This window comes from Myotis nattereri (assembly GCF_964212035.1).
Source record: "Myotis nattereri genome assembly, chromosome: 4".
Taxonomy (NCBI): domain Eukaryota; kingdom Metazoa; phylum Chordata; class Mammalia; order Chiroptera; family Vespertilionidae; genus Myotis; species Myotis nattereri.
Genome location: NC_138079.1, coordinates 41,280,998 through 41,569,355, shown reverse-complemented (window position 1 = coordinate 41,569,355; position 288,358 = coordinate 41,280,998). Strand labels below are relative to the sequence as shown.

The 288,358-nt window shown below is 42.4% G+C and overlaps 2 protein-coding genes across 2 annotated transcripts; one reads left to right on the top strand and one right to left on the bottom strand.

Annotated features, from left to right (window-relative positions):
* Positions 1 to 53,925: 53,925 nt before the first annotated feature.
* WDR41 (WD repeat domain 41) lies at positions 53,926 to 105,062 on the top strand (the record flags this gene model as incomplete). The annotated part of the gene is made up of 13 exons (XM_081088792.1): positions 53,926 to 53,976; positions 57,828 to 57,943; positions 69,007 to 69,055; positions 70,455 to 70,586; positions 73,660 to 73,722; positions 78,358 to 78,469; positions 84,510 to 84,572; positions 89,639 to 89,749; positions 95,965 to 96,149; positions 99,359 to 99,480; positions 100,303 to 100,391; positions 101,904 to 102,037; positions 104,773 to 105,062. The coding sequence occupies 13 exons, from the start codon at positions 53,926 to 53,928 to the stop codon at positions 104,923 to 104,925; spliced, it is 1,380 nt and encodes a 459-aa protein (XP_080944918.1). The 3' UTR covers positions 104,926 to 105,062.
* Positions 105,063 to 107,887: 2,825 nt separating this feature from the next.
* Positions 107,888 to 283,943, bottom strand: PDE8B (phosphodiesterase 8B; the record flags this gene model as incomplete). The annotated part of the gene is made up of 22 exons (XM_081090250.1): positions 107,888 to 110,045; positions 110,548 to 110,677; positions 113,435 to 113,602; positions 115,492 to 115,612; positions 117,625 to 117,842; positions 121,974 to 122,172; positions 123,031 to 123,166; positions 123,820 to 123,865; positions 126,052 to 126,216; positions 127,564 to 127,640; positions 129,799 to 129,876; positions 133,793 to 133,835; positions 165,417 to 165,477; positions 167,580 to 167,668; positions 169,153 to 169,293; positions 171,491 to 171,569; positions 177,597 to 177,685; positions 181,788 to 181,845; positions 184,006 to 184,065; positions 187,694 to 187,884; positions 198,988 to 199,044; positions 283,602 to 283,943. 22 exons carry the CDS (start codon positions 283,941 to 283,943, stop codon positions 109,936 to 109,938), a joined length of 2,658 nt encoding a protein of 885 aa, XP_080946376.1. The 3' UTR covers positions 107,888 to 109,935.
* Positions 283,944 to 288,358: the final 4,415 nt, after the last annotated feature.

The following is a 288,358-nucleotide window of genomic DNA, read 5'->3' as shown; positions in this document are numbered from 1 at the left end:
ACATATTCTTGGTTTAAACTGTGAATGCTCTTTTCCATAGAAATATGATGCCAGTTATGGATAGCTTCTATGACAAAGTTGCATGTGGATGGACTAGACGTCTGTGGGCTTGCCTGGGAGTCTTAGTGCCCTAAATTTCAAATAAAATGTTAGTATTTAACTTTTTTCCTAAGTTGGGAACTGATTTTACATTTCAAAACATTCTACATTATAAATTGGGATAAATATTATAAGGACAGATAAAATTAAGAATCATCTTAACAGTAGTAAAATGGGGTCATTTTGCTCTTTATGAGTCTGAATGATGGAATTTGTCCCATAGGCTCTAAAATTAAGCCCACTAATTAAGGCAGTACTTAAAAGCACAACAAGGGTAATGATCAGGAAGGGCTTGAATTCCCAGGTTTTATAAAATAGAATTATATTTCTCAGGGCTGCTGGCATTCAAAGACAAAAGAAACATTTCACAAAATTGTCTATTTTCTACTTAAACTGATGTCCTATAACTATATCTGAAAAGCTAAGTTGTAATTTTGAGGACAGCATGGATGAAAGAGAAAAAAAATTACTACCCCTAGTAACAGATGTGAAATTACATTAGATAAATATAATCATTAGTTTCAGTCTCACCCTGGTTAATTTGTTTGTGGAAATGTGCAACCTATTATTCATTAGATAATTTTTCACACATTGATTAGAAAGCCATGTCGAATTGTGACCCTGCACATTTGGGCTTACCTATCTTGCAATGAAGTGTACCACTTACAATAGTGGAAATGGGGGACAAAATGTTTATCTCAAGCTGATTTTGTGCCAATAAATAAAGTAAATCAATAGCCAGTGAAGTGTGAACAACATTTCTCTGCTGTATAATATGGTTTTGGGGGCAATTTGACATGCTACAAGGGGAAACAAGGGTCTTGAACACAAAGGTAATAAAAGCAAATCATGCTGGTAACTGTTATTGAAGTTCTGTATTTTTCTATACTTGGGCAGCTTTAATATATGAAAAATAATGCACATAAGAGTATAAAAATATTGAGGCAACTTTCCCCCATATTTATAAACATTGTCTCTTATAGATTTTATTGTTCACGCACTCTATACCTGTGATAAATACTTTCTATTTGATCTAATTTAGTATACAAATTCAGGTAACTTTAATGTCTTTATAGCAAATACAATACAAAGATTTTAAATTTCAAATAGACTTTATTAGCACTTAATAAGACCTCACCTGAATTTTACTTTTCAATATTCAGGTAACGGCTTACAGAAATAAAATAATCTCTGAATTAAGAAATATTTTTTCTCTCCTGCAAAAAACTTCCAGGAGAGACCCCCATTTTTTCATTTTCTGCCCTTCTTACCATTCCAAACCATAGGGAAAATGAATCTCTTTTCTAATTCTCTGAAGGAGTCTAATGATATAAATGCATGTATCTTCTTGCCAGTTTTAACATCAGATTTGTGTTTTTTTTTAAAAATTAAGATGAAAGTAATTCATTTTCTCACATAATACTGGCTGCATTCAAGTAATTAATGATTAATTAAAAGGTGGTGTGTGTGTACGTGTGTGTCTTAATTTTAGGTCAGATAATGAAGGGCTGCGTTATAGAATGTTTGGTTTCTAGAAGGAGCTTTCTGGCCCTCTTGGTCTAAAATAAAATCATAGCCAGGGAAATCTGCATATTCAAAGGAAAAATGGTTACTGGTGTTGCAGAACATGTTTTGCTGCCCAAGAATGTTATTTCCTTGACAAATTCGTAACCATTATTAGAAAAAAGAATCAGTGACGACAACTATTTTAATAATATGTGCTGATGTATTTATTTAAAGTCAATGGATTGATTCATGTGAAGAGTCCTGGGGAAAAAAATCTAATTTTGAGGTTATCCCCTCCCACCTACCTTTCTTATTTGGACAGGGCTTCAGGCTACCATAGATTAATTTTAAAAATCTAGCTTTTAGCAGATTTATAATATGTTATGAATAAAATAAAGACCCTGCTAGGCACTTCTAATTTCCCATTTCAGTGCCCAACTAGTAGAAGTAGAAGCACTTGTGAGAGCCAAGATAATAAAAGAGAGACCAGGGGTGAGATAGAATGAGCATTAGGTTAAGAATCAGATTTATGATCTAGCTTTTGCTCTCAGTTAAGCCCTGTAACTTTTTTGGTTTTAGTAGACTATGTGAGCTCTAAGGTTTTTCAGCTTTAATAATGCATGCATGTAATATTTTTATAAAATAGTATCATGTTATATATGGGAGTAAACTTGATGACTCAGATAATAGTCTACTATTATAACCTTCTTTACATTTTTTTTTTTTTTTTTAATTAAATCTTTATTGTTCAGATTATTACATTTGTTCCTCTTTTTTCCCCCCATAACTCCCCTCCTCCCAGTTCCCGCCCCACCCTCCGCCCTCACTCCCCACCCACTGTCCTCATCCATAGGTGCACGATTTTTGTCCAGTCTCTTCCCGCATCTCCCACACCCCTTTCCCCCCCAAGAATAGTCAGTCCATTCCATTTCTATGTCCCTGATTCTATTATAATCACCAGTTCATTCTGTTCATCGGATTATTTATTCACTTGATTCTTAGATTCACTTGTTGATAGATGCATATTTGTTGTTCATAATTTGTATCTTTACCTTTTTCTTCCTCTTCCTCTTCTTAAAGGATACCTTTCAGCATTTCATATAATCCTGGTTTGGTGGTGATGAACTCCTTTAGCTTTTCCTTATCTGTGAAGCTCTTTATCTGACCTTCAATTCTGAATGATAGCTTTGCTGGATAAAGTAATCTTGGTTGTAGGTTCTTGGTATTCATCACTTTGAATATTTCTTGCCATTCCCTTCTGGCCTGCAAAGTTTCTGTTGAGAAATCAGCTGACAGTCGTATGGGCATTCCCTTGTAGGTAACTGAGTTTCTTTCTCTTGCTGTTTTTAAGATTCTCTCTTTATCTTTTGCTCTTGGCATTTTAATTATGATGTGTCTTGGTGTGGTCCTCTTTGGATTCCTTTTGTTTGGGGTTCTCCGCGCTTCTTGGACCTGTAAGTCCATTTCTTTCACCAGGTGAGGGAAGTTTTCTGTCATTATTTCTTCAAATAGGTTTTCAATATCTTGCTCTCTCTCATCTTCTGGCACCCCTATAATTCTGATGTTGGTACGCCTGAAGCTGTCCCAGAGGCTCCTTACACTATCCTCGCATTTTTGGATTCTTTTTTCATTTTGCTTTTCCGGTTGGGTGTTTTTTGCTTCCTCGCATTTCAAATCATTGACTTGATTCTTGCGCTCCTCTGTTCTGCTGTCAGGAGTCTGTATAATATTCTTTATTTCAGTCAGTGTATGCTTAATTTCTAGTTGGTTCCCCAATATAACATCGAGGGTCTCATTAGTTTTCTTGTAGATCTCATTAAGTTTATCGGCAGCTTCTAAACAGTTCTTGAGAGACCTTAAAAGTGTGGTTCTGAACTCTAGATCTTCCATTGACAATTTTGTCCTGTTTCTTTGTCTCCGCATTTTGTTATGCTTCCTTGGTGCACCCCCTAGTGGTCTTTGTTCGCAGTCTTATAAATCTTGATTGTTGTAGCTAATTCCAGGGAGGGTTTGACCTCCAGGCCAAGTGGCTATGAGAATCAGCTGTGTCTGCAGTGAGAGAACTTCTGTCCTCTAGGGAGGTGCTAATCTGGCGTTTGCCTGAGGCTATCCGGCAAATGCCTGTGTGCAGGGCTTGGGCGGGGCGGGTCGCACAGGATCAACAGGGTGGGCCGGAGAGAGCAGTTATGGCCGCTCTCAGTCCTGTCCCCAGGGGCTCTGCCTCTCTGAGTCCCAGCACCCGCTGCAAAGCTCGGAGAGAAAGCTGCACTCGCTCTGACTGAAACCAGACAGTCGCGCTTCTCCCTTTTGAGTCTGGGTCCCTAAAGACTCGCCCGGATCTGGAGCTCAGAGTCTGCGACTCCCTCCGACTCCCTCCCGATTGAAAACGCCAACCGCGCCCTCCGCCGGCCAGCCCGCTCCGCGCACTCCGCACCTCAGAATTTGACTTCAGCACGGCGCCTCCTCTGAGTGTCCGTATGCGTTTCTCTTTCCTCCTAGTTGTAGGACTTCCACTCAGCCAGCTTTCCCGTGGTTTTGGGTGATGTCCGTTCCGTCTTTTAGTTTCACTTTTGAAGTAGTTGTTCAAAGCAGCAAACTCAGGCGTTAACCTATGCCGCCATCTTGGTTCTCTCCCTTCTTTACATTTAATATAAATATTTTTCTATGTTCTTATATATTCTTTTATATTATTTCTAATGGCTGTATCATAATTCATTATGGTTTTACTATAATTCATTTAACCATCTCTCTGTTACTGGTTATAATCAAAGATAGCATGTCTTTTTTATAATGTTACTATAGTTTATTAATTTCTCTCCCTTTTGCTACTGTTGCCTCTTATAGTATATAGTCTATAACCAGACAAATCTTTTTCTTTGTAATTGGCAATCAGATACAACATTGCCCTGCTCAGAACTCTTCAACTATTTTTTTGAATACAACCCAAAAGTATTACCTTGCCTGTAGAGCACGTGTAATCTGGCACCTATCTACCTCTGGAACCTTATTTCTGCATTCTACCTCATTCACTGCACTTCACCCACTGTTCTCTAGGCTATTCTCCAAATCTATAAGCATGTCCCAGTCTCAGGGCCTTTGCTCTTGATGTTTCCTCTATCTGGGACACACTTCTTTCTGATAACTCCATGATTTGTTTTTTCATTTCCTTCAGATCTCTGCTTAATTATTCCTCCTTAATTCTATCTAAAATACCATTCCTCTACCATTCTCTATCCTCTTACTGTTTTTTTTCATAGCACTTATTACTATCTGACATTATGTTATGTATTTCTTTTTTTTAAATCTCTGTCACCTATAGTCTTCCTTAAATCCATTAATCTCTTTTTAAGTGCACCTTACCAAAATCTCTATTATTCTTGAGAATACCCTAAGGTTTGAACCTCTCCACATTGTTACAAATGTCAGTTCATTTGGGAAGAGATTAGACCAGCGGTTCTCAACCTTCCTAATTCTGCGACCCTTTAATACAGTTCCTCATGACCCGACCCTGGCGGGTGTAGCTCAGGGATAATACAGTTCCTCATGTTGTGGTGACCCCCAACCATAAAATTATCTTCGTTGCTACTTCATAACTATAATTTTGCTACTGTTATGAATCATAATGTAAATATCTGATATGCAGGATGTATTTTCATTGTTATAAATTGAACATAATTAAAGCATAGTGATTAATCACAAAAACAATATGTAATTATATATATGTTTTCCGATGGTCTTAGGCGACCCCTGTGAAAAGGTCGTTCGACCCCCAAAGGGGTCGCGACCCACAGGTTGAGAACCGCTGGATTAGACCCACTTCTCCCTTCAGGCAAGATCTCTGAGCTAGTGCTCAGAGGGACAGTGGAAAACCTCTCTGAGTGACACCCCTGCTCTAGGATCTGAGTGCTCAGTGGAATAGGGCCAGCAACCTGAGATTTTCCTTGGCTTGCCTCTCCTGTCATGGACCCACCACCTCATGATCTGCAGCAAGGGTGATCGGGTCCCCAGTATTCTCAGCACACTTCATACACCAGAATATAGCATCTATTCCACTAATGGGGGCTGGGTAGAAGAAGGAACCCCTACTTCTTGACCACACTCCACCAGTACCTAGCCTCAGCAATAGGTTTCTATGGGCAGGTTTCTCCTCCAGGGAAGCCAGCCCTCCAACTGGGAGCTGGGGACTGAGGGAGCCCTGTGTTCTTAGCTGTAGCATCTTGAGTGGAGACTGTGCCTCACTGAGCTGAGAGCGGGTGGGAGGGAGCATTTTGGTTTAAATACCATAGACTGTATTTTATAGATTTTCTTGAGTATCTGTTCAAGTTCCTTCATTTGCTGTTATCTCTTAAGACCATTTCCAAGAGGCCCTAATGGTTGCTTTTAAATAATTTTCACCAGTTTTACTGGAAAGTGGGTCAGTAAGCCCCCCATGCTGTTGTAGAAGGTAATCACTTAGGATTTTCTCTCTCAACATTATTTTTAAAAGATTTATCCTTGCTGATACATACAGTTCTCATTAACTCATTTTCACTGCTGTGTACTGTACTACCACTACTATATACTACTCTGTTTCATGAAAAAATAGCTTATTTCCCTACTGAGTATAGTTTGGTTGCTTTCACTCATTAGAAACAGTACTACAATGTGTATCCTTGTATATATCTCTTTGTGTACATGTGCACATGTGCAGAATTTCTGTAGCGTAAACACCTACAAGAAAAATTTCTAGGTTATTATACTTCCTCTATCCTTTGCAACATTTAGTGTTATTAGACCTAATTTTGCTTAATGTGAAATTATTCTCTTTGTTTTACTAATTTTCATCTTTTGACTACTAATGAGATTGAGCAACTTTTTATATTTTATTGGCAACTAGAGGCCCGTTGCACAACATTCGTGCACTGGCGGGGTGGGGGGGGTCCTCCTCAGCCCGGCCTGCGCCCTTTAGCAGTCTGAGAGCCCTTGGGGGATGTTCCACTGATGGCTTAGGCCCGCTCCCGTTAGGCCCATGGGGAGCGGGTCTAAGCCATCAGTTGGACATCCTTAGTGCTACCGTGGAGGCGGGAGAGGCTCCTGCCACTGCTGCTGCGCTTGTCAGCCATCAGCCCAGCTTGTGGCTGAGCAGCACTCCCCCTGTGGGAGCATACTGACCACCAGGGGGCAGCTCCTGCATTGAGCATCTGCCCCCTGGTGGTCAGTGCACATTATAGTGACCGGTTGTTCTGCTGTTTGGTCGATTTGCATATTACCATTTTATTATATAGGATACTTGCCTCCTGCTTTGAAAATTGTCTGTTTATAAACTTTTCCCACACCCTTATCAAATCCTATCTAATAATAGACAAACATGGTAATTAACCGTACCTCTGACACTCTTCCCATTGGCTAATCAGGGCGATATGCAAATTAACTGCCAACCAAGATGGCAACTGGCAGCCAGGCAGCTGAAGCGAACAGGAGGCTTGCTTGCTCCAGTGATGGAGGAAGCCAAGGTTCCCCGCCTGCCGCTGCCAGCCTCTGAGCTGCAGTCTAAGCAAGTATGTTGCAATTATAGAAGCTAAACAATCCCCAGAAACCTGCTTTCAGCCAGCTGGGCCTCAGAGCTGGAGTTGCAACAGTGTTTCAATTATAGAAGCTAAACAAAGCCCAGATACCTGCTTTCAGCAGCTGAGGTCTCAGAGCTGGAGCCAAGCCTCAGAGCTAAAGTCAGCTCTCAGTTCCAGTGGCAGCCATAGAAGGTAAATAAATCCCAGAATAAAAAAAAAGAAAAAAAGGAGAAGTTGGGAGCTTCAGGCACCCACCAGCCTGAAAACGGCCCTCAGCCCCTCACCCAGACTGGCTAGGCACCCCAGTGGGGACCCCCACCCTGAAGGGGGTGTGACCAGCTGCAAACAGCCATCATCCCCTCATCCAGGCTGGTCAGGCACTCAAGCGGGACCCCCACCCTGATCCAGGACGCCATTCAGGGCAAACCAGCCGGCCCCCACCCGTGCACCAGGCCTCTATCCTATATAGTAAAAGGGTAATATGCCTCCCAGCACCAGGATCAGCGGCTGAGCCGCAAGACCTCCCGGCCTGGGATCAGCGGAGCCACGAGACCTCCCAGCACCGGGATCAGCAGAGCAGCGAGGCCTCACTGCCCCGGTGTCAAGCGGAGCCGCAAGGCCTCCCAGCACTGGGATCAGTGGAGCTGCGAGGCCTCCTGGCCCCTGGAGCAGCGTGACAGGGGGCAGCGCCCAAACCCCCTGATGGCCCTGCGTGACGGGGTGGGGTCACAACCTCCCTATCCGCCCAGCTCTGTTCGTGACAGGGGAAGGCGCCCCAACCCCCTGATTGGCCCTGCTCTGTGCCTGATAGGGGGGAGCTTCCCAAACCCCTGATCGGCCCTGCTCTGTGTGTGACAGGGTGCGGCGCCCTAACCCCCCATGGGCCCTGCTCTGTGTGTGATGGGGTGGAGCCGCAACCTCCCCATCGGCCCTGCCCTGAGTGTGACAAGGGGGAGTGCCCCAACCCCCTGATCTGCCCTGCTCTGAGCCCGACCAGGGGCTGCGGGGCAGGCACCTAGGGATTGGGCCTGCCCTCTGCCACCCGGGAGCAGGCCTAAGCCAGCAGGTTGTTATCTCCCGAGGGGTCCCAGACTGTGAGAGGGCACAAGTGGGGCTGAGGGACACCCCCCTTGCCAGTGCACATATTTTTGTGCACCAGGCCTCTAGTATATATATATTTGGGGCTGTGGGGTGGAATGGGGATACTGATTTGTAGGTAGTATTTTAATATTGTGGTATTATTGCCTTATTGGCATATTGGTTACAAAGTAATTCTTCCAATATTGGGGTCTACATAAATGATTGACTTACAAGTGACACATGACTCAAGCTGGACCAATACAAATTCGTTCATTGGGAATATGAAAGAAACTTAGAACACAGATAGATTGAGTCTGGGAATTATGTTTATGACTAGGCTCTAGAAAAACAATCATCTCCAGAAGTCTCCAGCGGTGTCCTGGTTCCTTCACTTCCGATGTCAGCTCTTCTTTTGAGTATGTAAAATATCCCAATATTTAAAATACCCACCTACTTAAAAATTATTATGATGCAATTTGGTATTGATTTCTTATGGCTTATAATCACAAAACACATTTTAAAAATGACTTAAATATACAACCTTCAAATTTCTGGCTTGGGAAATTAGTCTGATCATGGTGCCATTAACCAAAATAGGGATTTTTAAAAATATATATATTTTATTGATTTTTTTTTTTTTTTTTTTTTTTTTTTACAGAGAGGAAAGGAGAGGGATAGAGAGTTAGAAACATCAAAGAGAGAGAAACATCAATCAGCTGCTTCCTGCACACCCCCTACTGGGGATGTGCCTGCAACCAAGGTACATGCCCTTGACTGGAATTGAACCTGGGACCCGTCAGTCTGCAGGCCGATGCTCTCTCCACTCAGCCAAACCAGTTTGGGCCAAAGTAGGGATTATAGGAGAGTAGGAGGGCGTAACATTTGAGGAGAGGTGAATGGTGCAGTTTTGGACATGTTGACCTATGCTATTCATAGAAGTGAACTCATAGGATCTGTGGGTGAGAAGAGATTCAAGGAGGAGGAAATAGTTAACAGAATGAATAAAAGGCCTGATTTCAAGGAGGGAGTACTTAACAGGTCAAGTAATATCTGTCAGTGAGGGGTCATAAGTGACCATAGCCTGGTCAGGGGATGGAAAATTGGAGAAAGTCATGGAGTAAATGGCATATTAGAATGTGGAGAGTGAAAGTAGAGCATCATTGTGAGGAACTTCGCATGAAAAGAAGCAGAGAGATAACATGACATCTAGAAAGGGATGTGAAGTTTGGGAGGAGCTGATTAAATGTGTTGGAGACTAAATGTTTACATGTGAAGGAAAAAGAACAGAAGAATCAGCATAGGCAAAAGAGAACATGACTTCTTGTAGACAGGGAATGGGGCAGAACACAGATAAAGTCATTCTTCTAAGAAGGAATGAGAATAAAGATGTTTTGCAGCATTGCAATTAATTATACATTGTTTAAGACATGCTATGAAGTATGTACAAAGTAATAAGAGATTATAAAATTAATAAGAGCTATTAAATTTGTGCCTGTGGTGTCAGGAAGACTTCATACATTTGATGACGTTCATTTTGATCTATAACTGACTGACTGTATATCTGTGTAGCCTGAATACTCAGGGAACCATACACTGAAGCTTTGTCACTTCATAGTCCTTGGGATCAAGGATTTTGTAGACTTGATGCAGTTTTTGTGCCCTTTCCCTCAATTATATTGAAATATGATGATGGTACAGAAAATAAATCTTGCTAACCTTACACTTTTTCCATATCTCCGTACACAAATTCCACAAGGAAAATCTCATTTCTTTAGAAGAGTTACCCTATGAGTCAAACTTCTCTTGCAATACCCCCCAACTTTTTTCTACATTATGGCATACAGAAGAAAAATAATAGTATTTATTCTGCACACTGGGGTGAACAGACATCTCACAAAAGGGGTTCCTGCCAGACTGCCCTTAGGGCTTCAATATTTTGAGCGAACCAGAACGCCCCTATAACTTATTTGGTGTGCTATGACATACCAGTTGAGATTTCTGCTCCAGGATGCCCTCTTCCACATTTTTATTTTATTTTATTTTAGTTCCCTTCCTATCATTAAAATCTTTACCAAAACGATTCAATATGTAAAATGGAAGGATGCTTAAATATAAAAAGCAGATGGTTTACTGTTTCCTTACATCTCTCCTTTATAAATATGTGTGTTACCTTAAAGAACCATCTGTATTCAAATATATTTTATAGGTCTCTAAATTATCTCACTGTAATGTTCTTTCTTGTTTTTCACTATGTCAAATCTGAGATAGGTGTCATAGCATATTCTTGACTCAGAAACTGTAGATATTTCTTTCACAAGTTAGAGTGGTGCAATGGTGGGAGAAAATACGTTCATTACACTAGAAATTATATTGCAGTATATACTTAATATTTTGATAAGTAAAGTTCAGTATAAAAAATCCTTCATATATCCTGGTAGGAAATAAGTTATATTTGTTCTTTGATATTCTAAATGCATTCTAGGCTATTTTCCCATGGACAGAGGCTTTTGTGAAATATGATTTTTATAATTTTTAAACAAATTCTCATTTTTAGTTTTGTATAATGTTATGTTTGGTCTCTGGAGGTTAAGAAGTATCAATAACTGTTAATGCCCTTTATATTTAGAGAAGTTATAGGAATTTAAGAACTTGGTCTTTCTTGTTTAAATTGTAACAAGAAGAAAAATATAGGAATGTATTATGCAAGAAGTGTTGAGTTGTATGGGAAATTGTGTTTAAGGCCTACTGTAGATCTATGTCGGTGTCTGTGAAAGAGAGGATAATTAGTGCCTGCACTCGCAGTCATATCAGACTAAAGGTAATGGGGTGTAAGAAATGGTTCATTAGGCTCTCTCAAGTACTTTTACTGTGTCCATACTATTTATACCAGCAGCAAAAATTCAGTATTTAAAATCAAGCTAAAGCATTAGTCTTAGATTCTTCAATATGAGAAATAACATTGAGTAATGATCCCTTGAAGTCCAATGAAAAAATGTATATAAAAAACCTACACAGTATTTATTGGCTTATATGTCACCCACACTGAATATTGCAATGCCAGATTTCCTCCCTTCTTGACTGTGGGCTTCACACCTGGTGTGTACCCAGGAGTTTGGAGCGGAGGAAGAGGTGAAGACAGAAACCATTTTGCTAAACACAATCACTGTCTACATGAATTTTTAAAAAGTTATCTTTATTGTTGAAAGTATTACATATGTCCCCTCCCCATGTATTAATCCCCTTCATGTATTAATAGGCCTTCACTGCGCTATTGTCTGTGTCCATGGGTATGCATAGCCTATATAATAAAAGGGTAATATGCAAATTATCCCCTCAACTGGGAGTTCCACCAGAGTTCGACCAGGTGGTGGGGCTGGCCTGCCTCTCACATCCCCCCTCCCTCCTTGGGCCGGCCCAATTGGCCTGATCGGCCCAATTAGGGCTGGCTGGCTGGACCCCACCCGTGCACGAATTCGTGCACCGGGCCTCTAGTATGCATATAAGTTCTTTGGTTAATCTCCCCCTGCCCTTCCCTCTGAAATACGCCAGTCTGTTGCATGCTTCAGTGTCTCTGGATCTATTTTGTTCATCAGTTTATTTTGTTCACTAGATTGCACATATAAGTGAGATCATGTGATACTTGCCTTTCTATGACTGGCTTATTTCATTGAGCATAATACTCTATAGGTTCCTCCATGCTGTCTTCAAGGGTAAGAGATCCTTCTTTGTTTTCAGTTGCATAGTGTTTCATTGTGTGAATGTACCACAATTTTTTTATCCATTCATCTACTGATGGGCACTTGGGCTGTTTCCAAATCTTAGCTATTGTCAGTAATGCTCCTATGAACATAGGGGTGCATATATTTTTTGTGATTGGTGTTTTAGGCTTCTTAGGATATATTTCTAAATATGGGATCATTGAGTCAAATGGCAGTTCCATTTTTAGTTTTTTGTTGTTTTTTTAGAAAACACCACGCTAGTTTCCATGGTGATTGTATCAGTCTGCATTTTCATCAGCAGTGAACTAGGTTCCTTTTTCTCCACATCTTTCCCAGCACTTGTTGTTTGTTGACTTATTGATGGTAGCCATTCTGGCAGGTGTGAAGTGGTACCTCATTGTCGTTTTAATTTGCATCTCTCTGATAATTAGTGAGGTTGAGCGTTTTTTCATGTCTCTTGGCCATTTGTATGCCCTCTTTGGAGAAGTGTCTATTCAAGTCCTCTGCCCATTTTTTAATTGGGTTGTTTGTCTTCCTTTTGTTGAGTTGTATTTTAATTGGAAAGGAATTTTGTTGCCAAATGACTTCTTACCTGGGATGGAATGGGGAGTAGATGGAAGAAGCAAGCAATAATGAGGCCTGTGGATAGATATAAAAATTTGGTCAATTAATTGGGTCAGCTTCTTCAGATGTTTGATTCCTTCCTAAGCCTTTCTGGTAGCTTGGCACAAGTAGTGGAAACAGCTCTATCCTACCTTCCTATGTAGTTCTTTGAGGGCAGTGATATGTGAATAGTGGCTCTGTGGCGCCATGTGCAATTCTGAATAAATGTTTTGCCTGTTTGATTGGTGTAATAAGAGAGGAAGATTAGTATAAAGGAAGAAAAGAAACAGAAAATATATAGGAACTGCTTATTCCTTTGTGCACAAAAAGAGACCCTATTTCATACATCACTTTTGAGGCTTGATTGATCTGATGAAGAAGATACAAAATGAAAATCCAATACTTTTGGTTACTGAAATGGTCAACTGCCAGCAGATATTTTGGTCAAATAAATGCCAAGAAACTAGTTTGAGAAACTTTTTTAATGAAATTGGTTACTTTGATAAACTTTGCCTTGCTTCAAATACATGTTTCTGAAATGGTAAAATTTCAGAATAGTGAGAAAGTTTAAAAATTTCATTTTTCAATTACACTTTATGTACAATATTATATTAGTTTCAAGTATACAGCCCAGTGATTAGATATTTATATAACTTATGAAGTGATCACTCTAATAAATCTAGTACCCACCTGATGCCATAAAAGGGTAATATGCTAATTATAACAGGTCGACTGGCCATCTTCCGGATATCTGACTTCCTTCCAGACAAAGCCTTGGTGGTGGGGGCTGAGGCAGAGGCAGTTAGGGGTGAGATCAGGCTGGCAGGGGCTTAGGGGCGATCAGGCCGGCAGGGGAGGGCAATTGGGGGCGAACTGGCCAGCAGAGGAGGGCAGTTGGGGGTGAACTGGCCAGCAGAGGAGGGCAGTTGTGGGCGACCAGGCTGGCAGGGGAGGGCAGTTGGGGGCAACCAGCTGGCAGGGGAGGGCAGTTGTGGGCGACCAGGCCAGCAGGAGAGGGCAGTTGGGGGCATTAGGCAGGCAGGCAGGTGAGTGGTTAGGAGCCCCCAACTGCCCTCCCCTGCCAGCCTGGTCACCCACAGTGGTCCCAGATTGGAGAAGGTGCAGGCTGGGCTGAGGGACACCCCTGTGCACAAATTTTGTGCACCGGGCCTCTAGAATAGTTATAATACTATTGACTCTATTCCCTATGTAGTAGTTTACATTCGCAAGACTAGTCTACAACTACCAATTGGTACTTCTTAATCTCCTCACCTTTTACACCCAGTTCCCCAATGCACCCCCCCAATCTGGCAACCATTAAAATGTTCTCTGTATATATGACTCTGTTTCTGTTCTTCTATTTTGTTTTTCAGATTCCACACATCAGTAAAATCATATGGCATTTGTCTTTCTTTGACTTATTTCACCCAGCACAATACTCTCTAGGTCCATCCATGTTGTTGCAGATGGCAAGGTTTCATTCTTTTTTATGGCTGAGTCCTATTCCATTGTATATATGCATTATATGTATTATATCTATCTTCTTTATCCATTTATCTATTGACTAGAAGTCCAGTGCATGAATTTGTGCATGGGGGGGGGGGGTGGGTGGAGGGACCGTAGGAAGTTTGCCGGCGGCCCTTGGTCCCCTTGGGAAAGGGGCTGCATCTGCTGCCGCCCACCCCCAGTTCCCTGTCTCAGCCCAGTCCCAAGGGCCCCAGCAGGGTCTGGAAAGGAGGTGAAGGTTGCCAGGCCAGGCACGGAAGGAACGGATGCCACTGCTGCCATGGGCACCTCACCACTGTGTGGTTCCCCGCTGCCCCGCTCCTCCTTCCCTCGTCGTGCCGCCACTGTGGTGGGCGGGTGGCCCCCAGGGAAGGGAGAGGACAGGAGTGAGACAAACACTTGTGTTGAGGGCTGACTTTTAATAGATTACAGTGAAGGTGCTGCTCTGCTACATATAAAAACCCAACCCAGAAGCAGGTCTCTATGAATGGTTTAGCACCAGTGGCTGATGGGGGCTGCGGGAGGTTGGCTGTGGGAGCACACTGACCACCAGGGGGCAGCTCCTGCATTGAGTGTCTGCCCCCTGGTGGTCAGTGCGCATCATAGCAACTGGTTGACTGGTTGTTCCAGTGGTTCAGTCGTAATGGTCACTTAGGCTTTTATATATATAGATGGGCACTTAGGTTGTTTCCATATCTTGGCTATTATAAATAATGCTGCAGAAAACATATGGATGCATATATCTTTTCAATGTAGTGTTTTGGGTTTATTTGGATAAATAACCAGAAGTGCAATTGCTGGGTCCTTCATTATCTCTTGTTATAGCCTTTTTAAAAATTGAACTTATTAGGTGACATTGGTTTGCAAAACCATACAGGTTTCAGTACAGCTCAATAAAACATCTGCACACAGCATCACGTGCCCATTGCCCCAAGTATAGTTTCTTTTCCTTCCCATTTTCTTCCCCTTTGCCCACCTCCATCTCACCCCCGCTTTCCCTCTAGTTATCACCCCACTGTTGACAGTGTTTGTGTTATGCATATTTTTTTTGTTAATCCATTCACACTCTTTAATCTAGTCCCCAAACCCTCCTCCCTTCTGACAGCTGTCAGTCTGTTCCATGTATCCATGCCTCTGTTTCCTGTTTCTATTTTGTTCATCAGTTTATTTTGTTCACTAGATTCCACATGTATATGAGATTATGTGGTATTTGTCTTTCTCTGACTGGCTTATTTCACTTAGTATAATAATCTCCAGATCCATCCATGCTGTTGACAAAAGGTAAGATTTCCTTTTTTATGGCTGAGTAGCATTCTATAGTGTAAATGTACCACAGCTCTTTTATCCACTCATCTATGGATGGCACTTGGACTGTTTGCAGATCTGAACTATTGTAAATAATGCTGCTATGAACATAGGGGTGCATATATTCTTTTGAATTGGTGCTTCGGGATTCTTAGATTATATTCCCAGAAGTGGGATCACTAGTTCAGAAGGCAGTATCATTTTGAACTTTTTGAGGAAAGTCCATACTGTTTTCCACAATGGCTGCACCAGTATGCATTCTCACCAACAGTCCATGAAGGTTTCCTTTTCTTCACACCCTCACCAGCACTTGTTTGTTGATTTACTGATGACAGCTATTTTGGCTGGTGTGAAGAGATATCTCATTGTGTTTTTAATTTGCATCTCTCTGATTACTAGTGAAGTTTTGAGTATTTTTTTCATGTCTATTGGCCATCTGTATGTCCTCTTTGGAGAAGTGTCTGCTCAGGTCCTTTGCCCATTTTTTAATTGGGTTGTTTGTGGTAAGTTGTAAAAGTTCTTTATATATTTTGCAAATTAACCCCTTATCAGATGTATCATTGGCAAATATGTTCTCCCATTTAGTGGCTTTCCTTTTCATTTTGTTGATAGTTTCTTTTGCTGTGCAAAGCTTTTTAGTTTGATGTAGTTTCCTTTATTTATTTTTTCCATTGTTTCCCTTACCCTATGAAATATATCTGTAAAAATATTGCTACGAGAGATGACTGAGGTTTTACTGCCCATGTTTTCTTTTTATGGTTTCATGACTTACATTTAAGTCTTTTATCCATTTTTGAGTATATTCTTGTGTATGGTGTAAGTAGGTGGTTTAGTTTCATTTTTTGCATGTATTTGTCCAATTTTCCCAATACCATTTATTGAAGAGACTGTCTTTACTCCATTGTATGCTCTTGCCTCCTTTGTCAAATACTAATTGACCATAAAGGTGTGGGTTTTATTTCTGGGCTCTTTGTTCTGTTCCATTGATCTATATGCCTTTTCTCATGCGAGTACCAGGCTGTTTTGATTACAGTGGCCTTGTAGTATAGTTTGGTATCAGGTAGTGTGATACCACCAACTTTGTTTTTCTTTCTTAAGATTGCTGAGGCTATTTGGGTCTTTTTTGTTTGTTTGTTTGTTCCATATAAATTTTTGGAATATTTGTTCTAGATCTGTGAAATATGCCATTGGTATTTTAATCAAAATTGAGGTGAATCTATAGATTGCTTTGGCTAGTATGAACATTTTAATGATGTTAATTCTTCCAGTCATGAACACAGTATATGCTTCTGCTTATTTGTATCTTCCTCATTTCCTTTCTTCAGTATCATATAGTTTTCTGAGTACAGGTCTTTTACCTCCTTGATTGAATTTTATTTATTTATTTATTTATTTATTTATTTATTTATTTATTGCGTGTTAATCCTCACTAGAGGATATTTTTTCCATTGATTTTTAAATATTATTTTGTTAATCCTCACCAGAGGGTATTTTTCCATTGATTTTTAGAGAAGAGTGGAAAGGGGTAGAGACAGAGAGAGAAACATCAATGTGAGAGAGACACATCGATTGGTTGCCTCCCCACAGGAGCTCCAACCAGAGCTAGGGATGGAGCCTGCAACTGAGGTACGTGCCCTTGGCCAGAATCGAACCTGGGACCCTTCAGTCTGTAGGCCGACACTCTATCCACTGAGGCAAACTGGTTAGGGCCCATTGATTTTTTTTTTTTTTTGAGAGAGAGAGAGAGAGAGAGAGATTGGTTTCCTCCTGCATGGACCCTGACCAGGGTTGGGATTTGAGCCAGCAACTGAGGTACCTGCCCTTGTCCAGAATCAAACCTATCTACTGAGCCAAAACAGCTAAGGCTTCTTTTTATTTTATTTTATTTGCTCTTTGATTAAATGTATTACTAGGTACCTTACTGTGTTGTTGTTGTTGCTGCAGCGGTAAATGGGATTGTTTCTTTAATTTCCATTTCTGATATTTCATTATTGGTGTATAAAAATGCCACCAAGTTCTGAATATTAAATTTGTATCCTGCTACTTTGCCAAATTCATTTATTAGAGCTAGTAGTTTTTTGGTGGAGTCCTTAGGGTTTCCTATGTCATCTGCAAATGACTTCCAAATTGGATGCCTTTTATTTTTGCTTCTTGTCTGCTTGCTGTGGCTAAGATTTCCAATACTATGTTGCTGTGGGCAACTTTGGGTTTATTTTGTTTCAGACTCCCTGTGCTTCCTGGACTTGTATGTCTGTTTCCTTCACCAGGTTAGGAAAGTTTTCAGCAGCCATTCATCTCACTAAGCCATAACTCCCACTGATTTTCATAGCCAGAAGTTATGGGAACTTTTCTTCCTGACACTGGAACCCAGGGCTGGGGTGATTGGTGTGGTGATGGAACTCCTTCCTTTTCGGGGTGGGGGTGGGGTGGACTTCCACAGCTGAGATATCCTTCCCGACTTTTAACTGCCACATGTGGGTGTGAGACAAACCCATTCTGTGTCTCCTTCCTTTCTAATCTCAACAAAGCTCCTTCTGTATATTCTTATAGGATTTCTGTTTGATTAGATTTCAGGCAGTTCAGTAGTTTAGTTGTAATTTTGAAGTGGTCATGATAGAAGGTTAGGACAGCATTTATCTACTTTGCCATCTTGACAGGAAGCCTTCATTTCTTCTTAATCAGTTGTGTTTAAAACACTCTTTTTAATATTATTGCAATGTTTCTAAGCTGAGGGGATGGACAAAATTAATGTGATAGATAAACACATGGATATATTATATAAAATTACTTTGAAAAAATGAATACATTTTAGTTGTTCTGTAGTTTAGTTGTAATTTTGATGTGTGGTTGTGGGAGAATGCAAGTATGGCATTAACCTACACTGCCATCTTGACTGGCAGGAGGGGGAGATGTTCTTGATAGGCAAAAATTACAGTGTGTGTGTATATGTGTATTTATTACTACCTATTACTTTACGTAAGACTGGACTTATCTTCGTTTACTCTCAAACTATGTCAGGAAATTAGGACATAAATGGTTAGGTAAAAATTGTCATCAGGAAATGTGTATAATTACTCAATGTCTTTTATTACATACTAGAGTCCCGGTGCACAAAATTCGTGTACAGGTGCAGTCCCTAGGCCTGGCTGGCAATCAAAGTGCAAGCATCTGGTGTGGAAGGGCAGGTCCCAACTGACCTCTGGGCCCTAGGCAGCACCTGGGTCCCTGGGACCCTGAGCGCCCCGCTTCACCTGAGTCACGGTGCCTGAGTCCCACGGGGAAATGCAGTGAGCGTGACCAGATGCCGTGGGCTGGGGCACAGCGTGGGCCTCTGGGCAGCCCAGCAGCGCTACATGGAAGCTGAGGAGGCAGCGCACTCTCTCCAGGCTGGTCTCGCAGACTGGCTCCTGCACGAACCCACAGGGAGCTCGACCGGCCCCTGTCCTAGCAGCTGTGGCCTGGCTCACCTGGAAGAGGCCACATGGGTGTGGGGCGGGCTCCTCGTGGGTGCCCAGCACCTGAGCGCAGTGGGTTTCCCCAGTGCATGAGCCTTGGCGTCCAAGGGGAGGGTAGCAAGGTGAATGAGAGCGAGCTCAGCGGACACCCTATATCCTCATCACACCTTCATCCCCATCACCCCCGCCCCCAGGTAGCTGATGAGAGGTCGCAATGCCCCCCCCCTCCCCCCCGCCCCACATGAGCGCCATGGGAGGTTGGTCACCGCAGGAGGTTGGTCGCTGCCACCCACCCCCAGGTCTCCATCCCATCATGGGGCCTGGCCCTGATTGGGTGATCAGGGTTTGCCAGCCACTGGTCGCCGTCTGCAGGGCAATAGGTCTGGGCTAGGCCTCCCGCCTGGCTTTCCTCAGTGCCTGGGAGCCCGGCGGTGGCCCCACCCCCCTCCGCCACCACAGGTTGCCATTTGCAGGGTGATCTGTGGGGCGAACGGGTCCCTGCTTGCACCTGCCTTGGCCTGGCGCTGCCCGCTTACCTGCTTTACCATCCCACTGCAGTCTTGCTCTTGTTGAGGCCCATCGGGGCCGGCTTTGCCTCCACTGCTGCCCGCTGTCAGCACTGCGTTGCTGACGTCCACCATGTTCTGCGCCGCCCCCTGTTGGTCAGTGCACATCATAGCGAGCGGTTGAACTCCCGGTCGAGGGGACAATTTGCATATTAGGCTTTTATTATATAGCACTAGAGGACTAGTGCACGAAATTCATGCCAGGGTGGGGGTGTCCCTCAGCCCAGCCTGCACCCTCTCCAATCTGGGACCCCTCAAGGGATGTCCTACTGCCAGTTTAGGCCCAATCCTGCAGTCAGACATCCCTCTCACAATCCAGGACTGCTGGGTTCTAACCGCTCGCCTGCCTGCCTGCCTGATTGCCCCTAACCGCCTCTGCCTGCCGGCCTGATCGCCTCCTAACTGCTCCCCAAAGGCCTGATCGCCCTTAACTGCCCTCCTGGGTCGACCTGATCTCCCCTAACTGCCCTACCCTGCTGGCCTGATCTCCCCTAACTGCCTCTGCCTCAGCCTCTGTCACTGTGGCTTTGTCCAGAAGGACGTCCGGATGGATGTCCAGAAGATGTCTGGTCTAATTAGCATATTACCTTTCTATTAGTATAGATTAGGAGTTTCAAATCGGATTAAAAGTTTCAACATGAAAATAAAACCCCCTTGAACTAAGATTTTTAAATGGTTATAGCTCTTGTAAAACAGCAACAATTACCAAATACTCCTTTATATATAAAATTTCTCCAGCTTTATTGAGATATAATTGACATATAACGTTGTGTAAGTTTAAGGTGTACTCCATGTTGATTTGGTAGAGGTATGTGTTGAGAAACAATTACTGCAATAAAGTTAGTTAACATATCTATCACCTCACATAATTACCATTTTTATTTTGTGTTAAGAAATTTTAAGATTTACTCTCTTAGCAGCTTTGAAGTACATAACACAGTATTGTTAACTATGGTCACCATGCTGCACAAGATCTTCAGAACTGGATTATCTTAAAATTGGAAGTTTGTACCTTTTGACCACCTTCACCCATTTTCCTCATTCACCTGCCCCTTGCAACTACCAATCTACTCTTTATATGAATTAGATTCTTTTAAATTCCACATATAAGTAAGATCATACAGTATTTCTTTCTCTGTCTGGCTTATTTTATTTTGTATAATGCCCTCAAGTTACATGTATGTTGTAGCAAATGGCAAGATTTCCTTTTTTATTGTATGTATACTAGTACACCACATTTTCTTTATCCATTCATTTGTTGACAGACAGGTTATTTCCATCTCCTGGCTATTGTGAATAATGTTGCAATAAACATAGTGGTGTAGATATCTCTTCAAGATAGTTATCTAATTTCCTTTGGATATATACCTAGAAGTGGAATTGTTAGATCATATGGTAAGTTTTAATTTTTTGAGGAATCTCCATACTGTTTTTCATAGTGGCTGCACCAGTTTACACGTCTAACAATCGTGTACAAGTATTCCTTCTCTTTTGTCACATCCTGACAGCATTTATCTGTTATCTTTTTTATAACTGCCATTCTAACACATGTAGGGTAATATCTCTTGTGGTTTTGATTTGCATTTCTCTGATGATTTGTCAGGTTGAGCATCTTTTCATTTACCTGCTGATCATTTAACTACCAAATACTCCTGAGATCCTTAAAAGTTGCTGTTAATTCGCAGAGCCAGAGCAGATATACGTAAAAAAATTTTAACACAGGATTTGGAGTCAAAAGGTACGTTTCTCAATGGAAGAACAAATAGAAATATTAAAAATGGTTGCTATTATTGTTAAGATAGCTTGTTAAAGTGATTCTTCTAATCCCCTTTTTAGCATTTTTTTTTTTTTTACAGTTTTCCATATTCTTTGGAGTTTCAAGACCATTACATTCCAAATACACTAACCCAGAAAACCTATGGAAGGTTGTTTTTTTGTCCTTCCAAGGTTGCTTGCAGAATTGTGTGGCCCAGAAGCCTAGCATTTTTCTTGCTTATTCAGGCACTAAGAATGCAAATATTAACCTAGGTTTGTGTGTGTGTGTGTGTGTGTGTGTGTGTGTGTGTGTGTGTGTGTTTCCATTGGAAAACACTTTTCCTCCTTTCACTGAGAATTGGGATTTAAACACATTAACAGCAATTAGTACTTGAGCCAAGAATTCAGGTTTTGATAAAAACTATGGTTGACATTTGCTCCTGGAAGAGAGAGTGAAAAATGGTCCATAAAGTTTCTATTAACTTCAAAAGCAGCAACATCTGCTCCAATCCACAAAGCTTCAGTGTCTACCATGGAGGAAAGGAGTGCTCTTGGCATGCTAAGAATCCAGTCAGCAATCAGGTCCACAGTCTTTCTAGCTTGGCATTAAAATACTAAGGAAGAGAGCATCATTTCCAGCAAAAAATTTGGAGAAGCCTTTTAAAGTAAGATGTGAACCCAATATTATGCTTTAGACTCAGGAAGCTGGAAGTGTAGTCACCTGAAACAATTGCTGCCAAATGTATTTATTTAACCAGTATTGTTCCAATTTCACCTCTTCCTCCTCCTTTTTTTTTTTTTTTGAGGGGGGGGGGGGTTGGAGGGGATACCACCAAGGATATTTGCATAATTCAGTGTAGAAGTTTGTATCCTATAACTCTTTTTAAAAATCTTTATTATTGAGAGTATTACAGATTTCTCCCCTTTTCCCTCCATTGCCCCCCTCTATCTGGTTCCCGCCCCACCCCAGGATTTTACTGCACTATTGTCTGTGAATGTGGGCAATGCATATATGCCTATAAGTTCTTCGGTTAATCTCTTCCCACCTACTCCCTACCCCCTTCTCTCTGATTCATCAGTCTGTTCCATGCTTCATGCCTCTAGATTTATTTTCTATAACTCTTTTTTTTCTTTCAGTACACACCTTTTTAATGTACTTTAAATTTATGGACACATTTTTTCTGTAACTCTTAATAGGGCTGTTTGCTGTTATATTCACTAACTATTAAAAACAAACCCCTTTTCCAAACAATGCTGTGGTTTTCTCAGTTACATAAGTTTCCCCCCGAAAATTCAGGGGAATTCCAGACCATTTTGCAATTAGTTAAGGATTATATTTCCTGATTTTTATTAATTTTATGTGAAGTGGGATTTATCAGTGGAGCATTCATTGACACTGACTTCAATTTATTCTGATGAAACTGACTGACATCTGTGTGTGCTGTTCATCAGTCATAATTTAAACCATTCTTAATTGCATTAAATGTAAATTAAGACATTCAATTTCAGCCATTATTTTTCATAAAACACTGTGAACTGAGTTTTAGTGGGTCATGAGATCTTACATTAAAGATAAATAGGGTAAATTCAAAACTTACCATTGATGCTCATATTTCACCCTTTGTCGACTATTTTGTTGCTTACTAGATTGGAACAATTAATTAGCTCTTTGAAGAGAAGATGGCTAAGGAGGACACAGTTGAAGTTTTTAACAAATGATTTTATCATTTTTAGAGCTTACTATGTTTTAAATCTGTGGTTTAAAAAATTATTAACATAAAAACTAAGTGATAATTTGAATTGAAAGTGCCAAACTAAGTTATTTAATTTGGGACTCATATCTTTTAATCCCTGAATTTTAAGAATTTAGGATTACATTTTCTTTCTTCTTAAAGTCTTCGTTATCCTATATAATAAAGGCTAATGTGCAGATTGTCCCCTCAGGAGTTGGACTGGGAGACCGGGAGTTCGATCGCTCTTATGACATGTGCTGACCACCAGGGGGCAGCACAGAACATGGTGGGCAACCAGTGGTGGCAGCAAGGCTCTGAAGGAGCGAGGCAAGGAGGAGGCGGGAAGACCGGGAGGCGGGGAACCTGATTGGCCCTGATTGCCGGCCAGGCCTAGGGACCCTACCTGTGCACCGGGCCTCTAGTGCTTATATAAAATTTCAGAACTATGGATTAAACATGCTAATGTAAAGTTAGCAACACCTGTGATATATTACATATTATATGACATAAAAAAGTAAAGCATAATCCCCCACTTCCCCTCTTCTTGATAAGTGTTGCTTTTTCTAAATAATTTATTCTAGTTTCATTCATAAGCAGCTGTCCCCAGTGCCTACAATTCTTACCATTGAATGAGAACTATCATCTTTTAGTCATATAATGATTAGAGTGACAATGATAATCATTAATAGTAAGTAGTGATAGGCATTTGTATGATATCTTTTATTCATTCCTAAAGAAACATTCAAATAGTACAGCCATGATGGAGAGCCTGAGAGAAATCAGGCCCAAGTGAAAATCATGTTGTTAGCAAGTATTAATTTTCAGTAAATTAAGGTATCAAATAGCTTTGGCTGAGAGATTGTATTTGACTTGTTTCTTGTGTTTATTTTAATCTAGGAAGATATGGGAACACTTTTATGGGTGGAGTTTTTGTTTCATTTGTTTTGTTATATCTTTGTCTCTATTTACATGACTACACACTGGATTATTCTGAGAGAGAAAACAAGTTTCTAAGATCTTCTGGATCTGCCTATATGCCGAGGCTGTATTGTATTGTGCAGTACCCCTGAGGATATATAGGTTTATTTAAGAGAATACTCCTAAGCCACTTACCCCAGTTGATGGTGAAAGATTTCCTTTGATAACAAACTAGCTAGAACTTTGCCGTGTTATTACACCCCTTTGCTTTCCAAATAAAAGTTGGTCAACAACGAGAAGGAACCTGTCACACTTGCCTTAGTTACTCATGTAGTAAAATTTTATATGACTATTATATACGGCATTTACATTCTCATGTCAGTTCAACTGATGGAGAATGAGGTGTTGCAATAAGTCTGGAGATGGGTAGTGATGCAATCATCCTACCAGTTTCTTGCTATTAATATATGTCTCTTATTCATTTTTAAACATAGCATAAATGAGAGTACTGAATATAAATGGCTTTTATAAGTCATTTAGGTCAGTGAAGCATGTCATTGTTTGCAACCTGAGTGTCATGCGAGCCCTGGCTGGTTGATAGGCATACCATATACTTTTCTCATAAATGAAAAACACAAACAATATTCACAGTGTTTAATGAATATTATAAAAAATATATAATACAAATTTCCATAGAAAAAACTAGTTTCATGTACTTAATAGTGTGGCCTTAGCGTATCATTTTTAGACTATATAAAACCCATATAGAAAGTCATGGTATAATTTTTATTTCTCCAGATGTAACATTAACAAACACTTTATTATGATTTATTTTTTTGGTCTTTGAAAGATGAAGTAAGTTCTTTAGTATTAGCATTGCTAATGATTTTAATGAGGCATTAAAATGTTGCAGTATTGTAGGAACATTTTTCTTTTTTAAACATTATTTCATTAATATTTCACAGGAATTTTAATGTTAAATTGATGAAAGAACCTGAGAGCATCATCTACAATATGCCAAAGTGCTTGAATAGGGGAAAGAACCAGAGAAAGGCAGGGCACAGTGATGTGGGAAGGTCCGATGAGATGCCCCTGCACTGGAAACACTCCATGACATTACTCTCTGTTATTGCTGAAATGAAGACAAAACAATTTTATTTTCTTGCTGAGAGTTTTTCTGCCACAATCCACAGAAATCCCGCACACATAATACATACTCTTTGTATCCCAAGATTAGGCATGGAGAAGCCAAACACACACAGAGGAGCCTTTCTAGGAGAGGACAGTCTGTTGATTGACTTCTGTGTATTAGAGTAACCTTTCTCATTGGATATTCACAGTTTGGGTCCTTTCTGCTACATACTATTTAATAATTTCTAGTGTTATCAGGGCCTCTGAGAGTATGTTTCATGGGCATTATATTGTTTAATCCTCACAAAGACACGTGTGAACTATGGGAACTATAGAGGAAATTATTTTCTTTTCCAAATCACAGTACTTGTGCAAGGAGTTGTTATTTGGATAACTTATAGTAACCACAAAGTGACCGCTTTCAGAGTATATGAACCAGAGGAAATAGGGACAAGAGGTTTCATCCCTAGCTAGCAGAGTTCTCACATGAGTCCATAATTCCAGGTGGAATGACTAGCTTTATTTTAGGCTTTTGAGAAAGTTTAAACAGGAGGTGAACCAAGGACTAAGTAACCTTTGCAGTTGTACAGTGGAAATCCTGGCTCAGAGGGGAACTATTCTGGAATAAATTCTCCAATGTCACAGGCAAAATTGCCTTTGTCATGGTTTGGTCTCAGCAGCTGCTTATTCTCCCTGGATCAGAGCATGGCAGAATCATATTCTGGCTAGACAATATCACTATCTTGTACATTTCATTATATATAATCCTGATCGTGCCCTTAAGCAGCCCTCAAGGCTGCACCTTAAACCTCCATATACTCAGTAAGCTAACACTTTTATCACCTCTTGCTTTGGAGGAAGTTTGTATTGGATCTTTAACATGGTCTCTATGTCAGCATAGCTGTTATAGAATCAGCTTACCTGAGGGTTGTGGGACCAGAAAAACAAAAAAACGATCTCCAGCTACAGGGAGATTGAACTCTTTTTTTCATGCCCTAGAAAGTGATTTTCAAAGTGTGGTCCATGGGTCCTTCATACCTGAATTATGGGGTGGAGTAGGGAGTAGATAAAGGGAGAGCAGGGTAATTATTAAAATGCATATTTTGGGTTCCAGACCTATTGAGTCAGACCCTCCAGAGAAAATTTTGGGAATCATTTTTTTTGAAAAACACATGATTCAGAATAGCAGTAGTTTCTAGTCTTGAATTTTTTCAATAGTGATTTAGGGTACCTGTATCACATTTACTTTAGTACATAATTAGTCTGTAAAGATGCTGTTTACAAGTAATTAAAGATAGTTCCATTCATGAAATATTTGTACTGCTTGAAGTGAAGGGTTTGCACCAACTGTGTAATCCTGTCATGTGTATGACTAAAGTAGCTCTGTGAGGAAAAATGGTGGTCCTGTTTCAACCCCAGCTTCAGTCAGCCATCTTGCAAAAGTATACATGCAGTTAGTCATGGTGCAGAAAGTGGGCCTACAAATCTCTTTTTTTCTCATTGCTCAATAATACCTATCCAAGAATCCTAGGAGGTATAGAGAAAGAGACTGACAGCTGAAATGCAAGCTAGTCAGTTATGCTGATTTTTAGCTAATATAAAAGCTTCATTGAGGAGGAGATGGCTTAATACCTTGACTAAAATTAAATTTTGGTATTATCTGTGGATTTCAATTATTCATGCTATTCCAAAACTCCAAAGCATGAAAAATCTAGAGCTGCTTATTACCTGTTCTAGTAGAGCTACCGATAAGTATGTGGAATCCAATATGGGTGTAAATAGAGCAATGGACTCTGTCTTTCTACCTCATTTGTTTTTAACATTTTAATAGGGCTCAAGTTTTCAAAGTGCCTGTTCCAAGATATGAAATCTGGTTCATGTACTACCATATTGGACTGTCTTCTGAATGTTGGAATTCATTTTTTCCCATTGACGTGAGCTGATGGAAGTGTCTTATTCCATCACATGGAGTGCCATTTAACTCTAGTGACTTCTGGTGCCCTCAGATCATGCTGACTGTCAGGAAAACCAGACCCTGAGGCCTAAACACATACATAGACTTTAATTGCAATCATGTGGGAAGCTGCCTATTGTCTTCACTAGCAGAGAGGTATGGACAAGGAGCCCGGAATGCTGGTGACCCTTGAGCTCTGGCAAAGGTCAGGGCTATGCACCCACTGTTTAGTCGAGACAATGGGAGCTGAAGCAACTTACCCACCAGATAGTCATGTAAATCCTCACTGATAAGATAGTCTGACTGTTACTGGAAATTGCCTGCCTAAGGGCTATAGGTGTATCCCAAACTGAATAAGAGGATGGCAAGGCCTGAGCACAAGTGGAGTCCTTCCTCTTGCATTGGGCTCCCACCTAGCCCCCCAATTTCCAAATTATTATTTCTTGTCTCATCTCTGTCATTTGCATGTGGCCCTTCTCCAGAGCCTGAACCCTGAGCTACACGGGATGTGGGTCTTCACACAGTCAATTCACTCACCCTGAGGTATAGCAAATCTGTGTGGCAGAAGAAGTATACAACACATAAACAGGATAGAAAACAAGTTACTTAACCTGATGCAAACAAGTTTTGATGTCTACTTACTTATTTTCAGAAACATATTCCTTTAGCCCTATGTCCCCTTGCCCCACTGCCAACTAAACACACACATATGCCAACTCACTGAATTAACACACCCTTTCTTAAAAAAATGGAAGCAAATACACAGAAATACTGAAAAGGAAACCCATGAATGAAATATACATGATTTAATGCCCTTCAAAATGGACAGTTTGGTTCAAGGGGTAATTTTTACTTATATATTTTTTTTTATCATAGTATTTTGTTAAGTTCTCATCACTGTAACTAATATGCATACATTTAGAGTCAGCTAAAGAGTTATGTAGTATCAGTATAAATAGAGATTCAAAGAGACCTAAAAAACATAAAGGAAAGTGAGTAGAGAACAGCTGTCTTAAATAAACACATAATGACTAATAAATAGAAATATGTCTTTTTAATACTAGGCAGATGAGCTAGATGGCCACTAAAGCCCATTCTGGTGCTAACATTGTATGATTCTGTGATGTGTTGGTTAAGAGCATAAGCTTTGGAAAGACTGCCAAGGTTTGAATTTCATCTCTTACACTTGTGAACTACATAAGCCTAGTAAGTTATTTAACCTCTCTGGGTTTATTTCCTCATCTAAAACTGAGTCTTATTTCAAAAGTTTTATAGGGTTGTTGTGGGGATTAAATGAGTTAATACATATGTATGTTATGTAGTAAACACTCAATGAATTAATTACTAGAGGCCCAGTGCATGAATTTCGCACACCGGTAGGGTTCCTATTGGCTGATGGCACCGCCGGGGCCTCCCTTCCCTGGCTGCCGGCTACTGGCTGAGGCCTTCCTTTGTTCTGTGCTGCCCTTGGTGGTCAGCGCACATCATAGTGAGCAATCAAACTCCCGGTCGGTCGAACTCCCGAGGGGACATTTTGCATATTAGGCTTATCCTATCTAATAATAGACAAAGATTGAAATTGACCATACCTTCACTATGCCTCCCATTGGCTAATCAGCGAGATATGCAAATTAACTGACAACAAAGATGGTGGTTAATTTGCATACGTAGGCGCTAAGCTGCGGAGCAAAGACTGAAGGCGCCTCCGGCCGGAGCAGCAAGGGCTTTGAAGGCGGCTTCAGCCAGAGCGGCACCGGTTTTCCTCCAGCACCCGGGACCCAGGCCTATTGCACGAATCTTTTCGTGCAACAGGCCTCTAGTGTGTGTGTGTGTGTGTGTGTGTATAGATAGATAGATAGCAATCTGTTGAGCATCTATAATGTGCCTTGAGATATTATGAAGAGAAACATGAAAAAAAAGTTTGATATAGTTCTGTTTATATCTTTTACAATCTATCTATGGAAAGAAGATTTATAAAAATGTAAGTCAAGAAAAATTACAAAGAAAGTATGGTACTGATATTAATCACAATAGAAGACTGAAAAGGGAGAAAGTATAAAAGACTAGTAAGACCAGAGGACACTTGATGAGAAGGTCAGATAGAGCTCATTTTTGAAAGATGTTAGTCTTTAGATTCATGGGAGGATGGAAAAGGAATGATTTTAAGCAATGGACCAAGGAACTGAGATGGGCTTAAAATTGAGGAGACCGCAGCTGTCACACTAAGAAGAATTCAGTCAAAAAGTAGGGAGGGGCTAGATAAAGGAGCCTTAGAAATTGGCAGAGGCATTTCAACTTAATGTGCCAGCAGTAGAAAATCATTAGAAAGTTTTTATACACTGATGTGCCATGATGCCATTGATGTTTAAATACACTTTGTCTGCTGAAATTGGAAAGATTAGAGACATGGAACCAATTGTAACATGGGTTCCAAATCTAATTGTGCATGAGAATCAACTGGAGAGCTTTAACTCTCAAGGACTTTGACTCAGTAAGCCTGGGGTGGCCTGAGAATCTGTATTCATAAAGTTCTTTTAAAGTATTTTAACCTGTATCCAGGATTTGAGAAGCACTTAGCTAGGAAGTTATTCAGTCTAGGCATGAGGCCTTGGACGATAGTCATGTCACTGGGAGTGGAAAGGACTATTTAGATTTGAATGATGTCTTAAAGAAAGAAAGAAATTGGTAATAGAGTGACTCTAGGGAATCAAAAAAGAGAAAAAAGGCAAAGATTACTTCTAAGTTCCTACTCTGATAGAAGAAAGGTAGTTTGAAGGAAGGCATGCTCAGATGAGTGGTGAATGAGTTGAATTAGAGTGGATGGCAATTAATTTAACAGGGCATATCCTGGAGGCAGGTAGAACCTGAAGACTGGAGCACAAATCAAGGTCAAAAGTGGAGAGAAAGGTTTTGGGGTCATTGGCATAGAGTTGGTGGTTGGAGCCAGATTAGAGTGAATGCGCTCACCAGTGGGAATAAGTGTAGAGAAAGAAGAGATAGGACAAAAAGTAGAATCTTGGTGTGATACCTATCCACTAAAAAAAGAGGCAGTAAAAGGATTTCACCAGCAAAGGAGACAAAGACATTAGGCCATTAGAATGTGAAATGATTGAATTTAAGGCTTTGGAAAGTTTTAAAAGTAGTGACAAAACTGAAGTCTTTATGGGCTTTTCTATATGCAGAATATGAATTTATTGTGAAAGAATGCAACTTGATATTTAAACTAGTATATTAGTTGTCCAGTGGTTCAGGTGCAAAGATTTCTTTTTACATAGTCAATAGCAATTTTTATTTTACACTACATTATACAATACAAATTAATCTCAAGTTCTTAAAATATATTTTCACTTTATACCATTCTTATTGAGAAAATAAATTGTTCTCCCTCTTTCTGCTGAGAAAGAACTGAGTATTGTGGAATCAAATGAAGAACTCTGCAACACTGATATGTATTCATACTTAAACAATTTCATCATACTTTGTTCTTTGTTTATAGTCATCTGGCAGCTTATTTTTTAATTGAAATTTTAAGTAAAATTATATAGGTTTTAGGCATACAATTCTATAATACATTATCTGTATATTGTATTGTGTGTTCACTACAGGTGCAAGGCTTTGAAGTGGCAGACTTGTGAAATAACTTTAGGATCTGGTAGATTTCTTTTAGGGGATAAATAAAGTTCCCAAAGGGAGACTGTGGGAAGGAGAAAAGATCATTTACTATGTAGTGGGTGCTGTCTTTGTACTTTACAAGCATTTACTTATTTAACTTATGTAATCTTTATAATTGCCCTAAAAGGTAGGTATTATTATGCATATTTTATAGATGAGACCAGTTAGTAATTAAGTAACTAAGCACAATAAGTAACTCACCCAATGAAACATAATTAGAAAGAGAAGTAGTTGGGTTTATAATCAAGACTTTCTTATTCCAAAATATGTGTTCTTTCATACAGTTTATTGAAAAATTTTAAATTGCATCATCTTGAATAGCAGAAGAGAATGAATTCACATTCAGAGGGATCAGAAGCAGTCTACTGAAAGTGGGAAATTTTGGTTTTAAAAATTCTTATAAATTTTGCATTCTATTCCTTACTTCATCTGTGCTTATTTTAATGAAAAAATAATGTTTAAATTACTAAATTTCCCCATCCAATAAGATGTACCCTGTGTTTCTAGTGTTATTTATTCCATGATACTTTCTGGTACCTCCTGAGGTGCACAGCACTATATTCTAATTAACTTTTAGTGTCGGTGCATAGTAGGCACTCAATAAAGCGTTAGTGAATTAATGTATCAAAAGGGTCATTCGCTGAATGAACTGAGAAAGCAATTTCTCATGGGAAGGTTTCAAAGACTTCTCAGAAATGAAGTTTAATATTGTAAATTACTGTGTGGTCAAGTGAAAGAATGTAAGGATTTCATATTATACATATAAGGGATCTGAATAGTATGAGTAGGGGAGTGTTGGTTTGGTGAGCTTGGCAGTAGAGCTGTCTTAAATGAGAATAAGGTCCAGCATGTGGTCTTGCTGATAGAAGAAGGTAAAGTCAGAGAGGAATCAGAAACCCCAAAGTGAGATTTCTGAAACCCCAAAGTGATATATCTGATGTTAAAGGGCAATTCCCCTGTATGTGGTGACTAAGGTAGAAGTTTAGGAAATCAGACAGGCATTAATGTTAATGATAAAATCTAAGAGCTTTAAATTTCATCAAACTAGAGACTGCTACAATGCTGTAGTCAATTATTTATCATTCATTCATTCAGCAAACATATACTGAGCACTTATCCAGTGTTGGGCTAGGTAAAGTGATGGTTACAAAGTTAAAAACATATGTGGTAATTGCTTTTAAGGAGATTATAGTCTATTGCAGAAAATGAGAGAATATCTACAAGATAAAGGGCAATAATAACTAAGAAATACACAATCATGTATCAGTAAGAAGTTCAAAGAAGGAGAGATGACTTCTCTTAGAGAATTAGCAGTTAATCTTAAAGGTGATAGCATTGAACTGAGTCTTGAAGGATGAATATGATTTGTTCACTTTTAAATGTACTACTATGTTTATTTGCCTCTTGGTATGAATTACTCTGATCAAAGGCAGAAGGGAAATTGCACCTTTTTTTTAAAAAAAAAAACAAAAAACCCCTGCATATCTAGAACATTCTTTAGTGGTCAAGATGCCTAGGCAAAATGATACATAGGACAAGATTTTAATTTTATCCCAAAATTTATCTTTTTCTATAACAATTATACCATTTGTGTTTTCTTAGAAGGAAAAAATTGGGACATACACAATTTTCTGTTGAAGACATCATTAAGTAGCAGAATTTATTAACAACTATAGTTGAACCAAAGGACACATCAACTGTTCGTTAGTTCCTTTCCACCAAATGAAGATATATTATTAGTATTTGTGTTAAATATTCCATTTTAACAGTGCAGATACATATTCATTAGCAGGCAGAATAACCTTAGAGTTTGCACTTTGCAAATGCTTGTTATTTTCATGAAGTCTGAGCAGGTTTAAAAACTTTGAATTGCCTCCTACATGTAATCTCAGAGTCTGTCATTCACATGTAGAAAACTCACCTCTTTATTTAGCTCATGGTCGGTGAGAGACAGACATTTACAGGGCCCCTCTGCCCTTGAGCTGTTCCATTAGTGCATGGAAAGCACCTTGTAGCCTGTGACAAGCGCAGCAGATCGGCCCTAAATCAAAAATCAGTGCCAGCCAGGGATCTAAGCCACCATGAAGGTCACAGCCATCAACTGCATGCCATCTCAATCCAAACAAAACACATTGGATACAGGGGGATTTTCACAACTCTCCATAGGTTACAAGCACTTCATGTTAGAGTAATCCATAGTAGTGAAGCTGAGAACTGACCTTTTAAGTAATTTTGAGTAATTAATCAAACTTTGAAAAAGCTGGATGTAATTTTTGGTAATATTTTATATTTAAAAACAAAACAAAGCAAAACAAAATAAAAGCTCCACAGCATGGTGTTACTATTATCAGGATTTTGCTTAAAATTCTTTTTCCTGTTTTTGGTATTTATGTGTGCTTTTAAGAAACAAAATCATCAGAAGTTATAGAAAAACGAGTAGTAGTATCCCTTGGTTTCTTGAAATATATGCCATTTATCCATTATGAAGTGTACAATCTGTGCTTTAAACTGCCCAGTTTTGCTTATTCTGAGAGTTTATAATTAGCATGTATATTAAATAGTTGACTTCATATTTAATAGTTGACTAGTACAACTTTACCTTCAACAACCCAGTTCAATTGCAAATGGTGAATTTGAGTCTAGATATTAATAAGATTTCTGTACTGTCTGTCCAGTGAAGGTTTTGAATAATATAAACATTATTTAGATATTATGGATCAAATTCCCTTTTCATCTTTAACTCAGAAAAAAAAAGAAAAATGTATCATAAATTATAAATTCTCTACCTATTTGAAGGGTTTTCTTTTATGGCATTCTGAGATTTAATTACCTAGGTTAATAAGAATTCGATAGTTACGCAAGCTAGCAGGATTTTGCTAAATTAAGTTGGAAAATGCCTGTGTTTCACAAAATGAATATAATAAAATAGCTTATATGCAAAAATTATATTTTGATGGAACTAGCATATTAATGTGATCTGACTGGATTATATCATACTGCTATAGAGGTCAAGTGAGGCAAAAGCTTAGTTATCCAACTCTGATGAAATAACCGACAAGGGGCTAACATAGAAATATATACATTGTTCTTACCAAATTAGCTTTTGTAAATGATATTCAACAAAGCAATGGATACAAAGAGCAGGGAAGAAAATGAAATGCTCTTTGCAAACTAATCAGTTTCACAGTGACCAAAACTATTTTGAGAATGTACCATTTCAGAAACAAATGTGTGGACCCAAGTATTTCTACCATTGAGTGAACTTGGTTAATTTACACAAACTGGTGAAGTTTTAAGAAACTGTAAAATCAAAGCAGTCCAACAGGAGTGTATGTAATGGAAGAATGCCATCTGCTGGTGAACCTTATCAAATCCATATTTAATTAGGAAGGTAAGAGGACATGCTCTGCAAACCAGGAAGATTCAAAGTTTATAGAAACATTATTTTTCTTCTGAGAAATCTGCTCTCATTAAGCTGATGCATTATTCATTTTAAATTAACTTGATTACTAATTTCATGGAATCACTAGTCAGGAAAACCTTGAAAGGAAATGGGCGCAAAGGGCTTTCTCCCCTGACTCCCCCATCCCCCTTTTTGCCAGTTTACAAAGTTTTTGTATTTATCATTCATCAGTAGTCAGCCAGTGAATCTACTCTATTTAAAAGCTCTAGCTTTTCACTTAATGCATCCCATCTGTTTCTGAAATAAATTGCAATAATCCGTGTTTAATTTTAATCAATGTATTACTAAATATGCAAATTATATTAAAAGCCGTGGTTTGAAAAAGCTTTCATTTGTAAATATGGGAGCTTAAAACAGGAAGCATATCTAAAAGCCATTTAGCTACAGTAGCCTAACTCTAACACTGTAGCTGATTTATAAAGCAGATCACAAGTTGATCTTTCTCCCACAAGGGGATATGTAAAACTGTTGCATATCAGATTTTGTTAACATCTTATGGACTAGTGCTAACAGTGTAAGAGACTCATACTTCAGCAACCATGTCTTTTACATTTAAATTGAGGTAATCTTATTCCATTCTACATCTTACTAATTTTTTTTTACACAACCTAACATATGAATTTGTGTGATTGGTTTATGAATCACAGTTAAAGCAATTTGAGCAAGACTTTCAATCAATCTTAAATTTTTTAGTGTCTAATTTACTTGTGATTTGCATAATTAATTGTGGAAGGGATCCTTTGGGAGTCTCTTTTTCCCTCTTTACCTTGTGTCTCATTCATTGACTAGACAGAATGGGATCCATACTGGAGTTCTTTCAGGCTTGATAGATGACTTTGTTAGGAATTCAGAAATTATGTGTTACACTGCTCTTTCTGATCTGGCTGAACTGAGGGTAAATTCTAAAAAATAATCCCATTATACCTGTAAGACAGTCCATTAACATGGCTATCACTGAATTGTGTATGTAATTTACCAACCAATTACCTTAAAAGAGAGTTTTGGAATTCTTTCCTATATATAGGTCATGAGTGTATGGGAATATATATAATGATGTTCATATACTGAATTCTGTCATTTATTAATTGTACTGGTTTGGGGACATTGCCTAGGGCAGTGGTCGGCAAAGTGCGGCTCGCGAGCCACATGCGGCTCTTTGGCCCCTTGAGTGTGGCTCTTCCACAAAATACCACGTGCGGGCATGCACATACAGTGTGATTGAAACTTCGTGGCCCATGCGCAGAAGTCGGTATTTTGTGGAAGAGCCACACTCAAGGGGCGAAAGAGCCGCATGTGGCTTGCGAGCCGCACTTTGCCGACCACTGGCCTAGGGTGTAGTTTAATCAATGCTAGGCTATAGCAAACTTCCAAGAATTTTGCCAGCTTGTTGTTAAGTCATTATTAAAAATAAAATGACATAAACTTACATTAAAGTAAATCATGCTAAAAACAAGGGTAAATCCTCAAATATTACATTCTAATTATTGTGCTACATTTTATTTTTGTCTATGCTCTTAAGATCATTTACTTCTATTTATTGTATCTATATGGTGAACATACTAGATAATGATGTACTTTAGTGCATTTCTTTCTCCACATTTAGTAACATCACATTGGTAAATTGAAATTGACCATGGTAGAAGTATTTATACCATAGAAATTGGTATATGCTACAAATCAAAGCACACCATTGTCTTCAATTATAATACAAACACAGCAACTCAATACATGTTCTCTTTTATTTATTCATGGTCTTTTAAGAAAGAACAATAGTTCTCACAGACCCTTTTACCAAAAGCAATGTATATTTTTGATTCCCTAGGGCATGGTCGGCAAACTCATTAGTCAACAGAGCCAAATATCAACTGTACAACAATTGAAATTTCTTTTGGGAGCCAAATTTTTTTAACTTAAACTATATAGGTAGGTACGTTGTTATTAACTTAATTAGGCTACTCCTAAGGCTTAGGAAGAGCCACACTCAAGGGGCCAAAGAGCCGCATGTGGCTCATGAGCTGCAGTTTGCCGACCACGGTCCTAGGGGACCTTAGCCCCAATTTTCTGTTAAACTTTAAAAATTAAGTTTTTCCTTTGGAAAATACAGAAAAATATATTTTTAGTGACTTCATTATTTGGAAGGAGGAAAGTCATCACATATTCATAATTTACTAAGGAATTCATGTCTCTCATTTTAGTTTACCAGGCAATTTATTGCTGAGTTTAAGTGTTGGTTAAGTAATCCTGAGACTAGACTGTGTTATTTAGAGTAGCTGTTTGTGGAATAAACTCACAGCAACAGTATAAATAGTAGATTCATGCCAAGGACCATCTTTGTTAGAAATAAGCTTATTTCTTTACGCAGCACATTTATTAATCATACTGCAGGGTTCTTAACAATCAGTGTAAATGATCCAGGGTCATTGGAAGTAACTTCAGTCCATCCTAAGAATGCTAATGATGTAAAAAATAAGTAGGACCCAGTCTTCTGGGGAACATAGTGGAGGCCAGCGAGGCTCTTCTGGTGAATGCACCAATCTGCTCTGCTTCCATAGGCCCTTTGTGTAGCCAGATTCCCTGAGAAAGGTGGACTGTCTGCTGTTGCCTAACATTTCTGTAAGATTATTTTCTACTTTCAATTTCCTTCATTCTTTTCCGTGTTTTATTTGTTTGTTTGTTTAGTTTTACACTCACTGATAACGATATAACTCATAATTCACTAAAAATTTAACCATGGTAAAATTTCCTCTTCTCAACAAAAAGGATTCGTGATTTGTCTTTATAACAAGTTTTTTTAATGTTAAATATTAAGAATACATTGAAGTCTAAAGAATAAAATTTTGATGATTACTTATATGCCTACTCCTTTTTTATTTTTTTTTTAGAGAGAGGAAGAGGGAGAGAGAGAGAGGCAGACATCAATTTTTCTGTTTCACTTATTTACCATTTATTGGTTGATTCTTGTATGTGCCCTGACTGGGGATCAAACCCATAACCTTGGCATATCAGGATACCACTACAACCAACTGAGATACCCAGCCAGGGCCCTCATTAAAAAAAAAAACTTTTTAAAGAAAATTTGAATTATCCTGTGTACCCATCTCTTCCCTCTTTACTTAGAGGTAACCATTATAATGACTTGGAGTTTTAATTTGCTTGCTTTTACTCACCGTTTTAACATATATTTTTCTTTTAAATATTTTACTTATGTATGTTTTTTATATAAAGAGAATTATACTGTATGTATTCTTTGTAACTTTATTGCTTCTACCACAAGTCATTCTTTTTCACTGACATATAGTACTCCATTGTATGAATATGCCACAATGTATTCATTCTAGTTTTAGTAAACATTTGGGCTACTTGCTATTTCGTTTATTATGAATAGTACCACTATACTATGAATATTGTTATACATGCATTTTGGTGCATATATGGAAGAGTTTTCTTAGATACATGCCTAGGAGTGGAATTACACATGTCTTCAACTATACTAGGTAATGTCAAAATGTTTTCCAAAGTGATTATACTAATGTATACCACAAGCAGTGCATGTATTCTAGTGCCTCCCATTAACACTGAATATTGACAGAATTTTAAAATTTTGCAACTTGGCAGATGTGAAATGTTATTGTGAGCATCATTCATCTTTTTATGCTTTTGGCTACTTGTACTGTTTCTTTGTGAAATGCTTGTTCGGGTTTTCTTTCTGATATGTTGTGTGTCTTTTTCTCACTGATTTATTGTAGTTCTTTATATATTCTGGGTACAACTTTTTTGGCTCCTCTTAGAGGGTATTACAAATGACTTCTCCCAGTGTGTAGTTTATCTACTTAACTTTTTTAATAGTATCTTTTGATAAACAGTTCTTAACTTTTCCATACTATGTGCAATGTCACTTCTGTCAAAAATAAAGTCTGTTTCGCCCTAGTTGGTTTGACTCAGTGGCTAGAGTGTCAGTCTGTGGACTGAAGGGTCCCAGGTTTGATTCCAGTCAAGGGTACATGCCCTGGTTCCCAGCTCGATCCCCAGTGGGGGATGTGCAGGAGACAGCCGATCAATGACTTTCTCTCGTCATTGATGTTTCTGTCTCTCTCTCCCTCTCCCTTCCTCTCTGAAAGCAATAAAAATATATTAAAAAATAAAAAAATAAGGTCTGATTCTGGGCTATTTTATTATGTTGGTATTTTATCTATTTGTGTGACAACATCACTGTCTTAATTGTTCTAACTTTATGATATACCATCTAATCTCTGGTAAGACAAGACTCCTTACTTTATTTTTCTTCCTTAAAAGTATCTAGGCTATTCTTGGCCCTTTTAATATAAATTTTAGAATCAGCCTATTTCTACAAAGAAATCTTGTTTAAAGGATTTTCAGTTAGCATTGAATCTTTACATCTTTATGAACTTAAGTATTCCAATCCATGATTTTAAGATATATCTATTTATTTGGTCCTTTAGTTTCAACAAAATTTTATATGTTCTCCATAAGGATCTTACACATTGTTATAATTTTTTTCTAGGCACTTGGTATTTTTTCATCCTATTGTAATGTCTTTTTTCTTTCTTTTTTTTTTTTTTTAGATAATTGTAGATTCACATGCAATTATAAGAAATAATACAGAGAGATTCCTTGAATCCTTTCCCTTAATGGTAACCTTTTGCAAAACTATAGTATAACTAATAACTAGTAGCCCTGCACAGGAATCTGTGCACCAGTAGCTCGCTGCCGCCCTCCTGTAGTTCTCCGCCCACTGCCCTACCCCCTCGCCCCCCCTCATTGGCTTGCTGCCCTGCCCCCTCCTGTAGCTCTCTCCTGCCTGCTTGTAGCTTGCTGCCCCACCTTCCTGCTGATCCGTGATTTGGTCGTTATGTGGTCGGTTGTTGAGTAACGACCATTTGCATATTACATCTTTATTATATAGGGTATTACAACCAAGAAATTAATGTAAGCCATTGTTTTTATTCAGATTTACCTAGTTTTAATTGTACATGTGTACGTGTGTTCAGTATATACACTTTTATCCCCTGTGTAGGGTCATGTGTCTGTTACCATTTTTTAAGATACTGAACATTTTCACACCACAAGGATCCCTCCTGTTTCCTACACCACCTTTCCCTGCCGCTTTTTGCCATCTGGTCCTCACTAATCTGTCCTCCATTTCTGAAATGTTGTAATTTCTAAAATTTTATATAAATGGAATCATACAAGATGAGTTTTTGGGGGTTGTTTTTTTCTCATTATAGTTCCCTAGTGACTCATCCAAGCTGTTTATCAGTAGTCTTTTCATTTTGATTGCCTAATAGTATTCCATTTCCATGGTATATGCATACTACTATTTAACCAGTCACCTCCTGATCCCAATTTTTTATCAATTACAAATAAAGTTGCTGTAAACATTCATGTTTAGGTTTTTGTGTGAATATAATGTTCATTTTCCTGGCGTAAATGCCCAAGAAGACAGTGGGTTGTATGACAGTTACATGTTTAGCTTTTAAAAAAATTGTCAAACTGTTTTCTAGAGTGGTTGTACCATTTCACATTCCCATCAGTCATGCGTGGGTGAGCCAGTTTCTTTGCATCCTTGCCAACATTTGGTGTTATTTTTTTTTTATCCTCACCTGAGGATATGTTTTTTTAAAATTGATTTTTAGAGAGAGAGAGAAATATCTATGTGAAAGAAACATTGACCAGTTGCCTCCTTATGCACCCCACCCAGGGATAAAACCCAAAACCTTTTGGTATATGGGGTTATGTTCCAATTGAGACACCTGGCCAAGGCAGAATTGGGATTACTTTTAATATCATTTTTAGTATATTATTACATGAAAGATGTATCACTTTGTGGTCTCATCTTTATTGGGGGGGGGGGGCGGAAATCACTTATTATGCTTTATATCTTGAGCAGGCCTTGGTCTTTTTCTCCAACGTCTCAACTCCTAGGAGGTTGTGGAATCTAAGCCCAAGATAATTTAATTAGGTATATACTCTCAAGAGAGGATTTCAGTGCTACATTTACTCTCTGGGTTCTCATATTCACTTAGTTTTTTACTTTTGAATATTCTTTAATACCTTGCTAGGTCATTAATGACTTTAAAAAGGAAGTTTTGATTCTTTATCTAGCATTTTAATACTTTCATTAGCAGGCCAGCCGTGTGTCTAGCCAACCATACTTCTAGAAATGGAAGTTCATTTTTATTTTATTTTATAAAATACATTTTTATTGATTTTAGAGAGGAAGGGAGAGAGAGATAGAAGCATCAGTGATAACAGAGAATCATTGATTGGCTGCCTCTTGCACGCCCCCTACTGGAGATTGAGCCCACAACCCCGGGCATGTGCCCTTGACTGGAATCGAACCAGGGACCCTTCAGTCCACAATCTAAAGCTCTATCCACTGAGCAAAACCAGCTAAGGCTCATTTTTCTTTTGAAGGTAATTAAAGTGAAGGTTATAGTCATTCTTAATAGTATTCATAGTGACGTAAAATCACTTCTGTACCTGTGATAGATACTTTGGTTCAAAATTATCACAGGGCATATAACTAATTAAATTATCTATCTAATGTAGATATTTAGTGTGGGGTCTCCTCCATAGATGTATTCACAAATGTAAATGTTAAACTAAATGAAAACATTTATATTGTTTATATCTTCTTTTCCATTTTTGAGTCATGAAGTATGAGCTATTTCTTGCAACAATCGTATGAATTTGCTATTTTCATTGTATAAATAGGGTACTGTAAGAGATGAAACTAGTAATAGCTGCATTATATTCCATTGAATTGATATATTATTTTTCTTCCCCTTTCACTTGTTAGCATTAAGGTTTTTCCAAGTGTTTTAGTTTCCTTTTGTTATACATACTATGGTCATGAAGTTTGTTGATATGAGTTCCCCCCTTTTTTTCTTATAAGAACATTTTTAGAAATAAGGATTGCTGGGTAATATAGTATGAAAAACTTTAATTATTAAAAAAATCTCATTTAGATATGTTGACTTGAGATATTGTATTCTTCTAGTGTAATAACCTTTAGAGAATCACCAAAAACTTTATAAAGATTGTGATTGTTGTGGCAACCTCAGGATCTTTACTAGCAGAAGTCCTGGAAAAATTTTTCCCCCCAGAGCTTTCTTTTGCATATGCTAGTTTGTAACAAGATTTTCCTTTCAGTTGCCAAACAATCTGCTTCATTAGGAGATTGTAATACAACTTGATTGTAATATAGCAGATTGAATTTAGACACAAAACTGAATTTGAAATGTAAGGATATTGGTAGCTCTTAGCAGTATATTTAAAAAGGATTTTTGGCTTACTTGAGCCTGGGTAGTATGGCCTCTAAATGTCTAGCCATTCAAGAAAAGTTGCAAGAGTTGAAAGATTTAAAAAATGAGATTCTTTGACATTTCCCTGAGGCAGTTGGAGACAACGAGACCAGTTGGGGATCTTGGTGCTGCTGCTATTGTACCTGCTTGAGATATGTCCACAGAATCATTCAAGTAACTCTCCTTCCATGGGGTCCTGCCAGCTGCTAGAGTGACACCTCACCCCGCCCCCACCAATTTTACAGAATATGGAGAATTCTGTCAGGAGGGATGAGATGCCATAATCAGTTCCCTCTTAGCTGGTTATCTTCCCTTTTTCTTCCTCACTGGGTTGAGGCAGGCTAGAAGTTAGTCTTAAAGATTGCTTATGTTTTACTTGTGTTTTATCTTTTTTGTTATACATACTATGGTCATGTTTTAAAGACCCAGTTTTGTAGGGAAAAGAACCTACACTTGTTTCCCTCCCACTAGAAGGAGAAGATTAATCTTAGACTATAACAAGTTTTCTTTTGAGGGGGTGGTTAAGTACCATTTTAAAGTCCTGTCGCCAAGCTGTCAGGAGGTCTCATTAAATTCAAACTGGGTTTATGAGGCCATCCTTCTATCCTGAATATTACCATTGTTATTATTTCTGCCATCATCATCATCATCATCATTATATTATTACTAGAGGCCCGATGCACGAAATTTGTGCAAGGGGCTCAGCCCTTGCAGCCCCGGCTGCCTCAGCCCTCACGGCCCCGGCTGCCTCATGGCCCTGCCCACTGGTCATTCCAGAAGGTAGTTCTGGAAGGTCATTTCACCATCCTCTCTAATTAGCATATTAGCTCTTTATTATATAGGATTATTATTATTATATTGGTATATTTTTGCCTGTTACTATATATTAATTACTATGCTAATTTTAGAACAACTCTTTGAAGTATTATTATCCTCATAAGAAATCAAGGCTTAGCCCTGACCGGTTTGGCTCGGTGGATAGAGCGTCGGCCTGCGGACTGAAGGGCCCCAGGTTCGGTTCCGGTCAGGGGCATATACCTTGGTTGCGGGAACATCCCCAGTAGGGGGTGTGCAGGAGGCAGCTGATCAATGTTTCTCCTTCATCGATGTTTCTAACTCTCTATATCTTCTCCCTTCCTCTCTGTAAAAAAATCAATAAAATATATTTAAAAAAAAGAAATCAAGGCTTAGAGAGATTAAGTAACTTGTCTGATGCATCATAGTCAGAGTTCAACCCCAGCTCTGTGTACTGTATTGCCTCTCTATTAATACTAGAAAATAATCCTTGTAAAATCTTGCTATTTAAAGTGCTGCTCACAGACTAAGGGTTGCTTATTAGAAAGGCAAAATAAGCCTCACTCTACCCCGGATCTATTGCCTCAATAGATCTGCATTTTAACAAGATGCTCAGTTGATTCTTAATGCACATTGAAGTTTGAGAAGTACTGCTGTTAAACAGAATATTGAAGAGGCAGATTAGCTTGACCAGGAGAGACATTCTGGAACTAATTTGTAGAAAGATAATTTCAACTTTTGTCTATAATTTTTCTCATAGGGTAGCACAAACTTGTATGTATACATAGTAAATGAGAATTTTTGGAGTAACAAAACAAATGTTTTTTTAACTTTATTTTTATTGTTTGCACTATTACAAATGTCTCCATTCCCCCCACCTTTGCCTACCTCCACCCAGCCCTCGCCCTCCCTTCTCTCTGGCCACCACCACACTGTTGCCTGTGTCTGTGGGCTATGCATACATGTTCTTTGGTAAATCCCTTCACCTTCTTTCATCTAGTTCCCTTCTCCCCCATCTCCTCTAACAGCTGGCAGTCTATTCCATGTATCCATGTTTCTGTTTCTATTTTGACCATTTATTTTGTTGATTAAATTCTACATATAAGTGAGATCATATGGTATTTGTCTTTCTCTGACTGACTTATTTCATCTAGCATAATAATCATCCATGCTTTCGCAAAAGGTAAGATTTCCTTCTTTTTTACAGCTTCATAGTATTAATACCATTGTGTAAATGTACCACATCCTTTTTATCCATTCATCTACTGATGGGTACTTGGGCTGTTTCCAAATCTTGGCTATTGTAAAAATGCTATGAACATATTTTTTTGGTCAGTGTTTCAGGATTCCTAGGATGTATTCCCAGAAGTGGGATCTCTGGGTCAAAAGGCGGTTCATTTTTAACTTTTTGAAGAAACTCCATACTGCTTTCCACAGTGGCTGCACCAGCTTGCAATCCTACCAACAATGCACTAGGGTTCCCTTTTCTTCACATCCTCACCAGCACTTGTCATTTTTTGATTTATGAATGGTAGCCATTCTGGCAAGTGTGAGATGATATCTCATTGTGATTTTAATTAGCATCTCTCTGATGATTAGTGACATTGAGCATTTTTTATATGTCTATTGGTCATCTATATGTCCTTTTTGGAGAAGTGTGGTTCACTGCCTGCTTTTTAATTTGGTTTTCTGTCTTCCTGGTGTTGAGTTGTGTAAGTTCTTTATGTGTTTTGGAATTCTTTTGTATATTCCAAGGAATGGGAAACTGATTAGATGAATCACTTTCAACTTTCTCTGGCTCAGACCTTGATGACTCAAGTTTACTGATAGTGAAATCCTTGGACAAAAATGTTGATTGTGGAATTATTTATCCTTTTAAAGGCAGATGAAAGAAAATAAAATACGCACGGACCCATTTCTCAGTAGAACTAAACTGGTCTTATATGAGCTGGGCAGGCAATCCTAGAAAGTGGGCTTCATTTGTTTCCATTTTCATAATTTAAACTTCTGCTAATGAGCCTATAACATAATACTCTAATCCATGAACAGAGACAGTTTGGTCTTGTCATCTGGCAGCTATTCATTAATATTGGTGGCTGGCAAATATCAGACAAATGAATAAGGACAGTTTTGTGAGTTCAGGGTGATGGTTGAAGCTCGGCCAACTGTTCCTTTTCCTGTCATTGAGTTGAACACCCTACTATTTTTGTGACTCAGGTAACCACTGTGGGAACTACTTAATTGGAGTGATGTGGCAGAAAATAAAGTCTTTGTTATTAGCCCTCTGGGCTAGTCATCTTTGCCTCTGAGCTGTGCCTACATGAAGGTGTTTGTGCATAATACAGACATAACTGACATCAAAGTAAACATAATGCAATAGCTTTCCAAGAGAGAAAGCATTGTTGTTACCTTAGGGTCTGACATTACTTTTGACATTCTGAATCTCAGTGTTTATGAGAAACATCAATAATAATAACCACCTTTTGCATAGGTATAGCACCTTTCTCCCCAGGCTCTGAGTGTTTTGCAAACATGAAGTGTTCGTTGCAGAAGGGGAAGATGGAGTGGGAAAATGTGACTCTAGACAGTTAAGAGCTAAAATTTTAAAACAATTTTCTCAGGGAGAATGGAATATAAAGGGGACAATTTAGGATAGGAAATGAAGGATGTTGGGTCCAGCTGAGACTCTAAGGGTAATTTAGCAATCACCTGACTCAGAGTTTGTCCAGCTAAAAGTAAACATGACTTTAAAACAAACAAACTCAGAAATCAGTGAACCCATGGATATCTCTAGTTTTTGCTCATAACAGTTAAAATACTAAAGTTAAATCATAACTACTGGTTTCACAAACTCAGCTAATATAACTTCAAAATTATTTTGTCAGTGTGTGCACATTTTATAAACACAGTCAAAATATTCCTTTTGATCTGGAGAGTAATGATAGTAAAACCACCACCACCAGCAACCATCAATTATTCTTTGTAGACTTTGGTCCCTGGGGGCAGGGCCTATCACTTATTTCATGTTGGTATCCCTTGCTCCTAGACTCTGCCTTTCCCACACATTATATGCTTAATAAATGTTCACTTGACTGTAAATTTTGTAGGTGCTTTATTAAAAACTGTTTTTTATAGTCTCTGCTCAGTTACCTTTGGCTTTCAATTTTTTTTTTTTTTTGGACTGTGTAAAATTCCCCCTACATATAATTGTATAGATTAAATTTGTTCTAGAATGGTATCTGGAATCTTATCTTTTAAACATAATTTCTATATTACACCTATGTAAATTTAAAGATTCTGACTCACAAAGGATATTCTACTAGTTTATGAGATGATTTTTTAAAAAAGCAAAGAATACTGTATTTAATTTTAAAAGATATAATGAGTTTTTAAAGGTTTTTATTTAAAATTGTATTCTTGGAATAGAATCTTTAGATTCAGCTGGAGTAGTTGAAATTTCCCCCAGAAATATTATATTGTATTTTGTAGGGTGATATTCACATGACAGCTGTAACTGTAATGTGCTTTTCAAAATCATATATATATATGATATTTGTAGAGCTTATTTCTTTGATGTAGTTTGACAGCTTCAGAAAATGATTCCATAGGTTTTGCAAAGGAAGATGCAGTACTGGTGAGAACAGCTCTTTAATATTTTGGAAAGCACAAGCATAATATAAGGATGTAACCACTGCAAAAGATATATGTGGTAGAATTTAAAGATGTGGCAGGAGCCCCACACTGCCTTGAGGGTTCTGTAGATTAGTAATGATAATAATATTTATATATTGCCTTACTCTTTTGCTTCTTCCTTGGACCTTAGAAAAAGACAGTTAAGTTAATTAGTTTTTTCTATTCATAGCACAATACAATCATTATCCATTCAAAGCTCTTATTTTATTTTATCCTTTTTATCTCCCCATTCCCTCACTCCATTCCCCTTTTTTCTCCCTCTCATAGATATCCGCTAAACAGATGTGGTTGATATAGATACATATGAGGGATGTTGATATATATTTGGATAAGTATGCAACTTTATTTTTTAATTTCTTCCATTTAAAATTATTTTTATTTTTCAATTAAAGTTGACATACATTATTATATTAGTTTTGGGTGTACACCCCAGTGATTAGACATTCCATAACTTATCAAGTGATAATCCTGATAAATCTCCCACCCATCTGACACCCTATGTAGTTATTAGAATATTACTGACTATATTCCCTATGCTGTACTTTACAGCCCTGTGACTATTCTGTAACTACCAATTTGTACTTCTTAATCTCCTCAACCTTCTCACCCATCTTCCCTCCTATCTGGCTACCATCAAAATGTTCTGTGTATCTATGAATCTGTTTCTGTTCTGCTTGTTTATTTTTTTAAAAATATATTTTATTGATTTTTATAGAGAGGAAGGGAGACGCATAGAGAGTTAGAAACATTGATGAGAGAGAAACATCGATCAGCTGCCTCCTGCACACTCCCTACTGGGGATGTTCTCACAACCAAGGTACATGCCCTTGACCGGAATTGAACCTGGGACCCTTGAGTCCGCAGGCTGACGCTCTATCCACTGAGCCAAACCGGTTAGGGCTTTATTTTGTTTTTCAGATTCAGTTGTTGACAGATATATATTTATTGCCATTTTATTGTTCATATGTTTTTAAATCTTTTTTCTTCTCAAAGAAGACCCTTTAACATTTTATGTAATACTGGTTTGGTGGTGATGAACTCCTTTTTCATATTAATTTTAGAGAGAAAAGGAGAGAGAGAAAGAAGATGAGGGGGAGAGAGAGACAGAGAGGAAGGGAGAGACAGGGAGCGAGAAAGAGAAAGAGCAACATTTGATGTTTCTCAGAAACATCGATTGGATGCCTCCTGTATGCACCCCACCAGGCATGTGTCCTGACCGTGAATCAAACCAAGCAACCTTTCAGTGTATGGGATGATGCTCAACCCACTGAATCACACTGGCCAGGGCATTAGCCATTATATTTTAAAGATTTCTGCTCCTTTTTCCTTCTCTTCTCCTCTGGGACTGCAGTAATATGTACACTGTTTCTCTTAAGGGCATCCCACAGTTTTCAAGGGCTTTCTATACTCTTATTCTTTTTGCTTTGTTCTTCTCTGACTAAATAATTTCAAATGATCTGTCTTCTACCTCACAATTTTTTTCTTTTGCGTGATCCTGTTATTGATGTTCTATATTAATTATTTTTTATTAATTTTATTTTCAGCTCCAGAATTTTTTAAATTAAATCTTTATTGGTCAGATTATTACAGTTGTTCCTCCCCCCCCCCCCATAGCTCTCCTCCACCCAGTTCCCACCCCACCCTCTGCCTTACCCCTCCCACTGTCCTCATCCATAGGTGTATGATTTTTGTCCAGTCTCTTCCTGCACCCCACACCCCTTTCCCCACAAGAATTGTTAGTCTACTCCTTTTCTATGCCCCTGGTTCTATTATATTCACCAGTTTACTCTGTTCATCAGATTTTTTATTCACTTGATTTTTAGATTCACTTGTTGATAGATATGTATTTGCTGTTCATAATTTTTATCTTTACCTTTTTCTTCTTCCTCTTCTTAAAGAATACCTTTCAGCATTTCATATAATACTGGTTTGGTGGTGATGAACTCCTTTAGCTTTTTCTTATCTGTGATTCTGAATGATAGCTTTGCTGGATAAAGTAATCTTGGTTGTAGGTTCTTGCTATTCATGTCTTTGAATATTTCTTGCCACTCTCTTCTGGCCTGCATAGTTTCTGTTGAGAAATCAGCTGACAGTCGTATGGGTACTCCCTTGTAGGTAACTGACTGTCTTTCTCTTGCTGCTTTTAAGATTCTCTCTTTGTCTTTTGCCCTTGGCATTTTAATTATGATGTGTCTTGGGTGGTCCTCTTTGGATTCCTTTTGTTTGGGGTTCTTTGTGCATCCTGGACTTGTAAGTCTATTTCTTTCACCAGGTAAGGGAAGTTTTCTGACATTATTTCTTCAAATAGGTTTTCAATATCTTGCTCTCTCTCTTCTTCTGGCACCCCTATAATTCTGATGTTGGTACGCTTGAAGTTGTCCCAGAGGCTCCTTACACTATCTTCATATTTTTGGATTCTTTTTTCTTTTTGCTTTTCTGGTTGGGTTTTTTTTTGTTTCTTCATATTTCAAATCTTTGACTTGATTCTTGGGATCCTCTTGTCTGCTGTTGGATCTCTGTATATTATTCCTTATTTCATTCAGTGTATGCTTAATTTCTAGTTGGTCTTTTTTCATATCCTCCAGGGTCTCACTAAATTTATCAACGGTTTCTAGAAAATTCTTGAAAAACCTTATAACCGTGGTTTTGAACTCTATATCCAGTAGTTTGCTTTCCTCCATTTCTGTCATTTGTGACCTGTTTCTTTGTCTCCGCATTTTGGCTGCTTCCTCGTGTTGGTAGAGTGGCTTTGTGTGCTAGGTGTCCTATAGGGCCCAGTGGCTCAGCCTCCCCAATTACCTGAGGTGGACACTCTTGGTGCACCCCTTTGTGGGCTTTGTGCACAGTCTTGGTGTAGTTAAGCCTTGATTGTTGTAGGTATCACTGGGAGGAATTGACCTCCAGGCCAATTGGCTGTGAGAATCAGCTGTGTCTGCAGTGGGAGAACTTCTGTGCTGGAGACACCCTTCTGGGGCAAGACTTGATTCAGTAGGGCTTTGGTGCTCACTGACTCTGTCCCCTGAGTGTGTCTCTTATGGATCTGAGGAGTTGTAATCTGGATGGTCCCATTCTGACCACTGGGTACACTGGCTCTTGGATCTAAGGAGGTGCTAATTTAGCCTCTGCCTGAGGCTACCCACCAGAAACTACGAAGAGATCTGCAGAGTCCCCTTCCTTGTTTGGGGTTTGGAGGTGCCCAGATGAGGCCCAGCTGTGAAGCAATGCATACTGCTGTGGGGCCTTGGGCCTTCTCTTGGAAATTCTGGGTCTGTCTGGCCCAGCTGCAGTTTGTTAGGTAATTTTCAGATTGCAAAGGGCCAGGGCATTCATATGCAAAAGCCTCTGTGTGAGCAGCTTGGGTGGGGCGGGGTCTCAGGTAATCAACAGGGCAGAGCAAACAGCTATGGCTGATCCTCAGTTCTGCCCTAAGAGGCCCCCGGATCTCTCAGTGTCCCAGTAATCGCTGCAAGCACCTCTGAGAGAAAGCCGCCCTCGAGTTCTGAGTTCTGTCTGCTGCCAGACAGTCCAGTTTCTCCCCATATGAGTCTGGGTCCCCAGAGACTTCCCAGAACTGGAGTTCAGAGCAGTTGGGGGCTTGTGACTCCCTCCCGATTAAAAAAGACAGCCGTGTCCTCAGTTGCCAGCCCTTGCCACATGCGCCTCCGTACCTCTGCACTTTATTTCCGCACCTCCTCTGAATCTCAGTGTGCTTTTCTCTTTCCTTCTAGTTGTAGAATTTCCACTCAGCCAGCCTTCCTGTAGTTCTGGATGATGTCCGTTTTGTGTTTTCGTTGTATTTTTGAAGTTGTTGTGGGAGGCAGCAATTTCCGGTGCTTTCTTTTGCCGCCATCTTGGTTTCTCCTCAGCTCCAGAATTTGTTTGGACTAAAAAATAATAATAATTTTTATTTCCTGGTTAAATTTCTCATTTTGTTCATGTATTGTTTTCCTGATTTTGTTGAATTGTCTTTCTGTGTTTTCTTGTAGCTCATTGAACTTCCGTCCATAAAACAACTATTTTGAGTTATTTATTGGACAAATAGAAAATCTTCATTTCTTGTAGTCAGTTACTGGAAGATTATTGTGTTCTTTTGCTGGTGTCATATTTCATTTTTCATGTTCCTTGAAGTCTTGTGTTGCTGTCCTTGCATTTATTTGAAGGAGTCCCCTCCTGTAGGCGTTACTGACTGGCTTCAGAGAAAAATACTTTCTGACAGCCTTGTTAGGGATTCTGAGGCTTTCTTTATTCTTTTCTTATATATACTTGTGCTCCACATTTTTTGTTTCCTCTTGGGTTGGGGGATACCTGAAGATTGTATGCTTTCTTTTGATCCTGCAAAGCCAGACTATATGTTGTCAGCCTCCTGTTTATTTTCTCTTGGACAGTGCTGAATGCTCAAGTTTAAGTGCTTTTTCCCAATTCTGTAGTCAAGCAGGCTTTTTGCACATGCTCACCAACTGTCTGCAAAGCCTCACTCTCTATCAGTGGCATGCATGTAGAGAAAGCCAGCTGTAGGGTGTGGGTGAGGTGTGCAGAGCATTGGGAGTGCCCATGGGCCAATTTGGGGGATCCATAGGTTACACATTTCCTGTAATTCATTGGTGGGCTTCCTGATTCAGTGCATGAAGCAGTCAGTGGGATCCATATTCCTTTGATGCCCTGTGAGAGCCATGGCTGCTGTTCTCCCAGCCACTCCCCAGTTGTGTCATACATCTCAGTATTCTGGATGGGTGAGAAAGAAGTGGCTCCCTTTGGTGATTTCCTGCACAGCTGAGGCAGCTGGGAACTCTTCAGATGATCTCAGTTTTCCCCATGAAAGTAATCATGGGCCAAGAAGATCTCTTTTGGCACTGAGCTATTCTACCTTGGGAGAGGGGTGATGCGGATAAAGTGAAACTGCTCTTCCTCCCCTGTTGAATGTATCTAATCTTGGATGTTTTTGCTCCAATAGTATGTTGGGGCTTCTCTGCTGGACTCCCAGAGTTCCACAAAGGCATTCTCCTCCATGGGTGGTTGTTTAAATCAATGGTCTTTGAGGGAAGTCCATAAAAAACTGTTGGTCTGCCATGCTAATTACATCACTCCCCATTTTAATGTTTTTAGACATAATATAAAATTTACCAAGTAAGCCATTATGAAATGTACAGTTAAGTAATGTTAAGTACATTCACATTATTGTGTAACCAATCTCTAGAACACTGATGATTATTTTAAAGTCATATTTCTTTAGAACTTACTCCTTACATTTAATCAATACTAATTTGTATGGGATCATCTGTTATACTTCAGTTATTCTATAAATGAAAAATGTTCTCAATGCTAATCTAAAATCTAAGTTCCTTGAGATCAGGTACTATAAGGTTTTAAAATAATTTTATTTATTTTTAAAATTTTAAAGTTTTGAGTAGTCTTCTAGGTTTCTAACACAGTGTCTCACAGTATATCCTAGTTCCTTTGTCCTTTTTATAAGTTTTAGAAGCATATTGTATATCTATAAGAAAACCTCCTGAGATTTTTATTAGTATTGCCATCCAGGCCTGAAAGTTTCTTTTACAGACCATTTTAAACTGGATCCAATTTTGTTAATTGTTATACAATTATTTATGTTATCTATTTGAGCTTAAAACTCATGTATAATTTATAATATTATTTCAATGTCTATAGGGTCTGTAGTGATATACCCTTTTATTACTTTTATTGCTGAGTTGTTTTTTCTTTCTCAGTCCCTCTTCCCCAGAATTTGCTGGTTTTTATTTATTTTTCGATTATTGAAATGTGTCCCAGTGGTGGGGATTAGTCTGAGGTGAAAGGTCTCCTTAGGTCATTGTTGAGTCTGTGTCTTTCGCTGGGCACGTGTGGTTACTTTCTAAATTCTTCTGTACATGTGCTTGCTTTTGAATGTCCTAATCCTTAAAATGTCTGTCTCCTTAGAGGGGGAAAAAGGCAGTAGGGAAAAAAACCCCCAAACATGCTATTTCTTTAAATTCCCTGGAAGCAGCTTTAGTCAGGGTTGCAACAATGCTGGCCAGAACCTGTGCTAGCCAAGATTTCCCCTGCAAGCTGCAAGCTTTTAAATAGACTTCAGAGTTCCAAAATAGTCCACACAGTTTCTGACAGTGTAATTGTCATCTAGGTGGAGGAATGGATTCCTGATGCTTCCTACTCCTTTAGCTTCCCTGAGGTCTAGTATAATCTTACATAAGGTTCTTTCTCGGCTGTCCTAAAAGGAACCAAGGGAGAAACTATTCACCACTGGACCAGTGATTTAAAGACCAGAAGAGTGTTCCTTAGATCAGAGTAATGAGGGAGTGGGCAAACCCCTAAATAATGTGGAAAATCAGGATAAAATTTAGGCTACCTGGCAACCATGTTCCCTCACTTAAAGTTTATCCTCCCAGGACTAAAATCCTGATGTTCTTGGGTTTTGTTTTACTAAAGATGAATCCCCCTTGTCCAGGGGCTAGTCCAGAGGTGGGCAAACTTTTTGACTCGAGGGCCACAATGGGTTCTTAAACTGGACCGGAGGGCTGGAACAAAAGCATGGATGGAGTGTTTGTGTGAACTAATATAAATTCAAAGTAAACATCATTACATAAAAGGGTACGGTCTTTTTTTTTTTTTAGTTTTATTCATTTCAAACGGGCTGGATCCGGCCCGCGGGCCGTAGTTTGCCCACGGCTGGGCTAGTCTCTACTCTTTTATTCTTTCTTCAACTGCATGCAGACTGCAATTTGGGGCAATCTTCTCCTGACCCTTGGGAGTGTTCCTTTGTCAAGTGCATTCAAAATGAATACAAAGATGAATCATAGGAGATCCCAGTTCCCTAGGGACTGTCAGTTAGATTGGGAAACTGCCCATAACCAATATACATTAAAGTAGAAAGTATGGCCTTCTCTTATTGGTATCTAGCATATTCTGCCTTGATCCAAAAAGTAGCAATTTTATGTGATTACTTTTTTTCATCTCTATGCATCTGTGGCCAATACATGTTTGTTGAATTAATGTATTGGTTGAGACACTTGTATTAGGTTCTTTCTAAGAATTTACTGCTAGTATCCTGATTTGAACCTAACAATCACATATACAAATATATGTATGAACATTTACAGGCCTATTTATAAGTAGTTCCTAAGTCAGTGATTTGGAAACCTTGCTACTCATGACTCACCTGAGGAATTTTCCCCAACCGCTGATTCCTATGTTCTAACCATAAAGATTGTTTTAATGAATCCAGGTAGAAGCCAGGAATATATATTTTTCAAAATACATATTGGGTAATTATGATATGCAGCCAGAGTAGAGAACCGTAGCCTTTTGACTACCTAAGAAAGTCTAGTAGTCAAAATGGAGTGATGAAATGTCCTCTATTCTTTAGGGATATTCTGGGTTAGACAGTACAGGGTAGTCAAGAGCACTAGTTCTAGAGTTTGGAGATTGGGTACCCATCTCAGTGTATCCACTTCCTAGCTGTTAGCCTTTGACAAACTACCTAATCTTTCTGAGTTTGTTTCTTTATAAAACAGGGACTATAGGGCTACTGTGAGGATTTATGTAAAGCCTCAGAACAGTATCTGTACTACAATACACAAAGTGTTGGCCGGGTTTATTATTGGGTTAGTCCGGATGTGGGAGCCCCTTCTGCAGCCAACTATTGAAGAGTTTCTTGGTCCCCCAGCCAAGTAAGGATGCCAGGGGACTGTTAATTGGTAAGCACTTGCTCGCCGGACTCAGGTGCTGTGCCATACGCATCCACCAGGGGCCGCTCAAGCTACCCAAGCTCAGCGGGCAAAGTGGGCAACGCCCCTGCGCCTGCTCACTTAGAGCCTTTGAAGCCTCGCCCCTACCCCACCAGCTTTGGGCTACGGCTCCTCTAGTGGCTACCGCAAACCAAGCCTCTGTGGCGGTACGGCAGCGCCTGGGGGACAAATATCTTCCTGTTTCTGTGGATTCTTCTTTGCACTACTACGTTCTGTGGGCATTTCTGGGGCGGCAAAGTGTTAGCAGCTCCATTGCTCTCTGCTCCTGAGAAGTAGGAGGAAGTAGAGGCCAGTGCAGAGTTCGGGCTGACTGTGACCTGGGCCGGGCAAGAGGCCTTACCCTGATGTTGCGATGGCTGATCGGGGGAAGCCGAGAACCTCAGGGACTGGCAGAGGTAAACCCTGGGTGGAGCCTGCCTGCCCGGCGGAAGCTTCTGTGGGAGCTGGGATCCTGAGTCTAGGAACAATGACCCTGTTGAAGGAGGGGCTTGCGTGCTGTGAGGCCAGGTTTCGGGTGGAGGAGGTTGGGTTGGGGGAGGGGCTCCCCTTTTTGCTGCTACTTTGTACTTTTGATTCTCCTAAGACCCTGAGTTAAATATAGTATCTTTGTGCCAAAAGGTGAGAAAACTGAAGCTGATGTGGTTCAACAGCGGGCTCAAGGAGACTCAGCTAGTCTCCCTACTTAAGTCTCATATCCATTTAAAAAAGTATCTGACCTACATACTAGAAACAAGTGGTGACTGCAACTTTACATTTTTTCGTTTACTTGGTGTCACTTCCCCAAATTGCTCAGGAAATATAAAGTTGATTTGAGTTTTTATACATGAACCAAAAAGATATAATTAACTTTTTAAATTAATATTTTGCTTCAAAGTCAAGAAAATGATTTCCCAATTAATTGCTATTTTTGATTCCATAGTCAACGCTTTCTTCATGGGACTGAATAATTGAATAGACTGTAATGAGATTTATATTTGAAATGTTGCGAATATAAAAGTTTTGGAACTTAAAAATACTGAGGTCTGGAATTTATTTCATATGCCACCCAAGAATATAATTTGTGCTGAATTCCCTTTTATTTCTCATAGAAAATATGTTTTTACTACTAAAAATAGGAAACTTGGATTGTTGTAAATCCAGAAATCTTACTTCTCAGTCTTAACTTTCTCGTATCTTTGCACTTGAAGCTTATTCTCTCTTTTTTTAAAAAAGCATTTCTTATTTGAAATTAGGTGTATTTAAGATAGGCTGAAATCCTAAAGATTATAGGAGAATTGTGGAAAGTTGAATAGTCCACATAGGATATATATGACAATTCTGTATAAGCCTCATTATTCGATGAATCATAGAATTTGATTAATTAATTCTGCGATACCTGACAAGCTTTCATTTGGGGAAAGTAGTATATAGTTTTCAGAATTCTCACTTTTGATTTTCACTGCTAAAAGGGCGATGCAATAAATAAAAAAAATTACTCCTTTGGGGTGAATTTTTTTGGAAACATGCATGTTAAGTTATATATTTCTTCATGTAAAAGTATTTCAGTTTTATAACTGCTGTGAATTTGTACATTATCTGAAGCAATGATTTGCCCTAATTTATGCAAGAACTTTGAATCTAAGCTTCTAATTTAAGCAGTGTTTCTCTGCTGGGATAATTTTGCCCATTAGGGGACATTGGGCAATGTCTGGAGACATTCTTTTTTTTTTTTAATTTCTTTATTGGTTAAGGTATTACAAATGTGTCTCATCCCCCCATTAGCCTCCAACCTCCCCCCCTCCCCGCCATGTTCTCATCCCCGTGTTGTCCATGTCCATTGGTTTGGCTTATATGCATGCATACAAGTCCTTTGGTTGATCTCTTCCCCTTACCCCCACCCTCCCCTACTTTCCCTCTGGGGATTGATAGTCATTCTTGATTGCCACAATTTGGGGTGGGGTGAATTTCTATTGACATCTAATATGTAGAAACTATGAATGCTGTTGAGCATCCTACAGTGTACAGGACAGCCCTTAACAACAAAGAATTATCTGGTCCAAAATGTCAATAGTGTCAAGTTTTAAAAAACTGCAGTTTAGAGGGTAAGAACAGAGGTTTTTTAAAATCATAGTGGGTTTGACTACAGAAATGGGGTTAATAAGACCTGCCTTACAGAGTTATCCAGTTATATGTGCTTTGCAGTGTTTGGCATATGGGATGCCACCTAATACTTTGTAAATGTTAGTAATTATCTTTATCAATGTTATTTTTCAAAGTTGATTTCATTGAATTCATTGACTCTAAATGATTTAATTCTTTTATTCAGCAAACATATAATGAGTGCCTATAAGGGGCTTAGGCCCTACTTTAGTCTGTTTTATATTTTACCCTTTTGACCTACAGTTTTGTTTCTGCCAAGTTTCAATTGAGAAACACCCATTTTAAAATATTGAGTTGGATTGGCCCATTAATTTTTTAGGTCAGGTTTATTGAAATATAATTTGATAAAATAAATTTTGCCCTTTTTCTAAATTTATTGTGACTTGAAAATACAAAAATTTATGGTGTGGATTTGTGGTAAGAAAAATATTTTGTGTTAAATTGGCAGTCAGTTGATATTAGGGGAAATAATACAGGGTGGGGCAAAAGTAGGTTTACAGTTATGAGTATACGAAACACAGAGTTTATTCTTGTATTATTATTTACTAGAGGCCTGGTGCACAAAAATTTGTGTGCTGGGGGGGGGGGGAGGGGGGTCCCTCAGCCCGGCCTGTGCCCTCTCGCAGTCTGGGACCCCTCGGGAGATAACGCCCTGCTGGCTTAGGCCTGCTCCCGGGTGGCAGAGGGCAGGCCCAATCCCTAGGTGCAGCCCCTGGTCGGGCTCAGAGCAGGGCCGATTGGGGAGTTGGGGCGCCTTCCCCTGTCATGCACAGAGCAGGGCAGATTGGGAAGTTGTGATGCCACCCTCAGTCACGCTCAGGGTAGGGCCAATTGGGGGGTTGGGGCACCGCCCCCTGTCACACTCAAGGCAGGGTCGATGGGGAGGTTGTGGCACCACCGCCTGTCACACACAGAGCAGGGCCCATCAGGGGGGTTGGGGCTCCGTACCCTGTCACGCACAGAGCAGGGTCAATCAGGGGGTTGGAGAGCTCCCCTCTGTCACTCACAGAGCAGGGCCGATCAGGGGGTTGAGGAGCTCCCCCCTGTCACTCACAGAGTAGGGCTGATAGGGGAGTTGGGGCACTGGCCCCTGTCACACTCAGGACAGGGTGGATCAGGGGGTTGGGGCGCCGCCCTTTATCACCCACAGAGCAGGGCCGGTCAGGGGGTTAAGACGCCGCACCCTGTCACACACAGAGCTGCAGGGCGATCAGGGGGTTTGGGCACTGCCCCCTGTCACGCTGATCCCGGTGCTGGGAGGCATATTACGCTTTTTCTATAAAGGATAGAGGCCTGGTGCATGGGTGGGGCTGGCTGGTTTGCCCTGAAGGGTGTCCTGGATCAGGGTGGGGGTCCTCACTGGGGTTCCTGGCCAGCCTGGGTGAGGGGATGATGGCTGTTTGCAGCTGGTCACACACCCTTCAGGGTGGGGGTCCCCACTGGGGTGCCTGGCCAGTCTGGGTGAGGGGCTGAGGGCTGTTTTCAGGCTGACTGAAGCTCCCAACTGCTCCTTTTTTTCTTTTCTTTTTTTTTTTTTTTTTTATTCTGGGCCAGCTTTAGCTCTGGCTCCAGCTCTGAGGCCTCTGCTACTAAAAGAAGGTATCTGGTTTGTTTCGGTCCTATAATCGAAACAATGTATAACTCCAGCTCTGAGATCCCGGGCTCACTGAAAGTAGGTTTCTGGGGTTTTGTTTAGCTTCTATATTTGTTACAATGTTTCTTAAACTGCAAGCTCAGAGGCCAGCAAAGCAGGCGAGGAACGTTGGAGTCCTCCGTCACTGAAGCAAGCAAGCCTCATGTTAGTTTCAAGCTGCCTGGCTGCCGGCCGCCATCTTGGCTGGCAGTTAATTTGCATATCTCGTTGATTAGCCAATGGGAAGGGTAGCGGTCGTACGCCAATTACCATGTTTCTCTTTTATTAGATAGGATTATTTTCCATACCAACAACTGTAAACCTACTTTTGCCCTACCCTTTATGTAGTATGAGAACATGTTTTTAAGTCTTATATTTTTAGATGTATACCATGCAGTTTTACTGCAGTATGCCTTTTATCATAAATCATTTTATCTCTTTCTCTTTTGTTTTGGCTTTTTTTTCCAATACAAGAAATCTGCTTTACAGACAATAGGTGAAGAACAAACCCAGAACCCCTACACTGAACTGCTTGTACTGAAAGCTCATCATGATATTGTACGGTTTCTGGTACGGTTAGATGACTACAGGTAAGAAACTTTAGTTATCCAATTAACTATTGTTTGGAAAGAGTTCTTAGGGAATTTTATATCAAAAACTTCAGAATTAATCCATCTTTTCTAAAAATCTCAAAACTGATCATTAGCAACATTTAGTAGAAATTGACCTCTGAATATTGATGAAATGCATATCCGAAGTCTTTTTTGCTCAGAAGTCAGGGTGTCATATCTGATGATTTGATCCTTATTTTGTTTGAGGTGGGTTTTTTTTGACAGCTCAAATTTTTTTGGTGGTTTTTTGTTGTAGTTGTTTTTTTTTTTTAGGAAGTGTATGACTTTAAAATTTGGGTGGGGTTATAACTGTATGTTAAGGTGAACCTAAATTTGACAAAGAAATATGGGAAATATTTAAGTATTAGATAGCTAAGGGAATGTAATATTTTTAGTAGAAGGTGAGGTAAGTATTTCATCTGAATTTTTTGTTATTGATGAAACCCCTTTAAAATTAGTATCATTCAGCAAAGGGAATAGATTCAATAATATCATAATAACTATGGTGATAGATGGTTACTAGATAAGATATATAAGATATATATAAGATATGTATATATAAGATAACATATATAAATGTCATTAAAGATACATAAGATATATAAATGTCACTGTGTTGTATAACTGAAACTAATAAAATTGTACATCAACTAAAATAAAAAATAAAAAAAAATGCACATTATTCTGTACTACTTTGGTAGATAATATTTGCAAATGGAGATAAAGGTATATAAGTGTTAGGACTATAGATTTAACTTATTACTGATCTGTTTATTAAAGCCTTATTTATTTATATCCTTATCCTTTGTAGCAAGTATCACAATAACAATTACACAATTTAACATTTATCTTTCCCTCTACAATGTAAACCTCATGAGAGTGGAAGCTATGTTTTTCTTGTTCACCACATATACTTAGTACCTGGCACAGTGTCTAACATGTAGCAGGCAATTAATAGGTAGTTTTTAATGAATTAATGAGTTCCCAGACTATTAACTAGCTTATCATCTTAACTCCCTTACCCCATTTGTGTTGTCCCTATCAGTTCTTCCATTATCACCTCTAATTGTCTCTTTTGCCTTTAATACTGTCTTTTGTGTGTGTGTGTGGTTTTTCTTTTTTCATTTTTTTAAAATATATTTTTATTGATTTCAGAGAGAGGAAGGGAGAGGAAGAGAGAGAGAGAAACATCAATGATGAGAGAGAATCACCGATTGGCTCCCTCCTGCATGTCCCACACTGGGGATTAAGCCCACAACCCGGGCATGTACCCTGACCGGGAATCAAACCGTGACCTCCTGGTTCATAGGTCGATGCTCAAACACTGAGCCAAGGAGGGCTTTTTTTCATTTTTTATTCCATGGGTGACTGCTTCTGTGATTATTCCTAATCATGACTATCACTTCTGTTGTCTATTAACCTGTCTTCTCTCTGCTTTTCTTTTTTTATTATTTTATCCTTCAGCTTTTATTTATACTTATTTTCCCTTTTTTTTTTCTCTCCACCCCACACCAGCCCCTCCTAGGCCTTTACCACTCTATTGTCTGTGTCCATATATGCATATTATCTGATTTTCTTATCTCTTTGGTGTTTAGTTGCTTTCCCCATGTGCAACGCAATTCTTACACTACCTGGAGTTAGGCCAGATTTTACAGGTTAAGGCACAGTCCTGCACAACACTTCCCTCACCTTAGTCTCTAGCTGCAATCTCCAGGGTTTCTAGGCCACCCACACTTCGGACCAACTGGCTATATACATTGCCACTTCCCCCTTACAATTTGCTAGAATGACTGACAGAACTCAGGAAAGCACTATACAGTTTTATTATAAAGGATACAATCTGGAGCAGCCAAATGAAATAGGGCAAGGTCTGGGAGATCCTAAATGTAAACTATTCCTCAGGATCCATCCCCCTTCAGCACCTCAGTGTGTATCACCAACGAGAAAGCTCACTCAAACTTTGAGCATTCAGAGGTTTTGTAGTGGTTTCATATATAGGAATGATTAAATAATTTACCACTTGATTAAATGCAATTTCTAGCCTCTCTTCCTTCCCCAGTTTTGAGGTCAGGCTGATATCTATGGCTCAAAGCCCCAATCCTCTAATTTTATGGTTCATATTTTCTATATGGCTAGCTCCCATCCTTAAACTGTCTAGGGGCCCACTCTGAGTCACCTCATTAGTACAAACTCAGGTCAGGTCTGAGGAGCCCAGCTTCCTTCTATAAGCCATGGACAGAGTCCAGTCAAATTATTATACAACTAGAGGCCCAGTGCTGCTGGCTTCCAACTGGGGCCTCCTTTCCGCAGCTGCCTGTCGCCGCCGCTGGCCGGAGCCTCCCCTCACAGCCGCCTTGGCCTGGTGCTGCCCGCTCACCTGCTCCACCGTTCTGCTGTGGTCTCGCTCTCATCAGGGCTCATTGGAGCTGGCAGCACCTCCACTGCCACATGCTGCCAGTGCTGCATTGCCAACGCCCGCCATGCTCTGCACCGCCCCCTGGTGGTCAGTGCACATCTAACTCCCCATTGATCAAACTCCTGCCCGTAGGGACAATTTGCATATTAGGCTTTTATTATATAGGACTAGAGGCCTGGTGCATGGATTCATTCACTGGTGGGGTCCCTTGGCATGGCCTGTGCCCTCTCGCATCCGGGACCCCACTGTGCATGATCAGGGCCAGGGAGGGACCGTGGGAGGGCTCCAGGCGTGTCCAACCCATCTCACCCAGTCCTGATCTGCCGAACCCCAGCAGCAAACTAATCTACTGGTTGGAGCATATGCCTCCTGGTGGTCAATGCGCATCATAGCTACTGGTCGAACAGTTGGACAATCACTTAGGCTTTTATATATATATATAGACCAGATACTCCAACTTTTGCTTGAAGATTCACCTCATATACATTAGCCTGTCAACATTTATTTTTCTGTTGTGATATAAGCCAAACAAATTATAACATGTTAACCATAGTATAATAATCTTCAGCCTTTTTGGTAATGTTTGTTGGTGGTAGATACTAAGAGATACTGTATTTTTTTTAGTCAGATCTTTGAAACTAAACATTTCTGGGAAGATCGGATATTGAACAGTTCAAGTTTTCTTGTACCATATTTTACCATAGTAAATTTCTAGGTAGGCTAAAAAAACTCAAATAATTTCTCAGACCATAATCACTAATATAGCATTTGAACCTTAAGGAATTCTCAAATCGTTTTGCCTAAAAAAGTTAAGTAAAAAATATGTAGTTTACTTTCAGGATGTGGTCTTTAACTTTTTATATCGATTAACTATTAAGATTCCATGTTCATTGCTATCTGCCCTCTGAAATGTCCTCTTGGCTATTCTTATTACCTAGTTAGAAGAAGACTCCAGAAAGGCCTTTTTGTAGAATAATGATCCTTGTCCAGATGCTGATATCTGATTACATTTTCTTCACAGTGGTGCTCATGTATGATACAGTAAATGTTCTGTAAACAGTAAAAAGCTAGACAATTACATCAGTTATCTGTTTATTGCTCTGTCAAATATCACCCCAAACTTAGTGGTTTAAAACAACCATTATATATTTAGTTCACTGTTTTGCAGGATGGCATTTTGGGTTAGGCTCAGCTGGGTAGGTTGTTTTTTTTTTCATCTGCACCATGGTTGACTTATCTTGGTTAGGTTTAGTTATGCATCTGTGGTTAACAGGTAGATTGGCTGAGGCTGGCAGTTCACAGTGGTCTCAGTTGTATTGACTGGGGTCTCTCTCCATGTGATTGCTCAAGTTCTTGTTCACATAGTGACTAGGGAGTTCTAATACCAGCAAAATGGCAAGCCCCAATGTAAAACTTTTCAAGTCTCTGTATACTGTTTGCTGTTGTTTCATTGGCTAAAGCAAGTCGGGAACTGGCACAAATTCAGTAAGTGGATAAATAAACTCTACCTCTTGAAGCAACTAATGCTTTTTGCAAATGGTGACATTAGGAGGGAGAATAATTTGTGGTCATGTTTGCTATCTAACAGAGTGAATCTAAATGTCTAAAATAAATGGGGGGAAAACACCCTACTTTTTGTTTTTTTTTTTTGCAATAAAGTGAAGATATTACTACATGAATCATATTTAATTCTTTGTACTCAAATCATTACTATGTCAAAATTTCCATGTAATTAAATCTGAAGTTTTTCAGTCAGTCACAGACCTTTAGAACTTTCAATCTGTGTATTATTTTAAAAAATAACTTTATAGTGTATGCAAAAAATAACAGTCATTATTGGTAAGAAAGACTTAAAAAAATCTACAAACTATATAAATATTTATTACAAATAGAATTAAGAGCTTAACACTTTCATTCTTAATTTAACAGTATAATTTAGAATTATCTTTATCATTGCATATGTACATTATTTATGCATTGTCAAATTACCAAAATACCTTAAATAAATATTCTATTGTTACACTTTTTATGTTTTTACTTAGTTTTTGTAGACATTGCATTCTATTTTTTTGGTCGGCTGTTGTAATCCAGGTTTCACGCTTCAGGTCTTTAGATAATGTCAGTTTATTGAGAATTTTGCAGAAGGATTTTCTTGTTTTCTTGGTGGCTCAGCTAAAATCAGTGAGTGGAAAATTTTCTCAGATTGGTTTTTGAAGATACCAAATAAATCCTGTATAACATAACAGACAGCTGCCTTTTCTTTTCTTCTTTAGTATGTTTTGAACATGAAGTGAGGGTCATATTGATTGGGAGATCACTAAAGAAGGCTAAGACTCAGCAAGAGTCTTCTAAAAAGTGGACTGTGCTAAAATTATATATAATACTCTAGCATTTGATGCATTAAACTAAACTGAGTTTATAACACATTTTAAGAGCAGTTTTTTTTCTGCTGCTCATTTGACCATTCCTTGCTACTCCAGGAAACAGACAAGGTTATATAGGATGGTGATAATGACTGGAAAAGAATTAAGTGACCCATGAAATGCCAGACTGGAGAACAAAATGTGCTCCTAGAATGGCTGGTGAAGCTCTATATTCACAAGAAACTAAACGAACTCAGTATGGTTCGATAGTTCACTGAACAAATAGCACGCTACGTCTTTAAGAAAATATTCTTAAGCTAAGAGTAACTTTCCACAATCAGATAAAAGAAATCAGTAGTCAAGATGGGTTTCCCTAGGAAGCAGGCAATAAAATGGAGTTAAGAATGCAAAAAGTTTATTAGAAACATCAATGAAAGCGGAAATAAGGAAGCAGGATTGGACAAGAAGAGCTGCCTCAGACTATGATACAGATCTGACCAAGTCTCTGTAAACCCAATGGAGAGCTCTGGAGAAAAGAATGCCCTTTTGAGGAGTCCTGCATTGGATGAAAGTAACTAGTACTTTTTGTCCTGCCGTGCACAGTCATTGGCTAAAGGTTATCCAAGAATGTGCTTAATTCAAGTGACTGAGGGCCCACCTGAGAGTATGATTTTGACTTGAAAGCTGAAATGTACCCTGAAGTCAACAGCTAGAGGTAGATAACCACGTTCATCTGGGTAGCTAGTCCTCTCTTGAAGAGGTATTTACAAGTTGAGAGCTATACTGCTTTTCCTATACAAATATCATGGGATCAATAATAATTGATGAGAGGAAATTTCTCTTTGTAGAAGAATTCAAACATGAAGAATCATAGAATTGGAATATTGTAATTTTGCAACCTCTAACACAATAAATTAGGCAGTGGTTGTTAACATCGCACACATACGCGCGCACACACGACTGCCAGAAATTATGTGTGTGTGCAGGACAAAAATACTCATTATTTTCATCCAAATGGTCTATGAAGTGGCCTAACCAAAAAGTAAAAATGGAATCTGATTAAATCTCTAGATCTGTTAGTTTACCAGAAATACAGGGGACAGAGGTGCATTTTGTTAAGTGACAACACTGGAAGGTAGCTAGCAAGATCCAGACTGTGAGAACTGTATAAAGTAAATTCTTAATTGCAAGGAAAAAATATGAAGAAGGAATCAATTGACTAAAAAAACATTAGAGGTATATCAACCAATTGCAATATAGGAATCTTATTTAGACCCACAGTTACTAGCTTAAAAACTTGAGACAGGGAAATTTGATCATTGACTAGGTATGTTATGTCATTACATGTTGTTAACTTTGTGGTGTAAAATAGTCATAAGAGATATATATTAAAATAATTACTGATGAACTGAAGTATAGTGACTGGGATTTGCTTCAAAATAATATGTGTGGAGGGGCAATTGGGTGTGGTACAGATGAAACAGTGCTGGCCATGAGTTGATAATTATTAAGGACAGGTATGAGTACCTGAGGATTTTTGTTATACAGTTTCCACTTTTATAAATATTTAAATTCTCCATAATAAATATAAAAATATGATGTATGTTTGTTAGAGAGGAAATAAAAATGCCAATTTAAAAAGTATTTTTGCTTCAGTATAAAATAAAACTTTGTTTAATGCAGAAATCACACAGGTGGACATGAACATATCAGCTTACTAAAATAATAACTGGCAAAAATTAGAATAAAGAATGTGGCTCGGTAAATAGTGGGTTTCCTAATACAACACCCTGAGTTAGGTAGACTTATTCACTGAATCACTGGTGCAACTGGACATCTGCAAGCCTCCTACTTCAATGTAGGCTTACCTTAAAAACAAGAGCAAAGCAGAATGTTTTCTCTCTGTGAACAGACAGATAGATCTTCAGAGAAAACCCAGAAGAGCCTGAACAGAGCATGCTCAGTTCATTCTCTCAAACTCATTTATTAGGTCAGTTGGGAGAGGGAGAGGCCAGGATTCTTCTTTAGTAGTTCTTTCAGGGAAACTTGAGCTCTGGGTAATGGAGAGTGCCCCCACCCCCACAATGGAAGTCACAGGAATTTTTTGGTATTCTAATACTTGTAAGCTTGATGTGTAGTTTAGTTTTCTATTTGTGATTTGGAGGAGGGGAGAATTTACCAAGGTTTTACCTTTGCAAATGACTATGGGAACTATGAAATCTTCCCTCTTTTATTCTATTTGTGAGGACTTTAGACATTCAGATATTAGAGTTTTGTGTGTGTGTTTGTATATTTTTTTCTTAAGGAAAAAAATTATGTTCTCATAGATCTAATGAAAGAATCAGTGGCAATGTCTATGGCTCCTGAAAATGCTTTGGAATTCCCTTAAACGCCTATTAAAAGTCTACATCTCTAATTTTTTTCAAGTAGTTCTAACATACAAGATAAATAAAAATCCATTTAAATGAAAACTTTGTTATTTTTCAGCTATTTTATTGTAAAAAAAGATACACTATTTAAGCTGCATCATGTATTAGAAAGTACTGTGGGAAATTAGTTAACCACAGGGATTTTTTTTTGTCATAATAATGTTATATTTTTATATTTCCAGTGCTTTATGGTTATGTAGATATTGAATACAGGAGGGTTCATGTTCAGCTTTATGGCTATACTTTTTATTATGTCCTCTAAGGTTATATTTGAATCTGTAGCACCTTTGACTTAATTGAAATAAATTCACATGAATAAGAGCTATTAAATATGCACGTAGGTAATGGACATAGGAATTGTGAAAATACATGTTTTATTTTATATAGATCTTTGTGAAGCTTTGCTGTTCTTTTAGCCCACAGTTGGCAAGAATAAGAGTACTTTCTCTGGGATGTTTTTCAAAGGGAAGGTGTTTAAAGGGAGTGATTTCTATAAATTGAAAGAAGTATAAATGAGAATTCTCAATGGGTACATGATCTGGACCTTGTAACATTACTGAGTAATGTAGACTGAGCTCTTCAAGGCAAGAACTATCTCATTGATCTTTACTCTTAGGATCAAGCACATACATACTTATACGTTATATAGTTAGTGCTTAATAAATATTTATTGAAGAAATAATTGAGTCATCAACTCTCAATAAATTAGGTCTCATAATTAGGGGAGGAGAAGATGGAACATTCTATAAACTCTAATATAGGTCTTCATTAAACCATGTTTCTACCTTGTTAAACTTGTTTTCATGTATATAGCTTTTGCTTAGTCATTTAATTGTATAGTTTCAATGAATATTTTTATAAAGTTTTTAAAAAACGTTTTTATTAATTTCAGAGAGGAAGGGAGAGGGAGAGAGATACAGAAACATCAATGATGAGAGAGAATCATTGATTGGCTGCCTCCTGCATTACCCCTACTGGGGATCGAGCCTGCAACCTGGTCATGTGCCCTTGACTGGATTCAAATCCGGGACCCTTCAGTCGTCAGGCCGATGATGCTCTATCCACTGAGCCAAACTGGCTAGGGCAATGAATATTTTTAAAGACTTGGTTTCAAGTTAAGAAAACTTGAAGGCTATGTGTAATAACAGGAGCATGAAAAAAAATAAAAGGAATTTATCTTTGTGGTGAGATTGTGAGTGTAAAATTTTTCAAATTTCTATTTTTGTTGTGACAATATTGATATATTAATAATGATAAGAGAAAAGTGAGATTAAGACAATCTATTTTACAGAACCTTTGCAACTCTTTAATGTTTGCTTATTCATTGAAAAAGCATTATTTAGTGCTATAAACCTGCCAGAAATAATTAGAGATTTGTTGGATTAGAAAGTGCCATGTTATAAAGATCAATAAATATGGCAATTATTATATTGAATTGATTCTATAAAGCCTATTTTTTTCTATTTTAATATCTGTAAAATTTGAATAAATCATATAATTGATGGTGTATTTCCGTTATGTAGCATTTTTTCCCTTAATAGTACATAAAGTAATAGAATGTCTTATAGGTACTGATACAGTACCTTTTTAAGTCATTAAATTTTAATATCTTGGGACAAGAACTACATATAATTGATCTTGGCATTTTCTGAACGTATAGTATGAAATCTCATTGCATATATTTTGTGCTAATCATTAAAGAAGCATTTCTCTTAAAAACTTATCTTTAGAATGGAATGTTTAGATTCTATTAATTTTGAGTTTTTTAAAAAATTATTTTATATAATTATATATAATATTATGACAATATAGTCACTATTTTTTTCTTCCATTGAATAACTTAAGCCTTATTGACATTTTAATTATTCTTTTTAAAATGGTTCATTACTTGTTTTCAGCCATTACAGTATATCTTACTGTATTAGGAATTCTTGGGTTGAATTTTCATTTATGATTTGGGAGGTGGCTGTAGTATGTGCTTGACTGATTAGGATAAACTGACTTAGAGGTAAACAGATATAGTTAGTGCAGCTAGTTTTCAGTTATCCATCCTAGTAGAATGGATAATTGTAATTTGTGAACGATCTCCCAACCCTTTATTATAGTTATTTTTAAAAATTTATCTTTATTGTTAAAAGTATTACAGATGTCCCCCTTTTCCCTACCCACACTTACCCCCTTCCCCGCCGCTCCTGTCTCCTCCCCAGGCCTTCACAACACTATTGTCTGTGTCCATCGGTTATGCACATATGCATAGAAATTCTTTGGCATAGTTATTTTATGAGAGGTAATATATAGCAAAGTTAAACTGACTTGCATTTTTAAACTTCATGAGTAGGTAATAATAGGTACTGAAATGGTAGAAAAAAAGGCAGCAATAGAATATATAAGAATTGAAAGTACTGAGTTATCCATCAACTGGGTAATCAACCTCTGAGCAACTAAAAATTGGCTGTGATTTCATGCATTACTATTGGGCATTGTTTAGCTTTAACTTGTTTACTACTGATTGAATTAAAGTTTGAGGTGAAATGCTTTATATCTCATTTCTAAACTCATGACCACATGAGATTCAGATATGATAAAACAACAATGAGAAGTTAAAAATCAAGGTTAGAAAAAAGTATATTTTTAACCTGTAATCTTCTAAAATGGAGAAAAGCAATTATAAGAATTTCAAGAATCAATATAAATTGATGTTTTATACCAAAGAAAACTTAAGACCGTGAGTACTGCTCTCCCACCATCACTATACAAATAAAAATAAATCGATAGGTCTAGAAACATAAGCTAGTAAAGACATCTAGCAACTAGTTTTGATACTAAAGGGATTGTTAAGTATTGTAATCCAGAAAATGTATGTAATTAACCATAAGAAATTATATTTTTAATTTAAAAATAAGTTTTCTTTTTAGTATTCAGATCTTTTATGTACTTCATTATTTCATTTTGAAAAATTAAGTGTTAAGCATGGATTTTACAGTAACTCTGTGTGGTTTCTAGCTTGTAATGTAGGTAGTTTTAAAGGCCCTTTCCATTAAAAAATATGTAGTTCTATATTCAAATACTATTAACAGACTGTCAGACTGTATTTGGCCAATTTCCTATCTCCTGGATAATCTTTTAGCTCCTGCAGTAGGAGATGTAATCAAATGGTTTTGAAGTGGGTACTAAATATAGGATTTGTCTGAGCCAGTGAAGACAACAGGTGCATATGGGATTTTGAAACTGAATCTGAAAAATTTGAACTTGAAGCTCAGTTTGGGGTATTAATGAAAATGTTACTTGACTGAAGTAGTGAAGTTTTAGGAATCTTATATAGGGATAAAATTCAGGAACAAAGAAATTTTTGTGTCCTAGTGCTAGGGGCAAAAATAGAGTATGATGTTGGCTTTAAAAAGTAGTTAGAGTATTTTTACAGAGAAGGAATAGAAATAATTAACTTATCTAAGGACATGGTTTCTTTTTTCCACTTCTGGAATATCACTTCTCAGTGAAGCTGTTCCTCAGTTTGGCTTTATGTCACTTAAGTCGGGTTTACATATAATTTTAAAGCAAGGAAGGACTTTAAAGTTCCTTTACAGATCTCGCTCATTCTTACATTTCTTGCAGTTTATTCATTGTAACACTGTAAATGGTCTTATCTTTGTATCTTCAGTACCTGGCACAAATCCTAGCAGGTATTCGTCAATATTTGCTAAATTAGCTTAGATAACTTAATCTGCATTAATATTAGTAATTCAGAATATCATTAATAAGGTTTGATGGTTCTTAGTAATTTTAGCACTTAAATGTCACCAGTGACTTATTTTTTAACTTTTTTTCTCTAACCAGATTTGCATCTGCTGGTGATGATGGACTTGTAGTTGTGTGGAATGCCCAGGTGTGTATTGATTTTGTGTGGATTGTGTAATAAAGATATGACTGTATAGTTGAGTATACATTCATAAACACTATCTGGGGATATATCTGCATATTAGTAGACACACTAATTAATACTTGAAAAGGCATACTTGGGAAGATTTCATTTAAATTGGGAGCCAATTTTTTTTTTAAATATATTTTATTGATTTTTTTACAGAGAGGAAGGGAGAGGGACAGAGAGTTAGAAACATTGATGAGAGAGAAACATCAATCAGCTGCCTCCTGCACACTCCCTACTGGGGATGTGCCCGCAACCAAGGTACATGCCCTTGACCAGAATCGAACCTGGGACCCTTGAGTCCGCAGGCTGACGCTCTATCCACTGAGCCAAACGGATCAGGGTGGGAGCCAATATTCTATAATAGAAACTTTTTTAATGAAGATTTTTTCCTGAGAAACAAATACCAAGATGTGAAAATAAAATTTTAATCTTACCGAACAAAACTTACCAGCAACTATGTATGACTCTGAAAATGAATCAAGTGTTGATTTTTGTGGCAATTTTTCTTTCAAAGTGATGATTACATAATGTAACATGCTTCTCATGTTTGAATTTAATAGCAATATAATAAAAGGCTTATTTAAAAAATATTTAAAGCTTAACCAAATTTCTCTGAGACCTCTCTTCCTGATCCTTTGATACTCAGGTTATTCTCTTTTGAAGTATCTATCTTCTCTCATTGATCTGTCAGATCCTCATTTTTCAATGGCTTTGTCTGTGATTAAAGGACTTCTTTAACATGTTCCCTACATTCATGAAACCTTGTAACCTTGGAAAGATGTGTAATCTGTCATAGTTACATTGTGTTTTATAGTGTGTTTATTGGGAAGCCCATGAGGGTCTCATGGGTGGGAACAGCGGTTGCTATTAAATAGAGGTGGCGTGGAGGCTAACTTTATGAGTGGTTGGTACGTTATTGGATAGAGATATATCTGTTGTTGTTGTGCTGCCTTTTTTCCTTTCCACAACTGTATGCCTGTGGAGACTTAAATAACAAATACTTGGATAAGGAGCTGACTTTTTTTTCTTCCACAGCTTTATAACTGTGGGGACTTAAATAACAAATACTTGGATAAGGAGGACTATCTATTTTTACCTACAGATTAAGTTACTGATATTTTTATGCTTAATTTATCCAATTATATTCTTAAAATCATATGGAAAGAATATTCCTTTAAATTTTATATGAAATATGCTAAAATTTGTATTATCTATCAGAAAATACTTAACATTGTTTATGGCTAAGTAATTTCAAATAGAATGTATGCATTTTCTACATAGTGATTCTTCTTAGTGTTGTTAAAGTAATTTAAGTTGTGAAATAATGAACCTGTTAACATTTTCATTGGTATTTCAGACAGGAGAAAAACTTTTGGAACTCAATGGACACACTCAAAAGATAACAGCTATTATTACATTTCCTTCCTTGGAAGCATGTGAAGAAAAAAATCAGCTCATCTTGACAGCCTCTGCTGATAGAACAGTTATCATATCCTTTAGTCTGGAAGAGAGTGAAGTAACTATTGTGACCCAAGGGACTAGTATATACATTATTAGTCTTTAGGTTCTTGGGGCCTGTTTGCACATTCCTCTTTTAGCAAAAATGATTTTGTTCTAGCTTTCATAAAACACTTCTTAAAAGCATTAGGCATCTGAAAAGTATTAGACTTGAAATAGTAGGTTAAGGTGTATTATTGATGGAAACCCCATGACTAAAACTGTTCTTTCTAGAGTTACTATTATATAAAATAGATGAAATGGAGAAAATGAGCTTAAAAATGCTTAGTATCTCAGTTTGCTTTTCAATTTAGGGAAATAAAGATCAGTTGGACTGGAAAATAATTTAGTTTGGTTTTTTTTCCTCCTCATTATACAGCAAAAAATAGTTAATGGCCCCAACCCATAAGAACCTTTTGAGAACCCAGTCTGACAGAAAAGTGAATTGCCATTGGCTCAGTGTTTAATATTACTATTTAGTATTTAAAAATAAAATTTAAAAAGTATGTTACCTTTCTTTCCCCCTTACTTTTAGGTAAAGTTTAAAAATGTAATGGCATTTTATAAATGCTTACATGTGCCACACATTGTTCTGTTTTATATAAATCCATTTGATCCTTACAATAAGAATTTTTGTTCTCATTCACAGATATTAGAGGCAAAGAGGGGTTAAGTAACTTGTCCAAGGTTATGCAGCCAGTATAGGGCAGAAGGTAAGCAGTCTGACTGCAGAGCTGAGTTCTGAACCACTATATAATAATACTGCCTTTTAAAATATTTTCCTTAGCCTGGCCAGTGTTGCTCAGTAGTTGAGCGTTGACCAATGAACCAGGAGGTCAAGGTTCGATTCCCTGTCAAGGCACGTGCCCAGGTTGCAGGCTCAATCCCCAGTAGGGGGCATGCAGGAGTCAGCTGATCAATGATTCTCTCTCATCATTGATCTCATTGATGTTTCTCTCCCTCCCTCTCCCTTCCTTTCTGAAATCAATAGAAATATATTTAAAAAATGTTTTCCATAAACAAATTTAGCCCTTTAATCTTTTTATGAGGAATTTGGATTTGTGAAGGCCATAGCCAAATGCTATGGATAACTGTAATCTCTCATGACCTTTTTTTTTTTAAGTTATCATAGATTACCTTTAAAAAGTCTATGCTCTTTGAAAATTCTGTTTAGCTTCAAGCATTAGTGAAGTAAGTTTCACAGTAAGCTCAAAGGAGTCAGTGTTACTCAGGCTTCTGTAAAACATACACATACTTTATGAAACTTAAACAAGCTTCTCAGCTAAAGTGATTTCTAGACAGGTTGCCAATAGGTGAAAACATTTTAAGAAAAGATTTAAATGGTGATAAATTGTGAGGGGATTACAGTATTATGTAAACAAGAGCATAAAATTCGATGATTTTTAGGTCAGGTTAGCGTTATTGCAACTGCTCTATTGAGGCAAATTATTTTATGGACTAAAGCTCTTTTTTTATTTGTTTTCAGTATCAATATAACCTCTGCAAAAGTAGAATTTAAAGTGCTTTTTTATTAGATGATTTCTAAAGTACTTAGAGGCAATTATTAAAAATTACTGTTACAGTACAGTACAGAGATGAGTAGATGGGACAATATCAGTATAAACTGTACCTGTAAATGATGGTATAGACTCATTTCCTTTGCAGAATGACTTTGTTGAAAATAATTCTGGGGTGCTTTGCTGGCAGTTCTTTTACTCAGGTGAATTCTAAATTAACCCTTTGCAGTCGTTTGTCTACTCTCAGCCACCAAAGCTTTTTTACCGTTCCGGTCGTATGTCTGCTCTCAGCCACCACATTAAGGAACCGTACGAATTTTAACTCTATTCATTCATGTATCAGTTCATAATTTCTCTGAAAGCTCTTAAGTGTCTAAGCGACCTTGTCACGAACCAAAACATTGCCCTGACAAATCGGAGATATCAAAACTCAATATAAACAAACGTGGTCGTTCCACACTCGCCATGCAAAACACCGTGGCGAGTCAGTCGCCTTTTGAGAGTGAAGAAATCGACAAGCTTCGGAGATACTTCGCAGAATTTCAAATAAAGCTTTACAAATTACGTTTAACTGTAATTAGGCATTCTCGCTTGTTAAGATATTTCAAAATAATACTCCAAAATGGCAAAAAGAAAGTTACCGAAAGAAGTGTACTGCGAATCTGAAAGTAACGATGAAGAGTTTTATTTTGGCACCTGGAATACTGACTCTGACGTAGAAAGTGATAACGTTTGTAGTGATTCTACTAGTAGTGACATAGTTCCAAAAAAGAATTAATAAATCTTGTTTATCCTTCATAATCTTGCATGTTATGTATCACTGCTCTTTCAATGGAAATTAATTCCGACCAGTACGACACCCATGTCCAAATTTAATACAACCGCAAAGGGGTAACTCAGCTTGGGCCTTCTCTATTAACTAAAACTTCATTAATTAAATCCTCAGTGTAGATTTAAAACAATTTTGTCGAGTGGTAGTCTTAAAAGTTTGTATGTACATATATATATTTATACATATTATATATATATATTATGTGAATGTGTTTTCAGATATGATGTAACATGTGTATCTTACCATAGGAAGTGGTGTGAAAAATTTGAAAGTCATCATACTCCTTAGTTAAACTAACCTTGGACATTTTATGAGAGGTCCTCTAATTACTTTAAATATGTATACAGGTAATAGGAACACACTGTTACTATCTTTTTTTAACCAGGATAACAGTAGTTAATTATGTCATACACATTAAGAGAGCTTTCAGTCAATATGGTGGACTGTTTTGGAGAATAAACAAAATTTAAACAGTTGCAATATTTAATTTCTATAAAGATTCAGTTTTCAGACCATCCTTTCTGTTGGCATTTTCAAATAGTTTGACAGTAAAATTTACCAGAAAATTATTTTAGGTTGTATGCCTACTGTGCTAAGTTGATGACTCAATATTTTATGCCTTACTTTCTACCTAAATGTGTGACATTTGTGACTTAATTATTGGAAAAGTTATAAGATTTGAAATGTTTAGAAATTGTTTCTTAACATAAATTTAGGTATGGAATTGTGATACTGGCAGGCAAGTTCAAAAAGTGTCATGCTTCCAGTCTACTGTAAAGGTAAGATCATAAGCTGATATTTTATGGTAAAAATTTTTTTGTCTGAGAAAAAACTGTTAAGTTAGTTTGATGAAATTACTTTTGTAGGTTTAAAAAATTATTTCTTCCTGCCCTAGCCAGTTTGGCTCAGTGGATAGAGCCTGTAATGATTCACATTGCAATAAAAGCCCTTATAAAGTACTTTTAGTCGGCCTGTGGACTAAAGACTCCCAGGTTAGATTCTGGCCAAGGGCACATGCCCGGGCTGTGGGCTCCATTTCTCCCCCAGTAGGGGATGTGCAGGAGGCAGCCAATCAATGATTCTGTCTCATCATTGATGTTTCTATCTATCTCTCTCCCTTACTCTCTGAAATCTATTAAAAATATTTAAAAATATTATTTCTTCCACACATAGTTACAGTTATTTTATTCTTCTAAGATTAGGTTTTTGGAAGTATATATTTCAAATGCTAGAATGTTTGAATTTGAACTTACAGCAAGCAATAAATCTCTATAGCAAGATAAGGAAAAAGGTAATACCTAGTATGTTTCTAGAAAGTAATTACAAAAAAAGGCAATCCTTGCAGAATGACCCTATAGTAGTAGTTAGTATGTTTCTTTACTTTGAAATAAAAACATGGAATCATTTGTCCCTCACACTCTGCCTTCTATAAAGTCATAAAGATAAGATATGTTTACAATAGCCAAGATCTGGAAACATCTCAGGTGACCATTAGATGAGTGGATAAAAAGATGTCCATTTACACAATGTAATACTATGCAGCTGTAAAAAAGAAGGAACTCTTAACCTTTGTGACAGAATGGATGATGGACCTGGGAACTTATTATGCTAATTGAATAAGCCAGTCAGAGAAAGACAAGTATCACATGATCTCACTTATATGTAGAATCTAATGAAAAAAATAAACTGACAAACAAGATAGGACCAGAGGCATGGATATATAGAACAGACAACAGACTGACAGATCTCAGAAGGGAGGTGGGTGGGAAGACTGGAAGAGATTAACCAAAGAACATATATGCTTATGTGTGTATAACCCATGGACACAGACAGTAATGTGGTGATGACCTGGTTGGGGTGGAGGGGGGACCTGAGTGGAGGGAAGCAAAAAGATAGGGAAAGGAGGACATCTGTAATAGTGTCAATAGTAAAGAGAAATAATTAGTAGGATAAATTATTCCTAAAAAAAATGTCAGTTACTTAGTTCCAAAACAAAATGTTATGGGGCTAATTGGTTGCTACTGTTAGGTTCATTCATTTTACAAGTATTAATTGGGGCTTATTACATGAAAGGAACTCTGCTACATGTTGGAGAAACAAACCTGGATAACACTTGGTTACTTTGATTCCTACAGAAGAAATTAACCTTAAATGTTCTCACAAATGTGTCTTTCAATAATGTGAGCAAGTTTGGAGAAAGATGCTAGTAAAATGAGATAATGTTTCCTCTTGCTTTAAAGATAACTGATCTCTAAATTGGAGCCAATACTTAAGAAAAAAAAAAAAGAAGAAAAAGAATTGTTGTGTGCCAATTGTCATTATATTCCTGAAAGGCAGCATCTCTGGTAGCCATCTCATGCTACTATGCTCTTCTAATTATCAATTTAGTAAAGTTTATGGGGAAGAAAGTGCCATTTACTGTATTCTTGTATCCAATTTGACAATGTACTGTCTTTGAAGAAGCCATTTAAGTATTGATTTGATCATATCTCTATGCTTTATGTGATCTGAAAGACACCTCTTTTAAATTCCTTAAAAAATACTCTTGTTTTCTGTCTGAGCTCATTAGGTTTCAGATGAAACACCTGAATTGAAGGAACAGGGAAAGAAAAAATTTAGTGTACTGGAGAAATTTCTTTGGTGAGCTGTTTTATGAACTGTTTAATAAAAAGTGCCTAATTCCAGTATGGTGAAAGTACTTTATAAGGGCTTTTACCGTAATGTGAATCAGCTAGACCAGCCGTGGGCAAACTACAGCCCGCGGGCCGGATCCGGCCCGTTTGAAATGAATAAAACTAAAAAAAAAAAAAAAGACCGTACCCTTTTATGTAATGATGTTTACTTTGAATTTATAGTAGTTCACACAAACACTCCATCCATGCTTTGTTCCGGCCCTCCGGTCCAGTTTAAGAACCCATTGTGGCCCTCGAGTCAAAAAGTTTGCCCACCCCTGAGCTAGACAGTTGTATTTACTCCTGCTATGAGTTTCACATTAAAAATCATTAAAAATAGCATTTTACTCACTTTAGTTCAGTGGTTAAAATTGTTTTTGAGCATGCTTTATTAAAGAAATTAGGATCCCTAATAAATATAAGAAATACTGTTTATTTTTTGAACTAGTAAAGTTTTTATAAAGGTTGATATTAGCAAGGAGATGGTGAAATTGTCATTTGAATTGCTGTTGAGAGTATAAATTGATATGATCTTCTGGAAGGTAGTTTGTCATTATGAATGAATCTTAAAAAAAAGATTACATTAATTGACTCAGTGATTCAACTTCTAGAAAACTCTTTAAAGAAAATAATAAGCATGGGCAGAGATTTATGAACAGAAATGTATATTGCAAATATATTTTGTAGATGGATGATTGGCAGTATCCTAATGTCTTTTAGGAAAGTAGTTAAATTATGGTAGATATATATGCTAAAAATGATATTTCAGAAGAATACACAAAGAGTTTGGAAAATTCTAATAAGATGTTAAGTAACAAAAGCAGTAAATGAAAACTAAACCTAGTAATGAATAAAAAGGGTTATATACCATGACCAAGGATTTATCATAGAATATGAGTTTAGTTTAACATTTGAATATTTAATCAATGTAATACACCATAGTAAGAATAAAAGACAAAAAACATGATCATCTCAATAGATGCAGAGAAAGCATTTGACAGACTCCAAACCTCAATAAACTAGGAATAGGTGAGAACTTCCTCAACCTAAGGAAGGGCATCTGTGAAAGCCCCACAGCTAACACTGTGTTAATGGGGAATGACTGACTGAATACTTTCCCCCTGAGATCAGGAACAAACAAGGATGTCTACTCTTGGCATTTCTATTTAATGTTGTACTGGAGGTTCTGAACCAGGGCAATTAGACAATAAAAGAGAAAAGGCATCCACATTGGGAAGGAATACATAAAACTATGTAGAAAAAATAGCTATATAGAAAATTCTATATCCACAACAAAACTATTAGAGCTAAAAATGGATTTAGCAAAGTTTTAGGATACAATTAAGTATACAAAATTAATTGTATTTCTATATACTAGCAGTGAACATTCAAAAATAAAATTGAGAAAACAATTCATTTACAGTAGCATCCAAAAGAATAATATGCTTAGAAATAAATTTAAAAAAGTAATAGGTGACTTGTACACCAAAAGCTACAAAACATTGTTGAAAGAAACTAAAAAAAATCTAAGTAAATGAAAAGACATCCCATATTCATGGATCAGATTTAATATGGTTAAGATTGCAGTACTACCCTGTCTACATATTGGATACAATCTCTACCAAAATCTCAACAGGCTGTTTTTTCCCTACGTTCTTGTTCTTGTTTTGCAGAAATCGATGTAGAAGTGCAGGGGACCCTAGCATAGCTAGAACAATCTTGAAAAGAAATAACAAAGTTGCAAGATGCAAGCTTCCCAATTTGAAAATTTACTAGAAAACTATAGTAATCAAGACAGTGTGGTACTGGCATAAGAATAGATATACAGATCAATGGAATAGACTTAGTTGCTTAAAACAAATATCTCACAGAGTTTGTAGTCAGGAATAGAGAGCAGCTTAGCTGGATAGTTCTGGCTCAGTGTTTCATGAGGTTGTCATCTGAAGGCTTGACTGGATTTGGAGGTTCCTAGGGGACTCACATGCTTGGGAAGTGTTGGTGGTTGTACAGAGGCTTCACTTTCTTGCCGGGGGCGGGGGGGGTGTCTTTCTCCATGTGGCTGCTTATGTGTGTTTGCCCTAGAGAGAGTGACCTAAAAGAGGAGCAAGGAGGAAACCACCATTTGTCTTATCCATATAATAAAAGGGTAATATGCAAATTGACCCTAACAGCAGAACAACTGGGAATGATTGGTCACTATGACACACACTCACCACCAGGGGGCAGACGCTCAATGCAGGAGCTGCCCCCTGGTGGTCAGTGTGTTCCCACAGGGGGAGCTCTGCTCAGCCACAAGCCAGACTGCCTGCTGCCAGCATAGCGGTGGTGGCGGGAGCCTCTCCCGCCTCCTCAGCAGCGCTAAGGATGTCCGACTGCAGCTTAGACCTGCTCCCCGCTGGCAAGTGGACATCCCCCGAGGAGCGGGCCTAAGCCAGCAGGTGGACATCCCCCGAGGGGTCCCAGACTGCAGGAGGGTACAGGCCGGGATGAGGGACCCCCCCCCCCCAAGTGCACACATTTTTGTGCACCGGGCCTCTAGTGTCTTTATAAGTCACACACTATCCTTTCTGCCACATTCTATTCATTAGACGCTAGTCACTTAGTAGAGCTCACATTCAAGGGCAGGGTAGTTAGGCTTCACCTCTTGAAGGAAAGGGTATCAAAGAATTTAGAACATATTGTAAAACCACCAATGAATGCATGAACTGCTAAACTTACGTATATTTCTCATAAATTTTGCAGTGTTTAACTGTTCTTCAGAGACTAGATGTTTGGCTCTCTGGTGGGAATGACCTATGTGTGTGGAACCGAAAATTAGATCTCCTATGTAAGACTAGTCACCTTTCTGATACAGGTAAAAAACAAATCAAGGTAATTGTGAACCATGAGTGACAGACTCTAAAAGACACAGAATCTTCAAAGAGACTTTCCATGTACAAAGGGGAGGGGGAGGGTACTTTTCTTTGCAGTTCTGAATATACTGGTAAAATGTAGCCATAGTCTCCAGGTTGGTTAAGGGTTGTGTAAAATATATTTTCATCAAATTGGAAGGAAAAGATTCCCCTCCTTTTGGATTCCTTATCCCTTCTAACAGAATTTCTCAAAGTGGTCAAGAAAAACCTTCTAATATAAGATCATCAAACTCTAAATGGAGTTTGATGAGCATGTTGATACCTGAAAGCACTTTTATGGCTTTACAATAGCACTTTTAAAAAATATTTTAGATCACTTGTCTTTCAATAGATTTCTTAGGATGACCTCATTTTACATTTGGTTTTACTAAAAAGTTTATTCATGAGCAAACTTACTAACAAAATTCTATTTTCTCAGAATTCTGTTAATAGACAATTTTTTGTCTTAACAGAAAAAAAATCAATTTTGACTTCTATAGATACCAAGGATTTTAAAGAATAAAATTAAAATTTATTCAGAGTAAAAACATCCTATCTAATAAAAGAGAAACATGGTAATTGGTGTATGACCGCTACCCTTCCCATTGGCTAATCAGCGAGATATGCAAATTAACTGCCAGCCAAGATGGCGGCCGGAAGCCAGGCAGCTTAAACTGAACATGAGGCTTGCTTGCTTCAGTGACGGAGGACTGCAACGTTCCCCGCCTGCGTTGCCGGCCTCTGAGCCTACAGTTTAAAAAACATTGTAACAAATATAGAAGCTAAACAAAACCCCAGAAACCTACTTTCAGTGAGCCCGGGATCTCAGAGCTGGTGTTGATACAGAGTTTCGATTATAGAACCGAAACAAACCAGATACCTGTTTTCAGCAGCTGAGGCCTCAGAGCTGGAGCCAAGCCTCAGAGCTAAAGCTGGCCCAGAATAAAAAAAGAAAAAAAAGAAAAAAAGGAGCAGTTGGGAGCTTCAGTCCCAGCCTGAAAACAGCCCTCAGCCCCTCACCCAGACGGGCCAGGCACCCCAGTGGGGACCCCCACCCTGAAGGGTGTGTGACCAGCTGCAAACAGCCATCATCCCCTCATCCAGGCTGGCCAGGCACCCCAGTGGGGACCCCCTCCCTGATCCAGGACCCTTCAGGGCAAACCAGCTGGCCCCACCCATGCAACAGGCCTCTATTCTATATAGTAAAAGAGTAATATGCCTCCCAGCACCGGGATCAGTGGAGCTGAGAGGCCTCCCAGCACCGGGATCAGCGTGACGGGGCAGCGCCCAAACCCCCTGATCGCCCTGCGGCTCTGTGTGTGACAGGGGCGGGGCCACAACCTCCCTATCGGCCCTGCTCTGTTCGTGACAGGGGAAGGCGCCCCAACCCCCTGATCGGCCCTGCTCTGTGCCTGATAGGGGGGAGCTCCCCAACCCCCTAATCACCCTGTGGCTCTGTGTGTGACAGGGTGCGGCGCCCCAACCCCCCCACCCCACGGGCCTGCTCTGTGTGTGACGGGGTAGAGCCATAACCTCCCCATCCGCCCTGCCCTGAGTGTGAGAGTGGCGGTGCCCCAACCCCCTGATTGGCCCTTCGCTGTGCGTGACAGGGGGAAGCTCCCCAACCCCCTGATCGGCCCTGCTCTGTGTGTGACAGGGGGCAGCGCCCCAACCCCCTGATTGGCCCTGCTCTGTGCGTGACGGGGTGGCGCCACAACCTCCCCATCGACCCTGCCTTGAGTGTGACGGGGCGGTGCCCCAACCCCCCAATCGGCCCTACCCTGAGCGTGACTGAGGGTGGCATTGAAACCTCCCAATCCGCCCTGCTCAGTGCATGACAGGGGGCGGCACCCCAACTCCCCAATCGGCCCTGCTCTGAGCCCGACCAGGGGCTGCACCTAGGGATTGGGCCTGCCCTCTGCCACCCAGGAGCAGGCCTAAGCCAGCAGGTCGTTATCTCCCGAGGGGTCCCAGACTGCGAGAGGGCACAGGCCGGGCTGAGGTACCCCCCCTTCCCCACCGAGTGTACAAATTTTTGTGCACCGGGCCTCTAGTTTAAGTATAAATGAGTAAATGACAGTAACCATGAAGTTATGTGATACACTATTAACTATTTTTGTTCTAAAGGTAATCAAATGAGCCCATGGACATCCTATAATGAATATTATTAATTATTGACATCTTAAAGGTAGTAGTAGCTCCGTGATTTGAATAGATAGTTCATAATTGGAAATAGCTTATCTCTACATAGATATTATAAAATAGCATGAAAATTATGTGATATCTTAGCAAAATTCAATCCATACCTTATTAGGATTTACAATTTAACCTTTCAAGTCAACATTGGACCACTAGTAATCTTGTTTGAATCTAGAGTGCATATTTATGTTTACTATTATCATGAATTATATCTATTTACATGTACATATTTCTTTCATTAGCCTGTGGTCATATGTGAATTTTACTCCATGAATAATTAGTATAGACATACCTTGGAGATAGTGCAGGTTTGATTCCAAACCACTCTCAGTAAAGCGAATATTTCAATAAAGTGAGTCATGATTTTTTTGGTTTCCTAGTACATATTACAGTTACACTATACTGTAGTCCAGGGGTCCTCAAACTACGGCCCGCGGGCCACATGCAAATACAAATATTGTATTTGTTCCCGTTTTGTTTTTTTACTTCAAAATAAGATATGTGCAGTGTGCATAGGAATTTGTTCATAGTTTTTTTTTAAACTATAGTCCGGCCCTCCAACGGTCTGAGGGACAGTGAACTGGCCCCCTGTTTAAAAAGTTTGAGGACCCCTGCTGTAGTCTATTAAGTGCACTATAGCAGTCTGTCTAAAAAATGTATATAACTTAATTAAAAACATTTTATTGGTAAAAAATGCTAACCATCATCTAGGTTGGGGTGGCTGTGGCAATTTTTAAAAATAAGACAGTGAAATTTGCCTCACCAATGGACTCATTTTGTGAATGATTTCTCTGTAGCACATGATGCTGTTTGATAGCATTTTATTTACAGTAGAATCTCTTTCAAAATTGGAGTCAATCCTCTCAAATTCTGCCAACACTTTATCATCTAAGTTTATGTAATATTTTAAATTTTTTGTGGTTATTCAACAGTCTTCACAACATTTTCACCAGGAGTAGATTCCATCTCAAGAAACCACTTTTTTTTTTTTTTTCCTGATCCATAAGAAACAACTCATCTGTTTAAGTCTTATCATGAGATTTCAGCAATTCATTCACATCTTCAGGCTCCACTTCTAATTCTAGATCTCTTGTAATTTCTGCCACATCTGTAGTTACTTCCTCCACTGAAGTCTTGAACCACTCAGTCGTCTATGAGGGTTGGAATCAGCTTCTCCCAAACTCCTGTTAATGTTGATATTTTGACCTCTTCCCATGAATCATGAATATTGTTAGTGGCATCTAGAATGGTGCATCCTTTCCAGAAGATTTTCAATTTATTTTGCTCAGATCCATAAGAGGAGTTACTAACTACGGCAGCTCTAGTCTTAACAAAATGTATTTCTTAACTTATAAGATTTGAAAGTCCAAATTACTCCTTGATCCATGGGCTGCAGAATGGATGTTGTGTTAGCAGCCATGAAAACAAGATTAATCTTGTACATCTTCCATCAGAGTTCTTGGTTGCCAGGTGCATTGTCAATGAGCATTTATATTTTTTCTAGGTCTCAACGGTGGGCTTAGAATATTCAGTAAACCATGTGGTAAATAGATATGCTGTCATCCAGACTTTGTTGTTCCATTTATGGAGCACTAGCAGAGTAGATTTAGTATAATTCTTAAGGGCCCTAGAATTTTCAGAATGGCAAATGAGCTGTGGCTTCAACTTCAACTAACTCATCAGCTGCATTAGTACCTAACAAGAGACTCAGCCAGTTCCACTCTAGCCATGAAAGTACTAGATGCATCTTCCAAAAGAGGCTGTTTCATCTGCATTGCAAATCTGTTGTTTAGTAACCAACCACCTTCTTAGCTAGATCTTCTGGATAACTTGCTGCAGCTTCTACATTAGCACTTGTTGCTTCACCTTGCATTAAAAAAATTTTTTTTATTGATTTCTGAGAGGAAGGGAGGGGGGAGAGAGAGAGAAACATCAATGATGAGAGAATCATTGATCAGCTGCCTCTGGGGATCAAGCCTGCAACCTGGCATGTGCCCTGACAGGGAGTTGAACCATTACCTCCTGGTACATAGGTCAACGCTCAACCACTGAGCCATGACAGCTGGTCATACTTCTGTTTCTATTATTTTATAAAATTATTTATAAAAAATTTTTAGCAAAGTTTTCCACATCTAGAATTCTTTTCTTCCTAACCTTCCCTGTGCTCTCCTGTCCCTTTTACTTTTTTATATTGTACTGCTAATTCCTTCCTTTTGCCCTCCTCTACAATCACTTCTTCTTCCTTATACTTGGGAAATGCATAAAATACTGTTAAACCTATGTGGAGAAAAGATTTTAGAGACTTACTCCCCAAACTACAAGAGTCTTTTGATAGGTAGAGAGTAAAGTAAAGGAGTATAATATTTTCCAAATTTGAATATATGTTATAAATTACTTTTATATAAGTTATATATATTTCATACTGGAAAAATTAACTTTAATAGTTTTTGTACCTGCACATGTGGTGATTCTGAATTTAATACTTCAATTCTTTAAGTCTTACTAACAAAAGTAATAATTATTACATATGTTATAGAAGTTATAGTTACACTATAAAAAGTTACTGAGAACTCTATATTTAAATAAATAAGTGAGCCTGGCCAGTGTGGCTCAGTGGTTGAGTGTCAACCTATGAACCAGGAAGTCACGGTTCGATTGCCGGTCAGGGCACATGCCTGGTTGCGGGCTCAATCCCCAGTGCGGGGCATGCAAGATGCAGCTGATCAATGATTCTTTATCATCATTGATGTTTCTATCTCTCTCCCTCTTTCTTCCTCTCTGAAATCAATAAAAATATATTTTTTAAAAATATAAACAAGTGAAAGATGTTGAATTGTTGAATCTAATTAATTTTGTAAATATTAATTAATTAAAAACATGTTATGTAAAAGCCCCTTTCTGCCCTGGCTGGTTTTGCCCAGTGGATAGAGCGTCGGCCTGCGGACTGAAAGGTCCCAGGTTTGGTTCCGGTCAAGGGCATGTACCTTGGTTGTGGGCACATCCCCAGTAGGAGGTGTGCAGGAGGCAGCTGATCGATGTTCCTCTCTCATCGATGTTTCTAACTCTCTATCCCACTCCCTTCCTCTCTGTAAAAAATCAATAAAATATATTAAATAAATAAATAAATAAATAAATAAATAAATAAAAGCCCCTTTCTTAGCTGTTGACTGCTGGCTAACTCATTTACTGCCAGGGAACCCACTCAGGATTCTTTTTTTTTTTTTTTTAAATATATTTTATTGATTTTTTTACAGAGAGGAAGGGAGAGGGATAGAGAGTTAGAAACATCGATTATGAGAAACATCAATCAGCTGCCTCCTGCACCCCCCCCCCCCTCCCATCAAGGATGTGCCCGCAACCAAGGTACATGTCCCTGACCGGAATTGAACCTGGGACCCTTCAGTCCGCAGGCTGATGCTCTATCCCCTGAGCCAAACCGGTTAGGGCCCCACTCAGGATTCTTAAATTTAAAGTAAGGAAAATGCCAATTTTATATCTCCTTTGAGCTAGGTGTATTATAAATGGTGAGGGTGATTATCTTAAGGGATCCTTGGTAAATAAGTTTATCATAATGTTCAAAGAGTATATCCTACCCTTACTAGATCAATAGTCTTCCAAAGGCCTCACCAGTTTTTCACAAAATCATTTTCTGTGTATAAGCAAGCAAGTGTGATATAGAAAATTGTGTGTGCTTTTTTGTGACCACTCCCTTTATTGTAAATGACTGACATAAAACTGAGAATGCTTTTGTTTTTTATGTAACCATAAAGAAAATAATTTTACCTTTGTTTTATATTTTTGAAGGGATCAGTGCTTTGATTGAAATACCTAAGAGCTGTGTTGTGGCAGCAGTTGGCAAAGAATTGAGTGAGTATGACTCTTTTTTTCTTCTATTTTCAAAAAATTTTAAACTAGAACTTGTATACACATTTTAGAAAGACTAGTTAATATTTCATTTAAGGAACATCTGCCCCTGCCCCAGTCTTGGTCTCCTGGGATTGTTGAAGTGATATGGAGACCTAGACATTTTCATGATATTAAGTCAGTTTTTGTCCTACCCTTGTCCTAACATAGCCAGGTGGGGCAGCTAACCTCACTCCTCTTATGCCAGAGAAGACCCATAGTCCTCTCTGTTGCTGATCTGTACACATACACTTATTTGACAAAAAAATAAAAAATAAAAAAAAATAACCACATAAAACAACTGTCAACATTTTGGCAACTAAAAACTTGAGTTGGGAGGGTCAAAGGAGGATTTGGGGAATTTACTAAGGTAGGAACTGTGGAGTTTTTGCCTCAGGAAGCCAGAATGGGGCCCATTATCTTTGGGGCAGTTTATGCCATTTCCCTTAGAGTAGTGGAATAGCAGAGGAAGGGGTAGGTAGCAGAGGCCTTTTGTAAATGTATTAATTATGAACATCTGAAGGCCACTTTCTTAGCTTTTGACTATTAGTTAACTCATTTACTATCAGGGAGCCTACAGTGAAGAAAGCCTTTTGTGCTCACTGCTTTGCGAATGGAATTTGGGTGCCAGAATTGATAGAGTAAACATGCTTCTTAAAAGCTGCTTCTTTCTTGCCATTCGGTATTGCTTGTGCTACTTCTTCCAGAGACCAGCCCTGAAATTTGCTGTGACTACCAGTTGGCATGTTTGCAAAACCCAATGAGACGTGAACTCAGTAGTTCTCAAACTTGAGTGTGCATTAGAATGACCTGAAGGGCTTATTACAAACACAAATTACTGGGTTTACCTCCCAGAGTAATTCAATAAGTCTAGACTGGGGCCTGAGCTCTGTATTTCTAATAGGTTCCCATCTCACTTGTGGTGTTCTCCTCAGGCTCTCATTACCTTTCTTAACTACGAATGTTGCATTAAGTCTCCTACTTACCTTTCTTCCTCTACTTTAGTGCTTGTCAGTGCCTTCTGATCCTCTGGTTTAGCGCTTCTCATATATATTCTTCAGTAGATGCTAGAAGGATCTATCTAAAATGCAGACCATTCTCCTGCTTTTAAAGGCTTTGGTGGCTTCCTATTGCCTACAGCAGTCATTTCTAGGCTCAAATTTCTGACTAGTACAAAAGTTTAGATTTTTAGAGCTCAACATAGAGTTGCCAGATTTTTATTTTGCTTAGTAAAACTAATAAACAACAAAAAAAGCTATCATTTACCACTTTCATTTTGTAAAAATTACTTTTTAACAACAAAGTATGAAGAACATGATCTCAAAAAGAAGTAATAGGACTTTAAATTGAATATATTTACTTTCATGTGGCTCTTATTTTTTCTTATTTTTGCCCCAGATGAATAAAATTTTTGCCCCAGAGCAGCAGTTGCCAACCTTTCGGACCTCACAGACCACCAGTTGGCGACTGCTGCCCTAGAGGACCAGTGTAAGTTCATCACTACCGTGCAGGATAAAGTGCAAAGTTTTCAACATATCAAATCAGGCCCTCCAGTACCTTTCTCCTCCTATATCGCTGGCTTGTCAATACTGAATCGCCTGGGATTCCCCCACCTAAGGTGTTTCTCACCTTTATGCCTTTATTTCTGCTGTCACTCTGTATCAGGTTTATCCTCCTGCTCATTGTCCTCTTTGATCCGGCTAATTCCTACTTACTCTTTAAGAGCTCAGCTCCAGTATCTTTTGAGGAAGAAGGCTTGCTTACTTAATACCACCTCCCCTCCCCTTCCACTGTGTTGTCATAATCTCACATCTATCATTTCATTTACTACTTTAAAAAAAGACTTCTGTTTACTTTTTGTTCTCTCCTTGCCCTCCTTTTCAGAATATGAGCTACTTGGAGACTGGAACTTTCTTATTCATCTTTCTGTTAACAGATAAGAAATTTTTATTGACTGGATGAATGAATTAGTGAATTCATTAAAACACTACTAAAAGCAACATTAATGCTTCAACTGAAGTTAGAGTATCATCTAAAAAAAGAAGTGAAAGTTGATTTTATTCAGAAAGTAATTTATAAAAATACATAATATTCTTTAAAATGAGGTTCTGCATTTTATTTAATTTTGTCATAAAATAAATATATAATGCTATTTTTTCTTATGGAAAAATAAATTTCATTCCTGTAAATGGGGTATCTTTTCTATTTCCAAGACCAAGCTTGTACCTATATACTTGGTTTTCAGTGTTCTATTTCAGTTTCTCTCTTTCTGTGTGAAGGTTCCTTTCAACAGGAAGTATAAGTTCTGTGTGCACCAGCTTCAGTGACTTTGAAGCTTTACTGGCTATCAGTGCTGAGACCTCATCCTGGCTCAGAAGTCTAGGATATTTTTCCTAATTTTTTAGAATTTATTATTGCTTCTCTTTTGTTCTCTGATTTGTTTTATTTTTTTGAATTTATTACTTGTCTATAGAGGCCATATTTATGCTCACTAAACAGTTTCATGTTATCTTAGTACTTTGTAGTTCTTTGTAGAGCCCTACTTTATAGTTTTCTTCTTTTTGTCAGTATTTCAGGTTATTATATGTTAGTTTGAGTAGACAATATATTGCTTTTTATTCCACAATCCCAATCTCAAGATCATTTGGTGGGATTTCAACTGAAATAGAATGTTCATATAACTCTGATAGGTATGAGGAAGAATTCCCTTTGTGTTGACTGAAATACCTTTTTATTTCAACAGCCACAGTTAGAAGGTAAATGGCTGCCAGGATTAAATAACCTTGCTAGAGATTTGTAGCTGGTAAAAATTGTCTAGAGACAGAATGAAATGTGGCACTGACTATTTTCCAGGGAGGAATGTGAGAAAGAAGAGAGATTAATAGTTAGCCACCACTTGGAAAGGATATGATCTCTGAGACATCCCCACTTCTAAGATATGAGTCATCTTAATCTGTGAGCATCTACAACATTGGGTAGAGTGGTGTATTGTAGCATTTAATACATCTATTATAAGCTTGTTTATAGGTCTCCCTACCACTGTAGACTATGAGTGGTTCAGGGCAGTGACTAGGCCTTATTCACATTAGAGATCTAATTTCCTGGAACATAGTAGATGTTTAGTAAATGCTTGTTGATTGAATCACTCTAGTTTATTTGATTTGGGGTTTGCTGTATTGATTAAAGTTAGGATTCACATTAGTTTAAATAAAACTATTTGTTAAAGTCAGATAACAAGTAAAGTAACCCATTGAAAATCTGTACTCAAAAGAATTGTATGCCACACAAAAATTATAGGCATATTATCCTCAGAGTTTATAATTTAACTAGAGTCCCAGTGCATGGATTTGTGCAGTGGTGGGGTCCCTCAGCCTGGCCTGCAGGGATCAGTGGACCTCTGTGCTACCACAGCCCAGCCTTACCCGCCAGCTCATCGGGCTCCAGCTCACTGTCTGCGTCAATCCCGCGCAGCAAGTAGTGTGTGAAGTGGCAGGCAGCTGGGGAGGAGCCCAAGCCCACGTTGGGCGCCGCACTGCTCTCACTCATCCCGGCGCCACTGCACCTGCCGCTGCTACTTGGGCGTGCAGGGGGAATGTCTGCAGGAGAGGCTTGCACTGTTGCAGCTGCACTCACCAGCTGTCAGCCTGGCATCTGGCGCCTGTCAGCTGAGCAGTGCTCCTGCTGTGGGAGCACACTGACCACCAGAGGGCAGCTCCTGTGTTGAGCATCTGCTCCCTGGTGGTCAGTGTGCATCGCAGCAACTGGTTGTTCTGCCGTTTGGTTGATTTACATATTCTGCTTTTATTATATAGGACTAGAGGCCCGGTGCACAAAAATTTGTGCACTGGGGGGCGGGGGGGGGTCCCTCAGCCCAGCCTGCGCCCATTTTCAGTCCGGGACCCCTTGGGGGATGTCCACCTGTCGACTTAGGCCCACTCCCCAGGGATCAGGCCTAAGCTTGCAGTCAGACATCCTTCTGGCAGCCAGGGAGCCCTCGGGGGATGTCCGACTAAAGGCTTAGGCCCCCAAGGGAGCTGTGATGAGGAAGCTGGGGTGACAGAGGAGCCACGCTGTCCCGCCCCGCTGCCCTGGGTCGGGCCGCACACGGGACACCCAGATGGCGGCCGGGCAGGCTGGCGGATCGCTGCTGCCCTGCCCAGCTGCCCTGGGTCGGGTCGCACACGGGATGCCTGGATGGCGGCCAGGCGGGCTGGCCAATCCCTGCTGCACCACCCGGCCGCCCCGGGTTGGGTCGCACACGGGATGCCTGCCACCCTGGGTCACAGATAGCAGGCCCGGATGGCAGCAGGGCAGGCGGGATGGCGCTGTCCCGCCCTACCGCCCCAGGTGGCAAATAGCAGGCCCAGATGGCGGTGGGGCAGGCGGGATGGCGCTGACCCGCCCTGCCTGCAGTATGCAAATTAGCTGCCATCTTTGTTGGTGGTTAATTTGCATATCATGCTGATTGGCCAATGGGAGGTGTAGCAAAGGTATGATCTATTACCATGTTTGTCTATTATTTATTATATAGGATGGTGTATGCCTAGGTATCAAGAAAACTTTAAAAATATAAAAGCAACTGCTGAAGTCTTCTCTGAGTTTAAGTTAAACATAAATTTGTAGCTTGTTTTGTAGCAATGCTTACTGGCCTGGGAACATGAGTACAGAAAGCTGATGGTGGAGATGATTCACTGATGTGGGCCAGTCAATAGCTAGGTAGAGAGTGAGGCAGGATAGCCCGACTGCAGTGGAGCCCTGGAAAGGATTGGGGTAGTGGAATTAGAAGAGTTTTGATAAAGGAACAGAATTCTAAGCACACACTCACTTGGGATTTTAGTAGATCATTTCAAACATCTCAAGCATTTGAAAGAAATATTTTAAAGTAGTATGAATAAGGCTCCCTTTGGAGATAGGTTTTCAATATTTTCAGTATTAGACATTTCTAACTTAATGAAATACTGGTGTTTTGAGCAGAAATATAATTTTATCTTTGACTATTGTAATAAAATTATATCTCTCTTTTCATGTAGTAATTTTCAGGTTGGTAGCACCCATAGAAGGATCACTAGAATGGGATATTCTTGAAGTTAAGCGCCTCCTTGATCATCAGGATAATATTCTCTCATTGGCTAATATCAATGGTAAGCTGAATGTGTATATGCTTATATTATGTAAAATTTTATACTTGTTAACATAATCTGTTATGAACTTCAGTCTTGTTTTGTTCTAGGATTTCTCTAATTATCTTCATTGAAATAATTTTGATTAGTAGGGATTGGCAGTCTTTTATATGTGAAATTCAAGGCAGTGGAACTAATGAAGTTTCCTAGATTGGTAGGGTTAGATTTAGGCACAAGGAGAATAAAGTGAGGAGAGAGAAGAGATGGAGGAGAGCATCATTATCATGGGCTCTGTGGGATGATTGTCATAGGCTGTAAATACTAATGCTTAGTAGCATTTTGGAATTTTTGGCAAATGGTTCTGGCTAGTCCCAGTTTTGTAGACCACACAGTATGATTTATATAGCAAGTTACATACTTACAGTTGAATGAGCAGGATTTAAGGCAATTGTTTTCATGATTGAAGACTATCAGAAAATAACACCAAGCTAAGGTAAAGGTCTGCAGAAAATGGGTCATATCTGTTCTTCCTCATGATTGTGAATTTTGACTTGCTAGACTCCTATTTAGCTTCATAATAATTTTTAAAAATATTTTGTATTGATTTTTTTTTTTTTTTTAGAAAGAGGATGGGAGAGGGAGAAAAAAAGAGGAGGGAGGGATGTGAGAGGGAGAGAGAGAAACATTAATGTGAGAGAGAAACATTGATCAGTTGCCTCCTGTGCATAACCAACAAGGGGACTGAACTCGCAACCTGGGCATGACCTTTTGGTGCATGGGACGACTCAACCAACCAGGGAAACTTCATAATGATTATAATGAGTATGTTCTGTAAGCCCAGTCTGACATCAGACGGCAGGATAGGATCCCAATAAACAAATCCTGGCATTTACCTAGTTCACTTTCAAATAAAGTGGCATATCATCAGTTATTCTGGGTGATCTGTGTTGAGGTCAGATGAGAGACCTTCTGGGTGGCTTTACTTCTATAGTCTGGAGGAGACTGTAAGAAGCTTCTGTAAGATGCCATAATATTATAGTGGGAGGATTGGACTGCACCCCCTGACCTGAGACCTGGGTTGGCTCTTTTGAGCAATACTTTGCATAAACATGTGGCAAAGGAAAAGAGCGGCACAGACAGCACTAACTGTAGTCTCCATTTGTATGCCATTTAGTAACATTTTTCAGTACATCAGTGAGAATGTTCCTTCCACTTCCACAGTCCTCTTCTCCAACAGCCATCTTCTTGTACAACCAGCTGCAAGTCTTTCTAAGGACTAGATTTGTCTATGGTGATAGAAGTAACAATGTTGGGAGCACTCCTTTATTTCTCTCTGGGGGCTCTTTTTCCTCTAGCCATGGATGGCAGCACAAAAGGCAAATTCTTATTTTAAAGACCCTGTGGCACTGAGCCATAAGCTCCAAGGCCTCAGAGCTCCTGGAGAAAGCACAGCTGTGTTCTGACCCATTGAACTGGTCATGCCTAGTTGTCTTGTTTTAGTGGCGAAGCATTGGTACCATTGACCCAGCATGGTTCCTTAATAATGTTGATGGAATGTTACTGAGGTAGCCTTAACTTCATGGCACTTCTTTTGCTGTGTGATGATATGTAGAGAAGTTAATAACAGTTTAACCAAGAAAACTTTTTCCAACTTCTCACGGTGAGGAAAATGGAACACTAAAGCAAAAAAAAAATAATGAAAACTACAGAAAAGCCCTAGTACTTTTTACTTTATAAACTCCATGACTGTAAATTTACACTACAGATAATAAGGATATATAGGAATCATATATGGTTGAGTAGTCTAGTAAGATGTGAACATGACATTGTGACAGTCTGATCTTGTACGTAGGCATGTCTGCCTTGCTGCAGATTTTGGCAGTTTTGAAATGATTATGTTGTACAGTTCTCAGCTCCACCCTCAGCCCTGCTTCTTTGTCCCACCAATTCCAATGAAAGGTGTGGCCAGTTACTGGGTTTGTAACTCACAGGGGAAGTGCATTTTTAGTGAGGGCCCCAGGACAATCTTAGAATGGTAGACAAATGTGAATAATGAATACCAAGTTGCCAAAGATATCTGAATGCCTGGCAGAAAGTTTTCTAAGGTAGACATACAAGATAAACCTTGCTTCTATCTTTTGGCAAAAGGCTCTGGGTACTTCATTTATTTTATTCCTTTGAGTGTGTGTGTGTGTGTGTGTGTGTGTGTGTGTTGACAACATTGTACTTCACAAAGTATTAGTACTTGGGAGGGATGGGTAGACAGATGCCAGGTGGTATTTTCATACTAAGCGACTCTTGAAAGTCCATCTACATATAATACATCATTGAGGTTGTTTTGTGTGAAACATTTTGAATGACCTGTTTGGGAATATAAATAATTTACACAGCGATAAACTGCATTGAATTAGGGGAGTGCCAGTAATTTTGTTTTTAGTGAAAAATTTCAAGTGGACACGGATACTTTTATCTATTGCATAGGTGAATCAAACACTTGGAGGATTAAGTCAGAGCAGGCAACTTTGTGGTTTCAGTAGGTTACATTAACTGTGTTAGGACACATGCAGAGTTAAAGTCAAGGATCTTCACTCCTTATTTTCTCTAGTTCTTTTGTAGTTTGACTGAAGTTGGAAAGAAGAGGAAAAGGGATGTGAAAGAAGGTCATGGAAAGATTAGTACTCCCTTAACTTTCTCACTATTAAAATTAGAAGCCTATTTCTCTCTACGGATGAGAAATGAACTTAGAGCAAATTTTATAGAGTCTGTTAATAGACTATAGAAAGTGGAGTTGGCATGAAGATAGAGTAATGTTTACATGTATGATTGCTGGTAATTATTTCTAAGAGATTATTCATCTAGTTAGATTTCTGTACTGGTTTATTTGATAAATGGAATTATTAAATAATAATTAACTCATCTCTGTATTCCTAAATTACAAGTAACTGGATGTTTTAATACCATTAATAGGGAATAATACCAGGGGCTCAAAATAATACCGGCATTCAAAAATAACATTTGATGTCTTCTTCAAATGGCTAAACGTTTATTATTTAATTTGATTTTTACAATCATCCTCATTTAATGCATGAGAAATCCAAGCTAGAGAAAGGTTAAATGATTTTTAAAGACCACATGGCTAGTAATAGGCAGGAGCAAAATTAGAACTTGGCTTTCTAAACTCACATTGCATTGTTCTATTCTACCTTACCCTAAATGTATAAAAATTAAAATAAATTACATGATCATTTTTAGTCTCAGCAGTTGAACATTTTCTATTAAATATATAATTTGTAAAGTATCTTAGTTGGTCCACTAATTTCATTTTCTTTAAAGGACTTAAAACCTTATAATTGTACAAGTAATACATAGTCATAGTAGAAAAATGAGAAAATAGTGAGAAACATAAAAAATGTAAAAATTAAAATAAAAATTCCCCCACCATACAGTGTTACGCATTAGTCCATATACTTCTAGGTGTTTTTCTGGGCGTATGTATGTGTGTATATGTGTATGCATATGGTTTTCTGTTCTGTAACAGTTTGTCATGAGTATATTTGCATATCAATATAAACATACTCTATAACTTAATTTTCAATAACAGCATTACCATTTCATTTTATGGATGCCTTATTTATTTAGTCACCAATTGTATGTTTAGGTTATCTTCAGACTTTTAATACTATGTATAACAACCTTTTATATATGTCTTTTATGTATACTTTCCTCTGGATAAATTTCTGTAAGTGGACTTGTTTTTATCAATGGGTTTACATTTTTTTAAAGGTTTTGATGTGTATTTCCAAATTTGAAGGGATTATATCACTTTATACTAGAATATTAGTAGTGTGTTGTGTGGGAGTGTGCTCATTCCCTTTGCTTTTATTAGCATTTGGGTATTTTCCTGTTTTATAATCTTTCCCATTTGCAAGTCAGTAAGTAGTACCTCAAGTCAGTAAGTAGTATCTCATTGCTTTTGGATATTTTTTATTATTAAGGGAACATCTTTTCACATGTTTATTGACCATTTATATTTCTTGTTTTGCCTGTTCAGAGCCTTTGCCCATTTTTTCTGCTAAAGTATTTTTCTTGATCTTAGTGATTTCCAAGAACTCCTTATATAACAAATATAATAAACCTATTTTACCTCAGTTGGTTGGAGTGTCATCCCGTACACCAAAAGGTTTCAGGTTCGATCCCTGGTCAGCACGGATGTGGAAGGCAACCGATCAATGTTTATCACATGATATTTCTCTCTCTCTCTTTCTCTCTCTCTCTCCCCCCCCCCCCGCCCCTTCCTCTCCCCCCCCAAAAAAAAATAGTAAAAACTCCTTATCCTTGGGTAAGGATTTAAAAACAAAAAATAAAAACCCCACCTATTTTGACATCTAAGTTGCAAAATTTCCCCATCTTTTTGTCATTTAAATGTGTTTTTTTTCTAGGCAGGTATTAACACAGATGCCTTTCCCCAGTCCCCACCCTGCCTCCTTTAGAGCCTTTTACTCCATATTCATAAAAAGTATTGATCATAGTTTTCTTCAATCCTTTAAGTATCTTTAATTTTTTAATCTCTTTGAAACTTATTTTGGTATTAAATAATAGAAGAAATATATCTATATATATATGGCTCTGTCCCAAGTTCTTGGCACAGAGCTTCTAAAAACTTACAATTTCCTAAGTGATAAGAGTACAATCAGCATCTTTTGTTCTAATATTTCCTGACATAGGGTACTAAATCTCTTGGAATTTCCTGGGTGATTTCAGTGTCTTTTGTTCTGATGAGGCCACTCTTTCTTGATGGGCTCCTGGTTGGATCTGGTTACCAGAAAGACCAACCCATGATTAGAAGCTTGGAATCTTCAGCTCTATCCCCCATTCTCCAGAGAGGGGAGAGGGGCTGGAAATGGAGTTAATAATTGATCTTGCCTACATGATGCAGCTTCCATAGAAATCCCAACGGTATGGAATTCAGAGAGCTTCCAGGTTGCTGTACCTGTGGAGGTGCTGGGAGAATGGTATGCTTGGAGAGGGCATGGAAGCTCCATAGCCCTTCCCACATACCTTGCCTGTGCATCTCCATCTGCATGTTCATCTGTATCTTTTATCATATCCTATATAATAAAAGGGTAATATGCAAATCGACCGAACGGTGGAACAACCGGTCGGGACTGAGCGAGAAGGGCCGGACACACCCTGGAGCCCTCCGGTAGTCCCTCCCCGGCTGGACAACCTCCTGCATCCCTCCCTGGCCTGCGCCTTCTCGCAATCCGAGACTCCTTGGGGGATGTTGGAGAGCTGGTTTCCGCCTGGTCCTGCAGGCCAGGCCGAGGGACCCCACTGGTGCACAAATTCGTGTACCGGGCCTCTAGTTCTTTTATAAAACACTAGAGGCCCGGTGCACAAAATTCATGCCTGGGGAGGGTCCCTAGGCCTGGCCGGCAATCGGGGCCGGCCGGTATCTTCCTTCATTCCGCACTGTCCCCTGGTGGTCAGCACATGTCATAGCAAGTGGTCAGACTCCCAGCTGGTTGAACTCCCGAGGGGACAATTTGCATATTAGCCTTTTATTATATAGGATTGGTAGTAATTAAGTAAGCTGTTTTCCTGAGTTCTGTGAGCTGCTCCAGCAAATTAATTGAACTTGAGTAGGGGATGTGAGAACCTTTGATTTATAGCTGATTGACCAGAAGCACAGATAACAACTTGAACTTGTTATTATTGTCATCTGAAGTGTGTGTGTGGGGACTGAGCCCTTAACCTGTGACATCTAATGCTGTCTCCAGATAGATAGTGTCAGAATTAAGTTAAACTGTAGGTCACCTCGCTGTTGTCACAGAATTACTTGGTGTGGGAAAAACCCACACATCTGATGTCAGAAGTGTTGTGAGTGTGGTAGTAGTTGAAGTTAAAGGAAACACACAGGAGAAATGTAGGTTTTCTAAATCTATATGATCCAAAGTAAGGTTCTTTTATTTTTATTCCCAAAATACTTAACCAAATGTTCTAGCATGAGGTATTTCTTTTTCACTAATTGAAACGCAATCATTATCATATACTAAATAGATAACTTGAGTCTGTTTCTGGTCTTTCTGTTCTGTTATATTAATTGTCCTGTTTGGCTCATCTAGGTACCTCACTGTTATTATTGTGGTTTTGTAGAGCATTATTACTAGGCAGTCCATTCATTTTAATCTGTTGGTAAAATGATCAATAATGAGCTCGATATGAACTCTGCCTAGATCTGAGTTTTGTGACTGGCTCCCATGTTGGAGAGCTGATCATCTGGGATACCCTGGACTGGACTATGCAGGCCTGTGAACACAACTTCTGGGACCCATTTCCACAGCTGGACACTCAGCAAGAAATAAAACTGTGTCAAAAACCAAATGACATTTCTATTCATCATTTAACATGGGATGAAGAGGTAAGAAAAAATCAAGAAAATATCTATAAAGTTGCCCTTTTAAATAAACCCTGTTTCTAATTTTTAAAATTTAACCTATTATTACTCATATTAAAGTTGTGCTTTAAAATGTTCTGATATTTTTTGAAGATTATACCACTTGCATTTTTTTTAAAAAAGCATTTTAATCTTAGCTTCTATCCTTAAGGCAAGGAAGTGATTAAATGGCCACAGATTTAAAAGCTCTCTTGAAATTTTGAGTTGGATTAAATAATTCCATAGAATTTGAGGATAATGATTTAAATTGTTTTAAGAAATACTTTGGGGAAAGAATCCTTTTTAAGATTCTGGTGCATTTCTTAAAGAAGTAAAGGAAATAAAAATATTGAAGAGTTTTTTTCTTTTAGTCTCCTAGCATCCTGGGGCAAGATGATTGTCTGAGAATTACTGATTTCAATCCTTTAGGCCTTGGAGGTGATGCTCTTGAAGTACTTTACATCTTTTTTGCAGTAAGAGATGAATAGCACTGGATTAATGAATCCTGGCTAAGAAAATGTATTTAAAGGGGAGTTTACATTCCTTATGATTACATTTAGAAATAAATGTAATCATAAGAAATGTTTAAGCCCTCGCAGGCATGGCTCAATGGTTAAAGTGTGGGCCCGTGTGCTGGAGGCTCACTGTTTTGATCTTGACCTCCCCACCCCCGCCCCTCATCAGGGCACTTGTGGGAGGCAATCAGTTTCTCACACTGATGTTTCTCTACCACTACCACCCACCGTGTCCCCCCCCCCCCCCCCCCCGCACCGTGTCCCCCAGCTTCTTCCACTCTAAAAATCAATGGAAAAATATCCTCGAGTGAGGATTAACAACAACAAAAATGTTTAAGGGTTGTAACCTTTGAAGAGAGGAAGCTTTTATTTCACTGTATTTTGTGCCTTTCTACACTGTTTAAATTTTCTAATTATATGCATGTTATTTTTATTTACACATTTCATAAATAATGTCCTGGATGAGGAGAGTATTGCATATTTTTTTGTTTTCTTTGCACCTCTCTCACTTTAAAAACAAAACAATAGGATAAGACTAGAATACAGAACAGTAGTATAACCAAAGATTAAATTTCTTTATGTCCCAATTTTATGTTGAAAAAAATTAAATATATATGCTAAAAACAATAGGATTTCAGAAAAGATGTATAACTAGATTTCTAGGAGTCGGAGTCCTTAAACTTATTCTTAATTTTCTCTTTTTAAATCTTTTTCTACTTTTTGAAAAAAATTGGTATTTAAAACGTTTTTAATTTTGCATTCTTTTTAATCTTAATTTTGATAGATGCTTATTAACAACTATAAATGCTTGATAAAACATTACTCAGTTTTCTCTGACTTTCCTTCTCTTATAGGGGTTCTTTCTTTCTACTAGGGCCCATTAATTATTGATAACAGGTAAATGATAGAGTCTATTGACTGACTCACTGCAGCCTTAAAGCTCATTAATTCTCTAGGTGTGATATAATTTTTTGTGTGTGACCTTGGATAAATTACTTAAACTCCGTACAGATTTCCTGGTCTGTAAAACTAGTTTCTTTGCGTTGAATGCTACCAATAGGGTTCTAGATTTTAGCAAGTTGGCTAACTGTCCCTTAATGGCCCTGGCACTGATCCTCAGCTTGCATTGCTAAATGTGGAGTACCAATTCTGAAGGTCAGGGGGATCATAGACTCTGGTAAGCCATGGGGTCATGCTTTGGTCCAGATACTGGAGGTCTGAGTTGGGTTTGAGGCCACATAAGTAAGGTTCAGACAACAGAGAGGCAATATGTAGGGATTTTTGAAAGGTCTGCTTCACTGGGGTATCTAATGAGCAAGAATGAATGATTCTAAGATATGTATATGTGCTACCAAAAGTCTAGTGACTTGCAAAATGATTTGAGAACCTATGCAGTATGATATGAGGAAAGAAAGGGCAAAGGACTGGAGTAACATGACCTTGAGTATAAATATTGACTCCCTGTCTTAATTTTATGTGTAACTTTAATCTTTCATTTTTAACTTGCTCACCTGAAAGATGCCAATTATACTTGCTTTTCCTATCCTTAGTGAGATGTTATGAGGCTGAAGTAAGTTAAATATTGTAAAAATACTTTCAAAAGATTAAAGTTGTTTTAATAAAGAGATATTTCTAACTAGAGGCCCGGTGCATGAAATTCGTGCACAGGGGTGGGGGAATGGGGTTCCTCAGCCCAGCAGGGCTAATCTACCAGCCCCCTTTCTAGCTGTTATCTATAATAATAAAAGCATAACATGCTAATTAGACCAGACACCCGAATGACCTTCTGGACGTCATTCCAGATGTCCTCCCAGATGAAGCCTCAGTGACAGGGGCCAAGGCAGAGTTGGTTAGGGGAGATCAGGCAGGCAGGCGAGCAGTTAGGGGCGATCAGGCAGGCAGGCAGGCAGAGTGGTTAGGGGTGATCAGGAAGGGATCGGGCGTAAACTGGCAGTTGGACATCCCCTGAGGGGTCCCGGATTGCAAGAGGGTGCAGACCGGGCTGAGGGACCCCCCCCCCCACCTGTGCACGAATTTTGTGCACCGGGCCTCTAGTCCTATATATAATAAAAGGCTAATATGCAAATTGACCAAACGGTGGAACAACTGGTTGCTATGACCCAGCAGGGGGCAGACGCTCAATGTAGGAGCTACCCCCTAGTGGTCAGTGCGCTTCCACAGGGGGAGCACTGCTCAGCCAGAAGCTGGTCTCACTGCTGGTGAGAGCAGCGGCAGTGGCAGGAGCCTCTCCTGCCTCTGCAGCAGTGCTAAGGATGTCCGACTGACAGCTCCCATGGGGAGCGGGCCTAAGCTCTCAGTTGGACATCCTCTGAGGGCTCCCAGACTGTGAAAGGGTGCAGGCTGGGCTGAGGGACCCCCCGAGTGCACAAATTTCATGCACTGGGCCTCTAGTATTTCAATAAGAAAGTGATGCTTAGGGGTGTAATATATAGAGCTTTCTCTGTATTTGCAATTGTGTCCTTCTACCTTCTAAATGCTGAGCTTTCCTTCGTGATTTGAAATTTTTGGACTTCAGAGGGCAGCACAGTAATTTGGGCTGAAGGCTAGGAATAGAGGAAAGTAACAATGATTTTCTGATGTCACACCAGGGCTGGAAATCTATTACACTAGGTAGTGGTAAGCACTAGTTTTATTCCCATTTCTGAATTTCCCCTCCAGAATGTATTTGTCGCAGTTGGAAGGGGTTTATACGTGTATAACCTTCAAATGAAGCGTGTGATTGCCTGCCAGAAAACTGCCCATGACTCCAGGGTCCAGCACATTGCCAAGCTTCCAAACAGGTACAAGTTCCCATCTGCTTTAGAACAGATGAGAGAAATTCACAGTTCCTAGGGCTACCAATGTAATTTCTCAAGTGGCAAAGTTGCCTGGCTTTGTGACTTGACCTGCTATATTCTTTTGGAAATGGATAATACCATGTGGCTATCTCTAATAAAAGAGTTTGTGGCAATGTATTACAAAATTTACAAGAAGCAAGGTTCAGATGAATTATATTGAATCTCATTATAAGAAGCAGTACTTTAAACTATGGCATTTATTTTAACAGGTGAAAGACATTTGGGCATTTACTAAGTGCTAATTTTTCTTTTTATATTTTCCATAAACACATCTTTTTGTTGTTTGTTTATAGCCAGAATGAAATGGAAATCTCCTGTTATCGAAGGTTACTGAGACTTTCCTTCTAGAAAATTTGGCTGCTGGATTTTTAGGGAGAGACTTATAGGAAGGGAATAGTATTATTTTCTATGCAGGTTATTTTCAGGGTGAGAGGCACCCTGAGCAGAGATATAATGAGGGGAGGACAGGGGACTGTCGCTCAGGATATTATGAAAGTGTAATTCATACCCTGTTTTCCTGAATGCATTTTAAAAAATGAAGACAAAATATTTATAACTTTTGAACCAATGTAACAATATAATGTGTGTCTTTCCTGAAGAGTGCTTTTACTTTGCATTGAGAAAGCCATGTTAAATTGTGGTTTTTATCAGCTCCTGCCAAGAGCTGAATAAAAGCAATCGAGGGCTCCACTTATTCTTTTCACTGCAAATTTAGCATTGGCCCTCCATGATGCTCTTTTTATCACTGATTTTCTGTTCTGACAGGCAGTTAATCTCATGCTCAGAAGATGGCAGTGTACGCATTTGGGAGTTAAGAGAGAAACAGCAGATTGCAGCTGAACCTGTACCAACAGGTGTGTATCTTTTCTCAAAAAAGGCAGTCTTTCTTTTTTTCTCATGTGAAAGACAGAAGGCAGTTATGTATAACCACAAGAATAATATCCAGTATGTCTATATGAGGCATATGGTAATTGGGATTTAGGATTCACATCTTAATATTATTTTAATATAGAATTGCCTCTTTATTTCTATCCAAGTCAATTAGGATTTTCTTGTTTTGAAGAGAAACTTATTTTCTAGTAATCTGGTCAGATGGCCTGATGAAGTAATTATTCATTTATATTGTTTATAATTGTGTCTGATACACAAACAATTTGTATGGTCAGATATTAAACTGAAGTGTTCTTTCAGACTTGAGGCATTATATCATTAACATTGAACTCTGTTTACTGGAAAACACACATTTGTGTTTATATCATAATCTCATGAACTCTTAACTTTCAGGTGTTCGGTTCATAAAACAAAATCATGGTTTATTAGCAACCTTTGCATGAGAAATCAGATGATGGTACCTCTGGAGTTTCTTCTGGTTATCTGAAGTCATAGGGCAGTGATGGCGAACCTTTTGAGCTCGGTGTGTCAGCATTTTGAAAAACCCTAACTTAACTGTCACATATAGAAATTTTTTGATATTTGCAACCACAGTAAAACAAAGACTTATATTTTTGATATTTATTTTATATATTTAAATGCCATTTAACAAAGAAAAATCGACCAAAAAAATGAGTTTGCGTGTCACCTTTGACACGTGTGTCATAGGTTCGCCATCACTGTCATAGGGTATTATTTTTAGTCAACCCTTGTTGGTAGATCTGTATTGTGACTCTTTTTTTCCGGGGTGGGGGGTTGGGGGAGGGGAGCTCTGCCATCCAGGTCTTTTATTTCTCTTTTATTCCCAGTGTCTGTCTTTTTCTCAAATTAATACACCTTCACCAGTGAGTGAGTAGGGGCAAAAAAGAGAGACCAGTGACGAACCTGATGCAGGAGGCAAAACAGTTGATGTGTCTCTCCTATCGATGTTTCTCTGTCTCTCTCTCTCCCCCTCTCTCTTCCATTTTCTCTTAAAAAAAAAAAAAATCAATGGAAAAATGTCCTTGGGTGAGGATTTAAAAAAAAAGCACAGAAGGTCTTCCCATCTAAATATTGTTTTTCTGATCTTATATTACTATTAGAGGCCAGGTGCACGAAATTCTTGCACAGATAGGGTCCCTAGGCCTAGCCAGCGATTGGGGCTGATCTGTGGGCAGTTTGGGGTGATCACCCCCCTGCCCCCCCACTTGCACCAGCCTTGGCTGGCATGGCGCCACCCACTCGCCGGCCCCGCCCCCTGCTGCCACCACTGGTTGGGGCCTGTGTGCTGGGGGCAGCTCCTGCATTAATCATCTGCCCCCTGGTGGTCAGTGTGCGTCATAGCAACCGGTCATTCTGCTGTTTGGTCTGTTTGCATATTAGAGTTTTATTTAGATAGATCATGAGTAAAGAGCACAGTAATTTTGAAAATGCCTGAAATGATTGTTTTTTTCTAGGTTTTTTTAACATGTGGGGATTTGGAAGAGTGAACAAACAAGCCAGCCAACCTGTTAAAAAGCAACAAGAAAATGCCACTTCATGTTTACTGGAGCTTATTGGAGACTTGATTGGACACTCATCATCTGTAGAGGTATTGTTTTTAATAGGCATATAAATGTCTAGGGAATTCCTGCTTTTGCATTTTACTGCTCTCCATTCTGTTGGTATCATAAAGACCTGTACTTTCTCTTCTCTGTAGGTTTTTATTGAATTGAAACATGGAATAGGATAGGTTGTAGTATGAGCAATTAGGATCTTTCTTTACAGAGAGATGATTTGAGGAGCCAAGGAATGAGTTGCTTCTAAATCAGCTATTTCCAATTTATTATGTTTTTTTCCAATCTGACAAAACATAGATATCATTTTGATTCATTTACACCAGATAGCAATTGTTTTGTTTGCTATTATCAATATAAGGGAAAAGGTATCAGTGCCCCTGATTAAATAGTCAGGTATTGCATGTTTTAAAAATACTTCCAGCACACCAGTTGAATATCACTGCTCTAAATAATGGGCTTAATTACCATTATTTATGAGATGAAGATAGCTGACAGTAAGGACAATGTGAATAATGTTGAATATATAACAGTAGTAAATAGAGGATTGTGGAGAGAGAGATATTTAGCCTACAGAACCTAATTCCAGGGGCCTTTATCATATTCATGAATAGAGTGCTGTTTACCTCCCTTTGAAGGATCATAATTCGTCAGCTTTAGTAAAACCCAGTGTCTTGATTATCATTGTGCATATATGAAAATATTAGTTGAGAATTATAAAATGCATACAATTCTAACTTGTAATCCAAATATATTAATATTTCTTATAGGCACCATTGCCTGTAATGAAGGAATAAGAATAATCAAGATAAATAGACGATTGGAACTGGTAATAGTGTGATAGCAGTATAAACAAGGCCCTAAATAATGACTTTCTTAAATTGTTCTTCCTGTTTCATAGCCAGGGAGGAACAAATTCTCATTTGAAAGTGCATTTATGCTTAGGAGAAGTACCACACTTGTTATGAAGCATTTCCTATATTTCAGGCACTATACTAGACAGTGGAGTTTACAAAGAGATATAAAACTACAATACTTGCCCTATGGATCTTATACTTTAGTAGTGAGAAGGGATACAGACCTAGTAAGCTGTTAATCTAGGCATCTTATGCGGACCCAGATGCATAGCAGACAGTGGAGAGTCAGGAATGAGAAGACAATGATTAGTGGAAGATAGAGGACTTGAGCTGAAGCTTAAAAGTTAGGGAGGATTGATGCTCCGAGATACTGGGTACTCATCTTTGCTTTCCTCTAACAAGTAGTCCAATTGTTTTGTTGTTTAACTTCATTTGCTTGGCTATATGGGAGTGTTGAGGATGGAATGTGGTAGGGAAAAGGACACAAATAGGAACTATTTGGTGGCAAGGAGCAGATTTGCTAGGCTAGAGCATTGGATTTCTGTGAACACGTGCTGGCATCGGAGAAGGAGCCTGGGAAACTAGTTGGGTTAGAGTATGAATGCCCTTGAATGTAAGGCTGAGGAGTTTGGATTTTCTTTTAAAAATAGTAGGAACCCATTAAAGGTTTCACACGTATTACTCAGTGGTGGAGGAAACCTTCAAAGTGGCAGTTGTCAAAATATAGAAATGTCAATTTCTTAGGAATTTTCCTGAAAGTATTGATACTTAAAGATTTTTTTTAAAAAAAAATTGTATCTCTGGCTTCACTAAGTACCTGAGAGACTAGATTTTCTATTTCCTGAATTTTCTTATTCCTTTTATTGTATTTTCATCTGTACTCCAGCCCCTCTGTGCTCTGTCTTTTCCATGTCCTGAGGAATTTTGTTCCAGTATTAACACCCTGCACTCCTACATTAACAGCTGAGGCCTTAGCCTGCTATCTTCAAAATGTATAAGTTATTTCAAAGAAAATTCTCGTTCTCCTGTGTTCTTTAATGTTATTTCTCTCCTTTATTTCATTCTTTCCTTGGAGGAGCTCATCCTTTTCATGACTTCATTCATGTCCTCTCTCCACGTCATAGTACTCATGTTGCCTTCTCATCAACACTCCATTTTCCTATGACCTTCCCTTTATTTGGAGATGTTTATGTTTTTGAAACTTTCTCTGACATTTTCAGTTATTATTGATCTATGTCCTCTTTTTCTGAATTTCCGTGACAAATTATAATCTGAACTACTTATTACATAGTACTGATCACACAGTCTTTAATGGGTGCCCTAATTGTTTCAGCAACTGAATTAGAACCTTCTTGAGGGTAGGGACCATATGCATATAATGACACTCAATAAATGCTTATGTATGGATTGATTATCTTGTTTTATTTACAGATCTGAAGCCACTGTTTATCTTGGGAGAATTCAGACTTTTATTTTGGTAGCCATTTGTGTATAAATAATGGGACAAGTTATAAGTGATTAAGTAAAGTAGGTCTGACAGGACTTTTTAAAATCTTAAAACTAGTACTTGAAGAAGAATATGGTAAAATACAGAAGATACTCTAGGAATTCATGTACATTATAAAAATAGCTGTTATAGTTCTGTAGTTGGGCAGTATTAAAGTTCTAATTATTAAAATACTAGATATTGGTCATTGGTCTAGTATTTATATTTTTAGTACTTATATATTTGTATGTGACTATTACCAACACATAAAAAATAAAATTTCTTATGGAAAATGATATGGAGTCTTACATTCAGATCCAAAGATATCTCCAAGGTACACATCTTACAAACACACGTGTTGCTTTAATTTGGCCATGTCTCTTCTCCTTGAAGTTCCTGTACTCAGTAGTTTAAAATTTCTTTACAGATGTTTCTATACTTTGAAGATCATGGACTAGTGACATGCTCTGCTGATCATCTCATTATTTTATGGAAAAATGGAGACCGAGAATCTGGATTGCGCAGTTTAAAATTATTTCAGAAATTAGAGGAGAATGGTGACTTGTATCTTGCTGCCTAGTTTAAGGAATTTAGAATACATGTGCATGAACTTGAACATCAAATATAGGGTAATACTCTGAAAACCATTAACATGTACTCACTTAAATGTGTAATGTATTTTTTTCTTGTTACTTTATAAAATTCTGATTGTTTGAATTCTTTATTTTTTTTTGGGGGGGGATGCAAACCAGCAACAAGTTAGGTGTGAGTACATCCACCAAAGAATATACCACAAGTATGTTAGTGAATTTTCAAAAGTTGAAGTTTTCAGATCACAATACAAGTATCTGTTGATACAGAATAAAAGTATACCATAGTGTCCTTACAATTTAAAAAATTTATGCTTTAGAAAATTTTACCCCAGAAATTATGAGCTTGTGGTAAATGAGCATAGTACTCAGAGCCTCTTTCTTCAGTATAATTTTATTACCTCTAATTCAATTCTTATTCATCATTAAATTTTTTTAAGTTGCATATAGTTTCTTTCATTTAGTCTTTGGATTTTGAAATACCTTTGTTCTCAAATGAATAGCTTACATATCCTTTTTCATTTCTTTAAAATTTTATTTAAGGAAATAAGTATACATGATAATTATAGAAGGTGTTTTGGGAGGAAAAACCCACTGAGGAAGAGGTAGGATGTAGCATAACTTGAATGTAAACCTTGAGCTCTCCCGAGAACTTTCTTCCCTGTAGGAAATGGAGAGTGCATAATTGCACATATGCTGCTGAAGCGGTGAGTACTGTTCTGAGGTTCAAACAGAACAGTAAAGTTGTGGTTTTAATTATAAGTTTTTTATTCTTTGGTTATCATTAGAACCCATTTGATTAAGAATCCTTGTGATAAATTTAAATATATCCTTTCTCTTATAAATTCCTCTCATCTTTAATAACTAATTGTCAAGGTTCTATAGAGCAAATTTGAATCTCTGGTGCCAACTAATTTGTTAAATCATTTTTTATGTTTAGTTCTAGCTACTAAAATTCCTATAAACTCAAATCAGTAGGAATCTTACGAGGATGTATTTTTCTCCTCAGTGTGAATTGGCCTGAAGAGCTATTGGCTAGATTGGTACTACACTAGCCGCTGCCCTCTTACATGCCAGGGGTGAGAGCTAGGTGAGTATAGTGTTCCAGTCAGAGACGGCAGTCCAAAGTGCCTGGTTCATCTTACCATTGACTCAGAAATGAAATGCTTGAGACAGGCTTCACTTAGGTAGTTTCTTGCAGTAGTCACTGAGATTTAATCATCTTCATCAGCTTTATATCAGAGCACTCTTTCTCCCTTTTGGTACTAAAGGATAAAAATTAAGAAGTGTTCCACACATTAAAAATGGGTGAGTTTAGTAGTGGAGTTATTAAATTTAAACTGTTGATGAAAGAATTCTAGTAAAGTAAGTGCAAGGTGACGGATGTGTCAGAGGACTGATCCTTCTCAAAGAACATTTTTCTGCAGACTTATTCATCACACACACACTCTTGATGGAATCTTTATAAATTGTTTTTACTAGTTTTTACCTTTGACAGCTGCTTTCACAACTGCCTCCAAAGACCGGAAGAGCTGAGGTTATCTATGCCAGACCAGTGCCATAATGTTATGAATGAGAAACCTGAGGCCCAGAGAGGTAAGGCCTTGTAATGTGTTAGCTCTGTTCCCTTGTCATCATTGAGCGGCATTAAAGACAAATCAAAGATACTTACATGACTACCATGTGAGGAAGAGCAAATAATTTTCAGTTATTTTTTAATTTATAATGAAAATAGCTTTAGAGAAATATATTAAAATCTGTTCCTTCCATTACAGAATAGAAGAACATGAATGTTATCCAACAACTTGTTATTTGTGGCATATTTGAGGAATTGCAGAAATATCTTTCTAATCTTTTATCCTGAAGGTGCAGCATGGTTACTATCCCAACACCAGGCAGACATGCATTCTGGTCTGAGTGCATCAGATGGTTGATTAGTTTGATTAAATATCTCAGAATCATTTTTAGGCTTTAATATTTACTTCATTACTAGCTAGCAGTTTTTCTTTGGAAATTTTACATTAGGTCATCAGTTTGTAAAATTGTTTTCTATGACATATTCTGTGAATTATATGAGAAACTCATCATTTTTAACTGCTTTATTTCCTAATCTGTTCTGGGTTAGTAATTTGTGATAGTATTCTGTTCACATGGAGTGATACAAACCTCAGGTGAGTTTTGGGAGCCAATACTACCAGGGCAAATCAATCTATTACATACTCTAGTTTTCTGCCATAAAAAACTGTGTCTAGAGCAGCGGTTCTCAACCTGTGGGTCGCGACCCCTTTGGGGGTCAAACGACCCTTTCACAGGGGTCGCCTAAATACCTCCTGCATATCAGATATTTACATTACGATTCATAACAGTAGCAAAATTACAGTTATGAAGTAGCAACGGAAATAATTTTATGGTTGGGGGTCACCACAACATGAGGAACTGTATTAAAGGGTCACGGCATTAGGAAGGTTGAGAACCACTGGTCTAGAGGGAAGCTTCCAACCCACTCACTGGACTGGTTTTTGCTTTCATGAATGCCCTAATTTAGAAGAATACAATTATGTACATTTTTTTTCCATCTTAGTTTTTAATGCTATTTTAGTTGCAAGTAACACTATGTAGTGTGCCTTATTAACCTCATTCTCTGGCTGTATTCATATCGCAATCAAAAGCCTAAACTTTGGAATATCCCTTTTATTTCTCGTCAAGTGAGATTCTGATTGAACGGGTAAGGCTTGTTCTTTGCCCACAAGACTCCTGAAGGCAAGCAAATTTTAAATTGGAAGTAAAGAATGATTTAAATTATAGGGTTGTTTGTTCTGGTGCAGATAACCTAACTTTTCCTTGTGGTTAAGTAGTAGTAATATGACTTCTCTCTGTATTAGATAGGATTGCATTTTCCTAAGTTAATATAGCTCCCCTCAACACAGAATGTTTTAGTAAACAACTCAGGATAGGAGGCAATTATAATAGTTTATATCCATCTGAAAGACCACATCACATTTCTAATAAAATGACTATTTGGAGGAATGCATTATTTAGGTAGCAACTCAGATTACACAATAGTAGATTACATGCACTGATAAAGAGCAGAACTATTTTGAAGCTTTAGTACCTGGCAGTCTTAAAGAATTTGAGTTAATATGAAATTAATTTGACATTCCACTGAATAAGCTGCAACATTCATATAGAAAATGTGACGCAGCTGATAAATGTTTCTTACTTACCAAATATAACTGAAAGAGAGATGGTCAGGAAAAGATTGTCCTCGCCTCAAGCAAGCTTCTGAAGCCTAGGCAAAGTATTTAGCTCCTTAAATGGGATTCTGATACCCTGAATTCTGAAAACAAAGTGTATGACTCATGAAATAAAGGACACTAAACCGAAAATTTGAAGTTATGAAAAACGTAGGTCAAAAAGGAGGTACAATAAAAAATAGCTGTTGGAAATGAAAAATGGCTGTAAGAATTTAGTTACAAGTATCTCACAAAAACATTTTCATCATTTACATAATGCAGCATTATAATACAACGCTAGCTGCTGTCCTGACCAAGCAAGTTTTCTTACCTAAAATAATTTAGATACACTTCTTTGCATGGAATTGTCATATATGTTTCCATTTTTTGGTATAAAACATTAAAAAAATATTGGCACATTATGTAGTGATAAGACATTTTTTTCCCCATGTACTAATTCCAAGTGTTCTGCATTCCAATTTTTGTTTGAAAAAAGTAACTACTGATTCAGTTAATTCAGTCTCTGTTTATACCTCTTAAAAATGCAGCATGGAGTACAAAGAATTTGGAAGAAAAATGAAGATATTTTGTTTACTGAGTTTATAGAGAAGGGTTGACTGATAAAAGAAAGGAAAAATACTCAAGTCCGACTTCATGTAGATCACAGAAAGTTGTGAAAAGAGCTGTATAAAAATATGCACTTGTGCTTTAGAAGCTTTAGCATACAATTAATAGTATTTACTGTTTCCCCATATGTCTATTTTCTAATATATTTACACATCTTGCAATATTTTTACATCATTAAAGGAAAATGGCATGATTGCAAATACAGATAGGTTAAAAATATATGAACCTTGAAACTTCCCAAATCCCCTCCCCAAATATATACGTAGAGATGGTACATGGTACAACATACTTGATTGACTTATATCCAGAAAATTTAGATTTCATAAAAATTTTCAACAGCAAATGTATATAAATTTTTTCTTTTTTTAAAAAAGCTTGTCCAAGGGCATTTAGATTTAATGGCTTTTATATAATACTATAGTGCCTTGTGACTGCCTCTGATAACCAGAAATAAGGGGATCTCATAGAGTCCCCCAAACAAAATGTCACTCCCCCATCATGGATGGCTTTCTATTAAGATGAATGCCTTTTATAGGAGAGAGGGATATAGGCAGCTGCTACCAGTCTAGAAGGCACTCAACAGGACAAGGCTGGGTTCTAACTTGGGTGTCATAACATCAATCAGAAGAAACAGCCAGTGAAGCTAACTGGTTTATCAATAATTTGGTCCTAGTTCTTCATTTTATATATAGTTTCTTTTCTTAGATAGTATGAATCCTCCAGACCAAAGCTCTTGAGGAAAACAGTCAAGCTAAACAGTGATGGTGATTTTTATGGTAAGATATGAGCTGAACACTATCTAAACTACGTGGTCACCATCCAGGGAGATGGGCTCAGAGGCACCAAGTCTGTGCTGTGTATGTCCTGCTAGTTACAGTCATTCATCTCCATGGTTGATGAGGGCACACAGGGTGACAGCATGGCAAAGGGTTTTGCCGTGTATTTGTTCTGTCACTGCTTGTATAAAGAACATATCTTTGTAAAAATAAAATCTGGGGACTTATTTGATTCAAGGTCAAATATTAAACATTAGCTCCTTGACCTACACTTGTCATTTTCATTATAAAGGAAAGCCTCTCGTTTACACTACTGGGATTCACATGCCCTTGACAGAAAGAGGTCCCCTTCTCTGTCTTGGCTTCAGCTGTCAGATGGAAGCCTCAGACTTTTGCACTTCAGGTCATCTAATGTCTTCCAGTGTTTGTAGTTATTGGCCAAATGTTGCATCAGTGCTGGCAGATGTGCAAAGGCTGCAAGGACATAAAAGAATCAAAAGAAGCTTGTTAAGTTAGATCCCAGGGCTCTGTGGGACAAATTTGGGATCAGAATTGCAGGAGAAGTACCCTAGTTTAGACCTTAGGCTGCACGTGAACACACAGCATTAGTTTCTAAAATACAGATAGGTCCTTTTAATTAAAAACTGAAAAGCCATTACTAAAAGAATTGTGATTAAGGGTAGACTTTTAATACATTTTGTGTTCTTTCTAAAGTTTTTTCCAATGCTAGAATAAAACTGCTTTAAGCTTTGGAAGAGGTCCTTTGAAGAGGTAAAGACTTATTTATCCATTTATCAAACATTCATTGAATCTTCTGTACACAAGTACCCCACCATAACCTGGTCACGGGCAGCTGACTTAAAAAAAAAATACACAAAACATTTCATGTATATCTTTAGGCCCAGTCTATGTTGTTAAAGGTAATTATCATAAAGGATAATATTTTGTGTAGATGACAAAACAAGAACTATCTTACCGTCCCAAGCATCAAACATGTCTGTTATGAAGTAGTCAATGAAAGAAATTTGTGACTTGGGGATGCTACAGGTATTCCGGTCAAACACTGGCATCACCACAGGCAGTCCCTGTCTCTTCTCTTCATCAGTCTGTAAGACAGAACACTCACAGGGCTCTAGGGCACACACGGAACGGTTACTGTGCGACCTAGTATCTCAGAACAACCCTGTGAAAATAGGTCATCATCCAGTCGTATATATGAAAAAATAGGCTCAGCAAGGTTCTGGGGTATATGTAAGTCGATTACCTGATGAGATGCAGTAACTCAGTTCAGGACTTCTGACTTTCAAGTCTCTTATGCTATACCACCACCCCTCCTGAAGCATCGATCATCTCGGGGTTCATACCCCCCATTTCTGAGATCTATTTTCACTATTGCAAGACTATTTTCAAAGTAATACTAATAACATGAATAATACGAATTGACATTTACACTGAGAGTACAGAAGCAATGATGGGTAAAACTGCTGATACCTTAGCATAATTGTATCACCAGTCATTGTATTATTCACTGTCACCTGCTTGCAGTTTAAAAAGAAAGCCAGTTTTACTTAAAAACATCCTCACTGAAGCAGTAAGAATTAACCCTTTGCGGTCGTATTAAATTTGGACATGGGTGTCATACTGGTCGGAATTAATTTCCATTGAAAGAGCAGTGATACATAACATGCAAGATTATGAAGGATAAACAAGATTTATTAATTCTTTTTTGGAACTATGTCACTACTAGTAGAATCACTACAAACGTTATCACTTTCTACGTCAGAGTCAGTATTCAAGGTGCCAAAATAAAACTCTTCATCGTTACTTTCAGATTCGCAGTACACTTCTTTCGGTAACTTTCTTTTTGCCATTTTGGAGTATTATTTTGAAATATCTTAACAAGCGAGAATGCCTAATTACAGTTAAATGTAATTTGTAAAGCTTTATTTGAAATTCTGCGAAGCTTGTCGATTTCTTCACTCTCAAAAGGCGACTGACTCGCCACGGTGTTTTGCATGGCGAGTGTGGAACGACCGCGTTTGTTTATATTGAGTTTCGTCGGGGCAATGTTTTGGTTCGTGACAAGGTCGCTTAGACACTTAAGAGCTTTCAGAGAAATTATGAACTGATACATGAATGAATAGAGTTAAAATTCGTACGGTTCCTTAATGTGGTGGCTGAGAGCAGACATACGACCGGAACGGTAAAAAAGCTTTGGTGGCTGAGAGTAGACAAACGACCGCAAAGGGTTAATCTTTCTAAATTTGGACCTTTGAGTTACATCTTTTTAATACTCTGTGACAAAATACTCTTAAGCCCTTGTGCTGCATTCCACACGTTGCTGGTTGTCTTGTGGGAAAGCATGCATGCAGTCCAGCTGAACCAGCCTTTTTTCCTCAGGGAAAACTATTTTTACTTGAAAGAGTGATTGACAAGCTAGGTTTGTGTACCAGATTTGGGTATTGGTCATGCAGTTCGCCCAAGGTATGTGTAATCTGAGTATTTTGCACATTGGCCTATACGTTTATACGTGTAAGGTCGTAATTCACTGAGCTGAATATTAAGATCCATATTTCCTGGTGATGTGTTGAGTCCGAGGCCAGCTGATCAGAGGCCTCATTTGTAACTTTTGATTTTTAGGTCACATTGGCTTGTGAACAGTAGTACATTCCTTTCTGGGAAAAGGACACCTAAACAAGGAGCTACATTAAAGAACTTTACGTGGTTCTTCCCATTTCCTGCTCACACACGTGAAGAATAGCTGGGAGTAGGTTTCAGGTCCTCTCTGTGGGTCCTGGGAAGCCCGTTAACAACCTCCGACTGGCTGTGGGCTCAGCTTGCTCATTTCAGGTTAGTCGATCCAGCAGCCTTGAAATATCCACTGTTGTTCAAAGATTATTTGGGTGTGTGTTTTTCCCCTCTTCTTTCTGGCAAGCCCAGAACTGCCTGTCCTACTTTTCTTTAATTCAGGGGCTCTCTTCCCAGCCTTGAAGGCTGCAGCTAACTAACTGGGTGCTGGGCTGGCCATTCCCCTCGCTGGCCCTTTGAGATGTCATCAGCTCGTTATTAATAGCTGATGTACCTCAGAGGTACATTGCACCCGTGGAGACCCTCCCCCTGCATTACTTGTAGCTACTAGTGCGTTTGTCTTCCTGCCGCACATATACACACATCAGTCCTCAGAGCCTCTTCTCTGGAAGGTGGCCTGTATTTCAGATGGCATCTTGCAGTCTACTGCTTTCTGGATTTTTCTCTCAATTCTTCTTTGTACTGCCATAGTGAACTAGATATTGCTGCTCTCCTTATGTAAAAATTGTGATTTCCCCCCTCCTTACTAATTTTGCTCATAATGCTTTGTTCTCCCAGAAAGTCCTTTTTATTTCCACATTTCTAAATCCTTAACAACAAAACAGCTCTAACATCATTTCCACAAAGCCCCTCTTTTATCTAGGAAAAAAAACTTTCTGAACTCTCTCAGCACTTAACATAGACCTCCCTTAGGGATTATTTTTTTTAGCTATTGTGTGGACCTACCTATTTCTACATTATGAGCTACCCATGACTTATGTCTGTTTTCCCCATAATGTACCATGGTGATAATAACCTAGTGAATGAATGAATGATTTTCCTAGTTTTTTTGAAAGCTCAGGATCTAACAATTTGAGGATGAAAAGATACTTCCAAAGGCTAAGTTTATTTCTCTTCCACTAGAGAGACTTTGGTTATGACCAGCCACATCAGTCTCTTGGGGGAGCCAGAGCTTCCGTCCAGGGGGAGTCATGTACTAAGTGACAGAATCCCGGGAGTGCTATGCCACCAGACCATTCCAGGAGAGGAAAAGCTTCCCCACAGCGGCCACGTACCTGTGCGAAGTACTCCTCAGAGATCCTCCCGGCCCATTCGATGCACAGGTCCAGGGGGCGGCACGGGTTGGCCACATCGGCACACTTAATCATCATGCGCTTGATCAGGATTTGGTTCTCAGGAAAGTTCTTCCCAATAGGGTTACATTCACAGTCGCTGCCCTCAACCTGGAAAACATTGCCAGATGAGGGTTGGTTCAAGATGATGATGAATCCACTAGGGCACACTGAGGCATGACAGTGACTCAGAGAAGGCAGTTTTCCCATCAGTGATTTTATATATAATACCGATATATTGTTGTTAACCCTCAGGCAACATAAAAACTTAGGAGTTTACAAGGTCAATGTTCCTGTCAACACCCACCTAATACCTCACTTCCATCCACTTCCCAGAGGGGACTGCTATACGCAGTTTTGTTTTTAGTAATTTGGTTTGTAATCTTAAAGGAGAAGAGCTTTTCTCCCACTTTTATCAGGAAATGTGTAAAAGCAAAACTTTGTTTTTTAACACATTAAAGATGGGGGAGTAACACATACTTGTGACCCTTCAGTTATTTCTTCATTTATTTCTAGTTATACCTGCCAGCTCCCTCCCTCCTGTGACCTTCTCTCTCACTCCTACTCACCCACCTCTTCCTACTTTGTTTTTTTCTCTTAGTGGATGTGTCCACGTATGCTTTCCTGGCTGCTCTTCTGACTGGGTAGTACGGAGTGTGAACCATATAAGCTTTGGGGTTTCTAGGAGCAAAAGTTGGCAGGGTAGGAACAGGTATGTTCAGCACGTTTAAAAAGACTGGTCATACATGTCAGTGGTTATGAACTAAGCAGCCAGGTCCATGAGTAGGCTTACATGAATGCAATAACACACCTGTTCTATGCAAAGTCTGGAAGATTGCTATTCTCTACCTTCAAAGACACCATTGAATTGATTGTGTGAAAACAGTTAATTAGCTCTCCAGAGCTCTGCCAAGCTGAAAGACATCATGACATTTAAGGGTTTGTTTTGAGACTGGGCCCATTTAGTAGGCCATCAATGGGCAGAATTATGTTCTGAAGGTTATTGTTTTGATTACTTACCATTGGGAAGATACTGCTTACAATAGTTACTTCAATAAGTAGTAAATCTTACTTGGATAGATGATCTTCCCAACACTAAATTCTATGATTCTCTATAATTTTCTCCCCTAAATCCCCAGATCCTTCCCCCACCCCCATAAGTCCTCTGTGGAAGGAGGGGCCCTGGCAGTGTGCTGTGGAACCCCTGAGAGATGGGACACAGGTGAGGTGGGCACCGTCCCTCCATCCAGGCTGGTTCTGTGATGGGGTCCTACACAGGTAGTCTCCTTACTGATCATCCAGTTACTTTTAAGACGTCCACACTCTATCCACATACACAACCTCTCCCGCTCAACAGGAGTGAGCAAAAAGCTTTTCTAACTTTATGGGCTATGAACAGCTTCATGGTTTCAGAGGGCAGTTTATCTCATTTTAAACAAGAGATGGGAACTTTCTATCCATGTTCCCCAATCTCAAGTTTATAGGGACTTAAACACAGGTCCAAGGTACATCAGTAAATTTTAGAGGAAAAACAACTTAGTCTTTTGTTTGCAACTAGTCACTCCCAATCAGTACCTATAGTCTTTAGGTACTGATATGCTTTTAATGCAAACCAGCAGGAATACAGATCTTTACAACACCTGACACTGAGGTCTAACAGCTCAAAGAACAGAATTAGAAAGGGCGTGGATCTCTTAAATAGCACCGTTTATGCTGGTGTGCTGCTGGCAGGCTCCTTCCATCCTATTCTTTGGGTCTACCTCCTTTTGTCACCACTGGTTTTATCCAGGGCCTTTCCTTCAAGGAGCTCGGAATTGCTGTGGACACTGTCAATCTATTCTTGACCCCGAGGAAAACAAGTGGCCAGTACTTTCAGCTCTTTCTTACCAACTTCAAGCAAATAACCACCTTGCATTCAAGAGAGAGAAAATGCTTTGAGGCCAGAGTAGGCTCTAGTAGAAATATACTCTGATGTATCTTATTACATGAGAAATGCTTACCTCAGCTGCCATTGGCTTGTTGATGCTGTTCACAAATTTGTTCACATGTTCAAAGTGTTTTGTCATCTCTGTTGCTAAAACCATGTCAATAATCGCCTGGCGCAGTGTTCGATAATGGTTCCTAAAATAACCAGAAGACAGAGAGCCCTGTTCACATCATGTCCCAAATTAGAACTGTTCTGCTACAGTTTCACCTCACTTCCCACAATCTAGGAGGGAGCTGGGCACAGAGTTAAGAAATGACTGCAAATCACAAAATAGTTCACCTGCTCATCTTCCCATGAAACCAGGACTTGTTGACACTATTCCATTTTCCCCAATGATAGTTGACCCTCATATGATTTGGGAATATATATATACCTGTCCCATGGTAGACACCTATTTTACAAGGTAATTCCTTTGTACCTTCTCTTGGCAACATCAAAACAGTGAGGCTGAGGTGGAAGGAAATGACAAGTTCCTTCCCTACAAGGCTGGTATAGCACCTGATGAGCTGCCCTACGGCATGCAGTGCAGACATCATGATTCTTAGCATAGAGCAGTGGTTCTCAACCTTCTGGCCCTTTAAATACAGTTCCTCGTGTTGTGACCCAACCATAAAATTATTTTCGTTACTACTTCATAACTGTAATGTTGCTACTGTTATGAATCGTAATGTAAATATCTGATATGCAGGATGGTCTTAGGCGACCCCTGTGAAAGGGTCGTTCGACCGCCAAAGGGGTCATGACCCACAGGTTGAGAACCGCTTGCATAGAGAATGGTTAGTGGGCTTTGGTCCAGTCCAAAATGTCCACACTTCAGAAATGTCCCTGGGTTCAAACAGCCCATACATGTTTTATTGGTCTAATAATTGTGTACTGGCTGTATTGCCAATAATGACCTTTCTTGCACCGGTAGCCTAGCTGGTCATGACACATAGGATTAGGTAGATGGGTTGGAGTTCGAATATTACAGGAGAGCAGGATCTATATTAGCTATTCGCATTGTGGACAGGACCAAGTTTCAAGGACCTTTTGGTGAGGATCACATATCACAGTGAATGTCTTCGACAGGACCAAATGCCCTGCAAGACTGAATTGTTATTTCTTTCTGTGATGGCATTTTAAGAAGGTTTTCTCATTAATAAGTAATCCTCTAAATTACAATTAGAAGTTACAATGGATGGAGCAGCAATCCTGTCCCAGATTACTGTCCAGTTCTTTTCATCTCACAGCTGAATAAAATTGGCTATTGGAAAGAATTCTTTCTGTGAAAGTTTTAAAAACAACCCTTGAGACTGATGAGTGGGCTTGAGGCCTAAGTGAGCTCTGTGCTCTCTGTACACGGCCCTCTCCCAGGAGCCTGCTCCCCAGCCTGGCTGGTGTTCTGTGAGAAATAAACAGAGCCTGACTGCAGGGTGTGGCAGGCAGGAGAAACTGCTCCTATCTGTTCACACCTGGCCAACTCTCCCCCGAAGAGAGGACAACCATTAGGGGGAAACCTGTCCAGTGCTTGGGCTCCAGCAGCCCTGCTGGGACCTGTTGATACTGTCTCCTCATGAGTTAGGATTTTAAGTGGCCAAAAATTGAGCTAGGGAAAGACAGGGAAGGATACATTTTCCTTGAGTTACACAAAAGACAGATGTCCTCCTGCAAGAGTAAAAATATCTATTATAGTTATTAGTACTGTAGTCAATATTCATAGAGTTGCTCTGTATAAAACACTTTCATGAACTCATTGAAGACCAAATGAGATTTAAAAAAGATGAAAGAAGCCTGAAAAGTACAGTTAAGTTTATAAGGGCAAGGTTATTATTTTACTATCCGACACAATGGTACAAAGTATTCTCACTTCCCCTTCTCCTTCCAGTGATTCTCAACCTTCCTAATGCCGCGGCCCTTTAATACAGTTCCTCATGTTGTGGTGCCCCCCAACCATAAAATTATTTTCGTTGCTACTTCATAACTGTAATTTTGCTACTGTTATGAATCGTAATGTAAATATCTGATATGCTATATGTGTTTTCCAATGGTCGCGACCCACAGGTTGAGAACCGCTGCAGGAGAACACTAAATACTTGCAGAAGTTAGGGAAGCTGAGTATCCTACTTACACTTCACAAGCCTGAGCATAGGAGCCCAGTACAACCGACCTGTCAATGTTCTTGAAGATGTTGCATTTGCTGTCCTTGACTGTCAGCTGGAAGGCCAGGGCTGTGTGGTGACTCTCCAAGACGGCCGTGTCATTGTAGAGCACAGCAAGTTCACTGCCTGCGTTGCAGAGGAAAGAGTTGGTTCTTCCTGGGTGGTCCACATCATGGACTGTGGCAGCAATCAGCGCTGCCACCTCATCCAGCTGGTCCAGACTTCCCTGGGGTGAGGGAGGCAACGTTGAGTATTACCTACTGGATGTAGGGGACTTTTACTCATCCTTGTCTCTTGGGTGGGGCAGACTTGGGGAGTTGGGATTATAAAAATGTTCTCCCCAGTCCACTAAGCCTTCTCTGACTTCCTCGAAGCTGAGAGGCTGTCTAGCACACATTGCATCACTTTGCTGTGCTGTGAATTATCTGGAGGGATAAAATGGATACCTAACCCCCCACCCCCGCCCCGAATCCAGGAAGAAGCCAAATAGGCCTTTTCAATGCCTGCCATGTGGTATTGCCATGATTCTCTCCCAGGGGTGGCAGAGCAGAACGTGGCCTATAACCACAAATATTACTCATTTTATTTGCATGCTTCTGAAAAGAGTGAGAGTGTGGCAGTAAATGGCACAGATACAACACAACTCCACACAAAGGTAAAAGGATTAGAACCAAGCAGTACAAGATCAAGAGTGAGCAGAATTTTCCCAGGAAAATGAGGTGAAGGGGGTTCTTGCTATTAAGGACAAGATTCAGCTCTGGGCTAGCAGGTGGTAAAGGCAAAAAGGGTAGCCCTCTTTCTAAAGCTCTCATTATAAAAGAACACAAAGCAGAGATCAGGGGATACAAATGCTTTCTCAGTTCACAGCTTTAGGAAGGAGTTATCAAATGGGCTACTGTTACATAAGACACTGTCCTTTATGAATTCATTCATTTGATAATCACTTATTGGGTGCTGACTGGGTGCCCAGCTGCCATGCAGAGGGCTGGAGCTACAGTGATGAATTGTACTGGCATCGTCTCTGCACTAATGGAGTTGATAATTTATTGGGGGAGACACAAATTAGTAAAACAAAAATAAAACAAAAAAAACCCACACCAATAAAAGTAACCTACTGTGAGATGTGCTAAGAAGGGAGTTAGAAGCTTTGAGAGTATAACCATGAGGCCTGGACTAGTTTAGGGCAGCGCTGTCCATTCAGCTTTCTGTGGTGATGGGAATGTTTATGTCTGCACTGCCCAGTACAGTAACCCCTATTCACATGTAGCTACTGGACACTTGAAATGTGACAGTGTAACTGAAGAACTGAATTTTTCATTTTATTTAATTTTCAGTTAGATGTAACTAGCCACATGTAGCTAATGGCTACATGTCCAGCAGGTAGGCAGAGATGGCTTCACTAAGGAAGTGACTTTTATGCTGAAGCCTGAAGGATAAGCAGGAATTACCTAGCTAGTGGTCCGCAAACTGCGGCCGCTTGAGTGTGGCTCTTCCACAAAATACCATGTGCAGGCGCGCACGTACAGTGCGATTGAAACTTTGTGGCCACACTCAAGGGGCCAACGAGCCGTATGTGGCTCGTGAGCTGCAGTTGGCCGACCACTGACCTAGGCAGATGTGTCAAGGGAGAGCCTGCCAGGCAAGAAACAACAGCCTACATGATACTCCTGAGGTGAAACAGAGCATCATTGAAGGGTAGTGAATGAGGAGAAAGCGATCCCCAAGATGAGGCTGGAGGGGTGGGCATATTTGCTATTCCCAAGTTGCTCTCAGGCTGTGGGAGGAAAAACTGATACTAACAGGTAAGGAATAATGGGTCTGAAGCTCAGACCTGAAACCTTTTTTGAAGCTCTCCCCACTGGAAGGGAGCCATTTCCATCTCCAATCCTGATTTGGAGCTAGTGGGCAATCTTGGCTTGGCCCCAGTCCACACAAGCAGGTTTCCTGAGCAGGGACAGCAGTCCATGCTATTCTGTTAAGCTCTTCTCAGAGAGTGATTCTGTAATGCTCAGAGCAAGCAAACATGGCCCCATTTTGCTGCTGGTCAGGAAAGGCCATGGTCACCTGCAGGTGCAGGCATGACCCAGAGCTGCCCCCACATGGGCTCCACTCTTACCGATTCTACCTGTGCAGTGGGACCCATGGGTCCTCAGCTAGTGCTCCTGGAGTAGGTTCAATCTTGCTTACAATCTAGGGCTAATTTTAAAATGCTTCAATGAAATAGATTCATGGAACTGGAGTAGACAACACAAAAAGCATCAGATGAGACGTGCCTTTTCTTCCAGCTCATGCTGACCTAGATCTGGTACTTTTATGAAGGTACCAATAGGAGGCCATGCCCTGCAGTATTGGTGGGCACTGTCTAATCATGCAATGTCTGATAAGAAATGGGGGAGACAGGGAAGGCAATCTGGGCCTGCTCACGAGCATGTGGGAGAAGCAAGGCCCTTCCTAGGGGAGGAGGACACTCTGCAGGAGAAAATTTCCCCACCGAACTCTGGGAGGCACAGACATTTCTGCATATTTTACCCCTTGGACTAGCAGGAGATGAACTGGATCATACTCAGGCAGATTGGCCAGACTGGACTCCCTTTCAGATCGGCCTCTGAACAGCTCCTTGTCTGCAGTTACTCATTCACACAGAAGACCAAAAGGGTCATGGTTATCCGACTCGCACTGCAGTGTTCCAGGGAACTGGTAAGTGGGGAGCAGACAGGGCCCATCGCAAACTGAAGGGCATATCTATGGCGGGGCTGAGGATGTGGCGGGGCTCAGCTATGTAACAGAGACATTAAGAACTTTAGCCTTAAGGTATACAGAAATTAGGAGTAACAGATGACATGGGAATTTGGTAAAAACATTTTTTCCTGACTCTTCATCAGTGGCACCAGGTCAGGTGGAAAAGGCCTCAGGGAAAAATCTCACTTGAAGTTCCTCACATGGACTAACCAGTGGGCTGCTGACTCAGCTTCTGTACTCAGGAGCCCCTTCGAGCCCAATTCTCCAAGGTTCCTAAATTCTGATTCTCTGGCATGGGTGACAGAGTGGGAAAATGTCTTTTGAATTGTAAGAGTATTACTAGTCTTAGACTTGTTTCTATTGCTATTTGAGAAATTCAACTAGAGTCTGAATGCATTAGCAGAACTCTCAATGTAAACAAAAATTCTTATTTTAGGGGAGGGAGATAATAAAGTGACTAAGCATTACCTAATTTATCAAGCATTTAATCTGTATTTTTCTAGAGTGGTTCTGCTTAAGTGAGGTTCATCTTTAACTCAAGACTGCAGTAGCTATAGATCACTTGGTTTTGGAGTTATGCCTTAGCCCTGTCCTCAGTTGGCAGTGGGGACCTCAGCTGTACAATATCCATGCAGTGTAAAACTGAGAACGAGAACCTGGAGTGGGAATCTGGAGGTGTCTTAGGTCCTCAAAGGTGCTATGGAAACACAGGCCCATATCACCTCTGATCACACATTTAGAATTTCTAAAGTAGGAGACAAAATCTTCAAAAGCTTCATTCTTGAAACACATTCTTTACGTTCTTGCTGATGAAAGTGAATACCAGCATTTGGCAAAATAGAAAAAAAGTACCCCTGTCTCCATTTTGGTGCCATTCCTGTTCCCTCTACCTGTCTCACTACATGCTTTTCCTTAAGTACCAGGCCTTTAAGCTTATATATATCTATATATAATGTCAGGCATTTGCAGATTGATACGAATTTCAGTCTCTATACAGCACTTCTACCAGGGGTATCTACAGTCTAAGCTTCAGTTTTAGCAAAGGAATTACAAGCTTCATTGTGCCAATGGTGACAGGAAGTGGGGAAGATGGGGCTCTCTTGCCCATATGTATACATGGGGTATACATATCGCTACCCTACACATCAGCACCTGTACATGACAGTACTGGTTTCTAAATAAGACAAGGGGACATGGAACTCTGTCAGAGTTACACACAGTTATTAATATAAGATATACACAATCATTCCTACACAACACACACATATGTATGCAAATGTGCAGTGCTGAAAGAACTCATCACCATCTGGATTATAATTTACCAATGGCCAAATTCTGATCCTAAAAGTTAACCACTAGACCTAGTAACCATTTGTTATAATAATTAAATCTTGTCCTCTAAGTAAGTATCACAAAGTAAACACTTGGAGAATGGGTTCATAGATCAGCTAGGCCTTTAGAGGACTCAATAGTGGCATAAATAGTTACTTTAGGCATTCGGGGTAGGGGAGGGCTAGGAGAAAAGGCTACGTCTTTATAACACCAAATGACCAATTTTGTAGCAAAAGAAAAAAAAATTGTCTAGGTAAGTAACTAGATCATGATATCAAAGTTCTACCTTCACTCTCTCCTTTCCCAGGAAGAAGGCGGTGGCGTGCAGGACATCCGCGGCATGGGTGGAGTTGTGGTAAGCATTGGAGGAGTGGTAGTTGGCTTCAATCACTTGGAGCCAGGCCCGAAGAGTTGTTTCAGAACAGCGTAAAAATTCACATACTCCAAACCGGGAAAAGACCTTTAAGCCCAAGTAAACCAATGGCCTGGAAAACAGGAAGACAAACCCTGATTCGTTGTATTCATTGGTCCAGAAACTGCTTGCGTTGATGATGCTGAGAAATGGAGGCATTTTTCTTCTGATGCTTATTACACATGCATTGGGGTGTAAACACATCTCCTCCTCACTGGCCACTTCTTGCAACTATGTGCCTCAACAGTGGTCAATCTGAATGACTTCCAGATTATCTCTAAGTCATAAACTCTTCAGTGGATCTGACAGCCAAGAAAGGCTCCTGGTACCTCCTCCCCATCTCCACTTCCACATCAGCTCTGTACTTCCTTTGTGTCCCCTGAGGCAGTGACTGAGCCTAAGAACAAGAGGAATGGCTTGTGTGGTCTCAGCGAAGTTCTATCGTATGTTACTTATTTACAGGTGCGAGGCATTCACATCCTACTAGACTAACCCCTGGAGGAAATAGCCCCCTACTACAGAAGAGGACTTTGAGTCATCTAACCCTTGCCCTGCCTATAGGACAAATAAAAAGAAAAGTCTCCAGTACCCTCCAACTCATTTTGTAAGGTGGGGCTTCAACAAGTCTGGGGCTGAGAATACTTGGAGCTCTTACCTCTTTAGCACAAAGGAATGACCTGCATAGATGTGAAAAGGACTCAGCATTTCCTCATCCTAGGTCATCACCAGGCTGATCCCACACCTCACCCACTAATTCTCTCCATAAAGGAGCACAGTCAGGGGCCATGGTCTCCTCTCTGCGATACCCCTCCAGCACAGCATGAAAGGAACAGCCTCTCTGCAAGGGCTCATGTCTCCCTCAAAGTTTCCAACGTGGAGTCTTGAGCTTGGCCATCAGTCTTCTCTGCCAGCAGCCAGAGAAGCTACATACCTTTTATGTGTAACAGCTTCCAACTCAAAGATGTTGAACTCCCAACTTTCCTCATTATCAAGTAATTGAGCGATACAAGGGGGGACATCATTGATGGTTATTGGCATTGCAAGATGACTGTGACTCTGGTGCACATCTGAGCAAACAGATGGGGGGGGGGGGTGCGGAAAGAGGGTTAATTGTGGAATCCTGGGTGCCCTTGAGCATCTGTCATCTTCATCTGCTACTACAAAGAGAAAGTCTTGAACTCTAAGGGTGGGAGGATGTTCACTTCAGGGCTCTTCTCTTAGATTACTAAATTCCAAGGCCCCCAAACAGAAAAACAATTCATTTTAACAGTCTGTTTAAACATATAGAAATGTCCAATCCTTATTCTGACAGTGTTCAGATAAGTAATTTTAATTATGAGACCTGGTATCAAATGTAGAACATAGAAATGCTTAAACTGCAATGAGACCAATAGGAAGTAACACCAAGATTCTCCCCCACCCAAATAACCACAACACTGGGACTGCACAGGCTAGAGCAGCCGTGGGCAAACTATGGCCCACGGGCCGGATCCAGCCCGTTTGAAATGAATAAAACTAAAAAAAAAAAAAAGACCGTACCCTTTTATGTAATGATGTTTACTTTGAATTTATATTAGTTCACACAAACACTCCACCCATGCTTTTGTTCCGGCCCTCCGGTCCAGTTTAAGAACCCATTGTGGCCCTCAGAGTCAAAAAGTTTGCCCACCCCTGGGCTAGAGACAGGTTATAAGTAACAAATGGTTCTATGGCAACTTACTCTTAGTGAACACATACTCGTTTCCTGACAACCTTCTCAGGCCATCCTGGAATAAAGCAAGGTGCTATTAGAAGCATGTTGTATATGCCGGCATTATTTTCTCATTTCTTTTATTAGCCAAAGAGATTTAAATAATGAGTAACCCAGTCAATCTGGAACTCCCAAGTTGAAGCTCGAAACTAAATCAGAACAATAGCTACAAGACACAGGATATTCTCCCTTCATGGCTCTTAGCCTCAGGAGGTGGAGAATTGAGAATAAAATGGAAATGACTGCATTCTGTCTCACACCTGGGCTGTGAGTTGGCTTATTCTCATGCCATCTTTCTCTTCTGGCATTTTGAAGCCACATTTGTGAAATCACGGAAGTGAACTTGCTTTGGTTTGGATGCATTTGATTTTGAAGGGACCCTCCTTACTCTCATAGGGACTGTGTTATTTGATTTACTTCTTAGGGAGCCAAAGCCATGGGCCACATTTGGGAATTCCTTAATGTAAAGCCTTAAAAAGCTTGAGCTAATTTTTGACTAATATCTGAATTAATTTTTTCCAACTGCATTTTCTATTTAGCAACATGAGCATTGTTGCTAACTTTTAAAAGTTTCTAGATTGAGATCTTTGAAGAGACAGTGTAGGGCAGTGATGGCAAACCTTTTGAGCTCGGCGTGTCAGCATTTTGAAAAACCCTAACTTAATTCTGGTGCCGTTTCACATATAGAAATTTTTTGATATTTGCAACCATAGTAAAACAAAGACATATTTTTGATATTTATTTTATATATTTAAATGCTATTTAACAAAGAAAAATCAACCAAAAAAATGAGTTCACGTGTCACCTCTGACACATGTGTCATAGGTTCGCCATCACTGGCATAGGGAGTGGGCAGGATTCCAATGTTCGGCCTTTACTAGGCTCCTGGACTTGAACTAGTTCCAGATGTTCTTGCATCTCAGTTTCCTTCCCTTCATCTTCTATCCAAGTACCTAATTTTTTAGCTCCTTTATATTTGTTTGTATAATTTATAATTGTTTGTCATCCCTAGAAAGTGTGTGCTAAGGTTTAAAATGTCAATGAAGGGCTCCCCTGAAGTCACACCTTGGATCTTTAGGCCAAGAGTTTAATTTTTTACAAATGAATAAAAGAGAAGTTACAATGGCCCCTCCTCTAAGACAGATATCACAGGGAATTCCTCTGTTTCTTCTTTGCCTTTGTTTCTCCTCTTCCCTAATGCTTCATAAAAAGAGGTGGAATCCTGCACTGGTTCCTCACAGCATTACCTGGAGAGGAGCCCTAAGATGGTATGGCAGCAGTGGGAATCCTTTGGACTTGAACTGTAGGGGCCACCCTCCTGAAAGACCCTGGCTGCCCTCTCTAACTGAAGTCTGCTCTGCACTGGGATGGGGCAACAAAGGCCAGCCCTGGGGCAGGGAAGTAGTAATTAGGAGATTGCTCAGACTGCAGGCTCATCAGAGATTTTTAGTTGGAACAAGAAGAATGGGTTAGAAAGCTAGTCAATGCTCAGCCTTTAAAATAAAACTCATCGATGACCCTTGGACTTTGTTTTTCTCCCAAAGGATTCTTCCAGCTCCCACCTCTGATAAGAAGCACAGACGAATAATTTGAATTTTCTTCACTTGCTGATAGATGATTATGGCCAAATAGATCATAGCAAAACAGGATGAGTCTTTTGAAATCAGCTACTATGGTGGTGGTGGTGTGCTGGCAGGGGAGGCTCCTCCCCTCCCCACCAAACCAGAGCAGCTTCCTCTGCTCTATCCGATTATAGAGGGAACTTCTATAGAAGCTTTTATTGAAAGAAATGGTTCCACAGCTAAGATTCTGGAAACTAGTGCTGTAGTCTAAGTACAAACCCTTTCATTTACATAGATAAAGAACCTGAGATCCAAGGAGACTGGCCATAACCTCAACTGAATACCGTGCCAGGTCAAGGGAAGAAAGACAAGGGCCATGCATATCAACCAACTGCCTAGGATCGCCTTTGTATATTAGGAATGCTGAAGGACTATCTCCCCTGCTGTGGTCAGTCAGCTTTGCAAAGCTCCTACAGAAAGATAAATGCAAGATTCCTTAACTAATGCCAACCACAGAAATTTTGATGCAGATGCTCCTGGTTTGTCCATACAACAGGTATAAGTACTCTGCAAGTATAGGTAACAATACATGCTGCATGTAGCTGAGCACATTAATCTCTGGTTTATCCTCATCACTCACAGTCATCAGGCCTCCAACGAGATCACTGGTGTGAGGATCTTCGTCTTTGGTGCCCAGCTGTGGGGAGTACAGTTCTGTGGTCCGTAAAATTTCTAAAACTCTGTCCAAGGCTTCTGCTACTGTAACAGGGCTGTTTTCTTGGGCTGCATTAATTATATTTATAACCTAAGGAAGTAAGGAAAGAAAAAATTTGAGGTCATTGGGATTCAACTTCCCATATACCTGGAATCCAAAAGAAATCAGATGATGACACATTGTTTTGAGTGACTGGTGCCTCCACGCCACCACTCCCTTCTTATTGAGGAATGCTGCTCACCCCACCCCTTTTGGCATCTCTCCCACCTCACTGACCGCATTTCTGCAGGCTCCTTTGCTGGTCGTTCTCCTCCAGCTCCCTTACAGGGTGGAGTTCCTTAGGGGTTGATGCTGGGCCTTTCTCTTACTCTACAGGCCTCCAGAGATGAGCTCTCATTTCCATGACTTTGGACACATCATCCATATGCCAAGGGCTCTCAAATTTACATCCCAGCTCTGAACTCTTTTTGACCTTTAGACTTGTGTATTCAATTGCCTACCTGACAAATCCATGGGAGTACCTTACATGTCCAAAACCAAACTCATTCTTCTCTCCCCAAAGCAAGCAAGTAAACAAACAAACAAAAACAAGACACGGAGCTTTGCTCCATTCTCTGGCTTCCACACTGCAGTAGAAAACCACTCCTGTCCACCCTGTGCTCAAATTAAAAGTCTAAGAGGCTCTGGTTTCCATATCATGCAACTTAACCTCCCCACCCTGACAATATAATTAATCACCAAGTCAAACTGATTCTACCCCTAAATATTCCCTAATCTGTTATAATCCTAGCACAGCTAATACCATTTCTTGCCTGAAATTCTGGAAAAGCCCCCTAACTGGCTGCTTTTATTCCACGCTTGCCATTTCCAATCCATTCTCTGCGTATCTGATCATGTCACTCCCTGCTTTAAACTCTTCAGTGGTTCTCACTGCACCAAAACGGAAATATAAACTCCTTATGGCCCACCTGGCCAGAATGAACTGAGCCCTGCCAAGCTCCATGTCACCATCTCTTCCCTCCGCTCTCCAGATCCAGCCACTTGACTTTCCTTCAGGTCCTCAACTGCTCTGGTCCCCCTTCTCACCCCAGGCTTCACCCTCTGCTGTGTCTGCTGCCTCGAATCCTCTTCTCCCTTCTCGTCTTCTATGTCTTTGCATGCCTCAGGTCTCACATCAAACATTACTTCCTCTACAAACAGACCCTTCCTGATCACCCCTCTCACCACCCAAAATAGGGCCCTAATCTAATTTCCTCTTAAACTGTTTTCCTTTACAGCAATTTTTGTAGTTTACAACTATATTTATTTATTGTGTTTAATATCTATTTTCTCTACTAGACTGTAAATTCTATGATATCGTGGTATGTCATTCATTTAATCTCCAAAACAGCCCAGTGCTGGGTGACCCTGACTGTAGAGACAGCAGCTGCCACTCACCTTTGTGATGGGGGCCTCGATGGTCATGGAATGGATCCTTGCCATGGATGGATAGCGACGGTTTTGCAGGCTTGGCGCTGGGGAAAAGTCAAGAAAGTTGTGTCTGGTATTGGTGCTCAACTTGGCTGAGTGCAGCGAAGAAGCCCATCCTGAACTAGTGGCCTGGCTCTCAAAGGACTACCGTCCCCCATAAAGCAATGAATTCATCCATCTCTTAATCCTGAAAGGGTAACAGCTTGGCCACTACTTGGAAAGGATGGTCTGGCCTGGAACTTTGGTGGCAGGAAGGCCTATGAGTCCCAGCCCACAAATGGAATTTTAGAGAAGGTTGATGGGATCTGGACCCCACCCCAAGAGCTGCATGATCCCACAGGACTCACTTCCCTGTAAGTCACCAAAGCCCATCTTGGGCAGTTCCATCACTTTCAGTCCTTAGCCACTGGCCATGTAACTGGGTAACTGCAGTGTGGGAGGGGAGGCACGGCCCAGGGTTTGGTGTGTAAATGGAAAGGCAAGTGAGGGGGGAGAGAATGAGCGCCTTCAGTATGAATTAGGCACTCCACACCTCTGAGCTTTAGGTTCTTAATACCCAGAACCCTGGTGGTTCTAGCTCTAATCTGCAGAAACTTACATTTTAAAATATTTACTTTTTTGAATAGGTAATTCTTACATGTGGTTCAAAATTCAAAAGGTAGAAGCTTTACTTTAAAAGCACTGTTCTCATTTTCCTACCACTCCTCTGAGAGACAGAATCTGTATGTGATAGCTGGGATCACCTAATCTAGCCAATAACCAACAGAGCAGCCTGCGGCTCAGCCCCCTGTGGTCCTCTCTGCGGCCAGAGCAGCCACACTGCACACTCCGCAGCCTCCACTCCCACGCTCTGTAGAGACAATCACAGCTCAAACCCTACTGAAAACTGAGCTATCTAGTTGAAATTCCTTCATTCATTACCCTTCCCATCTACAATGGTGTATATCTACACCCTCAGTCCGTCTGAAAATACTTCAGTCCACCTCCTTACATTCTTGGCCCCAACCCCTTGCATGCCCTGTGATGTATCCTGTGATGTATTCTCTCTGAGTTACCCATCTCATCTCTAGTTCTAGTCCAGCCACTTCCCTCAGACTCAGCTTTCCCACTGTGACCTGAAGAACTGAAAAATCCCTCACTTGCCTTTTCATTTACCCCCTTAAGTTACCACCCCACTTCTCTCCCTCCTGTCACTCACCGTCCCCTCCTCATACCTCTAGAACGTGTCCTCATTTGCTAAATAAACACGAACTGAATGAGAGTTCTCAGCTCATGAACTCTCTGATCTCTGCAGCACTCACACTGCTAGCATCTCCTTTCTTCCACTTTCCTCTGCTCTTGGTTCACGTGACACTGGGTCCATACGGTTCACTCCCAGCTCCCCTGTTCTCTGCACTGGCCCTATTTCCCTCGTCTCCCTCTCACGGAGGGTGTACTTTCAAGCCTTGAACTCAGGTCTTCTGTGTTGTTGTTGTGCGCGCACACACACCTTAGGAATGTTCCTCTGTTCATGGCTCTTCGTCTGTCCCCTCTAGGGCTCCCCAATCCATGTCTCTAGCCCTGAGTAGAAGTCTTGCATTTTAGCTTCTTTGGCATTTCCACTAAAATAAAACTTATCTTCTCCTCAACCCCCACCTAGCCATACATGGAGACTTTGTTTCTGTATATATTACTTCTATCTTCTCAGGCACAGAGGAATTACATGTCAGAACCATCTTTGACTTTCCCATCCGCCTGCAAATCCAATGAATTAATTAGGCCTGACTGAACTAAAAAAGTATTTTGCTAAATTCTGTCTCAGTTTATCTGGGACAGTTTATTAAGGGACAGTAAGGGTGTATAACAGGTACACTGAAAACTGGGTTTGCAGTAGAGTTGGGAAGCCAAGATTCTGGTCCCCTCTCTGCCACTAGCACCCACGTGTGACCCAGCCACAGAAACTGCGCTGCTCTGGTGGTTATGGTCCAGCACACCTTAGGCCATCAAGGATCAAGCACCGAGTCATTTCAAAGAAAAGATAAAGACTGTAAAAAGAAAAAAATGATTAAAAGGCCTAAAAAGTCTACTGCCTATGGTGAAGAAGCCAGTTTTGCTGACTTTCTATTCCTTGGGGTTTGTTTATATGCTGAGGAATTCTTTTATATATTCTTCTGTCACTTTCTATGTTTTAAAAAGGTCAAGAAAATCTGAAAAACTTCTTACCATCACTGCCTCGAGATGATATCGATTTCACATCAACGGACTCCCTCCTCCTGCTCTTGTATCTGAATGAATGAGACTCTAAGGATTCCAGATGAGTAAGGGGAGTGGTTAGTTACCAGCTTATTCACAGGTGAAGTCTGGACACATTTCCCTGTCATTCTCCAAAGAAAATCAAGGTCACTTCTTAAGTACTATAAAATACTTTTAAGAAATAGGAAACCATTTTCTCTTCATATTTTCACCACACACAGAATTTTCCACCATATTAGTAGTAGAACGATGCCTGTCCTTGTGGCATCACATTACGTCATGGAAATGGGCTCGTGATCAATGGTTCTTTTTTCCCCACTAATAACTCTTCTTTAAAATAAACATTAAAACTTAGGGGAAGTTTTGGGGAGTTCATTCTGATCTGAAGTACAAATACACTTAACTGGATAGGGAAGGTTCTTATTATATTTGAGGAAATAAATACTAGTGAAATCAACAGAGTTGATTTTTCTTGGGAAACTAAGTTAGACCAATTGTAAGCCTTTTTTCCTGAAAAGTTGAGCTTCTGGATCAGTGGTTCTCAACCTTCTGGCCCTTTAAATACAGTTCCTCATGTTGTGACCCAACCATAAAATCATTTTCGTTGCTACTTCCTAACTGTAATGTTGCTACTGTTATGAATTGTAATGTAAATATCTGATATGCAAGATGGTCTTAGGCGGCCCCTGTGAAAGGGTCGTTCGACCGCCAAAGGGGTCGCGACCCACAGGTTGAGAACCGCTGCTCTAGATTGTCTTCTATGTTCTTCTAAGGATGTGATTTCATCAAGTGATGCAAACTGCCAATCCCAGGAAGGAAGAGAAGAAAAAGAAGTTTTATAGTTCAACACTTTGCAAAAACTAAACTCTCACTTTTGTCCCATTTTCGGGGAGGGGGGTGTGGGGCAGGGAATGTGTTGTTCCATTACTGCAAGATCTAAGGCAGCAGTGCATGGCAGCAGTGAGGACCGGGGATAAAAACACCAGGGCTGCAGAGGTGGCTGCAGAAACATGCATGGTCAAGGTGTATGCTTCCAGTGGGGACCACGCATGAGCAAGGAGAGAAACTTTAACAGACCTCCACTGCGCTGAGACGGGAGGCAGACATGCAGCTTTCGGCATTTCTCAGACCCAATAAATGACATTTCAAGAGAGAGAAAAAGAAATTATTTTTTTTTTTAAAGAACTGTCTAGTGGCACAGAGAGAGAGAGAGAGAGAGCGAGAGCGAGAGAGAGAGAGAGAGAGAGGTGTAAGAGAGTATAGTAGTTCAGAGGACCAGTTCCAGAGCCAAACTGGCAAAATTCAAGTCCCCATTATCCAACCAGTAGCTGTGTAACCCTGGGGGTGTTCCTCCCGTGTCCCGATCTGTGTAGTGAGGACAGTTACGGCATCTCGTTCATAGGCTGCTGTAAACAAGCTAATCCACGACGGCACTTGGGGCAGTGCCCGCGAAGTGTTAGTGCATGCTGACTATTATTCCCCTGTCCGCTTGCACACACCCCTTCTTAGGCACACACGGGCCATGTTATAACGCTGTTCTCCTACTGGCTGTTTTCACGTAATAAGATGCCTTAGACACTTTTCTAGATCACCTTTTTAACCATTTACTTTAGTGTCCTAAAAAATCTGATTTGACTAAAAATGGTTAAATCAGTAACTAAACCTGAATTATATTTTTACAGCATGTAGTGAAAAGCAGAATATTATAAAATTAATCTGCACACCATAGCCTTAAATGATCTAACATAAAACATTTACTATCCCTTTGCCTATTTTTGTCTTCCAGACTCTGCCTTAATTTTTCTAGCCTTCAATATGAGTTTCGGTATTTCTTTATAAAGACAACTATAGGTGGTGGCATTTTAAATAATACTATTAAAATCATATGGCGTCTTTCGAACCCTCAGAGACTAACTGATCACTTGCAAGACATTCGTTTTTGGCCTATTCAGGGACTTATTAATCATATACATTCCTAACATTTGTTTTTAATTACATTGAACTTAGTGAAGATTTAAGATTAAATGCAAGATTAAAGAGCATAAGAATTCCTCAAAATGTAGTTTCTAAATAAAAGTAAAGTAGGAGGTTAGTTTCACAGCTATTGGCCCAGGTTGCCTTGTTGAATCCTAAATCATTTATCAGAAATTATTCAAAGATAGATAATGCTTATTCTTCCTAATTTTATCTCAGCTAAAATTAAGAGCAATTATAGCAATAGAAATTTGAAGTTTGAGAAATTATCCTTTAGTATTGGCCATTTAAACACAAGAATTTGGTATTCATTCTCTCAACAGATACTTGTGGAATGAATTTCAAAAACAGAAAAAAGAAGAATAAAGAACTTTTAGATAGCTGTACTCAATGGCAAAAGAGATACAGTATCACCAATTTTAAAAATAGCTACCATGTACTGAGCACCTACTGTGCATCAGAGATAGTGCTTTAATATTTTAATATTTACTTTAATATTTATTACTAAATATTTATAGACACATCTTATATGGTCTTGCAACAATTCTAAAAGCTACACAGTACAATTCCCATTTTACTGACAAGGAAATTTAACTTGGAAAGATTGTTTAGGTAGCTCAAGGTCAAAGAGCTAATAAATGGGAGAACCCATGCTTTTTAAGATGGGATGGGATGGTTTAATGTTTTGTGAGTACTTACTGAGTGTCTACTATGTGCAAGGCAATCCTGGGCACTGCAAAGGATATGAGAATGCTTGTAACAGATTTTGGCACCCAGAAGCCCTTAAGTGAGTTAAAATAATACTCTTGCTGTAAGTGTTAGAAGGAATAAACTAAAACATCTGAGAGAGAAGAGCTGAGAAAGAGAAGGGAAAGGTATGGGTGGGGAGAAGGATGCTAAGTAGTTAAACACCAGGCACTGATAGATGTAATGTACATTTTTCCCCTCTAATCCTCATAACAACCAGATGAACACTGTTAATTCACTTTACAAATAAAGAAACCAAAGTTCAGGAAGAGCACATGAAGTCTTCCTGAGGAGGCTAAAGTGTGGTCCACCCTGGAACCAAAGAGAGGGACCCAACAACAGCCCAGGGCCTGACGTGATGGGTTAGTGGCTGGGAAGCCGCTAACGCAGTGGTTCTCAACCTTCCTAATGCTGCGGCCCTTTAATACAGTTCCTCATGTGGTGACCCCCAATCATAAAATTATTTTCGTTGCTACTTCATAACTGTAATTTTGCTACTGCTATGAATTGTAATGTAAATATCTGATATGCAGGATGTATTTTCATTGTTACAAATGGAACATAATTAAAGCATAGTGATTAATCACAAAACAATATGTAATTATATATGTGTTTTCCGATGGTCTTAGGCGACCCCTGTGAAAGGGTCGTTCGACCCCCAAAGGGGTGGCGACCCACAGGTGAGAACAGCTGCGCTAACGGGAGAGAATGTGTGCAAGAATAAGAATTTTAAATCTTTGGTAGTAGACGCACTTTTCCCTCTAGTCAGAGAATTCCAGGCCTTTCAAATGTAAAAGTCATCATTTTATAGCTGATGAAACCAAGGTCAAGTAGGCAGAGTCTTGCCCAAGTTATGAGGCGAAGGAATAGGGAGCTGAGCTGGTGGGCAGGGCTCCTGACCCCCAGGCCAGGGCCCATCCATGTTCTAACTGTACAGCCACTGACGCTGCTAAGCAAGGGAGGACTGCGATGGTGTGACAACAGCGCACCCCCTGGACTTTTGGGCCACTCTCCCACTCTAGTTCTATCTGTATGATGGTCTCTCGCCAGCAAAAGAAAACCAGGAAGGGGTGGCAGTGGGTAGAAAAGGTTGCCATGAATGGATATTCAAAAAACTCCCAGGGATTCTGCTTCTGTTCTGGCTTTGCAGCCCTCTGATAGCTTGAGCAAGTCAGAGTACGTTTCAGACTTGACCCCACACATGCTGCCTGGGTGTAAAAGAGTGAAACTGAAGTATTCTCACCTGTCTGAGAATTGTCTCCTGAATCTCGATGAATCTTGTGAATCTAAAGTTGTTCGAAAGTTTGGTAAATAAAACAAGAGAAAGAGATTTAAAATACAGCATGAGCTATATTTCCAGCCAAATAATTTCATTAAAAAGCTCTGAAGACTTCAAGAGAGCAAGAAGTTGCACAGATAACATGAACAGATGCAAGCTGTGCACCAAGTAGTACTATTACAAATGCTGTTACATCCAGACACTCAGGGGATGCTGAGCCCAGAGCAGGGGAGGCTCGGAGCACACACTTCCTAAGCAGGACCCCTGACCCGCCAGAAAGCTCTTCTCATCCTGACAGTCTGCAGAAATGCAGAAAGAAAAAAAGCCAGAGCAAAAATGTAAGACTTTCATAAGGCTAATATATAGCCTGCTTGTGATATACACTTACTATAAAATTTTCTGTAAAATAAAAATACCAATGTAAGCCTAGGACTTCCAAAAACCTTCCTAGAAAGCTCTTCAAGTGCTTGGTTACAGGCAGGATCAATTTACAAATGTTTCATCACAAGGAGAGCTGAACTTTAGATGCAGTTTAGCACCTGGTTCTTCCTCATTATCAAATTTTTCTGTGCTGGTGGTTTTGTGCTAATGCTCAATCAGTGTCATATGATGGATGAAGTAATCAGCACAGGAAAGAATACATTTGCTTTCTTTGGGGTTCTGCATTTCGTGTGTTTATAACTGAGACTCTGTTACTGGGGCACATTAAGCTCTATCACTTATAATCAAGCTGCTTTCCTGCTGAATCCATCTATTGCTAGTAGCTCAGACCAGCTAACACCTGTAGCCACTAATGAACAGAGTATGTTAACTCGGGAAAAAAAGACAGGTGCGTGTGTAGGGCTGTCTAGGAAGGACGATTAGGGTGGTTTAACAATACCAACCGTCAGAGCCTGTGTGTCACATACAGGTAAAATGTCCCAGCTGGATGGAACCGTGGAAAAATAATCATGGGAAACTGAAGTGTTAAGATAGGGGGTTTCTATGAATTATTCTGCACATCCCATTCCACATAATCACCGAAACAACTGCATGGCCAGCCTGTGTGAGATCTTAATGTGACTAAGGGCTGTGACTCATTTATTCCCTAATTACAGGACCATTTTATTTCTTCTGTGAATAGCCGCTCTGTTTTTCCTTTACAGATAGAAACCATTTGCTACAAAGCTATTGAGTGCAGTGTGACTTTTTGATCTATACCAAATGAATACAACTTTTGCCTTGCAAATTGTTTATCAGCTGTAGTTCAGAAGCAAGTGATCTTTAAACACTTAGCTTTTCTCTCTGAATCACAGTACATCTCTCCTTTAGAAACAAAGTCCCATGGCTCCCCAGATTACACACAAAAAAACCATCTCCTGTACTTCATTGGCCCCCATAGGCCAACTGACTGCACTGTGGGGCTCCGGGGAGTCACCGTGGGCTTTATGTTCTGCCCAGATGGAAACAGAGGAAGCCCAAGGTCCAGTATGCACACCCCAACCCTGCCTTTGGGATGAAAATGAACCTTGTCCCCCACACCCGAGGGGTGGGGATGAGAGTAGAGGAAAAAGCGGAGGGAAGAGGAGAGATACCAGGTCCATCTGTGGAGGAGGCTCTGGTTTTCCTGTGCTTAGGATTCTGCATTTGGCACTTTCGAAGCTGAACACAGCACTCACGCCAACCCCATCACCCCCCCGAATTGGCTCATCTGCCACTGACCGGCTCTCTAGAAACACTCCTCCATAGCCCAGCCGCCCAACGTTCACTGGTGGCTGTCTCAGCATTGGCAGCCCAGGACCCCACGGCATGACTCACTCTGATCCCTTAGCAAGAGCACACCCAGCAGGGCGGCGTTTTTACTGAAGCTTCCTAAGGAAGGTTATTTATACATCTCCTATATACATCCCCTTTACAGCTAACGATTCATTTAGACGAAAACATTCTTTTAGAATTAAAGTTCTTTTTCTTGGAGGTCTAAACCCATGAGTCATTTACAGCTTGGTGTGAATGATTCTGATACAGGAGGCAGTCAGACAGCCAGGAGCAGAGCAGGAGCGATGGGCCGGGTTCTGACACAGGAGGCAGTCAGACAGCCAGGAGCAGAGAAGGAGTGATGGGCCGGGTTCTGATATAGGAGGCAGACAGACAGCCAGGAGCAGAGAAGGAGGGATGGGCCGGGTTCTGACACAGGAGGCAGTCAGACAGCCAGGAGCAGAGAAGGAGGGATGGGCCGGGTTCTGACACAGGAGGCAGTCAGACAGCCAGGAGCAGAGAAGGAACGATGGGCCGGGTTCTGACACAGTAGGCAGTTAGACAGCCAGGAGCAGAGAAGGAACGATGGGCCGGGTTCTGACACAGGAGGCAGTCAGACAGCCAGGAGCAGAGAAGGAGGGATGGGCTGGGTTCTGATATAGGAGGCAGACAGACAGCCAGGAGCAGAGAAGGAGGGATGGGCCGGGTTCTGACACAGGAGGCAGTCAGACAGCCAGGAGCAGAGAAGGAACGATGGGCCGGGTTCTGACACAGGAGGCAGTTAGACAGCCAGGAGCAGAGAAGGAACGATGGGCCGGGTTCTGACACAGTAGGCAGTCAGACAGCCAGAAGCAGAGCAGGAGCGATGGGCTGGGTTCTGATATAGGAGGCAGTCAGACAGCCAGGAGCAGAGAAGGAGGGATGGGCTGGGTTCTGATATAGGAGGCAGACAGACAGCCAGGAGCAGAGAAGGAGTGATGGGCCGGGTTCTGATATAGGAGGCAGACAGACAGCCAGGAGCAGAGAAGGAGGGATGGGCGGGTTCTGACACAGGAGGCAGTCAGACAGCCAGGAGCAGAGCAGGAGCGATGGGCTGGGTTCTGATATAGGAGGCAGTCAGACAGCCAGGAGCAGAGAAGGAACGATAGGCCGGGTCAGAAGGTCACCCAGGTGGAAAGCCTAGCAATGGGCAAAGCTGGGAATGCAAACATCGTAGGGTGGGACTTTCCTCCCCTAGCATATCTTTGATCATGTGGTTTAGACCCCCTGACCTTTCATGTCACTGGTCATGCAGTTCGGACCCTCCCCTGAACTTCCCTCCCCTGGCCTGTGGCCAGTCCTGTGGGAGGCCCTCAGAGGAGGAACAAGGGCCAGAGAAGAGCCTCCCAGGACTCCCTGGCGGGACCACTCCCTTAAGGATGAAGCCCTCGGGAAAATGAGGTTCTGACCCACATCAAATGATCTTAGAAACAAGGCCTCGGGTCTGTGGGCCACAGAGAGAGGTTAGGTTAAACTAGGGATAACATCTAGGCCTGTTTCAGAAAAGCAACAAACCAGAGGAAGCTGGTCCATCTGGCTGTCATCAGGACCAGCTGCACTGACTAATGACCTCCTGCCCTGGTGCCCACCAACTGGTGGAGACCACGCCCTGAAAGGACATCCGGAAAGCTGATGAATATTCTTTGGGCATCCTCCCCTGCGATCTCCCCTAAAATCCCACATTTAGGAAGCAGATGAACCCCTTACAATGAAGGACCCAGCATTCGCGCTGGCTGCTCAAAGCACATCTGCACCTTTCCCCCCCGTTCTCCCTCAAGGGGAGCACCTTCTTCTCTCTCCCAAGTTCCAAGGGCCCTTCTTTTGCCTCTGCAACTTGCTCCCTGAGTCCCCGCAGCCCAGCTGGCCCACTTTTTCTAGGGTTCACTTCTACCTCCCTCTGTGACTTTCTAAGTAAGCTTCTGCTTGTATCTGAGTCTTGGCTCTGAATCCTTCCTTAGCCAAAACTCAAGGACCAAGGTCAGCATCTGGTGCTGTTTGCCACGAACAATTCCACTGAAATTATTTCCCTGTAATTCTCAGTCAAGCTCACCGAGGACACAGGGGAGGAGCGGTTTTGTAGCTGGCATTCCTGAGGGGCAGCCTGGGGCACCGCGTGGGCCTGAGGACTGTGGGCAGAAAGACAGAGGCCATCTCTGAGAGGACTGCCCTGTGCAGCGGCCTCACATTCCCAACCTCCCGGTACAGCACTCACGGGAGGGGAGGGTCATCCCTCCTCTGACAGAGAGGGAAACTCAGGTTTTGAGAGAGGGAGGGACTTGCCTGAGCCGCACAGCGAGCATGCGCAGAGCCCAATTTCAAACCCAGCTTCCTCCAGCTCTAAAACCCGTTCCTCTCTCTGCAGTGAGGCCGAAGGTAAGTCCCAGGCCACGCTTGTGAAACTGGGGTGTGAGGACAATATCCCCTGGGTCAGTGCAGGGCATCTGTTTGAAATATTTTTTTGTTTTCAAATTTTGGGGAAGGTCTGAATCTCTGCTATCAATAGGTTTTGTTACCTGAATTCTAACGCATAGCAAAACCATCAGAATTCAATGCCCCCATGTCAGCCAGTCTCTGGAGTGCAGTGTTTTTGTTATTTTTCCTGAAGCGTAGAATATCCCACGTATGGTAATAGCTGGGGACCTTTAATACTGGGAACTTTGGTAATAGAGGGAAGTTCTGCAATTTGAACGCTATCGCCCTTGGCCTATGCCGCCCTCAAAGCAAGTCCTTAGAAGCTTCCAGCTTGTTTTTGGAAAGGAAATTCATAGCTTTACACCTTTAACTACTTACAATACCGCAGGTTCCTACAAGTGTTGCTATCCTTGTGCTGCATGCTTTGTTTATAAACACCTGACTATGCTTGGCTCTAAAAAGCACTTCAAATTCTGTGCGCGCGCGCGCCTGCGTGCGACCTCAGGGCCGTCTGACTGCTTTCTTCTTAGCGAATAATCATTTAAACTTTGTATTTTCTCTACACATCTACCAGAATGTCTAAAACTGAAGGGAAAGTTTGTCAAGGACGTGAAACAACTGGAGGGAGAATGAAGTGCTACAACCATTATGAAAAAAGGTCTGGCAGTTTCTTACAAAGTTAAACATAGACCTACCCTATGACCCAACTCCTCGGTACTCAGGTCCACTCCCGAGAATTTACCCAAGATAAACAAAAGCATGTGCTCACAAAACACTTTTCTGCTAATGTTCCAAGGAGCCCCAAACTGGAAAGAGCCCAGAAGTCCATCAACAAGAGAGAGAAACTGGTAGATTGATGCAATGGAATCCCATTCAGCAACAAAAGGGAAAAATTACTGATACATGCAATGGGGATGACTCAAAACATGACAATGATGAACAGAAGAAATAAAATTAAAACAGACTCATAGACACACAGAGAGAGCAGGTGGCTGCCAGAGGGGAGGGTGTTTGTGGGTGGGGATGAAAGACATGGGGATGAAGGGAGTAAGAAGTAAGGGTGGTAGTTACACAACAGTCATGGGGACGTATGTAAAGCATAGGGAATATAGTCAATAATGTTGTGATAATTATGTATGGTGCCAGTTGGGATACTGGAAATATTGAGCGAACACTATGTAAAGTATATGACTGTCGAACCACAGAGGGTACACCTGAAACCAATACAAAATAAAATTGAAAGAAAAAAAACCCCCAAAACACTACGATGAGTGAACGAAGCCAAACACGATAGAGTAGACACTGTATAAAGCTCCAGTACAGGCAAAACTACTGTATGGTTCAACGACTCAGGACGGTGTTGCCTGTGAGGGCGAGTGGAGGCAGGGAGAACTGGGACCTTTTGGGATGCTAAAGTTTAATATCTTACGGGGTCTGATTACAGAGGTATACACATTTGTCAAAATTCAAGGAATGCTATACTTAAAATTTGTACATTTCACTGTACATAACTTTTACCTAAAAAAGGAAAGAACCCAAAAAACAACTATTAAACTCTAGTTAATAATATGCATGCTAAAATACCAAAGAATAAAATGTCCTGATGTTTGCAACCTAGTTTGAAATCTATCAGAGAATAAGATGGACTGATGGATGAATTAAGGGACAGATAGATGGACAGATATGATAGAGCAAAATATATCATAGAACCAAGGTAGAAGGTACATACATATTGACTTTCACTTCTAACTCTTCTCTACGTGGGAAACATTTAAAAAACATTGGGAAAATTACATTACATGTTCAACAGAATATGAATTGATGGCTAAAAACTGAAAGTCTGAAATATAATTTCAAAATCTTTGAAAGTAAACAAGATGAAAGGAACTGAGAACAGCCTGAGTTGTGCATGTAAATGGCAGGTTATGGTCCCTGGGACTCCTGGGCCTGCGCATAAAGATGATGTTCCACTTCAAACCATGACCAGCTAATTGGGCAGCAGCTGACAATCAGAGAAGTAGAAAACCTGCCTAGGTAACTACTTAATACATTGACTTTAATAATTTTATTGATTGAGCTTATGGCCCTAACCCTGATCTCTCCTAAGGGAGAAAAACTCCAAAAATAACAATATGAAAACATCCCTCTTAATGTATGTCAAAATCAATCCTTTTTAAGTGAAAAAATCATGAGACTTTTAGCAATTAAATGAGTCAAAGCCAGGATCAATACAATAATAAGCAAGCAAGTAAATACTAGATATTCCTTTCACATGCATTTCAGAATCACCTTGGGAATGTGAATAGCATTTAGTAGAAATGTCTGCTTTTATCATAACTGAATGACAAAGTGATAAGAGGTAGCTTATCAGTCACAGTTAAAATCACCAGATACCCTGGTATGTGAGCCTGGGGGCATTCTTGATGCTTCCTTTTCTCTCATCCCCACGTCCAAGTCCATCATCAATTCCTGTAAAAGTCCTTTCTAAATACATCTGGGATCCCCACTTCACATCTCTCCACTGCCAGAATGCAGGCTGCCATCAGCTCATCCGAACTCAGCAGTGCCCCCAATCCAATCCACTCTCAATTCTTTTTTTTGTTTGTTTTGTTAATCCTCACCCTAGGATATTTTTCCATTGATTTTTAAAGAGATTAGAAGGGAAGGGAAGGGAAGGGAAGGGACAGGGAGAGATAGAGAGAAACATTGATGTGAGATAGACATATCGATTGGTTGCCTCCTGCATGCAACCTTATCAAGGCCGGGGAACCTGTAACCAAGGTACATGCCCTGGACCAGAATCAAATCTGGGACCCTTTAGTCCATGGACTAACGCTCTATCCACTGAGCCAAACCAGCTAGGGCTGCCAATTCTTGATTATACAGAAGAGTTCTGGCTTTGATGGAAGAAAATTCTGATGAAAATTTTCTAACTCAGGCTTTATGTTGTTTGGTAGTTTTGTGTCTTCCTCACCCTCCAATATTATGAAAAGGAATAAAAACTTGGTTTAGATGAAGAAAAATACTATTCTCTTAAATAATCAGCGTAGCTTACAAAATGGATTTATTAAGCAATCTTTTTTCTTAAGATGGAACATTCTTGATCAACAACTTCATGACAGAAATGAATGCTTTCATGTATGTGACCTGACTTCAGGGATGAGGTGGCATTTGAAGGCTGGATGAGAGAGCGAGCCATGGAAACGAGTCCCTGAAGACCCTCCCTTCATTTACATGTAATGAAATGACAGTGTGAGGCGTATAATGCAGAATTTCTTTCACCATCTTTCTTTATTGGAAATACTTTGATGAGTATTTCCTCAGATGGCAAAAGTATCTGATGCATAAATCAAAGATCTTTCCTGTCTACTCTGTTATCAAAAACCACTTGAAAATACACTACTCAAAACCCCAGCCAAGCAGCAAACACACCCTCCTGTTTCCCAAACGGGAACACAACACCGCCTACAACATTCAGGCTCCCCGTCCTCAGCCACTGCTTTCCTCAGCTCCCCAGGCCACGGGCAGCCCGGTGCCCATGGAAGCCATCCCGACATTGGGTGTCAGGTCTCTCCACTGCAGCTAATTTCATGAGCCTAGAAGACTCACTGCAACACCAACTCTCCCCTTTTACCTGGATGATAATTTAAAATGTTACTCATATCAAAGCAACACACGTTAGTTTGACATAAATAAAAATGCACCTGAATTTTTAAGACTACACAAGATTAAAAAGAAAAATCCCAAGCTGTTTTCAGTACTTTGCTCTAAATAAGTGTAGTTATAGTTCCTCCACTATTAGATATTTTTTCCTTTTTAAAAAAATTTTAATTGAAATTATACGAGCAACGTTGGTTAATAAAATTTACAGGTTTCAAGTGTTAGATATTTTCTTGGAAACACTTCAGCCTCCTCTCCTGTGTGTGCAACACCAGATCCAGCGCGTCCAGAGACCACGGTGTCCCTTGGTCAAGACGCCTCCCACTCAGTGCTGGGCCCACTGGCCTCCATCTGCATGTGGGGGAGCTGTACAGGGGCCCCTCAGTGTGCAGGCCCAGGTAACGTCCTGTGTCCTTATCTCATGGGAGAACACTTCAGGCAAGCTACCATTCAGGTGTAAATGTTTTTTTTCCCCTGGTCCAGTTTCTCTTTTAATGGCTTTCACATGCCTAAATATAAGCACCACTTGGCTTCAGACCTGCAAATACTGAGTTTTGTAATATGGAAATAGGAGAGTGGTTCTCAGACTTCAGCAAGAATTAGAATCACCTGAAGGGTTTGTTAAACAGGCCACTGGGCCCCACCCCCAGGGTTTCTGATTTGCCAGGACTTGGCGGCTCATCGTCCCGAGGTGAGGCCAGGCTGCAGCAGGTGAGGCCTCGCTACCCAGACTGCCCTGCCAGTTAATACCGGCTCTCAGGCACACCCCAGACCCACTGAGTCAGAATCGAGCATCTAATCTCCAGGTAATATGACTACAGCTTACAGTTTGAGAAGTCCTGATTCAAGTGCAAAATCATCAATTGCCAACAGATCGTTTGCTGGCTCCACTGCTGGTTGGGTAAACCTGGGACACACGAGTTTCACGGAGTCTCAGGTTCCCTGTGGGTAAATGGGGACCAATACCTACTCGTTCGGATTCAAGAGGATCAAGTGGAATAACGTCTGCAGAACGCCCAGGCCAGGGGCCCCCGCGCTCGCTCCTCTTACCAGGGGAAGACCCGGGGGGCTGGTGAAACCAGTGCTGGGGCCGCCCTTCAGTTCCGACAGGGTGGGTCTGGGCCAGGGCTGAGTCTGTGTTTCCAACAAGCTCCCGTGAGCCCGGGGCTGCCGTCCAGCGGCCTGGCCTTGAGCACCAACGCCTGGCCCCTGTGGGTGCCCAGATCATGCTGGTTCCCTTGGCTTTCTTTCTCTTTCACAGGAGTTCCTGTTTGTGGGGAATTGGATTTAGTGGTGTTTATACTACTTGCCACACCAGGACTGATTTTAGTTTCCGGAATCTTCCTTTGAAGCAGACATCCCGCATATTGGGGGGGGGGGGGGAGCTCTGTGAGCGCTTCCCACAGCAGCAGTGCATTTGAGTCTCACTTTTATGCTGTTACTCCTCTAGCGTGTGTCCCCTCGCTGCTCTGTGGCAGAGAAGCACATAAATAGCTTCAGAACGAAATTTCATTTTCCTTAAAGTTTGTTCTTGAAGACCTGACAATGACTGAGAGCACTTTTGCTCAACATTGTCTGTGTAAACTCATGCGCCTGCTGGATTTTGTCAAGGGGACGAGGGGATTGCAAGGATCTAACACTTTCCTGTTACACTAGCACGCAACAGAGACTCATTAAACCACCTAATGACACCAGGGCTGCACAAGACAGAAGCCATCAGCAGGGCTCCCCTTAACAAATCAGGGCCCTTGGAAGCTGCAGAGGCAGGGACACCACAAAGGAAAAATTGACAATAATGAGAGGACAGGGGTGTACCCGGGTTCTGAAAATGCTATTCAGTAGAACCCATGTTTACATTTCGTGAACTATCACCCCCAAGAAAGGGAGGGCATCTCTAAACGGTTCCTCATCTTCTAACTCAACTAAAAAATATTTCCTGGGCCTGTGAGACAAAGACGGTTAGAGCTAGAATAGATCCTGCTCTCAGGGGATTTACTGTCTAACGGGACAAAGGACAAGGCCGTCGCAATGAGTGTGTTGAGAGGAACCCTGTGTGAGGCAATGCTCCAGGCACAGGGACGTGACAGAGAATGAGAGAAAGACTCGCAGGAAGCTGGCTCAGAGGTGCCAGAAAGAGCACTTCTCAAAGGGTGGGGTGCCAAGGGTTAAAGGTCAGCTTGGGGCATTCCAAACCTCAACACTAAGAGACCTTGAATATATTCACATCATTTGCCTTTCAACGTCATACCAAGCCTTTTGAGCCCATCAAAGAGAAAGCCTCAGATGGGCCTGGTGTGTCTTTACCACCATTTCTTTCCAAAGAGAGGGGCTCAGCCCTAACCAGTTTGGCTCAGTGGATAGAGCATCGGCCTGCGGACTCAAGGGTCCCGGGTTCGATTCCTGTCAAGGGCAGGTACCTTGGTTGCGGGCACATCCCCAGTTAGGGGGTGTGCAGGAGGCAGCTGATCGATGTTTCTCTCTCATCGATGTTTCTGACTCTCTATCCCTCTCCCTTCTTCTCTGTAAAAAATCAATAAAATATATTTTTTAAAAAAGAGAGGGGCTCAGTCTCAGAGCCTTCAGCCAACAGCAGTGGCTGCCTAGAATTTTATAAAATTGTGTATTTTTTCCTATTATATCTATATTTATTGTTACCTTCCATTATGGCTAGTATTCCATTTTATGGTAGTGATTACTGTGGTGATATAAAGTTTTAAAACTGACTGCTTCTAAAGAAAAATATTAAGTATGAGCAGGTCAGGGAGTGCCTGAACATGGGGGACTGAAGTGGGGGGAGAGCCCTACGTGATGTGTCACCCTCAGCCCCCAGATGCCGGCTGCGAGGAAAGGCATCGGGCTGATGGAGGGTGCGGCTTCGTGGGAGGCTGGGAAGCACGGTGGAGCTTTTGAAAGTGGACATTAAACATTCCAGTTAAGACACAGTGACTGTCAGAACTCAGAAAGAAAATCAAAACCCAACTGCATGCTGCCCTTGAGAAACGTACCTTAATTAGACATACAGATTGCAAGCAAATGGGTAGAAAAAGATACATCACACAAACAAATACACCTTGGAAGGTTGGAGTGGCTATATTAATATTAAATAAAACAGATCATAAGGCAGAGTATCACCTGATATAAAGAGAGCTTTCCATAATGATAGGAAAGGGTCAACTCATCGTAATAATCATGAATGTATACAGTGGGGCCTTGACTTACGAGTGTCCCGACTAACGAGTTTTTCGAGATACAAGCCGTCTCTTGGCCGATTTTTTGCTTTGAGTTGCGAGCTAAAATTCGGGTTACAAGCCAGCTTCAGATACCCCACCGCTAGTTGGCACAGCGAATGTCACAGAGAACGCCACAACATCAGCCCAGCATCACATGTCTCACTCGTTCACAACTGATTTGACATACGAGTAATTTGAGTTACGAGCTCCGTTACGGAACGAATTAAACTCGTAAGTCAAGGCTCCACTGTATTACTTAGCAGCAGAGCTCACCACACGTGAAACAAAACTGATGGAATTAAAGGGAGAAATAGACAAGCCCACAATCACTCTGAGGATCCTACCACTGCCGTTTCAGCATTTAGTAAAACTAGAAAAAAAAGTAGTAAAAACAGAAGATATGAAGAATGCAATCAACCTCCATGACCTCCTCGGCATTTTAAACACTACTCACAACAGCAACATACACACTCATTTCAAATGAACTTGAACTGTTGCTCCGACAGACTTTAATCTGGCCACAAGGTAAGTCTCAATAAATTTAAATGGGTTCAAATCATACAAAGTATGTTGTCTGACCACATGGAGTTAAATTAGAAACCAGTAAGAGAAAAACGGGCAAGTTGATTCTAAAATTCATATAAAAATAAAAGAACTAGAATAGCCAAAACATATTTAAAAAGAAAAAAGTTTGAGGATTTAAGCACCTGATTTCAGGACTTATAAAGCTACAGTAATTACAACAGCACTGCGACACACAAGCAGGTCCGTAAAACAGGACACTGAGTCCAGCAATAGGACCGCACGTATATGGTCAGTTGTTTTTTGGACGAAGGCAAAAAGCCAATTCAGTGGAGGAAGGACAGTCTTTCCTTAGAAGCTGGGACAACTGGCTATCCAAATTATCCCCACGCCCAAAAAGCCTTTCAATCCACACCTCGCTCCGTATACAAAAACTAACTCAGAATGAATATGGACCTAAATGTAAGAGGTGAAACTATAGATCCTATGGAAGAAAACATGGAGCACGTTTTTGTGATCTTGGATTATCAAAGATTTCTTAGACGCAACATCCAAGGAATAAGCGGCATAACACTGATAAAATGGACTTCATATAACTGTTGCACTTTGGGAGACACTGTTAAGAGAATGAAGTGACAAGCCACAGACTGGGAGAAAATATCTGCACATAAAAGACTTCTCCAGAATATATAAAGAACCGTCAAAATTCAAAATTAAGGAAACACACAAACAACTGAGTGAACTATTTGAACACACAGCTCACCAAAGAAGATATGCATATAGCAAATAAATACATGAAAAGATGCTCAACATTGTTAGTCATTGGGAAAACAAAAATTAAGACCACAAAGAAATACTGTTGTATAATTATGAGAGTGTTTAAAATTTACAAACTGACCACTCTAGGTGATGGCAAAGATGTGTACAACTTGAACTCTTACATTACCAGTGGGAAGGTAAAATGATTATTAAAAAACAAACAAAAATAAACAAACAAAAAACTTTGGGCCCTAGCCGGTTTGGCTCAGTTGAATAAGTGTCATCCCGAGGACTGAAGGGTCCCAGGTTCGATTCTGATCAAGTCGACACTCTATCCACTGAGCCAAACCAGCTAGGGCCCAAGGAATACTTTTTTTATTGATTTTATTGGGGTGACATTGGTCAATAAAATTTTATAGTTTTCAGGTGTACATTCTACGATACATCACCTGTATATTATATTGTGTATTCATCACCCAAAGTCAAGTCTCTTCCATCACCATTTATCACACCTTTACCTTCTTCTCCTTACCACACAACCTCCTTTCCCTCTGGTGATGTCTTACTGACTTTGAGACTTACTATAAAGCAATTGAGAAAGTACACAACCAGTGTATGGGTTGACAGATTTCTCAATGCTACAGAACACAGTCCAGCACAGACCGATATCATATAGTCTTCTGACTTCTGGCAAAAGTGCCAAAGTAAACCAATGAGGAAACGAACGTCTTTTTGACAAATGATGTTTGAATAAGTGGACATCCATATGGAAAAGTCTGGTCCCATCTCACACCATAAAAATGAATTTGAGATGGATTACAAAACAAAATGTACAAGATGAGACCACAAAGTCTTTAGAGGAAAATAAAATATCCTTATCACCCAGGAATAGGCAGAGTTGCCCTAAGCAGGTCACAGACAGTAATAACCATAAAATATTAAGAAATTAAATTTTATCAAGTTAAAAACTTCAGTTCATTAGAAACACTATTAAGAAAATAAAAAGACACAGAGCACAAGGAAATATTAGCAAACATGTACCTGACAATAGATTGATGTGTAAGATATATAAAAACATTTACAACTCAAAAATCCAGCCCAATTAAAAATGGTACAGTATTTGAATAGAAATTTACAAAAAAATGATATACAAAAGGACAGTAATACATGGAAAAGCGCACAGCACATCATTAGGGAAGTGCAAATTAAAACTACACTCCTAACAGAACGGCTGAAATTGCCAAGAGCGGCACCACCACCTGTTGGCCAGGGTGTGCGGTAAGGAGCCTCTTGTCATTGTTCCTGGGAATGTCAAATGGTACAAGTAGTTGGGGAAAGGGATTGGCAGTTTCTTCTAAACAAACCTATGACTTAGCAACACCCCTAAGTATTTTCCCAAGTATATATGCACCAAAAGGCTTGTACAAGAATGTTGACAGCAGCTATATCCACAATAGCCCAAGACTGTAACCAATCCAGGTGTTGACCAATAAGAGAATGGGTACACGACCAGCGATATGTCCATGCGATAAAATTCTACTCGGCACTAAGGAGTACCAGATGGACAGAGCCCCACACATGGATAAGACCCAAAAACACTACACTGGCCGTGAGAAGCCCTTCAAAATCAGTACATACTGAGTAACTGTATTTAGATGAAGCTCTGAACTGGAAAAACTCATCTAAGGTGGAAAAGCCATCTCAGGGGTTACTTCTGCGGATTAAGGGACAGAGGTCGACTGGGAAGAAGAGTGAGGACCTTTTCTGGAGCCGTAGTGAGGCTCCACGCCTTCTTGGAGGTTGGGTGGCACAGGCGTGCGCATTGGTCAAAGCTCATGCAAAGGTACACGTACAATATGCACATTTCTTTACATGTTAATTCTGTATAAAATATAAGCCAATATAAAACTCCACTCTGATATGCATGCTAAACTATCTGGGGAAGAGAACGGACACATGAAATTTATTTTGAAAAGATGTCCTAATGGCTGCACAGAGGAATGTATATTTGGAGAGACATGTGGAGTGAAAAGACAGTGGAATGTTGAAGGTAGACTCTAGGTCAGTGATGGCGAACCTATGACACGCGTGTCAGAGGTGACACGCGAACTCATTTTTTTGTTTGATTTTTCTTTGTTAAATGGCATTTAAATATATAAAATAAATATCAAAAATATAAATCTTTGTTTTACTATGGTTGCAAATATCAAAAGATTTCTATATGTGACACGGCACCAGAGTTAAGTTAGGGTTTTTCAAAATGCTGACACGCCGAGCTCAGAAGGTTCGCCATCACTGCTCTATGCGGTGGGCACTGGGTGTTTGCTATAAGTCTTTTCGACTTTGCCTGGGTGCTCGACAATGTCCACAGTAACATGTTGGAGAGATAGTTGCTTGGAATGTGAAGTGGGAATGAGCCCTCGGTGTCTTTTTCAAGATGTGCGCTCCCCGCCCCCCCCCCCCCCCCCCCCCGCCGTCTATAAAAGCGGCCGAGTGTGCTCTCTGCTCGGGTGGCGCTCCAGGAAGACAGCATTTGTTCACAGGCACTGCAGGGAGGAGCTGGGCAGTGGTTGTGGTGTTTGATGCTAAACGTGGGCGTTTACTAGCTGAGTAAGGGCTATCGGCTTCTTCGTCTGTTGAAGAAGGGAAATACTACCTTATGGGCTTGATGTGATGATTGACTGATCGGATGCCTTCAAAACAGCCCAGAGCCTGTCACAGAACACTCACTCCATGAGCCATAAACACTGCTGTACTAGGCTCCGTCGTTTTCAGACACACTGCGTCACTTTGGAATCATCTCCGCATATCTAAGCAGACAGCAGACAGGTCCCTCAGCCGGGCCTGCCCCCTTCTCCTCGGTCCTTCTGTTCAGCAGAGCCCCCCTCAGTGCCCACGATACCCCTCCCTGCCGCTGCCGGGTCCCTGGAGGTCAGGAAGGTGTGGCCAGGGCCCTGCCGCTCATCTGGAGTCATTCTTTGCTCTCTTTTTGGTCTCACCCTGAAATACCTCATTTGGCAAAAAATCTGGAAACTTCTGTGGTTAAAATGCCTTACCATCTCTTCTTTTCACCAGCCTTTGAGATGGGGTCTACCCCATGCCTCTGCTCTTCTTCGCTTTCATGTCTGCGTATCCCATACTTGGCGGATAAGACTAGCCGGGCTCAGAGGGTGACCTACTCCTTCCGGCAGCTCGCCCAGGACTGTTACCTGTCCAGCGATTAACTCGTAAGATGGAGCAGGCAACGGAAGTGTGAGTAAGGCCAGAAGCCCCCTTCGGTCTGAACGTCAGTCACCCGCCTGGCACTGCGAACGGCACAGGAAGGAGGAGTGAGGCGGAGAAGGGGCTGAGGCTGCCCGGGGGACAGGGGAGTGGGACCATCTGGACCAGCTGGGCCGTGTGACGCAGCCAGGGCTGCAGCAGGGCCCCCCAGGCCACGGTAGAAGGGGACACGCAGCAGGCGAAACTGGCTCCTAAATCCACCTCTGAATCTATTTCTGGGACTTGGGAGCCAGGACTCAGAAGGATGCCACGCATCTGAGCCTTCCAGGGGGCTCCGGGGGAGCAGGTGGCATGTCACAGGGGAGCCGGGACTTCGAGCCACCGGGACAGAACTCATAAGCAACAGGGAGCCAGTGGGAGCTTTTAAGGTGGAAACAAACGACCCGAGTGGCGTCTCAGGACAACGCACGGCGGTGGGTGCGGGGTGAGCGGGCGGCGGACTGGGCGAGGAGCAGCGGCTCTCACTCGGTGATTTGGAGAAAGGGAATGTTCTCTGGAGGAGGAAGAGAGATGGATCTGAAAGACCGTCAGGAAATCGCACCGTCTTTTCTAAATGCCGTCGAAATGGGATGCCAGAGGCCCAGGTAAGGTCTACGCCTGAGAAACCCTATCCTCCCGGGAGGAGTGTCAGTCACAAAGGCCGTCCAGCCTCACTGCCCAGCCCAGGAGTTGGGGCAACGATCACAGGCCAGCGGGACGGCCAGGGGAGCCGATTCACAAATGAGGACAGTGCGGCTGTTCCTGCAAAGACATGGGCCCCGGGGCTGTGGCTCCGTGCAGTTAGAACCTCAGCAAACGCAAAGCTCCCCGGGCTGCCACGTATTTCAGAACAAAAGGTCAGGGCACCGTCCCCAAGCCTCTCCGGAAAGCGCGCTTCGGGCCAAAGGTGATCAAACACAAGAGGGGGCAGCGTCTGCAGGGCCCACCCCTCGGGCCGGCACCTGCTCCGCTCCCACCAGTGAACCCCGGACAGGCTGCCGCCGAGAGTCAATCCGAGCGCTGCTCCCCTTCCCGGCGGCTGCATGAGGAGGAAACCCATCTGAACAAAATGAGACACGTTTTCTTCCTTTCCTTCCTCCCTTCCCCTTTTCTGGAGAGACGCTGTTTTGTGTTTTCTTGGGAACCTAATTCTAACAGCCTCCTTTCTCTGTAAGTTTACAAACAGCAGTCAGCACCGTCTAAACTGTTTTAAAATGACTTTTCCTTGCTTATCCCCCTGCTCCAATGGAAGCTGACGCCCAGGAGGCCCTGAGGGGCGTGGCCCCTTTGGTCACCATCAGCACCTGCCGCTGGGGGGCCTGCCTCCCGGCCCGGCATCACCCACAGCCCAGCTTCCTGACCGGAGCCCGCACCCAGGCCCTGGCCAGACCCCAGGGAGCTGCCAGTCACTGCCAAAGGCTCACACCCTGAAACCCCCAATCGTTTTGATTAGATATTTTAAAGACGCTACAGTTGTTGTTTTTTTAGAGTAGCGTTTCCCTCCCCCTCCCCAGTATTTATGTTCTTCTTTTTAAAAATAATTCTTCGTGATTCAAAGTATTACATGTGTCCCCCGTTTTCCCCTACTGACCCCCTCCAGCCCATCTCCCCCGCTATAGTCTGTGTCCATGGGTTCTGCATATAAGCATCCAAGGTTTTTGGTTGATCACTTCTCACCCTCCCCCATCTTCCCTCTGAGATTCTGCACTCTTTCCCATGCTTCCATGTCTCTGGATCCACTCCGTCCATCAGTTTATTTTGTAACTTAGATTCCACATGAGTGTGATCATGTGACACTTGTCTTTCTCTGACTGGCTCATTTCACTTAGCATAACAGGCTCCAGGTCCCTCCATGCTGTCTCAAAGGGTAAGAGATTCTTCTTTTTCACTGCTGCATAGTACTCCATGGTGTAACTGTGCCAAGATGCTACAGTTTTAATGCCACTTACTAATCCAGAAAACCACTCTGGAGCCACTGCTCAAACACTCCCTCTGAGTGTCAGCTGACTTATCAAAAGACAAGGCCACACGCACAGGAGCCGGCACCTCAAGGGCCTGCCCGTCATCATTAAGTTGCTGCAGACCCTCCACTCCCCTGGATGCCGGGATCCCCCAAGATCAGGCCGGAGGTTCTCAGGCCCAGAGGAGAGCCACTGGCCACGGTGAGAAGTATGACCTGCCTGCTACCTTCTCTGAGCAGATAGCTCACCAGCCAGAGCCTGGCCGATCCCCACAGCTCACCATCCCCAGAGAGGCGGCTCCTGGGGCTCAGGCGGCCCCCAGAGCTGTCGCCGGGCTGCTGTGGGGAGCACTGTCCCTCGCCACCGCTGTGCTACCCAGGGATACGCCAGATGTCACCTCTTCCGCAGCACACCGTGCTTCTGTGGCAGAAGGGGGCAGCCCGTGTGTGGCCCCCCCGGGAGCCCACAGGGACGGGGAGCAAGGCTTGGTGTTTCTGCCCGGTAGAGCCACAAGAACAATTTATCGAAAATGATTTTTTAAAAATAGATGCTTTCATGGCCTAAGGGGTGCTGGGTGAATTTTTCAAAATTAAATGGAAACGGAAAACAAAACAAATCCCATCCACACCATTACTTCCCCTACCATATCTCACATCCATGAAACATTAATGTGAAAAAGATGGAAAAAAATACCGTTTGCTGAGACAGAAAACAGTGCCTGGGATGTAGACGTGGAATTAATTTGTTGCTGTGTCCCAAATCTCACTGTAATCAGGAAGCAACGTGCCTTAACCAGGACCTGCAGAGAGGGCGCCTGTGCCGGACAGTCCCAGGGAGGGACACGGGGCAGAGCACCCCCACCACGCGGGGAGCCGCTCCAGGCCAGGTGCCTGTGACGAAGGCAGGGCCATCCTAGGCCAGCGGGGGACGTGCTCTGACCAGCCCGCCTCCTGCCAGGGCCTGTCCTAGGAGCCCCTCGCGCCCACTCGCTGGGACTCAGTGTCCACGTGGGCTCAGAGCCCCGTAGTCCTACACGGCCTGGGGGCAAGCACACAGGGCCACTCCTGCTGCCTGAACCCCACAGCTGCTGGCACCCTAAACGCAAACATGCTGTGTGTGCCCTCTGTGGGCCAGGGCCCAGGAGGGAGATACAAAGGCGAAGCCCTGGTGCCCCTAGGGGTTCTGCCCTGGCCAGGCTCACCCTGATGCGTGATACATGGCCACCTCTGTGCTCCTGCCCTTCCGTGCTTCTTTGGTCAAACCACACTCCTGTCTCCTGGTAAAATGTCCAGCAGGAAACTTCGCCAGACTAACCTAACCGATCGTCCCAGGCCCAAACCTCTCACAGGCTTCCCTCTGCAGCCTGGCGGTTCTCGACCTTGACCTTGACCTTGGCAGCACATTGGAGTCCCCTGGGGAGCTTTTAGAAAACCGCATGCCCAGCCTCTACCCCAGGTCCAGTCCACCAGAGCCCTGGGGCCCAGGCACCACTGCATTTAACTGCGGTGATGCCAGTGTGGCTGAGAGCCACCGCCTCAGCCTTTCCCCACGTTCTCCCTTCAGCACAAGTGTTCCGGGTGCTGCTGCTCCCCAGCGCAGGTGCCCGTAGCCGAGCAGTTGTAGTCCCAGGGATTACAACGTGCTTGTTATGAAACTGCCTTCCCCTGGGTTAACTCCAAGGTCCATGCCCTGCCACTGGGCACTTGCATAGCTTTAACAGTTCTGCTGACCCGACACCTTCTCACAAACCTCTCCTAGACCCAAAGCCGCCCGAGAGCAGCGGCACCTGGGGCGCCCCACCTCTGGTTCCTGCGACAAGCACATGTCAGCGAGTGGCACCAGCCGGGACCCAGCGCTCTGCTGCCTCCCTCCGCCCCAGGCACCGCCCCACCGGCCCCATCAGCCATCGTCTGACTGAGACAATAAGAACTGAGTGTCGCTTAACCCCCCTCACACTGTGACTCTGGGTGGAGGGACTGACGGCCATGAAGAAGCTGAGCAAATGCGTGTTTTTCTTCAGGCCCCTGGAGTGAGGCTCTGGCATCTGACCAGAAACTCGGCTTCAGCAAACCAGGGCGAGATGCCCACTGCCAGTCGGATTTCCCCGAATGGAGCAGAGCTGCTTTAATGACGAACACTCCAAATTCTTCCTCCCCCTCGCCTCTTCTGGCAACGGCACTGCAGGATCCACACTCGCTGGAATTTTGTTCTTAGAAATTACTTAAACGAGGCACCAGAAGCTTAAATACAGTCCTCAGAGATGAACACTGCTCTGAGGACAGTTGAAACAAAAGACCCTTCAGGCAATGTAGCTGCTGTCCCGACAGGTGGGTTTTAAAGTCTGATTCTCTGCACCCACAACATGACGGAAAGGCGACTGTGCGATGCTGCAGCCGGAACAGGCAGCATATGTTACTGCAGGCCTGGCGAGCGCCCGGTCCCATGACCTTCACGAGCAGCGGGTGTGGGGTCCGCGGCGCTAGCCTTCCCGAGAGGCCCCACGCTCTTCTGCAGACAGTTCGCCACCTCATCCTCTCAGCATTCTCGTGGACCCCGAATGCCCCGCCGCACCTTCCTCTCCTGGTGCATCAAATGCACGCATTAACTCGATTTCATCTGCAGACGGAGGTTGGACTGGGGCGGGGAATGCACGGTATGATTTCCTTCAGTCCCAACGCCCACCAGGATGGTTCTGGACCCGGGAGCACTGAGAGGGGTACGGACTGCCAGAGGAAGTGAGGCGGGGCAGGTGGCAGCTGCGAGTCTGAGCTCCAACGTCATCGCCAGCTCAATCCATCCCACGCGACACCACGTCAAGGGACCCTGCCAAGCCTGACCGTTCCTGCCTCTCCTGCCACCTCTGGTTATGCTCTCACTTCTGTATGGCGTTCTTCTCCCTGCAGGAAAGTTCCATCGCGCCCCAGTCCACCCTTCCGTGAAGCTGTTCCCCAGCTTCCCAAGTTAGGGTAGCCTCTCTCTCACGTGGCTGATCAGAGAATGAAAGTCTATTCCTTTGTAACCATATTGCTAACTCCTTTAGGGTCTGAATCCTGGTTCTACCACACAGGTTTCTTGGCCACTCCAAGCCTCGCTTTCCTCATTTGTAAAGTGGGGATTGCAGTATCTACCTCATGCAGTGTGGTGAGGGTTACAGGAGTAAATGTATGAAAAGCACTTGCAAAGGAAGGAATACAAAGTATTCAACACACAGTACAACTTATTATGATTATTAAAACCTAAGGTCCTTGACAAGCTGCCTTGATCGGATATTCACTGGGGGAGTTCAGTGGCGCCCGTGGGTGACGGGATGCAGGGCACTGGGGCATGAGGCGCCCATGTGGGCGGGGTCCAGTGCACGAAGTGCTAAATGCACTCGGGAGGTGAGAGGAGAGGGTGCTCTGGGGAAAGTCACAGAGGAGCATGTGACCTGTGTCAGGTGAGCAAGATTCCCCAGGAGGCAGGAAGAGCAGGCTGCACCGAGGGGGCAGAGGCTAAAACGCCCAGAGGCATGGAAGAGCCTGATGTGTTTAGGGGACTGTGGTGAGCGTGGTGTGGCCAAGGCAAGTGTGAGTGAACGCGGTGGAGCAGGCAGAGGCCGGAGCGCAGAGCACTGTGTGTGCTCCTGAAAAATGCCTGACTGCTGTTTTTTAGATGATGGGCCACTGGGGAGGCCTTTAAAATGAGGACTAAATGGTTCGCAGATAAAGTTTCAAAAACTGGCTTGCTGAAAAAAATAGGTAACTATACTGAAGTTTATTATAAATGTTACTGATAAAAACTAGGGCACTGGGGTTTTGTAAATACAATTTTACCTAGTTCTGTAAAGATAATTTTATTATAACACAGCCTTGCCCATTCATTTACACATCACCTATGGCTGCTCTCCTGCTACAATGGCTGGGCCAAAAATATTTACTATCTAGCCCTTTAAGAAAAAAAAAAAAGAGGCCAACTTGATCTAAAGGGTGCACAGCACACAATTTCTAAGTAATACTAAAATATCAAATACTCTTTATCAAAAATTCTTTATAGCCAATTGATTTTCACAAAATGCCTTTGTTGACTTTTTGCTGAACTCTTGAATAAGTAGCCCATCTGTGGTTGCAACTGATGGATGAGGGGAGTTTCGGCATGAACGTGAGTTGATACATTCACTTACATTAAGCAGGAAGATGCAAGTAAAATCACAGATGCATAGGAATTGCACTCACTTGTCAATGATGTGAGCAACTTCTTTGTTGAATCACAGTTTTTGGATACTGGATGGGTATTTCTTCAAATTTTTGTGCTGTTCACAAATGAAACTGCCACAGGATGGTGCACATCTGAATTTAGCATGCATTATTACCATTTTCTCCCCCACTTTCTGAAGTCTAGAAAATCAACCAGAAAAGTAAGTCCTGGGAATTTTTAAGTTCAAGATGGCAACATAGGAAGCTCTTGAACCTACTTCTTCCCCAAGACACACTAAATCTACAACTGACAAAACAACTCCCTCTGAACAAAATCCAGAAACAGGCTGAGCAATCCCTACACAACAGGCGAGTGAGAAAACCCCACATCCAAGGGGGTGTAACCACGCAGAAACCCCATTTCTGCAACCCACCCTTTCTCCTCTCTGTCTCCTTGATTCAGACTGGCCTTGTCCAATCTCAAGGCACCATGGCTCACTCCCCCTCCCTTTCTGTTTCCTTCCACCTTTGAAGCCCTAGTGGTTCTCAACCTTCCTTCCTTTAATACAGTTCCTCATGTTGTGGTGCCCCCCAACCATAAAATTATTTTCGTTGCTACTTCATAACTGTAATTTTGCTACTGTTATGAATCGTCATGTAAATATCTGGTATGCAGGATGTATTTTCATTGTTCGCGACCCAGGACATCAGGTTCTGGTCAACTCCAAACTGTCTTAAGAAAAAGCCTCAGGTTTGTTGATCGAGGGGGCAGAGTTTTGGTCGAACTAAAGGTAACATCCCGACCTCAGCTGTGTTTCAGGCCCAGGCCCAAGAAAGCAGAAGACACTACTGACCACACCTTCATGGCCGATAACAGAACCTGATACAATAACCAACCACTCCCTCCTCTGGCCCAGGACCCAAACTCCCTGGGTCCCAATAATTAGTAATCTTTCCCGCATATACTCTGTCCCTGTGTGGGCCACGGGAGAGGAAGGTTATAGGCCAGGGGTGGGCAAACTTTTTGACTCGAGGGCCACAATGGGTTCTTAAACTGGACCGGAGGGCCGGAACAAAAGCATGGATGGAGTGTTTGTGTGAACTAATATAAATTCAAAGTAAACATCATTACATAAACTGGTACGGTCTTTTTTTTTTTTTTAGTTTTATCCATTTCAAACGGGCCGGATCCGGCCCGCGGGCCGTAGTTTGCCCACAGCTGTTATAGGCACTAGCTCACCTGTGCCTCTGGGATTGGCACCATTTCCTTATATAAACCTTTACAGTGGGGCCTTGACTTACGAGTTTCATTCGTTCCGTGACGGAGCTCGTAACTCAAATTACTGGTATGTCAAATCAAAAAGTGAACGAGTGAGACACGTGATGCTGGGCTGATGTTGTGGCGTTCACTGTGACGTTCGCTGCGCCAACTAGCGGTGGGGTATCTGAAGCTGGCTCGTAACCTGAATTTTAGCTCACAACTCAAAGCAAAAAATTGGCCGAGTGACAGCTCGTATCTCGAAAAACTCTTCAGTCGGGACACTCGTAAGTCAAGGCCCCACTGTACTTTCTTTGCTGCAAACTCCTTTTCATGTCTTATTGGGCTTTGATGCATGCAGGCAAATGAATCTCCTTAGTCCAGTAACAGGGGTGGAGAGACTGAGAAACAATCTTGCCCAAAACCCCACTCCTGGAACGGGAACACACAATTGGGAGGAAACTCACAGTTCCCAGTTTCTCCCTGAGGAGTGAAGGATTTAGACTCCCCATCTGGCCCCAATTTGTAAGACTTTCACATGAGGGATGGCCCCCAAAACATCTAGGTTTGAAAGCCAGTGAGGCTTGCATCCACAAGACCCATCAGGCTATCAGGAACTAATAGACAGTTCTTAAAGGGTTCACACAGACTCTCTGTGGCTAACCCCAAAGGCCCAGTAGAGAGACAGCAAACCTCAGGCTTTCTGCGAAAGAGGCCTATTTGCTTATCTTAAAACAGTGGTCGGCAAACTGTGGCTCGCAAGCCACATGCGGCTCTTTGGCCCCTTGAGTGTGGCTCTTCCACAAAATACTGACTTCCGCGCATAGGCCACGAAGTTTCAATCGCACTGCACATGTGTGCCTGCATGTGGTATTTTGTGGAAGAACCACACTCAAGGGGTCAAAGAGCTGCATGTGGCTCACCAGCTGCAGTTTGCCGACCACTGTCTTAAAATGCTGGCCAGAGGGTTAGGCTTGTAATTATACCCGTGTCTAGGACCCGACTGCTGGGAGGCTGGCAGATACTGTCTTTTCTATCTCCCTCTGCTCCACCCCATGTTACTCGTATCTCCCAGACAGGAGCACGTGCACATATATGGCACCTTGCTTACTGTGGCTGCCGCGCAGGGATGACCCCTTGATCACCGGCCCTGGTGTCCAGTGGGGCTCATGTTCACAGGTCACACAGGATTGTAACAAACAGTTACTGAAAGGCTACCCCACCAGGGCAGCAGACACACATTTCCTACTCTTAGCCTAAAGAGGTTTACCTGCATCCTTTAAAAGCTGTTGCCTAAGGGCATGGCTTCCAATCAGCCTGCATCTCAGTTCTGACTAAGACCTCCCCATTGGGCCACTGACAGGTCCTGGCACACCTTCAACTATTGGGGACCACTAAGAACAGAGTCATCTGCTTGGACAACCCCCAAGGCACCAAAGCACCCAAGAGCTAGGGCAGGGTGGGAAATACGGTTCATCCCCAAAAGGAGGCCACACCCTCGAGAATGGGACAGGCGGCTCTTTTATCTAATGCACAGAAACCAACAAAGTGAGTCAAGAAAAAAATAAGAAACAAGGAATATGTTCCAAATGAACTGGTAAAACCTCAAAAAATGACTGTAATTAAATGAAGATAAGTGACTTATCTGACAAGGAGTTCAAAATAATGGTTATGAATATGCTCTCTGAGGTCAGGAAATAATGCGCAAAATGAGAATTTCAACAAAGAGAGAATGTTAAAAAAGTACCAAAGAGAACTCACAGAGTGGCAAAATACCGGGACTAAGCCAAGTAAGTCAGCAGAGGGGTTCAACAGCAGACTAGATGAAGCAGAATAAAGGATCAGCAAATGTGAGGACAGGGAAGTGGCATTCATCCATTCGGAGGAGAAACAAAAAAAGAACGTAAAAGAGTAAATAGCTTAAGGGAATTATGTGACAAACATCAAGTGGGCCAATATTCCCACAGAATTCTACCATGAATTCTCAGCGTCCCCGTCCCCGTCCCCGCTCAGAGCTCCTACTTGTCTGTGCTTTCAGACATGCAGCAGGTGCTCCATGCGCATGAGCTCAGGGTTTGGCTGTCTAAATGTGGTTTCTCGAGAAAAATGTGGTTATGCAATATCAGAGGCCTCTCTTTAAATAGCTTTGTGCAAATATGTACTAAAGCTAAATGGAAAAATTTTGTTTATTTAGTGGCTTTACCAAATATGTCAACAAATATTTGGGGCACCCACTGTGAGTAGAGGACATGTGTACAAGCTCAGTGTCATGGTGGTATATCGGTCACATAAAATACATTTCTGAATGTGAACAGCCACTCTCGGGGTTGCAGACGTCATGCTTTCCATTGCAGACTCCTTTTTCTCCAACTACCTTTCAAGGAGTCACACTTGGACATGCGCCTTGGGAGAATACAGCAAACATTCTTCGTAGCAGCACCCGAGACATACACTGGCTACATACATATCAAAACTCTGTCTGTAATAATAATCTGGGGCTAGACAGAGCTGCATCTCTGATTTCCTACAGCTTCCAAAGGCTATTGTGTTGAGAGTCAAAATTAGTTTTCAAAATAATTTCCTGATGTCTACTGGGCACACACAGTGGGACAGGGACAAGGTGAGAACTGACCTAAAACATGTAAGATTGGTGGTCCAATGGGTGATGAAGACAGGAAGTGTCACCGTCACCTCGTGGGTGAGGAGCGGCTCCAGGGAACCACACTTGGAGAATCACGTATGTAGTCTAACATCTGGCCAATGAGTAACTTTCCTAAACAGCTTTTCCGACCAAGGGTTCAATCTACTTCTGTTTGGTTACCTCCCTTGGTGATCAACTCACTACTACTAAGGCTACCAACTCTGGCCAATTCTAATAATTCTTCCTTATGCGGACTCTAACCGGACCCCTTGAAACAGTCCAGTGCTTTTGCCTTCAAGGCCGCGCCCCTCCTTCCCCACAGGAAGTCTTCACAAAGCTGAAGGCCTGTCCTCTTTCCCTTCTTACTCCCTGAGACTCTGTACCCTTCGTATCTTGTACACACTTCTGACAAGCCTGGTCTTGCGCATTATTATTGTAGTCAACCTATTTTCCCCAATCTTCACAGCAACTTCAACATTAAAGAGCTTACTCTCAAACAAAAAATGAATGAACCCCCAAAAGTTCATCTCCAAGCAAAATGTCATCACTGCAGACTTGGCCAATGCAGCCCCCATTTCAGCCTCTACCATTTCCAAACAAGTTGTGTATGTCAAAGCGCTTCTGAATCAGTGACTCCCAAATGTCTGTCCCCAGGCCGGTGTCAGCCTGCAGTGGAAGACACAGTTTTTCCATCAAGCCAGGGCGACTCAAGTTAAATAGCTATTCTTCACTCAGAGACTATGCCCTGCCTATGTTTCCCATGGTTGAAACAACCTTCCCGTCATGAAACGAGGGTGACACGGTGGCCCCTGGAATGCCAAAGGCAGGATGCTCCGTTTTCAAGCCCTGGAAAGCCTTGTGCAAACTCCAGGTCAGATGGGTCTCACGCTGCCCTCCATCAGCCTTCGTCCTAGACCAGTGATGGCGAACCTGTGACATGCGTGTCAGAGGTGACACGCGAACTCATTTTTTTGGTTGATTTTTTTTTTGTTAAATGGCATTTAAATATATAAAATAAATATCAAAAATATAAATCTTTGTTTTACTATGGTTGCAAATATCAAAAAATTTCTGTATGTGACATGGCACCAGAGTTAAGTTAGGGTTTTTCAAAATGCTGACACGCCGAGCTCAAAAGGTTCGCCATCACTGCCCTAGACCCTGAGCAGCCAGGCGGCGGAAGCTCCCTCCGAGCCGGGCACCAACCTTCCGCTGCTCTCACCCCGGGAACGGGCTTCTCTCCTGGGGCTGCTCTCTGGGTGGGCTGTGCCCCGACTTCACACAAAAACCACTGCCTCTCACTGGACATGAAAACCTGCACCTCCCTGAGGCTTCTCCATGCCCGTGGCCGTCCCTCCATGAGCCGGGGACCAGGTGATCCAATCCACATCCCCACTGCAGCCCTGCCTTCTTGCTCCTGGCTCCCACGCTCTCCCGGGGCTCCTCGCCCACCACTGGCCACTGGCTACTGGCTTCGGAGCGCTGTGCTCCCTGTATTCCCATGGCCATGGCTTGGAGGCGAAGGTGGGAAGGCAGACTGTCCCTGGCCTACAAAAATGAGAAGAGAAAGATTTCCCCTAGAAATGGGGTCAGCTAACGTGTTCTGTAAAGGTCCAGGCAGTAACTATGTTAGGCTATGCAAGCCATACCGTCTCTGCTGTAACTAGTTATGTAGCCACGGTGCTTCATAACGAGGGAGTGTGACTGTGTTCCAATAAAACTTTATTTTCAAAACAAACTGCCTTTGGCCTGAAGGCTGCAGTTTGTGGCCCCCCGTCCTAGACCACCCCTGAAACAGCCTGGCTCCTCTCCGTGGGCCCAGCGCTTGGTTCGCACCTCCCATGCCTCGCTCTGGAAATGTACCCTGCTGACCTGTCTGTGGCCCCTGTGGCTCCTGGGACAGAGACTCTGTGTCCCAGGTGGCAGCACAGTACAGGTTTTCAGTATCTATTTGGGGAGAAAGTGTGTGTGTGGCGAGGGGGGAGATGATGTTTACAGCAGGCAACCCTCACCGAGCATTTCCAGCCTCTTGGCGAAGAGCTGCAGGGTCCACGTGGGAAAAGACGTCTGTGCTGCCGACAAGCAGACAGCAGCCTGGCTTACAGTGTCAGTCCTTGTTACAGTGCAAACCCATGGATACGTTTTGACGTCAGGGCTACACCCCAGAAAGCAGCACCCCCAGAACCGCCCGCAGACAGGCTGCTCCCGCCCTCTGGGGAGCCCTGCCCGTCACAGCCCACCACCACTCCCTTCGGCCTCCTTCTGTGAGGAGGAGGGACCCTGCGGCCAGCCGGAGAGAAAACCTAAGTGTCCCTCTAGGCCTGTGCAGCGCCATTAGGTGATGTCAACGGCTCAGGGCATCTGGGCTCTGTATTTCCACTGTTCTCAGAACAGCGGCTAATTCATGGCAGTAATGACCGTTTCTATTTAGAGCCTCAGAAAATAAGAGGTGGTCCCTCGATGCTGCACTCTGAGTCCTGTGCTACGGGTTTGCCTGCTTTCCCTGTGAAGCAGGGAGCTTACAGGTGGCAGGAGGACAGGCAATTCCACTCAAGCTAACCAACAGTCTGGGGGCCTACTATGTGCCAGGCAGCATGTGCAAACAAAGACAAGCACATCCCAGGGACCCCACAGGGAAAGAGAGGGCAGTCAGGCACCCAAATAGCCATGATGATCTTGGGAATGGTGCACAGCAAAGCAGGTACTCTGGGGCTTGAGGATGGAGATGTTTCTTGGTGGGAGCACGAAGGCCTGGAGAATTTGGGCACATGAAACTGCAGGGAGCCTGGGCACAGGGAGACTGGGTGGCCCATTCATCAGGTGAGAAAGAGAGGAGGGAGGAGGAAAGGGCTCGGCTGGTGGGGAAGCTGTGCTTGGCTGCCGACACGAACTGTACTGGGCCCTTTCTGGCAGGGACATTGTGTAGCGCAGCTTCACCGCCAGGCAGGTGGGTGTGCGGGGCTTGGCTTCAGTAGTTTGTCTGTAAAGAGCCGCCACGATTTCCTGTGCTTCTCCCTCTTCCTGGGTCACCTCCCACATGATCCCATTCCTCCTCCTGGGATGTCTAAGCTTTGCTGTTGAGAGGATTTTTTTTTCCTATGAAAGTTAATTCCCTTCCTTTTCCCAGAGGTCTCCAAGGCCTTGTCTCTTTGCGTGACTTTGTGAAAATTTCCTGGTTCCAGATAAAATTCTTAGTGCCTAAAAGGCATTTTTATGTTGCACTAAATTTTATGAAAAAGCACATGATTACTTTGGCTATTCTAGAATATTTTACTAGAATAGCTAAATGAATCTTGAGGAAGAAGAATAAAGCTGGAGGCATCATACTTCCTGATTTCAAGCTATATTACAAAACTATAGAATCAAAACAGTATGGTATTGGCATAAAAACACAGAAATCAATGGAACAGAATAGAGTGCCCATAAGTACACCCACATATATATGATCAGTTAATTTATGACAAAGGAGCCAAGAATATGCAATGGAGAAAAGTAGTCTCTTCAATAAATCATGTTGGGAAAATTGGTCAGCCACATGCAAAAGAATGAAACTGGACCACTATCTTAACCATACACAAAGTCAACTCCAATGGATTAAAGACTTGAACATAAGACCTATAAAACTATAGAAACTATAAAACTCATAGAAGAAAACACAGAACAGAAACTCCTTTATGTTGATCTTGGTGATGATTTTTTTGAATGTGATACCCAAATCACAGACAAAAGCAAAAGTAAATAAATGGGACTACACCAAACTAAAAAGCCTCTGCACAGCAAAGGAAACCGTCAACAAAATGAAAAGAAAACCTACTACCACATGGGGAAAAATTTTTCAAATCATTTATCTGGTAAAAGGTTAATAGACAAAGTATGTAAAAAAAAAAAAACCTCATAAAACTCAATAGCAAAAATAAAGCCCCAAACAATCTGATTAAACAATGGCCGGAGGATCTGAATACAGCTGACCCTTGAGCAACAAAGGGGTGAGAAGTGCCACCACCTGCACAGTGAAAAACTTATGTATAAATTAAACCAGCCTCCCACATATGTGCATTCGCATCCAGAGGTGAAAAAACATTAGACATTTTTCCTCAAAAACATACAAATGGCCAAGTGGTATATGAAAAGGTGTTCCACACCACTGATCATCAGGAAAATGCAAATGAAAACTACGAGATACCAACTCATACCCGTTAAAATGGCTACTAAGACACTTCTTGTCAAAAGGACAAGAAATAACAAGTGCTGATGAGGATGTGGGGAAACGGTAACTGTTGGTAAGAATGTAAGTTGGTGCAGCCACTACGGGAAACCATAGGGAGTACCTCAAAAAGTTAAAAATAGAACTACGATATGATCCAGCAATTCCACTGCCAGGGATTTATCCAAAGGAAACAGTAAATGTTCACTGCAGCATGACTTACAATATCAAAGACACAGAAATAACTTGTGTCCTCCAACAGATGGCTAAAGAAAATGTTGTATATATATGTGCATAGACACCCACACATACGCAGGGAGTCCTCACTTAACATTGCTGATAGGTTCTGCAACTTTAAGGGGAACATCTAACAAAACAAATCTTACCATCGGCTAATTGAGAGAAACAGCAGCTAAGCTCCTGTGGTATCTCAGCAACATTATCATGAATCAACATTGAACCCAACAACATTATTCAAGAACCTATATACATAATAAATATTATTTTGCCATAACATAGAAGGAAATCTTGCAACAACATGGATGGACATTGAGGACTAAGTGAAATGAGTCACAGAAAGGCAAATATCATATAACTTACATGTGGAATCTAAAAAAAATAAAAAACTGAACTCATAGATACAGAGAATAGATTGGTGGTTTCCAGAGGTGGGTGGCAGATGAAATGGGTGAAGATCAGAAGGTACAAACTTCGAGAGTATTTAAAATTCTCATCACAAGAATAAAATTTGTAACTACACGTGGTGAAAATCGCTAACTAGGCAATCATTCCGCAATCTACTCAAATGTCCATGGGGACCTTCAGGGGGCCGGTCTCCAACTGACAGCCCTGTGCAGGCTTCTTGCTCAGCCCCACTTCCCTTTGGGAATCCCCTCCGCACTGGGAGGAGCACAGGCACCTTTGGGTCCTGGAGTCCCACTTTACGTCTTTGCCTGGCCAGGCTTCACCTTCTGATCCCACATTTGACAAGTCTCCAACACGTCCCTCTAAAATGGATTATGCCCCGAAGTCCTTCATTTCCTTTAGCTATATGGTCCCTCCTTTTAAAATCCTCGTCTATGTCAAAGGCTACATTGTATGTTTTCAAAAATAGATAATGGGTGATTGTTGAGTATTTTTCAATCAACAAACTTTACAGCATGAAGTGAAAATACACATAATCCAGGATTAGAAGCATAAATCAAAAAGAAAAAATACCAATGTTGTCCTCTATGATAAAGGTCTCTACAAAGGAAGGTTCTTAAAAAAGCAACTGATTAAAATTCTTTTACTGCAGAAGAACACTCAAATGGATTGTTCTGCATGATGTAATGGTTTTTAAAAAAATCACAGTACTAACTTGGAATGATTTTTGTTTTTGATATAAACTTGTAGGGGTGAAATGTTCAAATGCAGAGATACTTTTTATTTGCTTAAGAAATTAAGATAGAAAAACAGAATAGTCTTTACTTGGAGGAAGAATTTTTTGCCTTCACAAAAGGTATCAGTCTCGAGTTGCACAGCCAAGTGTTAATCCTAAGTGATGTGCATCACTAAGACAGTAGCACAGGCTTGCAGGCGAATTTTTTTTACTATCTGCCAAAGGAGCCTAATTTTCCCCAAAACCTTAATTGGCAACAACAATAAGAAATGGAGAAAGACAAGCAGAGAGCAGTGGTGAGAATGTAATGCGTGGTCAAGCTGACAGAGCAAATGAAGCAAGCTGGGTACGTACCTGCTTATTATTGTCAGTGGTACAACACAGTTTCTTGAGGGAGACAAAATGCCTAATTTTCCTAATAACATAAATAATTAGTTATTAGTGAGTCAGATATAAGATGATTCAACAAATCAGCAAAGGAAAACATCAACAGAAACTTTTTAAAGAAAAACTCCAGTGTCTATTCTAGGGCAGATGTACAATTCAGACAAAACCCAGTCTACAGAAAATGCATTTTCACACACAGCCCACACACGCCTTCCGAACGGGGCTTCCCTTTTAATCACCGCTGGCTCCCAGACATTTTCCGAATGAGCATTTCATTTTGCGACTGACGCCTGAAGCTTGGCTCCTCCGTATGGGCCGTGATAGGATGAAATGCCACTCCAGAAAAAAACTGGCTTTATTCTGCTGACGCTAATACTTTTATAGCTTATATAGAAAGCAAAGGACTCATTTGGACAATGATCAAATTTCAGGGCAGCTATTTTTATATTTAATTCCATATTCCTGCACAGCACAGTCATCATAACAAGGGCATTTTTCGGGCAGAGGAAAATCCTCTTACTTCAAGGTCATGGACAGAATCCCACAACAGCCTGCGGTCTTGCTCATTACCATGGAACAGACCAGCAAAAGACCACAGGTGCCTCAGCCCTGCACAGATTTCAGCTCCGGGTAGATTTTCTACGGAGTGAAGCCAGGAATCCCAGAGGGCTGTGTTAGATTTCACTGTAGTGAGACTCCTCTCCTCTCCTCTCCTCTCCTCTCTCCCTTTCTCTCTCTCTCTCTCTCTCTCTCTCTCTCTCTCTCTCTCTCTCTCTCTCTCTCTGTCTCTCTCTCTCTGTCTCTCTCTCTCTCTCTCTGGTTTAGTTTTCTCTGGAGAACTCTGAGGAGAGCATAGAAAATGCTGGTTATCCTGTAATGAATATCTCCCTACTTTTAATAAGAATTTCCTCTGACAGTTCACTGCCTACAATGGGGTGGGGGGAGTGACACTGTCTGGACAAAAGAACGTCTCTTTCTTATCTGTAACATCAGAAAGGTCAGAAATCCTCATTCTGACAGACATTACCAAGCAGTGGCATGTCTCCTCGGCCTTGGCTACCTAATAATTCCGGCCACACACACACAAAGTGGATGTTAGCTTCAATTTTCTGAAAGAGGGCATAAGGATGATGGTAACAACAGGGACTGCTGGGAGGGCCACAGAGGACCGTGGGCTCAGGAGAACGTCCGGGGGCCTCTCTCTGCGGTCAGGAGGGGGCCACGGACTGCCCGTCACCCCACCACCCACACTGAAGCACGATGGCAGGAAGCACGAGGTGGTGGTCTCTGAACTGAGGGGAGCACTTTTGAAACTAACCCAGGAAATTGGAGGGGAGACAACCCAGTGGCACTTTGCTGACTTTATAGACTGTCGTTGTCTAGTCGCACAACAAGCTGCAAGGGTCTGGGGCAGTCAGAGGGGCACAGGCAGGACTCGCCTCTCTCTTACTGGCACCATAACTGCCGCCTTTCCTTTTCCCAAAACTTCACACAACGGTGCGTGTCCCTTAGACTCTGAAGCTGGTGCGACCTCCGGGCTGGCTTCCAAAAGCTCCTCAGGGACATGCTGGTAGGGGAGCCAGTCTGGCTTCGTAAACCTCACAGAATTCAACTGGGGGGAGGAAAGGAATCGCGTATTCGCCTTCTCTCTCCACAGTGATAAGGCTTCTCTGGTAATCTGAGATTAAGTGGAATCAGATCAACCTCAGCTTTGGATCAGACACATCTTTCTCTCTGAAACCATGACCGCCAGGCCTTTATCCGGAGTTGGAGCAGCCCTGAGCCGGCCGGAGAAAGCCAGCCCAGGCCGGTGCCCCAGGGAGAGCAGTCCGCTCCCAGGGGTTTTGCTGTTGATGTGGAGGTGGACAGCCTAGGAGCTCCCCCAGAGGGCAGTGGGCAGAGGGAATCGCAGATGCTCAGGTGGAGGGGCTCCTGGGTGATGCTCCATAAAGACCGTAAGCAGGAGAAGATAGAGAGCCACGTCTGGGGGTTGCTACCAGATGCCTGGAGGTGGCCTTGGCATACCTATGTACAGCGCAGCCCTCCTGTGCTTGTGGGTCTAACGCTCACCCTGCAGTTCAATATGCCCATGCGGCCCTCAACTGAAAGAGTTCAAGAGTTTGCGCTCACCCTCCTTGGCCAATCACTGGGGTGATCTTCACATGCTGTTGGATGCTGTCCCCGGACTTCCGCTTGGCGTAGTAAACCCCCTGCCACTCCTACATGGAGAAAGAGAGCTCTTAAAGTCCTTCTGTGGAGGCCAGCACCTGCTCCTACAGGGGGTCTTATCCAACCGAGCCATTAATTCCCAGCGCTTTCAGTGCGTTCCACAGAACGCCACTCCGTTCTCCCTCCCGCGGCGATGCTGCCTGTGTAAGGCACATGGTCACAAGGCATGAACACAACAGGACCAACGCGGCCACCACCAGGCTGCCCTCCTGGGCCCCAGGACGCCTGACCTGTGGGAGGAGCTCCTGCTCAGCCCTACGGGTGCAGTGACACCAGGTCAAGGGATTTTTCCGAGGTCTTCCTCAAAATCGTCCAACAACCCGAGTCAGATGATCATCCTTCATTGACAGATGGGCAAACTGAGCCTCGGAGATTCTAACTACTGTGCCCAGGTGAGAAAGTGGGGGGGTGGCAATGAGGCCCTCCACCTGTCCACTATCTATGGGGCCTCCAGCCACGACTTCTCTGGGTTAGTCTGGCTCCTGGCAGTTTCCATGGAAGAGGCAAACGGGGGTGTGGAGATCCTGCTGTCTTTGGACCTTGGGGAACTGGCTGGGATGAAGAACCCGGTGACCTCAAGGGGGGACCTGTGGCACCGCTGCGATTTCTGGGAGGAGTGGTTATGTCGGAAGCTGGGCCTTTTCTCTGCAGCCTTTTCCTGCCCCCCTCCCCACCCCGCCCCCCCACAGGTGGCTCACCGGCACGCACATCGGGCCACCATGGGGCAGTATTCTGGCGGGTATTTTGGATGACCTGCCAATGTCCTGTTTCTTTCTCATTCCCACTGCCCCAATTTTTAAAACATTAATTCTGGGCATCATATATAATCCAAACTACTTTATGTTTGTACAACGGCCCCCCATGAAATGAAAACAATGGTCATCTAACTACTTCAGATCCGAGAAAGCGAGATGAAAGCAATAACATGTGAGAAAGCACCCCGAGTGCTCAGGAGAAAATGCGAGGCAGTTCTGGCTGGGACGGCAACGCGCCCTGGGGGTAGGGCTCGAAGGAAGATGCTGCCGCGTTTGCACCACTGCCCTCGTCTACGGGGACCAGTGGGTGCAGCAGGGAGACGGAAGCCATCTCTCCATGAACTGGGGTGACAGAGAACAGGAAAAGGACAACCGGGCCTACGTGTGAACACTGACACTAAATACACCTAGTCCCCCAAACACTGGATAAGCTGTGGGCGGGATCAGAGCAGAGGTGGGAATGATATTCCAGGAATGACAGGTGGGGCATAATCATGCAAAGGATGGTGTTTCCTTAGACAAAACTGCCAGATTCTGTAGCATCATCATAAGCCCCAGATTTGCTGGATATCCAAAATTAACTCATTTTGCAAACATAAACATGTTTCATCTAATTATAACATCACGAAAGAAGCCAATCTTTACGATGTGGCATAAAAACCCACAGTAGAGGCGAGTGCGTTGGGGAGGCGCGTGCGGGCTGTTGTTAGTGCACCCACCTTGCCCTTCCTGATGCACGTGTTGATGGTGTCGAGGAGGTCCGCCCGGTTCTTATCGCTTTTGGGCAGCTCCGCGAGCTCTCTCCCAAGCAGCTCGTTCTTGTGGTAGCCCATCATCCTTTCGAAGGCGGGGTTGACATACTGTGAACGGAAGTGGGCACAGGTCAGTTCGGGGGTGCCTGAAGGAAAGCCTGCCGGGGTGCAGGGGACCTGCTGGAAGAGCCCGTCAGGACCATCTCAAAACCCACACACAGAGGTCATCTCAGTTCCCCCACATACAACATGCTCTGGTCCACGTCCTCCTCCTCGCGCTTGTGTTATCCTCAGAGGGCTGATAGGTTTTTAAAGGGCCCTGACAGGGTCCCCCAAAAAAACTGCAGTCAGTATAGCCTCCCCTGTCCAGGCGCCCACCGTCCTCAGCCCTTTTGGTCCTGCTCATGGCAAAGGCTGGGAGGTGATTGACATCGTGTTGACAGCATCACCGTGTTCCCTCTCCTGGAGGCACAGCGTTTCCCGCCACCAGGTGCCCATTGTGGATAAAGGACGCTATGAAAGCGCCATCTGTTAGGTTACAAGCGGGGAAGGTGAATAGAGAGCAGGGAGCCCGTTCTCCTCATTACTGAGGTCACCCCCGGCTGCCCACTGTAAACAGGGAGGTGCAAAGCGAACATGTTTCATGAAGAGACCTGACTATTCAAGTCTAGAAACAGGTGGGGGTGTGCTTGGTCTAGAGCAGAAACGGCCAATGAGATGAGGACGCTTTCAGATCCATTTCAAGAAACACTCCCATGCATTCAGCCAAACAGGACACCACATGGAAAGGCTTTGGAGTCAGGAAGATAGGGCTACCTATTTTGCTTCTCCTATTTATGACCACAGCTTTCCTTGGGTAAGTTCCTGACCTTGCTGGTCCTCAGTTTCCCCATCTGTATAATGGGGCACTTGTGTCTCTTTCATAGGGTTACTGCATGGAATTGAGATACCTTATGAACATGACGACGACCGGCCTAGGCGTGGTGGGTGCTGATGTCATAGGTTCGGTATGAGAGCAGGTGTGTCTGGGTGTGCAGTGGGGCGTATGCAGGAGAGCAAATGTGGGCTCTGTCTGCCGTGGGTCCCCTGTGCTGAACACTGACTTTGGTCTCTACTGAGGAGAGTACGTGTTCCTCACACTCAGTGCCCCTACGCAAACCAGGTGTGGCCATCAGAGGAAAGCCTGCATTTCAGAGTGTGTTTTAAGTATAAATGCCTTGCTTTCCAACAAATACAACAACATAATTTCAACGAAGGCTTGTCTACTAACTATACACATTTCCTTAGGAAGCTGATTTTAGTACATTAGACTGCCTTGTTATTAGAATACCAACTATAAATAAGTGAACACCCTTGAAAATATTTTGTTCCCAAAAGAAACAGATTCCTAGATACAGAGGACAAACAGAGGCTGCCAGATGGAAGGGAGGCTGGGGACTGGGTGAAAAGGTGAAGGATTAAGAAGTACAGATTGGGCCCTAACTGGTTTGGCTCAGTGGACAGAACTTCAGCCTGCGGACTGAAAGGTCCCAGGTTCGATTCTGGTCAAGGGCACATGCCCAGGTTGCAGGCTCGATCCCCAGTAGGGGGCATGCAGGAGGCAGCCAATCAATGGTTCTATCTCATCGTTGATGTTTCTCTCTCTCCCTCTCTCTTCCTCTCTGAAATCAATAAAAAATATTAAAAAAAATAAGTACAGATTGGTAGTTAAAACAAACACAGGTATTAATGTACAGCATAGGGAATTTAGTAATGTTGTAATATCTGTATATAATGTCAGGTGGTAGTACACTTATGGGGATCACTTTGTACATTATATAAATATCTAACAACTATGCTGTACACCTGACACTGATATAAAATATTAAGTGTCAACTGTAACTGACAAATTAAAAAAGAAAATATTTTGTTTCCATAAGCACTTAAAAGCCCTTACTCTACAATTCTGATACACTTCTGTGGTCCAAAGAATTTAGCCCACCTCCGTCAAAGAAATTACAGGCTCTGATTTGAATACAATTTTATTCTTATTAAATATCTAATTCTTAGCTTAAGTCTATAAGGTTTTTTAAAAAAAATTAAAACAAAATCTTTATTGTTGAAAGTATTACATATGTCCCCTTTATTCTCCTATTGACCCCTGGGAAATAGCCCACACTATCAGTTTTCTTTGAATACTTTGGTGTTCCTTTCTCCAAAGAAAATGTGCTAAAGTGTGAGAATTAAAAGGAAAGTGCTTGAAAAAGGGTGGCTCAAACTTAAAAGGTTCTACTTTGACATCTAAACATAAAAAATGTCCCCGTACCTGAATCACATGCTCATCGCTTGTTATTTCTATGGCTTCATGACAGTGGTCTAATGCTGTAAACACTGAATTACAGGCCCTGGAAGTTGCAAAAGATCAATGTTAGTTCTACCGTAAAACCATCAGCACTTCATCTGTTAGTTTATCAAAGTAAACAGGTCCTCGGGTTCATTGAAGCAACGTACCGTCTGATCCTGCTTTGAGGAGAAAAACAAAAACCTAGGCTTTCAAACTAAATGAATCAACAGCAGCATATATTTTCATGTATGTGATACAAAGAGAAGAATTATAACCAGCAAAATATTCATGGGTCATAAAATGAACTACAGCCTGGCTGGCGTGGCTCAGTGGTTAAGCATCGACCCATGCACCAAGAGGTCACTGGTTTGATTCCTGGTCAGGGCACATGCCTGGGTTTCAGGCTCCATCCCAAGTGGGGGAGGAGAAGGGGACAGAGTGCAGGAGGCAACCTATTGATGTTAATGCATCGACGTTTCTGTCTCCCTCTCCCTTCCTCTCTCTAAAACAAAAAATATATATTTAAAAAAATAAAATGAATTACCTACATGCTGAATGAAACCTTAGCACTGACAGGGGAACGAAGGTGCAAGGGACCATCTTCTAGGTCCCTCTGTTCTACACCCAGGATGCTCTCCCTGACCACGCTGCCATCCGTTAAGAAAACACACTTACGTCCCAACTGGATCTGGGGTATTCTGGCCTCCTGCAATAGGCACAAACACTTTATCCCCTTTTTTGTGACCTCAAATAAACAAGCCTTTCTAGTGCTTTGCTTTCACCCACTCCCGCTGGCCCGCTGCAAGGCAGACATGGTGGGAGGCCCCTCACCTGGGCAACCGCACAGCTCTCGAGGGGGCAGTTTTCTGGGTGACCTTGGCTGGTTATCTGGAATATCTGAAATCATTTCAATTTCTCAGTTCTTGGAAGGAATTTTAACTCTTCCAAATCTAGAGCAACTCCAAATATAGTAAGTTACTATCTAACAGCAAGTATGTAACTAGTTCCTACCGTTCTGTTATTTGCACGGGCTGTTAAAAGAATACCAGTGACAGCTTTCTTATCCATTACATAAAAGATGCTGATTTACTGGATGGATGTTTTGTAAAACAAACTTTAAAAATGTTATTCATTCTTTCCACTCACAATGGCGTCTAACGTTGCCATCCTGTTTTGAACTGTTTACCAGGCATAGGGCAGAACAAAGAGGGTGAAATCTGGTTCCGTGTTTTGCCAGGTCTAGGACCTCGGAGAACTTTTTATCTTGGCTGACTCTCAGTTTCCTCAACTATAACATGAGGAAAACAACACATATTTTACAGGTTGTTATAAGAATCAGAGCAGTTGCGTGAGGCATCTCTCAAAGTACTTGGGACAATATAAGAATTCAACACAGGGCACTTGTTATTATTTGTAAGATCCCACAGTCAGATTTCTTTGTTCTCTGAGGCTTTCAAAGGCGGTTGGTCAAAGGTGAAATATAATCTATCTTTTCTCACATTATCCCTGAAATCTCAAACCAAGCATGGAAATAACAAACCAATACCAAGCAAGGTAACTTCTATGGGGAGTGAAGGATTTTAGCCCAATGAACAACACGTTTCTATAGTTGCAGGGGCTGAGGTAGCCGCCTTGTGTGAGTGAGTAAAATGAGTAATTGTGATGTGGGTGAACGGAGGAGGATATAAACCTGAGACTCCTGAGAAGTGCAGTAAGTTTTCTTACTGAAATTGCTCCAGGCTACCTAATTTGAACTGTATACTGACTGTCCTATTAGCATCTCTGCACGCTAATAAAATGTCACTTAAAATAAGAGAAAAAGAATAAAAGAGGACTTTAAAGTGTCACCCACACTGATACTGCACCGCCTCCCGTGAAGAGCAAGACTCTGAAGTACTTCCCAGGGGCCTGGAGCAGAACCCACTCGGCACCACAGGCAAGCGGTCCCTGGTCCCCAGAAGTTAGACGTCAAAGCACACTCTCCAGGGCTAATGCCTCAACTGTGAGAGCTGCAAAACTAAGCTCTCACCCACTTTATGTGATAAATCCCTCTACACATATTAAATGATAAATTCCTCTTTTGCCCAAGGGTTTTCTTAAAGTACCTGTGTCTCAGCTAGGTGCGCAAACAGGTGCTTCTGAGTACTATTGTTTCTGTCAATTCAAGAGGCTTCTTTATACAAGATCTTAGCTCCAACCTGCAAAGTTTATCTATTAAACATTCACTGTATGATCATCCACAAAGCATAAGATCTTCAATAAGTATAATGCCGAATGGACAAAAGAAATTGTTATCAATAGGTGAGGTGAGAGGATATCGGTGAGACACACTCCTGGACTGTGTTTAAACCCATTTGGTGGATGGTTCTATTTGAAAAAACCTGAGGCAAAATGAGGTAATCGACTTGAATCATGTTCTTAGAGTTTCCGAATTTAATTCCTTATATTAATTATTAACGCTCTTCATGCAGATGAGCCCTGGCTTCGTTTACTTTCTGTTCTTGGGAACCTTGTAACTCTGTGCCTCAAGTGGATTTTTGTATCCTTCAGGTTAAGAAGTTGGCAAACTGGAAAAAGCAGCACAAGGAAAAGTAACGTTCGTGCAGAAACCCCTGAAGTACAGGCGAGGTAACCATTTCCCCCTCACCTCCTTCAGGGCCCTGGAAGGCCCAGAGGGGAAGGCAAGTGCTAGAGAGGCTGGGCATGAAGTCTATAGACAGCACAGTGGTATAGAGATGTGTGTGTGTGTGTGTGTGTGTGTGGGGGCGGGGGGTGGGTGTGGGGGGGGGGCAAGTGCATCGGACTGAAAGAGCAGGACACCTGGATTCTACTCCAGCGCTACAGCCGACACACGGGGGAGCTGTGACCAATCTTATCCGCTCTCCCTGGTTCTGTGTTTTTCTCCATCAACTGGCTGAGGTGTAGAGTCTGAGCACAAAGCCACATCCCAGCAGGGGTCTGGGAGGGATAGGGCGCAAGCGAGCGGGGAGGCAGGCAGCATGGGGTCGAGGTCGGCACCCTCCTGGCAGCAGTGCAGCTGGGCTGTGCACGAAGCCTTCGCAGCTGGGTTTCTGTGACGCCAGGCGGTCACGCAGAGTCCACGTGTCGGTAGCTCTCTGTGAACGTCCGTTCATAACAGAGATGCCGGGTTCCACAGAATACAAAGTTTTGCCCACCTTTTAGAAACTGATGTTTCTAAAACCGAGGACTGCTACCTTCGTAAGACTTGGAGTAAAATAAACATGATTTGGGTGTAACTCCTGGATAACAGAGATCAGACTGGTGATGACACACAGCCGGTCTTGCCTTAGTATAATCGGCTTCAACTCCCAGTAAGCAGTAAACCCTATCTGTATTTTGTATAACATAGCGTCTTCATAATGAAGATGCGTAAGGATAAGAGAGAAATGGCCATCATTCACCCCCATTTCCTTCGGCATTCCCCATTCATGAATTCTTCTGTTCTAGAAAGCAATTCATCAAATACTCTCAGAAACGAGATGTAGCTCTCCTATTTTTAAGAGTTATTCTATAAAATGGAATTTTAAAACTAGGCAGGTTTTGTTTGCTCACGTGACCCTCGCTTTTCCCGTGGTTAAGTGTGGTTACCACAAATGAAGACCCAACGGGAAGGTGCCCCTTCAACATCTAACCCCACCCTGCAGCACAGACCGTCCTTGCAGAATGCCAGTCGTGCCACAGATTTAGCTGCAGCTGGGGGCGGAATTGCAGGGGAAGCATTATATAATTAGACTGTGATTATTCTGGATTGTATAATAAAGAGCCTCGTTTTCTCGTCAGCAGCGAGTGACAGTCGCCTGCTTGCCCCTGGGGTGCAGGTAGAGGCTTCGCAGGTCCTTGAATGCCCTAGGGAGGGGGGAGGTCATGGTCTGGGGTCAGGGTGCCCCCACCCGCTGGACCCAGATCTGGCTGACCCAGGGAGAGTCAAACCCTGGGCACACCCCACTCCTCCAAAAAAGGGGAGGGGACTGGAGACAGTTGAGGCAGAACAGCCAAAAAGCAACAGAAGCAGCAGACCACTCAGCCCTCCTCTGGCTTTCTCTGGTGGAGAACTCCCGCCTTCCCCCACCACACACACATCGCCCCTCATGCCCCTCCCCACACGGGGGGCCGGGGGTGGGGGGCCGCTCTCATGCTGGTTGCTCATGGCTGGGAAGAGAGGCTCTTTGCCAGCCAGGCTTCAGCTGGGTGGGGATAAGGAGATGGATATGCTGGGCAAGCCCTTCTTCCCGGGCCACTGCCTGCTGAGGCAAGTCCATTCGCCAACCGCACACTGATTTGTACTGAGAACTTGAGCCTTTCCCCCAGGAAAGTGAAGAGGGAGAAGTCCTGAGACTTGCACAGGGTTAGGTCCTCAGAAATTTGCCAAGTTCTGAGTCTGAGGAACCTTGAAGAGTTGTTAAGGCCCTGGCTCTACACAGATTTCATTAGCACCATAACCAGAAGCGCTTTCTTTAAGCCCTCGTGCTGATGGCTGGGCATGTTTAGTTCAAGCTGCCAGCTCTACCTCCGCCCACTCACTCTGATGTCTGGTGTGTGCCATCACACTTAATGTTGCCAAGAAAACGCAAACAATTACTTAAAGTAAAAGGAGAAAATTACCTGTCAAAGCAATAAGGTATCTGTTTGTGTTTTTGTAGATATGACACAGTGAAAGATTTAAACCAAATGAAAACCCTCTTTTTCTAATTCTATTCATGGTGGAAACATTTTTTTTAAAAAAAGCACAAAGACTTTTTACCCTCAATTAAAAACAGTAGGGACCTCCAAAAACAGAAACCATCAATGCACAATAATAAAAATCATAAATTTCTGAAGTAAAGGCAATGTGCTTTTCTTGAAAAATTCTAGGAAGTTCTCTGAAGCTAACAAATATGTGGATACGAAGAAACCAAGGGATTTAATTATTTACATATTCAAAAGTCTTTGGCAATATTCCTCACCAAAACCTGTTAAAATACCTAAATTTCCACTGCCTGAGATTCTTTTGAATTACTTTCCCACCTAAGAAAGTGACTGTTTCTTAAAGCTCTCTACCCACCAAAAAGGAGCGTCCCTGCCCAGGTGAGCCCCAGAAGGACCTGCCTCTGTGGGTTTACGCGAATACATTTTACTCCCAGGAGACTGAGAATGTCAGAGAAAAATTAAGTTTGAAAGGGTTTGGCCCCCTTTCAATGCAAATTCAGTCGTCAAGATAAAAAGAAGTATACGCTTTACAGTGAGATGCCTTCTCAGTTTCAGCTGAGCCTGAAACCCTCCTGACCTTGCAGTTGGCCAGAGGGGGAAGCCAGGCTGGGACTTTCTGGCATCCTACGGCCTCGAGCCACTGAGGACCATAGTTTGGGGAGAGCCTCCACAGCCCGCTCCTCTTTCTCTGCTTGAGGGGGGCAAGTTGAAAAAACAGGGTCCTGAGAGTACCCTGGAGTGGAGCCTGAGCCAGACCAGGCATGAGCTAGGCGCTTGGCATTCCAAGATGCCCCCGGAGCAGAGCATCCCACGGCCCAGAGCTCTGGCCAGACCCTCAGACAACCCCATCCCAGAAGCGAGCACCAGAGAGCAGCCTGCTTTTAAAGCACCCTATACCTGCTTAGAGACCTGAAATCAGCCTCTTCAAGATACTTCATGCTTGGAGGCCTCAAACGGGCTTCGTGAAATCGCTATCGCGGTTACATAGCAATTATTATGGTTAGCATAATAAATACGGCCATTGGTTTGCCCCTATCCATAACAATCCATGGAGGAATTTACAAACGTTGAGAGTAGTAAGTAGAAAGTAATCCTGAAAGGCTACTCTTAATCTCGACCTAATTGTACAAAAATGAAACCGTACTTTTCCCAGGATATAATTTTAACACTGCTGCAAATAGTGGAAAATGCTGCCAAAATAAGAAATGCTTCTAATTTATTTCCTGATAACAAAGGGCTCTCAGTTTAGATTCTGCTGCACTGGCTACCGTTACTTGTTTACCGGCCTCACAGTCCCTGTGACTGGCCAGGAGCCTGTGCGCAGGACCCTGGCTCCTCTCCAGAACTGCCACCCCGGGTCCCGTCTTGTCGGGCTACATACCGGAGTTTGAACTGCGAGCGCACTTCCCCATGTTCTATTTGAATCAGTTCATTATAGCAGGCAATGATGCTGCTGTTCTCCACAAATCTCTGAAAAGAAAGCAAATATAACACGTAAGACAGATGCAATTACTTCTTTAAGAGTCAAATAAAGAAGCGTAACAGTTTTCCCTACCCAAGTTACTCAGTTACGTAAGACAACTAGTGGATAAGATGAAATCCAACAGTTGTCAAGGTGTTTCAAAGGCCTGTTTCAACACAGCATGGGCTATTGTATGCTTAACCCCCTTTGTAACAAAGGTGGGAAAACTTCATGATGAATACTGACAGGAAAATAAACGCAACCTTGCTAACTGCAGAAACACCTGTGCTTTATATTGCACTCGTAGAAGTCTTCTGGGGGTGGGGGAGGGGGGCAGGGAGAGGTCACTGGGGGGAAAAGGAGGCATGTGTAATACTATATGTAATACTTTAAACAATAAAGAATAAAAAGATAAAATAAAAGTCTTCTAAAAGCCAACACTGGACGTGTTTGGTGCGTGCCACACTGTGAATGGTCTCGAGGGGAGAGGCCCTTCTTTGCTTCCTTCCTCATCTTCTGAGAGCCCATTTCACTCTCCTCCGTCTCCCCTCCCCGCCCAACACACACACACACACACACACACACACACACACACACACTTCCGCTCTCTAGTGTGATTGGTTTCTTCTTGGGGAGCACCTTTGAAGCCCTGTCTTTCTGTGCCACGGGTCCCCACTGTTGCAGGTGGAAGCTGGGAGGGGCGAAGGAAAGGGGATTCTGCCATGAACACACACAGGAAGGAAACACTTTCCCTTTCTTTGGTGACGTTAAACATGCTGGGTTCAGGATGACCTTCTGGACGGGTCACGCCTGTCTATGTCTAATTATAACTGTAATGCACATTAATTTTAGTGTGCAACGTACAGAGAACATAAAGGAAAAGCCCCAAATCGCTGACAGTGTCACAAGCTCCAGCTGTTGTTAACTTGGCTCATTCCCCTGGGCTTTCAGTGTGTTGTGCGTTTGCGTGTTCCATGTGACATTTTCACTTTCCTATCTAAGAAATGATTTTTTATATTTGACTTTTCTTTAAGCCTAAGAACTCCCATTGCAGTGACAAACAGCTTTCTGTAGGTGATGGTTTCTAAGCACTGGAGCACTTTGTACATAACTGGTACTTGGTGTTTTGTGGACTAAAGGTAAGGGGAGATGCCAGTGCCTTATCTTTAGGCAATTTTTCAAGAGTGTAGTGAACCCCTATCTCTGAAATGATTTGAGTGAATGAAAAGCGGTGGTCTTCCAACTTCAACATCCTTCTCCTGGGCCTTTGGTTGAAAATTCGGGTTCCTGGGCCCGCTTGCAGGAATGTGGGCCGGCTTCCTCAGCACAGGCCCTGCAGCTTCAGGAGGCCCGGGCGCCGTGCTGCCGACGTGGGCTGTGCATGCTCAGGGCTGCAGGGAGGGGGAGGAGGCCTCACTGATTTCCCAAACTGACTCGACCACAGAAGCCTTTGCCAAGGAAGACCTGCTAAGAGCGTTCGGCACACTAGGCCCACAGACAGTTTGAGAAACACCACTTTAGTGGGCCCAGCGCGGAGCTGGCATTTTGACTTTGCAGCGAGTGTGAGCTCTGGCAAAGCTATTTCACCTGCTTTCTCTTCTGCAAAAATGAAGACACTATCCAGCCTCTCATTTGCAGATGAGGATGAAATAAGTTGCCCGGAATGGAGCTGAACTAATACTAAATCTTAGCTGTCCATCTCTCCCCAGGAAGCCGCTCCAGGGAGGACTGTGTCTGACCGGCACGCCTCGCGCAGCAGGCACATGTCAGTGCTCCAGGAATACTTGTTCAACGGACTGTGCACCATTTCAGAGAGAGAAAGAGGGACGCGGAGGCTGATATAGAAACAGCTGCACTCGCCCTTTGCGAAGGCACTGGTTTCGAACAGGCTCGGAGTGCACGGAGCTCCACGCAGCCGCCCCTCACGCGCAGCGAGAGGCTTCAGGGAGCTGCTGTGGCATATCCAGGACACAGTGTGTTCCCGGATCCCGACGCAGGGACCCAGCGTCTGAAGCACTGGTCAATCGGCTAGCGACACAGGCTGAGTCTCACCAGATGAGTTCATACAATCAAAACAACTCAGAGGTGGGAAACCACCTCCCGGAAGGCAGAACCGCTGGCATAGTTGGATGGGTGCTTGGGTAGAGTGTTGCCAAAGGCAAGGTTTTGCCCAAAAAAGGAGGAGGGCAGCCACCAGGAGAGTAATCTCAGCTGATCTTGTTTCACAGGAACTCGGGCGGGAAAGCGTTGGTAGGTGCAATGTGCTTCCCTGGGAAAGTGCCCCAGCTCTGTGGGGCACCCTGACCTAGCAGCAAAGGCCTCGATCAGACCAGCACGAAAGAACACAGGTGTCCCTGACAGGTCTCGTGTTTCATGCTCCACTTTGGGTTTTATTCAGCAAGGCTGACGGCAGAAAGCATCACCATATCTGGACAGAGGGCAACGAAACCTTCTAGAGCAGCACAGACAGGTTACAGAGCACATAAAAAGGAACCATGGACCGTTTCCCTCCTAAATTTATTTAATCACGTTGCACCCAAAGAGGGCCCATTGCTTTCCCTGAGCTTTCCTGTGAGTAGATGTGCAATTGCCAGCATCACTCCAAATGACAATCTACACCAGTCACAGGCAGGAACACTGAACTGAAAGCGAAATCCCCAAAGGACATCCGACAGCAGCGACAGGGGGCCTGGAGGATGTCACCCACAGTGTGTCGCTGGCGTCCTTAGTAATGCGGTCCCAGGGGGTGAGGAGAACCTGCGTGCTCACACTCCAAGACGTCCCGCCTCAGACGTCAAGGGCCGTGTTGGGCTGGGGTGCAGTGGGTGTTCAACCTTAAACCCACTGCACCCCGATGAGACCTGTGGGTGATTTCAGGTTATTTCTCAGAAAGTGATCACTGTAAGTGAAGAAAAGAAGTCCAGGCTTCTCTACCAACACTCCTTTTGCAGAGCTCAGGAGCAGTTCTGCACTCCCACTAAGACACAGCGTGGAGGACAGCCTTCCGAACCAAAGGCCGGCCTCTGAGACGCGATGAAAGCGAGGCGAGTGATACCGCTAGCGAGAAGCACTCACTCCTAGCACACGTGTGAAGCGCTGCGCTACCTGACTGTTTCACAGAGCACTCCGCTCCACACCGACGCAGGAAACAGCCAAAGCACAACACTGCTGCACATGGGGAATTCTCAGGTTCTGCTTCTCTGTGGTCTACCACAAAGACGGGATTGTTTCTTAAACTAGGGGTTGCAGGGTACCATTCCTTAAAGCACCCAAAGGAATTTTCATAGCTCACAGGCACGGGCAATGTCCTTCTTTGAAGGAAAGGATGCATGGCTCCATCTATCTGAGATTCCGATTACTCCCATCAAAAGACCTGGAGATGCCAGGGAAGCCTGCGTTTAGTTTGTTGGTAAGTCTCCTTACAGGAATCAATCTTCATTATTAAGTTGAATAACAGTTTGATTCATGTAGTCACTCAAATAACTTAGGATTTAAACCAGGAGTTCACAGGATACGGTGGCTGTCCTGGGCCTGGCCCTGGGCATACGCTCTGACCAGCCCTGACCAACACGAGGCCTGGGTGCCCACTCAGTGGACTCACCTACACATAATCACATGCACACGATGAATCTAGCCAACTGGACTAAACGAGAGAACCTTGGGACGACAGACTTTTGACCTAAGATGTGTTTTTATGTCATTACGTATCAGTGGCTAAGATATATGAAGTTAAGAGAGAAAAAGGAAAAGACATCCAACTAACAGTTGCCCGTTATCATCCCATGAGAACAGCTCCTCCCTCCCTCCCTTCCTCCCTTCCTCCCTCCCTCCCTCCCTCCCTCCCTCCCTCCCTCCCTCCCTCCCTCCTTCCCTCCCTCCCTCCCTCCTTCCCTCCCTCCCTCCCTCCCTCCCTCCCTCCCTCCCTCCTTCCCTCCCTCCCTCCCTCCCTCCCTCCCTCCTTCCCTCCCTCCCTCCCTCCCTCCCTCCCTCCCTCCTCCCCCGGCCCTGGGGCTTAGGGTCATGCATGGATGTGGCCTGGGCGGTGCTGGGAGAGCTAGGATTAGCAGAAGCGCCTGCACCAGAGGAAGGTGCCGGCCAGCGGCTACGTACCCTGCTGAAGCCTGCGTGCAGAAGAGGGAGGACTGAGGTCTCTTCACGGTCGCCCGCTCTGCAGAAAAGCAGAAAAGGTGGTCACTCAGCAGATACAAGCCCGGGCTCCTCACACCGGAACACGGAGAGCGCAGTGAGGCGAGCGGGGCGCCGGCTCTCACATGGCTTCCTGGCCAGCATGTGCCCACGGGTTCACCTGCCTTCAAGGACCCTGACTCCCACACCTGACGTCCAGATGCAAAAAGAACACAATGGTAGAGAGAAAACTCCAGCCGTGTGCCTGAGAGCATGGCTGCAGGCGCACGCGAGTGGCTGTCCCCCACTCGAGGCTGCCGCTGGAGTTGGAGCAAGGGTACGGACGGGGCAGTCCCACCAAGGGAGGGACAAGTGGGGGCAATGCTCATCCCAGAGACTACTGTCCTCTTTGCCGTCCCCAACCCTTCTAAAAGCACAACTCCCACCCGGCAGGACCTCGCTGGGTCCAACTCTCAACTCCAGGAAGGCAACGGGCATTCTAAGCTGCCGCAGCCAATAGCCAAATGGGCAGGATGTGTCATCAGAAATGTTCGAAAGGAAGAAGAGAAAACAAAAACTGATTACCGCCCCTCATTTCACGGGAAGGTTTCCTATTCTGAGTCGACAGGGGGTCTCAGAACTTCAGTTTGAGTACAAGGTGTGGGTGTGGGTGATCACAGACATGCAGGGCTGGCACCATCATGACAGAGAAAAGGTGTCCCTGAGACAGCCAGCAAGTAACGTGGAGAATACGCCTTGGAAAACAGGGGAGGGGAATGGACTAGAGGGGACTGGGTGGAGGAGCAGGCAGAACACAGGAAAGGAAACCCCGGTGCTTATCTGGGGCATTACTTGTAGCTGAGCCCAGCCTGCGGGGAGGGCCGCCTTCCCTCACTCCTTCTCTTGGAACTCGGGATTCTCCTTGGCGGACTGATAAATCAGGACGGGCACAAAATGGTCTCTAAAGGTATTAACAATGTTCTGAGTCATATGCTGAGCGGGACAAACTCAGAACTGGGGAAACGCTGTGGGGCCTGGTGCCCATGCGGTGTCCACGCCCAGGACCGCAGAGTCCCCACAGATAAAACACGAGCCAAAGGGCTGAACAAGGACGACTGCGCATCTTCGCTCTCCTCCTCCTCGTTCCCGGCGAGGACCCATCGCCCCCCAGCGTGGCGAGTGGCGAGGAACCACTGGGGACAGTTTCTGCACTTGCCTTGCCCCACAGCCCGTGGCAGGTCTCACAGTGAAAAGACACAGCTCTGAACAAGAGACGCGAGGAGCCCCAGGTCAGTAGAAGTCTTTGGTTAGGCCAAAACTTTGAAGCCAGGACATGGCTCTGGAATGGAGTATTTCAGCTCTCCCCTGCCCTGGGCTGGCTGGGAGAGGGCCTAAACCCTCCCGAGTTGCTGGCTTGTCAGCTCCTTCCTTGCAGAATCCGTGCCATTTGCCACATGGGTCCCAGTCCAGGGATCCTGGGCCCTAATTAAGGTTTTATTCTCTCCGAAGCTAATGATGGCCATTACTTGACTATAACATTTGATACTTGCAAAGATTCCAACCACTGTGGCTTGTACAAACAACTGTTCCCTTCTAGATCTTTCATTCTAAGTGCTGGCCATTTCAGACAAGGAACCCAGCAGAGCCGTTTCTCATCCCACAATCTCGTACCTACAGCTTAATTCCTCTTTCCTGCCTTCCAGCATTGGCACGCATCCTAGTCCTGCTCCTAGCCACAGAACTGCCCCAAAACATAAACTGCACATCCCTTTTCTTGCAGTGGATTTAGTGCCTCTTTGTTCTCACGCTACCATTTGTTTCCTCTTAAGTGAAAAACAAGCATTCTTTTTTTTCCTCTCCCATCTCTTTTCCTTAAAGAAAAAAAAAAAAAAGATAAGCTGGAATCATGTTCTTTCCAGATCTCCTCCTTCACACATTTTGCATTCATTTCCAGCACAGAATGAAGTAACCATTTTTTCCTGAGATGTGTATGTTGCAGCAGCAATTCGATATGACCGGGAGAAAAACCTCAATATATCCAGAAACTTGCAAAACAAAGAAAGCTCCCAAAGCAAGATGGAAGGTTGCTGCTGTGGGGCCAAGGACATGCCCATTGTTTTTCCAGCTCCGAGACTGGATGACATCAGACAAATGTCTCGGCAAGAACGGGACGCTTTCCAGCAGGGGTGGGAGGTGAGCTTACGCTTGTGAAACCACCGCGAGGATCACCGTGTGCTCCGCGAGATTCGTGGCCCGGATCGACCTGCAACAAGAAGGTGCCAAGTCAAACCAGGTGACCTCGGCTGCGCTCCATTAAGTCCATGTGAAGCCCCTTCACACTGGAGACGGCACATCGAACCTTCCCCGAAAGAACAGCGATGCCGTGCACCTGAGACTGGCACGATATTGAATGTCAACTGTAACTGAAAAACGCTGCAACACAGCCCATGCGAATGCCAGATGTGAATAAGGGAAACTGGAGGTAGGGGGTAGAGAGGAGCTGTAGGGACAGTCTGTACCCTGCACCATTTTCCTGTAAACCTGAAACTTCTTTAATAAACAGAGTCTATTAAACTAAAAAAAACAAGAAACAGAAAAAGTCCATGTGAAAGACAACAAAGAAAGATGTCCTTGTGGATCTTTGTGTTATTAAAAAAAATTTTTTTAACTCCCAGGCAATTATCCAATAGGTCAGATCTGCCAATTTTCCACTTCAAAAACCATCAAATCCCACTTAAATTCCATGTTTTCTGACTGAAATTCCACTCTGCAAAAAAAAAACAACAAAAAAAACTGGCAGTCCTACAATTCTCTAGTTATCAGTTTGTACTTGGGGAGGTAATTGGTTTGGATCTTTTTTCTTTTAAAATAGTAGTTAGTTCAGAAAAATGAAAGTGCTTGCTGACAGCTGGCTATACAAATGCAGACTGAAATGTATTAAATGGTTCACAGACCCACCCCGATTTCCCAGTTGTACCCTTGTTTGTCCTCCAATACTTTAAACGACTGGGGCTGAGAAATGTTGCAACATGGCAACTGTCACCACCTGCATACAGTTAGTTTATTCCCTAGGAACGTAACAGGATTAAAACAAGTACGGATGTAGACTTTAGAGGTCGGGGAGTCTTCTTAGGAAATGTGTTTTGAATGATTCTGTATCATTCTGGTCAGGGGTCATGAAATGGGTGAACTTTTTTTTTTTATCCTCACCCAAGGATATATTTTCCATTGATTTTTTTTTAGAGAGAATGTGAGAGAGAGAGGTGGTGGTGGTGGGGGGCTGGGGGACCAACATGAGAGAGACACATCCATTGGGTGCCGGGATGGAACCTACAACCTTAACAGAGAACCTACACACCCTTAACCAGAAATCGAACCCGAGACCCTTCGGTCCGAGGGCCAACACTCTAACCACTGACCCACACCGACCAGGGCTGGGTGAGCTGTTAATAAAGTGCCACCTACTCAAATCTTGGTATAAATACGAATGCTTGTTCTGACCCATCCCCTTGCTCTGGCCTCTGGTTATTTCAATACAGCTCAAAAGAGAGCCACCACCTCCACGAACAGAAGCGTCAGGGCTGCTCCCGATAATCTGTGAAACCACATGGATTCGTTTTTTTTCTAGCTGCTGGGATTTCAGGCCCCTCCATGTTAACATGTCTGACTACCGCTCTCCCGGGGAGAGCCAGCTCATACTGCTTGATCCTCTTCAACTCCAGAATTTCCTAACCTTTTTCAGAAATGTACCTTCCCCGCTTCCTATTCCTGGAGGCCTCCCTCTGTGAGGGTAGAAGGCTTGAGAAAATGACCAGCTGCTGTCTTCCTGGAAGTGCGGGCTCCCCTGGTGCATAAATAGCTGAATGGCAGACAGTGTCTGAGCGCCCTGGGAGGCAGGAGGAATAAGTCACCAACAGCCTCCAATATGAGCACAGGCGACTCCCCACGCAGCGCACAGGACAGGCCTGGAGAAGTGACGCTGCCCGTATTCTCTACCTAGTAGCCCGTTGAATTCTCAGCAGAAGTACCAGTTAGCACCTAATGAAAAAAAAACTGCACAGTGTTTCAGAGGTGAGCTCTCATCTCAGGAAACACCAAGCACTTCTCACCTTCCTTCAGCCTCTTCCTCCCCAATGAGGCATCAAGAGTCCCTTCTGGGCTACATTCAAAGGGGTGGGCCATAGGCAAGAGGCTCAAACTCTGCTCTGAACATAACCGGCCTGGAGCACACACGTGCTTAGCTTCTTTGAGACTGGCTTCCGGTTTGGGGGTCTCCAGCTGCTTCCCTCTTCCCTCTCAGTCCTCCAGAGGAGCTGGCGTGATCAGAGGCACCTGGGCCCTTCGGGGTTGAGAGAACCAAGGGGAGCCTGGGGACCGGCAGGACAGGGTCCGAGGAAGTGTGTTAAGATCCAGTCTAGCTCAAAGGCCAGGGACCCTGGGCCACAGATGCCAACAGTGTGCACATTCGCTGGGAGCAGGTCCCCAGCTCATCTCAGGGACCACGTCCTGGCAGGCAGGCAGTCAGGATCGGGGCACCCTCAACGTGACAGTGACAGTGGGAAGCACACCAGCAGGCGTGCACCGGCTTCTGCACTGCACATACCCCCACTGCTTTTCTGTGCTGCCAAGACAGACGTACACTTGTTAGGAAACAGAACTCCATGTCTTTATATTCCGGGAAGATTGTAATGCTATTCTGCTAAAATGGGTCTTTGCCTGAATTAAAAAGAATTCTTCCTATTAATTCCTTCTTTTTACACCAGAAGCTCATCTTAGTTCAATCTATGTATGCACAAAGGACTGTCGTATCTACCACAAAATCAGTCAAGACAAGGGAAAGAAGACATACTTAGTTACCAAGGACCCAATTCTATCCTGAAAATCATTTAAAAAGGAGAAATGTCCCTAATCACTAAAAATATCCTCCAAATATTTTATGATACATTTTATTAATATACATAATAAATAGGCAAATATTCCTATGCAGGAAGATAAAATTACTTGAGACCAATAAGACATTTTAAAATAGGTTCCTTAAGAAAAATTCTTTGGGAAACGGAAAACTGTCAGAGACTAGCAAAGCGATGCCTGTGATGAGAAGCTTCCCCTCATTTCTCCGCAGGGTACCCAAGGCTCTCAGAAGCCATACCCCTACCTTTCACGCCATTTACTCTTTTCAAGAAAACTCCAGCTCCCTATGTAACTGGAGTCCGCCCTGGCCTAGCATTTAATTAGTGACCTCTTCCTGTCTCGCTTCAAAGCATTCCACTTCTGCTAAAGGGATCGGTTCATCCAGCGTGAATGCTGAGGGCTGTGTTTATTTACGATCAGGCATGCGTCTCCTCCCCGGAGCAAGCGTTTCTGTAAACAAGTGGGGGTGTGGGTCCCTGGGAGGTTTTCTCCAGCTGCAAAGTGGCTGCCTTCGCCCTGTGACTGCTGTAGGATCCACCCATCTGTGTCAGGCAGGGGAAAATGTATATTTCACACATTTCTGATGCTCATTTTGGTGCAGAATAATTAAGATTAAAGTATCTGGTTTACATCCAAACCATATCTGTATAATAAGAACTGTGTGAATTTTAATGTGATTTTTTTTGTGTGTGAAACATGAGCAAAAACTCAGGGGGGAAAATCTTGCAGTTTTCAGTAGCACCCAGTTCACACCTCTAAATACATCGGAACTCAAATGAAAAAAAAAAAAGAAAAAAAAAAAAAAGATGTGATAAATCTATAGGCGGAGCGACAGCTTTTATCACAGAAAGCTGAATATACAGCTTAGGAACATCAACACATATTTTAGAAATATATGAGATGGAACTAAAGACACCTCCAAATGAGCTCATTTCAGGCTAAGTGGACATCGACGAAGCATATGAGATTAAGGAAGGTACCTGCACACAGCCTCCGCATCAAAGTGCCGAGCCTGCCTGTGATCAATCACAATAATTTCATGATGTTTATCCAGGAAGCACTCAAGGGCTGACTCTGGCGTCCGGGCGATATTGCATCTGTAACCGGCTCTGTCACAGGCCCACCAGAATCCATCACTCTGACTGTCCTCCTTGGCAAAGATCAGCAAAACCTGGAACACACAGATAAGGGCACCTTAACAGCAGTCATCATCCTTAGAGACGGCATTAAAAACAGGCCTCTGGAGGGAAGCTGAGTGGGTTCAAATCCCAGCTCCTCCAACAGCTTCCCGTGTGTCTTTGAACAAGCATTTCCTCTCTGGGGCCCACCGTTTCTCCTCTTTCAGGTATGAGAACAGCAGTGCCACCCAGGCCTGTTGTGAGACTTGAATGAGCACAGAATAGGTGCTCAATCAGGCTGGTGGTTACTTACTTTTAATTTCCCAAGAGGCTTTGTCTTTAAACAGATCAAGTAGTGAAATTATTAACAGGATAATTAATTAGCACAGGTCCAGCCGTGGGCAAACTACGGCCCGCGGGCCTGATCCGGCACGTTTGAAATGAATAAAACTAAAAAAAAAAAAGACCGTACCCTTTTATGTAATGATGTTTACTTTGAATTTATATTAGTTCACACAAACACTCCAGCCATGCTTTTGTTCCGGCCCTGGGTCCAGTTTAAGAACTCATTGTGGCCGAGTCAAAAAGTTTGCCCACCCCTGGGTTAGACCCTGGCTCTGTCGCAGGTGGTGTTTGCCTCATGGTACCTGGAGGCCACCTCTCTGAACTTGGGACTTAAATCCATATAAAGATACAAGAAAGGAAAGGGACTCAAAACCGTGAAAGTGATGGAGGTGATGGAGCCAAATTGGGCGCAGTTCCACCAATGAAAAGAAGGTGGCAGTACTGCACACCATGTTCCCCTCCTCCTCCCCAGGCTCCCGGACCCAGATTCTCCTGCTGCCTGCCAGAAGCCAGAGACAGCCTTGCCATCACCTGAACTTGTTCACTTGTTTATTTGCTTACAGTCTATCTTCTCCACTAGAATTGAGCTTCGGGTCAGCAAAGACCTACCTAATCTCCTTCCCTGCTGTACCCCCGTGCCGGCAATGGGCTGGCACTTACTACTAGCTGCTCAGTAAATATCTGATGCATGAAAGGATAATTACTTGTAGGGGTTTCTGAAAAATGCAAGAGGCATTTACTATTAGTATGAATAAGACTACATCACAACAACAGGTCTAATTAAAAAATCCACATATAGTGCCATTGCCAACCACACCCAAGGACAGATGAAGTTAAGAGACTAAATCTCATTTTGGTACAACAGCGTAAAACTGATGAATGTTCTATTGCGATACCCCCCCCCCCTAAGACCTAAATGTTTAGCCTTTAAAACCCCTCAAAACGAAGGTCGTGCCCTGGCCGGAGTAGTTAAGTTGGTTGGGCATAGTCCCATGCACCAAAAGGTTGCTGGTTTGATTCCTGGTCATGGCACATGCCCAGGTTGCAGGTTCGACTCCTGGTAGGGCGCATGCAGGAGGCAGCTGATTAAGGTTCTGCTCTCACATTTGTGATTCTCTTTCTTTCTCCCTACCCGCCCCCCCCCCCCCCGCCCTTCTCTCTAAAAATCAAAAATAAATAAATAAAAGATCCTAGTGTGTGCTCTTGCTCACCTGGAACACGCCCACCCCTTCCCCTCCCTCTCTTCTTCCCCCACAGCCATGCATCTCCTAAACTCTAAGGGACCCCACCAGACTTGCAACCAGGGCAGCAATGGGCAGCAGCAGTTCATCCAGGGCAACTTCCAGACCTTTCCCCAAGATTCCCTTTTCTCTGACTTCTTAGTGAGCCAAAGCTGCCCAGCCTAGGCTCATTTCCCCACCTAGTCCCTCTCTTGTTATCCTAGGCTCTTCCTTGTTTCACTGTCCCCAGCTTTAATAAACATCCTCTAAAATACAAAAAGAAAAGAAAAACATAATAACCTCATGATATGGCACTTATTATTCTTCAGTATCCACTTCTGCCTTAGACAATGAGGAACAGAAGGGTAGTTTAACTTGAAGACCCTTTAAGGCAATAGCCAATATCATTCTTTATGATGAAATATTGAGTATGTTTCATTTAAAATCAGAAAAAGAAATACTGTCCTACCATTACAACTATATCTTAAACATGTTTTGTTAATTGAAAATTGGCAATATATAAAAACAGAAACAATAGTATAATAGATCTCCTGTACCCATCATCCAGTTTCAGCGACAACCAGCTCCTGGCCTGTCTGGTTGTACCTCTGCCCGACCCACTTTCCCAACTCTCGTTTTACTCTGCAAATCTCCCACATCCTATCATTTCATCCATATGCGTCTGTTGAACACAAAGACTCTTTTCAAAAACAAAAAAGAAAAAACAGAGAACTCAGGAACCTGGACAACGGTGTGGTGATTGCAGGGGGTGAGTGGAGGTGGAAGAGGGTATAGAGAGTGATGGAAAAAATATAATTAAAATTTTAAAAACCCACAATACCATTTCATACCTAAACCTCTCCAATAATTCCTTACCATCATTAAATACCTGACTGTGTCATCAATGTCATCAGTTTTACACTGAATCACTTCCTGTTTTCTCAAAGCCATGTTCCAGAAAAATACTTTTCAGCATGATTTTGACATTTCCTTCTTAGCATGTGGCTTGAAATCACAAGGCAGCCACACTTATTAAGGGCCCTCTCTGGGCAAGGGTAGTCCCTCCTCAGTCCAGGGTGTTCCTGAAAACCTTCGGCCGCTGAGCTACTTCTAGGAAGAAGGGAGAGGTGACTCTTCCAAGAGAAGTGAAGGGCACAGCCTTGTGGATTTTGATAGTGAAAAGAAACCCTTCATATGAAGTTATTACCAAGGGAGCTACAATGAACAACACCAGGTAGAATAAATTGCTTCGTGCAAAAAGTCAATAGCCCTTTACTTGTGGAGCTGTGCTATTAACATGAGAAACTCGATATGCAGAGCCTAAAAGTCAGAAATGGTGACAAAACTTCTCGTCTCTCAGTGGTCTGGCTGATTGATGGGTTGCTAAGCCAGAAACCCAGTGCTTTATGCTTCCTTTATAACACTGCGCCTCAGCATTTAATCCAGTAAGAACACACTGCATTCCCATGTTGGGCATCATTACAGGCATTAAAATCCCATGTCTTACGTGTCATTAAAAAACTGGATAGTTCCACTTTCAGAACAATAATGCTATCATTCAGCGAATATTTCCTGAGTGCCTACTCTGTGTCAGACACAGTTTTTAATTGCTTAGAGCACGCCCATGAATGAAATAAAGACCCCTTTCGGTGTAGTGGTGGAGGGACGAGCAATAAACAATAGGCACAATAAGTAAGCAAATGGTACGGATTATTGAAAGTGATAAGCAGTGTGTAAAATCTGTGGAGCAAGGTGAGGGGTCAAGAGTGGCTTGTTGGTGGGAATGCAGACTGGTGCAGCCACTGTGGAGAACAGTATGGAGTTTCCTCAGAAAGACTAAAATGGAACTCCCATTTGACCCAGGGATCCCACTTCTAGGAATATATCCCAAGAAACCAGAAACACCAATCAGAAAGGATATATGCACCCCTATGTTCATAGCGGCACAATTCACCATAGCTAAGATCTGGAAACAGCCTAAGTGCCCATCAGCAGATGAGTGGATTAAAAACCTGTGGTACATCTACACAATGGAATACTACACTGCTGTAAAAAAGAAGAAATTGGTACCATTTGCAACAGCATGGATGGACCCAGAAAGCATTATGCTAAGCGAAATAAGCCAATCAGAGAAAGGTAAGTATCACATGATCTCACTCATTTGTGGACTATAATGAACAACATAAACTGATGAACAAAAACAGATCCAGAGACAGAGAAGCATCAATCAGACCGTCAAACCTCAGAGGGAAGGCAGAGGAGGGTGGGGGTAAGCGGGAGAGATCAACCAAAGGACTTGTATGCATGCATATAAGCATAACCAATGGACACAGACACCAGGGGGAAGAGGGCATGAGTGTGTGTGTGTGGGGGGGAGGGGGGGACAATGGGGTGATAAGGACACACATGTAATACCTTAATCAATAAAGAAAAAAAATTTAAAAAAAAGACTGGCTTGTTGCTGGCAGGATTAGTAGGTGGTTAGGGCAGGTTTCACTAAGAAAGCAACGGACAAGCAAATGCCTGAAGGAAAGAGAAAAGTAAACCAAGCTGATGTCGGAAGGAACGCATTCCAAGCTGAGGGAACAGTTCCATGGGCACAACAGTGGGAAGCGCGCCTGCTGTGCTCAGGGAACTGCAGGGAACCAGCACGACAGAGGGGCGGTGCGAGGCTGGAGGGTGGGAAAGAGTCAAGTTCACAGCCCAGGGCTAGATCCTGGTAAGGCCTTATGGGTCATTTTAGGAACTTAATCTGGATTTCACATGGAAACTTACAAGACTGATTGAAAGTGGGGAGTTGCATTTTTCATGCCTTGTTTTCTGTATTTCTGATGCTTTGATGTCTAGAGCCTGGCTGACCCTGGCCGGCTAGGAATGCACTTTCCATGCGCAAACCAATCAGAGCCCATACCCACCACCTCTTTTACCCTAACACTCTGCACCACGATGACTCCAGGACCAGGTACCAGACAGCCAGGGGCCACCCTTAGGCCCCAGACGGCCCTAAAATGACTCAAACTAGCCAAACCTGCTTACCCTGCTTCACCGTTCCTTCCCACAGAAACCACAATAAAGGCTCTTGCCTGCATTTCCCCCTCGCGCTCTCCGCCTCCTGACCGCCTTCTGACCAACCCTGCCTCTTGCCGCTGTGGCCCTGCTTGCTGTGGTGTGCCTGGCAACTGTGACTTTTCAATAATTCAACTCCTATGCAAAATGAAAATCTGTTCTATGCCTTAGTGAATTACAAACTCCCACGTTCGGATCAGCTTCCAACATTTCACCCTCTGTATTTCTAATGTCATAAAATATCCCGCGCTCCTTTAATGAATGTGCAGTTTTTTGCTGGCGTCAATTCCTGTGACATTTCATCCTTTTGGTCACAACCATTTTCTTTATTTCAGTAAACTTACTTTGACTAACTTCCTCCAGCGAGCTGTCTAGAACAGCCGTGGGCAAACTACGGCCCACGGGCCGGATCCGCCCGTTTGAAATGAATAAAACTATTGAAAAATAGACCGTACCCTTTTATGCAATGATGTTTACTTTGAATTTATATTAGTTCACACAAACACTCCATCCATGCTTTTGTTCCGGCCCTCTGGTCCAGTTTAAGAACCCATTGTGGCCCTCGAGTCAAAAAGTTTGCCCACCCCTGGTCTAGAATCTCTCAAAGGCAGCAGTATCAACATGGCCACACGGGGCGATGTCTCCTCTAATCCCATTTACATTCAATTCAGAATCACTTCTGCCATGATCACTTTTCATTTCTTTGCTGCACTTTCATGTTTGTTGGCTAATTCCCTCTTCCAACGATCTATTTCTGTGCAATGGCGTGGATATGGTCATGGAGACATGGTGGCAACACTGCACATCTGCTGTCTGTGCTTGAACTGAGTTAGCGGCTGGGCAGCGACCAATCACAGAGATGCTCAAGGAAGTGATGTGATTGGTCACTGATCACGCTGCACATCTGTTATTTACAGGTCTGTGGGGACGGAAGAGCTAGCAGCAAAGTCCCTACTTATGCAGTTATTTCCAGTTACAACACCATGTCCCACAATTTGAAGCATGCTATTGGGGGTCTGATGTTATTAAACTCTGAAATACATGCACATTGGAACTGTGCAAAGTCAAGTGCTGCCTGTCCTTCCTTTAAAATCTAACTACCACAACCATGCAGGGCCTTCCTCTATCTCCAGGGAGAACTCTACCTAAATCTTCTTGAAACCATCTTCCAGCCCAAAGGCCAAGAGCATGAAGGACAGGGCTCTGGTTTGAGAGGCTGCAGACGGCAGGAGACTTGGGGGCTCCCAGGGGCAATAACAGGAGCAGGGGCCATGACTCTCAGGAGTTTCCCCGACAGGGACTCCTGGGGTGCTCCATGAACCCTGATTCAACAGATGAGGACAGTGACTTCCCAAAGCAAAGCAGAGGCAAAGAAGGCTGGACCCATGTGCCCCAGCTCCTCCTCTGCAAGCTTTTCATGACGCCCCCTGATGTCCTCTGGTTCTGCTAGGAATCCTTGTACCATCCCTTTGACAAGTTTAAGCCATGTGCTGAAAAATACTGTTCCGAGGATAGCAGTCATCTATCTTTGATAGCTAAGTTAGAATGAAACTTTCCTCTGGTGAAGGGTAATTAGGAAAAGGGTGGAGACAAAACTAACTTTCCCTTAACCTAAAGATAATGCTATAAATCAGGGGTCCTCAAACTACGGCCCACGGGCCACATGCAAATACAAATATTGTATTTGTTCCCATTTTGTTTTTTTACTTCAAAATAAGATATGTGCAGTGTGCATGGGAATTTGTTCATAGTTTTTTTTTAAACTATAGTCCGGCCCTCCAATGGTCTGAGGGACAGTGAACTGGCCCCCTGTTTAAAAAGTTTGAGGACCCCTGCTATAAATGCTCATTATCATCAGTGTTCTTTAAATAAAAGTGTGTCTACACATCTCCAAATGGATCACAAATATCAACTATTAAACATCCAATTTTCAGAATATTTGGTTGGGCTATAAGCAAAACTGGGTAACAAGGAGTTTCTAGAATAGACCACATGTATGGATCCTGTACATTGTATCCACATAATACTAAAGAATTGATCAATTTGATCAGATAAGGGGTCAATTCAGTGGAGGGCTAAAAATGGCTTGGAAGCTTTCCTTCAGTGTCCCTAGGAAAGTGATGCTAATAACAGGTAAAGGTTGAGAATTTTCCAAGGGCCAGCCATTATACTTAAAGTGCTTGAAATGTCTTACGCAATAACGCTTTCAGACATTCTTTGGAAGCAGGCATTATCTCCATTTTATAGATATGGAAACAGAGGCTTGAAATGGTTAAGAGATTCGCCCACAGCCACACAGCTAGCAAGATTTGAAGAGAGGTCGGCCTGACCCCAGAGCTGTTTGTAATCATTATGTTAAGTAACCTCCTCTGGACAGTTTTATTTTTACCCCCTAAAATATAGGACCCAAATTCCTACCAACTCTGTGGCTCCCCCAGACTGGGTGGGTTAGGTAGAGGACAGTTGGTAGCAGCAGTGAGGACAGACAGGAGGGGAAACAGCGACCCCAGCAAGTCATTGAGCCTGAGTGTCTCCATGACTCGGTCCTATCACTTAGTATGTGAAGAACAGACCCTCATGAGGCCACATGATCTCTGACATATAAAATCTCCACTATGAGACAGTTCAGAAGAATCCATGTCCACACAGATGGAAAAATGAGTTCTAAAGGGAAGCGATGCCTTGCTAGGAAAAAGCTTAGGTCACAGCTGCCAGGCTGTTTCCAGTGCAGTTGGAAAGGCCAATGTGAGGGGAGGGGGACAGCACTCTAAGCAGAAACACAGTGATTCTGCACCCTGGGGGAGTAACTGTGCCTCAGGCGTTGATGAAGAAAAGGCCACTTGATTTTCAGATGTTATCATGTTGATGCGAATCTAGTGCCTCATAATATTTCCCCTTTTTTTCATCTTCTTGCCAAGAATGGAAAATATGACTTGTACTGTGAGTCACCACCACTCACCAGGAGAGACATACTCTACAGCCCCCACTGCGCTTCTCCCTAACACTTCCACGTTCCCCTCCTGACAGCACTCTGCTCCGACAGCTCCCTCGGGGTGTACAGAGCCCGGGTTACATGTCCTCATGTGGGAGCAAATTTCCCCTGGTGAACTCAGAAGCACATCCTAAAATGTTCTTATCATACAAGTTCCTCCCAAGCCCTAAGGGCTCTGGTTGATGTAGCTAATTAACATTTTTGACATGCCAGTGAAGTAACAGAATATTTTTCTCCAAGAAAGCAAAAACAAAAACAAAAATGAAGGCACTGACTAGAACATAGTATGATTCTTTTTTAAGATGGTTGCAATGTCAGCAGTAGAAGCACACACACACACACAAACACCACTATATATCATTACCCCTAGAATTAGAATGTTACAAAAATCAATAAAAACATATCCTCAGGTGAGAATTTAAAAATCAGTAACAAAGGCATCAAAGCAATTTAATGGAGTAAGGATTGTATAGTCTTTTCAACAAGTAGAACTGGAACAACTGGACATCAATATGGGAAAAGAAATGAGCCTTGACCTCCATATCACACCATACACGAAAATGAACTTGAGATAGAATATAGATCTAAAATTAAAATGTTTCTAGAAGAAAAATTAACTTCTCAACCTGGGAATAGGTAAAGATTCTTAGAACACAGAAAGCACTGACCATAAAAGAAGTGCTGAATTAGACTATGTCAAAATTAAGAATTTTGTTCTAAAGCCAGACTTATGAATATGAATAGAAAAGCCACGGGTTGTAAGAAAATATTCTCAAAATTTGACAAAGGACTTGCAATAAGAATATATAAAAAACTCCCACAACTCAATTACTTTAAAAAAGTCAACTCAATTAAAAATAGGCAAAAGATCTAATCAAACATTCACAAAAGAAGATAAATGGCTAATATCCAACCAACAAAGTGTTCAACCTTATGAGTGATGAAGAAATGAAAATTTAACCAGGAGAGAGTATGACCCACAAGATCAGCTAAAATTAAGAGACGGAAACATCAAATACAACTAAGAATTTGGAGTAACCAGAACTCTCCGATTGCTTGTAGGAGTGTAAAATGGTACAGCCACTTTGAGAAAACATCTGGAAGTACCTTATCTTATAAAAGTAAGCACACCATTATTTTATTTTGGAGGTTTTCACAAGATAATTAGGCAACTAAAATAAGATAAAAGAGGCAGTCAGACTAGAAGACATAATGACAGATTTTGTATATAGAAAATCCTAAGAAATCTACAAAAAACTGTAAGAGCTAATAAGAGTTCAGCAAGGTTGCAGAATACAACATCAAAATACAAAAAGAAAACGTACTTCTATACCATAGCAATGAACAAACCCCTCCCCCAATGAAATTAAGAAATACATCTATATTAATGGATGGAAAGACAAAATTGTTAACACTGTAATAATCCCAAAATTGATGTACAGATTTACAGCAATCACGATCAAAATTCCAACTGGTCCCCTCCACCCCCAAAATTAACAAACTGGTCCTTAAATTCATATGAAGATGCAAAGGACAAAGCCAAAACAATCTTGAAAAGTAAGGAGAAAGTTGGGGGACTCACATTTCAAAGCTATAGTAATAAAGACAGTGTCCATAAATGAACCCTCATAATTATGGTCAGTTGAATTTTGACAAAGGTGCCAAGACAATTCAACAGGAAAAGAATATTATCCCATAGACGCTGCTGGCACAACTACTAGATATCCACATGCAAAAGAATAAAGCCCTACCTAACACCAAATACAAAAACTAACTCAAAGTGGACCATAGAACTAAAAACTATAAAACTCTTAGGAAAAAACAGAGGAGTAAATCAGTGACCTTAGATTGGACCATCTATTCTTATATATGACAGCAAAACAATGTTAAATAAAAATTCCAGAATGATGCCTCCAGCCTATTAGCTTTCAAATAAAGCTAAGAATATTCAAAAAATATTATGAATGAATGCATCCATGTGTAGAATACATATACAAATACCTATCATAATCAACCTCCCAATAGAGGTTACTCTTAGGGAGGCAAAAGGATAAAGAAGGGCTTAAACAGTGCCTGTAGTCCCTTGTGTCAGAAATTTTCAGACAAACGGGTGGAATACTGTTAGTATTTGAAAGAAGGGCATATGGGTATATACATGTAAACTTTATGAATATTTGAAATACTTTACAATTTGACAAATTACATCTTTAAAAAAATGAGACTTCCTTATCACGAGCATTCACTGCCAACAAGCACAGGGCAAAAATGTAAGAAAATTAAATGAACAGATCTAGAAAACTATACTAATCCCAAGAAATATTCTGGAAGTTGCTTTGGGAATAAATACTGTTATTAGATCCCTTGTCATTGCCTTTATTCAAAATGGACTACAAAGTACGTGCACCCAGAATGATTACTGGAATTTTCCACTTGTTTGTATTCTATACAGACAGTTGTAGCTTCTGTTTATTTTAGTAAATTTCTCTCTCTCTCTCTGCTCCTAATTTTGTTTTCATCAAATTTTCCCAAGCTTAAATCTCTTCCTTTTGTGTTTTTTTTTCCCTTTCCCAAGATTTGCATTTCCTTTTCCAAGCAATGGTAAAACATTATTTTCTTTTCCATTTGCTCATAAATCAAACAATACATTTCCTTGGTTGGTTTTTCACTTTCATTTGCATGCTGGTTGATGTGCTTATATCTCTGCTGCATCTTCACTTGTCCCAAGGGCAGGACAAGCTTCCCGGTGCTAACAAGCTACAGTGTTTGTGAGGAGGAGGTTCCCATATTTAGGCCTACCAGGATGATGTGTATGCAGAGGAGGGTTTAGCAATTACCTAAAAGGGTCTCTGAAGGGGCTATGGGGAGCTGGAGGGAGGGCACACTTGCTGTTCCCTCGGTGTTAGAGCCCAGAAGGCTGCATGGCTCTAGTCACATGGGACAAGAAAGGGGAGCCTTTTGTCATTTTCTCTTCCCAGCCAACAACAACAGTTAACTTTTACTGAGCACCTTCCATGGCCAGGCAGTCTTCTAGGTTGCTATTCCATTTAACTCATAATTCCCTATGGGAGAGGCATTATCTCCACCTTCCACACAAGGCCCTGGGTAGAGAAATGGAGCAATATATGCAAGGTCCCCCAGCTGGTTAAAGGCAGGATTCACACCCAGCTGTGGCTCAGGGCAGAGCCCCGCCCTTCAGCATGCACACCCCTTCCCTTTCCGGCTGCAGCAGGATTGGGGCAGACTACTTTTGTGGTGGAAGAGTTGTTCTCCTTCATAGTCCATCATGCAATTATATTTAGACTCAAAATGGGGCAATTTTTAAGAGTGCAAAAGAAGAAAACCCAATTTGATTCTTCTAGTATGACTTTAATAAAAGCAAGCAAGACCCATATACACACACTGTGTATTATGTACAGGCATGTATGTAGGGGCAAGGATGGCTATCGACCGTAGTACCAGAAGGGCTGCTCAGACGCTGCTCATGTAACCATGTGCTCCGGGAACGATGCCCCTACTGTGTAATGGAGGCGTACCTGGATAGGATCCTGCGTCAGTCTCATGGGCCCAATGCGTACCTCCGCAGAAGACACCTGCTAAATAAAGGACAGCGCATGAGATGTCTCACGTCTGAAACGACAAGAAATGACAAATTCTTCCTTACACAGGATAGTACGTATGCCACTTCGCAGATGCTAAACAGAAAGATCCACCTTATTGATCTGGAGACAGTTTTTAAAACACCATGTCCAGCCAAAACCGGTTTGGCTCAGTGGATAGAGCGTCGGCCTGCGGACCGAAAGGTCCCAGGTTCGATTCCGGTCAAGGGCATGTACCTGGGTTGCGGGCACATCCCCAGTAGGAGATGTGCAGGAGGTGGCTGATCGATGTTTCTCTCCCATCGATGTTTCTAACTCTCTATCTCTCTCCCTTCCTCTCTGTAAAAAATCAATAAAATATATTTAAAAAAAAATAAAACACCATGTCCACACAATCCTGGTTTTGTAAAAGGATACATACCTCTATATGCACTAATAATGTCTGGGAGGTTATACCCCCAAATGTAAATGGTGGGATTTCGGGTTATTTTTACTTTACATGCATGGGTTTTTACAACAAGCATGCACTGTTTTATGGGAGGAAACACCTGAATTCAGTAACTACTTACAGGGCACCTACCATGTGCTGGGCATCATGGGAGGCTGTTATTCTGAAAATTCAGAAGACTAAAAATTTCTCTCAAGTGTGGAAGCTAAAGCATTTCTATAGCTTAAGAGGGGTTCCTATATTTAGATCTACTTTCTTACCTTCATGCTTTAGTGTGAGGAATAAACAGCTTACTCTTGCCCGTGCTTATTAGGAATAGATTACGCATGTCAACTGTATGTCCTCAAAGAAACGCCCGGCATGACAAGTCCCCACGGCTCAGGCACGAGCTCAGCGGCTCACCAGCCAATGCTGTCTGCCTGCCTTTGGCTGCAAGCGCCAAGCCCACGTGTGCATTTCTAATCACTGTGCCTGGATTTCTAAAGATGACTTGTCGTTAGACAACTGGATTGAAGGTCTTGGCCTCCCCTCCACGGATCCAGTTTTGTTTTTCTCTAAGAGGCTGCAGTCACTATTTGGAAGCTTATCCACACTCAACACACTACGGTGGCCCCTGTCAGTCCGATGGGACACCTTCAGCAACTCACAGGACCACAGACATTGCAACGACCCAAGGGCCAGAGGTCCATTTATCTTTATCAGTTAAAACACAAACAGGAAAACCGATACTTTATACTTTTGAAAACTAAAAATTGTACCTTTCTCCTTTCTTCCCCTTCCCCCATGCTTAACTCCTGATGGCATGAATTTTCTACAAAACATCACCACCAGCTGCTGACATTCTTTTCATTCTGTAAGGGTGATTCCCCTCCCACCGCTGGCATCATCTGTGCAGAAAAGACACTGGAGACTTTGGCCAGCAGAAAACTCTGAGCTCTCTGATGACATTCATCCAAGGCTTCTGGCCTCTGTGATGGGTTCTCAGGAGGGCAAAGCTTCGCTCCCCTGCTCTCTTGGCGAGGCGCCTCAGACAGTGGGTCAGGGGTCCTCAAACTGCGGCCCGCGGGCCACATGCAAATACAAATATTGTATTTGTTCCCGTTTTGTTTTTTTACTTCAAAATAAGATATGTGCAGTGTGCATAGGAATTTGTTCATAGATTTTTTTTTAAAACTATAGTCCAGCCCTCCAACGGTCTGAGGAACAGTGAACTGGCCCCCTGTTTAAAAAGTCTGAGGACCCCTGCAGTGGGTCCTTCCAGCAGGCCTGGTGCAACCAAAGCCAGTTCAGGGCCTCACGGCCTTAAACCCTTTGACCAGTGAGAAGTCCCTTCAGTGTGTCACTACGGTCTGCGAGCAAAAGTGTCACACTCAAGTTGAGCGCATCACTCTTTTTTTTAAAAAAAATTATACTTCTTTTTTCTTTTCTTTTTTTTATTGATTTTTTACAGAGAGGAAGGGAGAGGAATAGAGAGTCAGAAACATCAATGAGAGAGAAACATCGATCAGATGCCTCTTGCACACCCCCTACTGGGGATGTGCCCACAACTAAGGTACATCCCCTTGACCGGAATCAAACCCAGACCCTTCAGTCCGCAGGCCGACGTTCTATCCACTGAGCCAAACTGGATAGGTGAGCGCATCACTCTTAATGCGCCTTTTCTCTAAGCAAAGCAATGTCCTGAAAGATGTCTGTGCCGATACCAGCAGCCAGTGTACATGGACAGCCCAAGAGCAATTCCACGACAGAGACCATCACCAGGCCTCCTGCGTCACTGGGACTCCGGCCCCACCCAGCTCCACTCTTAAAAGCAATTTTATTGTCAAAACCAGACATGCTCTTTCGAAAGCAGCACAACTGCCAGAGTTTTATTAAGCTGAAAAGTTAATGATTAAGAAGAAAAGCCAATCTGGGGCCGTAAGGTAGATTTGAATGATAATCTGGGATACCCTTTCCTTTCCCTGTGATCTCTCTTGGGTTCACTTCCATCCCCCACACAGAAGCCCTGATCCAACACCACCACCTGTTAATGGTTTCTCCAGAAAAATGCTCAGAAAGGGGTCATCCAGGGGCAGAAAATAAACATATGACATAAGAAATCAATGAAAGCTTTGAAGGAATAAAGTAAAAAGGGAGTCTCTTTGGAAGGCTGGGACTGGGAGAAAGACGACGACTGTTGAAAAAATAATTATAATTCACACCTAACCAATGCAGTCCTGTATACTTCGTCAGAAACCAATACGGGCATGAACAGTTACACCCGCCATTTTAAACACCTCATGACTGTGTGACCCTCCCGCAGCCCCTTCTGTCCCAGCAGTGTGCTAGGCACTTTTACCCGAGTACTCTCAGTAGGAGACCAGTAATGGCCACGGGCATGACAACATGGAGTTTGAAAGGTAGCACTCAGTCTAGAAGATACTGTTTTCCGACCAAAAGACAGAAAGACCCACTTTCTCCACAGCCAGGATTGAAACCTCTGCCTAACCCAGCTCAGCAGGAAGCTGCCACCTGAGGCAGAGCCCAGCAGAGGAACCACAAGGCTCATGGACCCTCTCTCCGACCCCCGTCTCCCCCATCTCTGCTCATCTCCTTCCCCCAGTCACTCACACCGCCACTGCCAGCTTGGGGACCTCAGTTTACCAGCTTCCCTAGTCCTGACCCACACTTGGCTTCCTGTCTCTTGGCTTGCCTTTTCCCTCCTAGTCTGTGCTCCCAGTCATCTGACCTTGGCTTCCGTGCCCAAGGGAGGGCAACTCCCCCACAGAACGCAGAACCACTCCTCCCCGGCTCTGAGGGCTGGAGGAAAGTCGGCAGCAGGTATATTCACAGACAGCAGTTGGCAGAAGTCTGTTCCTGACACAGGCGTCTTACTGGCCTGCATTTCACCAATTTGTAAGGGCCAATTATGAACAGAAACAGGAGGCCATTTACTGATGTCTGTGTAGCCAGGCCAAGATTCGCTACTTCAAAGAGTGAACTTTGAGCAACTGCAGATGCACACATCCTCAATTAGTATATTAGCTCCGATTCCAGGAAGTGACCAAGTCTGCCGAGGACACAGAAGCAAGAAGGCGGTGGGGTCATAGGTAACGCAATTCCAGACCCTGAGAGGAGAGGAGGATGGGACGATAGTATGGAAAGCCAAGCTTCCTAGCCACTCCAACCACATGGCTTTTCCCAGCAGCCTAAGGAGGAAGGACTGCTGACCGACAGTGCAGTGTTGCCTGTCCAACATTCATAGGGCATCAAGCATTTGTCTGTACATGGTGACATACACATAAACATATATGCATGTAGCAGGGCCACCAATTCACGTTCAGATCAACAGGCTCTTTAAGGGAAATAAATAGTCCCATTTTGTAGCATTTGCTAATTCTATGGTGTAAATACTTTCACCTTAGCCAGTCACAAGCTGACAACATAGGTCCCTGGATATGCAATTAGGAAGGTATTCTTCATTCAGAAGATCTATGAGTGGCAAAATCATTCAGTCTTTGTTGATCTGCAAATGTCTATCACTGGCTTTTATTGGATAGTTTAGCAAGATTCAGAATTCTGGTTGATACACATTTTCCCTCAGAAGTTGAGAGAAAGGAGATAATTCTTCTGGTTTTTAAGGTGGGGAGATCAAGGAAGGCTTTGTACAGACAAGTAGGTCATGAAGAATAGGAAGATATAGAGACAGGGTTGGGAGAGGAAATCTCAGGCTTATGGAAAACACTAGAGGCCCAGTGCACGAAATTCACAGACAGGTAGAGTCCCTAGCGGCTGCTAGCTGCCAGCCGAGGCCTCCCTTCCCAGGCTGCCTGCCGGCTGGGGCCTTCCTTCATTCCACGCCGCCCCCTGGTGGTCAGCGCACATCATAGTGAGCGATCAAACTCCTGATCAGTTGAACTCCTGAGGGGACAATTTGCATATTAGGCTTTTATATATATAGACTAGAGGCCTGGTGCATGAATTCGTGCACAGGTGGGGTCCAGCCGGCCTGCCCTGATCAGGGTTGATCAGGGCAGGCCGGCCAGAGGAGGGGCCAAAAGAGGTTGGCCGGCTGACCCTGCCCCTGATCGGGGTAGGAGGTGCCAATCAGGGGCGGGGCCAGCCTGGCGGAGGGGTCTGGAGCTGAGCATGGGCCCAAGGCTTCCCAGGGAGGATGTCCTCAGCAAGGAAACAGAAACCACCAGAAGGCTCTGCAAACAGGCCCTGAGCTCCCTTTGGCCAGGTGGATTCAGAGCTGGTGTCTCTCTGTGTACATTAGACACAGCCTGGCACTTGTCTTTGTTGGTCAAATCCATTGCATCAAAAAACTTGTTCCCCTTCTCTTTGGGCCCTTACAACAAATGCAGGCCAACTGGAAGATGTGAACCCCAGTGGCAGAGCCAGGCCCCACAATCACCCAGAATTTAGACCTAAAACAATTGGGTAGCAATCTCCACAGAACAGAACACACTGTTTTGGAGTCTTATTTCTCCCCTAAAATGTGCCCAGCTGCTCCTCTTAAGCTGAGATAGACTGAATTAAGGAACCAAAGACCAAGTTTCCTTTGAGGTGGGATCCACCGGGAGCTGGCTGGCGGCAAGGCCCCTCACCGGCGGCTGCCTTCCCCCCAAGCTGTGTTCTCTGAGCCGGTCTGTTTCTGGCGGTGCCGGGTCTTGGACTGCTGGTCAGGCGGCAGGTCCACAGGGTTTCTCTCTGCCACCTTCCTGGCATCCCGAGCAGTACCCTCTGGCCTGGAATGCCAGGCAGCTGTCGCTAGAGCCGGAACTCAGAGAGCGAAGGAGCTGCCCCGCTGCCCGAAACTGGCGCCATGTGGGGAGGGTCGCAGCAGGGAGAGGGGTGCCCTGACCTGCCAGCCTTGGTGACAATCATCTCGGTGCCCAGCTGATTGAGCCTTTACCTCAAGCTGCACGTTCACACTGACCACCTTCGCGTTCTTTACTGGTGTCTAGGCGATGGCTGCACAACTGGCCCTGGGGCCCTCGGGCTCGGCAGCTGCAGTGGTGGTGGCCCCTGCGGCTGGCATGTCATAGCGACCAGTTGTTCTGGTCATTCCGCTGTAACGGTCGCTGAGCTTTTATTATATAGACTAGAGGCCCGGTGCACAAAAATTTCTGCACTTGGGGGTGAAGGGGGTCCCTCAGCCTGGCCTGTGCCCTCTCGCAGTCTGGGACCCCTCGGGAGATAACGACCTGCTGGCTTAGGCCTGCTCCGGGGTGGCAGAGGGCAGGCCCAATCCCTAGGTGCAGCCCCTGGTCGGGCTCAGAGCAGGGCCGATTGGGGAGTTGGGGCGCCGCCCCTGTCATGTACAGAGCAGGGCAGATTGGGAGGTTGCGATGCCACCCTCAGTCACGGTCAGGGTAGGGCCGATTGGGGGGTTGGGGCACCGCCCCCTGTCACACTCAAGGCAGGGTGGATGGGGAGGTTGCGGCGCCACCCCCTGTCACGCACAGAGCAGGGCCAATCAGGGGGGTTGGGGCTCCGTACCCTGTCATGCACAGAGCAGGGCCCATCAGGGGGTTGAGGAGCTCCCCCCTGTCACGCACAGAGCAGGGCCCATCAGGGGGTTGGGGAGCTCCCCCCTGTCACGCACAGAGCAGGGCTGATAGGGGAGTTGGGGCACTGCCCCCTGTCACACACAGAGCAGGGCGGATCAGGGGGTTGGGGTGCCACCCTCTATCACCCACAGAGCAGGGCCAATCAGGGGGTTGGGGCGCCGCCACTCTCACACTCAGGGCAGGGCCGATGGGGAGGTTATGGCTCTACTCCATCACACACAGAGCAGGGCCCATGGGGGGAGCATTGGGGCGCCGCACCCTGTCACACACAGAGCAGGGCTGATCAGGGGGTTGGGGCGCCGCACCCTGTCACATACAGAGGCGCGGGGCGATCAGGGGGTTGGGGAGCTCCCCGCTATCAGGCACAGAGCAGGGCTGATCAGGGGGTTGGGGCACCTTCCCCTGTCACAAACAGAGCAGGGCCAATAGGGAGGTTGTGGCCCCGCCCCCTATCACACACAGAGCCGCAGGGCGATCAGGGGGTTTGGGCACTGCCCCGTCACGCTGATCCCGGTGCCGGGAGGCCTCTCGGCTCCACTGATCCTGGTGCTGGGAGGCATATTACCCTTTTACTATACAGGATAGAGGCCTGGTGCATGGGTGGGGGCCAGCTGGTTTGCCCTGAAGGGTGTCCCGGATCAGGGTGGGGGTCCCCACTGGGGTGCCTGGCCAGCCTGGGTGAGGGAACGATGGCTGTTTGCAGCTGGTCACACACCCTTCAGGGTGGGGGTCCCCACTGGGGTGCCTGGCCAGTCTGGGTGAGGGGCTGAGGGCTGTTTTCAGGCTGGCGGGTGACTGAAGCTCCCAACTGCTCCTTTTTTTCTTTTTTTTTTTATTCTGGGCCAGCTTTAGCTCTGGCTCCAGCTGTGAGGCCTCTGCTGCTGAAAGCAGGTATCTGGTTTGTTTGAGTTCTATAATCAAAACATTGTATCAACTCCAGCTCTGAGATTCCAGCTGGCTGAAAGGTTTCTGGGGTTTTGTTTAGCTTCTATATTTGTAACAATGTTTCAAACTGCAAGCTCAGAGGCCGGCAAGGCAGGCGGGGAATGTTGGAGTCCTCCATCACTGAAGCAAGGAAGCCTCATGTTAGCTTCAAGCTGCCTGGCTGCCAGCCGCCATCTTGGCTGGCAGTTAATTTGCATATCTCGCTGATTAGCCAATGGGAAGGGTAGCGGATGTATGGCTAATTACCATGTTTCTCTTTTATTAGATAGGATAAGCAAATGCATGGAGGTACAATGGGGAGAAACACGATCTGGAGTGGCTGTATTAGAGACTATGAAAGTGAAGACTGGGAGAGTTTGGGGCCAGTTCCTTAGAGGAGAACGGAAGGAACCCCCTTTTTATCCTGTAGCACCAACCATAATGCAGGCTACTGAGCAGAGGATTAGCAGGTTTCATGACTTGGAGGAAAAGCATATAGATAATAGCAGATTTAGCAAAAACAAAACAGAGACACTGCTACGAGTGGAAACTACAGCAGTGTAAGCAAGTGGGGAAAATATATCTCAATGATCAAGAAAAAATTACCAAAACCCCACACATAGCTTGGCCTCATTTCAGTGGGGAGGGAATTCCAAGTTGAGCACCAGCTGGTGCAGGGAGGCAGCTGAAAGACAGAATCTCCACTGGAGAGGAACCAGGTAGTTCAGGTTGGCTAGTCACCTGTCCCAGCACCACATTCTCTGGGGGCAATTGCCACAGCTCTTAGTACTTTCAGCTTCAGGAATGTTGCTCCCTTACCTGGGTTCGAGGAAGAAGTGAGAATTCAGGAAGAAAAGTGGTACCCCAGTAAGCCCTTCCTACCCCATCTGCTCAGCATAATTTACTCATCCCGGAGGGGCACTGGTATGCCCCCTCCCCCATCTGAAGGCTGTTGGAGCCCAGCTGCGCCACTGCAGAACCGATGATCCTCCTCCCTCCCGTACCTCACAGCATAGACTTTACTGCTCCCTTAAACATCCTCTCTTTGGCAAGACTGCGTTTCTTAAGGACATAGACTCTTTTTCACAATCTTACCCCCAGCATCTCGAAGATGCTAAAATGCTGCTCAATAAATTAATGGAATTGAATTAAATTACCTCAGATGACACAGATTTCAAGTAACAGAGTCATGACCAAGACTCCATTTTTCCTGACTCCCAGGGCACTGCTCTTCCATTACGCTCCTAAATTTAGAGAATTCTGACTGCACTGCCCACCTTTCTGTGACGGATTCCTGGACTCCGTTCTGATTTTGCAAAACAGCTGATCCAGCACCTGGCAGTCCCTGCTTATGTCCTGGTAGTCAGCCTGTCCTACTGCTAACAGGGCTGCCACAGGACCAAGAAGGAGAAGGGGGGGTGCAGGTGTGTTTGGGTGCAGGGTGTCCCATAACTTCTATCTTCCAACGATCAGCTCCAAGTCCGGATCTTCTCTACTTCAGCCAGCTCTCCTTCGGAACCCCTTCCTCCTAATCGCCTGCAGCACGGAATGTTCACACACACAGCTCAGGGCAAGCCTGCCTTCTTGAGAGGGCGATTCTACTGTAAAGATCACTTCTCACTCACAACAAGGATCAGCTCAGGCTCAGGAACAGGCCTTTTAAAATGCCCTTAATCAACAGTGTTTGTTGCCCTGTTAGCTCTGATTTTAAAATATTTAACTCTCTCAAGGTGTCTCATCCAACCTCCATTGCCAGGCCAAACTTCCTTCCTTCCTTCTTTCTTTTTCTCTTTCTTTCTTCCCTTCCCTTTTCTTTTCTTTCTTTCTCTTTCTCTCTTCTAAGCTCTGTGTAAGCGAAGATTGTATTTGACTTGTGTCTTGTTAATGGGCCCATGCCTACCTTTTGGTTTCCTGTCCGATGGGCCACAGCACTGACCACGAGTCTGGACATCCCTGATTCATCCTGGTCACCACTTCCCAGGCCACTGCCTTCAGCACATCCAGAATGCTCCTCTCAGCCCCGGACCCCTGGGGTCAGCTCTGCCCTCACACCAGCCTCAAGCACTCACCTTGCTTTGATTCTGGCCACTCCCTGGCAGCTCCTGGCACCCCTGCTGCCATGGACCTTCCAGTGCCCAGCATGCGGGCCTGAACCTCCTCTCACTGTCCTGCTTCCAATTCTCTGATCCACAAGTCCTATTTATCTGGGGAACTTTTCAAATATATCAACAACTACGTCCTATTATAAACCAACAAAATCAGAATCTGTAAGGATGGGGTCCAGCATCAGTATTTTTAAGTCTCCTCAGGTGCAGCCAGGGTTGAGAACCACTAATCTATTCTTCTGAGTAGATATGTCTGTTAATATCAGACTCTATTACATATTCATTTATTCAACAAATTTCAACAGAGCAACTAAACTCACTGAGACTCAGCCATACCTGAACCCAGACACCATGGGATTTCCTCCAGATACACCCTCCAACAACACAAGATTATCACTTAGGCAAGAGGAACATGTAGTTCTTTACATATGATGAATTATTTTCCCCAAATAGTATCTGTGAATTAGAATAAAAATAAATATTTCTTTTATAGTCTTTTTTATTCTCTCTCTCTCTCTCTCTCTCTCTCACACACACACACACACACACACCATACACACATATGTAAGATTACTCCTAGTCATGAGATACAGTGGGTGACATAGCCTCAAATTTTGTTTTATGCTCTGCTGTTTAAAATAGTACATTAATTTCGCAATATGATTTTTTATCACATAAACATAAACATTCAAATATCTATTCATCAAAATACAAACATAAAAGATCAATTTTACTTTAGAGTTTAAAACTCCTATTCACCGAAAACAGTCTCAAATGCATAAAACGTTGTGAAAACAGAGAGACAAAAGATAGGTTAGGGCCCAAGAAATGATACCTAAAATACAGGAAACCAACAAGTGCTACTAACCAGGACACATAGCAGCTCTAAAAAGTCAATAAAAAGACAATCAAGATGAAAGTTGGGCAAAAGCCTGAAAAATAAATTCACAGAAGAGGAAATATGAGTATGAAGAAATGCTCCACCTTTAGTTATCAGGAAGATAAAAAGTTTACATGGCAAAGGGTACTATGTCACACCAGCCATTTTTCAGTCAGCAGAATGGTGGAATTACGAAGTCAAACACTATCCAGCACGGGCAAGAAGGGAAACCCACAGGAGCTCGCGCATTGGCGGTGGGTGTGTAAATGGGCTTAGACAGTTTGAAAAACATTTTGGAAATTTCTATTAAAGACGAAGGAGTACATATCCTGCAATCCAACCCCTATGTGAGTGTTTCTCTGGGGTATGCCTATCAGGAGGCATTTATAAGAATATTTGGAGCAGATTTACAACTGAAATTTGGAAACAGCCTAATCCATAATCCATTAACATCCATCACCAGGAAAACTAATATATTGAGGAATAGCCACACAAGGAAATATTCTACAACAGAAACAAATCAACGAGAGCTACCCATTCAAAATAGATGAACCTCACAAACATCCAATTAAAAGTTTAAAATGCATGCATGCTTTAGAATGCTACTTAGATAAGGTTTTAAAATATTAAGACAAATCTAGTTTAGGAATATACTGTAACCATACAGAGAAATGCTGACAAATTCCCAGCTGAGACAAGTGGCCCTGCTGTAGAGGGGTACACCCGGGGAAAGGAATGCCGGGGCTTCAACTACGTTCACCATCCATTTTCGTAGGCAGTGAGGAGTCCATGTGCTTCCTGAATCACACCTCCTAGTTTGCTGTAGAGCCTAAATAGCAGTGGTTCTCAACCTTGCTCACGCCGCGACCCTTTAATACAGTTCCTCATGTGGTGGTGACCCCCAACCATAACATTATTTTCATTGCTACTTCATAAATGTAATGTTGCTACTGTTATGAATCATAATGTAAATATCTGATATGCAGGATGTATTTTCATTGTTACAAATTGAACATAATTAAAGCATCGTGATTAATCACAAAAACAATACGTAATTATATATGTGTTTTCCAATGGTCTTAGGCGACCCCTTTGAAAGGGTCGTTCGACCCCCCAAGGGGTCGCGACCCACCAGGTTGAAAACCGCTGCTAAATAGTGCAAAAAAATATAAAATGCATTTCATTTTTTGGAGAAGCCTATTTCCTATGTTTGGGTTAACATTAATTGAGCAGTAGCCACTACATACATATCCTACATATACTATTTTTTTCTAACAAAGTCTCTATTTGGTAAAATAAGACGCTGTATTTAAAATTCCTCAGAATACGGATTGTTTCCCTGAAACATAAGATGAAATCCTAGGAAACTGGGCTGGGACTCGGGAGACTTTGCTCAAGATAAGTAACTGTTCTGCACCTCAGTGAGGCGGGAGGGGGTGAGGAATCCCCCACGCAATCCTCTCACCTGACAGTCTCGGCATCTCACTTCTTCATAGTGAGAGAATTTAAAACACCCGAGAGGCTGGAGCTGAGGTGGAAGCCCAGATACCCATTACTTGGAAGGCCATGCTCTTATTACTATATTCACTTGTATCTCAGTTTGCTCCAGAAAGTCTTGAGATGGTGGGTGTACAAAGAGACGTTCAGTATAAGTTTTAACGTGACTTGTAAATAAGAGAAAGAGCTGGCTAAGCAATAAGGAGCCCGGGGAAGATGACGTGTGGGGAGCCGTCAGTATGTGCAGCTGTCACAACCAACAGTCAGCTACCAGCAAGGAAGGCTGCCCTCGGCTGACCCCGTGCACCAGAGTAGACAGAGGTGGGCTTCCCAGCACCCATCTTACAACGGCCCCCACCTGTGCCCTCTCCCCCACTCCCAGTCACTGTGGGTGACAAGGCTGTTCTTTCTGAAGACAAATTATTACTACACTAGTGAGCATCCCTGAGCAAGTGGAGGAAAGGACGATATATCCTGCTGACCTGGAAACAATGTCGTGGGAAAGGCGAGGCCATGCTCTCGTTGGCAATGAAGTGGCGATTAAAAACCAACGCAGAAGACACCGGATTCAGACACAGGAAACGAGGCCAGCAGAGTCTAATGGAGACACCCTCCCCTCCCCACAAACATCAGATGAAAGAGAGAGCTAATCAAACAACACAGTCATGTCATCTACGGACATGAGAAAAGAAGGCAGCCTAATATCTACTATGCATTCAAATGGAAAGAAAAAAAATGGTCTGGAATGCAAGCCATGAAACGCAAGGACCCGAAGGAGGCTGGCACAAGGAAGCCTAAGACAGCACTCTCTTTAGATGGGGGGGGGGGGAACCCCTGAACAATATTATGATTATTTCAAAAGGCTTTACATCATACATGCAATGCAAGAATAAAGGCACGAAGCTTTCATAAATATAATGACTCAGCCACAGGGTCCCTGGGGCCAGAGTGTGTAAAAACAACAGCATTCCCAGATTCCAAAGGTCAAACTCAGAGTCTGACTTAGAAAGCAGGGGAATTTAATGGCAACCGCAAAACGTGACATCCCTCCACTAACTTCCTGCCTTTATTAGGGGTATTACTGATAATAGAAACTACAGATGACTTCAAGCACTTAAGATTACATTGTATAATAGAAGACAAGCAAAGAACAGCAGCCTTTTTTTTTTTTTAATTAGTCAGGAGGCAATTATTCAGATTATGGAAAAACCCAAGCATTTCAGGTGCTCCGCTGTCCTGCTATATGCCTTCTCCTTCACAATAAATGAAGACGAGAAAAAGTGGGGAGGGATGATATTCCAGTCGTCAATTCTGCTACATGGTCAGCGAGCAGTTCTGGTAAATAGATTTGTTGGGCAAGGAGACGGAAACCATCTGCTAAAATGAGTTTGAGATTTCCTGTGGATTTCAATTATCCATCCTGCCTCTGCCCTCAATTTTATCATCGATAAGCCAGAGCTGCCTTAGAGAACCAAAAGCTAAATGTCTTCCCCGCTTAGCTCCAGGAAAGTCTCACGCTCGGTCCCTGGTGATCCTGAAGTAACTCCAGCCTTTCCGTCACATCTAGGCCTGCACCAAAAAGTCAACCACGCTGGCTTTCCCGACTCCAGTATGTCAGGGCCACACACACAGGTGAACTGCAACCATCGGCCTCCGCCTCCACAGATCACGTGGACCTCAGGGGAATGAATCAGCCTCAAAAACGGATTCCCATTTAAATACTAATCCCATTTCAACAAATCCCACTGAAAAGTCACTCAGGAGAAGGAACCAGCAAAATGTAAATGCCTTCCTTTTTAAAAAGAATTTTGCTTCATGGGCAAAAACAATGATTTCCAAACCATTATTTGTAAGAAGTATGGTTTACATCCTAAAAAGGAAAACCTAAGTGAAGCACCTGACCATGAAAACCTCAACACTTATAGAAGCTTAGCATACACGACAGCTGCCCCTGAGACCAGCAGGCTCACCCTGAGAGGTCTCTCCAGGGGCCTGTGACCCCTCCCCCTTACCTAACAAAGGTACCATAAGGCCAGCGCCTAGCCACTGTGCCATGACCTTCCGGTTCCCCCGTGGCCTTCAGCAAAAGCCAATGTGGCCACACCCTGGGTCTAATTTCTTCTTTAAACACACACCTTGTTTGTTAATATTCAGGGAAGAGACTATGGGAGCACCATGGGGTGGGAGCTGACTCTTTAAGGGCATGTGTCTGAGCTGAGGAAGGGCTCCCAGGGCAGCGCCCTCCTCCTCTCCCTCAGAAACCCAGCGAGTTGGGAAGGTACACAGAATAAACGTGTCCACTGCTGGAGGAAAAGAGAAAACTCCCAAGCACAGCAAAAGATTAACTGAGTCCCCAAAGTCCATTTTTTCTACAACCAAAGTGCCTTTCCTTTAAAAAGTGGTTCAAACTCACAACCTACCTGGGATCCTCTCACAGCTTCCTCTCCTCTTGGCCGGAGAACAGGCTGGATTGCACCCTCCCGTCCCGCAGAGAGAGGGAAGGTGAGAGCTCCCTTTTAATTTTGCTCTACAGCTCTCCCACTTGCTCATTCTGATCAGCCTCGGGCTCTCCCCTTTCTGTATGCAAGGTATTAAAATACCTTCAGAGAGCACAGTGTTCTGCAATTAACTCAATGATGGTAAGTAATAAGCCAGAGGTACCTGCAGGGTGCATTGGGAACTCAGGTGAGATGCATTTTGTTCTATCTGGGAACTCAGGCATGCTTCTAAGAAACTCCACCAGAGTTCTGTGATGGAGGAGTGAGAATGAGCCAGTGAAGATGGTGGGAGAGACATCGCAGGCCTACAGAATACCACAGGAAGGGCAGAGGACAGAGTTCCTGCGGACAACCATAAGCAATGTGGCCGGCTCTGTGGTCGGGGACAATGAGGCTGGTGAGAGAGGAAAGAGCCAGGACACAGGCCACAGTTTTGCTGTGGTGAGAAGTTGGGGCTTACTGTTGGATTAGAGCAGGCATGGCTCCTTTTATTGCACTTTGCTTTATTGAGCTTCACAGATGTGTGTTTTTTACAAATTGAAGGCAACACTGTTCACAAGCCAAAAGGTTAGACTCACTTTATTGTGGGCTGGAACCAAACCCGCAGTGTCTCCGAGGTTTGCCTGTATTTAGCTGGGTCATTCCAGTAGAAGCGTGGATAGACTAAGGCAATGGTCGGCAAAATCGTTAGTCAAAAGAGCCAAATATCAGCAGTACGACGATTGAAATTTCTTTTGAGAGTCAAATTTTTTAAACTTAAACTATATAGGTAGGTACACTGTTATTAACTTAATTAGGGTACTCCTACGGCTTAGGAAGAGCCACACTCAAGGGGCCAAAGAGCCGCATGTGGCTCGCGAGCCGCAGTTTGCCAACCACTGGGCTAGACCACAGCAGCAGCTCCTTTCTGATCTCAGGTTTTCTAGTCTTGACCCCTTAGTAAGTGGTCGGCAAACTGCGGCTCGCGAGCCACATGCGGCTCTTTGGCCCCTTGAGTATAGCTCTTCCACAAAATACCGACTTCTGAGCATGGGCCACGAAATTTCAATCGCGCTGTACATGCGTGCCTGCACGTGGTATTTTGTGGAAGAGCCACACTCAAGGGGCCAAAGAGCCGCATGTGGCTCACGAGCCCCAGTTTGCCGACCACTGGGCTAGCCCAATGGTCCTCAAAATGAAGTTCCTCAACCAGCAGCAGCAGCCTCACCTGGAAATTACTAGAATCGGGAAATCTCGATTCAGCGTCACCTGCTGAGTCACAGACTCTGGGCATGGGCCCCGCACTGTGTATACTGACTGGCCCTCCAGGTGACTGTGATGCTCACTAAAGTTTGAGAGCCGCTGACGGTGACGAGAGATCACGAGTGCCTGCACTAGGAGCAGCGGTGGGGCACAGAAAGAAGAGGATGAATTAGAGGCAGACACAGGTCTTAAAGTTAACTGAGACCTGTGGGCAAGGGAGGGACCGAAAGAGGAGTTCAAGGATTTGGGTCTGAGTAATGGGGTGGGGCTGCCAAGAGGTCAAGTGGACTAACAGGGGATGATGAGTTAAGCGCTGGACATGCAGCGTTTGAGATGCCTCAGGGCCACCCAACTTCTCAGTCTGTGAGACATGAGAGTGACACCAGCATGGAGGAGGGGCAGTTAAAGTCATGCCATCGCTCAGAGCAGGAGGCCACAGACTGAGCTCCGGAGACACCAGTGTCAGAGGCTGCGGAGAGGCAGAGAAGTCTACAGAGAGCTGGAAGAAGGAAAGAGAAGAAAAAGGGGAGCACGCTGATTCTTCCAAAACCTGTTACTTCCACAGGATATAGCTAAGTAGGCTTTGTCATTAAAAGTAGGATCCATAAAAAAAATTGGTAAGTTGAACTTTATCAAAACGAAACACTTTTGCTTTTAAAAAGAAACTGTGAAAAGAATGAAAAGGTAAACAACAGGTAGGGGAAAAATATTTTCAAACACATATCTGATAAAGGATTTGTATCCAGAATATACAAATGCTAAAATTCAACACTAAGGAAACAAACAACCCAGTTGGAAAATGGGAAAATAATGAACAGGAACCTTACCGAAGAATACATACAGATGTCAAATAGCATAGGCAAAGATACTCAACATCATTTGTCACTACAGAATTGCAAATTGAAACAATGGGATACTATTGCACACCTGTTAGAATGGCCAAAATCCAAAAAATCTTACAATTCAAACCTGGCGAGGATGCATAGCAATGCATATTTTAAAAAGCAAAAGCAAAACACTTACTAGTAAGAATTATTTCATTCAAACATTTCTTTAACACACATTTACTGAGCACTTAACCGTATTCCAGTCATTGCAGGAAAAATGCTCACTGATGTGCAAGCTAATAAATGGCTTGATTTGGATTTGAACTGAGATTTTCTGACTTCAGGAACTGTGCTTTCACATATAACATTACACACCAGACTACCTGTGTCATCAGGTAGTCTGGTGTGTAACATCAAGAAGATGAAAACAAATGGAATGATGTGCTGCCTTCCTAGATGGGAAGTCACTATTAAAAAATGTTGCTTCCCCTTAATTAGTCAGTATATTAATTACTATAAGTATCCTGGCACAACTTTTTAAACTTGTAAAATGATTCTCAAATTCACATAGAAGAATAACTGCCAGCAATGTCCTAACAAAATTATAAAGGAAAGAGTTAAGAATATTTTGCTCCGCCAGATGTAACAACTGACTTCAAAGATACAATTACTAAAACAGTGTGGTTCTAGCAGAGCCATCAATGAAAGACAACAGAAAGTTTAAACACACACACACACACACACACACATAAATGTGTATATGAACAAATATATATTTATATAGTTTTCAATTTCCTAGGCTTTCTATTATCTTTTATTGACCTCTCTGCTAGAGACATGCTGTCTTGGAAGTATGCTTTTAGCAAACAGTGAAAGTGTCATTTTATGTCAGTGGGGAAGAAGTAGATAATTCAATAATTTCAATAATGATAGGATAATTGGTTAAAATATGGAGAAAAATTAAGTTAATTCCATGCATCATAACAGATATCCAAATAACTTCCAGATAAAATTTTTAAATGGAAAAATAACCCATGAGAATATTGAAAAAAAAAAATAGGTGAATACTTATATCATTGAAGGCCTAGAATGTCTTGCTTAAAATAACATCAAACACATAAACACTAAAATAAATTATTGTTAGATTTTTGTTAATAAAACATAACAAGTATAATAAATAAAAAACTGAGAAAAATATTTGTAATATATGCTAGAAAAGGAGTTGGCATATAGAGTTTTTTAAACCTCTAATAAGACAATTATAAAAATGGCAAACATCCCAATGAAAAATGAGACAATAAAGGACAGGCAATTCACAAAACACACACACAAATAGACTACAAATCATGCAACAACTCTCAGCTTCTCTGGCAATCCAAAAATGTAAATGATAGAGTCTACATTTGTTTATCAAATTCCAAATATTTTAAGTGATAATCCCAGTGCTGTCGAAGGTCTGAGGAAACCAGTATTTTCCTGGCTGAACGAAGAAGAAAACTGTCCCCACGACAATGGATCCCTTAACACACACCGGATACCGTCCCGGGGCTCTGTACCGTCAATGGTGAAGACCTTAAATTGTGTTTGAGGTGCTTTCAGTTGCTGTCCCCTATCCTCTGTTTATGTACCTACCATGATATTTATCATGTAATAATTTTGTCACCATAACCACAAACTGTCAGGGGCGGGAGGACCCGAAGAGACAGATGCCAACTCCATCCAACCCCAGTCAGAGAAGCAGTAAATGATCAGCTGTGACAGAATGTGTCCCAGCACCCAAAGCCAAATCCATCTGCTACCACCGAGATTCACAGATATCTGTGGGCGTCTAATTTACTACATCATGTAAAAGCTGAGGAAGCCCTTGGTAAGTAGAAGATTACTCTGATCCTTGGCACAAATGCAGGCTGCTGAAGAACTAAAGCTGCCAATGTTGTTATTCCGTAAAAGGTTTTTAATATAACACCAAATCCGAAATACCTTTTCCCCATGTGTTCCTAAGTGGTAATAACATTTGCGCCCTGGAGAGGGCAGATGCCAGGTCTGTATTATTCATGGCTCTTTCTCCAGTGCTTGGCACAGCAGGCAGTTGATAAATGATAGATATTATGATGATGATCTCTCATTCATTCTTTTGGAAAATCCTTACTGAGCCCCACAGTAAGCCAATAAACAGGTGCCTTACATTTGTAATCTAACACAATAAACTGGATCTTGACAGCATACTTTTTTCTTTAGCTTGACTTGCTTACATGAAAACGCAATTGTCAACTTCTGAACCAGTTAACTTTGCCCCCTCTCTCCCGGCAGTGCCAGAGAAACTGAAGAACTGCTTTATGTTCTCACTCGGATTATTAGGGAATACCCTTCCAGGCACTGAAGTCATAGTGAAGGATGGTTTCCAAGAATTTTACAAATTGTCAAATAAGGCCCAAGAGGGTCTATGGTATGTTCATGGTCACACACAGTGTGATGTCACCTTGGGATAAAGTCAAGATCTCTGGGCTGTGAGGCCAGTGATGCTCCCAGTGTGCCCCCTGTCACTTCCTGGTAACCACCAAATGCTCTCCCTTTAAAAACAGAAGCACAGAGTATCACATTCTCAGGCCTTGCACAGATAAGATGTTGGAATAGATTTGTGGCCAACTTTATTCTCAATTCCTAATTCATGATTCTGCTTATAATTTAACGTAAGAACCTATAAATACATACCATGTTCTGACAGAATGGCAGATAAACCACAAAGTTAAGAGCCTTTACTAGCAATTCTAGAAGAGATGATAAATTATTTTTAATGAAGAGGCTAGACATGAGTTTTAAATTTTCCTCATATGTTTTTATCATTTTCCTCTACATCTTATTTTCCAGAGCCTCGTGCAGAATCTGGTATAAAAGAAGACAGATTAATTAAGCGGTCTCTGAAGCCATTCTACTAGAACATATGTCTTTCCGTGTGGTCTTACCTAATGGCCAAAGAGAAATATAAATGGCCATGTAAAAATCCAGATGAAGGAGGGGAGGGGAAAGCAGGCAGGAGGTCTGTCTCTACTAAAAAATACAATAATTAAAAATAGTCACTAAATGGATGGGTGTATGAGGATATGATGTATGAAGAGAGAATTGGAGACCTGGGATATATGTCAGAAGAACAGATCCTGGCTAAGGTTGGAGACAGGATGGAAAATACAGGAAGTGTAAGAGACATCTGGAACACAGAGAAAATGTGTCACACACATGCAACAACAGTCCCAGTAGGATAAGCAAGAGAATGGGGCAGAAACTATATCTGAAGAGAAGATGGACGATAATTTTCTAGTAGAGAATAAATAACTCAAGCCACAAATTCAAGAAGCACTATAAACTCTAAGAAGAAAAAAATACAAAGGAAACAACATCTACTCATATCAGAGAAGACTAGTTGGAAGCAAAATACAAAGTAAAAATGTTTTAAATGTTTTAAAATAGCCAAGGAAAAAGACACATTGCTTTAGAGGAGCAATAATAGCAAAACTGACATTTAACTTCTCAGTGGAAATGGTAGGTGGAATGCAATGAAATGGTATCTTCAAAATGCTGAAGTAAATTACATGCCAACCTAGAACGCTGTATGTAGTGAAAATATATTTCAAAAGTAATAAAAAAACTTTTCAGACAGAAAAATACTGAGGGAATTTGTCACCAGGAAACTGGCACCATAGAAAGACTAAAGGGAGACCTTTACTCAGAAAGCAAATGATACCAGACAGAAGCTCACAGATGGAGAAACTAATAAATATCACTGGAAAAGGTAAATACATAATTAAATCTAAGAGAATATTGAGTGTAGAAAACAATAGTAATGTCTTCTTGACTTTTTAAAAATAGGTAATTAAAATACACAAGAGCAGAAAAATAACTGTAACTTAATATTCTAAGGTCCTTCTATTGTCTGGGAGAGGAAAAGAGGTTTTCACATTAGACTAATAAGAGTAATTTTATAATTTCTATGAATTACAAAAAGTATATTAAACAGTGTATAAAGCTACCAAGCTACTAGAGTGCAGAGATGGAATAAATATTTAAACTAATAGAAACCAATTATTAAAAAATACAAAAGGTAGAACAGATGGGGAAAAGGGAAGCAAATAGTGAGATAACACATAGAAGATACACAATTTCTAGTGGCATTTAATATAAATGAACCAGCTGCCTCCTCCAGGAAGAAAGAGTAAACTCCTGGCCCTGGCTAGGTAGCTCGGTCGGTTAGAGCATCATTCCGATACACTAAGGTTTCGGGTTTGATTCCTGATGAGGGCACATACAAGAAACAACTAAAGAAATGCATAAATAACTGGAACAGTGAATGGATCTCTCCTTACTCTTCCTTCTGTTCTCTCTCTAAATATCAATAAATACATTTTTAAAAAGGTGGAATAAACTGCTAAACCACCAACCCTCTCACAGATAAAAATTATAATAAACTCTACATCATATGTCTTTAAGGACTTGCTAATTTAAAAAAATGATATAAACACACGTTAGAATGCCAAAAATCCAAAACACAAATAATGCCAAATGCTGGTGAGAATATGAAGCAACAGGAACTCTCACTTATTGCTGGTGGAAATGCAAAATGGTACAGACACTTTGGAAGACAAAACTAAACATACTCTTACCATATGATCCATCAATCACACTCCTTGGTATTTACTCAAAGGAGTTGAAAACTTATGTCCATACAAAAACCTGCATGTGGATGTTTATAGCAGCTTTATTCATAACTGCAAAACTTGGAAGCAACAAAGATGTGCTTCAGTAGGTGAATGGATAACTAAACTGTGGTACATCTAGACAATGGAATATCATTCAATGCTAAAAAAAAAAAAAAAAAAAAAATTAGTTTTCAAGCCATAAAAAGACATGGAGGAACCTTAAGTGCATATTGCTAAGTGAGGGAAACTAATCTAAAAAGCCTATATACCGTATGATTCTAACTATATAATATTACTAGAGGCCCAGTGCATGAATTCGTGCACGGGTGGGGTCCCTCAGCCTGGCTGGTGATCAGGGCTGATCAGGGCCATCTTGCCCAGTCTGGGGGGAGGGACTGCGGGAGGTTGGCCAGCGTGGGAGGTTGCCTGTGGGAGTAACGGTTGCTTATGCTTTAAGATAGATAGATAGATAGATAGATAGATAGATAGATAGATAGATAGAAAGAAAGAAAAGGCAAAACCATGAAGACAGTAAAAAGATCAATGGTGGCCAAGGGTTAGAGAGGATGATGGGATGAATAGGTAGAGCAAAGATGACTCTTAGAGCAATGACACTATTCTATCCTATCTAATAAAAGAGAAACATGGTAATTAGCATACGACCGCTACCCTTCCCATTGGCTAATCAGGGCAATATGCAAATTAACTGCCAGCCAAGATGGCCGCCGGCAGCCAGGCAGCTTGAAACTAACATGAGGCTTCCTTGCTTCAGTGATGGAGGACTCCAACGTTCCCTGCCTGTGGCTGCAGGCCTCTGAGCTGCAACTCTAAGCAACTATGTAACAAATACAGAAGCTAAACAAAACCCCAGAAACCTGTTTTAGTCCGCTGGGCTTCAGCCAGCAGGATCGCAACATTGTAAGCAAAGGCCAGAAACCTACTTTCAGCAGCGGAGGCCTAAGAGCTGGAGCCAAGCCTCAAAACTAAAGCTGGCCCAGAATAAAAAGAAAAAAAAAAGAAAAAAAGGAGCGGTTGGGAGCTTCAGTCACCTGCCAGCCTGAAAATAGCCCTCAGCCCCTCACCCAGACTGGCCAGGCACCCCAGTGGGGACCCCCACCCTGAAGGGTGTGTGACCAGCTGCAAACAGCCATCATCCCCTCACCCAGGCTGGCCAGGCACCCCAGTGGGGATCCCCACCCTGAAGGGTGTGTGACCAGCTGCAAAAAGCCATCATCCCCTCACCCAGGCTGGCCAGGCACCCCAGTGGGGACCCCCACCCTGATCCAGGACACCCTTCAGGGCAAACCAGCCGGCACCCACCTGTGCACCAGGCCTCTACCCTATATAGTAAAAGGGTAATATGCCTCCCAGCACTGGGATCAGCGGAGCTGTGAGGCCTCCCAGCACCGGGATCAGTGTGACAGGGGGCAGCGCCCAAACCCCCTGATTGCTCTGTGGCTCTGTGTGTGACAGGGTGCAGCGCCCCAACCCCCTGATCGGCCCTGAACTGTGTGTGACAGGATGCGGCGCCCCCCCACCCCATGGGCCCTGCTCTGTGTGTGATGGGGTAGAGCCATAACCTCCTCATCGGCCCTGCCCTGAGTGTGAGTGTGCCGGTGCCCCAACCCCCTGATCCGCCCTGCTCTGTGGGTGATAGAGGGCGGCACCCCAACCCCCTGATGGGCCATGCTCTGTGCGTGACAGGGGGCAGCACCTCAACCCCCTGATTGGCCCTGCTCTGTGCGTGACAGGGGGTGGTGCTGCAACCTCCCCATCGACCCTGCCTTGAGTGTGACAGGGGACGGTTCCCCAACCCCCCAATCGGCCCTACCCTGAGCGTGACTGAGGGTGGCATCGCAATCTGCCGATCCGCCCTGCTCTGTGCATGACAGGGGGCGGCGCCCCAACTCCCCAATCGGCCCTGCTCTGAGCCCGACTAGGGGCTGCACCTAGGGATTGGGCCTGCCCTCTGCCACCCGGGAACAGGCCTAAGCCAGCAGGTTGTTATCTCCCGAGGGGTCCCAGACTGTGAGAGGGCACAGGCCGGGCTGAGGGGCCCCCCTCCCCCGTGAGTGCACAAATTTTTGTGCACTGGGCTTCTAGTATATTATAATGGTGAATATATGTTATTATACATTTGTCAAACCTGTAAAATGTACAATACCAAGAGTGAGCCCTGCCATAAAACATGGACTTGGGCTGACTATGATGTGCCAGTGCAGGTTCATCAGTTGTAACAAACACACCACTCTGGTGCAGGATGTTGATATGGGCCTGTGTGGGGGCCAGGTCTATATGGGAAATCTCTGTACTTTCTGCTCAATTTTTCTCTGAATCTAGGATTATTCTAAAATTAAAGTCCATTAAAGAAAAAGGAACCACTTCAGTGCTTGCTTACATCATGTAAAAGATATGCAAAAACTTGTATCCTCATTAAATATATATATATATATACACACACACACACACACACACACACACACACACACACATACATACATACAGTTTTATTACTAAAACATTAAAGTTACAGGGAATTTAACGAAACTCCTACTCTGGGAGAATGCACAGTGTACCTGTGGCTTCCTGGTCCTGCAGGTCCTGCAGCTTGGACAGCTCTGGGGCAGGCACCTTTCTGCGAAGGAAGCCCAGGGAGGACTCTCAGGGTTCAGTCTAGCAAGCATGTCAAACCCACGGCCGGCGGGCTGCATGCCACACGGCCCACCATCCGCGAATTTGATATACTTGGGGATTTAAGTTCTTTTTTTTTTTTGGCACTTTAAGGTTCCACAGATGAAGATTCGGAACAGCCTTATCCAGGAAGCCTTGTGAGGAAGCTCCGCTCTTCTGCCCCATCTGGCACATCCTGCCACATCTGGCTCCTGCCTCAGACCACCAGGCAGGAGAATCCAGCTTTCCTGCGCCTGCTGGACATTGCTCCACCAGGACTCAGAATTTGCTGTCAGAGATGACTCAGCCTAATACCCTTTTCCAAAACTCCAGCTGCTCCTGTGCGAGCAGCTACCCTGTATGTGCTGCAGGCACTGCCTTCTAAATGGAAACAGAAGGCCCCAGAGGGTGCCACAGCCGCCAGAGAGGAGTTGGGAATGACAGTAGCATCACAGACTCCAGTGGGATTAAAATGACATAACATTTAGAACATCAAGAAGGAAAAATACAGAATAAAATAAAAATAACTGAAACGAGAATAGCAACTCTTGCTCAAGTTACACCCCAGATTTTGTAAATGTAATTAAAAAAAAACCTATCCTGTTTACAATCAAACCATCAAAGAATTGGAAATTTGGAATTAAGCAAGCTTCTTTCTTTTGTGGTGTCCTCACTGAATCTAAATTCGTTCTTATTTTTATTACATATATTCACTCATCAGAACTCCACATAATCACCAGTAGTTAGTGAAATATGACATAAAATTATACTTACAGATAGGACCAAAACAACTTAAGAGAGCAATTAAAGTGATTCCACAAGCTGGAGTAAGTTTGTTTAATCTCAGAAGTTTAGGTAATTAACGTACAGACCAAGCTCCACTGCAATCAGATGTAACAGGAGCCACAGCGCTTCCCCAAACAGTGAGGACACCTGGGGCACTTTTTGAAATACTGACTTGTTACATTAGTATTTACTGGAGGGAGAGACATTAACATGATGAAGATTGATTTTATACTATGTTTTCAGTGTTAGCATTACTATGCAAACTCTTCACTGAAATATTTGAAAAGTTATCTCTCTTTAAGATAACATGAAGTCTCTCTATGAGCTTCAAAGAGACTTGGCCCTGTGATTTCCATCTCATGGGAACACAGTCATTGAAAAACTAAAATGCTTCTCTGTCTCTGGATCTGTTTTTGTTCATCAGTTTATGTTGTTCATTATATTCCATAAATGAGTGAGATCATGTGATATTTATCTTTCTCTGACTGGCTTATTTCGCTTAGCATAGTGGTCGGCAAACTGCGGCCCCTTGAGTGTGGCTCTTCCACAAAATACCACGTGCGGGCGCGCACATACAGTGTGACTGAAACTTCATGGTCACACTCAAGGGGCCAAAGAGCAGCATGTGGCTCGTGAGCCGGTTTTCCGACCACTGGCTTAGCATAATGCTCTCCAGTTCCATCTATGCTGTTGCAAATGGTAAGAATTTCTTCTTTTTTACTGCAGTGTAGTATTCCACCTTGTAGATGTAGAAGCATCGATCAGACCATCAAACCTCAGAGGGAAGGTAGGGGAGGGTGGGGGTAAGGGGGAGAGATCAACCAAAGGAGTATGTATGCATATAAGCCTAACCAGTGGACACAGACACCAGGGGGGTGAGGGCATGAGTTGGGGGGGGAGGCAATGGGGCGATAAGGACACATATGTAATACCTTAATCAATAAAGAAAATAAACAAATAAAAAATACTACCAAATAAAATAAAAATAAAAACTAAAATGGATAGTCCTGAGCTAGGCCACCATTAAAGACTATGAATGTGTAATGATAACTGAAGCTGACATGGCCCTCTTCTCATAGCCAGAGGTCCTACCTACCAGAACCTAACGGAATCCAGGACATGCATGACAATGGCCCAAGTACTAGATGAGGATCAGCCAGGGGATATTTTTCTATAGAAGAGGTGGAGGTAAACGTGGACCTTAACTCAGCCTACAGTGTTTACAATGAGGACAAAAATCAAAAGCCACCAAGACCCAGTGATGGTCCCAGGAAATGGAAGCTGAGAGTGATAGACTGAGACAGAGAAACAGAAGAGTAGTTGGCGCCTGAGAAACAGCTGTGGTGACTTCCTCAGCCTCCAAACCACAGCTCTCCAGCCTTGGACCACAGTGGAGGCTCATGCGGCTTTGACTCAGTAAGGACAGGTGTGCTCTTGACCAGCGGTCGCCAACCGGACCACTGGTGGTCCGTGAGGTCCGAAAGGTTGGCAACCGCTGCTCTGGACAGTGTATTTAAGAAATGAGGGAACTGGGAACTGTAGTTCCAAAGTAATTAAAATAATAATTACTTTAAAGTTTTGCTGGTCAATGGAGTAAGTCTCACCTATGTGGAAAATGTGCTCATGGGAGTCTTTAGTATCTGACCAGGATGAGTAAAGAGGCAGGAGAGAGCTGTGATGTGGGGGAAAGGCACTGAACTGGTAAGAGTCACATCTCTGATCTTCAATTTCCTGCAAAATGGACCAAAGAGAATAAAGAGAAATAGCAGATAAAATGCCGTATATAATAAAATCATGGATTTCAAAAATACAACTACTTAACAGTAAACCTCTATCTTGGATATTAACCCCTTGTTGGAGCTGATGTTTGCAAATATCTTCTCCCAGTAGGTTGGTTGCCTCTTTGTTTTGTTGGCAATTTCTTTTGCTGTGTAGTAGCTTTTCAGTTTGATATAGTCCCGTTCGTTTATTTTTACTTTTATTTCCCTTGCCTTTGAGGTAAAATTCATAAAATCTTCTCTAAAACTAAGGTCCATAAGTTTAGTACCTATGCTTTCTTCTATGTAATTCATTGTTTCAGATCTTATATTTAGATCATTGATCATTTTAAGTTAATTTTTGTATATGGGGACAAACTAGTCTAGTTTCTTTTTTTCCTTCTTTTTTTTTTTTTTTTTTTTGCATGTGGATTTCCAATTTTCCCAGCACCATTTATTGAAAAGGCTTTTTTCTCTCCATTGTATATTTTCGCCTCCTTTGTCAAAAATTATTTGTCCATATACATGTGGGTTTATTTTTGGGCCTGAAAGCAAGCCTTCTTCTGGGTATCTACCCCAAAAATTTGCAAACATTTATTCACAAAGATATATGCACCCCTATGTTTATTGCAGCATTATTCATGATGGCCAAGACATGGAAACAACTGAAGTGTCCTTCAATAAATGATTGAATAAAGAACACATGGTACATATATACAGTGGAATACTACTCAGCCAGAGGAAAAGATGGAATACTGACATTTGTGACAACAGGGATGGACCTTGAGAATATCATGCTAAGCAAAATAAGTGAGTCAGAAAAAGTTAAGAATCATATGGTTTCACTCATATGTGGGATATAAAACTGAAAGTAACAAATGAACAAATAAAACAAGCAAACAAACAAAAACTCATAGACACAAACAGCAGCATGGTGGTTACCAGAGGGAAGGGGGTTTAGGGTTAGTCATAGGTAAAGGGGCCAAATATATGGTGACAAAAGATGATTTGACCTTGGGTGGTGAGCACACAATGCAATACACAGATCATGAATCACAGAAATGTATACTTGAAACCGATATAATCTTATTAACCAATGTCACTAATAAATTTATTTTTTTAAATGTAAGCTTAAATTCTGGATATGAAGTGGAGAATGTGTTTTCTAACCAGAAGAGCAAATCCAGATGTAAAATCCCTGCCAAATAAGCATATGAAATTTTGCAACCTTTGCTGTTGCCACTATTAGGAGATGCGTTTGGAAGGAAGCTACAATGGAAACAGAAACAATAAGCACACAGAATCCAGAAATGAGCTTCCTGCAGAGAAGATGGTTTGAATTTTTGCATTCTGACAACCCCAGGCATAGATAATAGGTGTTTTCTACAAATACATTGCTAAAGGCCATCTGACCAATATCATGCTAATATAAATCTCATCTCTCAAAGATGACCTTATAAAAGGAAAATACATATGTAATTTTATAACAAGATTAATGCCTGGGTTGCGGGCTCGATCCCCCATGTGGGGCATGCAGAAGGCACCAATAAATTATTTTCTCTCATCACTGATGTTTCTATCTCTCTCTCCCTCTTCATTCCTCTTTCAAATAAATTTAAAAAATTTTAATGGGCAGAAGATCTGAATAAATATTTTTTCCAAAGAAGACATATAAATGGCCAACAGGCAATTAAAAGTTCTTCAACATCGCTAATCATCAGGGAAATGCAAATCAAAATCACAATGAGATATCACCGAACACCTGTCAGAATGCTAGTAGCAAAAAGACAAAAAACAACAACAACAAAAACAAGTGTTGGTAAGGATATGGATAAAGGGAACTCTTGTGCACTGTTGGTGGGAATGTAAATTTGTGCAGCCACTATGGGAAACATTATTCAGGTTCCTCAATAAGTACAAAATAGAACTACCATGTGATCCAGAAATTCCACTTGTAGGTATTTATCTGAGAAAACAAAAATACTAATTTAAAAATATATATGCACCTCTATGTTGAGTGCAGCATTATTTACAACAGACTGGTAGTAGTAAATACCTTTGGGGATGTCCAGCTAGAGCTACCTGCCTGCCCATTTTTTCCCACTTCCTTCCACCTATTCTTGATTCTGCTCCTTCTGGCTTCCTCCTGGACAATGCCCTGTTCATTATTCCCACTTTTACTAATATTTCCAACATTGCTCTTCTCTGCCTTCAAAAACATTTATCTTTCATAACCTAAAAAATAAACTATCCCCGTGACTTTCAGTCACTACTTTCTTTGTTTCACACTTCAACTTGAAATTTGAAAGATTCCTCGACGTGTCTTTGGCTGCACATCTACACCCCCAGCACTCACCACACTCTCAACTGTCCACCACTGGTCTAGGAATAAGGAAATCCTATGGTCTCTTATGAATTACTCTCCTTTCCTTCTTGCTTCTGGTGGCCCATCACTGGAGTGACCGAGGAATAGGCAAGCCAAAGGCCGGGCCTGGCCATTTAAATGCAATCTTGCACATTCTCTTAACAGTTTTAAGTTCCTTCTACTGGGAGTTTGGTCAATGTCCCCAAGTTCCATGAGTAGTGCTATGTCTGAGGGCTGACTGAAGTCCTGAGCAAACAGTGAGAGGTGAGCCTGTGCTCCACACTGGGAGGGGTACTGTTTCCAGGAGCTGTTTAATTCCTGTGACCTCGAGCCCTAGCTCCTATCTGGTGGTGAGGTAAGCGCGGGCAAAGGACTAAAGCCACTCCTAGAGAACACCCTGCCACACACCTCAGAGAGATGCGGTGTATACGGTTAGTCCTTCCGTCTGCCAAAGTAGTTCTCCACACTGCCCAGCGAAGGGGGCTCTCCTGGTCCCCCATTTGGATGTGGGGTCAAGGCTTAACAGCAAAAGCCGCCAACAGTCACTACCCTTGGTGCACATATGTCCTCTGAGGACCGTATCAAGCAGGGTGGCTAATTAAGATCAAGATCAGAAGCTCCAGGATCCCTCATTCAAATACCATCACCATGTCACCACATTTCTTAGCAGGCACTAGCTCCCGTGCAAAGAGCACAAAACAGAGGTGGGAGTGAAGGGGTAAGAGGGAACACAGGAGGAAAGGAGATGCTGAAAATATAAAGGCAAATGACCCTGTTTAATGGCTCGTGGTAGTGACAGTCCTTTAGCCAAACTGCCTCCCCCCATTCCTAATGCCCAGTCACCCTTCCACCAGGACAACCACTCAGCCAACTTGGCATGTCAACATGCTCTGTTCAGTAAGGTGATCTCTTCAAGGAATCTGCTGACTGTTTATGTGTTTCAGGAAACAACTTACTGTAATTGTGGATGAAATAATTTTTCATATTCCTGTAGACAATTCATTACTCACAAAGACACTGCCCTCACCTGAACTCTTTCTTCTGACTGCTCTGGTAAGCTCTCTTTGTAATCATTTCACATCGCAGAAGAAACCTTTTGAAAGCTGACTTAATCACAACCCATCCTCTGGGGAGTGGGTCGCCCTGATGACTGATAAGGCTTGTGAGAAACCGTGATTAAGATCTCGATTAGGATCAAGAACAGGGAGCAATGCCAGAGTCAATGTGGGATGAGACACAGGACAGCAGCTTCAGAGTCGGCCAGGCACAGTGAGGGCTGTTTGGCCTGCTTCAGCCTCCAGATAGGATTCCTGTCCCACCACCCCCTACCTCACCCGCCCCTGAGATCTGCCAGGTTGGGAAAACAGCAGCCTTCCTTCCAGCTGTGGCTCCCTCAGTGGAGAGGGAGCCACAAACAGCAAAAATGAGGCTATACTCTCATGGGAATCCACTGTGCAATGTTTTTCTGCTATTTTTAATCATGATGCTAAATCTCCAGGAAGTGGGAAGAGGGGACTGAATCACTCAATTGATCAACAAGTAACTGAATGCAGGCAAACCCATCAGTGGGCCTATAGGCTAGAACATGAATCAAATTCCATGATGAGTCTATACATTTTGATGTGTTATATTTTATCAGTGTTTTGCAATAATTATCACTTAATGCCCACCAAACTTTCTTACTCAGGAAGACTCTTTAGAGACACAACTCAGAAAATGAGGACTAAAACCATAAATCCCCTACAGAGATTTGTGAGTGTTATACTCTTTCTCAGCACATTCAAAGGCTTCTACATTGGAAACGGTGACATGATTTGCTTGTATGGAAATAGAGCACTAAACACAGTCTTTCAGCTTTTGAAGTCTTATTGTGTTTTTTTTGTTTCTTTTTTCTTTAAATATATTTTATTGATATTTTACAGAGAGGAAGGGAGAGGGATAGAGAGCCAGAAACATCGATGAGAGAGAAACATCAATCAGCTGCCTCCTGCACACCTCCCACTGGGGATGTGCCCGCAACCCAGGTACATGCCCTTGACTGGAATCGAACCTGGGACCTTTCAGTCTGCAGGCCAACGCTCTATCCACTGAGCCAAACCGGTTAGGGCTGAAGTCTTATTGTTAATAATTTTCTCTAGATTTACAATGTTGTGTAATTCAATGCCCAATAAATCATTCTTTTCTAAATTCTACTGTGACATGTATTTTTCCACATTGTGAATGCCTAGTAAATAAAAAGAAACATGTCATACATTTACTATGTCCTGTGAAAATATTACAGAGAGAAGCTTGAAGACAAGCCAAGTTCTCCACTGATTTTAAGTCTGGTTCAACGTTTAAAATAAAATCCTTGAAGATGACTTTGACTAGGTTTTCAAAAGTTCAACTCAACACTACATAATATTTATAATTTGTCATGAGGAATTCTCCAGAAGAAACAGATCCAAGAAATAATAAGCCCTTTGCTTTCTCCTGGGGGGCTGAAGGCAGGTCCCACATACTTGAAAAATTTATGAGGCTAGGAAGAGAGATACAGTTGATGCTCATTATTCACAGTAGCTATGTTCTGCAAAGTCACTGCACATGCTGAATTAATAAATACTGAACCACTGCTGCTAGGAGGAATATAGGGATAGGTTCCTATAAACCTTTGGTCACAACTTTTTTTTCAACTGATCAACACACAACCTTTCTTTTTTAATGTGTGTTTCTGTTCAAAGACATCTTGTTTAATAGATTGTTGATTCATTACCAGTGAACTCAGGGCCAAGTGCACTGTAACTCAGGCCTGAACAAGGCTTATCTAACTCTCCTATTTTCTTTGTAAGGCACATCACAGCTTTCCCGGGTAGGAACAGTAGACAGCACCTCAGCACTATGCTTGGGGCCCATTTTAAACAGTGAATTAAAAAGCACAAATTTGTGGAAAACCTTACACTAAACAGATTGTGAGAAAAGGACACTGATTTACAGCCTAAGAGCCGAGGTCTTGTCCGACCTCAGCAGGGACATTCACATCAGATGATTCAAGTTTTTCACTGTTGTTCCCATGTCCACAAATGACCACAAAGCTCTGTGAGTACTGACTTGGGGGTTACAAATAAATTTTAGGGAACAGGCAAATCAAATACAGAACACGCTAATGAGGACGGACTGTACCTCTCTTCCCCATCACGGAAAAAGCTGCCACACGGCAGGCTACTCAAAGGCATGAAGCCCTTCGAGGACCACCCCACCACGCTGGGGCGATGTCCCCTTATTCCTGAGCAGCCTGGTCAAGGCAGAGCTGGACCTGAGCTCTGCCAAAGGCCTCAGGAGCAGGGCAGTATTCCCTCCAGAAGAGGTCCTTCCACCTGTTCCCTAGAAAAGAAGGGGCAACAAAGAGACTGTGCCCTGTCAACACATTTTCATTAAGGACAATTTGAATGATCTCAGAAGAGCTTGCAGTTTAAACTTCAGCCCATTTTCCCTGCAGGATATTTAATGGTGAGAAAAATGCCTCTTTATCGAGCATTTTGCCTTTTCTAATTAAACTCTGGAAGAAAACTCAGAGTTCCTCTCCTGATACTTCCTTAAGTCTGAACAAACAAGATGACCCCACGTGGTAGAGCGCCCAGAGGGGGAAGGTACCTCTTAGAAGCGCCACCTAACTACATCAATCATGAGATTTTTCAAAAGGCCTACAATTCTGGACAGAATAGACAGTGATATTTTCTCATGGGAGTTTTAAAAAATTCAAAGGTGGTTTCAATGTTTGTTTGTTTTTTAAGCCATAAAATAAGAACAATTGAAAATACAGTTAAGTTCTCTCCCACTCCTCCCTCCCTCCCACTCTCTCTAGAAATCAATGGAAAAATATCCCCAGGTAAGGATTAAAAATAAAAATAAAAACAAAACAAAAGTGACTATAAAGATTATTAGTTAAATATCTCCGTGTTTCAAATATATCTGTACAATGTGTCTTTTCTACTAGTAACAAAGGTTGGCTTGGTTCACAGGAATCATGGCTTACAAAGTAAATTAGAATGAAAAACCAGGTGCTCAATACATGTTCTTTAAGTCAACTAAAAAAAAAAAAAAAAAATACCGTTAAGCCCAGCCTGTGTTGCTCAGTGGTTGAGCATTGACCTATGAACCAGTAGGTCACAATTTGATTCCTGGTCTGGGCACATGCCCCGGTTGCAGGCTCAATCCCCAATAAGCGTGTGCAGGAGGCAGCCAATCAATGATTCTCTCTCATCATTGATGTTTCTATCTCTCCCTTCCTCTCTGAAATCAATAAAAATATATTTTAAAAAGAAAAAAATTCAGTTAAAAAACATTGCAAGGAGCACAGAATTGTTATATTAAAGACATTGATGAATTAGTTACTATAATTGAACAAAAAACAAAACAAAAGAAAACCCACAAAATCCTCAGCTCTGAGCTTTCCAGCAGCAACGAAAAAAGGGAAACCTTGTGATACATGGTTTCATTAATAGACAAAAGCCAGCACACCAGCTCACCCAATCTAGAAAGAATGCATTTTATGGTTAGTAACGCGTTAAGCGCCAAGCCTGTTTTGTCTTCCTTTCCATTTAGCCCGCGATATCCATTTCACCGATATGCTGGCGGCACCAGTGACTGACCGGTCCGGACGGAGAGTACAGTGTCAGTCACCAGTGACTGACATGGCGCTTAACGTGTTAAAGTCCAACAGATATTTATGGTGCCAACACCACTTTTATTTCTGATGCCTTGGTTTCTGGGTCAGCCAATGTTCTCTATGGCATCACCCTAGCCAGTCGATAAGAATATGGGAGCTACTGCTAGCCCCATGAGTCAACTGCCATTGTGACAGGGGAGAGGGCTGGCGACTCCCTCACTCGACAGCTTACACGAACACTATCATGTGGTCACTAACAATACTGAAAAAGAAATAAGGTGACAAAAATCTGTAAAACCTGAAGCAACCGGGAGAGGCCCAGGAAAGAGATGCACTTTAATACCAAAATACTGTCCCTGGTAACCAAACCACAGTAAGAGCACAGATCTGAGGAAATGTCCTGTTACATATTTGCTCCAGAGAGCAAATATTATTTTACCTACTGAACAAAGTTGAGCTACTGCTGTATCTCACTATTAAGAGTGATAACGTAATTGTAAAGTGGTTTTATAGGCCTTGATGCCTTTCACAATGAATGTAGGTGCGATCATTAGAAATAGTAATAACTACCAGCAGGACATTGTGATAAACCCGGATATGTTTCCTGTTGAATATCCTGACATTGAGCTCCATGACCCCAGATGTCCCCTGCTGCCCCTCTCCTGCTGCCTGGAGCAGGCCCCCATTTCCCAGAGTTCTAGATTAACCAACTTCCTGGTAGCTCGGGATACTCACACCCGATTCATACCTGACGTAATTAATAAGGGCTCACTTTCAGTCTCAAAATTGTCCCCACTGTAAGAAAAAATTACATAATAACAAGTGTTGGGGGAAATGGGGAGATATTGGAACCCTCATGTATTGCTGATGGGAATGAAAATTTGTACAGCCGCTTTGCAGAACAGTCTGGCAGTTCTTCAAAAGGTTAAATGCAGAGTTACCATATAAGCCAGCAATTCTGCTCCTAGGTATATACCCAACAAAAATTAAGGCATATGTCCATATACTGGTAAGCTTGTACATGAATGTCATCATTTTCAATAGTAGCCAAAAAGTAGAAACATCCCAATTGTCCATCAACTAACGAATGGATAAATATGATCTATCCACACAATGGAATATTATTTAGCCATAAAAAGGATGAAGTATTAATACATGCCACACATGGGTGAACCTTCAGAACATGCTAAATGAAAAAAGCCAGACACAAAAGGTCACATACTACATCAGTCCATTTACATGCAATCTCCAGAATAGGCACATTTATACAGACAGAAAGAAGATTTGTGTTTCCCTGGGCTGGAGCGTGGTGGTAGTGAGAGGAAACAGGGCAGTGATAGCTAATGCCTACTGGGTTCCTTTTCAGGTGATAAAAGTCCTAAAATTGACAATGGTGATGGTAGCAAAACTCTGGGAATACACTAAAAACTATAGAATTGTACACTTTAAATGAATGCATTGTATGGTAAGTGAATTATATTTCAATAAAGCTGCTAGAAAAAGAATAATAATCATATAATAATATAATAATATAATAATATAATAATAAACCCCATCAGAAAATTGGTTATATGGTCATTCTACAGAAAACCAAGTACCAGGTACTCCGACACCATGGGAAAGAGGAGGCTTGGAAACCTTTAGCAGTGACCTGGTGAAACCGCCTCCATTTTAATAAACCATGTGACTAAGCTAATTACCATATTTAAATCATCCAATTTTGATGGGTGGGAAGAGAAGCAGAATGATAGGTTCCTGTAATTTAGTCTTTCAGAAGAGAAGAATCAAGTTTGTTCTCTGTGAAAAATTACCAGAATCTACAACAGCATTTCAAATATAAAGCTTAGTACTAAAGAGTAAAAACTTTTATTCACTTAAATATGATAAAAATAAAGGTTTCTGTTTACTTAAATATGTTCCAAGAAAGCACAGAGACATTAGAATTTATTATTTAATCTACTGTAAGATCAGCATTTGAGTAAAATTTCATACTGATCTTAAATCACGAAAGACTAAACATTTTTCTATTCTCTGACCAAAAAGTATTCTGCCCTCAACTCTCACTGAGTCTATGTCCCCCATTCTACTTGCCACTGATCATTCCAAAGCTCCCCTTGCTGGCCTCCACATGATCCACAAACCATTTTGCCTTGTTTCCCCATCTTGCTTCCATTGTGGTGAAAGTTTACTACACTGTCTTAGAAGCACATATCTGAGAGTCAACTCAGTTGATGTCTATGAAGTAACAACCATGCATATTCCAATTACTCTGCAGAAGAGCCTCTAAATATTACTATTATAATGTGTGGTGGTGGGGGGGAGAAGTCTTCTGTTGAAGATTTTATATCCCAGGTCAAGTGAAGTAAAGAACCAATGAATACTAGTCTTTGTGAAGTCAGCTGAGAGTGTCTAAGTGGGTGGAGCAGTCCTGTGGTTCGCAAAATAGATTTTGGGAAAGAAATCAAGTGCCACCTTCAAGTCTGTCTGGCCTCCCCTGGAGGATCTGTCATGACGGGTTCCTGTCACCAGTGCAGTCAAGAACGGAGCAGAAAACCAGAGGTCACAGCTAATTCCATATATGGCATACCAAAGGTGATGCAAGGGACCACATTAAACACAGTCAAAGCAATGTTTTCTGTGCACAATCCTGGATGCAGACAGACAGCTGACACACCTGATACTGAGGGACAACTAGAAAGTATGGAAATCAGTCTTTGTGTAAGGGTATGTCATCAACCCTGTTACTTTCTACTCTTCATAATTGTGTGTTTTAAAAATGAACGCCAGCTTGATGCCTCCAGCACAGATGAGTTCTTCAATATTTCAGTGTGGGTACAGAGTGAGAGAGGCACCGCTCTCAGTTTTATTTTTGAAGGATAATACTGATTATGTGTAATAGCCACATGGGGCGATTGTGACAAGCTAATCAATGACCAAAAAACATGTTCAAAAACACGTGGAGGCTCCCCATCTCCCTTTGTCTCGATGGGCTCTATTCTGTCTGTCCTCATATTTTTTTTTCTTTTGCCTTTTTTCCCCCTCATCGGTTGCTTTCACTAGCCCCACCAACACTCCCACACGTAGGATTTTTCCATCTTAACTGGCCACACTATAGACATGAAGTATATTGCTACTATTTATACTTTATAACGTGAATAAAGACATGTGGTTTCTGCTACTATTTTTAAGGCAGTGTTCTCATTAAAAAATGTTTTTCATGTAAAAAAAATGTAGCCCAGCTTATTTTATCCTGAGCAAAGATGCAGAGAAGGTCCTGGCCAGGTGACTCACTTAGTTGGAGCATCGACCCATACACCAACAGGTTACAGGTTTGATTCCTGGTCAGGGCACATACCTAGGTTGTGGGTTTGATCCTCGTTGGGGGCACACATGGGAGGCAACCAATCAATGTTTCTCTCATATTGATGTCTCTTTCTCTCTCGCTTCTTCTCTTTCTAAACTTAAAAACAAATCCTAGGGTGAAGATTAAAATTTAAAAAAAGATTCAGAGGGGAAAATAGGAGACTGTCAGCAACCTGCAAAAGAATGCCCTCAAATATTACACAGGATTAAAAAAGATTTCACTGCAAACACAGCCCCTTCTCTGAATCCATGCATTGTAAAACCTCACCTGCTGCTGAGGCCAAGTCAGGGGAAACTTCTAAAAGTTAGGCAGAGATCCTAGCCGAACATCTGAATTCAGAGGGACAGCAGGCCAGTCCTTCTCCCTCCTGCACACCCTTAGAAGGGATATCACTGGAATCCTCTTAGGCATCAGCTAGCACCTGGCAGGTCCAGGCATGTGGGGCAAACCCACTGACCCACCATCAGGTCAGTCCCATGAGGCAGAAAGGGTATTTAGCAATGAACGTACTGATACCCTCTGATGTGTGGAGAAGACTGACAGTCTTGTTGATAGCTACCAATTACACTAAACCTAGAGATTAATTAAAAACAAAATGGCATAATTGAGAGCAAAACATAAATAAGTGTGGTTCCCAGAGTCTTGCCAAACTATAGTAATCAATGCTTAATTTCACTCACAACTGATTTCCAATAAATCTCAATCTGCACTAAAAATAAATGTTTTAACAGCCCTTTCACTTCCATCTCTCAAAGGCCCTGGGTTTAGATGCAGGACAAGAGCTGCTCTTTCTTATTATCTTTTCCGTCTCCGTGGAGACCACATTCCTCCCCATCACACCTGTGTGTATCATAAAATAAGCTCCTTTCAGGAGGACTGCAGGCTGGTTTTGTTACCGCCATAGAATAATTCTAATAGGATAGCTTATAGCTTCTGACTTTTTTTTGAGCCATGAGACTTTTTTAACCTTTCAAGATGCCAGGCGATTTTTATTTCCAGACATTTAAAAGCAACAGAATACAACTACCTTTCAAACAGACTCAATCGGTGGTCTCTCCACAATCTGACAGAAATGAAGGGTAGTCCTGACCAATTGTTCCTAATTTGTTTTTCCATTTTCAGTCAGTTTTAGAACACGGATCATTTAATTTATTTATTATTTATTTGTTTGTTTGTTTTTAATCCTCACCCAAGGACATTTTTCCATTGATTTTTAGAGAGAGGGGTAGAGAGGGGAAAGACGGGAATATTGATGTGAGAGAAACACATCGATCGATTGGTTGCCTCCCGTATGCACCCTGACCAGGCCTGAGCCAAGGAGGGAGGAGCCTGCAACTGAGGTGCGTGCCCTTGACCAAAATTGAACCCGGAACCCTTCGGTCCGCAAACTGACACTCTATCCACTGAGCCAAACCAGCCGGGGCTGATTTTCTTTTCTTTCTTTCTTTCTTTTTTTTTTTTTCATTGCTTTTCTGAGAAAGAAACAAGATACTTTAGGAAAATGGCCCAATAATTGATTAAGAAGTGAGCCTCAGTGAAAAAGTATCAAAAAATGCCTGAGGATATAGTTACTTTTTTTTACTATAAAATCATTTAATATTCAAATTCTATGAAACTCCTGTCTATGAATGTACTTAATATTTCCTAATATATCATATCATTAAATTTCACATACAAGATTTCCAGAAGCATTTATACAAATGGTGGCTAATTTTTAAATGTCACTTTTTAAAGTGTCTCTTTACAGGAAGAGGCCTGTTCCTTTCCAAACCAGATGGTGATTTCCGAGAAACACTTTAATTCAGCAAGGTCTTAAATTTCTTCTCCCATATTACAGCCTTTCGAAATCATCCTTTCTTCAAGCTTCATTAAGGCATAATTGACAAATAAATTATAAGATATTTAAAGTGTATAACATGATGATTTGAAACATGTATAACTGTGAAAGGATTCCTCTTTCATGTTAACACATCCATCACCTCACACATTATCCTCCTTTTCTTTGTGTGAGAAAATTTAAGTTCTACTCTCTTAGCCAGCTTCAATTGTGCAATAAATCATTATCATTAGATCCTCAGACCTTATTCATCTTACAACGAAGTTTATATCCTTTTACCAACCTTTCCCTCTTTTCCCCATCCCCCACCCCTGACAACCACTTTTCTATTTTTAGTTCCCATGAGTTCAACTTTTTTTTTTTTAGATTTCATGTATAAGTGATACCACGCAGTTTTGCTTAGCATAATGCCCTCCAGATTCATCCATGCTGTCACAAATGCCAGGATTACCTTCTTTTATGGGTGAATAATATTGCATTGCCACATTTTCTTGATCCATTCAAGTATTGATGAACACTTGGGCTGTTTCCATACCCTGTTTATTGTGACTAATGATGCAATGAACATGGAGGGCGTATTTGTCTCTTCAAGATCATGGTTTTGTTTCATTTTGACATATACCTTGGAGTGGAATTGCTGGATCCTATAGTATTTCTATTTTGAATTTTTTGAGAAGCCTCCATACTGTTTCCCACAGTGCCTGTACCAATTTACATTCTCACCAACAGTGCCCGAGGGTTACCTTTTTTCCACATCCTCGCTAGCACTTGTTATCTCTTGTCTTTTCATAACAGTCACCCTAACAGGTTGGCGGTGACATATCACTGTGGTTTTGATTGGCATTTCCCTCATGATTACTGATGTTGAGCACCTTTTCATGTACCTATTGACCACAGGCATGTCTTCCTTGGAAAAATGTCTATCCAGGTCCTTTGCCCATTTTTAACTGGGTTATTTGTGGGGTTTTTTTTTTTTTGCTATTGAGTTCTAAGAGTTCCTTGTATATTTTTGGATATTAGCCCCTTATCAAATATGTGGTTTGCAAATGTCTTCTCCCACTCCATAGACTGCCTTTCCATATTGTTGACAGTTTCCTTTGATGAGCAGAAAAATCTTGAACAACCACACTAGCTGTTCCTTTATATTTCAATATTATAATTAAGTGTACACGATAGCTTTATTCTTGTACTCAAACTCTTGTCTACATGTAACAGGATATTAAATGGCCAAAAGCTGAAATAAGGGTCAGCACACTATAGAGACTCATCTACATAGGAGTTGCCAGGATGAGGGCACACATTGTCACCACTCTGAGCTCATCTCCCTTCTCTAGCCTATCTGAATGAGGGAAAATGTTTAAACAGTTGTCGGATTAGTAAGAATTGCTATGGAGTTGCCCCTCCTTCTTAGAGCAGGGAGGGAGGGAAGATATTCTCCCTCCCAGTGAGGGCAGCACATGAACTCCCCCAGGAGAGTGAAGGTGCAGAAGACAGCCTACAGGAAGAAACACATAAACTTCTAATGCTGCCACCAGAGAAGGTGTGGAGGAGATGCAGGAGAGGGGGGGAATGTACGGAAGAGACGAGGGCTGCTGGAGCTGCCTCGAACAGGACAGGGACAGAGGACAGTGTAAGAAGCCTACACTTCCAAAGTTTGGTGAGGCAGCGATGTGTAACTTGTCCTGTGGGCCAAGTGAACAATGCAGAGGGCAGCATAGGCTTGGACCATCTGAAGGGACCCTATCCAAGGAGGTTGCCTGCCACTGGAGCAAGGTGGTGCCAGCAGAAGAGACTGGAGCTGAACCCCTAAAAGCAGGAGCCAGGAGAGAAGGGCATGAAAAAAGTTCAGGTGGAAAACACATTCCACCAGACAAGAATGGAGAAGTGCAGGGGTGTGTGTGTGTGTTGAGAACGGTGTGTGGCAGAGGGTAAGGCAAAGCACCACCAAAGTATTCTATGAGCGAAAGTATTCAGGAACCAAAGAAGAGTTAAAAGACTCCAAAAAAGGCCAATTTCCCCTTTACCTCTCACTCTCTCTGCCCTGACCCACAGAAACCAGAAGCCTGGGTAGAGCAAGGGGAATCGAGGTAAAGGGCCACACACCCGTTCTCTGTTGCAGGTTTCCAAATCAAGGTCAGCCTCAAGCTGAAGGAAATGTAGAAGCCTTGGATTGAATGATGGGGATGGGATTTTTTATTTAGATCATATTGGACTTTCAATAACTGAAAATGAAACTCAAAAGCTGTGACAGATCCCTGAGATATAACCTAGAAAAGAAGAAGAAATTCTACAAATACCTAATGACCAAATATTAAATCAAAGTTATAGTATGAAGCAAACATTTTTGCTCCCAAATCCTTACCAGGGTCCACAAGGTCTTATGCAATCTAGTCCATGCCTGCCCTCTGGCCTACCATGACCATGCTCACTCAGCTCACTCTGCTCCAAACACACTGGACAGCCATGGGTTCTTCCAACACTCAAACTTTTCCTGACCTCAGGACATTTACACATGCCTTTTCTTCTGTCTGGAACACTCTCTCCCAAATTATTATTGAGAAAAGGTATTGAAACCTCTGGTTATAAATGTAGATTCATCTGTTTTGCCTTTTAGTTATATCAGTTTTTATTTCAATATATTTTGAAGCCCTACTATTATATGCATAATCTTTTAGTGTTGTTATAGTCTCTTGGTTCATTGACCCCTTTCTTGATTCATTGACCCATTTCATAATGATAATATTTAGCACTGGTAATATTCTTAGTTCTGAAATTAATTTTGTTTGACGTTAATATAGCCATTTCAGTTTTCTTTTGATTAGTGTTAGCATGGTATACGTTTGCTATCCTTTTCATTTAAACTATTTGTGCCTTTATATTTCATGTAGGTGTCTTATTTACAGCATATAGTTGACTCTTACCATTTCTTTTATCTAAGCTGTTTAATCGCTGCCTTTTAGTGGAGTTGTTTGACCACTTATACCTAATGTAATGATGAATATGATTAGGTTTAGACTGTCATAGATTTTGTTGTTGTTAATCCTCACCCGAGAATATTTTTCCATTGCTTTTTAAAGAGAGCAGAAGCGGGGGAGAGAGACAGACACATTGATTATTTGCCTCCTGCACGTGCACCCTGACCAGGACCAGCCCGCAACCCAGGTACATGCCTTTGACCCAAATCAAACCTGGGACCCTTCAGTCCGAGGGCCAACGCTCTATCTACTGAGCCAGGCTGGCTAGGGCTAAACTATCACCTTGCTCTTTGTTTTTCACTTGTCTTCTCTGTTCTTGGTTGCCCCTTTCCCTCTTTTTTCTGCCTTTTTTGGGTTTAGTAAGTATTTTTTAAACATCAAATGCATTTTGTCTTCTATGTTGTTTTTATCAGGTGTCTTTTAATTTTTGGTGGTTAATTTATCTTATCACATTCTATGTTCATTATTGTGCAATTAATTTCTATTAGCATGGCGCCTAGAAAATGCCTGAAGTCTAGTTAAGATGCAATACATTATTGTTGAATAAACTGATAACAGAGCTAAACAAAATATCAATTTAAAAATGCTCAGAATAGGGAACATTCTGGCTAACTAAACTTATAATCAAATGAGGATTACTCAGAAAATTATGGTTTTACCTTTTTTGCTTTGATATTGTTTTCTAAGATGTAATAGTTGGTGCTTCATGCCTTACAAGTTTACTAGTAGTGCACTGGAAATAACTTTGCAGGGCCTTATCCTCACCATTCTGAACACCAGTGATGTTGCTGTTTCAACACAGAAATGGAAGAAAAGGCATCGAATGGAATAAATTTATACAGAACTCAGGGACACCCTGGAAGTTATTTATTTTGTGTCTCTTTTTTTTAAAGTCCATAAAAATCTCACTGTGGCATGGTTGCACTGTAACCTGCTTTTGCCCTTATGACAAAGAGGGGGAATTTCTTCCAGTTATTGAAGAAAGGAGCATATTTCCTATATGGTGAAATAGAGTAAGAGGGGAAAACCATTTCTGTATCAGACTTACAGAAACCACCATAGAATTTAAAAAATGAAATAGAATCAAATGAGATTACGATAAGAATAACAATGCACCAGTGGATGTTGAATACATAATGAAATTGCCACTTAAATGTAGTCAAAGCTAGTAGACCAAACAATGCATTAGAACAACTCCCACAAGGGTTACACTTCTTTAGTGGCACATAAAATATGACCCCATTGCTGCTTTCATCTATTATTTCCAATTTATGATTCTCTGGGGGTAAAAAACTATTCTGAAGATGTGAAAATAAATTTATTACTGTAACTAATAATTAAATGATGATAAATGGCAAATAATTGTAAATAACCATTCCTTCGGCAGTAAAGGACCCTCACAAATTTACGTGATACCTTTTTTGAACCAAAGCTTTTAAACAGTGATCAATAACAAATACAGATCACCTTCTAAATCTGAATCCCTGGTCCAAAGAGAAACCTCCATAAACTGAAAAAGTTGAAGTAATCAGCTGAACTAGCATTTTCTCTGTAAACGACAGCAATGATGTTTATCCATTAGCCAGTAAGTATTTTCATGAAAAGTCTAGAAGATGGGAGAGTTATCAAACAGGGTCCTTGAACATTGTTCTCTTTGGGGCTTATTTCTCCTTCATGATTAGTCTATGTTGATGTGACTGTATGTGGGACTTTTACTATAATAGTTACTTTACCATGAATATTGAGCCTGTGTATATATGTGTGTAAGGGGGTACACATGTGCATGTGTACACACACATACATACATGTACATAGGAAAATAAACATGAGTGTAGTCCCTCATTTATTGATGGGCATATAGAACCCTTCCAGGTATCACTAAACTTCTAATCAAACACTTGCCAAGCCCCAAGCTGATCTATGATAGAACCACCCACAAGACCCATTCCCTCGTGGAATAGTCAGATAGGCAAAGAGAAAAAGTAAATACCCAAATCAGAAATCAGCAAGGAGTTCTCCTAACTTCCTATCTATGAACTAAATACAAACTCTAAGATCTGGAAAACAAGAATAAGCTTTTTGCTGAGGCCTGGAGTTCCTAATAGGCTATATATGCCCTGGCTTTGTAATCTGTGATGTATGGCATCTGGGGCCAAGAAGGCAGAAGATGTGTACACGATAGCTACACAGTATGGGCGTGCACCCGTGCCTGTGTTACAGTGAAGAGTGCTGATCTCCCAGTTTACCATGTGATACGCTATGGACAGAGGCCCCACAATCCTGCTGGGCCCGGAACACTGAAACACTCTTAGAACTTGTGTGTTTTACGTGTGTTGAGTTGGCTCCGCCTCCTGGAACCATAAGAATGAGTGATGTCCACAACATTCTTTCCTCAACAGCCCTGCTCAGCTCCGGTAGACTCATGCCTATGGCTTCTTTTATGAGTCAATCCCTCTCATAACTGCTCTTCCTCTTTCTCTGCTGCTTTCTATTTTCCCTAGTATTACTGTCTTTTCCAAAGACAATAATGTGACTATATGTGAGACTTCTACTATAATATTTACGTTAAACATCTCGTAATGTGCCCAAAGAAGGACAGCTTCAGTGTTGTCATTCTCATTTTTCCATTTTGTCATTTTCAGTTTTGTTATTTCCTAGTCCTTATAGACTGGAAAATGCTTCTCTATCCACCAATTGCACTGTCAAAGCTACACAATAAAAGGCCTTCCTCAATCATCACTGGAACAAGTACTGTTCCTTATCCTTTTTGACCAGGGCTGCCTCTCGCAAGGACTGCCAGGCCTTCCATCCCCTCCAAGTCTGACGCTGCCTGAGCACCTCCACAACCTCAGTGCACTGGGCTGAGGGCATCCAGCTCAGGAACAGGCACAGACACCTGGAAGGGGATTCAGCCCCTACGGGGAAAAGACCAAACTGAAATCAGATGAGTCTCACTAATAGAAGAGAAAAAAAGAAAACACTAAAGGATAATGGAATGCAAATCCTCAAAGTGATTTAATTAGAACATGAAAATATTTTCTGAAATTAAAAAGATTTAGGAAATGTTTTAAAATTCAATAATCTAACTGAAAGAATATCCAGTCCTGAGAATAAAATAAGTGGTCTGGAACAGGAGTTGGCAAACTTTCTATAAAGGTTGAATTAGTAAATAATTTTGACTTTGTGGGCCATATGGTCTCTTGAAATTGCCCAACTTTGCCATTGCAGCATGAAAGCAGCCAGAGACAACACATATATATGTAACCTTGGCTGTATTCCAATAAAATTTTATTTATAGAAATAGGCAGCAGCATAGATTTTACAAGTAATCTGAAGTTTGAAACCCCTGGTTAGAAAGTCAAATAAAAAAATCTATTGCAAAATAGGGAAAAACAGAAAAGAAATAGATCCAGAATATTTTAAATGCAGAATCAATAACTCTAAAGGTAGAAATAATCAGATGTAAAACACATAACTGAAAAAGTAATACCAAAAAACTTTCCTTCAAAAGACTTAAACCTTAAGGCTTAACCAGGCATACGGTGCTGAAGTATCTGAACTACCAGAATACAGACAAATATGTATAAATTTTCATTAAGAAGTAAAAAGCTACCAAGAAAAAAGAGAAAATTAGTATTCAACTTTTCACCATTGCCAAGACCAAAAGCTACAAAATGGAAAAAAACGATTTTTAATGAGGTGATGACACAAGATAAACATAAAAACAGCCTTCGGGCTGATGGTTGCCAAAGGGGAGGGAGTTGAGGGACTGGTGAAAAAGGTGAAGGGACTGAGAAGTATACATCAGTAGTTACAGAATAGTCATGGGGATGTCAAGTACAGCAAAGGAAATATAGTCAATGATGTTGTAATAACTACAGATAATGCCAGTTGGGTACTGGGAATACCAGGGGGAACACTGTAAAGTATATGATTGTCTTAACTACTATGCTGTACACCTGAAACTAATACAAAATAATATTGAATGTAAACTGTAATTTAAATTTTTTAACTTAAAAATAAATAAATAAAAATTACCCAAGGGCATGAATATTAGGAAGTGGGGATCATTGGAGCCATTCAGAAGCTGCCTGCCACTCTAGTGGTCCCTGCAATGATGATGCATCTATAATGGACAAAGTCTTAGATCCACTGAAATACAGTAGAGGGAACTCAGAAAATATTTGTTAAATAGGAACAAAACAAACAAAACTAAGAGTCTTCCTCTAAACTAACACTAAGATATAGAAAACCAGTTCATACAGTATAGCAATGACAGATGTAAAACCCAGAAAGGAACTGATAATTATTAAGAAAATTATATATTTAAAAAAATCAATATTTAAACTTTAATTAATATATAAAATTCCAATCCAAATCCCAACAGTTTTAGGAGTAAATGGAAGCAATTATTTTAAGTTTATAAGGAAGAATACATTAGAATTGCCAAGAAAATTTTGCAAAATTAAGAATAGTAGGGGAGATTTTCTCCATCAGATAGAATCATAACACTACTGTACTTAAAATAATATGCCACTGACATGGGAATACACAACTGTATCAGCAGAATATGATAAAAATCCAGAGGTAGATCCAAATATATGTTGAAACATAACACGTTTCATCATAATATATGTGAAAAATGGAAATGAAAAACGTTTCATAAGTGATGCTGATTACAGTAATTATTTATCTGAAAGAAAAAATTATGATACAAAAATAGAGTTCAAGTAGATTATAAATATTTTTAATTATAAGAAATTTAGGAGAGTAGTTTGTAACGTTAGCATCAGAGAGAATTTCTTAAGCAAGTCAAGAAACACAAAACCAGAAAGGAAACAACAGTCATTTAATTTTAATAGTTTTATAACAAAGACATAACTAAGTCAAATGACAAATGGTAACTAGGAAAAATCTTGCCACATAGATGAAAGATAAGGTTAATATCCCTAGTAAAACTCTTTCAAAACTGATAAAAAGAAGATAAGTATTCCAATAGAATGTATATGTATATGTATATGTATATGTATATGTATATGTATAGGTACATGAATATGTATACATACAAAGGATGAATAGGAAATTCACAGAAGAGAAAATTCAAGTGGCTAATAAATAATAACTACATGGTAAGACACTTGACCTTATAATAATTAGGAAAAGACAAATCAATACCAGATATCACTTTTCACTGCTCATATTAGCAAGAATGTACAAGATTGATAACGTCCAGTGCTGGCAACGCTATGGGTAAATAGGCATTCATATAATGCTGATGGGAGTGTGAATTCCTCGAATCTCTTTAGAAAGTAACATGCCCTTAGTCTAGAACTGCCACTTTGGGGAATTAATACTCATGAACTAAGAGCACTAAATATAAAGATACTAGTAGTCCTGTGCACGAGTAGGTTGCTGCTGCCCTCCTGTAGCTCTCCACCCACTGCCCCACCTCCTGTAGCTTCCCCCGCCCCCTCTCCCTTCCCCACCCCTCATAGCTTGCTGCCCTGCCCCCTCCTGTAGCTCTCTGCAGCCCGCTTGTACCTCACTGGCCCATCCTCCAGCTGATCCGTGATCTGGTCATTATGCCTCAGAGCGTAATGGCTAATTAGCATATTCCTCTCTTATTATATAGGACTAGAGGCCCAGTGCACAAAAATCTGTGCACTTGGGGGGGTGGGGGGGTTCCTCAGCCTGGCCTGTGCCCTCTCGCAGTCTGGGACCCCTCAGGAGATAACGACCTGCTGGCTTAGGCCTGCTCCCGGGTGGCAGAGGGCAGGCCCAATCCCTAGGTGCAGCCCCTGGTCGGGCTCAGAGCAGGGCTGATTGGGGAGTTGGGGCGCCGCCCCCTGTCATGCACAGAGCAGGGCGGATCGGGAGGTTGAGATGCCACCCTCAGTCATGCTCAGGGTAGGGCCGATTGGGGGGTTGGGGCACCGCCCCCTGTCACACTCAAGGCAGGGTCGATCAGGGGGTTGGAGAGCTCCCCCCTGTCATGCACAAAGCAGGGCCCATCAGGGGGTTGGGGAGCTTCCCCCTGTCACACAAAGAGCAGGGCCGATCAGGGGGTTGAGGAGCTCGCCCCTGTCACTCACAGAGCAGGGCCGATAGGGGAGTTGGGGCACCACCCCCTGTCACACACAGAGCAGGGCGGATCAGGGGGTTGGGGCGCCGCACCCTGTCACACACAGAGCAGGGCCGATCAGGGGGTTGGGGTGCCTTCCCCTGTCACAAACTGAGCAGGGCGGATAGGGAGGTTGTGGCCCCGCCCCCTGTCACACACAGAGCCGCAGGGCAATCAGGGGGTTTGGGCGCTGCCCCCTGTCACGCTGATCCTGGTGCCGGTAGGCCTCGCGGCTCCGCTGATCCCGGTGCTGGGAGGCATATTACCCTTTTACTATATAGGATAGAGGCCTGGTGCATGGGTGGGGGCCGGCTGGTTTGCCCTGAAGAGTGTCCTGGATCAGGGTCGGGGTCCCGCTTGGGTGCCTGGCCAGCCTGGATGAGGGGATGATGGCTGTTTGCAGCTGGTCACATAGCCTTCAGGGTGGGGGTCCCCACTGGGGTGCCTGGCCAGTCTGGGTGAGGGGCTGAGGGCTGTTTTCAGGTTGGCGGGTGACTGAAGCTCCCAACCGCTCCTTTTTTTCTTTTTTTTTTTTTTTATTCTGGGCCAGCTTTAGCTCTGAGGCTTGGCTCCAGCTCTTAGGCCTCGGCGGCTGAAAGCAGATATCTGGTTTGTTTGGGTTCTATAATCGAAACACTGTTTCAACTCCAGCTCTGAGATCCCAGCTGGCTGAAAGCAGGTTTCTGGGGTTTTGTTTAGCTTCTATATTTGTAAGAATGTTTCAGACTGCAAGCTCAGAGGCCTGCAAGGCAGGCGGGGAACGTTGGAGTCCTCCGTCACTGAAGCAAGCAAGCCTCATGTTCGCTTCAAGCTGCCTGGCTGCCGGCTGCCATCTTGGCTGGCAGTTAATTTGCATATCGCCCTGATTAGCCAATGGGAAGGGTAACAGAGGTACGGCTAATTACCATGTTTCTCTTTTATTAGATAGGATAAGCATTTTTGTCATTCCTCAAAAAACCCCACATGGCAAGTGTGTGTGTTTGTGTGTGTGTGTGATATGATCGTGAATAAAAGTCTGGGACAATCACACATATACACCCAATGTGAACACTGGTTACTGTAGGTGTGAGGTAAGGAAAGCAGAATGTGGACTCTTACTTTGTTCACATTTATAATGTTTGTTTTGCTGCAAAAAGTATGAATAACTTTTAAAGTTTTAAAAAATCAATAAAGTGAATTAAAAGAAATCAGGCGCTTCTAGTTTCCCATGACAAAATGACAGTTTACTAAATTTGAATCTCTCCAAAAACCACAGAGTTCAACCAGCAGAGCAAATAAAACCACCCATATATAACTCACATTTATAGCCAAGGCTCAAGACATAATTGGCAGGGCCCAGTGCAAAATGAAAATGTGGGGTCTCAGCCAGGGGCAGAAGCATTAATCTCCGCCTCCCAGGGGCCAACTGCCACAAACCACAATGGAGTGGCAATCGCCAAGGGACTGCAACTTCTATGCTGGGCCATGCTCTGCACCTGGGTCAGCCGTGGAAAAAGGCCTCCACCAAGTCACCCAGTGAAAACACTGTGACACTGACGACCTAGGACAGAAAAACCTCCACTTTGCCCTCACCCCATCCCTTCCTGCACCTACTCCCAGGCCTCTGATGGGTCCGGAGGACTAAAGGAAAGACAGGCCTCCACCTACCCATGAAATTGGGCCACTCAGCCAGAGAGGGGCAGTGGTTCCAGGCCAGGGGCAAGGGCAGGTACCTGGAATTCACTCTGGGGAGGTGAGGAGGGGGGTGGAATGAAAGTGGTAGGGGGTGGGGTGGGGGAGAAGGAAGGAACAAACGTTGAGTCAAGGATTCAAGGCCCTGATACATGTCCACTGTGCCATCAAACTTGACTGACAAAACACAAATCCAAAGATTAAATAATTAATAATGTCAAGACAGTGACTAAAGAGCATCAAACCCAAGCCTGAGGCCCTTCTGAGAACTGGGCCCCGTGCACTTGCACCGGAGGCATGCCCAGGAAGCTAGCCCTGCTTGTAGCACAGCCAGGAGGTGGAGCACTCTGGAGACGTCAGTTAATCACAGGGAGGGAAACAAACATTTGAGAGCAGCGGAAACCTTGCCAGAGAAGCGAGTCAGGTAGCAGAGGCCGGTAGCAGAGCCGATGAAAATCACCTCCAGAAAGAGCTTCCCACTCTGAATGAGGAAATACTGAGAACAAGTCTGATCTGGGTGCAGGAGAAGGAAAAGGAGAGCCACAGGTGGACGTCTTGGGAGGGCACCACTCCTGGAGGGAGGGAGATGACGTGGAGGCCCACATCTCCTGGATGCTTGACAGTAAAGGGGGAAAAAAGAAGCAAACAAAAGAAATTCCTCATGGCTGAAGAACTGATAATGACAATTGATAATAGTAAAAAAGAAATTAACTGCAATCATGATTCTTTTCGCTGCAAGTTCCAATTAATGTTCCAACCATTACTCAACTGCATTTCAAAAATAGAAAGTTGATAGGAAAAAAAATAATAAATAAAATAAAATAACAAAGACTGGAAGATGAGCAGAGAATAAGATGAGCAGAAATTCTCTCCTGAGAAAGGCAGAAGGAAGCTAAGTGTGTCATTACACCCTGGCTCTGGGGGTTAGTGTAACAATGCTGTGACGAGAGAAAAGAGGCGGTTAAAAATCCATTAGTGATGGGAATCTTAAAAGAGAATATCAACCTATCACTCTTCAGAGTAATTATTTCAATTTTTTTTAATGACTGGATCTTCTAAATTGGAAAGCATTTATTCAAATGGTTCTGAGATCTTTTCTGTCTACTTTTGAGACAGTTTTCACTACTGTTCTTTTCTGAGCACAATTCACATTTACTTTTAAAATTAAGAGAATTGCAATGTCCAATTTTCAAAGAGTTCAAACACTTAAAGTTCTTTCGAGGAGCGCCAGCACGTATCCGGTTCATAAGAACTGTGATCCACAATGGATAATACATGGATCTGAAAGGTGCATCATAAAATTTTTCAAGGAAAAACACAATTGTAAAAGTTTTCAAGTAAATATGCAGTTGTATAGATTATTCTACTGTTTTATTCCCCTCAGATGTCCACCCTTTTATTTTCAATCTACCAAAATGTATAGCTATTTTTTTAAAAAAAACAATGAGATTGTCTCCTGATCCTTTTACACTGATTATTGTTCTTGTTGCTTTTTGTTGCTTTTTATTGAGTTGTGTTTACTGGGGAAAAAAAATCAGTTCTATCATGGAAGTGGTATTTTCCCTCTGAAAACAGGATGCTTGACTCTAATAGGATATGCCATTAGAAGTAGAGGGACTGGACTTGGTAAAAGGTGACCTCGATGGAAAGGCTGAAACTCTGATGCCTTGAAAATGGTAACAGAAAAATAGATGGAAATATTGATGAGAAATAGTCTTCTTTTCTACCAGAGCACCGTGAGCAACCACTCAAGAAAATTCTCACTCCTCAGAGGCGACCTCTGCCAGGACGAAGGATGAGACGTGGGGTTAGGTCTTCCTTCCTCACACCTAAGTAAATATAGTGCCACCCCTTCCTACTCATTTCCAAAGAGGGAAATGAGCAGAAAAAGAGGTCAAAAAAGTAATTTCCTCCAACTAACAACAAACCATTAATAGGGTCACCAATCTTATTGTATTAGTCAGAATAAGGACTTTCACTTTTGATAATGGATGCTAAAAAATTAGGATCAACTTTCCCAATAAGGACAACTGAAAATACTGATTTTTTCCCATTCCTGCTCTTTTTATTAAATTATTAATGTGTACATACTATATCTTTCCCCACCCTTTTACTTTCAACCTACTAGTATTTGAATTTGAAATGAGTTTCTTATATGCAGCATATAGTTGTGTGTGTGTATTTTTAATCCACTCTGCCAATCTCTGTCTTTTAATTGGTGTATTTATTTTTTAAAATTTATCATAATTGTTCAGAGTATTACAGATGTCCCCCCACCCCACCCCCTTTAACCCCTTCTAGCCTCTCCCCCCGCCCCCCAGGCCTTCACCACACTATTGTCTGTGTCCATGGATTATGCATATATGCAAACAAGTTCTTTGGTTAATCTCTTCCCCCGACACACACACCTTCCAAAACATCCTCTCAAAAGCCTCAAAGAAGTATCAATACAGTGAGAAATTACCAAGCCAAATTCTAGAAGGTCAGAGCACAGGTGGGTGAATGTATTACCCAGGAGTATTTGCTGATTTAAAAGAAAGAGTTGTACAAACTGCCAGTTATAAACACAGTCACGGGGATGTAAAGCACAGCATGGGGAAAGTAGTCAGTAACACTCTAACAGCTATGCATGGCGCCAGGTGGGTGTAAGATTTTGGCAGACTTGAAAGAGGGCTATTTAAAATTCTGTAACTAAAGAAAAGAAGTAATAATGAAAATTAATAAATCAGTGGAAAGATTTACCAGCTATAAGATAACAACTAAACAGAGAATTAGTAAATGGTAAGACATTTCCAGAATTTATCACTAAACACAGGGGTGGAGAACATCCGGCCTGCAGGCCCTATACGGCCCAAGAATTCATTTGGTCTGGCTCTGCCAAGGCATTAGGGGTGAGTTAATTAAATGTTTGACCAAATATAGCAGGCTATTTTTGTACAGCCTGCAAATGATGTTATAAATATCCAAATGGCCCTTGGCAGAAAAAAGGTTCCCCACCCCTGACTGAGAGACAAAAAGATGAAAGAGGGAGAAGGAATGTGGTGGATATAGTGGCATTCAAGCAGAGGCATAAGAAAATGAGGAAGAAGCATCATGTGAGAAAGTCATAGCTGAGAATATTTTAGAACCAATAACATCACCCCATGGACTCACAAGGACTAACAATCCCTCAGCTAATAAACAAGAAGAAAACCACACCTACACAAATCACAGTGGAATTGCAGAAAACCAAAGACAAAGAAAAATCCAAGAGCAGGTAGGCGGGAAAAGGACACATGACCTTCAAATGAATCATCCTCAGAGTAGACACTTCTCAACAACACGGAAGACAGAAGACCATAGATTGATATCTCCAGCGTGTTGAAAGAAACCACCACCAAACTAGAATTCCATACGTCATGAAAACATGCTTCAAGAAGGAACAAAAACTGAGTTGCCAAAGAACACTCACACCAAAGGAAATAAGGGGTGTTCTTCAGGCAGAAGGAAAACGATCGCAGGTGAAATTAATACAAGAAGGAATAACAAAAAGGGACACGTGTGAGTCAATCTAAGTAATACTGACTACAGAATGCAATCATAGTATTTCATGGAGTTAAACACAGAGAGAGAAATAACACAGCACAATGACAGCATGTAAGCCAAAGGGAGAGAAACCGCCTATGTTCTTGGAGGCAGGAGTGGGACTGAGTCACTTTAGACTTGGGTAAGTGAGAGGTGCATGTTCTATTTTCGCTGATAACCAAGTAAAAAAGAGAAACAAAATAGTGGGAGGAGGGAGCAAGTGATTTTAAAAAATGCAATCTATCTAAAAGAAGGCAAGAAAGAGGGTGAAACACAAAACAGATGGAAAAACGGAAAACAAACAAAAGAAAGTGGTACATTTAAACCCAAATATATCAGGGATTGCATTAAAATATAAATAGAACTAAAGAGAGTTAGTATGGAATCACAGAGCTTTAGAATTAATAGGGGCTTTAAAGTTATTCTAAACTCCACATTTCACCTTGCGCTCCTGCTTTACCCTGCTCCGAGGACAACACTGAATTCCTTAGCCCAGCCCCCTGGTGAAGGGCTGCCACCTCTCCTGTCTCAATTTTCAACCCACACAGTGCTGCTCCCACTGCCATATGTGGCCACCGAATAGGACAGGGCGGCTACGGATTCTATCATGGGGGCTGATAAATGTTTAGTAAAATCTAAAAGAGAAGAAAACAAATTTTAATGATATTTATGTTTTATGATTATCTTAGTAAATTAAACTGATCATTTGAAATATCCCGGTACCAGATAATTAAATCTGACTAGCTACTGTGCGATTCCACAAAAGCCGAATCACATGTGTGTATAACTTCGTATCAAACACAGTGCCTGGCACATAATATGTACTCAATATGTGAGGAATGAATGAACTATATGAATGAGGGGCACAGCCCAATTAATGATCCTCATTGGCCTATATCAACTTGTAAGCATATGAATCAGAGCTAATGGCCTGAGGTGCTAATACCGATATTCTCAACACCCTGCAGACATGATCGTTGCCATGGCTACCATCCTCCTAGCTAACGGTCTAAAGCTGTCATTATGAACAAGGCCCTGTTCCTGGGGCCTTTGCACATATTAAATTATTTAATACTACTAACAACCCTGTGAGGTGGGGACTATTCACATTCCCATTTTACAAATGAGAAAACACGGGCACAGAAAAGTTAAGAATATGTGTTCGGGGTTACAGGGCATATAAGTGGCCGAGCTGGGATGTGCACTGGGATAGTCTGGCTCCAAAGTCCATGCTCTCAGCTACGACTGCTTGAACAACTTCCCTAGTTACCAAAACTCTCTGTAAGAACCCATCATGTACCTAAATGGTGCTGCTACAGATCGCTATGACAGTGTTGTATGACAATGTTCACAGCAACGTTCATATGTCTCCTGCAGCCTTTCATGTCCTCTCTGCACAGGTAGATGGAACTCAGTGGCCCCAGAAACAGGTCTTGTTTTCTGAAGTTGTCAGGGAAGCCCAAGCCCACCAATGGCCCAGGCTGAGAAGCCAATACAAGATGATTATAAATTATTCAAAGTTAGCAGGAGGCTGGGACCTCCCCTGACCCTAACCCAACTGTGGCCCCTGGAGAGGGAGCCATCATTGGGCAGGCGAGGGTGCAAACATTATTCTCACCTGGGAAAGAACCTTGCTGTGCTTTTACTGGGGAGGGCAGAACTGATGAGGAAGAGGGGAAGGCAACCCAAATCCTCGAGAGGACTTTCTCTTCAAGCAGCAAAGATGGATATTTCACACAGAAGTGTGGGACCCGGGAAAAACGTTCCGGACCCAGGTCCCTCATCCTCATTCAGCTCAGAGGCAGAAGGGCCTCCCCCCTCCCCTGAATCATCAAAGAGGGAGAACGGGAAGGGGAGTCATTGGGCCTCATCAATCTATTAATCTATAAAACTGAGATGATATTGTCTATCCCACAGGTTGTTGTGAAGATGAAAATACCACAAACCCACCTGAAGAGCATAGCATGGAGCCTGATATAGAGTAGGCATGCAAATAGATATGAATTTCTCATCCCCCCACCCCCACTTCCAATTTGACGAGAAAAAAAGCCATCCACAGGAGCTTGGATATTAGCTGTATTGTGTTGTTTGTATTTACACTGCTTTTCCTTTTTAAGTGGAGGCACCTGAGAAAAGCAGTGACGTAACAGTTGTATAACAGAGACGTGTGCACACAGCCTGACCAACAGAAGGAACCTCTGCACACATCTTCTTACACAAGGCCTGTACCAACTTGTAATTGCTGTTTTTGTTTTCACAAACCTTGATGTTTTCCAAAGAATCAAATCCAAGCCTGCAGACACTTCAGCCAAATGATTTCTTTTGTGCTGGAATGCTTGCCAAAACTGTAATTCCCCTCGTTTTCATTAGCAGATGAAGTGCTTCTAAAGTGGCATGCTTCAGGTGACCAAGAGCAAGAGGCCTTGACAGTGAAGTCTGAATGCCACTAATGCCTTCCCCAGTTCTCCTAATTCTGCCTAGTAATTGCTGCAAATGTGGCATATTACATCCCACACATTTCTGAGGCATACATCCAGTGCTTCAGAAAAATGCTGCCAGGTAAATTAAGGACAAAGACAAAACCTTAGTTCTAAATTTTCCTGATTTCCCCTACATTTCAAGGATTGTATGTGTGTGTGTGTGTGTGTGTGTGTGTGTGTGTGTGTTTCCCCCCCTTGGTGGTAGACATGGCCATTAGAGATCAGAGAATCTGAACTCTGTCCCTGAGGCTCACAGCCTTGCCCCAGAGTCAAAGGCCTGGGCTTGGGTTCAACTAGCTATGTGGTCTTAGAAAACTCACTGAATCTCTCTGAGCCCAAATTTCCTTACTTCTCACAATAGCACAGCATGATTATGAGACTTAAAGTGGATAATGTTTATGATGTACCTTTTATAAACAGGAAAATTAAATGCCATCTTCCTATTATAAAAATGAAGACTATTATACCCACTACTTATTTGTATACAATTTATTAACTACTAGTGGCAACATTTGGAGAATTCTGCTTCAGGTTAAAGAAGTAAAAACCTTTCTAGCCACATCCTAGTTATGTCAATGGATGAATACTGGCAAACCATGTGTATTAGCCAACTCGGTCTGCCACAACAAAAACCACTGACTCGGGGGGTTGAAACAACAGATATCCACTTTCTCGCAGTTCTGGAGGCTAGAAAGGCCAAGATTCAGGTGCTAGCAGATTTGGTTTCTGGTGAGAGCCTCTTCATAGCTGCCCCCTTCTCACAGTGTCCTCACATGGCAGAGAGAATGGGTGAGCTCTCCAGTGTCTTCTCTTATAAGAACATTACACCTACTGTATCAGGGCTCCACCTGCATGACTTCATTTAATGTTAACCACTTCCTTAACCTCCCCATCTCCAATACAGTCCCAGAGGGGGTCCTTCAGCATATGAATTTCAGGGGGGACATAATTCAGTTCATAGCACCATAATTCATAATTCAGTTCATAGTCTGATGTGTAGCTTTCCAGGGATTTTCTGACATAAGTAGATATTCCCTTTTCCTCAAACAAAAAATGTTCTAATTAGATGCAAGTGCATCTAATGTGCTGCCTGTGTGGATCTATCACCCCTGCCTCATCACATGAAAAAAACGGAGTCTTATCCTGTCACGATGATGTATACTAGAGTGGGGACATTTCTGTCACCCAAGGCCCATGATCATGTTGTTTCTGGGGAAGAAACAGAAGCTTATTAAACAAACTAGTTAATTTGGGATCTTGAGGATATAAAGCATCCCACGAGGGACACACCTACACTCTCCCCCTTGTTCCCTGTTCAAACAGGAAGCTCCCCGTTCATCTGCACCTTGGCCACAATACTTGCTATGACTTCAACCGATATTTGTTGGGAACTTACCATTAGCCAGGTATGTTCTAGGTCAGCCGTGGGCAAACTACGGCCCGCGGGCCGGATCCGGCCCGTTTGAAATGAATAAAACTAAAAAAAAAAAAAAGACTGTACCCTTTTATGTAATGATGTTTACTTTGAATTTATATTAGTTCACACAAACACTCCATCCATGCTTTTGTTCCGGCCCTCCGGTCCAGTTTAAGAACCCATTGTGGCCCTCGAGTCAAAAAGTTTCCCACCCCTGTTCTAGGTCCTTGGGGTGGAAGAGTGAATAAAACAGGCAACATTTCTTGTCCCCATAGAGCTAATCAAAGCTTATTACCTCTTCACTTTCACTTCCGCCAAGAACACTCTCTGGTTTCAGAGTCAGAGCCGGGTTTGGAAGCCCAGCCAGAGACCATCTGTAACTTTGGGAACTTCACTTCCCCTGTCTGTACCTGTTTTCTCAGCTGTCCAGTGGGAAGAGCAGGCTTGGCCTAGATGTGCTGTTAACCAAAACAACACCATGTGAGGAACACGACTTGGCTTTTTCTGTTTGCCTATTTCCCTGCATGGGTCCCCGGACAGCAAATATTTATTCAACATCCACTTCATGTTGGGGCGGGGGGGATAGGCAGCCAAAAATAGGGGTCAAAAAAGACCAACAGTTATCAGGATGAAGCTATGATTTTACCATTTCTTAGGGAAACCAAATCTGTACAGAACACTGGCCCCCAAAGAGGGCGAGGAATACATTTTACTCAAGATACAGAGGAGGGGCTCATCCCAAGAGTGGTGACACCCTTTCCCCAGATGAGTCTAGTGCAGTGATGGCGAACCTTTTGAGCTCGGCGTGTCAGCATTTTGAAAAACCCTAACTTAACTCTGGTGCCGTGTCACATATAGAAATTTTTTGATATTTGCAACCACAGTAAAACAAAGACTTATATTTTTGATATTTATTTTATATATTTAAATGCCATTTAACAAAGAAAAATCAACCAAAAAAATGAGTCCGCGTGTCACCTCTGATACGCGTGTCATAGGTTTGCCATCACTGGTCTAGTGCACTTGCAGGGACCTCAGGAGGATGAATGATGATGTGTGCAGAACACCTAGCTCAAGGCCTGCATGTGGTCCATGCTCCATAAAAGTGATATTGATGGATCTGTGGGGACTCCTTCCACAGGACACACATGTTCACCACAGAGCACAGCTTCCTCCCCTGGAATAATGATCATGGATGTGATCTAGGATGCAGTCATTGGGTTATGACATGGAGGGAGGTTCATGTGAGAAGAACACGGCCAAGTTTGGGACCCTGAGGGCCCCAACACATGAATGCAGTGCCAGCATCATGACTCCCAGTGGGAGAGGCAGGAGCCTTATGGAGGGGCTGGGATAGGGAGCTGCTGGCCTAGAAGAAAGAGGAGAAGGGTATGCGTGTGGGTCATCCGGACCTGTTCAGGGACTGAGAGTCTCAAGAAGCCAAAGGCCTCAAAATTCTGAGGGTGTGGCACTACCCAGAAAGGGCAGGCTTGGGCAGTTACTAGGGCTCTGGTGTACCTGGCCTAAAGAAAATGTCCATGATCAAGAATGAACATTAATCATCTTTTCAGTGTGTGCATTATACTTACACTGTAGTGCAAAGCATTGTTAAAGTGGTTTTCATATAAATATGCTCCTTATAACAACCTCTGAGGTAGGGACTATTATCATCCCCATTTTACACACATAGAAATGGAGGCACAGACAGGTTAAGTAACTTGCCCAAGGTCACACAGGTGGTAATTGGTGGAGCTGACATCAAACTCAGAGTCTGAGGAGCTCTTAGCAGGAGGCACCCCATGCTGCTCACTGCTCTCTTCTCCCTTACAAAACTTACTTTCCTCAAGAAGCTCACGGTTGTCCAACCTCCTCCAGTAGACCAGGGGCTGGCAAACTTTTTCTGTTAAGGGCCAGCTAGTAAATATTCTTGGTTTGTGGGCCATTTGCTGTCGCCTCTACTCCATTCTGCCCACGTGGTGCGAAATCAACCACAGAGAACATAGAAATGAATGTTTATGACTGTGTTGCAATAAAATATGATTTATCTTCACTGATATTTGAGTTTCATAAAATTTTCATGTGTCAGAAAAATGTTCTTCTACCTTTTTTCAACTATTTATAAGTTATTTATGTTATAAGTAATTCAAAAACAGGTGGTGAACCGGTGTTGGTCCTCAGCTGAAGCTCACAGATCAATACAACAGATGTCGCCAAGGGTAGCTCTGCCCTTGATTCCCTCCCTGACCTCGGAGGGGTGAAGGGCTCCCACAAACAGCAAAACTGTCCTGAGCCCTGCCCCTCACAGAGACCCTGAGGCCCACAGACCCAGTGACAGACGCAGGCATCTGTAGGTCAACAAGGTGAACACAGCACACAATTCAGTAAATCAATAAAATGACCTAAAATATATTTTTAAAAATATATTGACTATATTGACAATCTATTGACTTATAGAGAAACACTGAACTGTTGTTCTAGTTATTGATGCATTCATTGGTTGCTTTCTGTATGTTCCCTGACTAGGGATTGAACCTGCAACCTTGACATATCAGGGATGATGCTCTAACCAACTGGGCTACCCGGCCAGGGCCTGAAATATATTTCTGCTTTATATTATGACCAGTTGAGGAGGGGGGAAAGGGTAATTAGAGAGAGAAGGAAGGGTATAAAATATATAGTGGTAAAAACACAGATTCTGGTCAGAATGACCTCAAATAAGTTACTTAACTCTAAAGGTCAGTTTCCTTTGCCATAAAATGAGGATAATAATAAACCCCTCTCACCAAGTTGCTGTGAAGATCAAATGAAATAATGCATAGAGAATGTAAGCGCACACGCACACAATGAAATGAGACAAAAGAGAAAAGGGAAATGAGGCAGGCAGAGGAGGCCCAAGAAATGTCAACTCACTCTCCTCTGAGCTCCAAGGTCCAGAAGGACTGGGCCTTGTCTTCTTTATGATCAGCGACTGTACACGCTCAGTAAATAGTTGATGATGATGAGGCAGAAGAGGAGGAGGAGAGGGAAGAGGAGGAGAAGATGGTTACCAACATGCCTCCCGAAAGAATACAGTATTTTGCATATGAAATCACTGAAAAGTTACAAAGCATTGATGGAGATGCTTCAGTTTCAAGATATTTTCTCATCTTATTTTAATGTTCTAGAAAAAGCAAAAAAGTATTTTATTTAAGATACTATTCATTCTTTAAACTTTTCTTAGTTTTTACATCTTACTAATTTGGAGAGTAGGAGGACTTCTTACTGAAACCAGCAGAGAGTAGCTATAATGATGAAGTCTATATGAGAATGTTCTAGTTCATTACTATTGGACTGATGTTAAACATGACTCAAGTAGTAGCGCAGAGCTTGAGAGATGAGAATATTTCACACAGGCTTTCCCTTTGTATTTAATATTTTCCCCTATGCTGGCCGTACTTTGACTCAAACCTGTGGCCTATGTCTCTGTGATTATTTTGTATTAAACTTTCAACTAGGGTCTTGCTTTTCCTGCCTCTAGCGTCTCATCCCCTCACTCTGGTCATCAAGGTCCCGAACTGACCCAGGTATAGGTGATAAGAATGAAATGAGAGGACATTAGCTTAGCAGTTAAGAGGATGGCCACTTTTAAGCAATAAAACAAAATTAAAAAAAAAAAAAAAGAGGATGGCCACTGGAGCCAGTCAGCCTAGGTTTGAATCCTAACTTAGCCTCTTACTAGTTGTATGATCTTGGGCAAGTCACTTAACCTCTCTGTGTTTGAGGGTCTTGGTTAGTAAAAATAGATATGTAGTATCTATCTCATGGAATTGGTGTGAGCATTAAATAAATTAATGCATATGTAAATAAAGTGCTGAAAACAGTACTTAGTATAAAGTAAGCACTATATAAATGGTGGTGGTGGTTGTATTATTATCAACATCATATCAAAGCTTTAGCTCGCTATTCAACATAACCGAGACCTGCTGGACTACCCACACAGTTTGACTTCTGGTAAGAAGCTCATTTTACAGCATCTTCACTGACCTGAGGCAGCCCCCTGCACCTGTGTGGTTTCCTAGGCCTCGCTGTTGGATGCCTCCTCCTGGATCTGCTCCCATCTCTGTATCTGACACCATGTGTCTGCCCAGTTTGGAGTGCCCCAGCACAGCAAGCCCACCATGAGCCCCACAGGGGCTGAGGCCCTGTTGCTCTGTTTGCGGTCTTCCTCTCTGGAGCTGGAGCATTCTGTAGCCCTCACCTACAGCTGGAGTCCTCCTGTGCCCAGGAGTCCATGCCATGTCACAAGTCTGCTGCCACTGGCATACCCAGCGCCAGTCCAGATCACTCTAGAATAGAGAGTTGAATAGAGAGCTGAAATGCCACCCATTTGAATTGTTTCTGGGTCCTCTACAACCTTCAAGCCTGGGCCCTGTCCTTCACTGTGTAGTCCGATCCGATTCCCAGCATTCATCCTGCCACAGTGGTGCTAGTGCTGGGAAGCATTCCCTAGCCTCTTCCACAGCCTGCTGCTGCTCTTAAGCACAGACCTAACATTAACCATTTAATTAAGTGAAAGATGCTGCAATGGCAATGGTGGGAATGTAGCATGTTACAGGCACCTTGGAAAAGAATTTGGCAGTGTCTTAAAAATTAAATATATACTTGCCATACAATCTTGACTGCAGTCTTACATATCTACCCAAGAGAAATAGTGAAAACATATGTGCACACAAAAAGTTGTATGACAATGTTCACAGCAGCACAATTTATAATAGCAAAAGACTGGAAACAACCCAAATGTCCATCAACTGATGAATGGATAAATAAAATCCGGATTATGCTAACAATAGAATACTACTCAGCAATGAAAAGGAACAAACTACTAATACGTGCTACACCATGATTTGAAAACATTATGCGAAGTGAAAAGAGCCAGAGAGAAAAGAGTACATACTGTATGATCCCATTAATACAGAATTTCTAGAAAAGGTAATTTTGTGGGTATGGAGGGTGGGGCAGATACTAGGGTCTTTTAGAGGTAAAAGAAATATTCTAAAACTGGATTGTGGAGATGTTTGTATAACTATAAATTTTCTAAAATTCATGACACTATATACTTAAAATAGATAAAATTTGTAGTATGTAAGTTATACTTAAACAAAGATGTTTTTCAACAACAACAAAATGCAATGATAACTCCTAAAGGGCTGAAAATTTACCCAAAATATAGATTACCTATTTTTGGGTAATGGTGGCTCTGCCCAACTATATCACGTGTTTGTTCTATGGCTGTACCGCGGAAGGATCTTCTGAGAAGCGCTCTACATGCCCCTGCCCCCAACAGTTAGGCTCAAGCTGTTGAATTACAATTACAAAATTCACTATGAACTTCTCCCACCAACTTCCCTGCAAAACTTGATTAAAAGGGACCACTTTTAAAAAACAGATTAAACATGTTGTAGTTAGCATTAAAAAGGTACACATTCCTTGACACTTCTTAGAATATTAAGACTAATGAGAGAAAACAACTTTGACTAATAGTGTAATAGGAAACTTACAACAGAAGAGGCTGATGTCTTACCTGAAGTCTCACTGATAATATCTAACCAGGATAAACTGCAGCCCCAAACCCTGCTTATTATTGTACCCATTAGAAATGTACCTGGCTCCTCTTAATGGTTTTCAAATGGCTTTCATTCCAGGCAGCTCTGGGCCCCCCACTATGTTGTCTGTTTTGGTCTAATATCCTGAACAACTAGTGTTTTCTGAAACACACTTTAAAACATGCTGAGGGAGGTGAAATATGTTTAACTACTATCTGTTCTCTTCTCCCTCAGCACCTTTGCTAATGGTGTCTGGCCACCTTTCTTTTCTCTAATTCTTTGTGTAATAAAGGGTCTGCGCCAATGTTTTCTCTCCTTTACTGGATAATTTTAGTGTGGAAAATAACATCCCATCTTCCTGAAACATAATTCACACTGACAATGAAAATAGCCCCATCTCTTATCCCCATGTCACTGAAAAACTTCCCACATGTCTCTGTAACAGACACAGGCTCCTCCAGCTTCAGATCTACTGCGAAGATCTCAGCTGAGGTTAAACATGTTTCTGCCCAGAGCGCTCGCTCTTGTAAAAACCCAGGCTCGTCTCTCCAGAACACTCGACTACTTGGGTGGCTTTTGAAGCATGTTTGTTTATCACTGCTACTGGTCCATTATCCCCTGGGAACACAATGTTTTGCAAGGGGTCCTCGAGCAGAGGAACACAACGGCAGCACTTAGACGTCAGTCTACCCAAGTGCATCCAACTTTAAGTGTTTTGCTTCCTTCATCAGTACTTTTTCTGTGATCCTGCCATTTCAACAAGTTCTCCAGTGACAGCACAGAAGTCAAAATGAAGCCATTCAACTGAGAAGTTTTCAAAAGGGTGATTTAAATTTTAATTTCTCATGTAGAAAGAAAACAAGCCTAACTCACAGCATAACCTGGTATACTTCTGCCTTGTTACTGGTCAAATAATCTTATGCCAACACCTTCTCCCTCATTTGGGGGCTAAGTTACTAATACATTTCCTGTAAAATATTTAATGTAAAACATTACACCCACACTAACACATTATTCAAAAGCATTTGAATTTCAACTAAGCAAATAATTATTTAGTAACCACTTGATCCAAAAGACCAGTAAGTGTGTAAAAGGGAATAAAGAAAAAATATATAATTCTTATTTCCAAGAGCTTCCTGATTTGCATTTCTGAAAAATAAAAATATTTGGCCTTTCAAATGCAGATTTCCAAATTTGAAGGAATAAAATATTTAAGAAGCCTTTAGAATAATATGTAGTTACAAGCAAGCAGCACTTTGATAAGTACATTTACAAGACTTCCTAGGGAGTGACCAGATTGTTACTCATTACAGTAAACATGTACTTTTTTTTTTCTTCAATATAAAAATGATGAATGAAGAAGAGGTGAGTGGGATAACTGTAAACAGAAATTGCAATCAACAGAGGAGATGGTAGCCACTTGAAAAGGGGTCTTTTTCCAGGGTACCCGCTAGTCCAACACCTCAGAAGCGCAGCTCTTGAATGAAACATTCAGAAACCGGGAGGTACACTTCCTATGACTTCAGCACATACACATTGCTGCTCTTCTTTGATAAGCACTGACAGTAATCACGATTCCACTCAAATATTTATTCAACTACTTTTGTTACCAGAAGGAGTATAGCTTAAAGTACATTGCTCCTGAATCTGAAGAAAGAACTTTAACTCATGCTCAATATGAACTGAAATATGGAGAGAAGCATGGTTGAATGCCATATATTTCAACAGATGAAAAGGAATTTGAAGAGGTAAATAGGCATCCTATATAATAAAATCCTAATATGCTAAGTGTCCGGTCATCTGGTCAGCTGTTGAACCAATCAACGTGTAATATGCTAATGATATGCTAAGGATGCTCAATGGCTCGCTATGATGTGCACTGACCACCAGGGGGCAGACACTCTGACTGGTAGGTTAGCTTGCTGCTAGGGTCTGGCCAATTGGGACTGAGCAAGATGGGCTAGACATGCCCTAGAGCCCTCCCGCGGTCCCTCCCCAGCTGGTCAACTTTCCAATTGTGCACAGGTGGGGTCCCTCTGCCTGGCCTGAGCCCTCTTGCAATCTAGGATCCCTTGGGGGATATTGGAGAGCCGGTTTCGGCCTGATACCGCAAGTCAGGCTGAGGGACCCCAATGGTGCACAAATTTGTGCACTGGGCCTCTAGTTATAATATAATGACACAAAACAGTCATAGTAAGAATAACCGCTAATATTTACTGAGCAGCATGTGAAGAGCATTACCTATGGACCTCATTGAATCACACAGCAGCTGTCACAGAAGCAAATCGTTATTATCTCTACTTTACCCAGGAAGAGACGGAGGTTGGAAAAGTGCAGGAGCCTGACCAAGGCCACACAGTTCCTATGTGACAAGGATAGCACTGAAGTCCAAGTCTGTCTGACGGCCAAGACCAGTTCCCAACCACCACCCCTGACGCTCTCCTGGGATAATGTGTTCTTAAAGCAAAGTTCACATTAGCCATTGGATGATTTCTCGGGGGAAATGGCAAAGCTACATTGATTTGCTAAAGAAACCACAAGCATCTGCCAAATTGCATTTCAGATTTTGTATTTAAGGGTTCCAGAGTTATCATCTGAAAAACGGAGCTGCTGTAGCTGCTTACATGATGAATGCCCTAGGACTTAGTCTAGTTCTTGAGTCTCTTTTTCCTTCTGTCCACACTCACTTTCCTGGTGACCTCACCCAGGTTCATAGCATTAAGTGTCATCTATGGACTGACGACTCAAATTTATGTCTATAGCTGGGACCACCTCTGCCACTACCACTCTTACCTCCTCCCTGAATTATTCCAATAAGCTCCTAACTTGCCTCTTTCAACAGGCAGAGCAATCCTAGTAAAATAAGTCATTCCTGTGGTCAGAACCATCTAGTGACTCCCACCTGGTTCAAAACAAATACCCTTGAGGAGTCCTTACAACAAACCCCATCAGACCTGTGATATGCCCACCCCACACCGATCTAACCCCATCTCTCACCCTCCCCTCTCACGGATTCCACGCCAAAATCACAGGCCTGCCTGTGCTTCTCAAAATGCCAAGCGTGTCCCACACTCAGGGTCTCCCTCTGTCTGGGACACTCTCCCTCCAGATATCCGCGTGGCTTGCTCCCGCCCCTCTTTCAAATCTCATCTAAAATGTCACCTCCCAGGAAGACTCTCTGGCAATACATCACAGCAGTTACAGCCCAGATTCCAGTCGGCCTGCCTGGGTCCTAATCCTGACTTTGCCACTTCCTGGTGCTGTGACCTTAATCTCTCTGGGCTTCAGTTTCCTCATCTTTAAAAGGAGGACAATAATAGAGCCAGATTAATAAGGTGGTTGTGAGGATTTGATGAATTAACATAAAGTGCTTAGAACGGTGCCTGGCACATGGGGAGGACTGTTATAGTTTGTTTTAAAAAAATATATGGTTTATCGATTTTTGGAGAGGGGGGGAGGGAGGAAGAAAGAGAGGGGGAGGGAGGGAGGGAGGAAGAGAGAGGGAGAGAGATGGAGAGAGAGAGAGAAAGAGAGAGAGAGAGAGAGAGAGAGAGAGAGAGAGAGAGAGAGAGAAGAGAGAGAAACATTGATTGGCTGCCTCCTGCACAACCCCCACTGGGGATCAAGCCTGCAACCTGGGCATGTGCCCTGACTGGGAATCAAACTGGCCACCTCTCAGTGCACAGGACGACGCCCAACCAACTGAGCCACACCAGCCAGGACTGTCATCGTTATTAAATCTCAGATGGTATACATTATAAGACACCATTTTTTATCTGTGGTTAAATAAACAGTGTGAATTAAAGTAGTACATGACAGACTCCAGGCCTCTGTGGGGTTCATCTGTGGGATGAAGGCTGTCATGGTTATTCTCAGGCCTGGAGCGCTAAGGATGACCCTCCTAGATGGGGAGGCCTGGAAGGGGAGGTCCTCCAATCACGTGATGATCACAAGCATTTACCAAGTGTCAGGCACCCCACTGAGCACCGGGCATGCATGCTCCCATTTAATCCTCACTACTTCCAGAGGAGGCAGTGCTGCTCTTATCCCATTAAACAGGTGAGAAAACAGCCTGAGCAATATTCAGCTAGCAAGAGGGAGAGCTGGAATCCTAGAGCAGAAGACCCTGGGGGGGTCTTAGCCTCACCTGGACTGGAGGGGTCTAGGAATCTTGGGGAGGACTCCGAGGACAGAGGGTAAAGGTGAAAAGGTCACAGAGAGGGAGAGGCAGGGGGTAGGAAAGGCCTGATTGAGTCTCTGGTGGGTGGACAAGAGCTGCTAGCACCGGAGAACTAACCAGAGCAGCCGTGGGCAAACTATGGCCCGCGGGCCGGATCTGGCCCGTTTGAAATGAATAAAACTATTGAAAAAAAAGACCGTACCCTTTTATGTAATGATGTTTACTTTGAATTTATATTAGTTCACACAAACACTCCATCCATGCTTTTGTTCCGGCCCTCCGGTCCAGTTTAAGAACCCATTGTGGCCCTCGAGTCAAAAAGTTTGCCCACCCCTGAACCAGAGGGTCTGGTGTCTGAGTGGTCATTCTGCTTGTTCTCTTTTGTTATTCCTGAGTCTGCAATGAGTCCTCTTGACTATGACAGTCTTGTCTCATCTCGCTCTGAGAAGCACAGACAGACCCTCAGGTGTCCAGGTTGGCCAGGCTACTAAAGTGGGGAGGAGGCCCACCTGAGGCCTGCATGGAGATGGAAGCAGTGGGATCAAAGCAGAAGATAAGATGCTGTGGGTTGGAGGCAAGAGCCACCTAGTTTTTCTAGCGCTAGGTTCGGGGGGCCATTTTACCAACGAAGTGACATTCCCTACCGAAGGTCATAGGAAGCACTGGGCATGCGTACCATGTTGTAATTAGGAACTGCGGCCAAGACTCTAGAACTGGGGAAACAGCCAGAGTTATAAGCACGCTATGGAGATGCAGGGGCAGCAGCAAGGGATCCCAGCACGGCTGCCAGATGGCATCATCCTGGTGGCAACCTCAGGCCCTGGCTAGCCTCCGCCTCCACCTCCTTAAGGCTCCTGCTTGCTCGTGACTATCCTTTTGTATACAGCAGGTGCACCAGAAGTTCACAGCACAGAGGAGGTGCTCAGTAAATAGATGAATGGGGCAGAAGAGGCCAGGGGGGGGAAGAGCACTGTTGGCTGTGAAAGAAAAATCGATTTGGGCCTTCAGTGCTGCTCAGTGAAATACTGATTAAATTGGCTTGTTTCCATTATCAATCTTTTCAATCTTAGGACTCGTGGCAAGATTAAAAATGCCCCCCTTACATGCAAAAAACTCAAACATACATCAAACTTGGAAATATTAATAAAAGATATTTTGGAAAGGTCTAAAACAAATGAGGTCACACACACACACACACACACACACACACACACACACACACAGCTGGGGAGCGGGGAATGAAACCCCAGGAGATAAATCTCCACGGGGAAGGATGGACTGCGAAACACAGTATAAAATCTTCTTCCAGTTCAGTTCTCCCACCCTGACTACTTCCATTTGAAAGTTGATCCTAACACACTAGTGCAGTACCCATCACGCATGCAGTGCTGGAAGGGTTTGTCCTCTATCCACAGAAGAGGAGGAGCCCTTTCCCTCAGAGGCCCTTCAACTACCAGGAAGGCAGGGCAGACTCAGCTCCAGGAGTCTGGTCACCCCACCTCTGCTCCGGGGGAGGTGGGGTGACCAGGTGCTTAGCCAAGAGAGCGAGCCGAGGGCACCATTTCAGTAGGACGGCCCTTTGTGCAAGGTAGGGCTATCACTGTCAGCCCACAGCCTGCTCTTGGGGTGAGGGTGCTGGAGGGTGGAGAGGAGATAAAAAAAACCCACCGGCCAATCAAAGAACATCCCTGGTAACCTTGGGAGACTCACAATGACTGTGTGCTGCCTTCCATTCACATCCACTCAGGAGTTGGGGTCAGTAATAAAACCCCACAGCAATAAGTCCTGGTTTTCTTACTCCAAAGAAGGAAAATAAATCGATTAGCCCCCATCACGGCACACTGCCAAGCCCTGATCAATGTGAATTACAGTGCCAGTGAAATCTTGCCATTCAAAAGATGTGGTACTTACAACAGTATCCCCCTTAAAGTTATTGGGGTGTGTTTTTTTTTCATTACCTTTAAACACTATGTTTTATCTGTTAACCCTGGATTACAATTTTTTTATCACTAAAAGACAAATTAGACAAGGCAATGATGCACTTGGTTTCCATGACAACACTGCACAAAAAAAAGTTCGACCTGCTGCATCACCAAGAAGCACTTTGAAAATCATTTCCTAGCAACCCCATAGGCACCCAGAGACACACACCTTCCTCTGCCCTTTATTCAGACCTGGGAGAATTACACTCATGGCGACAGAGAACGGGTCACTTGGTTACCACATCTCAAGTCGGCACAGTCCATCAATGCATGAAGCAAAATCATCACCAGTCTGTGTGCAGGGAGACACGTGCAGCTATCTGGTGTCTCTAATAGACTGCAGCCTCCCCTCCCTCAGCTATGGTTACAAAAAGCCCAGGCCAACTCCACTCTGACTAATCTGCTTCGAAGACAACTAACTGCCTCAGAATAATTCACAAATATCTACACACAAATCTGAAAAGGGGGAGTGTAAAAATCACCCTCTGACAATCTGAAGGACAGGGTAGCCACGTGGCTCTCTCACTTGCAGGTTTCTCACAGTACAATACTATACACCAATGTATTGGGAAAATAAGAAAAAAAGCACAACGTTTAAGAGATTTCATAATAAAGTTTGCCACCTAAAAGATAAGAAGTTTTACATAAGCAAATGTGAAGTACAGTGGGGACTTTTTTAATGAGAAATGGATGTTTCTCCAAAATAGCACCTTCTAAAAATGAACAAAAAGTAGAATGTGCTCACTGCAAAACAATTGGTTATTGTGCACATTGGTCTCCACTTGCAAACCACCTCCCCCGTCCACTGTGTGCCCTGCTCGGTGCCTGGAGGCTCACCTCTGCATCCTGTACCACCAGCCTCCCTTCCTGGCAGCAGCAGGGCAGAGGAGAGCCAGCAGAGAGGGGTGGGGTCATTACTTCCCACTCCCCCCTGCTTCACTGCCCTGGCCTGGCAATCACAGCGCCTTCATAATTACAGCCCTTGCCAGGGGCCCCACAGGCAACAGTGCCCTTTCCTCCCCTGGCCTCTCCAATCCCAGGATGGCTAGGGCTTCACACAGCTGCCGGTGGGGGCACCTCACTGTCCCTTGTCTCCCCTATCTCTGCTCACGCCTCTGTAAGCAGACTCTCCATTTAAGTCTCTTCATCTGAACATCTGGGGTGAAATGTTTCCCCAGGGACCCTGACTGATGCAACCTGACCATTGCAATACATCCTGAATTAACACGTAGCAAAAGCTTTTGTCACACGACTCTTTTCTCACATTATTACCATTACTACCATTTCTACTTTCTCCGACAATCAATCATACAAAAGAATCTAGAAAAGAAGGTAATTTGCCCTTATAAAGCCTAAACCCGACTCATTCCGCTGCAACCAGAGAAGAGCAGCCTAAGGAGAAACAAATGCTTCCCTAGGAACTTCATGTCCATCTATAACGCCAGGTCATTTAATCTGATTAAGCTGCAGGAAGAATTGGCAAAGTAGGAAGGGCGGGTTTTCACAGACCTTCCCCAAGGCCTTCTGGGCTGGGCCTTCATAGTTTGGCTTGTGTTGTTTGCATTGTCAATATCCACACCATCAGCCTGCATCTGCATTCATATGAACATGTAGGAAATGCTTCCAAAACAACTACACATGGATTTTGCAAGAGCCACCATGTGGGAATTATCTTTACCACCATCCCCTCTAAATTAGCAAAACAAATGTCAACAGCCAACACATACTGTGTGACTCACTGTGCCCCAGCCAGGAACCTGACCCACATTTAATTTCAGTGCTTCCGATGATTTGGTATTCATATTAAGCTCCTGAACTAAATCTAAACCTTAGTTTCCAACTAAGATGGCCACCTCTCGGCTGTCATTGTGAACTAAATCACATTCGCTCAGGAGCACCTCCCGCAGGTAGCAAAAGAAAGTGCCACTTAAGGATCCTTGAAATGCCAAGTCTCTTGCCTTTCCTCAAGATCATACCCATCACTTCTCTTAGACTGAGTGACTCCTTTAATGCACAGGCTGGGCCCCATTACAGTGTGATTCCAGAGCTCTGGGAAAGGCCTGCACAGGAGATTCTGGCACACATGGGTGTATGGGTGTCTACATGAATGGAAGGCCCAATGTCGGAGTTAGGCCTATGCTCTGCCCTCCTGAGCCAAAGCTGCAGTGTAAATAAAAACACCAAGGAACACAAATATGGTTATTCGGTGTAGGGGTAGGGGTGAGGGCTCTGCAATCTAGCAGAGAACCGAGACCCAAATCCATGCTGCATTTCACTATGGTACCTCATTTAATTCTTAAAAACAACTCTGATTTTTCCACCAGGAAAATGTCAATCAAAACCACAATAAGATCCTACCTGATACCCACGTGAATGGCTATAATGAAAAAGACAGATAATAACAAGTGTTGATGAGGATGTGAAGAAATAGGGACCTCATGTATATTGGTGGAAATGAAAAATGGCGCAGCTGCATTGGGAGTTTGGGGGTTCCTCAAAAAGTTAAACATACCATATGAGCAAGCAGTTCTACTCTTTGGTATATACCCCAAAGAAATGAAAGCATATGTCTACACAAAGACTTGTACAAGAATGTTCATAGCAGCATTATTCATATTAGCCAAAAAGTGGAAACAACCCAAATGTCCATCAATGGATAAACAACAAGTGGTATATTCACACAATGGAATATTATTTGGAATAAGAGGGATAAAATACTGATCCGTGCTGTAACATGGATGAACCACAAAAACATTATGGTAAGTGAAAGAAGCCAGACACAAAAGGCCACATGCTATTTGAGTCCATTTACATGAAATGCTCAGAATAAGCAAATCTATAGAGACAGAAAGTAGGTTAGTGGTTGCCAAGGGATGGGGAATCAGGACTGACTGCCAATAGGTATGAAGTTTCTTTTGGGGTTAATGGAAATATTCTAGAATTCGACAATGGTGGTGGTTACACAACATAATGAATATATAAAAAAAATCACTGAATTGCACAGTTTAAAATGTACAACTGTAGCCCAGTTGGTGTGGTTGAGCATTGAACCATGAACCAGGAGGTCCCTGGTTCGATTCCTGGTCAGGGCACATGCCTGGGTTGCAGACTCGATCCCCAGTAGGAGGAAGCCAATGGGTGTTTCTCTCACATCAATGTCTCTATCTCTTTATCCCTCTTCCTCTCTCTCTCACTAAAAAAAATAAATAAAAACATATATGTTTTAAAATGTACAATTGTAAACTTTGTTATGTGAATTATATCCTAATTAAAGAAAAGCCCAGTGGCATGACACTTCATACCCAGGGCTCCACAGCATTACCTGCACTCAGATTATAACAGCACAAGACAGGAGTAGACAGGGACCCCCACCTGTGGTCCAAGCTCAATAACATTTTCACACTAACTTTTCTTTTCTCAAACTGTTTGCAAGGAAAACGAATTCTGTACTTGATTCTATTGCCTACCACTGATGTATATGGTTTGACTGGAAAGTACATTTACACAGTTACGTTGATTAAATTGGAAACATACACATGGTAAAGAATGTTCGAGTTAAGCTCTCCTGTAGCCAAGCACTAAATTTATAAACCTACATTTGCACACATAGCCCTCTTCTTCTCTTCCTCTCACCGTTCCGGGCCCTCTTCCCCCTTCTCCTGCCCCAGATTCCCAACAAGGATGTTCTTTTAAAACTAAACCAAAACCGGGACAGACGGTTCCATCTCCCACATCTGCCTGAACCAAACATCAAGTAACTTCCCTACTTAAAAAGTAAAAACTTATTCCCTCCTCGTTATTGCCTCACAAAAAGAGCAAGAATGAGACATTACTTGTATGTGCCTCCTGACAGAAGTACACAACACTACCTAGAAGGCAGTCTTGCCAAAATAAACAGGCCTGAATCCAACCACACTATACCTCTAGATGTAACTACCAATATACAGGAAATACAGGGCCAGGAAAATGTGGTGAACGATACCACAGGAATGTAATCAGCAAAGTCCAGGCTGTGGGAAACTCTGCTGGACAAGGAACCCAGTTCTTCAACAAACAAACTGTGAGGGGAAAAGAGAGAAAGGGGACCTATACATCAAAAGATACTTAGGAAGCATATCAACCAGTGACAACAGGTGGGCCTTATTCCAAAGATGTTTCATATGGCAAATACTTTTAAATAAAGACACTTATGAGATAATTAGGGGAATTTAAACATTGTCTTGGTATTTTCTGATATTAAGAAATTATTTTAATGTTAGGTATGCTGATAGTATTAGGGTTGTTTTTTAAACAGTCCTTATCCTCTTATAGTTATACTAGAGGCCCGCTGCACGAAATTCGTGCAAGGGGCTCGGCCCTCACAGCTACAGCAACTTGCCTCGGCCTTCGCAGCCCCGGCCCTCGCAGCCCTGGCCCTCGCAGCCCCGGCCCTCGCAGCCCTGGCTTCATCCAGAAGGACGTCCGGAAGGTGGTTTGGCTGTCTGGTCTAATTAGCATATTACACTTTTATTATTATAGGTGTTGAAAAAATTACAGCTGAAATAATATAATGGTTTTGATTTGCTTTAAAATAATTCCATAGTAGGGAGGACAGTAGTGGTGTAGATAAAAGAATAGCCTTAATTTTATAACTGTGAGGCTGGATGGTGTGTACATGAAGTTTTATTATACTTCGTGCACCGGTGGGGTCCCTTGGCCTGGCCTGTGCCCTCTCAAAATCCAGGACCCCACCTTGGCCAGGGAAGGACTGCAGGAGGGCTCCAGGACATGTCCAGCCCATCTCGCCCAGTCCGGATTGGCCAGACCCCAGTAGCAAGGTAACCTACTGGTCGGAGCATCTGCCCCCTGGTGGTCAGTGCCCATCATAGCAACTGGTCGAAAGTCGAATGGTCAGACGCTTAGCATATTAGGCTTTTAGATATATAGATGATCTCTACGTCTAACTTTTCTATAATAAAAATGGTAAAGGATGAGCCTTCAAAAATTGGCTTGTATATTATCAATAGTAGACAACACTTCTTGAGAGTTATGTTCAAAGTTAACATCCCAATTCTCTACCAGTATCTACTACTTCTAGCCTCACATAATACAAAGTTCAAAGTGTCAGATATGTTAATTATATCATCCTCACAACAACTCCATGAGATAAGTACTTTTATCAATCTCCTTAAACAGAGAAAGAAATTGAATATTGAAGATGTTAAGTCACAGAACTAAGCGATTATAACCTAGTTCTCTCTGACCTCAGACCCCAAGTGTCCACTGAGAAAAAGAGAAACCACTCTACCTATAGTAAGTAGAGACAGATCCACGTAGAGAACTGTTTACAAGGTGTTGAAAGGTATGAAAGAACAAACAGAAGACAGGGTGAGCTGGAGAAACTAAGTAGATGGAAGGGCAACACTCAGAGGCCAGAAGCTGTGACCTCCCGAGGCTGGCGCCACAAGCCCACTCTCCTCGGCCGAGATGTGGCACCATCACCGTCAAACCTGTACCCCTGCCACTTAGCAGAAGCCACTGCTATGGTCTCTTCCTTTCTCCCACACCCCAATTCCCTACCAGTTATCTACTACTTGAAACATCTAACAGGAGATCAGCTGGCAAAGAAATCTAAGAGATACAGTTTGCGGACTTCTAGCCTCACATAATACAAAAGAGAATATGAAAAAGCAGGGATGGAGCTGAGAACCAAGAGACAAAGAACCAACATAATTACTGTGCTGTACTTCTTGTCAAGTTACAACAGCCGGTTACAATGGCTTCATTTATACCTCTTAGGTGAAGGTTCACTTTCTTCCTCCCTTCTCCCTTCAGAGGAGCTACTATGTCACCATTCAGCACTGACATGTGCTCTTCATATGATATTGCCCTGTAGATGTAAGACACATTCCAGGCTTCAGAGACTCAGTTACACACACACACACACACACACACACACACACTCGCGAGGACCCGAGAGGTTACAGGGACTGTACATCTGTTACACTCACACCAATCCTTTTGAGGGTGCATTATCCCCACCTTATGAGGAGGAGGAGTCGTGCAGCTTCTCCAAGGTCACCAAGCTTGCGTAAGGCAGGCTGGAGCTCAAGCCCTGGCCAATGAGTATCTTTCTATCATACCAGGTTGCCTTTCGGTAGCCACAAAAATGATAGGAAAAGAGCTACAGTGAGGTCCAGTATGACTAGCGATGAGGACAGGACATCACTCATTCACAGAGTCGCCAGGGGTCACAGCCGACTCAATGGCATGGAACAACAATGACTAGTAGGCAGACATCAAGGTGTGTTCCACCTACAGGTGGTCCGCAAGTCCTCATCTACCAAAAAAAAAAAGAAAAGTTAAGAATAAGGACACAATTTAATCAACTTTACTCTAACTAATTTCTTCAAAAAGTGCCTCATCAACTTAAGCTCCCTACAGCCAAAAATGGGCAATTTGAGCACCTAAAGAATAACAACTGCAATGAGTTGACATGCATCAAGTATATGTGTGATCATAGTGAACCTAAACAAGCAAACAGAGAAACAAGTACACAAAAATCAGTGTCACCCCAGGAGAATGCCAGGGAATCATCTCATTTTGAAAACTGGAAATAAGAGGAAAGATTCACACCTTTAACCTGCCTTTCCTGTATAAACTCTGTCCCAGGGAAACCAACTAGTTGATGAGAGGAAGTTTTTCTCTTTAGAGACATTTCAGCTAATAAGTGAAGGAGAAATGACGGAACAATATTACCATTTTACACCCCTATTCATGGATGTAAGCAGCGATAGTTAATACTGGTGAACACCACAGCAAAGAGACAACCAAACACAGATGTGATGTGAGAACACAATATCACCTAAAATGTATTCTCACCCCCTAAAATCTAGCATAATCTGAGCAAACCTCTAAATCTAACTACAAGTTTATAGCAAACATAGAAGGCAGGGAAACATGTTAGATGCACCCCAGGAATGCAAACAGTAAAACAGAGAATCAGGGGGGAAGCCACAGGACAAACAACCCAGGATCCTCCACCAACTAACTGCCAATGAAAGGAGAGAGACACAGAGATAATGAGACTTAAAAGACACATCAACCAATCACAATGAGTGAACCTTATTTGGATACCAAAAGCTAAAAACTAATAAGACAATTAGAAAAATGTGATTGATATTAGGTACAGTTGTTGCTACAGATTGAATGTCTGACACTCCCACCCCAATTTTGGATCCTAAGCCCCAATGTGGTGGTATTAGGAGGTGGGGCCTTTGGGGGGTGATTAGATCATGAGGACAGAACCCTCTTAAATGGGACAGATGAGGACACCGTGAAAAGACTGTGGATTATGAACGAGAAATCAGGTCCTAACCAGACACCAAATCTGCTAGCTCCTTGATCTTGGACTTCCCAGCACTTATTGCTGTTGTTTATAAGTCACCCAGTCTATGGGATTTTTGTTATAGCGGCCCGAACTGCCTAAGATAGTAGTTATTAATTTTTATGTATAATGGTTTTACAATTTAAAAGCAGAGAACTGTTAGGGTTAAAAATTCACACTGAAGTAGTTGTCAAGCCCCTTGAGCTCCCTGCACCCCAGCTCTCTCTCCACCACCTGAGCCCCTCACCTCCTCAGCACCAACAATCACTTAGGCTAATTGCTCCCTGAGGGAGCGTCGCAGGTTCACCCTCTGCTTCACCACCCTCCAGTGAAGCCCGTTTCTCCCCAAGGAAACAGGTACAGAAGAAACTCTAGCTCTAATTCAATTTTATGTTTCTCTCAAAGCAATATGGTTTCAACATTGTAAACATACAATCTGGCTAAATACATTTTGGGGCTAACCTAGAAACCCAAATGCCGCGTATAAACATTGTTTCTGTATGAAAATCACTTCCCAATACCAACTAGATGCCTTGCAAAGTATACTTTTGTCATGGAATATGAATAGAAAAGTGAGGGCTGTCTTTTACATTCATTCAAAGCATTTCCTGATTTTCTTTTATTCAAAGTTTGCACCTTTGACACACAGAAGAGGTTCTGGCCTTTTACTCTCCCTCTCTCTGCCTTTTACTCTCCCTCTCTCTCCAGTCTTGAAAATCTCAACAAACAACGGGGAGGGGAGAAGGTGTCTGCCACACTCCTCCCTGTCACAGCCATTAGAGAGGTGAGAAGAATGGGCCGCCTTCCCTGCCCTCACCAGCTCCTCCCAAAGGGATGAAGGTTCCATGATCAGCATCCCAGTGGGCCAGATCTCTGCAGAGAAGGGCGCTGAGCTTTGGGAAGCTCACGGAGTCCATGCACACGATGGAGTCTGGGAAGTGATACTAATCCGAGCTGGCCCAGCCATTGACAAAGCTGATCCTTTGCTCTCATCTTTGTCTGGCCATCACTGTGGGGGTATCACTCTGAGGGAACTCTGGAGGGGAGCTATGGTCATCAGGGTTTCTATTAGACTGTGGGGAAAGAGAAACTTGTAGTTCCAGCCAAAGCTCAGCTCAAAACACTATTGGAGTTTATGAAGCTTCAGCTGGTGGAATGGCTTTTGCTTTCCTCACAGTCACCCAGTTTCGAAGCCAAGAATGTCCATCAGTTTAAGCTGAAAATCAAGGTAAGTCTCCTGCGGCACAAAGGCACTTGAGGGTGCGTTTGGGCTGCGGGAGGCACTTGCCTTCTTTAACTGGAGCTTCCCTCTCCCTCTGGCCACTGCTCTTGCTTGAAGCTCCCTCTGCAGGAGCCTGGGGTGGACACAAGCCCCGCCTACCCTGAGCTTATCCTTACCTTCCAGGCCCAGAGCTTGGATGTTATTTGTGGTTCTGATGTCAGAAAACAGCACTTTTTATACATGTGCCCTGTGTGACCAGTTGCTCACAAGTTTCTCGTGTGTCTTCCTATAAAAATTTCCAAAATTCAGAGGTCTTCCTCTCAGTTTTGTGACATACACAGGCAACTGAACCCCTGTAGCAAATCATTACACCTTCCTCTCTGAGAGAGAAAAAGGCTCTTATATTCACAGTGTGTCATTCTCCTGACCATACAGCACATCTGACAGCACCTGACATGCAGCAATATAAAAACAACAGTGCTTATGAAAAATGGCTTTAAGCCCAATGCTAGACCAAGGCTTCAGGTACAGGTTTATACCAAAGAAGAATTTCATGTAGAGTCACCTCAAGTTAATACCAAGGCCCTAACCTACAAGGGCAGAGGCTGTGTGTGGGCCCAGCAGTCAGGGGACTCAAACTCCATCCTGGGCCTTCAACAGGCAAGATTTTACCATGTCATCTCCTTTGGTAATACAGCCGAAGCAGACCAAACCCATGGCTATGGCAGCAGTTTTCCAAGCTTCAGTATAATGTGTATGTCTGCATAAATCTTCGTCTACATTGGCCAAATCCATCTACTTGAAAGTTGGATACATTTTCCAATAAAAAACAATTACATGTTTCAACAATATTGAATTCTAAATAACCAATCCCATCTTAATTAGCAAAACAGAAATAATAGCAACCACAGGATTATTAGCAGCTAATCTTTGTATAATATTTAATGTGCCAAGCACTGTGTTCAGTGAAAATAATGACGTTTTGACAAAGCTACTCCAATTTTGAATGCATTTTACATTCTCCATTCATTTCAAAATAACATTCTAGTTCAAGCTAATAGAAGGGTGACAGTGAACATGTAAGAGGAAAAACCTCACTCACAAGGCCCCCTGGTAGCCCCCCCACACCTGTTTATCTCCTCTCTGCTCTACATAACTCTGTAGGTCCAGGACCAGCCCTGGGCCTTCAGGCCTGTGTGAGTGGCAATAAAGCTCAGTGGATAAGAACCCTGAAGTTGGATTCAGATGACCTTGTATTCAAATCCCAGCCCTTACTTTGAGTGATTTAGTCTACCTCTTGCAGCCTCATTTCCTCATTTGTAAAACAGGAATAAAAATTTTTATTTCATAGTGTTTTATGTAGATTAGGTAAAACCATGTATATAAAGTGCTCTGGGAATAACAAAGACTTAAACAACAGGCAATATTATTATATCTATTCTACATGTCTTGTTGCAAAATGTACAAACTATACATGAAAATATGAATCGCCTTGGAAACAAGAGACAACCACAGTATTTTCTCCCCTTCATTGATGAATTATCCAAAAGTAAAATTGTCTCCTCATTTTTATTATAGCAATCACATGCTTCTAAACTATTTTTCTGGGTACCCTCCCTAAGGAGGCAGAAAAGAGGAGGTGAAAGGAGTTGATGATAAAGAGTGAAGCATCAGAATCCTGAATAAAAGCTGGCTTTTATCCATCAATGAAAGAAGAGAGAAAGTGGGAAAGGAACTAACAACAAAATCTAAACCTATATTGTAACTTGTTAAAAAGCAGTGTTTTGTATTAAAACATAAAAACTACTAAGACTTCCACTGTAAGATGCTAACACCTATTTTTTTTAAATGAACTCCTGAACACATGTGAATACGTTAAAATGTTTTAAATCTATTCTTTATAGAAAATATCAGCTTATAAACATATGGTAGAACTCACTTGTTAACTTTTTAAGACTCTAGAGAGAAGGTATAGAGAGCAGGAAAGTACAAATTGAGCAAAAATATAACCGGCTGAATAAGCTGGTACCCCACTCAGGGAGCTTCCCACTCGGGATGAGTGCTTTCCTTCCCCACCCCTACCTCTGGGCTTTGAGATCACGGGGGCCAGGGAAGTGGGTCAGGGGCAGAGGACAGGATAGAAACAGTCTGTATGGACTGAGTGTTTGTGCCTCCCAGATCCCTATGTTGCAGCCCTAGCCTGGTATCTGGAGGTGAGGCTTCTGGGAGGGAATCAGGTTAGGTGAGGGCATGAGGGTGGGGTCCCATGATGGGGTGCTCCTGCAGGAGGAGAAAGGGACACTAGAACTTGCTTGCTTTCTGCCATGTGAAGACACACAAGACGGCCATCTGCAAGCCAGGAAGGGTGCACCCACCAGCACAGAACCGGCAGCACCTGGAGCTTGCACTTTCCAGACTGGAAAGCAGGGAGAAATAGAGGTCTGTTGTTTCAGTCACCTGTTCACGGCAGCTTGTTCTAGCAGCCCGAGCTGACTGAGGAAAGTCTGAGCAGAGTCAGGGCGGAGAGTGAGCTGAAGAGGAGGGTTTGTTTTCAGCAGTAACTTAGAGGTCTCCAAACAAGATAACTGCACATATTTTTGTATCATTAGTCATTAAACAAACAAGAAACATAAACAATAAGTTCAAGGACCATTAAAAATGCCATTATTTTAAGCAATCATCAAAATTGCTCATTTTGATTTGAGCTTAGCAGGGTATCCCTAATGATGCTGAACATCTTCAACACTTGTTACAGAGGGGCTTCTGGGGTACGGTCAGGATACTCTCCGCCCTGCTCTTGGAAACCTGCGTCAATGGGCTCCCTGGCCATTCTGGTTTCCAGATGTGTTTGGCCAAAGGAGGTACCCGTCTGGCTGGAGGTGGATGAACGGGAGGACAATGGAATGGGAAGTATTTACTCCCTTGGCTCCCCTGCCAGGCCACAGACTTCCAACTGTTGCTTTCTCCTTAAGACCACAGCTTCTGGGTCTTCCCTATCCCATAGGGTTGTTTTCTTGGGTTCCCATAACCATTTCCTCCTATTGCCTTTTTCTAAGCTCCCCTTTTCTATCTTAGGGCGCTTCAGCATCACTGGAATTATTTTCTTTCATCCTAACACTTCTGAAATAGTCATTAGATTAATTTTCAATTACCCTTATGAATATTACCCTTATGAATATCTGTTTCCTGTTCAGACACTATTTGATCAGGTGTGAGGAAGGCCGGGTGGGTTAGTCTTGCCTCACCTAGGTGCAGAGGTTACTTACAGCCTTCTGATTGGTCACCCGTGTCTCCTACAGGCACTGAGCTCTTCATCCTCAGGGGAGAAATCCAAATAGAAAGAAGTACACAGCATCTGTCCCCCAATCAGAAGTCTCAACCTGGTTGAACAACTCTCACCTTTGCCAAGTCCCTGAATTCCAGATTTTACTTGCCCACCTGGCCCCAGAGGACTCACCTGCTCCTCCACAACTCTGCTGGTCTTCTGGATTCTGGACTCTGCCTTCCCACCTGGTTCTGTAGGGCTCACTCCCTCCTTCCTATTCTTATTCCTGGCCTTAACCCATCATCAACCTGGTGCCACAAGATTTGTCCTCGCCAGCATGGCCTGTCTTGCCCAGTGGTCACCGGGGTGGCATTTCAGGAGAGAAGTAGCACCTCTGGAAAGTGAGCAGCTTGCACTACGTTACTTTCTGTTTTGAGGACTTATTTAACAAAAGTTAAAATAAGGGAGAATTATCTGATAGTCCTTAAAAATTAATGTAACTCTAAAGAAAACAGTGAAAACTGAGCTATGGCAGAAAGTAAATTTGAGTTTTACTAAATCAACTTGTAAGACTGATGCTCCATTTTAAAATGAAAAAATAATGGTGGAGATGGCTAGCAAGAACTTCAAGAGTTGAGGACTGAACGTGATTATGCACCATGTCCTGTGGACCTGTTTAAGCTCCTCCCTTGCCTTGCAACTTTCCCTCAGGCAGGACAGGGCTCCCGCAGGACAGAGCACATGTGACACGGTGATGGCAAAGCAAGACACCAGCATCTACAAACCCCAATGGGTCCTGAGGGGAAGTCACACTTCAAGAAACCAGAGTGGGCTACATGGCCAGCACTCTCCGCACCGACAAACTTTCCAGCCAGCCTCGGCGCCTCAGAGTTCGACTTCATGAATGGAGATAGCAGGTGGCCCATATAAAAGCCAACTAAGGTGAAGGCAGAGCTATAAATAGTACCCCAAATACATGGATGTGCTGCCCTATACTCGTTAACCGACAGTCAGTTTAATGCATTTAAAAGCAGCAGTTCTCAAAGTGTGGTTCCCCAGAACATCCACACTAGCATCTTTTGGAAGCTTGTCAGAAATCCAAATCCCCAGGCCCCACCCAAAATCTATTAAATCAGAAACTGGGATTTGGGGCCAGAATCTATATTTTATCAAGGCTTCCAAGTGACTCTCATGTGCACTAAAGACTTATAGAACAAAAATAATACTTTTCAAAACAGTTCTATCCTTCCCCCAAATAGAAATCTCATTAATTATTTACCACAAGGTCAGAAAAATATCTATTGCTTTTCCCTTTAAACTCTGGGGTGGGGGTGGGGGCCATGGAATGAATATTATAGAAGTCATTAATCAGTGGCTTAGACACACTCTTTTGCAAGAGATTCTCCATCCTCACCGGCTCTCCTTACCAAACTCCACGGCTATTCCCTGGATCCCTAGTGTCTACCACAGCGTCTGGCACAAATACTGGCTAAAAGCATACTCAGCATGATGAATGGAAGAGAAAGTGGGAACTGGCAACGCTGTCTATCAGCACAAAATCATTTGGAAATTCCACCTCCTATGCCCAATCCACAAAACAGTTAACCTACAGAGAGATGGCTGCCAGTTGACTGTATGTCAATACAGACTTTCTACAACTAGCTGCCTAGTCTCAGCTGCCTCCCCAGTTGCACCGGCTGGTATGAGAAAAGACGGGTAAGAACCCCCGGATCTCCCCAGAGAGGGGTTCAACTATCTCCTCTGAGGATTTCTGAACAAGAATCACAAAACTGGCACAGCATCAGAAGTGAGCATTCTGCAGGATTCTCCTGTAGGAGTACTATTTTTAAAAAGGCAAACAAGATGGAGAGAAATTGCTAGGAAGTTGCATTTTTACAGCAATTGGAGACAAATCTAATTTCTTACCAGAAATGGAAACCCATATGATATCATTGTACTGCATATGAATTATTAATGTTTATAATTTTTTGTAAGTTAGGTATTCAGGAAGGTTCCTGTTGACATCATGTTTGACATCATAATGCTTCATCATTCTAAAAGCTTAATGAGATGAATTATTGCTAGAAAGGAGAGAGAGAGATCAAGCACACATTTTTGTACTCTGGGGAACATCAGAGACCAAGTAAATAATGAGGATATGGTTTATAATTGGTGTACAAAGGGAATTTTTAAAACAACAATTATTATAGCGCACTGTAAACAGGACAACATAGCAAAGACTTTACTTTTCTACTTGAGCATCTTAGAGAGGGGGAGCATGGAAGCCATGACTAGCAACTATCTCAGACTCTTAGGTGAAAGAATTCTGATTCTAAGAAGAAATAAAAGTAGTTTTTACAAAATTACCTTAACTACAAAAGAGTATGGAACATGTGAAGATTGAAAAATATATATATAACACTGAATCACAAGTCCTAAAAGGATACTATTAAATATATTAAAGCAATTCTGCAGTAATAATTCTGTAGGATTTGTATAATAATTCTGGTCTCATATTTAATTTCAAATCTATAGTTTCTGAGATCTACACATGCAAATTAGTGCTGAATCATTAAACCACCAGTTTCATTCCCAACATTCCTAGTAATAGCTTGGAATGAATTAAGCTCTTCTTTGGAAATCTTGTTGATAAAGCAGTGAGTTAAATTCCAATGCAGGTCAAGCCTTTTAACACTTCAGCCAAGTAGCAATGATGTTTATACAAGTTTATACTAGCTGCTAATAATTGGGACTCACTTTCCCTCCAGTTTTTACTCCATTTGGTCTCTAAGTAGCCTCTTGAGGGAAGTACTAAAACATAGGGAATGAATTCATTCATTATTCTTTCTTTCATTGAACAAACATTGGGTAGCTAGAGTTGCCAGGTACTAAATTGGGAATCCTGCTACTTTGAAAGGCAAAATACACAATTTCTCTGAAGCAACTAAAAAAAGTTTCAAAGTTCATAAGTTGTCACTATTCTAAACTCTGCTTCATGTCCTCAAATTTCCTTTTCAACAAGAAGGCAAAAGGATAGTCTTTAAGATAATATCCCAATTTAGTTATTTAACCAAATATAAAATTTTATTTCCCTGAAATTTCTCCTAATGCAAACTTTATGTGAACCACTGTGTAAAAAAGCAAAACAAACAAAAAACTTGACAAAATAAAAACATACTGTTCTGCACATGCCTCTATAACAAATGCTCCAGTGGTAGATTGTACTGTCATGCACCCAGGTCTCTAGTCTTTGGAAATTCTACCATCATATGGTTAACATCCAAAAGCTAGAAGAGAAAGCTTATTTACTGGCAGATAGTAGGGCTCAATAAATGGCGTTTTATTATAATGATTATATTATCATACTACATATATCATTATTACCAGTAAAAGCCTACAACCATACATAACCTTCATGTTACAAAATCATGCTGCTAAAATAAGTGCACTAAAAGAGGCTTTTGGTCTTCTAGACTGAAGCCAGCATAAGCCATCCCTCCACTGGGAGCTGGCTTTATCCAATGAAGACCAGAAGGCTCCTCACACTAGACCAATTGTGGAACAACTTTTTCAAGTATTAAATATACAATTGTGTATAATCAATGGAACGGTTGCTGGTAACCCACTGACCATGTACAAGCTGTGGACGTCACACAGCTTCTATGTAACATTACAAGTCATGGAGATGTATTTTTTTTCCTCTCTGCAACACGGACGTGCCATTGTCATTCTGTTTGCTACATGGATAAAAGGCCCATGGCCAGGTTTACACAATGAAAACTCTCCTGGATTTAATAGTATTTTGAGAACATACAGAAGGGCAGTATTAAAGTAATCATTTTTCTCCTGCCATTCAGAAATATCTGGTGACTGCTTTAATCATTTAAACCATTTTCTCCACTTCCTCACAATTCCACCCTCCTGAAAGATGAGATGTATGTGCAGAATCTTCATCTTCAGACAGTTGCCCTGCACTGGAAGCCAACTCCCCTCACTTGGCTCCGCTGACCCTACAAACTCAAGGCAGGTTCTCTCAATTATATCCCGTCTGCAGCCAACCCAAACTAGGGACAAACAACAGGTTCCACTCTGGTTCTCTCCCTCCATCTCCCACAAAACACACACCCTCATTCATTCACAAATCCCCAGCCTCGCTCCTAGGACTCCATGCAGCTGGGCTGGTTTTCCCAGGTAAAAACGGGAGTACGAGGCATCCTTGGTCCAGGTCTGCACCATGCACCTAAAAGACTCGCCAGTCGTCCGGGTGCTCCGCTTTCATTCAATCAGATTCACCACTGAACGCTCTCAATGACACCCACCCCTGCTCTCGCATCAACCCGGGCACAGCCTTCCTCCCTCTTCATGGAAAACCGGCCAGCCCGCCGGCTCCCCAGTGCGCTCCCTTTTCCACCCCTTCCCCCAGAACCAGCTCCCAGGGCCCCCCTCCAGGGGTCTTTTCTGCTCAGTTTTCCTGGCCCTCATCACCCCCACAAACGAAAAGTAAACTCCTCCTTAGTGGCAACCCCCCAACCCCACCGCGTCACGGCCACTCAACTCCGCTGGAGCCCCCTCCCCGTGCAAACCGGACAGACGGGGCGGGTGGCCCCCACCAGCTGTGCCGAGCCTGGCGTTTACCTGGAGGTTGGAGTAGTTGGTCTGGGTCTCGGCCTCCGCGCTGCTGCAGCAGTGGCGCCGCCGGCCCCTGCAGGTGGTCGCCGCGGGGGCCGCAGAGCCCGAGCTGCTGCTGCTGCTGCCCAGCTCGGCGCGAGCCCTGCGGACCCGGGCGGCGCTGGGAGGCCCGGACTCGCGGCTCCGGGGGATGGCGTCGGCGGCGTCGGTCTGCACAGAGAGGCCGGGCAGGGGAGGTGCGGGGCCCGGCGACAGGCTGGTGCTATGGTGGGGCGAGTTGGACTCGTCCGAGTCCCGGCAGTAGATCACGCCGCTCTGCGAAACGTGGATGCTGGGGGCGCAGCCCATCCCTTGGCCGGGCTCCCCCGCGCGCCCGGACCCGGCGCCCCCGCCGCCACCTGCAGTGAGGGGGCGGGCGCCTCGGCGGCAGTGGCAGCGCCGGGACTGCGCGCCCCCTGGCCTGTCTGGCCGCCGCTCCGTCGGGCTCACTGCGGCGTCCCCAGCCAAGCCTCCGGGGGGCCGCGCGCGTCACCCCAACTTTCCCTTCTGGGCCATCTTCCTCCCTGAGCGGAGGAGCGCGCACACACGGCGCCCAGCGCGCACCGGCAGCCGCCACCCTCCCTGCCGCGGCGCCCCAAACACGCTCCCCGCGCCTCCGCCCGCCCCTCCTCCCTCGGCTCGGCCCGCGCCGCCGCCCAGCTCCACCTCGCCGGGCTCCCGCGCCCGTGACCCCCGGGCCAGGGCGCCCGCCCGCCTGTCTGCTTCTTCTTTCCCCACTTTTCAGACCGCGCCCGTCCTCCTCCCTCCTCAGGTGCCCCCGCTCCGCAGCTACTGCCGCTCCGGCCTCACTGCGCCCCGCGGCCCCGCCCGCCGCTCCCCGGCTCCCCGGTTGGGCGAGCGTGCCCGCCACTCGGCTGGGTCCGCGGGGCTCCAGTGCGTGGCCGCCGGCACCACGCTTCAGCCGCCTTCCCCCCCGCCCCCCCCCACCGTCCAAAGGCACCATCCTGGTGCCGCCCTCCAGTGCCCCAGCCTCTCTTCCCCCTGCAACACACACCGGCCGGGCCTGAAGGGCGGGGGGTTGGGGGGGGGGGGGCGGGGGGCTGGGGGGGCGGGCGGGGGGGCACCGTAATAAGCCTTTCATGAAGACACTTAACACATCCCTGAGCAAAACGTCAGGACGCCATCCAGAAATCGTAGGAACCCCATAGCCCAAACCCACCCATCGGATTTGGTCACCTCCCAGTACACGCAGAACGCTAAGGAGAGACCTCACGCTTCCACAGTCCCCCAAGCCTTCCACTCTGAAGGCTAAGTTGGATGGCGACTCGGACTACTTAAGTCCATTCCACATCTACTCATGACCTGGATGTTCATGCCCAGGGGTGGGGGCCTACAGAGGAAGGAACACTTAAACACACACATTCTCCTAAGATCCAAGGAAATAAACACAAAGAAACTCCCCGTGTGGTTCTTGGTTTTGTCCTCCAGAGTTTTCAACTCTTTCCTGGGTGTCGCTAAATTTTCACCCTGGCTTTACCCCATCCAGTCTCCAGTTGTCAACGGCTCTTGCTCACACTCTGGGCAGGGCAGTCAAATGCGCCTTCCATCACTCCCCTGAGGGAGGATACACGGCTAAGCTTCACTCAAGGAGAGTAAGAACACCTTTAGAAGCAAGGCTGCTATTCATTCTCCCCGGATGTGAACTGTGAGGTAGAACTGGGAGGTACCACTGCCCATTTATCCACTGGATCTTTCAGTGATTCCTGCCTGCTGCACCGGGAGACATGAGATGATCTAAGAAAGGACTCAAGGTAGAGTTGCTTATAAGAGCAAGGGCAAGAACAGTTACAATGCAAAGCACAAAGTCTCCAATTGAAATCATTTACTCGATTCTTCCTTTTCTTTCTCTACCCCTAACGCCGACCTTTGAAGTGATTGGATGAAGGCTTCAAATAACAGTTTCTAACCTTCATAGAGAATCAAGGCGTCACTCCAAATCCCAAATTAGATATTAGAATTCTAATCTAATTCTTCTTTGTTTCTCTTCTCAGTTTAATATTTTGACTTTCCATCTTGGAATCAATATCTGGAAAGAAAGGAAGGAGGAGGGAAGTAGAGAGGGGGTGAGGGGGGCAAAGAGGGAGGAAAGATTGAGCAGAGGGAGAAATTGAGCTGGGATAGCACAGTCTCAATGAAAGCCTCAGGCTTGTCTACAGGGAAGATCCTGAAGCTGGGAGGGTGCTTCAGCATTGTCCTGAGGTGGAGCCAGGAGGAGGGGCCTTTATTAACCCCACATGGATCAGGAGTTACTCACCATCTAATTTTCTCCACCAGAAAGCTGGCTGTAAGACTGGGTTTATCATAGTCTTCTTGCCTTCTCTTCTCTGGGCAGTTTTATTATAGTAACCGCATTCCAAGAGAAAACTCTGAAAGTAGACATGTGGCATGAAATTTGGCATGGCTGTAGATGTCCGAAAATGGCCATCTCAGCAACCTCAGGCAAGGTGGCTCTCTTCAGCTGAGGCGATCCCTTCATGGGACTGACCGCTGAGCTGAGGGCTTGCTGCGGGCAGCACTACGCCAGCTGGAGGAGAGAGTCCTTCTTTCCTGGTAGCACAGCTTCCACCCAGGCTCCTTCCAGGCTGCCTGGGCCCATGCTCCCTTGTCCCTGTCCATGTCTATAAGAACCCCACACTGCATGGCCAAGACTGAGAAACAAGGACAGCCATTCACCTAAAACAGGACTCAGCCTGATGGTGGCTGTCCGCTCTACTTCCAAGGGACCGTTCAGAATCTGGACAACCATCATCAGTTAAACGATAAAATCACTGGTCTCCAGACCAACCCCTGATGTAACGCTAAGTCACGAACTAATTGTTCTTAAAGTGTAGCTAGGATTCTCTTCTATATACGCATTTTAGTCATTATCCCTCAGGGAGCTGCCAATGGCAGCCATTTTTTTTTTAATTTACAGCTAGGCTAAATTTCATGCCACATGTCTACTTTCGGGGTTTTCTCTAGGAATGTGGTTACTATAATGAAACTACGCAGAGAAGAGAAGGCAAGAAAACTATGATAAAATTGTAATTACAACCAGTTTTCTGGTGGAGAAAACGAAGGGCTCAATCTTGAAGGGACACGTCACACAGAAACAAATTTAGGTTAAACTTTCTACATTAACAAAGAAAAAAAGCGCAGCCGGTGTCACTCAAAGGTTGAGCATCGGCCCAGGAACCAAGTGGTCACTGGTTTGATTCCCAGTCAGGACACATGGCTGGGTTGCAGGCTCAATCTCCAATAGAGGGTGTGCAGGAGGCAGCCAATCCATGATGATCCTCTCTCATCAATGCTTCTATCTCTCTATCCCGCTCCCTTCCTCTCTCTCTAAAAGTCAATTTAAAAATATTGGAAAAAAAAGAAAAAAGATTAAGCCTTCACAGAGTAGATAACCTCAAGGTCACTGGTGAATAGGGCCGAGCTGCTTACGTATGTTTAATGGGGCGTTTTATACTGGGACCAGTGCCTTTCGCTGACTGTGACTCTTCTGTGGGACAGGAGACGGAATGAGGGAAATGCACGAGGCATACATACTTCCTCCCTGTCCCTGAGGAGCCAATACTTTCAATGTCTTCCTCAGACACACTTCCACTGCCAATTCTGGCTTACTGAAAGGAAAAAAAAATAGTGCAGCCCTCTACTCTGCACCAAGTGTTTGCAGTGGGAATGTGTAACCTGCCCCCATGGCTGGCACAGACCTGGTCACTGAAACATGTAGAAATGTGCAAATGGAGGAGAGATGGTTTCGCTGAAATCTCCCTCTCGCTTAGCTCTGAAGCCTGAGTGCTTGCTCGTGTAAGTGACTTCTGGACCAATTCCCATGTCACAGTTTCCATGTATCCCAGGATAACAGCCATCTACAAGCGTAGGCACTGCAGACAAAATGTAGGTTCAAGTTACAGAATAAAGCCAGAAAGACAAACATTATCAAAAAATTGAATTAAGTGAAAAAAAAAAAAAAAACTTGCAGTCAATGTCCAAGAAATAAAAGAAAGCCAACTAAATCAGAAATTTCTTTAAAAACTAAACCTCAGCTATGTCCAGGGTCATCTGAATAGCTTGCATGTTTTTTTTTTAAATATATTTTATTGATTTTTTACAGAGAGGAAGGGAGAGAGATAGAGAGCTAGAAACATTGATGGGAGAGAAACATCAATCAGTTGCCTCCTGCACACCTCCCACTGGGGATGTGCCCGCAACCCAGGTACATGCCCTTGACCGGAATCGAACCCGGGACCCTTCAGTCCGCAGGCCGACGCTCCATCCACTGAGCCAAACCGGTTTCGGCAGCTTGCATGTTTTATACTAATATTAAATAAGACTTTCTTTCAGAATTATGGCCCAGAGGCACTGCAAGACTCTGAAAAACTAAGGTTCCTCCCCATTCTAAGATGGTATGACTCTTCCAGAATTCCTAAAGAAGCAGAAAGTGTGACTAATATGTTCTGAATGATTCATAACTATAAAGGTTAAAACAATAGCAGTTTTCTGGTTAATCTTTAGATAACCAAATATTTAATCAACCAATCAACCTTCCAGATCTTCTGGATTAAAACTACTTTCCTAGTGGTGGAGCTTATTGGAAATCTAACCACCTGGTAAGTGGAATGATATAGTTAATTAGGTAGCCAGGTACAGTGGAATGCTGTGGAGGGTTCATTGAACTCAGAGTGAGAAGGGTGAATCTGAACCATGGCGCTGCCTTT